The sequence below is a fragment of the Periophthalmus magnuspinnatus genome, chromosome 18 (genome assembly GCF_009829125.3).
Source record: "Periophthalmus magnuspinnatus isolate fPerMag1 chromosome 18, fPerMag1.2.pri, whole genome shotgun sequence".
NCBI lineage: Eukaryota > Metazoa > Chordata > Actinopteri > Gobiiformes > Gobiidae > Periophthalmus > Periophthalmus magnuspinnatus.
In genome coordinates this window covers 11,587,564-11,856,352 of record NC_047143.1, presented here as the reverse complement: position 1 = coordinate 11,856,352, position 268,789 = coordinate 11,587,564, and the positions used below count along the sequence as shown (strand labels likewise).

At 41.1% G+C, this 268,789-nt stretch overlaps 1 protein-coding gene and 1 long non-coding RNA gene across 2 annotated transcripts; both read right to left on the bottom strand.

Moving 5' to 3' along the window:
- Positions 1–28,807: 28,807 nt before the first annotated feature.
- Positions 28,808–159,089, bottom strand: dnah2 (dynein, axonemal, heavy chain 2). The gene is made up of 84 exons (XM_055228976.1): positions 158,972–159,089; positions 155,802–156,027; positions 153,389–153,499; positions 151,590–151,828; positions 150,735–150,926; positions 149,994–150,199; positions 149,796–149,925; positions 149,523–149,705; positions 148,850–149,064; positions 146,795–146,941; positions 146,569–146,725; positions 146,377–146,486; positions 146,111–146,240; positions 141,677–141,865; positions 140,963–141,107; positions 139,807–139,996; positions 139,070–139,270; positions 129,012–129,168; positions 128,364–128,538; positions 125,197–125,360; positions 123,602–123,763; positions 122,490–122,593; positions 121,646–121,802; positions 121,489–121,568; positions 120,593–120,773; positions 110,132–110,270; positions 108,530–108,765; positions 107,705–107,788; positions 107,501–107,626; positions 106,766–106,876; positions 104,019–104,207; positions 103,611–103,714; positions 102,170–102,359; positions 101,079–101,259; positions 100,309–100,436; positions 97,789–97,941; positions 97,459–97,584; positions 93,865–94,083; positions 92,836–92,953; positions 92,591–92,727; positions 86,647–86,784; positions 85,904–86,062; positions 85,218–85,370; positions 85,020–85,111; positions 84,017–84,215; positions 82,939–83,163; positions 82,710–82,814; positions 82,039–82,227; positions 79,246–79,331; positions 79,027–79,157; positions 78,341–78,490; positions 78,093–78,260; positions 77,712–77,872; positions 77,353–77,492; positions 76,773–76,905; positions 75,946–76,085; positions 75,648–75,858; positions 70,413–70,529; positions 69,759–69,900; positions 68,259–68,428; positions 64,472–64,588; positions 63,465–63,629; positions 62,580–62,702; positions 62,339–62,487; positions 61,151–61,217; positions 60,924–61,074; positions 59,610–59,758; positions 58,775–58,908; positions 57,579–57,723; positions 55,408–55,607; positions 54,243–54,369; positions 53,970–54,157; positions 53,323–53,470; positions 52,641–52,824; positions 52,017–52,207; positions 50,498–50,689; positions 49,473–49,657; positions 42,030–42,270; positions 36,652–36,803; positions 35,290–35,404; positions 31,877–32,053; positions 30,777–30,851; positions 30,290–30,440; positions 28,808–28,962 (listed from the first exon to the last, which is right to left on the bottom strand). Exons 1-84 carry the CDS (start codon positions 159,029–159,031, stop codon positions 28,808–28,810), a joined length of 12,942 nt encoding a protein of 4,313 aa, XP_055084951.1. The 5' UTR covers positions 159,032–159,089.
- Positions 159,090–237,483: 78,394 nt separating this feature from the next.
- LOC129457103 (uncharacterized) lies at positions 237,484–240,415 on the bottom strand. The gene is made up of 3 exons (XR_008649096.1): positions 240,344–240,415; positions 237,674–237,733; positions 237,484–237,593 (listed from the first exon to the last, which is right to left on the bottom strand). It is a non-coding gene; the product is annotated as an uncharacterized LOC129457103 (long non-coding RNA).
- Positions 240,416–268,789: the final 28,374 nt, after the last annotated feature.

Genomic DNA, 268,789 nt, shown 5'->3' with positions numbered 1-268,789 from the left:
ACGTTCGGCGTGTCGGATTAATAAATTCAAAGGGCCTTGTGTGGACCCCGGGCCATAGTTTACCCATGTCTGCTCTAGACCCTCAAGACCCAGAATTGTTTTTGCATTGTTTAAGTGACTCCTGATAAAAATGTCTTAAAAGAAGCTGTACCCGAAGTAAAATCTGTTTTGGCCCAGCACAGATATATTGTAAAAGCAGCTCTTAAGGTCAACATAAGTCCACTGTGTGCAGCCTGCGTCCAATTATAAAGCACTTTTATTAACTGCTAACCATGAAGTAGCACTGGTGCGCTGTTAGCATGTTGGTAGCATTATAACAACTTTCAGAGGCCTCTGAACTCATCACTGTGAATACTTAAGATCCTAAGAATGTGTTAGGAAACTGAGAAATAACTTTGACACAGTGCAAACCGTTTAAAATGATCTAGTTCTGTTTTAGCATGCTTTTAACTAAGGTCTGAGTTGCAGATGTCAAACGAATGGTGTATAATGCTACGTCTAGCCTAAAGGCAATCCATGCTAAAACAACTAGCATGTTGCAGCAGGCTGCAGCTGTGATGTGGTTGTTAGCCGCGAGCAAGGCGCCACTCAGCCTCCATCACCTACATCTCTGCTCTGCCCCTCCCCCACTCTATCTTACCCCTCTCCTCCTTCCTCCCTCCCTACTCCAGATGAGAGGGCTGCCCCAGGGCTAAGTCCCAAACAAGTGGCCAGGTGGGGGCATCCAAGAGGCACCAGGAGCAGGCCCTATACCCTTCACTTGATCTGAAGGGGCTATGTGGAGTGTTTGAGAAAGTAGTTGTAGCAAAGATGTAACAATACAGTCAATAGAAAATGTGTAGTGTTTATCATGGTCTTAAAGGAGGGAGTATTATGGAAAATTGACTTTAAGCTTTTTTTTGTTGCCTCATCAAAAACATCCCTGAAGAGGAGATGTCATCCATGCATGTTTGAGTAAACAAGCGATCTCTCCCAGTCCCTGTTTGAACCCTCTTTATGGTTAGCAGTGTGATTCTGCCAAGATATATAAAATACATATACAAATATGGCAAATATAACATTTTCAAAACTATAAAAAGGTAACATCTTTGATGTTATGTGTAAGCAATTAATAGTACCCCATAGAATGGGAGCACAACTATCTTAAAAGCTCTACTCGGAATATACTCATTTATTATTAATGAAGTTTGCATTGTAGTTTAATTTGTAGATTTTTTTTCCCAATAGTCTAGCAGATCTTAAAACACTTGGCAGCCTATATATCCGCTAATACTAAAACTAGTATAAAAGCTCATTTGAACAAGTATTGATACTAAAAACGTCACATTCACAGGACAGAAATGAATCTTTCCTGAATAACTTTAGAATGCGCTTGAGCTGTATCAGAAAAGTATAAGATCACATAGACAAGTAAATGCAAATGAAAGATTATGGAACGACTGAAGGATTACACAAATATAAGGCCACATGGAAATTTAATATTGAAAATCACATTCTATTGTCTAAAGAAAGTTTTTTTTTTTTTATTTTAATTTTGATTTATTTTAAATTAAATTATCATCGTGGTATTGTAATCGGTATTGAGTATCAAGTCCATTCCTCGGTATTAAAATAGAGTTTGAAATTTTAATATAATGACAGCACTATATAATAATAAGCTCCTCATTGTTTTTAAAGTCCACCAGACAGTCTTCACTACTTAAATAACTTTGATGCTAGCTACTATCGTTTTTAGCTTCATAACAAGCTACTTCTCTCCTCAGTGCAGTTCTTGCACCCTTAGCTGCTGTTTTGAATAGTCTACTGATCTGGCGAGAAAGCTTAGGTGGTATTTTCAAGGTACATGCAACATATTTTTTGGTTCTACTACAGGAAATACTGAGGCAAAGACACCCTAAGTAGTTCAAAGACAGTCTGATAAAAAAATTCATATTTTGAATGAGCGGTTCTTCGAGCTAACCTTGGTTTAGCTCAGGTCGCTGCATTGGATTAGGAGAGAGCAGAAATGCTAGCATAGAGTGAGAAAACTCTCTAGTGTGAAAGAAGAGAGAAAGAGAGAGAGACAGAGAATGAGATAGAGAGATCTATAGATAGAGAGGAAAAAAGATGCCTAGAGGAAGGGAAGGGTGGGGGGAGAAGGGGGGCACTGTGAAAAGAGTAACAAGTGTGAGTGCGCATGTGCGAGCCCAAGCTCACGTGCACGTTTGTACAGTAGATCAGCTTACAGTAGGACTAGGACCGCCTTCAATTCAGGAATGCTTGACTGCACTGCAAAAAAGGAAGAGATCAAATGACTACGGAATATGGTTTGGAGTAGGACTGGGCGATATTACTACAAAAGGGTCTAATTTTTTTCCCTTATCAGAATCAGAATCCTTTTATTGCTATCGTTTGTTAACACAGTTCACAAACTAGGAACTTACTTTGGTGATAAAGTGCAACATAAAACACACTGAATAAATACAAATACAAATAAGGGCATGCACAAAGTTAAAAAGATATTGAATGATCACGGTTTCCGATTTTATTTTATTTTCAATTACTAAAAACAAATTGTAATAGCGTTTAATTTTAAGTTCCTGAACATAAACAAGCCAGACTTTTTCATAATTGCCAATAAAAAAGGTCACATTTTGTCCTCTGCTCCAAACCACATGCTTTTATACTGACAGAGGATTGGCCGTAATCCTCTCCACGAAAAAGACTTAAGCTGATCATTGACATTCAAAAGATGACCAAATCTTGATCAATTCCAATTCGATTAACTATACAGCCCTAGTTTGGAGTAATTTTGATTTGAATTTTTTACTTTATTTCAGTTTTATTTCTAGCTAGTATGAGACAAATACAAGTAAAATACAAAAATGATGAACAACCATAAAATGTTCTTCTAATAAGGCATCAAATTGCTGATAGTAATACAAACAGTGCCACAGGCTTTCAGCCATGCTTCTGCAAGTTTGCCCCCAGAGCAACTGGCTCCAAGAATCCACCAAAGGGTTAGCAAGAAGTATAAGAGTAATTAAAAGTAAAGCACTTTGTAGTAATTTCAACTAATGTAGTGGATATGAGGCCTCCATAGATCCCGACAAGTGTATTATTCTAAATTTGGGTTATCTGATATGACGTTTTTTAGAGTGTGGACAAAAGCATGGGGGAGGGGGTAATTAGAACACAAAGTCATGTCCGGACACCAGTATGAGCTGAGGGCACACGCCAGCACAAGTGTAGCTTTTCTCACGCATATGCATGCTTCCAAATAGCTCTGTGCACTCAGCATATACATCTAAAATGTACATATCCACATATGAAACAAAACATACATGACCATTTACACAGACAGTGGAAAAATGTATCAAGGAAAACAATGGAATAAGATGCTCACTATTAAGTACAAATGCAACATTTCAAACATGTTTTTTTTTTTTAAAGAGACAAATTTTAAACATGTAACATGTAATGTATATACACAATTTCATTTTATTTCATTGGCAATTAAGCCTAGAAATACAAACGGGAATAGCTACAAAAAATTCAAAACTTACATCAATCAGTATACATTTTGAATAAAAAACAAAAATCAAACTAAAAACTGCTGTTGATTTGTTAAGTTTACTTACAGTGTAGCACTAAAAATCCCACTTCTACTGCCCCTACCACTGCCTGTGCTGAAATACACTTGGTCTATGCAATTCACTCAGGAGATATTAAGTTGTATGTGGTCAGGTTAAAACAATACATTATTAAATAAGTTAAAGGTCCTATAAGGCACTACACTCTACTAATACTACTCTGTACTAGATTACTTACAATGACAGAGATTGACTATACTGTTCTGAAACTGAGTTGTTTTTTCTAGTTAAAATGTATTTACACAAGAGAACGCTGAGAATTTAACTCTTAAACATGGTACAATGTAGGTTGAAAGTAAATAAATCTATTCAAATCCAAATCCAAATTCTAAATGCAAGTAATTGTGTATATGTCTTGTGTTAAAGGTTTTAGAGGATTGTCAACATTGAGAACTGACTGGAGCCTTCACTGCATGATTTATTATTTTTTGTTAGCTAAGCGTCCATCTTCTGTTTGCTTCTTATTGCACTTAGTGACTAGTAACCATGCTAACTTTGAGCACAACACCCTGAAGGCATCCCCAGCTGCAGCACACAAGCTCCCTTTGTGTGTCCCCAGCGCTTAGCCTTTAGCTTTAGCCTAGCTCCAGTGCACATTCTCCACACAACAACTTTGCCCTGCTTTTGTGTGATGCACTAGTAGTCTAACAGCTGACAGCTCTTACCAAATATCCCCGGGCTCAGTGGACCTCCTTGCCTCGTCCCGGGACTTGAGGAGTGGAAGACAGCAGCCAGCTCAGCAGATTCCAACTCCTCGCTCTTCCCAGCTTTGTGTACTGTTGTGTCCCTTTAAAGTGCGGTTGGCCCCCACCTCCCTGGCTTACTCGTGGAAACCTAGCACATCCAAGATCCGATGCTGCTCCTGAGTGACACTACGATCAAAAGCATGAGTGTGTCCAAAACTTCCCAATTCAGTGTTGGTAAAGAATGACTCGCAAGGACAATCAAGTAGAAGTGGTCTTTGTCTGCTCACTGGCCTTCCTCTGTTAAAACACTGCACCCTCCTCTATACCAGCGCCGGTCCTCCTTTATACCATCAAGCGGTTTGTGGAAAATGATCTTTTGTGGTGCCGCTTTTGAATGCGGAAATTCTAGCCTTGCTTTTTGTCACTCATATTCAAACAAAGAAACGCCAAAAAAAAAAAAAAAGAAGGAACAGAGCAAACAGTCACTCTCGCACACAGCTCAGAGCCCAACCCCCAGTCCCTTTTTTCACTCCTGCCTTTCTCTAAACAGCCCCTCCCCCTAACACCCCCCACCTCCACAGCCTGATCTGGCCTGGTTCTCATTCGTCTAGCACGCCCCCCCCTCCCCCTCCCCCTCTCTCCTTCTTTTCTCTCTCACTCGCTCTCTCTCTCCCTGTCAAACAGATGGGATTGGAGAGCTCTCTCTAGTAGTAGCTCTCAGGTTGCTCTCATAGCAGGCTGGCAGCAGAACATATAGATTTGACCTTCAGGGAAAAGAAATGCATGTATAAGTATCACACCTATAGGACCGATGGAGCAGTCTGACGGCTATATGCATCTCAGGGCTGTTTGTATTTACCTGTCCAAAAGGGGATGGACGCAAAAAATATAAAACATGTGCACATTCTGGATTTTAGAATTTATCTTCAGTTAATTTTACATAAGTTCGACATATTACACAGTACAAATCAAAATCGCAATTTGGATGTATCAATTTTGTGTATAAAAATGCTAACCTTGTAGTTTAGATCTGTACAGACATGTTCTCAAATGTGATTCTTGTAATAGTTTGTTAGTTCAGATTTCTTTTATGTCAGTTCTCCTGGACACATTTAAAATGTGAACTTTAAAGTCCTGTAAATCGCATCTCTATTCGCAATCATCAGAAAAATCGCAATTAGACATTTTCCCCAAATTGTTTAGCCCTATCACACAATCACACAAGCAAGCTTGGTGGACCGTCTTGCCCAAGAATACAACAAGCAATGTCAGATGTGGGAATAGAACTGCCAACCTTTGGGTTATTTAGTGACAATCTTAACCAAACTATTGTAGTCTATAGTTGTAACTGTACTGAATGAAAACGTGAGACTTTCAGACTAGGGCAGAACGATTCATTGCAAACGTATTCATAGGCTGCAATTAGTGAGATTCAAAAGGAGGCAATTATTTATATAGGTCAATATGATGTTCTCTGTACACAACAAAACATCTCTTTTCCATTAAGAATGACGGATGATTTAGATTGATATGCAAGCAGGATCAAGGAAAGGCAGGCCAATCCACTGAATAATGTTGAACTATGCTAACTAATAATACTGCTAACAAAACTAAATAACTTACTAAAGGCCAAACCGCTAAACACCAATAATTAGGGATGCACCAATGCAGATTTATCAGTTCTGATGCCAATATTGATCAATTAGCTTTACTATCCAGTGATATTGACTATTGTATATTGCATATTAGAGCAGAAACAACTGAAAAACTGAATTTTTTCCCCCTAAAACAATTGAATCATAAACTGATCACAAAACTGATAAAAATGTGTTAATTAAAGGATAAATTACAGTTGCGCAACTACAAAGCAGGTTTGTATGAATAAAAGTTCAAACATTTTCGTCAAAAATGGGCAAGAAGTTGTCATATATCAATTTATAAGCACAACAAGGATGGATAATATCTTGGAATCTATACCCAATCCAACAAATTTTTATGGATCTGGACTAAGGTTGCATAATAAAAAAAAACAACCACAAAAAGCTTTCCTTAAAAAAATACCAACTTCAGAGTAGAAGAAGCACTCAGGCTAAATCAAACAGCTTCCCATACACATGAGTACCCAGTACAACAGTATGAATGCAGATGTGAATGAGTAGGCATAAAGAATGAATGGCGGCGGAAAGGCTCAGGAGAGAGAGACACTATCAGTATGGCTGCATTACATAATTGCGTTGCTGTATTGATTAATGGCTCTGCTGATCTGGCCCGGAGCCAAAAGCATCAGTGAAATCTGAGATGACACCCAGACTGTGAGACAGATGTGAGGACAGAGAGGAGCTGTAGAAGACGTCCATCACGAGAGACAAAACAATTCAAATTCCCCTCTATAACCATGTGTCTTATACGATGGAGTATAAGGGTCACTTAAATAAATTTTAAAAATGCGGACGCTGCGAGAAAAAAGTTGTAATATTACGAGAATAAAGTCATAATATTACAGGAATAAAGTCGTAACATTACGAGAATAAAGTCGCATTTTTATGAGAATATAGGCTGCTGTGCGTGAATGAGTGACCAGTGCGTTGTGTGTTATGGAAAATTTTTTTCAGATATAGCAATTTCTTCCAAATCTGTATGGTTCCTCCGACTAAACAAACTCAAATGCTTGCAGTGTCCCTTCAAAGTACTTATACTGATGATAGTGTGGTGATGGTGGGCTAAAAGACACAGTATTTCATCGTGCGTAAACCCCAGCTGAAAGTTTATCTGAACAAAATGCTCCAAATTCTCCATAATGCATAACGCACTAGTCACTCATTCACGCACAGCAGCCTATATTCTCATAAAAATATGACTTTATTCTCATAATATTATGACTTTATTCTCGTAATCTTACGACTTTTTTCTCGTAATCTTATGACTTTTTTCTCGTAATCTTATGACTTTTTTCTCGTAATCTTACGACTTTTTTCTCGTAATCTTACGACTTTTTCTGGCACTTTTTCTGGCATGTTTAAAATGTGAACTTTGAACAGAATCCTGAGTCAGAATGCTTGTCTGGGAAATCACAATCAGATTTCCCCAAATCTTTCAGCCCTAATTAATAGCTTGTATTTACCGGGCATTACTGGGTATATAATTTTATGATGTGCCTCTCAGGAGCAAAAACATCACCCGTGACAGTCAAAATTTAAAAGCAACTTTCTAAAAATAGACGCCTAAAGTTGCTATAAAGGAGGAGACTTGGCAAATCTGATTCAGTGCTGCCAGCCATTCCATGCCTCATACCCTTTTTATTATCGCCTAAAGATGTCGTATAGCCTGCTGAAAATATTATATCACTTAAATCATTACCATTACACAAGTAGCCCTGTCATGATAATCACTATATCGACTTATCATTCAACATATGAAAGCTCAAACTTGGGGCTTAATATTTATAGTTTCAGTTTCGTTGCAATAGAGAGTTGTTGTTTGTTTTTTGCCATTTTTATGTAATAAGGAAAGATTTGAGCTGTAGATGGTTGAACAAATAACTTATATGGCCAAATACTGGTTCAATCTGCTATTTATTTATAATGATGCAGTATATTTAAAATTTGGTTTACTGGGACCTTCCTGGTTAAATAAAGGTTAAATAAAATAAAATAAATAAAATCACCCTACTCTGTGTCAATGTAATAAAGTAGTTTCAATATTATCATTTATCATAATATTTCTCTGTAGCAAAATGTTGCGCTTCAAAATTTGTTATTGTGACAGGCCTATAAACAAGCAGTTCAAATTTGTCCATATCAACAAGAATCTCATGCCTCCATAACAAAGAACCTGTTCACACATATTTGTAGTATTCAGCCAAGAGCCTGCCCAAAAGAACTTCTCGTAAATACCATGTAAATACAGAGGGCTGCCAGTTCAGGCAATGGCAAAGGAATACTCAACTATGAACTCGGGATATTTTGCTTCATAATAAGAGTTGACAAAAAGAGAAGTTCCATTTATAATCCATCTTTATATATATTATGTATATAGAAAGCCAATTTTTATTTTGACTTGAGAATATTTTGAGTTGCCAAAGGAATAACTGCTAAATAATTTCAAGATCGTAGAAAGCCAAAAAATTTTATTTGTGTGTTATTATTGTGGAAAAATGTGACATGTTTTAACCTTAAATGTATGACGTGGAGTTTGAATCTTTTGAATAAGTGACCAAGAAAAAAGTAAGCGGATACAGGGCCTAGGTGAAAACAGCAGTTTTCTGAGTAAGTTATTATTGAGGGTACACCATTATAACATGGTTAAAAGCTCAAAGTTTGATTTTACATAATATGCCCCTTTAAGGAACTGAGCCTCCCACATACTCAAAATGTGATCACAGAATGTTTTATTGCTGGCTTTCTAGTGGCAGTTGCTTGGCCTACTCTGAACAAATGTTGTGCCGGTCTGGGCTGGAGGTGAGGACAGTAGAAGACACATGGAGGCGTAAGACAGCCTCAGCAGCAGCATGATGCAAGAACCAGCAATAACACATACTCTGTCCTACTCCACACATAGGGGTGGCAGAGGGAGGAGGATATGTGGGGGACAGGAGGCACGTACATGTGGACATTGGTGGGAGGAGGAGGACATGTGGGGGAGAGGGAGACATGTGCAGGATGAGGAGGAGGTGTGCGGGACATGTGGAGGTATGGTGGACAGGACTTGTCATTTTTAATTGTTAATGATCAGCTTACAGCAGATCCATTATGCAAAATCTACTTTTCAGCACTTGTTAACCATGTTATAGTTGTATCGGCTTCTCATTTACCCTTTGAAATTGTATCTGTCGTCCAGATATGATTTATAGCAAATAGCAAAAAATATTAATTCTGTCAATAGAGAAAACGTTTGGTTGCTCATCCAAACGGCTTTCTCAGTTCTGGTCAGGTTGCTGGTGGAGAACGTATTTACTCTAAAACATCTGTCCAGTTGATAGAATAGAATTTTTCTTCTTCTGAAGTTGTATTTAGACTGATTTGTGCCTGTTTCAGCGTTTAAGTCATTTAATTTCAAGAAGCCATATTGACGATCAACCCCTGTTTTCAGCGTTACTGATACACACGCTCTGTACAGAAATGCTAAAGAGCTCCGTTCTGTCCTTGAAACCTTTGGTCTGACTCAGCAAGTCAGCGAGCCCACCCACAACAGAGGACACACTCTGGACCTGCTTATTACAAAAGGAGTAAATATTTCAAATGTCAGTGTGGTGGATGTTGCTCTGTCTGATAATTTCTGTGTCTTTTTTGACCTGTCTGTTATTCCAAAACCAGCACCTGGTCCTGCAGTTGTTCGAAGGAGACACATAAATGATAAAACAGGTGCACTGTTCATGGAAATAATACACTTTGAAAATGCCTCATGTTCTAATGTTGATGATTTGTTTAACTCTGTAACTTCGAGTGTTTTGAATGTTCTGGACACCATTGCCCCGATGAAGGTTAAAATGGTTAAAGATAAGCAGAAAGCGCCATGGGGGAATGATGACTCGGTCAGGGCACAGAAAAGGGAGTGCCGGAAGGCCGAGCGGGAATGGCGCAAGTCAAACCTCCAGGTTCATTATGAGATTTACAGAGAAAAAATGCACATGTACAACCACAGTTTATGTAGAACAAGGCAAAGGTATTTTTCTGACATTATTGGAAGTTGTAGTAACAACTCTCGTGTCCTGTTTGCAACGGTAAACAGATTCACAAACCCCCCAGCTCCACTGCCGTTAGAACTAATTTCCACATCTAAGTGCAATGAGTTTGCAGTATTCTTTAATGACAAGGTTCAGAGCATTAAAAATGCCATAAATTCCACAACGCAAATAACACCTCAGCAGCCACCTAGACACTTAGAGCTGACTCACTTTGCACCTGTAACTGACAAAACTGTCCAAGAGATTGTCACCAGTCTGAGTTCATCTACATGCTGCCTTGATGTGTTACCCACTAAATTTCTAAAGTCTGTGCTCAACAGTTTGCTATATATCACTTCAATCTGGAACATTCCCAAGCGCTTTGAAAACTGCGGTTATCAAGCCTCTCCTAAAGAAGAGCAGTCTTGATGCCACAATATTGAACAATTACCGACCAATCTCAAATCTGCCATTTTTAGGCAAAGTCCCTGAAAAAGTTGTTTACCAACAGCTTATTAACTCGAAACTCCTCGAAATTAACAACTCCTTTGATATCTTCCAGTCAGGTTTTAGACCCCACAACAGCACTGAGACTGCTCTTATCAAGGTGACAAATGACATCCGCCTGAACACTGATGCAGGCAAAGTCTCAGTCTTGATCCTGTTAGATCTGAGTGCTGCCTTTGACACTGTTGATCATGGGATCCTCTTACAGAGACTGGAGGACTGGGTGGGCATCTCTGGTACGGCACTAAACTGGTTCAAGTCCTATTTAGAAAACAGGGAGTACTTTGTTGAAACTGTATATCAGATAAAATGTCCCTGACCTGTGGGGTGCCCCAGGGTTCAATCCTGGGACCCCTGCTGTTCAATCTCTACATGCTGCTGTTAGGCCAGTTAATACGCAGCAATAATGTGTCCTACCACAACTATGCAGATGACACTCAGATCTATGTCTCACTGGCAGCAGGTGAATATGGACCAGTGCATTCACTCTGCCACTACATCCAACAGATCAGTGTGTGGATGCAAAACAACTTTCTTCTGCTAAACTCAGACAAGACTGAAGTCATCATCTTTGGCCCACAGAAACATAGAGAAAGTGTCAGCAGTCACCTCCAGTCTCTCTCTAAAACCTTCAACTCAGGCTAGAAATCTAGGGGTAATAATGGACTCAGACTTGAACTTTAACAGCCACATCAAATCAATAACATCTGCAGCTTTTTACCACCTAAAGAACATTGCAAAAATCAAAGGTATACTGTCAAAGCCAGACTTAGAGAGACTTATCCATGCATTTGTCTCCAGTAGGTTAGACTACTGTAACGGCCTGTTCACTGGCCTCTCTAAACGTGCGTTAAGACAGCTGCAGTACATTCAGAATGCTGACATGTTAGTGCCATATGAACCATCTCGCACACTGACTTCGGACTTCAGGAACCGGCCTCCTGCTGGTGCCCAGAGTCAGGACTAAACATGGGGAATCAGCATTTAAGTTTTATGCAGCTAAAACCTGGAACAGTCTTCCTGAAGATGTGAGACAGGCCTCTACTTTGACAATGTTTAAATCCAGGCTCAAAACGCTTCTGTTCAGCTGTGCATACAACTGAAAGGTTTTTATTCTGCACTCTTCTCTTTTAATGGTAAATTTATGATGATTATTTGTGATTATTTATGTTTTGATTTGTGTGATTTTAATTGTCTTTCTTATTCTGTAAAGCACTTTGAATTACCTTGTGTACGAATTGTGCTATACAAATAAACTTGCCTTGCCTACCTACTTTGTTCTTCAATTTAATTTTCTTTATCGATGATACACATAGGATTTGTCAGCATTTTGATGCACATGAAAAAAACCCCTCTGATACTTGCTAGCGTGATATGTAGCTATCCATTGGAGGTGCTGACCACTCTTTTTTATGATGATGTTTAGGCAACATCAGTATCCATTTGGCACCAGTTTTCTAACAGAAGTCAGCAGACTTGCTTCTTTTATTAAGTCATTTTAGATCAATATTGTGATTTAAAGTGTGCAAATTCTAACAATGATCCACAAGTGTCATACATTATAACTATATAAAAAGACATATTGTGCTTGTTTCTGCTAAAATATTTTGAAAAGAGGTCTACAGCCAGTCTGGTATCCACTCTGCAAGAATTTGAGCAAGTAAACAAAGGCCACAAAGAATTTTGGATATTACATGCCTTTCTGTCCTCACAACACTTCACTGTCTTTGCTGGCAGCACATTGGTTAGAGCTTCTGTCTCACAGCATGAAGGTCCAGGGCCAAGATGTTTCCATCAACAAATACACTGATATAAAATATAAGCATGCATCAAATATGTTTACAGCTGCTTATATGCTTTCCCCATTAACAGTTTAATCAGATTTATCCCATCAACAGCAGCACGAAAAGGTGACCCAGTAGCACCCTGATTATTTAGAGCTTAAAAAAATCTTACTTCTATGGTGTATTAACTGCTAACACATATTTTAGATCACTATGTTACCTTTTATTGTTTTGAAATCGCTATATTTGCAAAAATCAACACATTAACATGTTTTATGGATTTCACTTTTGTTTTTGATGGTCTGAGTCTCCCCTCCCTTTGCTCCCCTTGCACAGTCCCCCTTCATACCACATCACAACACAATCAGTGTGCACCTCGCTAATGAAACTACTGCACATTGCATCAGGTTTGTTAAGTTGCCGTGTGCAGTTTTGTATTATGCTTTTGCTTGTAGGCTGGTCATTGCACAGAATCTTGCTGGGAATGATAGAAAGACAGGCTAAAAGCCAACCATATGGAGGGTTCGAATAGGATCCGGGAAAGACTGCAAAAAATACTCAAACATGCGTGGATGACATTTAAAACCTCTTCAGGAATGTTTCTGAATGTTATAATGTGGTACAAAGCTTTAAAAAATATTTTTGTATAATACCCCGTCATTAAGAAGTCTGTTAGAATACACAAAAATGAAAAACTGATTTCAAATATTATAGCATTGTTTTGATTTTTAAAAGGCATTAGTGATGTTTTGTTAGTGGAAAGTCTGAGGGATACACACGAGTCTATTTCTGTCCAAGACTAGTATGAGTGAGAGCTATTTGTGAAGCCACAGCCGAATGTGAGCCCTTCTCTATCCGTGGCACCAATCCTAACCCTAACCTCAGCTCTGTCTATGAGAAAGAGAAGGAAGGAAAGAACAGAGATGAAAGGAAAGAGATAGGAAAGTCTGAGGAAGAGAGACAAGAAAGGAGAGAAGGGACACAGTGGGTGATATGAAGAGAGGATGAGAGGTGTAACAGGAGAAAAGAGAGGGGAGAAAAAAAACAGGACAGCAGGGATAGAGAGGGGTGAGACAAGAGAGAAAGAAGAGAAGAAATGATGTAAAGATAGAATGAGAGATGTGAAAGCAAGAGAGGGAATCGAAAGGGGTAAAAATGAGAAGAAAAACTAGGAAACTTTTAGTAATACATTTATTTAGAGATTTATAGAAGGGAAGGAGGGAGAGAGGAGAGAAAAAAGAAAGATGATAAAGAGGGTGAGAAACTAGGAGAGGGAGAGAAAGAGGAGAGAAAGAAGAGGGAACAGAGAGGGGTGATCAACTAGGAGAGAATACAGGAGAGGATAAGTGGTGTGAGTGGAGCATAGAGGGAACATAAAGAGGTAAGAAGAGAAATTAGGAGAGAGAGGTGTGAGTGGAAGAGAGGGAATAGAGGGGTGAGAAGATGAGAAGAGAAACTAGGAAAGAAAAAGAGGAGAGGGAGAGAGAGGAGGAAAAAGAAAAAAGGAGATAGAAACTAGTAAAAAGAATACATAAGAGAGAAAGGAGGGCAAAATGTAGACGGTGAGAGGTGTGAGAGGAGGAAAAAGGCAGAGAGGTGATAGAACGGGTGACAAGGGAAAAAGAGAGAGAGGGAGATGGAAAGGGAAAGAGAGAGAGTGAGCGCGTGCGCGAGAGAGAGATAGATAAAACTTAACAATAAATGTATTATGTGTAACTTGTCAGTTAAAAGTAAGATAAGAAAGTATAGAGAGAAAAGAAGGGAGGGGGTAAAGGAGCAAGGAGGAAAAGTGAAAGGAAGTAGGGAAGGGAGAGAGGGGTGAGAAGTAAAGGAGAGAATGAAAAAAGAGGATGAGAAGTGTGAGGAAAAAAAGAGTAAAGACAAAAAGAAAGGGTGAGAAGAGAAAGTAGAGGAGAGAGGTTAGATGGAGAGAGAAGGAGAGGAAAAGGGAGGGGAAGAGGAACGTGTGTGTGAACAAAGAGAGGAGCTGTGCCAGGAAACAGGAAGTGTGACGATTCTCTCATGATGTAATGCTGCTCTCGCAAATGAAACCATCCCACTGAGAAGGAGGGTGACTAAACACGGGCAATACTTTGGATCGCAATTTTTAACTGTGTCTGAGTAAAATGCTATTCCGTTTATGTTAAGATTAGGTCAGATAAGTCTTGACTAAAACTCTTTAACCCAGTTTACTTAAGTCAGGCATGCCCAAACTGTGGCCCGGGACCCAAATGCCAGCCGTCAGACCAATTTTTCTTGGCCCTCAAGCTTCCAGGTGAATTGTCCCATATTACTTTAAACAGTACTTTTTTCTGTACATTTCTGAAAATCTCCTTTAACAAGTCCATATCAGATATTTATTGTGTCATGAATAAAGGTCTAGTGGTTCAGTATAACCTGTAATAATAGCGCAAATTTGAAGTATTCACTGTATTGGTGACTTTGTTTTTATATGTGGCCCTAATTGAGAAAAAGTTTGGACACCCCTGACTTAGTAATATATTGTACAGTGTAACAGTACTCTTAACTTATTTGAATATTTGTTTCTTGCATTTCTCTGCACAAACCAGGTCTAGACATGAGCATATAGACACAAAAAGATTTAGACCAAGGACAAAGATGTACCAATAAACTATTACTTTTTAAGAATATGACATTAAGTGATACCAAAATTTGAAACTATTTCAATACTAAGGAATAGACTTGATGCTCATTAGTTAATAAAAAACACTTTGTTTAGACAATAGAATGGGATTTTCAACATTAAATCGTAGTACTGTATATTCCAGACTATAAATTGCTCCGGAGTATTAGTTGCACCAGCCAAAAAATTCATAATAATGGAAAAAAAACAACAAAAAAACTTTTTGTTAAATAAATTTCCCCAGACACTTTATCTTTAAAAGGCAAGTTATAATAATAACAATAAAATAAAGAACAGGCTGAATAGCAGTACAGCATGCTAACGTAACACATTTATATTTATTCAGCTACATTAAGCATAGACAACAAACTAAATACATATCTGGTATGTTAAAGTAAAATATTAACAGGTAATCAGATAACAAAAGCATTTCCAAACTTTTTATCTCATCCTTGGTGTCGCTTCTGAACAACTCCGCCAACTCTGGAAGTAGATGAAGCACCGCTTCCTTTTCTGCCTAGCTGTGTTACTGGTACACAAGCCTAGAGTGCCCTCGCACGGTTGTCAGTGTGACAATAATGAAGATGTGAAATTGTATATTTTAATAATTTCACATTTAAGTCGCACACCCAGCCAAACTATGAAAAAAAGTGCAACTTATAGTCCCGGAAATACGGTACTTTCTTTTATATTACCATGCAGCCTTTTATCTGTGTAATCCCTCAGTCATCGCAAGAATAGACTAGACACTCGGTACTGATTTACATATCCAAGTGCTAACTTTAAGACAATATTGTACTTTTCAACAGAAAATAATTGTATTTGTTTATTATAACATGTCTTACACTAGTTCTGATAAAACTCAAGATGAAAGGTCCAATTTTATCCAGTTGTTTTCAGTACCAATACTTGCTTAAATGAGTATCTAGTTTTGATTAGGGAAGCACCGATTCGATACTGGTATCTGATATTGGTGCAAATACTGAATATGGCATATAAATTTATGTAATAAGACCATTTACTGGTCATAGTTGGTCCAGAAAGTCTCATAATATTTGAATTTATATTTATACAAAGCTGTTCTGTAGTTACTCGAGAGATAAATAACAATTACATAACATGTTTAGATCTGCTTTGTCTCATTTTATTTTAAGAAAATAAATGCCGTTTTCAGTCTCTGCAATGGTATCAGTTGAAATTGGGAATCGGTCAATACATATAGCTATACTGTTGAAATCACTACCAGAAGTGAAAAAGCTGGATTGGTGCATTCTCGATACTAGTTTTAGTTTCAATTAGTAGATTTCGGCAAAAATAAACTGAAAATGTACCATTAAACTATAACTTTTTAAGAATATAACGTTTGCAACCCAGTCCATCCATCCCAACCTTCCACAGATGAAAGTTCATGGTTACATTTGACAAATCTAACATAGTGGTTATAAGCTGCAGTAGTTATTAGTGTTGCCATGTGTGTTGTCGATTTCGGTGTTAAGAAATAGACAGTCAATAATTAAATCAATACTCAATAATGATTCTGATACCACAGTGATTAAAAACAACAACAGCAACAAAAACACTCTTTCTTTAGGCAATAGAATGTAATTTTCAACATTAAATCATAGTATATTGCAGTCTAACTAAAATCATTCCAAAGCTTCCAAATCTAGTTTTGACAGTAGTTTTAGAATATATTAGCATTTGATTTTCTTTTAACAACACTAGAGGATGAGAGTTCATGGTTACATTTGACAACTCTGACATACTGGTTTTAAGCTGCAGTAGTTATGGTCGGTGCTCTGAAGAGAGAAACCCAGCTTCTTGCACTAAAAATCTGCATGAAATATTCAGAACAAGTTTTCAGCATGTGCGCCTTCCCCTTTCGCACGTGTCCCAGCGCAAAAAATGTGGGAGAGATGCAGATGGAGGGGGCTGGTGTCATCGAGGGCAAAGGGGAGTGGGTGAGCAAGCAACACACGCGCAGGGAGAGTGGGGGAGAGAGAGGTAACCCAGCTGACTCCACTCCAAGCTACTCCCCTTAGCAACAGCATGCAGGCGCTCACAGCTGATTGGCCAGCATGCAGTATGCATCACAGTCTTGTGTGCACCTCCCTGGCCAATCCTGACACATCGGCTTTGCATTTTCATTCTGAGCTTCTCCATGGCAACACAGGCCTGGTAGGGTAGTGGAATAGCAACGCGCACATGTGGGCTATGTACAGTAACAGGGTATAGCTCTAGTTTAACATTCTCTCAACAACAGGAAGAGCTCAACCCAATGTAACATCCATCAGATTTAGGTCATGGGAAGCATAGAGTATGACTAAGAGATGTACAGTATTGCAATTAAAACTAAATTAATTGTCAGTTGTAAATTGCTAATTTGAATATTTAGCTATTTGGCTATGCAGTGTTTTCCGAGGAGATACCTGCTCTACAAAAAACAAACACAATTTTCCTTCCCAAAATTGACATTATCGATCGATAGCCTGGTTTGTTTTAGTCTGTGTGAGCGCTTCTGCACTAGGGCTGAACGATTTAGGAAAAAAACATCTAATTCCAATTGTTCTGACAAGCATTGCAGTTGTGATTAGATTTGCAATTTATGTTTTTATAACAGGACCTAATATTGAAGTTGTACTGAAAGCTGTTCTGATTTTTTAATTTTTGTATTTTTACTATATGTTGTTTATTTTTAAAGGAAGTAAATAATATCTTGAGTCTCTGCCCTAGTATCACATGATATTGGGTATCGGCAGCGAAAATATCAACATCAGTATCAGAAGAAAAAAAACCCTGGATGGGTGCATCCCTAGTGTAAATTAGCATTCGTGTTATAACCTGGCACTGGCATCTCTCCTATGACTTGTCTTGGTTAACATATTATTTTGCACTGCCCCTGTACAGATAAAAGCATACCATACTATAAAGAAGTAGACTAAGAAAGAGTAACGTCACCCATAGCGTTCAAATGAAGTCAGTCAAGGCTAGTGGTTATAGTGCCTAATCTGGAGGCAACATCCATATTTGGGAATCAGAGCACATGTATCATAGCAAACAAAGAGCCATTCAGGAGTGAGGGTGTTGAAGGTAATGCCCCTTGCACCATTAGCAGGGGGCTCGTGTCTAGCAACGCTATCAATCAAACCCCTTGCCAACACTAGCTGGAACGACCTCGGGGAAACAAGGCACTGGATTGGTCTACTATTAATGTTCATATCTTGACTTACAGACAAAAAAGCGAAAATAGCCTGACAGTTACAGAGAGAGGGGTGACAGTTTTCAATAGAAAGTGAATTAGAGCCAGAGTTGATTAGCTATGTCCACTTATATATAGAGTCTATGGTCCAAAAGAATTGACTGAAATATGAACTAGTGAACTGAAGACATTTCAGAACATGTTTATACAGATCTAAAATACAGCGTTAGCAGTTTACATGTAGAATGATACAGGATATTTTGTCGTTTGTGGAGGAAATTATGGTGCTTTGCGATTTGCGAATTGCATCCATTCAAGCTGCATTTTCCATTAGATTGCGATTAATCTTGTACACTACTCAACACCAAACTACAATGCTGCAGTCTGCTTAGGCCAGTCGGCTGTGTCTATGAGAATGTAAGCACAAATCCCAATTTAAGAATAGAATTTGTCTATTAGAAAGCAACACTCAACTTTCAATTCCATCATCCAGTGAAGAGGCATGCTTGTGGATGTAGAAAACAGGATGAGGTAGGAGACAGGTAAGAGAAGATGTGTGTGAAAGGACTTAGGAAACAGGAGAGAGGAGGAAGGATGCAAGACACATGAGAGGAAGAAGGAGCCTTTAGCCTTTTGGAGATAATATAAAGAAGGTGTATGAGGAAGAAGGGAACAGAGTAGATGAGGTAAAAGATGAAAAAACAAAGAGTGAGGGAAGGAAGAGAGGATGTAGGAGTGAGAATGTAAGAGTAAAGAGGCAAAATGAGAACAGGGATGTCAAGTTTAAGATTTTACACGCAAAAAATAAATACATTTCAATAGATAGAGAAACACAAAGTTGCAAAGTTTGTCTGTTTGTGTCTTGACTTAACCTTATCATTTAGAAAATTACTTCATAAAGCTGGTCAGAATCTTGAAGTAATAGTAATATAGTAGTCAATGTATGTCAGTAATAAGGCTATAGGCATGTCCTGTCATTCGATTAGTCGAATAAAAAAGTGGCAAAACCTGTCAGCACTATTACATTTATCCATGTATCTGACCCAAAACTACACCTGTACAGGAATTCATGTAAAAACAACTATTTATGCAAAAAAAAAAAGTACTAGGAAGTGATTTATTTAAGACAGATTAAACTTGTGTTAATTCTGCCTTTTTACATATAGAAAAAAAGAAAAACTCTTCAGCTAACTCACTCACTTCTCCTTTCTGTCCCTGAAGAGGATCAAAGCATGTCAAGATGAAGAAGACAGGATGTAGGTGGAATGGGAGGAAGAGGAGGTAGGACACTGGAAAGACACAGCATAAGAGGCAATTGATACAGCACAGAGGAAGTATGGAAAGAGTATTAAGAAACAGGAATGAGTAGGCTGGAGGTAAAGGAGGTAGGAGACAGGACAGATGAGGTAGGAGACAGGACAGGTGAGGTAGGAGACAGGACAGATGAGATAGGAGACAGGACAGAGGAGGTAGGAGACAGGACAAAGGAGGTAGGAAACAGGGAAGAGGAGGTAGGAGGGGGGAAGTAGGGACGGGACAAAGGTTGTAGGAGACAGGGCAGAAGAGGTAGGAGACAGCGCAGAGGAGGAAGGAAAGGAAACAGGAGACAGGTCAAAGAATATACATGACAGGGAAGAGGCGGTAGGACCTAAGAACTGGATTGAGGAGGTAGAGGATGCAGGAGACAAGAAAGAACATGAAAAGTAGGAGACAGGACAGAGGAGGTAGGACAAAAGAAGTAGGAGACAGGACAGAGGATGTATAGAGCATATGGGAAACAGGACAGAGGAGGAAGAACAGAGGAGATGTAGCGACTGTAGAAACCTCCGGTGCTCATCATGTTCAGGCCCCAAGCATGTTGTGCCTCATATGATTGAGTTAGAGCCAGCGCCCTCATCACTGTGACTGTGACAGTGATGTGCATGCACAGTGATGTGCACACTTGCACGCACAGTGACGTGCACACATGCACATGCATGAGCACATACATAAGCACGCAAAACTGAGTATAATTCAGTTAGTGAAGCTTCCTCTCAGTAACAGCATAGTGTCTGAAGGAGAATAGATGTAAACCAGCCCTATACTGAAAACAACATTCAGGAGAGTTTCTTCTAACCATCTTATGGCTATCTGATCTGACACTAAAATATGGAAAAAGGGAAAAAAAAAAAATCAGCACCTAATGTAATGTAATGTAAGCTTATATCATTAGAGAGCAGGTAGGTCTGAAAGATGAATCGCAATCAAATCAAAACTGCAATTTGAATAGACGCAATTAGCAAAACGAAAAGACTGCAATTTTTGAAGTACCACCATTTCCTCCGCAAGCAACAAAATCTTCTGTCTCTGCAAAAAAAAATAAAAAATTGACAACCTTGTAATTTAGAGCTGTGCAAATATGTTCTAAAATGTGATTGTTGTATTAGTTTGTCAGTTCAAAAGCATCAAAAATGAGACACCAATCTCCAATCTATTCATATCTATTCATCATTATTTGAATAGATATCAATACTAAAAAAATCACATAATTTAATAAAATTTGAACATTTCATCTGGAATTTTATTAGTAACTACTCTAAGACCACATGGTATAATATGACCAGACATTTTATTCGACACTGAGACAGAACTATGGGCAGCTTAACAGGCAAAATGTGTCTTTTTTTTTCCCTTTTATTGACTCATTTTTGTCCATAGAGCCACCCCACAATTATCGTTTCAAATCAAATTCAAATTATATTAATTATTATCAAATTATCTTATTTAAGGAGAGAAAGGTTCTTTAAATGAGATATTTTATTTAAGGAACCTTTCTGTCCTTTAGCGCAGGTTTTAGCCCTTTCACATTTTAGATGTGTTTTGTACGGCGGAGTATAAGGGTCACTTAAATAAAAAAAAATATGCAGGCGCTACAAGAATAAAGTCGTAGCATTTCGACATTAAAGTCGTAATATTACGAGAAAAAAGTCATAATATTACAAGAATAAAGTCGTATTTTTATGAGAATATAGGCTGCTGTGCGTGAATGAGTGACTAGTGCGTTATGCATTATGGAGAATTTGGAGCATTTTGTTCAGATAAACTTTCAGCTGGGGTTTACGCACGATGAAATACTGTGTCTTTTAGCCCACCATCACCACACTATCATCAGTATAAGTACTTTGAAGGGACACTGCAAGCATTTGAGTTTGTTTAGTCGGAGGAACCATACAGATTTGGAAGAAATTGCTATATCTGAAAAAAATGCTCCAAATTCTTCATAATGCACTGGTGACTCATTCACGCACAGCAGCCTATATTCTCATAAAAATACGACTTTTTTCTTGTAATATTACGACTTTTTTCTCGTAATATTAAGACTTTTTTCTCATAGTATTACGACTTTTTTCTCGTAATATTACGACTTTAATGTCGAAATGCTATGACTTTATTTTCGTAGCGCCTGCATAATTTATTTTATTTAAGTGACCCCTATACTCCTTCATAGTTTTGAGCTTTTACAGGAAAAAATTTCACCACTGACACACATACCTTGGACACTTGCTAATGAAGTTCCAGAGGTTGTGATGTCATCTGTATAACATCTATAATAAACAAATACTATTTTTTGTGTTGAAAATCACATTATTATCTAAAAAAAGAGCTTTTAAATTATTATTTGGGTATCAAAATCTAGCATTTAACAGTATCTAGTGTAGAGTCTATTGCTTAGAATAGAAATCAGGTTTGAAATTTTTATGTTGTTACAACACTAGTCAGTTCAGTCCACGTGTTTAAAATATGAACTTTGAACAGAATCCTACTATTAAAATCACAAATCTAATCGCTATCGTAATGCTTGTCTGAAAATTAGACACAATTAGATATTTTCCCCAAATCATAAAGACTTAATAGCAGCTGATGGCCAATAAGATGATTTGGGGGCTCAATCTGAAGAGCCAATTTAGATATTCCTTAAATTATATGACTTACAAAAAAAAGTATATTACTGTCATTATTCTATTGCATTAGAAAGGTATAACACTGAGAAATGATATCTGCATGGCAATGATTTTAGACTTCTGCAATAGCCATGTTTCCTCAAGGCAAGGCAAGTTTATTTGTATAGCACAATTCGGACACCAAGTAATTCAAAGTGCTTTACAGAGTAAGAAGGACATTAAAATCACACAAATCCAAGCAAATAATCACAAATAATCATCATAAAATTAACATTAAAACACAAGAGTGCAGAATAAAAACCTTTCAGTCATATGTTCTGTTTATAGCTAAACAGAACTGCTTTGAGCCTGGATTTAAACAAAGTCAAAGTCAAAGTAGAGGCCTGTCTCACATCTTCAGGAAGACTGTTCTAGGTTTTAGCTGCATAAAACTGAAACGCTGATTCCCCATGTTTAGTCCTGACTCTGGGCACCAGCAGGAGGCCAGTCCCTGAAATCCTCAAGAGCTCAAGATGGTTCATATGGCACTAACATGTTGGAGATGTACATTGGTGCTAGGCCATGGAGAAACTTGTACACAAGCAGAGCTGCTTTAAAGTCTATTTTGTGCTCAGGTCTCTGCACTGGCTTCCTGTAGCACAAAGGACGTATGTGCTAGTACTTCCTGGTTCTAGTCAGGTCCCGAACAGCAGCATTCTGAATGTACTGCAGCTGTCTTAACGCACGTTTAGAGAGGCCAGTGAGCAGGCTGTTACAGTAGTCTAACCTACTGGAGACAAATGCATGGATAAGTCTCTCTAAGTCTGGCTTTGACAGTATACCTTTGATTTTTGCAATTTTTCTAGGTGGTAAAAAGCTGATATGGCTGTTAAAGTTCAAATCTGAGTCCATGATTACCCCTAGATTTCTAGCCTGATTTGAAGGTTTTAAAGAGAGAGACTGGAGGTGACTGCTAAAACTTCCTCTATGTTTCTGTGGGCCAAAGATGATGACTTCAGTCTTGTCTGAGTTTAGCTGGAGAAAGTTGTTTTGCATCCACACACTGATCAATGGCAGATCTATGTCTCACTGGCAGCAGGTGATTATGGACCAGTGGATTCACTCTGAGTGTCATCTGCATAGTTAGGTAGGACACATTATTGTTGGGTATTAACTGGCCTAACAACAGCATGTAGAGATTGACCAACAGGGGTCTCAGGATTGACCCCTGGGGCATCCCACAGGTCAGGGACATTTTATCTGAGACACATTTTCCAATTTCAACAAAGTACTCCCTGTTTTCTAGATAGGACTTGAAGCAGTTCAGTGCAGTACCAGAGATGCCCACCCAGTCCTCTAGTCTCTGTAAGAGGATCACATTATCCATAGTGTCAAAACCAGCACTCGGATCTAACAGGGTCAAGACTGAGATTTTGCCTGCATCAGTGTTAAAGCGGATGTCATTTGTCACTGACAAGAGCAGTCTCAGTGCTGTGGTGGGGTCTAAAACCTGATTGGAAAACATCAAAGGAGTTGTTCATTTGGAGAAAGTTAATAAGCGGTTGGTACACAACTTTTACAAGGACTATGCCTAGAAACCGCAGATTTCAGATTGGTCGGTAATTGTTCAATATCGTGGCATTAAGACTGCTCTTCTTTAGGAGAGGCTTGATAACCTCAGTTTTCAAAGCTCTTGGGAATGTTCCAGATTGAAGTGACATGTTAACTATTTGAGTGAGTGGTGACAGCAAACTGTTGAGTATAGACTTTAGAAATTTAGTGGGTAACACATCGAGGCAGCATGTAGATGAACTCAGACTGGTGACAATCTCTTGGACAGTTTTGTCAGTTTTATCCCTACAAACCATAATAAGTCACATTTAGTACATTGCCCCCTTTTGACAGACAGAAGGTAATGCTGCACTAAAGAGTAATTTAAAACGTATTATTGCCTTTATTCGGCTTTTTTCCCTTAACATATCCCTAAAATATCTACCCGGGCCCAAATCTTAAAGAGAGGGTATTTTATGCAAACACATAACATATTTAGATCACCATTTTACCTTTTGTTGTTTGGAAAATGCTATATTCTGCGAAAACAAGGTTTTAACATGTTTAATAAGTTTCTCTCTAGTTTTTGACGATCTGACCCTATCTGACCCGATCTGAGAGTGACTTAGTGTGCGAGCCACACTAAGTCACTCTCCCTTCAGATCGCTACTACACATCATTTCAGGTTTGTCAAGTTGCTGTGTACAATTTTGTAACATGCTTTTGTATATTTAAGGAGAATTGATGTGCGGGAGCATGGGTGACATAGGTTTGTGTGCTGAGCATTGCACAGAATCTTATAGCTAACCGTAAGGTTGTAATCTATGACACTCGTGGATCATTATGTTATGATCATTACGTTATGATTTGGACATTTCAAATCCTATTATTCATCTAAAACAACTTAATAAAAGAAACAACTCTGCTGACTTCCAAGTTAGATGCTGCAGTTTCCAATGGGAGCTGATGTCGCAGAGTGCTGTATGCTGTCTGCCCCCAATGGATAGCTGCACATAATAGACACATTTTTTTTTCCATTTGTACCAAAATGATGATGGGATGCTGCCAAATCCTACGCGTATCACTGATTAAGGGAATAAAATTGGAGAATGATGTGAGTAGAGAGCAGCGGGTGTGTACCAGCTTTTAAATCACTGTCACCTTTTTTTTTGAAAATCAAACTCTATGACACTCATATGAATCAAGGTTCCTGAAACTTTTATGGCAGTGTTTGCTAATGTGTGCATTGAGTCTCCATGGAAACTGCTGAACATTACACCATAGGCATATAGGCAGAACATCCCTAGTGTGATGGCACGGCCAAGTATCAATATGGATGGGTGCTCTTCTTCACTACAGTTGTCTCGTACTCACCTTGTTGCCATGGAAGTGCTGCTGCTGGCATGTTGTAGTAGGGGACCATTCTAATCTGGGGCTGGTGGTCCTTCAGAAAACATCTGACCTTTCGTCTCTGTCTCTCTGCGAACACAACAGCAGGCATTAGAAGATCACAATTTTGTTCAATCCAAGAGCCACTTCTCCAACCCATATCAATCTCAAATATTTGAGATTTACCTTTCAAATAATTTTCACAATGCTCCCATCTCAAATGGGTGCAGGAGCAGGCACTGCAGCATCAATGCATTTACAAAAGAACAACACACAACAACCCTAGTATCCTACAAAAGCTTAGTAAAGGAATTAACTGGATTTTTAAAATGTAATACTACAAACTAGTAAAATCAAAATTGGAATGGCAAATCATAACGGCTACAGTTTTTGTAGTGCCATAATTTCCTCCACAAACAACTATATCTCTTCTGCCTAAAAAAAAACAAAAAAACAAAAAAAACCCCAAAACAAACTGCTAACCCTGTAGTTTAGATTTGTACAAACATGAATTCTGTGATTCTGGGTGGTTCATAGCCCAGCTATAACAGAAGTCTTTTTTAAAATCAATCCTGTGGGTGAGTTTAAGCCCTAATGTTTACCCTGGATGTTGCTCAGTATGGCATTAAAATGATACATTTTTCATTCATACATTTATTTTTATTACTCAAAAATACCTAGCATTCATACTGTGCATGGGCTTGCCTCTCAATAGGTCTAACCTGTAGGGGAGATTAGGGTAAGTTGAGCCACTTTTTGCTTTGGGGGGTTGTTTTCTAACTGTTTACCTTATTAAGCACAAGATTTACTGGTGGGTCAAAATTGATAAAACTTGTGTTTATAATTTTAAAGTGTGAGATTTTATACAGAAAAAATACACAGGAAAAAAACCCACAGAATACCATTTGAATTTCTACCTAAAAGATACACATATTAATAAATAAATAAAAAAAAACTATAAAAAGTACAAATTTATTGTGAAATATATATATTTTTTATTTTCTTGCCATTGTTTCTCATGGAAGCAGGGGTGGACCAAAATACCCCAAAGTAACTTTTTAAATAAACTTGAGTTGATTTACCCAAACTGTTAATATAAATCTCATAGATTGCAAATACCAATATGAGAAAACAAAATTACTCTAAATAAAAGTGTGATTTTTCTTTGAGTACCTAAAATCAGTCCGGGACGTTGGTAAGATAGGCTAAGCAAACAGAGCCATATCCACACCTGAGATAATAAAAGCTAGAGATTTCGCTCAGCGACATCTTTACAACTCCACTGAGTCCGCGCTTTCATTCACTGTCGCAGAACGCCCTCTCGTGTCAAAGCGCTGAGCTACAAATGTAAAGCAGAGGGGTGGAGACAGAAAAAACATCTCGGAAGAAAATTCAAACGCTCTTCCTGGAAACGGTAGAAAACCCGCCACAACTTCACCACATGACAATCCCAAAGAAACTGCGACACAATATCAATTTCATAATTTCCCCCGTTTCTCTAAAATACCGCAGAAAACAACCGCGCTATCTTCATCTATCCACCCCATACGTGTACGCACCACCACGCAATATTGGCTTTTTACTCATTTATGGATCATGATGAGCACGGGACGATTGCGACATGATTAAAACCAGACCTGCCTTCCCGTAAACTACCCTCTTCCAGGCCGTGAAACATGACATCACCCACACATACGATGTTTTTTCTTACTCATAAAAACAACCAGCAACGTACGACATCAAACAGCTGCAGTATACAACTTAAGTATGCTGCCCATGCGAACTTTGATGCGCTGTAGGCTATGCACTTACAATACATTCAGCAAACGTTACATAAACCTAAATCCGATTTTTGTATGTGTCTTGCTTTATAGAAAAGGTTATCACGGGCGCACAAGGGACACGTAGCTCCACGCTTATCGTTAGCGCGTAGGTAAAGGAGATTTGACATGTATCCACTATCTAGACACCACTGCTGTCACATACGCACATACGTGTCCCCCTTACCTTAACTCCGCACTCGTGAATCGCGCTGGTGAAGTGGCGAGAGGCCGAAAAGGGCGCACCACAACCGTATTCGCAAAGCTCTCCATCTCGGTACCGTGCGGCAAGTGCCACGAATGACGCAGCAAACCCAAAATGAAAAGAAGCGTTATTCCCAAACTACGACATCCATCCATACGCGCTAGGCTCTCCTCTTCTCTTCTCTTCTCTTCAGTGTAGATGTAGCAGCAGCAGCAACAGCAGAAGCAGACATGGACAGGGCAGCGGCATGGTTAGATAAACGCCCACTCGAGAGGTTGTGGCATGGCATGACGGATGGGCACGGTTTTGCACAGTCAGAACGCGCAGAAAATCATTGCACAGCGCTTCTGGTTCCAATCTCCACAGATATCCAACAATTCATCTTTCCTTACGGGTTTTAATTACGCATTAAAATCACACTCCCATCCGTTTTGCGCGCGAACAGGCTGCAGTGTGAAAAGTAACTGCGCAGTTTTTGATTCCATTGAGTTGGACTTGAGTCGCTCCCTCATGCTGTCCCCTCGCTTGGTTACTCCGTCCTCCTTGGCTCGCACACAGTCTTGCTCCCTTGTTCTCTTCTCTCCTAAGCTTGCCTTACGCAGTTCTCTTTCTTTTTTTCTTTTCTAATTTTTTTTTTTTTCTTTTGTGTGGAATTCTTGGACAGTAGTGCCCCGCCTCCCTATTGATTGGCACACAAAGTGGAGGTCTGCAAATGCCCAAATTCCACTGTCAGTTGCAATTAGACAAGCCGTTTAAGAAAGGTCACATTTTTTAAAGTAAGGGGAAAAAGTTTAGACAATCTAAGTAATTTTGTAACACAGCAGTCTTGAACTTTTTATTCAACCATCTATTCCAGGGATGTCCAAACGTTTTTTTAATGAAGGCCCCACATTGAAACATTTGACGCTGACCACAGACCAGTGTCGAAACAGGGAGTCAAATGGTGCATTAACACAGGTTTGATATTGTACCATTAATAAGACTTGGAAGATTATTTTTAGGTCTGTGTCACAATACAATGTGATGTTATTCAGGTTATATAGGTACCATCTCTTCAATTTGTAGTAAAAAATACTGATTAATTGGGCCAGATTAGGAGGAGGCATGAGGACCAAAAAAATTAATATGAGGGCCGTATTTGGCACCTGGGCCCTAGTTTGGACAGCCCTGATCTATTCCAACAGACCGTAGTCGCCAAGTCCAATGCATTCCTAAACTGTGGTACATGGGCTACTTCTGGTTGTTGTGGGGATCCTCTGAAGTTCTGTCATGTGTATTAAAGTTGAACTAAAGACTGAACATGGTATTTTAATATCATTGTCTTTACCTTGTCCTTTTTGGCAATTTTACTGCAAACTACATACATTTGCAGCTTTCTGGTCAAAAAATGTCAAAAACTGTGTGTGTTCTGAATTACATTTGGAGCTTTTTAAACCTTATTTTGTTCTGGTCTAGTCCAGATTTAGTCTCAGTCCAGTCTTGACTGTTATGCCAAATAATTTATAAGATGGTAAAGTTTGGAACCACTGCTCTAAGCAAAGATGGCCAGACTTTAGGAGGCCATATTATTCTCAAAATTCCCATTCAAACAATGAAAATTAATAAAAAACAAATTTAAAATCCATAGTTCAATACATCATAGTGCAATACAGAATGTACCGGCACAGGGCTGTACATATGTTACAAATATTTTATTAAAACTATATCAACATACAAACAAATGCTTGACTGCAATAGAAGAAAGTAGAAAATCCTATTGTGTAGCCTCATGACGTATGAAAATGAATAATATAAGGCTGTGTATTGGTTCAGCTGTCCAGGCTCAGGAGCAGGGCGGTCCCTCTCTTGATCCAGTGGTCCGCAGGAGCCGATCCAGACTTGAGCTCCACTCCCACCACAAACGCAGCCCGGCCACCTTTCCCTGAGCGGACCGGGAAGTAGTAACAGGGACACAGGTACATGCCTGCACACACGGACAAAACGGTCATTAGCCAACTTTATAGGTGCTGTACCTGATTTCTTAAAAATATGAAAAACATAACTAGTTCCTATTATATGGTTTGCTGTGGTCCAAAGTTATTCCTCACTTTATGATTCTGAACATACAGATTATTCACCACACCAAGTTTATAAGTGCTTTTCACAACTGTCATAGAATTTTGCTATGACAGTAAAGCTAACAAGTAGCATGGGAACTAGACACTTTCTGATTCTTGGACAATAAAACACTTTATAATTAGATGCAGACAGCACATGGAACTGACTTATTTTGACGTCAAGAGCTGCTTACACAATATATCTGTAGTGGGGCAAGACAAATTTAAATTACATGGGAACAAATTGAGTACAGGGCTTTGAGCGATCATTCAAGGTGATTCTAAGAATATATAATATATTTAACAATTTAGTTTAGTTATCTTAGCTTAGACTATCTATATATGTCCACAAAGGAAATAACATGCTCTGGAATTCCCCACTGTGTTAAATATGTATGGAAAAAAGTGTGTACTCCGCAGTAATTAATATTTCACTTTCCATTTGAATGTTTGGATTAGGTGTCTGACACTAGCTAATTACCAACAAAGCACTAACAGATAGATGCTTTATGGTGAAGGCAGCTGAAGCACTGAAATGATCAAAAGAAGTTGGGTGAAAGTGTATGGACACAAGGGCACTTGGTTTGAATTGTCCAGGAAAGCTAGACAATTCTGTTATGTTCTATATGGAGGAATCTGTGTTTACATATCCATCTGTGTTTACATATCCATTTTACTGCACGGAAGCAAGGTTTGCATTGATGTTAACAAGGTATACAAAACAATCAAGATGGTATGGGTTACCAGGCTAGGTTTCAATTTTTCTGCTTACACAGGGAATTCAGAAAGAGACTGCATCACTAACAAGATTGCAGAAACTTGAAGCTATGTTTTTGAGGTGCAAACCGCTTTATATCATCATTAAAGTGAAACTAAACACAAAATAAATATTTTGCTTCTAAACTCGTGGTATATAGTGTTTTAATAACATTGTCTGTTCTAGTCTTCTAGTGTTGTAGTCTTTTTATGGCAATTTTAGATCAAACTAGGTAAATAAATATCACTCTCTGCCCAGTTTAACAGCTTTATTTGCAATGTGGTTGTGTCCACAGTTTAGTCCCACTTTAAAGCTCAAAAATGGATGCGTCCTTTGAGTGGTTATCTGTTAAGCATAAGGCTCTAAATGTTCCAGTGGCACTCCATGACATGAGTTCCTGGTTTGCACAGGTGTCTGGGGGAGATCAGGAGACTCACTTTTGGCCATCTTCTTGCGGCGCTCCACAGGTTTGAAGTGGATGGTGGGGATGGGACACACCATCTGCATGGGCTCAGCCTCCACCAGGCATGAGTTAGTCTTGTCCCAGCCAGCCCCCTCCAGGTACAGGCCGCGGATGTACACTCCGTCCTCAGGGCACACAGGAGGGAACATGTTTGGTTGGTTTATATTGTTTGACATATGTGTTTTGTTAGGAGGCAGCAGCAACTTTGCACCTTTCTTGTCTGGAGAGAACTGAATTCCAATTTTGACTCCTGACCAGAAAATATTGTTTTAGTTATGACAAATTGTTTTATTTTAATACTATAATTACTCCCACTCATAGTTCTGAGGTTCTATTATTTGTACATAAACAAATTTGCAATCTTTTTTCAAATTTGTTTGCATACTAATTTTAAAAGGTGAATGTTTTGATTTGTATTCCAGTTGTTTGACCTATATGTATGTGAGAAAATGTAGCTGTACCTTGGGTGGTTGCAGCAGGTGGCTGTCCTCCACAGTGGACACGATGAACTCCCAGGACAAAGTGTCCACAGAGATCTGTCACACACAATGGCATGTTAATAAAGGGAATAGATTACACTTTGATTCCATCAAAAACCCAGTGTGGAGAGCAACTGAACTTTATGGACAAATCACTGCCATGCTCAAATTTAGGTGTTTGGTTTTGAACAAAAAAATGTGTGTCACTAAATGAGCAGTAGGCAAATGCTAGCTAGCATTTAATTTTACTGTTACTTATCAGTTCATTCTGGTCAGACTGTGTTAAACAAAGCTAAGATTTAATTCTCAAGTTGAGTAACTGAACTGAAAAAAAATAGTTGGCTAATGCTAGCTAGCTTTTGACTGTAATGTTATTTGAGACAAATTTGTTCAAACGCACAAATTAGCTCACATGTTGTAATTCTAGCTAAGTCAGTTCTCTATGGTAAAATAGTATTAAAGCTTAAAAGTAAAATCTAACATGAGTAACAGCTTCAGACAGAGCAGTACCTCCAAAGGTATTGATTGGATATTTAATGTTCTGTGCATAACCTCTATTGATACTTCGGAGCTGATGGCATCAACATTCCCTGGGGGTGTGACGCTAACTGTACTGCACTGCTGTATCTGAGGCTTGAATTTTAGCTTTATTTTAACACCATCTGATCAGAAAGAGCAGTTTTTTTGGGTTTTTTTGGGAACTATGACGGTGAGTTGATTTGTGCTGTTAAACAAGTTCCTCACACATATATTACAGTCCCAAGCTAGCTAGCACAAACAATTTTTGAGTTACACGCTATCACCTTTTTTTGTTAAAAATCAAACACCTAAACATGGCCATGAATGCTCCTATTGATTACAGGCTTTAAATCCATTTAGTATTTTATCTTAAGTTTTCAGATAATCCTAAAACTTTTTGACAGTGTTGGCATTGTGTGTATTGTATCACTATGTTAATGGCTGAACTATAGAGATAGTACATGTAGAACACCTCCAGCGTGATGGCACTGCAAAGTATCAATTGGCAATTGAATGTTCTGATGTCACATGAATGCACCCTGTGTTTATATGTCCTGACTTACGTTGTGTTGGCGGGCAGCGGACTGCAGCACAGCAGTCAGAAAGCTGTTGGGGAATGTGAAACCGGGCAGCCAGATCAGTGTGGGGGGAACGGTGGTCCCAGCCCAGGAGGCAAACTGAGCCACGCGCTGGCACAGGTCTCTAGTCCAGGCTGCTAAGGGCTTGATGGACGGGTACGCCTGGGGACATCACAGAAGGACACTTTTAGAAGATTTAAAGGACCATATTGCGCTATTTTCTGATCTATGTTATAATGTTGTTCCTTCAGTAAAAACACGCCTGTAGTTTTGTTTGTTTCATCCACACGTTTAACACACAAACCCTGCAAATTTAGATTCTTCTCTCAATCAGAAAACACTCTGTTCCACGTTGTGATGTCATGTGGTAATACAGGAAGTGCTCCCCTGTGTTTTTAAACTCCATACACCTTCACTAGAATTATTTGGATAATTTCAGCCCTGGAATTGCTAATTTCCATTGAACAAAAGGTAGCTGTTAATGTGAAAAAACTTTTCATCACATCACAAGGTGAAAACAGAATAAACAGAATATTTTGAGCTGTGGAGATGGAGACTGACTAATAATAAAGCATTACTCAAACATGTGAGCTTTTAGTCATGTTAGAATGTTGTGTTTTATTTCATTCACACAAGAGTCAGTTTTGCATAACATAAGACATTTAAGCACATGTGTATCTGAGGAAATGGTAAAGCAGTGTGGGATGGCCTCAGACAGAAAAGCAGGTCAGGAAAGAAAGGCCAAAGTGGTGAGCTCAGAGTTAATGATAGGCTGCGAGAGAGGGGAGAGAGAAGAGGAAGAAAGTTGAGGAGACGAAAGAAGGGAAGATCAGGGGAATGAGAAGCAAGGAAGGGAGATGTGAAAATGAGAGGGTGGAGGTAAAGAAAGGATAGAGGGGAGAAGTGGAGACAGGTAGACAGGAGAGGGAAGAGAGGTGTAAAGCATAAAAGAAAAAAAGACAGAGTTTGGAGGGAAAGAGAAGAAAAAGGCAGAGAAGAGAGAAGATGGAGATGGAGGGAGGGATGGAGAAGGGGAAGAGTAAAGAGGACTTCAAGTTTTTAACAATAAATGTGTTTTAAGTCAAGAGAAGAGTAAAGAGGAGAGGAGAAAAGTAGAGATAAGAGAAGAAAGAGAAAAGACAAGAGGAGAACTTCAAGAGAAGATGAAAGGAGAAGAGGGGAGATAAGTAGACCGCAGAAAGAGAGGAGGAGAGAAGTGGAGACAGGAGAAGACTAGGAGAAGAGAGAGCAGGGGAGGAAGGGAGGAGAGAAGAGTAAGATGAAGGGAGGGAAGAGGAAAGAAGGAGAAAATTGAGAGAGGAGGAAAGTAGGATAGCAGAGTAGAGGAGGGAAAGATAAGAGGAGGAGAAAATGGAGACAAGTACGGAATAAAATAGAAAGTAGAGAAGAGAGACTGGGAGAGGAGAGGAGAAGAAAGGAGGAGACAGGATGAGAGGAAGAAAAGATGATGAGAGGAGGGGAAGAGAAAAGAGTAAGAGGGAGGGAAGGGGACAGGGCAATAAAAGGGGACACAAAAGGAGAGAAGAGAGAGGGGAGGGAAAGAACATGGTAGCAGGAAAGAGGAGAAAAGCGGGAATAAGAGAGAGGGAGGGGAGGAGAGAAGAGATATGGGGAAGGGAAGAGGAGGAAAAAGTGGAGACAGAAGGAGAGAAGAGATAGAAGGAGATAAGAGACAGGAGGAGAAGAGAGAAGGGAAAAAAGAGGAGAGGAGGAGGAAGCAAGGAGAGAAGAGAGAAAAGTGAGAGGAGAAGAGAGGAGAAAGGTGGAGACAGGAGGAGGTCAGAAAGGATTGAAGGAGAAAAAAGTGGAGAAAGGACTAGTAAGACAGAGGAACAAGGCAGAAGTTGAGTGTGAGTGGAGGAAGAAAAGGGCGCAGAAAACGGAGGAGAAAAGAGGAGTTTAAGAAAATAAAGAGCAGGACAGAGAATGAGAAAAGGAAAGAGGGGAGAGAGGAGGACTTAGTGATGAAGTAAGACAGAATAGCCATGAAGATGGGTGAGCTAAAGTGTACTGGAGTAGTGTAATAAAACCCAAAGCTTCCATAAAAGGACAAAGTTCCACGCAGTACATGACCAAACTCCACCTCCTGATAGACAGACCTTCAGAGCTCAGTGGAAAAGACCAGGGAGAGTAAGGCCAAGATGAAAGAGACAGAGACCATGGGAAGCACTCGGACAGAACAAAAGTGGATCATGTTGAAATATTTAAAGGTGCACTGTGTAACTTTTTGGTGGTGGGCATGCCACTTGCTTGACACCATGGAGATTGCTTGGTTAAGATATTTCACAGTTTGGCAACTTAGCAATCTGCAAGGAGACAAGCAGGTGGTACCTAAAGGCCAAAATTACAGGTCAGATCTCTGGAGACACTAAGAATGCTGTCCCATACACCCACCAGAAAAGTTACACAGTTCACCTTTATAGGAGGTTAACTGCCTATGCCAATCTAAGGTTGAGGAAGTATTTTTGAAAGAAATCTCTCCATTGAAAATTCACAAATACTAAGCAAATGCTTGTTAGCATTTATAAGGCGACATTGCATAAGGCCACATTACTCATTGCTCTTTGGAGTGACTACAATCAAGTATACATGTGTTGCTGATTAATGTTTTTATAATATTTATGACTCTAAATGGCAAAAATTCTGCAATGGAAATTTAACTTTGACATACATTTTCTATCATGACCTACAGTTGTTTTGTGCCATTCTTTTTTTCTGGGATAAAGACACTCACTTAAATCACAAAAGGCTGAAGTTTAAAGGTCCAGTATTACGCAAAATTGAGTTTTAAGGCATTTTAGAATGCTGTTACCTAATCAAAACATACCTGGAGTTGTGTTTTGTTTCATTTGCACATGTGTGAGAACGGTAGTCCTTTATTATTAGTCTGTCTATATCTCCAAAGCTCAAAAGGCTCTGTTCCACCTTGTGATGTCATGAGGTAGTTTTCAATTTAACAGCTACCTTTTACCTTTTGTTCAGTAGTGATTGGCAGTCCCAGGGCTGAAATCATTAAAATGATTCTAGTGAAGGTGTATGGAGTTTAAAAATACAGTGGAGCACTTGTATTACCACATAACATCACAAGGTGAAACACAGTGTTTTCTGTTTGAAGGGTTTGTGTGTTAAACATATGTGAATGGTTTCATTCACATATGTTTAACACACAAAAACAACTCCAGGTATGTTTTTGATGAGAGAACAATATTATAACAGAGTAATATGAGCCCTTTTACTACAGGCTATGTGTGTATAAGTGTATAGTATAAAATCAATATAATTTTTTATGGTCTCATATTATGGTCTCTCATTATGTGTATCTGACCTCATTTTGATCATGTCTAATAATGAAGAAGTTATTATGTGTAGTGCAGGACCTTCTCCCACAGGGGGGGCACACGAACGTCATAGATACAGTTGAAGGTCTCCTCCAGATGGGGAGACATCACCACTACCCCTTTGATGCCTTTCTGTAGTTTGATGATGGATGAACTGAAACAGAACAATATCTTCATCAAGTTTATAGCATTATGAGTACATCTCTACATTAGTCATATATTATATTACATTCTAATGTATAAATATAATTTATCAAATAGTTAATAATATGTGAGTATAGGTTTAAATAGAGCTGTATTCGACTAAAGAAATTCTTGGTTGACTAAAGACATGTCCTGCTGATTGACTGGTGGGGGGCGTGGTAGAAGCTCTCAAAACTATGACGTGTCTAATCCAAACTGCACAAGACTACACTTGCATGAGAGTTCATGTAAAAACAACTATTTAAGTACAATGAAAGAATGTATTTATGTTGAACTTGTGAATCATGAGGTTAATTTGCCTTATTTTCAAATAAATATCAAACTCTCACTAACTTCTCCTTTATGCTGTTGTCCCATATATCCTTATAATCTAAATTACATGCTTAGTTGACTAACAAAAACACACTACAGGATTTTTCAGTCTTAAATTATTTTTAAACATGTAAGAAAAAAACCCCAAAACACACACACCACAGGCATGAGGAGAATTGTGTGCGCTTGGGGGATCGTAAGATTTAAAACTCAAAGACTGCAGTGGAGTAAGGGAAATTATGCTGTAGAGGCTTTAGACACCATTTGACACATGGTTGACTAAACAACTAAAGGACTGCAGCCCTAGTTTTGAAAACTGGGTAAAACCTATGTCAAAAAGAGCTGAAAAAAAAAATCTAATCTTTCAATCAAAGTGATATTATTGCATGTTTGTGGGTTATTTTAAAGTCCTTTCACATTTGTCTGATACTTAAACCTCAAATAACCCACCTGAAGTTTTGTTTTAACACAGTCTGTTGGGTTAACAAATTGTCAAAAGATTTTTGTCAATATTGTCCATGCCTACATGTATTACAAACTAAATGTATGAAAATAATATTTAGCTCTACAGAAATTAAAATTAAATTGTGTTGAGATCAAAATGACAATTAAAATAACTTTTCATGATCCCCAGAGATAAATTCAAATAAAAGTTTTTTTGAAACTCAAACATAAACAGAACCATGAACACTCGTATTGACCTCACGCTCCTGAAAATGTGTTGTTTAAAGCCATTTTGTACTTTTTCCTTTTTTGACAGCTTTGGCTAATGTGCGCATTGTGTCTCTGTGGGAACAGCTGAACATTCATCCATAGAGACACATACAGGACACCCCCAGTGTGATGTCAATACAAAATATTAATAGATTATAAGACAGTTAGTACGTGATGGTGTTGAGCAGGGCGTTGTATCTCTGAATCTCCTGCAGCAGCACCACGTTCAGAGGGGTGAGGTTGTCCTTCAGCATTGCTTTGGCATGGTCATAGTCCACTAAGGCCGGGATTTCTGTGCTCACTTCACCCAGCAGCTCCAGCACCTGACAGGGGAGTCACAACCAGTGTTGAGCATCTTATTTCAAAAATGTACTTCTACCAAAAAGTAACTGAGTTAGTAACTCAGTTACTTTTTGGGAGAAGTAACTAGTTACTAGGCAAAGTAACTATGCCGTTACTTATTATGTTAAAACAATAAAAACACAACATATGTGAACCTTTAACATTTATTTCACTTTAACAGATTGCAATTATATTGCATTTGTAAAGTAAAGTAAAGTATTTGTAAAGTAAAGTAATTTTAAAGTAAATTATAGAATGTATCAAAAAATAAATAAAATATATATATATATATATATATATATATATATATATATATATATATATATATATATATATATATGTCATTTGAAGTGCAAATAAATCAACATGTCACACAATTTCAGACAACTGAACTTCAAGTACTTTCTTCATTAAAATAAACAATAACAATAAAGTGCTTACAGTAAAATACTGAAAAAATTCATTGCAATGTATTGCAAAACTAAGGCATTCAAATGTAAATCTGTAATAAAATAATACAAAACCTTTAAGCTTCTCTGGCCACACACTGTGATTCTCTGTCCAGTATTCAAATATTAATCATTCTTATTTCAACATAAACTGAACTTTATCCAACTCTTGTACATTCATTAAAAGATTCACACAATCCCTCTAACACTTATCTATCCATCCTAACGGTTGGACCAGTGGTTGTATCTTAGAAGCAGAAGTCTTTCAAACTTCTGATCTGAGCTTGTTCCTCTTTGGAGAGAACACAGTCACGTTTCTGATCAAAACACAACTCGGACTCAATCAGCTGTCAATGCACCTGTGGACGGGACATCATTTCCCATCATGCATTACGCGTTTGTACTCCATGCAGGCGGCCGCAGTCAGTGGAGAGCTGCTGCGCTCGTCTTGCTCAAAAACCTCCCGTTACCGGTGCACAGTTTACGTCAGAGCAAGTCGGTGGCATCTTGGACACAAAACTAACCGGCATGCACCGTGCACCGATCGACGGCGTCGTATCTGCGCCCGCCTCATCTCAAACAAGCCTTTTATCTCACCCCAGCCTCCTCTTTCACCAAACAAACACAACAGCGTTGCAGCTCCTCGGCTGAGAGACTCTGATGAAGAGCAGAGTGAACTCAATTAAAAGTAACTCGCCACATTTTACTGTCAGTAACGGTAACGGCGTTGGGACGCTGGGAAAAGTAATTAGTTAGATTACTCCGTTGGTGAAAAAATAACGCAGTTAGTAATGCCGTTATAATTTAACTCCGTTATTCCCAACACTGATTATTATTTATGTGATCCATACCTGACAACAGCCTTGACACTTTCAGTTACATTTAAAACATATGTCGATATCAAATATAGAGCAGTAGTTTGTGTAAAAGTTGGAGGAGGAGGAGGAGGAGGAGGCAGCCGTGCGTCAGGACATCATTTCCCATAATACATTAAGCGTTTGTAGTCCATGCAGGCGGCCGCAGGCGGTGGAGAGCTGCTGCGCTCCTCTCGCTCGTCTCGCCTTTTATCTCACCCCAGCCTCCTCTTTCACCAAAGAAACAAAGTAACGCGCCACATTTATAGTCAGTAACGGTAACGGCGTTACAACGCTGGGAAAAGTAATTAGTTAGATTACTCCGTTACTGAAAAAGTAACGTAGTTAGTAACGCCGTTATAATGTAACTCCGTTATTCCCAACACTGGTCACAACACAAGTCAAAATAAGTTTTTTTCTGTAGAGCACAGTTCAAAGCATTTCCAGATTTCAACACACAGTCATAATGACTGACAGGAGGGACCAAAGAGACAGGACAGTTTAACGGTGTTTATTCACAGGTTTTAAATGTGCAAATGAAGGTAGACAGATCAGAGAGTTGAGAGCAGGGTTGTTTGCCGTGGTCCAGGAGTAGAGCGTGAGCAGCGGGGTCAGAGACGAGGTGAGCAGTACCAGTAGAGGTGAGCTGGGTCATAAGATGTGAGGTTCGTACCGGTCGTAGAGAGCTGAGCAGGTCCAAAGAGCAGGATCTGACTGTCATTGGCATGGACGGGCTTGAGTTGTGACACATGAAACGTAGGATGGATGTGGAGGGAAGAAGGAAGCTGAAGGTGTACTGCAGATGGGTTGATGAATTTTGGTGAATTTGAAGGGGCCCAGGAATCAAGGAGGGAGTTTCCGGGAGTGTGTTTTGAGTGGGATATTCTTGAATGAGAGCCAAACTGACTGACCTGGCTGATATTGGGAAGCAGGGGTGCGGTGTCTGCAGCTGCCTTTGTCCTGGCCCCAGATTGGAGAAGGGCTGCCCTGTTTCTTCTCCTACGGCAGCGTTGGAGGTTGTGTTGCCCGGAAGGCACCGCCAGGTCCTTTTCCTCCAACGGGAATAGTGGGGGCTGCTACCCTAGGGAGGCTTGGAAAGGGGATAAGCCAGTAGCGGAACTCACCAGGGAATTGTGCGAGTATTTGATCCACTTTGGGAAGGTGCTCCAGGCAGAGGGGTTAGAAGAAACCACACAGCGTAGCGCCATCTCCAGGTCCTGATTGGCACGCTCGGTTTGTCCTTTGGTCTGGGGGTGAAAGCTGGAGGTGAGACTCGTTGATGCACCCAGGCCTTTGCAGAAAGAGCGGCAGACTTGTGAATGTGAATTGGGTCCCATGATCAGAAACTATATCCACCGGAATTCCATGGAGCCGCAATACATGGTTGGTTATGTGATCAGCAGTCTTCTTGGCGGTCGGGAGTTTCGGTAGAGCGACTAAAAGGGCTGCCTTGGAGAAACGGTCAACAATGGTAAAAATGACTGTATTATTTTAAGACAGAGGAAGGCCTGTCACGAAGTCCACTGCTACGTGGGACCACGGTCGTTTCGGGACTGGTAGCGGTTGGAGCAGGTCAGAAGGTGGCGGGTGGGAGGTTTTACCACTGTCACACACCTGGCACCTGGTGTGCGATTGATCCCAGGATGGCAGGCAAACTGAGAGCAGTGGACCCATTCAAGCACCTTGGAGCGGACAGGATCAAAGAGAGGAACAAAGAGAGTACCAGATGGGCCATTACCTGGGTCAGGATGGGTGCATTGAGCCTCCTGGACCAGATGCACAATCCCCTAGTGGACAGCAGTAACCACACAGGTGGGGGATACGATGGGCTCCGAAGGGGTGGTAGTATCCTCCTGGGAGAACTGGCGTGAGAGTGCATCTGGCTTGATGTTATGGGATCCAGGGTGATAGGCGAGTATAAAATTGAATCTACTGAAAAATAGAGACCAGTGAGCTTGGCGGGAGTTTAAACGTTTAGCGGATTGAATGTAAGCTAGGTTCTTGTGATCTGTTCAAACCAGGACAGGATGCTCTGCCCACTCCAACAAGTGCCGCCACTCTTCCAGGGTGAGCCTGACCACCGACAGTTCTTGATCCCCCTCATCATAATTGCTCTCAGCTGGGGAAAGGTGACCAGAGAAAAAGGCACAGGGATACAATCGACTGGGGCCGAGGTGAAGGTCCTTCAGCTTTCCAAAGGCAGACTTGGCCTCAGGGGTCCAACAGAACTGTCTGGAGGGAGTGGTGAGTTTAGTGAGGGGAGCAATAACACGGCTAAAGTCCCTGATGAAAGTTAGCAAACCCAATAAATCTTTGTAGTTGTTTCCTGTTGGTGGGCATAGACCACCCAGTTACCACTTTAATCTTTCCCCTTTCCTTAGGCACACCAGGTAATATAATATCCTAAGGTCGAGCTTAGTGAAGATGGTGGCCCCGTGGAGTGGCGGTCGATCAGTTGCAATGTGTATTTGTTTTTAACTGTGATATTATTGAGACCCCTGAAGTCGATGTATGGTCATAATGTTTTGTCCTTTTTGGCAACGAAGAAGAAACCAGTGCCCAAGGGTGAAGAGGATGGACGAATAACACCAGCGGCAAAAGAGTCCCGAATATATTGCTCCATAATCTCCCGTTCTGGTTTGGAGAGATTATAAAGGCAACTGGAAGGCAAGAGGGCGCCAGGCAGGAGGTCGATAGCACAAGGTAGCGTCAAGTTGAAATCTATTATTTTTATTCTCTGGGATGTGCTGCTGACTCACCAGTACTCCCAGTCCTCCGATGGGCACCCTCTTTTGGCCGAACCGGGCAGGTTGCGATAAAGTGCCCCTGTTTGTCACAATACAGGCACTCACCCGCCTGGCGCTCCTCTGCAGTCAGGTGCGCACGACCCAGCTGCATTGGCTCCTCTAGTGGGGGTGTCGCTGGGAGCTGGTTAACTGGTGGCGGCAGGGCGGAGCGTTTTACGACCCGGATAGGCAAACGGCGTCTCTCTCTCTGGCGGTTCTGCAGTCAACAGTCGATTCGGCTCACTAGGGTAGTCAAAGATTTTAGGTCAGGTGGGTCATCTCGAGAAACCAGTTGATCCTTTAATTTTCCACTTAGTCCTTAGCACGCTGTCGGTCCAATCCACCTTCGCCGTCAGTGTCCAGAACTCAATAGTGTAATCTGCCATGGACCTGGGTCCCTGAACTAGGCCTAATAGGACCGGGTGAGTATTTAAATACAGCTTGACAGAGAGGCGTCAGCTTGATAGGGATGCCAGTTTAAACTCTCCCACAAACCCACCAAAAGTCACAAGGTCTATAGCAGTGTTAGAAAATTTTGCCTCTGCCCACTGGAGTGCTCTGCCCCTCAATAATCTACACATGTACCGTATCTTTTCAGCACCTGATGTAAAGCAGGCTGGATGTTGTTGAAACAAGGAGGTACATTGAAAAAGGAAACCCCAACAGAGGCTAGGCTGGTCTGAATATGGGTCCAGATCGGTGCCTCTCATTTCCGGAGGGAGCGGCACCGTGTTGGTCCCGGACATGGCAGTGGCGGCGGGAGCTGAGGGCAGGAGAGCTGGGAAAGTTGCTGGGTCAGAGTGTGGTTACAGTCGAGCAAGGTCCGGATGGTTTGTTCATGTTGCCCAATGATTATTCAGTGGTGCAAAAGCAGAGTTGTACCACTGCGGATACGTGGACGATCTGGCGCTGAGTGTCAGGTCCTGGCTCCCTTTGTCCTCCCCAGGTGCAGCTTAATTACTGATTGGATGCAGGTGTGCATGGGAGAAGCCCAAATCTCCGCCCAGCTCCATGCTCAGACACAGAAGGGAGGGGGAAAACAGTACAACAAAAGGCAGGACAGACAGGGATCTTGACACACACACATTAACAGTCTATAAGTGTATTTAAATACTCACCCGGTCCTCTCGGCTGCCCCTTGTCATGCTGGTCCCTGCCCCTGTGCTGCTGACCTGAGGCTGCAGGGAGAGCAGGGTGTCAAAAAGTGTGCGCGTCTCTGCAATCTGACTGGCGATGTCCGCATTTGGGTGCTGTCCAAACACCTCTGGGTGCTCTGTGGCAGGGAGGTTACTGATGAAGTCAACACAGGAAGCCCGAGAGCAGTCCTGAGGGATGCAGTAGGAAGGCAGGGATGACAACCTGAAAGAGGGGAACAAAATATGAATCCATTTTGCAGAGTTCAGTAAGACATGTGATTTACTGCTAAAGTCATGTACTATATATACACATGGACAAAATTGTTGGTACCTGTCGATTAATGAAAGAAAAACTCACATTGGTCACAGAAATAAATTGAATCTGACAAAAGGAATAATAAATAAAAATTATATGAAATTTAACCAGTGAAAGTCAGACATTGCTTTTCAACCATGCTTCAACAGAAAAATAAACTCATGAAACAGGCCTGTACAAAAATGATAGTACCCTTAACTTAATATTTTGTTGCACAACCTTTAGAGGCAATCACTGCAATCAAACAATTTCTGTAACTGTCAATGGGACTTCTGCACCTCTCAGCAGGTATTTTGGCCCACTCCTCATGAGCAAACTGCTCCAGTTGTCTCAGGTTTGAAAGGTGCCTTTTCCAGACAGCATGTTTCAGCTCCTTCCAAAGAGCCTCAATAGGATTAGGTCAGGGCTCATAGAAGGCCACTTTAGAATAGTCCAATGTTTTCCTCTTAGTCATTCTTGGGTGTTTTTAGCTGTGTGTTTTGGGTCATTGTCCTGCAACTGAGACCAACCTTTCTGACATTAGCCAGCACATTTCTCTCTAGAATCCCTTGATAGTCTTGAGATTTCATAGTACCCTGCACAGATTCAAGACACCCTGCAGCAAAGCAGCTCCAGAACATAACAGAGTCTCCTCCATTTTCACAGTAGGGACAGCATTCTTTTCTTGATATGCTTAATTTTTCTGTCCGTGAACATAGAGCTAATGTACCTTGGCAAAAGTTCCATCTGTACATAGGACATTCTCCCAGAAGCTTTGTGGCTTGTCAACATGTAGTTTGGCAAATTCCAATCTGGCTTTTTTACTGATTTGTTTTCAACAATGGTGTCTTCCTTGGTCGTCTCTCATTAAGTCCACTTTGGCTCAAACAACGACGGATGGTGCGATCTGACGCTGATGTTCCTTGAGGTTGAAGTTCATCGTTAATGTCTTTATAAGTTTTTCTGGGCTCTTTTGTTACCATTCGTATTATCCGTCTCTTGGATTTGTCATCAATTTTCCTCCTGTGGCCATGTCCACGGAGGTTGGCTACAGTCCCATGGATCTTAAATTTCTGAATAATATGTGCAACTGTAGTCACAGGAACATCAAGCTGCTTGGAGATGGTCTCATAGCCTTTACCTTTAACATGCTTGTCTATAATTTTCTTGCTAATCTCCTGAGACACTTCTTTCCATTGCTTCCTCTGGTCCATGTTGAGTGTGGTATACACCATGTCGCCAAACAGCACAGTGATGACCTGTAGCCCTATATATAGGCCCACTGACTGATTACAAGATTGTAGACCCCTGTGATGCTAATTAGTGGACACATCTTGGATTAACATGTCCCTTTGGTCACATTATTTTCAGTCTTTTCTAGGGGTTCCATCATTTTTGTCCAGGTCTGTTTCATGAGTTTATTTTATTTTTTTAAATAATTCTGTTGAAGCATGTTGGTTGAATTTCATAGAATTTTTATTTATTATTATTTTTGTCAGATTCAAGTTATTTCTGTGACCACTGTGTTGGTGCCCTTCAGTCATTAACTGAAGGGCACCAACAATTTTGTCCACGTGAAAATATAAGTCAAGCCATAAGAAAATACATAGTCAAGACATTGACAAGGTTAGAAATAATGATATTTATTTGAAATAATAATTATTTCTTTCAAACTTGGATTCCGTCAAAGAATCCTCCATTTGCAGCAATTATAGTATTGCAGACCTTTGGCATTCTAGCTGTTTATTTGTTGAGGTAATCTGGAGAAATTTCACCCCACACTTCTAGAAGCCCCTCCCACAAGTTGGATTGACTGGATGAGCACTTCTTGCGTACCATACGGTCAAGCTGCTCCCACAACAGCTCAATGGGGTTCAGATCTGGTGACTACGCTGGCCACTCCATTACAGATAGAATACCAGCTGCCTGCTTCTTCTCTAAATAGTTCTTGCACAATTTGGAAGTTTGCTTTGGGTCATTGTCCTGTTGTAGGATGAAATTGGCTCCAATCAAGCACTGTCCACAGGGTATGGCATGGCGTTGCAAAATGGAGTGATAGCCTTCCTTATTCAAAATCCCTTTTACCCTGAACAAATCTCCCACCTTACCAGAGCCAAAGCAACCCCAGACCATCATGTTACCCCCACCTTGCTTGGTGTCAGGCAGTCTTCCAGCATCTTTTCAGTTATTCTGCATCTCACAAATGTTCTTCTGTGTGATCCAAACACCTCAAACTTCAATTCGTCTGTCCATAACACTTTTTTCCAATCTTCCTCTCACCAATGTCTGTGTTCTTTTGCCCATATTAATCTTTTTCTTTTATTGGCCAGTCTGAGATATGCCCTTTTTTTGTCACTCTGCCCTGAAGGCCAGCATCCCGGAGTTGCCTCTTCACTGTAGATGTTGACACTGGCGTTTTGCGGGTACTATTTAGTAAAGATGCCAGTTTGAGGACCCGTGAGGCTTCTATTTCTCAAACTAGAGATTCTAATGTACTTATCGTCTTGCTCAGTTGTGCAGCGGGGCCTCCCACTTCTCTTTCTACTCTGATTAGAGCCTGTTTGTGCTGTTCTCTGAAGGGAGTAGTACACACCTCCTTTGTAGGAAATCTTCAGTTTCTTGGCAATTTCTCGCATAGAATAGCCTTCATTTCTAAGAACAAGAATAGTCGAGTTTCACATGGAAGTTCTCTTCTTCTGGCCATTTTGGGTGTTTAATCCACCCCACAAATGTGATGCTCCAGATACTCAACCTGCTCAAAGGAAGGTCAGTTTTATACCTTCTCTAACCAGTTAAATTGTTTTCAGCTATGCTAACATCATTGCACAAGGGTTTGTGCACAAAGTTAAAGTTATCCTCATAGAAAAAAAACAGTGCTTTTCTTTCAAAAATTAGTGACCCCAAACTTTTGAACGGTAGTGTGTGTGTAATATATATATATATATATATATATATATATATATATATATATATATATATACACACACAATATTACTCTTAAATTACTCTTAAATAAACTCTAATAAACTCTTTTCCATATTGGAGCTGTAATTTCTTGGTTATCCAGTGAGTGGTGCTATAATTCCATGTGGTATGATGAATTTAGATAAGGCAAGAGTAAATAGAGGTCACTGTGACTTTTGTTTAACTTTTGTTTTAGTTAAAGTGCTGTTTTTTTAAGGGCCTAGTTTATGTGGTACTTTGATCTTATTATCATAATTTTTTAGGGTTAGGATGATTCGTTGTTTAAAAGAACTGTGCGTAAGATTTTGTATTTTGTGTTTTAAAATCCATAAACATGACTTAACTGTGTCCCCAGATTTATTTTATTTATTTATTTATCTTTATTTATACAGGGGGACACAATGAGAGCACTTGGGCTCTCTTTTTCATGGGTGCCCTGTTTAAAATACAATACAAACTGAAAAAACAATCTAAAACAAATAGGTTGAAAACAAGTGCAGGTGTGTGTATAAAAGTTTGTTATCAGATTATTAAATTGCAACTGTGTCACCAACGTGTCCAGTTTTGCTTTTCCTTGGAGTGTATTCCATTTTTGTTAAGCAAAACAGCTAAAAGCCCTCTTTCCTATCTCAGTTCTGGTTTGGCTCATCCTTAGCCTTATGCAGTCATGTGATCTGGTATTAAATGTTCTGGTATCAATGATTAACAAGCAGGTGAGGTGTTATGGCATTTTTGAACTAGTCCCTTATAGATAAACTTCATACAGTGCTGTTCTCTTCTAACAGATAGCGATGGCCAACCTACTTTTTCATAGAGAATACAGTGATGAGTTACAGATCCATCACCTGTAATAAAACGAAGGGCGGAGTGAAATAGTGGATCCAACAGTTTCAAAGTAGAAGCTGAAGTCTGTAAATACACCACATCCCCATAATCCAAAATAAATAGGAAGGTTGCTGGCACTATATCTTTTCTATAACTCATTGGGATACAATATTTGTTTCTGTAATAAAATGATAATTTAGATTTTAAACTGTTACATAATTCTGAGATATGTTTTTAAAGGATAAGTTTTCCAAGCCAAAATCCAAGATATTTATAAGTGTTGACTCTTTCAATGGATGTAAATATTTGTAGCTTGCATGCTACTGAAATGTTTTGGGGTTTTTTTTAGAAAAAAATCATATACTTAATTTTACTTGCATTCAAAAACAGCTTAAAATTTATGAGGGAGTTTTGGATTTCATTAAAATCTTGTTGCAATTTTAAAAGTGCCTGATCAGCAGAGGGAGCACTTGCATACAAAACAGCATCATCTGCATATAAATGTATGTGGCTTTCTTTTAAATTGTGTTCGATAGAATTAATAAAAAAAATAGTAAAAAGTAGGTGGCCCAAAATTGAGCCTTGGGGCACTCCTTTACTTAAAACCCCTTAGCATTCCGGGTCATTTTGGTGAAATTGCCTTTGTTCTGACCTCTCCAAATTAAAATAATCACCATTATTGAACCCTCAGTAATAAATGCACAAGTTTGGGGTCTTTGTAAAGGTAACACCCTATAATTTTACCCACAGGTGTCAGAACCACTGTAAGTTTGTCTGCTGAGCATTTATACACTTTGGAACATGCATAAAGAAAATCTCTCATCCTCACCAAAAAAAAAATTGTGAAAATGAAGGTGTAGAAAGCTGCAGTAGGTAGCTGGGGACGAAAATACACCATACCTCAACTGACAATACTGTTGACCACTTACATTTCAAATTTGAGGTCAATACCTATAAAAATGAGAGTTTTACAATCATTTTATCATGAGTAAGTCCAGGCCTCTCCAAACCTATCCGAATGAAGACATTTGGAGAGCGTTTGGAAAAAGTGCAATAACTCTTGAATGTTTCAACCCACAGACATCAGTGAGGCTCTACTGAAAACTCACATTGAGAGGAATCTGTATCTGCACACCCAGCTGCTCTATTACTGTACATTTATATATCATATCAAAACACAATATAAAATGTATATTTGTATATAAAATACAGTCAAAACAAGTGCTATGGATCAAAATAAATATATATTTACAAACCACACACTGTAAACAATCAACACACCAACCGGACCAATTTCTGTCATTGTGTCCTTAGTTCTGTCATTGTGTCCTTAGGTAAGACACTTCACCCAAGTGGTGTGTGCGTGATGATTGGTGGTGGTCGGGGGCATTAGCATTAGCATTAGCTAATGATTACACATGATACACATTTGACCCACAATTAAGTGAATAGCAGAATAAACCACGCTTACCGATCAGGAACAGCATCCAGTCCATCAAAACATAAGGTCCCTCTACTCCTCAGTCCACCATGAGATCTTCACTCGGTTCCACGAACCGCTCCGGGTCCGAGATGCCTCTAGTTTAACTTGTACAAACATCCACAGTGTCCTCGGTCACGCACTTCCTTTGTTTTGTCCGTTTCGTCATGTTTAAAACGCAAAACTGCTGCGTAAAATTGCGCAACACGCGTGCGTAATTTTACGCGCGAATCTTTATATTCAATCTTGTCTTTTTACGCACGCATCAAACTCCGTCTGTTTACAGTAAACCACTGCATGTCACGCATCAGCGTGTTCCGCAGTTCATGGGCTTTAAGAGGAAAACGTCACTAAACGTGTGTAATGTAACAGCTTGATTCTACAAGGGGGAGAGTGGGGCGTACTCTTTCAGTCATCTGTAGCTCTCATTCACTGTAGAAGTAACCCACAGCCCCCACCTTATTGGCCAACTTTGGTGTCAATCACAAGCTAACAAGTTTGTTTTGCGCTGAGGAACAAAGTTGGCGCTGTCAAAAGTTTATTATGCCTGAAACTGACAAAAGAAATGCAGAGAAGTGACGGAACAGATTTCACTTTCCTGCAGCAGATTGGACATGGAGGCTCTAACTTCCTTTGTGGACATAATTTCTTGACTGGATTATAATCTCTTGACCTTTACGGAACGAATGAGACCAACTTTGTGTGAATATGTTGATGTTTGACAGAACCAGAGTGCTCAAAGGTAAGTGAAGTCCAAATCCACATTTCTGACTTCTCTGTAAAAACGGCTTTCCTGTCAACACTGTGGTGATTAGAGGTGTAAATGGTTTACATATTCAGAAAGATGAATGCCGTAGCTTTCATTTGATGTGTAGATTGTTTGTGTGGGTGACGCAGAAATACACGTACATTGCTGGAAAGTTGTAACGTAAAGGCGCGGCCCGCGGGGGGCCGTCGGAACGCTAAGTGGTTAAAGTTAAAAAATCTGATTTAAAACCATCAGCTATTACTGCCTGGGTTCTGTTTGAAAGATAATTTTGGAACCAATTACATGTAGCATTGTCAAATCCAATCTGCTTCAGATGGTTCAAGAGGACTCCATGATCCACTGAATCAAAAGCTTTAGTTAAATGGATAAACAGGGCTACACAATCTTGTTTATCATCAAAGGCTGAAAAAATGTCATTTAAAACTTGCAGTGACAGTACTATGCCCTTTTCTGAAACTCGACTGATAAGACTTCAAAATGGAGCAATTATTTAAATAACCTGTAACTTGATTTGAAACTAACTTTTCTAAAACTTTTACAAGACAAGGTAATTTAGATAATTATTTACATTTTTAGTTGTCCCACCTTTATGTAAAGGCAAAACATGTGCAGTTTTCCATAATTCTGGTATCCCTGACATTTGAATTGATGAATCAAAAATATGTAAAAGAGGTTAAATTAAATATGGGGCCGCAAGTAAAAGAAGTTTTGGATCAAGATCGTCAGCTCCTGTGGACTTCTTTGGGTCTATGGAGTGGAGAGCATTTAAGACCTCCATGTAACTGAAAGGTCTTCAAGAAAAAATGTGATTATCTGCCTGAGGTTTAGCCTCAACATAATCCAGATCAGAAGGACCATCATTATTCAACACATCGCATGCAAAGATAAAATGTAGCATGTAGCAAATGTTGAAAGCATCACATATTTCCTCTTTAGAATTTACAATACCAGAATGTAATAAAATATCAGTTGGTAAGGTATAAGTATTTGGTACAGAGAGGTGTGATTGTAGTTTTTTATAACTTTAAGAGTGTGGCCTAAATATAGTTCCTTTAAGTGCGATACAAATAAAAGCATTGTTACTTTACTTACTGGAAGAATGGCTGTTGGACGGCAGCCTCACAGAAGTAGTCATTGATGTACGTAGTGAGCAGGCGCCGGTCCCAGTCGTCTGTCACATGACCTCCGTAGTTAACCCCAGCTATGAGGTACTTTAGCGTGTCCCAGGGAATCTCTTCATACTTGTCCAGGTACAGACTCAATAAACTCTCACTCACCTGAAAAAACACTCAGTTGATTTATAAGGTAGTATGTATGCATGTTTTTCTTAAAACATGTTGAAATCTACAATTATGAAATGCTGTAAAGGTAGTTTATTTTGTGTTTAGGTTCTCAAGCCAATTATCTGTTCAGAAAGCAAAGGGATCTCTGTGATATGATGTGTCCTCCATATATAACAGTTAATGGCATAACAAGTTGTAAATGTATTGCTGTTTTAAACCAATAGAAGCTACTACACTATGATTACATTAAAGAGAGATTATTACATTTATATGGTGTATTAAGTGCTAACACATCAAATATTTAGATCTCCATGTTACCTTTTATTATTTTCAAAAGTGCACATTCACTGAAAACAACGTATTGCCATGTTTTATAAGTTTCACTTTTGTTTTGGATGCTCTGAGTCTCCCACCCATTTGCTCCCCACGTGAAGTCATTCCTCCCTCAGAGCGTTATCACAACACAATCAGCATGTATACTTCTAATGAAACTACTGCACACCACATCAATTTTGTTGCTGTGTAGTTTTTTATTTTTCTATATTTATGGAGAATTGTCGTGTGGGAGCATGGATGATATAGGCTTGTGGGCTGAGCATTGCACAAAACCTTAAAGCCAACCATGGGGATGGTTGAAATAGGGCCCGGGAGTGATGGCTAAAATACTCAAACATTCATGGATAACATCTAAAACCTCTACAGGCATGTTTATGATGAGGGAACAGCATTATAACATGGTACAAAGCTCCAAAAATTCAATTTTGCATAATACCCCTTAACAGTATATACAGCTACAACAATGCGAGAGCCTAATTATAGTGCATGAATGATTACCTCAAAGTCAGAGTCATTAAAGCCATAAACAATGTTCCATCCAAGCTGCAGAAACTTCTTCCTCTCCAGCAGAATACTGTGGAAGAAGCAGAGGGAGAAGAGGAGCTTTCTGTAGAATGCTGGTCTGGAGCAGTGGCTGAATTGTGCCTCTGTCACCAGCTGGTACAGACGCTTCATGTTGGCCTTCACGCCCTGCACACAGACAGCACAGTTACAGTTCTATAGTATCACAGAAATGATACAAACACAATTGTGAACTAACTTGGGAAAAAGAAATTAACATGTCAACTGAACAGTGATAGCCTCATAGCTCAAAAGTCTTTTTTCAAGGCTTTTGGGAAGATACAAAAATAATCTGCATAAATCAATTCATACTTTGTACTGATCACGCTGGGGGTGTTCTATATGCATATGTATGGCTTAATGTTCATGGATTACCATGGTGGTACAATATAAATATTAGTAAACACAGCCAAAAAAAGTTTTTAGACTGTATGAAAATGCAAAATGCAACACATTTTCAGGAGTCTGTGATCAATTCAAGTATTCATGGTCCTATTTAGGTGTTTGATTTTAAACAAAAAGGTGAGCGAGACTAACTGAAAAATGGTTGACTAATGCTAGCTAGCTTATGACTGTAATATTACTTAAGAGGGATCTGTTTAACAGTAAAAATCAGCTCACCTGTTGTAGCTCCAACTAAGTCAGTTCTTTCTGGTTAAATTGCCTTGAAATAAAACTCGGATTAAAGTCTCAGAAAGCCTCAGACAGAGCATGTGTATAGTTAGCATCACACCCCCATGAAATGTTGATGACATCAGCTGCAAAGTATCAATAAAATGACTGTGGCAGTTTGTGTTTTCTGGGCATCTGATTACAGATGGAGAGTAAAATGATATAAATATGGCTTAGGCAATCATGCTAGAAGGTTGGTGATGTGTGGAACTGACTTTCTATCTCTAGTTCTGCTAAATGGTAAGAATAAATTTGGTCACAACAAAATGTTTTTTGTTTCTTTATGAGCCGCAAACAACATGCAGTGAAAGTTCTAGGTAGTTCTAGTTGAGAAGAGCTTATCTTAGGGGAAATTTTTAACAAATATTAGGTGAAATCTCATAAAATGTAGTCACTTGGGATATATTTCTACTAACAAACTATTTTAGATATTTATTTGAAAAGGTACAGCATTGCATCTCATGATTATTTTAATAATCGACTGATAAGCGATAATTTTTTTTAAGAGATAGAGAGATAGATAGAGTTGTCTTTGTTATAAAACATATTTTGGCTTGTGTTTTAGAGTCTATATAGGCCAGATAGTGATGATCAAAACACAATTATGATTATTTCAATAGTCAACAGGTCATGATTGTTCCAATGAATTGTTGGTGCCCTAGTGATTAGTTTGTGGTTTCTTTTATATTCTACTTACTGTGTACTGTGTTCTTTAAATGTGTAAATAAATCATGTCAGAGGATATAGTGCGGATATTGTACAGAATATAACAGTTTAAGCACACCTTCGGAGGCTCTGTGGTCATCTTGATGCCTGCCTGCAGGATGGTGATGGGGAACTCGGGGTGAGGAGACGAGCTCAGCCACAGTCTGAAGTCTGGGTGAGGCTCCTCCACCTGCAGCTGCTCAACCAGTTTGTCCAGCTCTGGCATCCACGACAGAGACAGGTGACAGTTGGCCAGGAACACCCAGTGACCTATGCACAGGAGAGAGGGAGAGAACTGTTTTGGGAGAACTGCAGTTTTTTGGTATAGCATCTGTGAGATTTGCATTTGAGCACAAACTATATGAACTTAGAATCCCATGCTGCGCTATAAATATATATATATATTGATGAACTGACAAAAAAATAAAAATTACTAGGATTGAATAATTGAAACAATTATTTGGTTTTACTACATATTTACAGAACACGTATGGTCTAAAGAACAGGATTAGCATGTTTAACAAAGACTTAAAATACTTCAAAGGATATTTATCTTCCTCCTCAATGGACATTATATTGAACAACTAATTGCAGCCTTTGACAACATTTAACCTTGCAGCTCTACAGGAGACTGGAGATCAAGGCATCCTATGTGCCAGATCTAGTAAAGACACTGGGCACACAGCCTGATCAAAAATCATACCATTCTTGACACCATCTGTGATCATCCTTTTGGCAATGGGAGCCTGTCCTTGACCCAGGGACAGCACGTGGAACTGGCTGCTTTTGCCAGATGACTCGGCCAACTGCAGCAGCGCTCCTGTGGGGTCCACTCCAGGAGACAGGACGAAGATCAGAGGAGTCCTGCAAGTGGATTCCTCAACCACCTGGAGAGGGCAGAGAGAGGATCTACATCTTGACTGTGAGACACACTTGATACACTTTAGTTATATGTTTTAATCATGAAAAAACTCAACTGAGTACTGATATCTTGTTTTGTCAATCCAAAAGTGCATAGTTCAAATGTATATGGTTTGTTATATATATATATATATATATTTTTTTTTTTTACAATAAATTGAAACCAGTTCATTGAGAGCTTTAATCCAGTTTGTCCCCTTTGTTTTCTTTTGTTTAGTTTGTATGGTTCTATTTTATCCACACTGACTGCCAGAGTGCGGTGCTGAAAGCACTGAATGATTCCCCTTGCACAAGCAGTCATTCAGTGCTTTCAGCACAGTCCTCTGACACTCAGGGATGAAATAGAACCATATAGTTACATTCTTAACTTTTGTTTAATTATCATTCAATACCTTTCATTTAATTTGCTATGTAAAAACTAACTGTATTAACTAAGTAAACAAAAATTGCTTTGCGAAACATACAGCCTTCATGTCCAGCACAGGCGGCTCAACAAAGCGAGAGCCAAGGTTTTTACAGATGAAGGAAGCGACGCAGAAGGACACACGGTCCTGACGTAAGGAGCGCACAATCAGCATCTTCTGGAACTCGTTACAGTTCTCCTGCCACTCGTTACAGTTCTCCTGCCAGTCCTCTGTCACAAAACATACAATATGCACAATTCTTTAAATATAACCACATGTGTCTACTTATATTTCATTCCCTGGAAAGGAGAAGAAAAAGAATGAGTTATAAATTTCAGTAGCAGTTAGTGCATTTGTGTATTTTTATATACATGCTTATTATTTAAAAAATATACATTCACATAACACATTGGCAGTTTCTGCAAACTTATTTCAAGCTTAATCCACAAGCCAATAAGGTTAATGAATGGGAAATTAATGAAACAAGTTGCATCTGCACTTGTCAAATCAAAGAGAGCTAATAGTTAATAGTTGTATGTAAAGGCCAAAGCACACCATGGACACTTAGATATGTCAGGAGAGCAACACTAGATGAAAGGAAGCTTGTATTAAAAACAGATGAATGATAAATGAAAATGCCATGCCTATGTCTACATGTACCCTGTGTGACTTTCTTTATGTGAGACCCCTATTGTATTTATTACAAACCGGGCAGTGTAGCGTTCTCGGGCTCTGCACTGGTGAACCACTTGTGCCACTCTTTGGGCTTCTGTTCAAAAGAAGCTGTGATGCCATGGAAGTTTGGCAGCTTGTCCAGTGTGGTGATGTTGTCCCAGGCTGAGTCCTGCAGCCAATTGGTGCATGGATTATACATCTGATCCTTTTTATCCAGGACCTATGGGAGTACATTCAACAACAAAGACATAACATGAAAAAGAGATGAGAATTATTGTGTTGTATCCCAGTCTTTGTGCAGTTACCAGGCCTCCTCTGAGGAAGAAGCTGTACTCATCCATGTTGAGTTTGCCAGACACCTCCAGGATCTTGGCACACATCTGGAAGCTGAAGAGCAGCTTGTGCGCCTCGAACAGACCGCGGCATGTGTTCCTGAAGATCATTCAACCCTTTATTAACTGCATTCACTTGGATGGAAATAATGCATGGATGAGTTCACAGTATTCCAAAATAGGTAACTTCAGATAAAGAGCAGGGGCTTATATAACTTTATGGGCTCTTCATGTTTTTGAAAGAAATATCTAAACAGAAAATGTACAACTGTTGATCTTCATAATTCTTTGCTAGGCAGTGGGCCCAGAAATTTCATATTTTTGCTTAAGTGTTCCAAATAACAGTTGTGTGTTTTGATACAGACACCATGTAATGGTGCACTTGATTTTAAACCATAAGGTAGGAACATGTTTTAGTTTGAACTTTTAGCCCCGCCCAGTTAGTCCTTTCTACCACTGTGATATTGCACCATGACACAAAAACAACTGTCTAGGTCACATGTGTCAAAGTCAAGGCACACGGGCCAAATATGGCCCTCCACATCATTTTATGTGGCCCTCGACAGGGTAAGCTAAAAGGAATGATGGTCTTGAAATCTCAATTTATCAGGAGATACACAGTTACACAGAAATAAAGAAAAACACATTTTACATCCAGGCAAATGCATATGCAATATTTGTAAAAGTCATAAATACAGAAACAGTTAATTAACAAGGTGAAAAATGAGTTATTTATTTTACATCTGGCCCTTTGAGAGCAGCCATTTTGCTGATGTGGCCCTCGGTGAAAATGTGTTTGACATCCCTGGTCTAGGTCATGCAGTTGTTTCCTTATTGTTCTCCAATCTCTGCCTACCATTAGCGTTTTGTCCCTCTTGAAAATGCACCATGACAATCAAATGTCTGGGATTGTGTTATGCAGTTGGTTTCCCATGATTCTTAGTGAACAGTGTGTCTGATTGGAATAAAAGGTGAGCCTAACTGTAGATTCTGTTTTAATTGTTATCAGAGAAAATGCTATTTTCACAGCTTTTACCAAAGACTGCATTTATCTTGACAAGAATACATTAAAATCAGGTACAGGCCCTTTAAACAGCTAATTCTATCTCCACAATGGACTCTTTAGAATGAATCTTACTTGTAGACTGCATAAGTGTGGTAGTTATTGAGGTTGGCGATCCTCTCCTCTAGCTTGTGGCTGCGTTTGCTCTTCTCTAAGCTAATGTTGAACAGGCTGATATAGGCGTCCAAGGCAAACTGGTACATGGGGTCAATGTGGCCCAAGTCATTTAGAATAAAGAACAAGATGGAGGCTCGTTGTGCACATGGTCGATATGCCTAGGGAAGACAGTAGACAAACAGAGGCTATGAGGCAATACTAAACATATATGTTTGAACATGTCATATGTCTATTGATACTTTGCAGTGACATCACACTGGGGGGAAGTACATGTATGTTTATGGAGGAATGTTTAGCAGTTAACATGGTCACACAACACACACATTAGCAAACACACCCTGGTAAGTGTTTTAGATTGAAATCAAGCATCAATTTGATTCAGATGAGACCATAGTTTCATTTGCTGTGACCTCTCTTTTCACTTGTATCCCCACATCAGTAGCAGTGGAGGCAGCAAAGAGGAGGCTGCTGCAGGATACTAAGCTAAAAGAGAGATCTGCAAACTGCTGGAAATGTGTCTAAATACCACATATTTCCAGTTTAGAGGGAACTTCTACAGGCAAATCCACGGTTGTGCCATGGGCTCACCGGTCTCTCCTATTATGGCTAACTTATACATGGAACAATTTGAACAGGAGGCATTGGCCTCATTTCCAGGCATTCCACACACACATTGGTATCAAAAGGTGGACGACAACTGGACTAAAATCAAAATTTAAGATCTGGAACCCTTTACTGCATATATTAATGCTGTGGATCCAAACATCAAGTTCATACGGGAAGAGGCCAAGGAGAACAAACTGGCCTTCTTAGATTGTGCAGTAACTATAGGAGAGGACCGATGTCTCCAGGTAGGTCTTCAAGAAACCCACACACACTGACCAATACCTGCGGTTTGATTCACACCATCCATTGCAGCACAAATTCTGAGTTATCCATACTCTACAAAACAGAGCTCAAGTGGTGCCCACAAACACAGAGGGAAAAGTGAAGGAGGAACTACACATGGAGAAAGCCCTCTCGACTTGTGGATATCCAAAGTGGGCCTTCAATAGATCTAAGGGGAGGACAACAAGGAATCTGAAGTTAGAAGGAAAGCTGTAACTATTCCTTACACAGCGGATGTGTCTGAAAAATCTCAGAGAATTTTCAGACAGTACGAGATTTGTGTCTTTTTCAAATCTACATACACTTTAAGGCAAAGTCAACCCCAAGCCACAAACAAAGTAATGGGGTCTACTCCATTAGAGAAACTAAGCAGCCACTCCACAAGAGGATGTACCAACACCAGCGTACATCTCCATCTGCCCCTAACCACTCCTTTGAAGATAGTGAAGTTCAGATCTTAGCCAGAGAGAAGAAATGGTTTGAGAGGGGAGTTAAGGAAGCTATTTTTGTTAGGAAAGACAATCCTTCCTTAAACAGGAATAGGGGCCTTAGACATCATCTATCCTCCATCTATAACTCCATCCTCAAACCCAAACAAGGGAACAATAGCAGGGTTGTTAAAGGCTGAATAGGGTGATTTCAGCTGAAACTGGAGACAATAGCTGTTTACAATTTCAGTGTAGTTACCCCTCCCTCCAGATAGATATAAGGCAGTGTCCAGCAGTAATCTGACCAGAACTGAAGAAGCAGTTTGGATGAGCAGCGAAATGTCTTCACTCCTACAACGATTTGTCCAGTTGACAGATTTAAACTTTGTCTTTTGCTATGTTTTAGATTGTGTTATGTAAATCCTTTTCGTATTTTTTCTTGGTTTTCCGACAATTTCAGGAGCTTGTGATCAATATGATATGAATATGATCAAGCATTGAATAACTAACTGAAAAATTGTTGACTAATGTTAGCTTACTTGTTACTGTAATGTTATTTGAGAGGAACTTGTTTAAAAGCTCAAATCAGCTCACCCGTTGTAGTTTCAGTTAAGTCAGTTCTTTATGGTCAGATTTTGTTAAACTCAGATTAAAGTCTAACTTCAGTAACAGAGCTCCTGACAGCAGTGCGCCTCTAGTTAGCTTGACGCATGAAGGGAATGTTGATGAAATCACCTTTTAGTATCAATAATGTAAATGATTTCTTTTCATTGAATATGAGATGTTTTGAATACATGTACTCCTATGACAGACCTCTCTGGCAGAGTCGATGGCAACCTCGGTGGTCTCACTAGTCACCAGCTGCTCAGAGACCTCTGTGGCAGTCACTTTAGATGTCTGCAGAGTGTTGACCAGCTGCACGTCGTCCAGCAAAGAGCCGGATGCCTCGTTCAAAAGCCTGAGACAGCAATGGAGATATATATTCAGGGATCACTCATAGCATAGCTGCTAATCAAGAGTAAATAAATATTAATTAGAGTTTCAATATTAAACTCAATTGAATTGAAATTTGAATGGACGCAATTGGCAAATCACAAAGGCTGCAATTTTTTAAGTATTAGTGGTTTTCAGATTCTAGAATGTGATGATGTCATACTCCCAGATGGGAGTATTGCCATGAATTACCAAAAGGTAAATTCAGAAATGTTGAACCTGATAATGTCTATTAGTGACGTAGAAGTAGTGTTGTCATGATACTAAAATTTCAAACTCGATTTTAACACTAAGGAATAGACTCAATACTCAATACTGATTTGGATACCACGATAATAACAAAATTAAATTAAATTAAAAAAAAAACACTATTTAGACAATAAATAGCAATCATAGTACTTTCTTTTAAATTACCATGTGGCCTTATATTTGTGTAATACCTCAGTCGTCCAATTAAGTTCCATAGTGGTCCATGGGCATATAGTCTATATGGTTTTATACTTTTTCTGATAACGCTCAAGATCATTCTAAAGCTATTCAGGAAAAGTTCATTTCTGTCCTGTCAACGTGACTTTTTTAGTATCTAATTTCAATACTAGTTTTAGTATTGATTAGTATCTTATTTTTGATACTTTTACAACCCTAGTGACTAGACCCACAAACTTCTTGTGTTACAACAAAATTGCACTTTATCAGTATTAATTTTAGCTGACCCATCTATATTTAATATTATTGGCAAGCAGAATGTTGTGATGTTATCTGAAAACCAGCAATATAATTTCCTCATCAAACGAGCAATGTTTCCAGTCTTATTCTGCATAAAAACAGCTGACCTTGTAGTTTTAGATCTGTCCAAACATGTTCTGAAATGTGATTCTTAGATATTTTTCCCAAATTGTTCAGTCCTGCTATTAATAAGATAAAATATTGAGATTGTTGTTTCTATGCCAAAATATCTGTCTAAAAGCATTAGTAAATCAAAGTTAAAAAACAAGAGTAATGGTTGTCCTCAGAACCTTAAAATCTCATCCTCCAACTCCTGCAGGCTGCGTTTGCCTGAGGCAATGCTGATCACTAAAGAGTCCTTCTGTTCCTCCAGCTCTGGACGCTCTTTTCGAACCACAATACCCAGCAGCTGAGCCTCCAAACCCTGCCCACACATGTGGAGTGGTTAGAGATTAAATGAGAACAAACTAATCAAATTTTAAAATGATATAGGTGGAAAGTCACTTGCATGATTCCATGGAAATGAAAAGTTAAAACCATACTTCAGAACATTCTCCCTGGAGATAAATCAGTTTTATCTCATACAATGGAAGATTATAGCCAAAGGAACAACATTTCCATGGAAGCAAGCAGGAGGAGGAGCTAAATAACAGTCAGGTTTGAGGAGAAGCAAGCCCACTCACAGTAAGGTTGCGTGTTTTTATTCTGTACACTAAAAAAATGAAATAAAAAAACAAACAAACAAACAAACAAAAAAACAACAACATGCTTTTAGCTTAGCCAGCATTTTGGCAAAAAAGTTGCACACTGTGGGTTTAATCAAGATCAACATGTAATCGATAATCATTAAATCTATCAATAATATACTTGGATCTATAGCCAATCCTCTTTCAGTAAAGTATGTGGTTTGGAGATGAGTTCATACATTTGAGGAAGAAATTTGACTATTTTTGTGATAAATGACAATGATCTTTCTTGTTTATGTTCAGCAAATTAATACTGAAAGACTTTTTTTTTTTTTTTGCTTTATTAAAAACAAATAAAACTAACAACAAAAAAATGGTGATCTATCATATTGCCCAGCCCTAAACAAACTTCACATTCTTTTTGTGTTTTTAGACACACCTGTTCTTTGACAGCAAAGTTTACAATGGTGGTCTTTGTTGAAGTCTCAGGGGTGTAGTGTGGGTTGGACAGTTTGGTGGCAATGTAGAAACGAAAGTCAGGGTTATATTCGATCTCTTTGTCACCTAACTTCATCAGTAACCTTCCACCTGTAATAGTTTGAGCAAATGATCAGGAGAGGGAGAAAAGAAACATTGTGAAACATTGTACAGAGTCATAACATCGGCACATAAGCTTCATTCACACACGCATCCTGACCCAGAAATTTACCTGCATTTTGCCAGGACAGGGTCCAAACAGGTGTGTGCAAAGTCAGAACAGATTTCCCTGCATTTCTTATGTGTGAATAAATCCTTGGTTACAAGTTTAGTTTCCTTGGTTACATTCCATTCTCATTCAGTTTAAATGATGCAAAGTGTAGAGAGTCAAATGCCAGCTTAAAGTGCATGTGACAGGTTAGACTACACATTTCACTTTTAAAACATAGTTATCATTATTATTTTCTAGTTTTGTAATTTTGGCCAAATTTATCATTTTATTTCAATTTATTTCCTTTTTGGACATGGGCAGCAGATATGACATATGCAGGGTCAAAATTGCACAATACATATTACTAGACAAATAAAAAATAAAGACAACACCTTTATTTTGTTAAACAAATGTTAAGACTGTCAGAAACATACCTTCCTTATGCGTAAACTGTCTCTACATTGAGGATGGACTTAATGACACTGGATGACATTGGTAGAGGCTCACTGCTAGTACCAACTTTTTGTTTACTACTTTTCCTCACAAATTGCCACTTAACTGATGTAAAAGTTGTGACATTTTTTTGTATCCAGTGTTCAGTTGATGTGCCTATCAAGTTAATGTGCCTATCAAGTTAATGTGCCAAGATGCTTGGTTTTAGCTTGGTGCTAGCTAAATAGTCAGGTGCAGAGGAACAATTGGTCATGAAAAGGAATAATGTTTAGGAACAGGGTTATAAATTATGTTTACGGTTATTATTAACAAATGGTTAAGGTTTGGATTAGGAAATGGTTAATGTTTGGAACAGTTAAAAAGTTGCCTCTGTTTCTCCAGACCAAACTAACTGACATTTTTTCAGAAATTACAGTGTCCTGTATTATAATTCAAATATGGAGTAAATTAAGATAAATGCGTGCATATCTTTTTGACAAGCTAGTTTTTTTAGGCAGAGCTGTCAATTTGATGTTCTTTGATCACCTTGACAAGGCACATCAACATGGCAGAACATTGGCAATTTTACTGGGAACTATGAGTGAATGGGGCTTAAGTTTTAGTGTTACAAACCTATCCGGGTCAAAGACTTGTTGAGGATAGGGTTTAGAGAAGGGTCCAAATCATCCTGAACATTCTGCAGTAGGACTGGGTTTCCAAACTGGATGGCATTCTCCAGAACCCGCAGGTAGTCTGGCATCTGGAAGTCTATGATTTTCAAACCCTGTATACAGGAAGGATAATCAGTAATACACAACACTAATTATTTTTCAAAAATATATTTGAAGTCTATGACATACCTTTTTCAGTTCCATGTTCTTAATCCAGTTCAGAGCCTGACCTTGTGGATCAACCATCAGCGGCCATCTTGAAAGAACAGATGGTAACAGATGGGGAACACAATTAAAAATGCATTGGAGAAAACACCATGTTGTGTGCCTCTGACAGGTTAGAGTCAGGTTAGACTGTCCACTTTACAAAAACACAGTTAAGAACTACAGAATTATATTTAAGATTTTGCTAAAAATGTCACATAAGTTAAGAGCTTTGTAAAAGGACACTATACGTGAGAATGCCACAAAAAGTAGCTTAACACAGTAGCACCAAACAAAACTCAAATGAGCTTCTCTGAAGCCATTAAAAAAAAAAAAAAAAAACTCCCGGTGAGTAAATGCAAGCTCATGTACAAATAAGACATTTAACCAATTGATGCAGACTTTGTCCTAAAATGGCACAGTTTCAGAGCACTTCAGATTATATGATCTTCTGCTGGCCATTCTTTCCAATCAGACTTGTGAATGTGGGAAATTACACTTCCGCCAGCAATGGTAGCTTTGATGAGGGAATCCAGCACTTCATCTCCTCTAATGGCCAGCTGCAAGTGGCATGGAGTAATACGCTTCACTTTGAGATCCTTTTCCTGCCAATTCGGCTGTAAGGTACTCAAGAGTAGCCGTACTGTACATGGTTGCAGTAGCTCCCACTCTGACATGGCTTGTGGTCCTAGACTTGAGGTGTCTGTGGATATGGCCCACTGCTCTTTCTGGAGTCCTGCCTTTCCACCAGCCATGTTTAAAATTCTTTGTGGCTTATGGACACTAAAGCGAAAACCTGATGTAGCCTACTTTGAGCACCGAGTGTCAGTTTAAACTACTAAAGTAAAATTTCACTTAGCGATTGGAAATTCAATTCAATTCAATTACAAATTGAGAAATAAAAGTATAATATACCTTTCTTTTGTTAAAGTAACCTTTAAAAAATCAGAAAAAATGTGTTTCTTAGGTGGAAATTGCGGCTAATTTCTGGACAAATTCTCCTTCCCATGAACTGAATTTTCAACATATTTTTCAGGTTTTCTTTGCAAATGGTTTGATTGGTGGAAGACTATTATTTATATTTACAACAGGAATTATGACAGTAAATTATGTCAGAATTAGAGGATCATAAAAACCTGCAATGGACACTTTAAAGGCTATAATAATTCATACCGATTTCCCCGAGTGACAATAACCCCATTCTCAGTGGAGAAAGCATCGGAGGGCAGCCCCTGAATGTTCCAGTCCCGTACGGCTGTGGGCTTGGACAAGAAAACAGCAAAACTAAAGCCAGGAGAGCAGGGAATTTCCAAGTTCCAAATCTGCAAAAAAACAAACAAAAAACAAACCAATATTAATGTCAGAAAGCAGACAGAATAAACAAAGGTTTAGAAAATAAAGAAACAAGCCTGACCTCCTTCAACCAGATGCCCTGCAGTTCATCTCTGTAGTTTGATAAAAATGGACCCATGTAGGAAAGGAAGGAGGCAGCGAGTAAACTGTCTCCTATGAGATACCCTATGCACTTCTCCAGCCCCTGTGGAAAAGACAAAGAAGAAGAATACTTATACTGCAGCTCCACTACCACTCTACTACTATTATTTCTATTACTACTATATTTCCCTACAATATTTTTAGTTACAATACAATTTATTTTCTTTGCAATAATGCTCTTTATCTTCTTGTAATGGTATTCCATTTGGCAACTCTCAATTAACATACTGTAGTGGATACAGTGTGGTAACTGAGACAATGAATGAAACAAGGTATGCATTTTACAACCCTGTTTCTATACTTGTAACATGAATATATATGTCCCTCATTCCTCCAGCAGTGGTCAATACCATACTTCCATGTAATTAGTAGATACAGTGTTCGATACTAAAGTGATCACTTAGCACTTAGCAACTTGGCTTGTCCAAAAAGATTTTGGAAGACCGGAGCCAGTATCCTGTGTTTTTTCTTACAACCGCTAGTATTAGCCTGCAAAAATCATCAATTTTGAATAATCAAGACGGTATCAGCTGCATTGTAAATACAGTTCTTAGGGTCAAATGAGACTGCTGTGTACTGTTTGCATCTAATTATAAAGCGTTTTTGTTATCATCCGTGAACCATGCATTAACACTGGTATGGTGTTAGCATGCTAGTTGTTGTTAGCAGTGGTGTGAGGGCAAGAATAAACGGGTTTTGTTTTTTATATTTTTTCCCAAAAAAATACTGCTTTTGGATCACTTTTTTTTGTCTTTGTCTAAGATGAAGATGAGGACAGCATGCATAGTATATGTGTGAAGCGTACAGTGGCTCTCTCCTCCCAGCGGATTCTCTCTCCTGCCAGCCCTGTCACCAGTTTGTCTGCACGGTCCAATTTCACCACCATGTCCTCGGATTTCTTCCTCAAGTTCTCCTTCATGGTCAGCTTCTCTGCATGCTGTTTCTTCAATTCATCCAGCTCATCTGCCACCTTGGACAAGGACCCATACAGAGATACAAGAATGATTTTTATGCACAAAATATATTACAAATACTTCCTAAACAACCATTTTATGGAAAGGAATCAATAGCGCTGAATCCTATTGAATCCTGTGTGTATTACAGAAGGAAATAAGTAAAGAGCAGTGTATGGGGAAAATTTGTGACGTTTTGAATACAGATTCAATCGAAATACAACATTTAGTACATACATAAAATACAATTCTGCATAATCTGTTTCCTTAAAAAAATAAGTATAGTTAAAAGTTTCATTTATATGGTCAATAAAATAAGTAAATTACTCAGTCTTGTTTAGATAGTGAAACAAGGGAACATATATTAAATCCAGTCAGAAAATTCTTGAAACTAATAAAAAATAAAATCTTAAAACTAAATAAAACTTAAAGTGCCTGTACCCAATTTGTCCCATGTATTTTAGCAAAATGTGTCTTGCCCCAGTACAAATATATAGTATAAGCAGCTCTAGATGTCAAAAGATGTCCGCTGTGCATTGTGTGTAACTAGTTATGAAGCCTTTTACTGACCGATATTTAGGAAGTGTGTGTTAGTTGTTAGTTGTTGCTTTACTGTCATGGCAAAACTCCACTCTGGTCTCTGAAAGTTGTGAAAAGTGCTTATAAACTCATTGCGGTGAATAACTATTGCAAAAGCTGAGCGAGGAGTAAGTTTGGACCACTGCAAACTGTTTAATATGAACTAATTCTATTTTTCACATTTTTAAGACAGTAAAAATCTTTAATGAGTCAAAAGTGCAGTGCAAACATTGTGCAAATTGCAACTTGCTGAATATGACAATATTGCAGACTGACTCACCTCCTTTAGTTTATTCTGTGCCTCAGCCAGAGCGGCCTGTTTCTCCCTCAGCTGGGACATGGCTGCTTTTAACTGGGCTCGCTTAGGCTCCACCACCCTGTATATGCGTCCGTAAACCTGGGGGAAAGGGCGTTAGACCAGAGTTCTTTTGAGTCATTTTTGCACTGTAATGCAGTATCGGGTTCTATAATTAAACATTGAGCAATTAAGGATTCTTTGGTAGTATTTGCCCCTATCAGACTGTAGATGTTTAGACCTTGTTTATGGTTAATATCTGGCAATATTTACGTGCATAAATCTGATCATTATTAATGATGTTCTGATCATTACTGAAATAAAATGAGTTACCTAATTTCAGTCAAATTAACTAAGGTGAAAATATAAAAAGTCATAGCATTATTCAATCACAAAATCATTAAAGGACTTTAAATGTGGCATGTTTCTGGCTAATTACCGTACGCTAATTAATCATATGGTTAAACATGTGAATGTAATGATATCCACATTTTTTGGTACAATATTTCATGATAGCAAAATAAGAATTTTAAATCTGTCAACTGGACAAATCGTTGTAGGAGTGAAGACGCTACTCATCCAAGCTGCTTCTTCAGTTCCGGTCAGGCTGCTGGTGAACACTGCCTTATATCTTTCTGAAGGGAGGGGCTAACTACACTGAAACTGTAAACAGCTATTGTCTCCAGTTTCCAGCCTCCTGACCAACACCTGCTGTTTGGTTCACACCATCCACTGCAGCACAAACTCGGAGTTATCCGTACTCTACAACACAGAGCTCAAGTGATACCCACCAACACAGAAGGAAAAGTGAAGGAGGAGCAACACGTGGAGAAAGCCCTCTCTGCTTGTGGATATCCAAAATGGGCCTTCAATAGATCTAAGATATCTAAGGTTAAGCGTAACTATTCCTTACGCAGCAGATGTGTCTGAAAAACTTCAGAGAATTTTCACACAGTACGAGATTCCAGTCTTTTTCTAACTACAAACACTTTAAAACAAAAACTGGTCAACCCAAAAGACAAAACCCAGAGCCATAAACAAAGTAAGAGCAGTCTACTCCATTTAATGTAGTGAAGAGTGCAGTGGGCGGTACATTGGAAAGACTAAGCAGCCATTCCATAAGAGGATGTATCAACACCAGTGTAAAAGCTGCTCTGGACCCCAGTCCCCATACATCTCCATCTCAAAGCCACTAACCACTCCTTTAAGGTTACCACATTTACATTTCTGTTATAAGACATTTAATTAAGTGCTTTAGCCACTTATACAATGACAATTACAAAAATCTTGCGCATGACCTGTGTAGTATGTTAATGCTATTGGAAGTATAAATATTTAATTTTAACTATGGCAAAACATGAGCTTCCAACCAAACCAAGCCAACTGCAAACTCCAATATTGAAAACACACTCAACATTTTTATTATAAAGCTCTGACTTGTATTATGAGTATAAGCCATTGTGTGAAGCTTTTGCTGTGCACTGAGTGAGATTGTCCTACTGTGTCTGGGAGACAGTCCGTTAACTCTTTTTCAGTATATGACACGATCATTTGATTTTTACAACTCATAAACTATTGACAGTTTTCAATGACCAATACACACTGAGAGGAATCTGTATCTGCACACCCAGCTGCTCTATTACTGTACATTTACATATCATATCAAAACACAATATATAATGTGTATTTGTATATAAAATATATTCAAAACAAGTGATATGGGTCAAAATAATTGATTGATTGATCCAGTCCATCAAATCATAAGATCCTCTGCTTCTGAGTCCATCATGAGATCTTCACTCAGTTCCACGAACCGCTCCGGGTCCGAGATGCCTCTAGTTTAACTTGTACAAACATCCACAGTGTCCTCGGTCGCGTACTTCCTTTGTTTTGTCCGTTTCGTCATGTTTAAAATGCAAAACTGCTGCAAAACAGTGAGTAAAATTACGCAATTATGCGTGCGTAAAATTACGCGCGGATCTTTGCCCAAGGGCGGGCCGTCGGAACGTTAAGGGGTTAAACACTTAGAATCATTAGCGAGTCTTCACTCCACAGCCATGTCTCAATTCGCCAAATGCACCTTTTGAAGGGACCCTTCGAGGTACTCCTCAAAGTGTGGTTTCAAGCTTCCGGTCGAGAGTGTGTCCTCCTCAGTGTAGCCGCCATCTTGCTGAAGTGGGACAGGCCTAAACCAGGGACCGCACTTCCACCGCTGTTTTTGAACGTACGATACGTACATTACGTACGTTATTTTTAATGATTTATTATTTAATAGAAGAAAAGTCAAGATGTCGTCGTCACAGCCGTTTCTTTTTGTTTAGATTGAATATCAATAGGCAAATATAAGTTTCAAGTGATTTTTTTCTCAATTGTAGCTACTTCATAACTTTAACAACATATACCTTGTGAAAACGTAATAACAAAGACAGAGGTAACAATATAATTTTTACATTCATACTCTATAAACCAGAGAACACTGATTAGTTGTACATATAGTGGGATATTGCAGTTTAACATTCGGTATTTTGGCCAGTTGCTACACCACTTTAATAACAGTAGAGGGCGCTGTTTCCCTTCTATGCCGTGCTAGTTCTTTTCATATTATTATTGTGAAGTATTTTCTAGCAGTGCAGCGCTACATCAAACTAGTATCTTGACTTACTAACACTAAGGTAAAAGACACGTGCCCACGAGGGGCACAGACGTATGGAATGTACCGGAACACATAAAGATTTTGTGCACGTCTCAGGACTCTCTTCTGTCCTTTCTGGAGAGTCCGTTGCTTCATTGTTCACATCACCTGTGTGGAACTCATTAAACCTTCTGACTTTATGTTTCAGTCTCTTGGTCTTTGACGCTTACAATAGAAACGAACATTCTTTCATTATTCTTATTGCAATAATAATTTCTCATGATGATAATGTCTTCTTATTGTCTAGCAATAACTGTACATTCCTTTATTCCATGTAACTCCCCTCCTTTTTAATCATCAAACACACGGCCTGTACTTATCTTTATTCAGATTTAACAGTTTCATGTCACACTGTTGTAGATGAGGTAAACCAGTACGAACATTTCAATGTGTATTGTGCAGCAGACTCCATTTTCTTCTCTTTTTTGCGTAGTTGAAGTGCGTGAAGTGTGCACGGATGCACGCTTCGGCCACGTCCGATCCATGGAAACGGTGGAAAGGGGAGGGCAGGTTTGTGGGCGCATTCAGTAGGGTGGGTTGAAATGGGACAGCCCTTGTCGCGCCGGAAATTACGTAACTGCCCTTCGACACACACTTCCAATCGTGATCTTAAGGCCAGTTTGGCGAATTGGGACACGGCCCACATCGGCCACATCGGCTAAAACTCTGGTAGCGGGACATGAGGATGCCTGTCAATGACGTTGATAAGCTGTGGAAATACGTATGTGAATCACATAATTGGCTGGAGCAGCGAGTCACCAGTCACACTCACTGACTCACATTGAAAAATAGCGCAGAATGAATTGTTGTGTGTTTATTTTATTTTCAATTCCGGTTAGATTTTTTTGTGCGCAGCACAGACTTTCTGTGCTCGGAGACCGTGTCAGCAGTGCGCAATTGCGCACGCACGCAGCTTAGAGGGAACAGTGGATATGACATCACTTTTCGGTTATTGTTACATTTCTATTTTCTATTGGGATATTTCCTTCAAAAAAAGGGATTCACCTAATGAGATATCCTGCCCGTTAGCTGAAATTCTGATATATTTCATGTCATGCAAACAACCTACATAGATCTTACCTCCATGGCTCTGACCCACATGGACAAGGACTTAGCAGCAAGTGACACTTTGCCAATGATGTCCGGCTCGAAGTCTGGCTGCTTACAGTACTGTCCAATCTTCTTCAGCACACGGTCTGAGATGTTGTCCTTATCAAAGTTCACCAGCGTCTTAATGAAGTTGCCCTCACCTGGGAAACATGAGTAAAGAATAACTTTATTGATAGAAATTATGCACAGACATCATTTTATTTGAAAAATGCCTCTCAGCATTCTGGTTGAGTGGCACTGAGGCAGAACTATGGACAGCATAACTGACAAAATGTGTTTCGTTGCTTTTTTTTTTGGCTGTTTTTGTTCATGTAGCAGTTTTTTTTTTTACCTGGCTCATGCCAAATTGATATGTGTATCACTCTGAATCCCATTATCGAGCTGGGATGGATTTCACTGAAAGTGATCAGAAAATGTGTAATGTTATGATGATTATTTGAATGAAGTACATCTGTTGGCATCACCATGTTTTTTTAATTTTTTTTTTTTTAACTCAAATTAGCTTTATAAAGCAAAACAGAAACCGAAAGTAGTTTATCTGTTGTTGCTGTGATCATGCAGAGCCTAGCTAGTTTGTTAACTAACAATGGGGGGAGATAAAGAACACTTCAACCTCAACACACAGACACAGAAATATGATATTTAGAAAGGTTCTGTTCAACTATGTGAAATCCAAAACTCTGTATCAGGGACCCTGCGTGTAGACTACACTCCTAACTGTTAAATAGTTTTCTACTGTTGCAGAAAACCACTTAACAGTTAGCTCGTTTTAGATGTCAGGTACAAACTAAATATTTAACTGAGTTGTAAACTTTTATATTTGTCATTAAGCCGCACACTGCTGCCCCCGCAGCAGATGGATAGATGGACGGATTAAGCTGTAGCAGCTCTTTCACATTCTGTTTTGAGCTCTTACAGAAGAAAAAAGCCATTACTTACCATTGGCACTCAAATAATGTTGCCACTCATTCTAAAAATTTTTGGTGACATTCTGCATAACCTCTGTTAAAGGTTTATGGTACTGTTACTTTTTGGCAGGAAGGTCCACTACCTTTTTGTCTTCATGATGTCATTGCTTTGTCTGGAATGGTCCATCCACAGTATGGAATGTCTTTCATCCATTCAATTCCAGGTGTTTTTATAGGAAAGAAAGTCCCTTGAAAAGCTTTCCTACTCTGAGTGGTGTTGCCTCTCTACAGATCTGATCTGTAACTTGGCCTGACCATGCCATATTTATCCCCAGGTAAATAGATATGTAAAATTAATACTCCATACACTTTCACTAGAATCATTTCATACTGCACTACAGCTAAAAGGTAGCTGACACACGTACGCAAGGCAAGCTGACATATAGATAAAATATTGAAATAAATCTTAATAATAATTTTCTGAACTAAAGTGAACAACCCTGGATATTCTTTTGTCAGCCAAAACAAAGCCTTTTAAACAAACAGGCGGGTGTCCTCTCACCCAGCTGCCTCTTGGCCTCAGCCCATGTAGGCTCCTTCTCCAGCAGAGTCATAACTGCCTGCATCACCGTCTCCACCAACGCAGGAGGACGCCCGTACGACTTGATCTCTGTCATGTCCTTTTTGTTCAGAGACTCCAGGGCCTGAACACACAAGCAAAGACATTAACATATTAAGCTATGTTATGAAAAATCTAAAGTGTGATTTAAAGGTTATATATTATGCAAAATTGGCTCTTCTGAGCTTTAAGCACGAATGTGCGAATGCTGTTATGTTTGAGTAACCCTTTATTATTAGTCTGTTTACACACAAGCTCAAAATGCTCTATTCCAACTTATGATATCATGAAGCGGTAGTTTTCAAGTTAACAGTGACCTTTTACGTTTGTTCAGTAGAGATCGACAATTCCAGGGCTGAAATTGTCCAAATGATTCTAGTGAAAGTGTATGGTGTTTAAAAACACAGCATTCCTGTATCACCACATGACATCACAAGGTGGAACTGAGTGTTTTCTGTTAAGAAGAACTCACTAAATATACAAGGCGTGTGTTAAACATGTGTGAATGAAACAATACACAATCCAGGTATGTTTTTGATGAGGAAACAACATTATAACATATAAAATAAAATAATGAATAAAAAAATGAAAAGAGACCTTCATGGCCTCCTCCAGAGCAGGGAGTGCCTCATCCAAGTCTCTCTGTGCGTTGTCTGCCATGGCTTTACACTGCACTTCCTCTGCTGCTATCTTCTCACTGTTAGAGGTTACCGCCTGCAGATAGGAGAGGCGAGAGACTGTGACACTGACAAAAATGATCTTTCACAAAAATATACAAAGAGGTACTAGTAACAATTTTCCTGTTTGTTTTTGTGTGTAGGCAGCACAGTGGCTGAGTGGCAACACTCATGCCTCACAGCAAGAAGGTTTGGTTCAATCCCCGGGTTGCCCAGGCCTTTCTGTGTGGAGTTTTGCATGTTTCTCCCTTTTGTCTGGATGGGTTTCCTCCGGGTACTCCGGTTTCCCCCATCAACCAAAACATGAACGCCCTTCGAGACAACTGTTGCTGTGATTTTGGGCGTTACAAAAATAAAATGAATTGAATTGAACAAGCATTTTCATAAGTAAATAGGCACATTAAACTGTCAAATCAAATTATAGCAAACTTTTTCATTTCTCCTGTTGTCCATATTGAAGGGTATGACAAATAATAAAGCTTCTTAGGTGCATCACATCTACATATATACCCTTTGACACTGAAATCATAGACGTTTTGAATATTGTCATGTAACCACTATGTGTACACTGAATTCATGTATCCTTTGAATGCTGCACTCTTTTTAAGGTCATCTAATGGGCACCATGTTTATGCTAAAGTTTGAACAAGATGTACTAACACCGAAACTATGCACTCAGTATAATATTCCAATATTAAAGGAGGCATTGCAAGATGTGAGTTATGGGGGGCAGCCAGTTCTTTGCAGAAACTCCTTTCACAGAGATAAGGCGGCCGGACGAGACTCAAGGCCAAAAACAAATCGGTGCTGCCCGGAGAAGTGAACGAGGCTGGAAGGAGGAACCAATGCGTCAATCTACTCATCACAATATTTGCATATTCATGTTACATGTTACATTTTATTCTTTGGGGCCAGGGAAAAGCAGACAGACTGCCTGCTGCACAAAGGAGGGATAGATCATTTTGACCCCGGGTACTGTATTAGATTGTATCTGTCAGGGGAATAAACTTTTGAGATTTGAACTGATCGAATCCAGTCGTCATTTTGATAAGAACACGCCTAACAATATAAATCCTAATAATTGTAATGAAACAATTATTTGACTAATAGAAACTTTGCCGACTAAGACACCATTGGCAATTACAACCAAAGGACTACAACCCAAGTTACAACACAGCTTTTTCAAGTACAATTTATACTTGAAGGTGAAGGCAATCAAGCTGAGTAGTTTTACTTAAAATAATAAAATTACATACAGTGGGTCAAAATACAATACACTGTGTACAATTAGGGCTAAAGACTTTTTTGAGCCCCTCCCTGAACCGCCACCTTAACGTAGTGGAGGGGTTTGAGTGCCCGAATGATCCTGGGAGCTATGTTGTCAGGGGCTTCATGCCCCTGGTAGGGTCACCCATGGCAAACAGGTCCAGGGAGACGGGACAGACTAAGAGCAGTTCAGAAGCCCCTTATGAAAAGAGCACAATCAAGGCAAGCTACGTCGCCCGGACCGGCGTTACCGGGGCCCCACACTGGAGCCAGGCCTGGGGTGGGTGCTCGACAGCGAGCGCCTGGTGGCCGGGCCTTTCCAAACGGTGCCCGGCCGGGCTCAGCCCAAAGGAGTAACGTGGGGCCGTCCTCATGTGAACCCACCACCCGCAAGAGGATCCGTAAGGGGCCGGTGCATGAAGATCTGGGCGGCAGTCGAAGGCGGGGGCCTCGACGACCAGATCTCTGGACATGGAGACTGGCTCTGGGGACATGGAATGTCACCTCGCTGGGGGGGAAGGAGCCGGAGCTTGTGCGGGAGGTTGAGCGTTACTGACTAGATATAGTCGGCCTCACCTCCATGCACAGTGTGGGCTCTGGAACCCAACTTCTTGAGAGGGGCTGGACTCTCCATTTCTCTGGCGTTGCCCGCGGGGAGAGGCAGCAAGCTGGTGTGGGCTTGCTCATTGCCCCACAGCTCAGCCGCTTCGTGTTGGGGTTCACTCCGGTGAACGAGAGGGTCGCGTCCCTGCGCCTTCGGGTCGGGGACAGGTCTCTCACTGTTGTGTCGGCCTACGGGCCAAACAGCAGTGCAGAGTACCCGGCCTCCTTGGAGTCCCTGGGAGGGGTACTAGACAGTGCACCAACTGGGGACTCCATTGTTCTCCTGGGGGACTTCAACGCCCATGTGGGTAATGACAGTGACACCTGGAGGGGCGTGATTGGGAAGAACGGCCTCCCTGATCTGAACCCGAGTGGTGTTTTGTTATTGGACTTCCGTGCTAGTCACAGTTTGTCCATAACAAACACCATGTTCGAGCATAAGGGTGTCCATCGGTGCACATGGCACCAGGACACTCTAGGTTGGAGGTCGATGATCGGCTTTGTTGTCGTGTCATCTGATCTCCGACCACGTGTCTTGGACACTCGGCTGAAGAGAGGGGCTGAGCTGTCAACTGATCACCACCTGGTGTTGAGTTTGATCCGCTGGCGGAGGAGGAAGCCGGACAGACCTGGCAGACCCAAGCGTATCGTAAGGGTCTGTTGGGAACGCCTGGCAGAGCCTTCTGTCAGAGGGGTCTTCAACTCACACCTCCGGGAGAACTTCTCCCTGATCCCGGGGGAGGTTGGAGACATGGACTCCGAGTGGGCCATGTTCTCCACCTCTATTGTCGATGCGGCCGCTCGTAGCTGTGGTCGTAAGGTCTGCGGTGCTTGTCGTGGCGGCAATCCCCAAACCCGGTGGTGGACACTGGAAGTAAAGGATGCCGTCAAGCTGAAGAAGGAGTCCTATCGAGCCTTGTTGGCTCGTGGGACTCCTGAGGCAGCCGATGAGTACCGGCGGGCCAAGCGTGCCGCGGCTCGTGCAGTTGCAGAGGCAAAAACTCGGGGTTGGGAGGAGTTCGAGGAGGCCATGGAGGAGGACTATCAGACGGCCTCAAAGAAATTCTGGCAAACCGTCCAACGCCTCAGGAGGGGGAAGCAGTGTTTCACCAACACTGTTTACAGTGTGGATGGAGAGCTGCTGACCTCGACTGGGGATGTTGTCGGGCGGTGGAAGGAATACTTTGAGGATCTCCTCAATCCCCCTGTCATGTCTTCCGAGGAGGAAGCAGAGACTGGGGACTCGGAGGTGGACTCATCCATCACCCTGGCTGAAGTCACCGAGGTGGTTAGCAAGCTCCTTGGTGGCAAGGCTCCGGGGGTGGATGAGATCCGTCCTGAGTACCTCAAGTCTCTGGATGTTGTGGGACTGTCTTGGCTGACACGTCTCTGCAACATCGCGTGGCGGTCGGGGAGAGTACCTGTGGAGTGGCAGACTGGGGTGGTGGTCCCTCTGTAAAAGAAGGGGGACCGGAGGGTGTGTTCCAATTACAGGGGAATCACACTCCTCAGCCTTCCCGGTAAGGTCTACTCCCAGGGTACTGGAGAAGAGAATCCGACCGATAGTCGAACCTCGGATTCAGGCGGAGCAGTGTGGTTTTCGTCCCGGTCGTGGAACACTGGACCAGATTTATACTCTCCATCGGGTCCTCGAGGGTTCATGGGAGTATGCCCAACCAGTCCACATGTGTTTTGTGGATCTGAAGAAGGCATTCGACCGTGTCCCTCGTGGTGTCCTTTGGGGGGGTGCTCTGGGAGTATGGGGTCCGGGGCTCTTTGCTAAGGGCTGTCCGGTCCCTGTATGACTAGAGCAGGAGCTGTGTTCGCATTGCCGGCATTAAGTCAGACCTGTTCCCGGTGCATGTTGGACTCCGCCAGGGCTGCCCTTTGTCACCGGTTCTGTTCATTATATTTATGGACAGAATTTCTAGGCGCAGCCAGTGGCCGGAGGGGGTCTGGTTCGGGAACCACAGGATCTCATCTCTGTTGTTTGCGGATGATGATGTTCTGATGGCTTCATCGAGCCAGGACCTGCAGCAGGCACTGGGGCGGTTTGCAGCCGAGAGTGAAGTGGCTGGGATGAGAATCAGCTCCTCCAAATCCGAGGCCATGGTTCTCGACTGGAAAAAGGTGGTTTGCCCTCTCTGCCCCAAGTGGAGGAGTTCAAGTATCTCGGGGTCTTGTTCACGAGTGAGGGAAGGATGGAGCATGAGATTGACAGGCGGATCGGTGCAGCATCTGCAGTGATGTGGTCGCTGTATCGGTCCATTGTGGTGAAGAAAGAGCTGAGCCGGAAGGCGAAGCTCTCGATTTACCGGTCAATCTACGTTCATACCCTCACCTATGGTCATGAGCTCTGGGTAATGCCCGAAAGGACAAGGTCGCGGGCACAAGCAGCCGAAATGGGTTTCCTCCGCAGAGTGGCTGGGCGCACCCTTAGGGATAGGGTGAGGAGCTCAGCCACATGGGAGGAGCTCGGAGTAGAGCCGCTGCTCCTACACGTTGAGAGGAGCCAGCTGTGGTGGCTCGGGCATCTGCTCAGGATGCCTCCTGGATGCCTCCCTAGGGAGGTGTTCTGGGCATGTCCCACCAGGAGGAGCTGGAGGACGTGTCTGGGGTGAGGGAAGTTTGGGAGTCCCTGCTTAGACTGCTGCCCCCACGACCCGGCCCCGGATAAGCGGAAGAAAATGGATAGATCGATGGACTTTTTTGACCAAAGACATGACCTGTGCTTTAAGTTGTACTAGCAAACATCATCATTGTAAGTGAAAGGGCAGATTAATTGTCCAGTCACTCCCAAAACTCCAGCTAACTCATGCTTCATGCTTATTCATTTCTGCTGTTATCCATATACGATAAATCCTCATAATACTAATAAAAGGTGATAATGTTAATACTTTAAGGCTAGTGTCAACAACATTCCCTCTGTCAGGAGCTCTAAACTTTTATCTAAACTACAACAGGTGAGATGATTTGTCCTGTCAAACAAGTCCCTCACACTTACAGTCACAAGCTAGCTAGCATAAGACAGCAGATTTTCAGTTAGTCACTCTCACCTTTTTTAAAAATTGAAAATCAAATATGGTTTTCATCACAGACTCCTGTTTAAAACCATTAAAAAATGACAGCTTTTGTGCCATTGTGCATTGTGTAACTGCAAAATATTCTGCCAATGATATTTTTTCCAAGTAGAATTTGTAGATGTAATTAAGGGACCACAAAGATGAATTCATGTTTATTAGCTTGTTCCTAGCAGTGGCCTAACAATAGAGCAGAGAAGTCATACCTGCTGCTGCCGGTTGGCCTCAGCCTTCCGTTGGATGATGATGGTGAGGAACTCATCGCACTGCTCCTGGAACACTGCCACCTGTTTCTTGGCTTCTTCCAGCTCTACGGACATCACCTCCACCTTGTTCCCTGTGTCGCTGATCTTGAACAGGCCGTTACGCAGCTTGCTCACCTGGTCTCCCAACTCCTTGCGCTTTTCTGCTAAAAGTCTGCATAAAATCAATTAAAAGTTTAACATTGCGATATAAAATTGATGCAAACACGATTATCTGCTTCAATTTGTTTGTTCATTTTACTTCTTGTATCCAGAAACCAGCTCCAAGTAGTTTGTTGGGGTCACGTAGTTGTGTCTTCTTAGCTCCAGCTTCATTTTTCTGGAGATGTGTTCGACTGACTGGTGGATCATAACAAAAATACTGGCCACTTTTGTCTGAATCTACAGGGAATGCAAGAAATATTATAAATATAAAAATGTGCCCTGTATACATATATGTATACTACAAGTCAAATGTTTGGACACAAACTATCATTCAGTGTTTTATTCTTTATGTTTACTACATTCTACATTTTATGTATACACAGAATAAGAATATATCAAATATATGAAGATTATTACGGAATTATGTAATAAATGTGAAAATAACTGAAATCTTCAAAGTATTCACTTCGCTTTGTCAACAGTGCTGCAAACCTTTGGTCTCAGAGAGCTTCCCTCAGAGAGCTTCAAGGTGAAGTCTCCTGAAATGGTTTTCACTTCACAATTGTGTGATATCAGGTTTTTTTTCCGTTTACTACATTCCATATGTGTTTCAGTGAGAATATATTATCATGGAATCGTAAATGAAAAAGTGTGTCCAAACTTTTGACTGGTAGGACACTATAATTGTAATTAAATATAATTAAACTGCCCAACTATATAGTATTATATATTTGTTTTCATATTTGCATATACAGACATTTGTTGTAAGCACATTTGATAGTCATTCAATGATAGTTACTGTTCCTCGTGTTTTGTCCTTTCATGTAGGCATTTATTTATTTGTTTGTTCATTTACAGTGATTAAATATTTTAAATATGCTAATTTATGTGAAATGATAAAAAAAATGTCTGAAGTGTCCCTACCCCTTTGACAGAGCCCAGGTCCATTCCGGTCAGGTATCTCTCTGCCACCTCCAGCAGAGCGTCATTGGGCCAGTCACAGAACCAGTCGATGGTGGTGCAGTTCACCAGTGCTGGGTATTGCAGGATGCGGTTCCTGGACACAACACGTTCATTAGACAGCTGTTAGGGCACATTTTCATTGAAGTTTACCATTGTGAATAATCTTGTTTTATTACACAAAACCTGGGCTATACTTTATAATGACATTGCATTGACTTTGAACCCTGAGAAGGAGAATAACATTAAGAATTGATTTGAACTGATAGTTTTGTACTGCTGTTCTGCTATACTGTACATTTTGTGTCTGTATGTCAAAGTCTATTCTTATTTACCTTATTTTAATGCAGGCCCTTATTTTTATTTGATGATAGTTTATATTATTAGTGTTTGTTACGTCATAACACTGAAGCAAGTTCTTAGTGAATTTTGTTCACTAACAATGGCAATAAAACATTTTCAGATGCTGAAAACATGTTTTACTTACATGAGGAAAAAATATAATGTATTTTCTTCACTTTCTGACCATTGTAAATAGCTGTACCTGAAAGGCTCTCCAACTGGACTCATACACAGGATTATGTGCAGGTTGTTCCTTACTCGTTCAATCAGGAAACTGAAGAGGGAGTCAGTTGTCTCTACTACGTTCTCCTTCCTGGCACTGTCTAAGAGAGCTGTGCACACCTACACACAGGATAACTACAGTACAACATTTTACAGCATAACATGTGTACGCAAGTGGGGATAAAATACAAATGATGAAGTATATAACAAAGGGTTGTATATTTGTATAAATGATATTTGTAGTGCACGTTTTACACAAGAAAACACATCTGTCAGATGGCTTACCCATGGAATATTTTTAAACTATTACTTGAACACAGTACGTAATGCGTGGCATACCTCGGCAAACTCGTCTTGCTTGTACAGATTGGGCACCTCTCCAGAGCTCAGGATGTTGTTGATGTCCTCTAAGAAGGACTCATCCACAATCTGTGTGTCGTTGAAGAGGAATACTGTGGGTTTGTTGTTCACACCACTCAGCCGATAAAGTTTTTTGATATCTGAAAAAAGTGGAGATAAAAATATGTTGATTGGCTAATTTTAATAAACCTAATAAAACATAATTCTATAATAGTTCATAATTCTTTTGAATCATATGTTCTCAATAACAGTTGAAGTGAATTATTTACTATATATTCTGACAATTCCTGAGATATATACAACAATTTTACTCCAAATATGAGTTACTGTCTTTAGATAGCATATTTGACAAAAACGTACCTTCTCTGAACTCCTGTTTGCGGTACTGCTTGGTCACCTCCACCTGGAAGACTTGGTACTCGCAGATAAAAGCTGCTAGTTTAGACAGGCTGGTCCTCCCTGAGCCCCCGATGCCCACCAGCAGCATGTTGCCCCTCAGCTGGCTGATGACACGCATGATCCGTGTTACTGTGGAGGAAGCAGAGTGTCAACCACCAGGAGAGAGGGACAAATTGGTCAAATTTGATATTAATAAATGCTGCACTTACTGTGTTCTATGGCATCGCTGAAGAGCACCAGCTTCATTGGCACAACTCCGGGGGTCAGGTTGTAGTCTTCCAGCTGGGTCTCCATAAAGGCCTTCAGAGCTTTTATGTCCAGAAGATCTTCGTATACAGGAGGGTCGCTCAGGAAATCACCTATGACAAAACAACACACAGGAAGGTATAATGGTCAGGCATAGACATCATCATTGAATATTAAATGGTGCTCCATGGTGAAGGTTGCACCACATTTTTGTCTCTATGGAGATGTTATTGCTTTGCTTGGAATGTTCCACAGCACGGCATTAAACTTATCCATCTTGCATTTATTCAAGATGGTTTTATTGCTAAAAAATACTTATATATGCGTCCTGCACACATCTGACCTGTACCTTGGCCTGGTGGTGCCACCTGCTTGTCTCTATGAAGATATAGGTTTAATGCAATACTGTAGAACATTCCAGAAAAAGCTGTAACATTTCCATGGAAACAAGAAGGTGACAGAATTGTATATTGTATATACAGTATTTTACATTTATTATTATTATTATTATTATTATTATTATTATTATTATTATTATTATTGGCACAATTGCAAGACTTTGGATACATGAAATAACATATGATAATATATTAATAATAATAATAATAATAATAATATAAACAATAATGTAATAATTAATATGTCTCACCAAACACAGTGCGTTGTTTATTGGGGCATATGTTGTGGTATGTGAGATCAAAGAGTGAGGCCAGTTTGTCAGACAGCAAGCCAGTGAAGGTCTCCAAGTCACTGTGATCTACCAGCCTGTCTGAGAAGACCCTAAAATCAAAGCAATATGTGAAAAATATTTGAATGCAATAAAATAAAAAAAATAAATCAAGTATGGGCAAAGGAATGAGAGTGGTACCTGAAACACTCATGAATCCACAGTCTGACCATGTTCTGTTTGGAATCATGGAAGTCTGGATGGGCTCGCAATAAACCCTGGAAAACCTGGTCGGACAAGTCTCAAAATATCAGTTGTTCTACACTCTAAAAATGACTTAAACACACTCACACACCCACCCCCATACACACACACACACACACACACACACACACATATATATACCCTCCGTGGGTGGTCTCATCCCCTCTTTTCTATACTCGGGACCTCTACCAGAAGCTTGTGAGCTTGAAGGTTCTGCGCAGTAGCTGTTCTTTGCTATGTTGTTTATCCACCACCACAATGTCCGGTTGGTTTGCATCACCATTCTATCAGTCTGTATCTGGAAGTCCCACAGGATCTTGGCTCGATCATTCTCCACTATCTTTGGAGGTGTTTCCCACCTTGATGTTTCTATACACTATGCCTGCTTGGTTATGCCGCTTCATGTATGCTTTCCCTGACAGCATCTTACACCCTGCAGTTATGTGCTGGATTGTCTCAGGGTCTCTTCGCACAAGCTACACCTTGGGTCTTGTCTAGTGTGGTAGATCTGGGCCTCTATCGCTCTGGTGCTCAAGGCCTGCTCCTGTGCAGCCAGGATGAGTGCCTCTGTGCTGTCCTTCATTCCATCTCTCTTAAGCCATTGGTAGGATTTCTTGATATCAGCCACTTCAGTTATGTTCCAGTAGTACATCCCATGCAGGGGCTTGTCCTTCCATGACGCTCCATTGTCTAAGACATTCGCTGAGCACATTTATCTGTTGGGGCCTTGTCCTTGATGTACTTATGGATCCTGGATGTTTCATCCTGGACTGTGGCTCTCACACTCACTAGTCCTCGGCCTCCTTCCATACGGCTCACGTACAGTCTCAGGGTGCTGGATTTGGGATGGAACCCAGCATGCATGGTGAAGAGCTTTCGGGCCATAACATCTGTGGTCTGTACCTCCTCCTTTGGCCAGCTTATGATTTCTGCTGGATATCTGATTACTGGCAGGGTGTAGCTGTTTATTGCCTGGGTCTTGTTCTTGCCATTGACTCCTTAGGACTTTCCTTACTCGTCTGAGGTATTTGGCTGTGGCTGCTTTTCTTGTTTCCTCTTGAAGGTTGCCATTTGCTTGTAGGATTCCATATATATATATATATATATATATATATATATATATATATATATATATATATATATATATATATATATATATATATATATATATATATATATATATATATATATACACATACATACATAAATCTTCTCCTCCTCACCCTCCGCGGGTGGTCTCATCTCCTCTTTTTCCAAGTGGATGAGATCAATTTTTATTAAAAAAGAAAAACTGGAATATCACATGGCCAGAAGTATTCAGTGCCTTTGCTCAGTATTTAGTAGAAGCACCCTTTTGAACTTATACAGCCACGAGTTTTTCACACCTGGATTTGGAGATCCTCTGCCATTTCTCCTTGCAGATCCTCTCTAGTTCAGTCAGGTTGGATGGTGAACGTTGGTAGACAGCCATTTTTCAGGTCTCTGCAGAGATGCTCAATTGGGTTGATTTAAGTCAGGGCTCTGGCTGGGCCATTCAAGAACAGTTACAGAGTTGTCCTGAAGCCACTCCTTTGTTATTTCAGCTGTGTGCTTAGGGTTATTGTCTTGTTGGAAGGTGAATCTTTGGCCCAGTCTGAGGTCCTCAGCACTCTGGAGAAGGTTTTTGTTCAAGATAATCCTGTACTTGGCCACATTCATTTTTCCTTCGATTGAAACCAGTAGTCCTGTCCTTGCAGCTGAAAAACACCCACAGAGCATGATGCTGCCACCACCAAGCTTCACTGTTGGGATTGTATTGGACAGGTGATGAGCAGTGCCTGGTTTTCTCCACACATACCACTTAGAATTAAGGCCAAAAAGTTCTATCTTGGTCTCATCAGACCAGAGAATCTTATTGCTCACCATCTTGGAGTCCTTCAGGTGTTGTTTTTAGCAAACTCCAGGTGAGATTTCATGTGTCTTGCAGTGAGGAAAGGCTTCCGTTGAGCCACTCAACTATAAAGCCCCGACTGGTGGAGGGCTGCAGCGATGGTTGACTTTCCAGAACTTTCTCTCATCTCCCGACTACATCTCTGGAGCTCAGCCACAGTGATCAGTGACCTTTGGGTTCTTTTTTACCTCTCTCACCAAGGCTCTTCTTCCCCGATTGCTCAGTTTGGCCAGACAGCCAGCTCTAGGAAGGGTTCTGCTTGTCCCAAATGTCTTCCATTTAAGGATTATGGAGGCCACTGTGCTCTTAGGAACCTTTGTAACCTTGGGCAGATCTGTGCCTTGCCACAATTCTGTCTCTGAGCTCTTCAGTCAGCATGATTCTCATTTGCTCTGACCTACACTGTGAGCTGTAAGGTGCTATATAGACAGGTATGTGGCCTTCCAAATCAAGTCCCGTCAGTATTTCAGTTTTTCTTTTTTAATAAATTTGCAAAAAATTTCAACAATTTAATGTTTCTCTGTCAATATGGGGTGCTGTGTGTACATTAATGAGGAAACAATGAACTTAAATGATTTTAGCAAATGGCTGCAATATAAAAAAGAGTGAAAAATTTAAGGGGGTCTGAATACTTTCCCTACCCACTGTAAATAATGACCTGGTCTTTCAAAGAATTAGAAGGCTGAAGGGAACTAACTGAACACAGCCCATCTAAAAAAACACAATCAATAAGCACAGAACATAAAATGATAATCCTTTGTAAAGCTTTCCAGGCCAGTAAAGTAGACACTATGATATACCTTGGAGATGTCCCTGAGGTTGAAGAGGTAGTGCATCTTGGCTGGTGTGGGGAGGAACTTGGAGGACACGGCAAGGTACAGCTCGATGGTGGCCTGGGTCAGCACAGTTCCAATGGGCTTCAGCTCCTCTATAAACTCCTGCAGCTTCTGGTTAATCATGGTGCCGTAGATGCGCGTGATCTGGGATTCCTGGAAAAGTGGAAAAAAGCCTTTTGGGCATTGTTTCAAAAATAAATAAAATAAATAAACGCTTTCTGAACAGATGTTGCCGATCTCCATTTTCTCATTTTTAATTTAGTTTAGTTTTATTACCACAATTTAGGCAAAATAAATACTATCCCTGTCATTAATCATTTTTTAGCTGCTGTAGAACCTCTTCAGTCAGTGTTTAAGTCACTCTGGGTGTTACCTGCAGCGACAACTGCCTAGCTACTCAGTATATCCAAACCACCATTCCATTTCAATGCCTAGATCGGTTGCAAATACCAATACCACTAATGGATCACGACATCCCTACATAGTATAATGTGTGTTGGTACAAATGTATTCATACATATTTCTAGAAAACACATTAGCATTATATGCCTCCTTTAAAAACATAAACCAATAGATAAAAAAATATGTATTAGATAAAAATGGTTAGATATGAAAAGAGTGATGTGTGATCTTACACTGGGAAAGGTCATGTTGATGAGGTTGAAGCGACTCTGCAGACGGCTGGAGATCTGAGTCCTGCCTCCACCAGGAGGACCCATGGAAGCCAGCAAGAACATGTCCTGAATGGAGAAGATTGTATGTCCTGTTATTTACAATTGTAACATTCTTTATCTAACTTTCTTATTTGTCAATTATGCCTATGGTTAACATTGTATGGTTGTAAAGTTGGCCTGTGCAACTCACCTTGACCACCTTGAGCGTCTGCTTCTGGCGGTCATACCAGAAGCTGTAGTCAATCCAGTGGCGCAGCAGCTCCAGAGGAGGCTGGGAGCCAAATAGGTCCAGCGCAGGCATGTTCAGGTCATCCAGGAAACACAGCAGATGCTTACCCCCCATCGGCATGAACACACTCTTTGTCCTCTTCTCCAGTCGGCTCTCAATAATCGACTGGATGTTATTAGAAGTGGTCTGAATGCAGAAAACACAAATAACATTACTATACATGATGTGAAATTCCCTATCCATGGAACAACAGTAACAGTGATTGCAATACTCAAATAACTGATATATAAAACATGATAATCTACAATAAAGGAGAGTTTTTAAAGGGGAAAACACTATTACACAAAACGTACTGCTGTGAAAACATAATTTTGTGAAATATTGCAAATACTAGTTATTCCAATATATATTACAGCAGTGTGCAATATCATCAAAGCAATGGGTATCTATGATCAACTAATATATTATCACATCTCCACATCTCTATTCTAACAACATATTTTCCATTTTCAAAAACATCTATTTCACTGTTAAGATACTTCAATAATAATATGAATTAATATGAATAATATTATTATGTGCATTGTAGTGATTCAAGGTGGCCAAAGATCCACAGGTGCATCCTTGCTAAATGAGCAAAGGGTCAAGCGCTGAGGATGTGAGGGCTTTGGGAGGATTTGAACACTTGATAGGACTGTGATAACCTGGAACTCTTCGAAGAGGTTCATAAGCCAAGAATCCTGGCAATTGTGAATCATCCGTTGTCTCTGGACTTACATACACAGCTGCAGGTAATGACTTATCATTCTGTCACCTGTGATTGTGTTGCCAGATAAGATGGTATCCATCAGCTTTTAAGAGGTGTTTCCCCTTTACTTTGAAAAGCAACAAGCTGTTTTTGCACTGTCTTAGTTTTTGCATGTAATTGTTAAAATTTGACTGAGTTCCATAAACAACTTTTGATTGATTAAAAGATAACTTAGACTTGTTGATGACTATATTAAGAGTATGTGTGCAAGCGGAGCAAATGTAGTGTGACCTGTGAGGACATGTTGATAGTGAAGGTGTCCCACTTGAAGCTGTCTAAGCCCTGCAGTATGCTCTGGGCTACAGAGGTCTTTCCAGTGCCCACAGGCCCAGAGAGTAGCACCGGGTACCGCCCCATCACCAGAGCCCTCACCAGGAAGTTGTACCTCACCGTGTCCACCGTGGGCACCATGATCTTATAGAATGGAGCACTGGAGAAATACATAAACAACAACATGAGGAGGCATGTGTGACTGCATGTGTGAACCATTAAATTAATGTATTATTCATCATAATTAATGTTGCATAATGATTTTTTTTCTCACCATCAGAAAAGGTATAAAAGGTGAAATTTTTAAAAAGCGATAAGTAAATGAATAGCAAAGTAACTAAACTTTTAATAGCAGTAGATCTGCAATTGTGGTAACAATATGTTAATAATACCAATACCTTAGAAGTAAAAGCATAGAACATGGTAACAAAATATTATTAATTTGACTGAAGTCTTTCAATGTGCATTTGAAAATGCAGTTCTACTGTTCAGCTGGTCTGCTGCTCCAGTGGCATAACATAGCAATAATTTACATTAAATTGAATTAAAGTTAAATTACCCACTTTTTCATAAATCTGTAAATTTTGTTTTCTCCCAAGAAAGTGTTGAACTTTGTGTCAAAAATCCACATACTGTCCTCATCTAATTATAAAGCCTTTTATCTATTGCAAATTGTATGGAAGAGTCATGTGAGTCACTATATGACGCATTGGGATGAGAGCTGATTGGTGTTTAAGGGTGGTCCACTTTGTTTCACTTTTAATAGGAACAAGTTGGAAAGATTTAACCTACTTTGTGTTTTCACGGTTTGAAAATCAGGTGCCCCAGCTTTAAGCATGTAATATAAAATGAAGATCAAATAAAGCACAGCTGGGGGCTAAATTTGAAACAGAGGCTTCACTAGGTAAAAGATTGTGAATAAATAATACAATATACTATGTGTATGTGGAGTATTGCAACTTACTTTGCATTGTATCGCCACCCTTTAGTAAGCTTTTCCTCAAAAGGCATCCATGCTTTGCTTTTGGTGTCCACACAGTACTCGTAAACTGTGTCCTAGGAAATCCCCAGAGTGAATGTTATTTTTATGCAAAATATTGGTTTGGCTTCAGTTAACAAATCTAAAAGACCCTGGAGAATTGACACAACCAGAGCAGAGCACCTTAATGGGGAAGGTGTCCTCCAGCTCCCTCAGAAAGTTGTCTATCTTCTTGCGTCCATCCTCATTGACCGAGGCGCCGATGGACCAGATGAGACTGAAAATGAACCACAGCTCTACCATGCGCTCCAAGTTTTCTGTGTCTGAAACATTTATCTAAAAACAAAACATAAAACTTTAATTCTTAAACATACATGTAGCACTGTCTATTGATACTTTGCAGCTGATCACTCAACATACTCTGGGGGGACTGAAGCTATCTAGAGGCACTGCTCTGTCTGCAGCTCTGTAACTTAAGTTAGACTTTAATCTGACCTTTATTTTAACACAATCTGACCATAAAGAACTGACTGGAACAAGAACAGGTGAGCTGATTTTGTACTATTTAACTAATACTCCTCAAATAAATAACACAGAAGCTAGCTAGCATTAGCCAACTGTTTTTCAGTTAGTCACTTTTAGATTTTTTGTTGAAAAAGGATCCATAGTATTGATCACAGGCATTTGTTGTTTGTATTTTTCATGAGTTTCAGATCTTTTAAACTTATCTTTTTTCTAAAGTGAGGTTTGTGTCATAGAAACTGCGGTGCATTCCATCTATGGTGGAATGTTCCATCTATGGTGCCACCACATATGGTGCTGTTCAGTGTGATGTAACTGCAAAGTATCAATTGTTTTGTGTGGCATACTCCATTTTCTGACGTGGCCAGACAGTCATAAAGGCGACACAGAGAGATGACTCCATTCAGCTCATTGATAGGAATCAGTTCTTTGCAGTTGTTCTTCTTGAAGATCAGTGTGGGCTCAACATATTTGTCAAACAAGGGTTTCAGATGCTCCACCTCAGCCTGAGAACGAACAAGTGTCAAGTCAGTTTAGGTTCTATTGCAAGTAAATATTAACAAGTCATGTGAAGTGTTTTATTAAAATTTTAATACCCTGATTCAAGAGTCTAGAACGTGATTATATCATACTCCCAGATAGAGACAGTAAGAGACAGTTTACCCTACATTGTACTGTGCTATAAAATATCCAAAATGTTAATTCATGAATGCTGAGCAGGATAATTTATATTGGTGACTAGATCAAAAACATATTGTGACAAAATGTGCTTTTATCTAATATGGTGGTCCATAGAATGTAGTGATGTCATCTGAAACCCATCAGCAGAATGAGGAGCTCTATAATTAAGAATTGAAACTTGATTCCATGCATTTTGAAATCAGATGTAATGTTGTTTAATAATTCCAATGTAGGCTTAAAATTTGTCAAAATTATTATTATTTTTAAAATAAGAAGTATTTAAGATCAAGTTGTTGTGGTGCTTCATTATGATTATAATTATGTTTATAAATGAATCAAGGTCATTGTAAAACGGTGGCATAATAGAAATATCTGGTAAAATCATTAATGTAAAAGTGTAGTGAGGGACCTTCTTCCGCTTGTCGAGCCAAGACTGCACAAAAGGCTTCCATCCCAGGTCTGTGTAGTCGTTGTAGACCATACCACAGCGGGACACCGTGGCTGGCGAGGCCTGAGCCAGATTCTCCACCTCAAAAAGGAGAGATACCTGTGGAGACATTCCAAGAACACACACTTAGTAATGGAGGATATTCAACTTAATTTCCATGAGGACCAGATTTTTCGGAGAGGCAGGCCCTTTGGCCTGGATAGGTACACAAAAAACCACTACACTTTGGGGTCACTCAAAATATCTAGATCTGTTTCTATAATGATAGTATTAAACAACGTATTAACATGCTTATAAAACATGTTAATATGTTATTTTTGGCAAATATAGCATTTTCAAAACAAGTAATGGTAACATGATATTCTATTTCATCCCTTCTGACTGCCAGAGGCGGTGCTTCAGGTGCTTCAGAGATTTAATAACAACAAATTCACCTATGACCTTCCAGTGACCCACGTGAGACTATATAGTCATGTGACTCCGGAAGCACAGTCCCTTTTATCTTCTCGCGCTTAGGTCGAGTGTGTTGTGGCTACTCGCCAATACTGCTTGGTACCACAATTGTTTTCTCCCTTTGGTGACAGCTTACTGCTCAGAGTCCCGGGACTTGTGATTTGAGTGCAGTGTATCACAGTCAGGGTAGCAAGCGCGACTCGCCCTTCAGGGCCTGTGTAAGCTGCGCGTGGCGGAGTGCCTCACCTGGAGCGGGTGGTTCCCTGACGCCGGTGAGGTGCACGTTTCACAAGGACTGTATGGTAAGTAGTTTCTGCATTTTTTGTTGGAAGCGACACCGGGTCGGTGGAGCTGGTTTGTATTTGCTGCCGTGTTCGGTTCAGCTCGACTTTGCGTTGACTATTGCCGCATTCGGCTAAAATATCTCTGTTATTTTGGAACCGTGCTCGGTTCTTTAGCTCATTCTTATCAGCAGTGTTACTGTTCTCTTTGAGTTTTTGAGTCTACCACCAGTGGCGTTTTTGGCTTGACGTGGTATTTTTAAATCCCAGTTGGCGGATCAAGAGTGGCGTTTTCAGCTCGACCTGATCTAGCGTCTGTTGTGATGGAGTCGATGTGCTGTAGAGCTTGCATGACCCCGCTTCAACCTGAGGATGGACATGATTTATGCTCCTTATGTTTGCGTGTGGACCACCTTAAGGAAGGCTTGACAGAGAATGCTTGCATGAGTTGCAGCATTATGCCGAGATCCCTGCGTGCTGACCGCCTGGCCACGTTTGGAGGAACTGGGCCCTCTGATATACAGGACACCCAGTTGCCAGCGAGCGGGAAGGTGAGTAGAAAGCGCTCTGCTGTCGACGCTTCCCCTACTCCGCGTAAGCGCAGCAAAGGGGATCGCTCTGCGGGATTATCCTCGAAGGTGGATAGCCTTACTTGACTAGCTGCCCAGCGGGATGTGGTTTCTGTTTGCAAAGACGATGCCTTGTCTGTGGCGGCGTCAGATACGCACTTCCACGACACTGACCCGCATACTGGGGACGGTTTGGATGCGTGTTCTGACATATTAGAGTTGAGCTCACACAACTCCACCTGCTCTCAGGGAGGTGACGATGACTCAGCTGCCTCCTCTTTACGCGTGGCTTTTGCACGGTTACAATTGGAGGCACCGTCGGCGCAGCCTATGGTTTCTAGTGCACTTTTTAGACAACAGAGCTCTGCGTCTTCCCTTTTGGTTCCTCCCTCTATGGAGTATATTAAGGAACTACATGCCTGCTGGTCAGATACAAAAGCGTTTTCTAAACAGACGTCTGATGGAAGGGTCCTTGCTGCCATGTAGGAGGCGCCCAAGTTTGGATTGGGACATATGCCAGCGATTGAACCAGCTGTGGCCTCCCTTATTGTGGCTCCAGACGAGGCTCTGAGACCCAATGCCAGGTGCCCGCGACCTCAGTGCCGGGTTACTGACGAATTACTGTGTAAAGCTTACGACTCTGGGGCGCGTATGGGTCGTATTGGCAATTCCCTGTCCCATTTACTGTTAGGTTTAGCGACTTCACTAGAGGCTTCTAATGTCGATGCAGCTACGCAACGCTTGGTCGACACGTCCCTACAAGCATTTGCTTTTATGTCAAGGGAGCTGGGCCGCCTGCTGTCCATCCTGACCCAGGCACGTCGGCAGGTTTGGTTGGCACAATCTCCCTTGACTGAGACGTGTAGGAGAACCTTGAGAGGATTACCTGTGGTTCCGGGTGAACTTTTTGGAGAGGCAGCGCTGGAGGGTTTGCAACGGACAGCCCAGGCCTCTCAGACTAGACATCAGCTGGCGGGCCTTCACCAATGAGCCCCTCCTCCTATTGCTCCTAGGTCTTCTACTACACACCAGCAGACATATGCTGTACCATCAAGCCCATTTTTGGCTCCCCGGTGGCCTGTTACAAGGTCTGGGCGCTCACAGAGTGATCGGCCCAGGGCTTCACATGTGCCTCAGTCATCACAGTCTGGTCACCAGCCCTCCAGGCCTTCGAGAGGCTGGGGGGGCCGTAGGTGAAGCTCCCAGGCCGGCAGTCGGTTGTTTCACCCCGGAACAGCTCCAGTACTGGGTTGCCAACACCCCAGACATGTGGGTGTTGACCACCTTATCACAGGGATACCGCCTACAGTTCCGACGCCGGCCTCCTGTTTTCGGCCAGGTCCGAATGACTGCCATTTCGGACCCAGCAAAATCCGTGGCACTCAATCTAGAAATAGCAACCTTGCTGGAAAAGGGTGCAATTGTACACGTAGACCCTCGGCAGGATCCGGGGGGATTTTATTCAAGATACTTTCTTGTCCCAAAGAAAAGTGGCAACCTCCGTCCAGTTTTAGACCTGCGAGGTCTCAATGTGTTTTTAAAAGTCATGCCTTTCCACATGCTACGCACCTCAGAGGTGCTTCAGGCACTTTCCCCAGGCGAATGGTTCACGACAATCGATGAAGGATGCTTATTTTCATGTACCAATCGCACACAATCATTGCAGGTTCCTTTGCTTTGCTTTTCAGGGGAGACATTTTCAGTTCAGGGTCCTCCCGTTTGGGCTGTCCCTGTCATCCAGGGTGTTCACTCGAGTGGTGGCAGCAGCCTTGTCTCCACTGCAGGCGTGGGGTTTGAAGATTCTACCTTACCTCGACGACTGATTAATTTGTGCACCCAGCCGCGACCAGGCCATTCGCGACACAAGGCTTGTACTCGAGCATGTGAGCCGCTTGGGTCTGTGTGTGAATATAGACAAGAGCAATCTGGTCCCGACCCAGGACACTGGTTTTTGGGGATGGCTTTAAGCACCGTCACCATGGTTGCGTGCCCTTCTCCCACAAGGGTCGACAACATCATGGGGATGCTGGGTGCATTCCAAGAGGAATAGGCCCTGCCGTTCCTGCAGTATCTCCAGCTTCTGGGCAGGTTGGTAGCAGCCTCCAGTGTAGTTCCGCTGGGGCTACTTTCATTACGGCCGATGCAGATGTGGCTGAACAGCCTGCATCTGGATCCAACTCGGGTCGCACACAGACGCAAGAGGCTGCGTGTGTCTCCCCAGTGTCTGCACTCCCTGTCTCAGTGGAGAGACAGACGTTGGATCCTACAGGGCGTCCCGTTGGGGCCTCTACCGTCACGGAGAGAGGTTGTGTATACGGATGCATACTCCATGGGTTGGGGTGCAACATGGCAAGGTCGTGTGATACAAGGGACATGGACCTCGAGTCTGATCGAAGAACACATAAATGTGCTGGAGTTAATGGCTGTGGACTTGGCACTGCACCATTTTCTGCCGAACTTGCAAGGCAGGCATGTGCTTGTACGTTCAGACAACAGGTCGGTGGTTTACCATATAAATCACATGGGAGGGACCAGATCAGTGAATCTCACATAGAGAACACAGCAGTTTCTCAAGTGGGCGTCCGTCCATTTTGCCAGCCTGCGGGCAGCCTATCTCCCGGGGACGCTGAATCAGGTGGCAGATTTCCTCTCTCGCCAGACTCTCTTGCCGGGGGAATGGAAGCTTCACCCAGAGGTGGTCTGCACCATCTGGAGGGTCTTCGGCAGGGCCGAAGTGGATCTGTTCGCTTCACGACTGGCCTCATGTTCTCCTCTACGCTTTTCCTCCTTTTCCCCTGATTTATCAAACACTCCTGAGGGTTCTGCAGGAGGGACACAAGCTTCTGGTGGTTGCCCCATTCTGGCCAGCGAGGATCTGGTTCTCACTTCTGCACAGACTCTGTTGCAGCTCTCCAATGCACCTCCCCGCCAGGACGGACCTCTTGTCCCAGCTGGGGGGACAAATACTGCATCCCCATCCCAACCGCCTTCAGCTCTGGGTGTGGCCTTTGCAAGGCCCGGTGTCACATTCTCAGAGTATGCTGGAGGAATAGGACATACGATCTGTAATGCCTGGGCACCATCGACACGGCGGCTGTACACAAACAGGTGGAAACTGTTTGAGGAATGGTGCAAGGAACATGGACAAGATGTGGTGTGCTGTTCAGTCTCTGCTATCTTGGCGTTTTTGCAGAAACTTTTGGATCGTGGTCTGTCGCCTTCGACATTAAAGGTATATGTGGCTGCAATATCTTGCTGGCACAGTGGTGTGAATGGTGGCACTGTGGGCAGTGACAAGAACGTTTCCCGTTTCTTGAAAGGTGCTAGACGGCTTCACCCACCTACGCGACCAGTGGCTCCTTCATGGGATCTTTCACTGGTCCTGGAGACTCTGCGAGCTCATCCATTCGAGCCTATTGCCCAGGCAGACATTAAGTGGCTGTTGTTTAAGACGGCATTTGTCCTCATCATGGCTTCGGGTAAGCGTGTGGGTGAACTGCAGGCCCTGTCTGTCAATGAGTCCTGCTGTAGATGGCATGCTGATGGCTCAAGCGTAACTCTCTGGCCTAATGTCTCTTTCCTCCCTAAGGTGTTATCTTCTGCTGGTAATGCCAAACTGCTCCAGTTGGCGAGGTTTGGCACGGAATTCACCACAGAACCTTTATGCCCTGTTCGCTCATTGGAGGTTTATATACAGGTTATAAGACGGTCGGAAAGTCTGTTTGTGTGTTATGCTGGCCCACGTAAGGGTAGGGCTCTCTCTACACAGCACTCTCTCGGTGGGTTGTAGAGACCATTAAACATGCTTATACCTCGCAGGGGCGGCTGATGCCTGAGGGCGTGAGATGCCATTCAATCAGGGGCCTTTCTACCTCCTGAGCTGCTATGCATGGGATTCCCCTAAATGTGATCTGTGCTGCGGCCTCTTGGACCTCACCCTGCACGTTTGCCAGATTTTACCGGGTGAATGTCGTGTTCCCCCATCCCCTGGATGGAGTGTTACGCAAGCATCATGCTTCATTATGAGGAGGTAGGTTACTTGTCGTGGTCTATGGATTCCTCGTGACCATGTTGTTACAAGTCATCCAGTGCTTGAAGCACCGCCTCTGGCGGTCAGAAGGGATGAAATAGAACGAAAGTTACATATATAACTACGGTTCTATGAATCCCGGATGACCACCAGAGGTCTCTGTCCCTCGAAATCCTCGTGCCCTCGCGAGAAGGATAAGGGACTGTGCTTCAGGAGTCACGTGAATATATAGCCTCACGTGGGTCACTGGAAGGTCATAGGTGAATTTGTTGTTATGAAATCTCGACCTGCACATGCACAAGAGTGATCATCCAGTGCTTGAAGCACCGCCTCTGGCGGTCATCCGGGATTCATAGAACCGTAGTTACATGTGTAACTTTCGATCTAAATATGTTATATGTTAGCAGTTAATACGTAAAATAGTAAAATAGCCTGTCTTTAATATTTTTGGAAATAGGATATGAGATGGATCAGATCACTTGAAGGGCTATGTTTGGCACATGGTCCACAAATTGAATAGGCCGGGGACTCAGCTGGAAATATGTCTTTAGACCAGTGGAACATGTACTGACCTGTTCAGGCATAGATATCCTCTCTCCGTTAATGAGCGTCAGCACCTTATTGTCATCCATAACTGAGTTCATACTCTCGATCCACAGAGTGTCCACAGGCCCATCGAACACTATCCACTTCTCATCTGGTTCCTCATCTGCAAGTTTAGGAGTTTACAAGGCAATATAAACAGCAGTAGTAACAGAACTGTGCTGAAATGAATTATATTTGCTGAGATAAATATGTCATGCAGTTGTTCTTGCACCTGCACAGGCTGTTCTCATGAGAGACGAGAGCACCCCGTCGCTCCACTCGTTGGTTGACAGGTCATTCTCTCCGTACAGCTCTCCCAGACTGACAGACTTGGGGTTCAGAGGGTAACCCTGGCAGCAAACAAACAATGAAGCAATGAATAAAACTGTTTAAAGTGGCCACACTTTATTCAACCTACATTATTTCACATTTCTGTGGCTCTTTCTCTACTTTCTTTTCTACTTTTTTATTGAAATAAGGCAATATAATCACATAAAAACAAATAATGAGCCAGGTTTTCCCAGGAGAACTCTCTTTGGGTCATGTCAGCCATATTGCAATGCTGGTTTTCCACACAGATGGCAGAAAGATGACAGATACTTCAAACAGTCTTAAAATACATATTGAACCATCACAGGGACTTACAAATACGTTTAATGAGATGAAAATGCTACTTAGTTCTACTTTAAAGCACTCTAGAAATTGAAAAAGATTTAAAAAAAAAATACATATGTGAACATATTGCACTTGAGCCTGCAATATAGTTGTAATCTATGACATGGATCATTATATTATAATTTGCACATTTTAAGTCACAATATTCATCTAAAACAACTCTGATGGATAGCTGCAGATCACAGAGTAGCATTTTTTTTTTCATTCATTCATGTACCAAAATTACTACACAACACTGCCAAATCCTACATATATCATTGATTAAGAAAATTGAAGAGCAAAGTACAGAGCCAAGGGCGTATGCCGGTGGCAGTGAAAACAGCAGTTGATTGGCAATATGGTGTCTTGAAAATAAGTGATTAAAGATTGCTCAAACATGCACAAATCCCTCCAAATACATATATATTTGCATAATTGGTCTGCTTTAAATGATTTGGGATGTCAGTTTTGGATATTCCATTTTATTATTTTTTTTAATAAGATAACATCCGAAAATGACCAGGCATTGGTAAATAACAATTTCTTTGTTCTTGAGTTGTGTACTTCCATCTGCCAAACTTGTACCAGGTGAAATGTAATTACTGACATGTACAGCCTGATAGCCTGGGACCTTCTTCTGGCAGAGGGCAGTGAGTGCGCTCTGTAGGACTCTCCAGGTGACCGTCTTGCCACTGCCGGTCTTTCCCACCAGCATGGATGAATGACGCGAGTTCTTGGTCTCATACAGCTGGATCACTTTGGTCATGGTGAAGGGAGTCACCTGGAGTCCACACTGACGCAGCTGTATGTCTATGGCCTCTTCCAGCTGCACCACAACAATGACAACGCACATTCAATGAATGTGAATGAATTACAAAGACATGTATTTAAAATATCACAGTTTGTCAAGTAAACTGCATTTCTATAATTTACTGTGTTTTCCAGACTATAGGTGGGACTTTTTTTCATAGTTTGGCCAAGGGTAAGACTTATACTCAGATGCAACTTATATGTGAAATTATTAAAATATATTATAGTTATTGTCACACTGACAACTGGAGGAGGGCACTCTAGCCTTGTGTACCAGTATGGCAGCCATCTACTTCCAGAGCAGCGCTACATCTACTTCCACAGCAGGCAGAGTTGTTCAGAAGTGACACTGAGAATGAAGAATTCAATGCATTTATTGATTCGAAGTGAGATTGAGAGTACACTTGTTAGCTTGTTTTTTATGCTTTAGTTATCTGATTAACTGTTAATATCTTATGTTAACATACAGACACATATTCAGTTCACTGTCTATGCTTCAAGTATGTGTTTACGTATGTGTTAGGTAACAGTTAATTATACATGTTACAGTTCACTTGTTTGACCACTAGATTAACATATTTAATTTACCCGTATTTATTTCCCTATATTATCACCATAAAGATGATGATTTTTCATTTGGAACGAGGGGTGAAACTCTCAGTAGGGGGGGGGGGGCAATAAATCGATGGAATTTAGAACTATCCTTTGAAGGGAGCTGTAACAATACCTAATCATAAATTCAATAACCGTTATTATGATGAGGCTATTATTATACTACTATTTGCCAGCTGGAGCTCATGTGGACACACTTAAGTTTCACTTTTGTTTTCTCCTTATGGCGATTAATAACAAAAGCAGCGCTGCAAAGCACATGCTTTTGTTTTTATTTCACTCTGCGTTTACCTGAGTGAAGGAGGATGATTATGGCGCTTTATGTGGACTCATTTGGCTGTATCTTTACGCACATGCGCTCTGCATGGATATACTACACCACATTTACTTGGGAATTACACTTTTACCAGGACCGAGGAGAAGTTTTTTGGCGGAGTTTGGTTCATATTATGTGTTTGGTTTCAACTTTACATGTGGACGCTGCAGACTGTGGCTGAATGTGGATATTATTAAGCACAACACTTTGACTGTGAGACACTGTAAAAGTCCCACACTGGAGACACTGTTTCTTCAACTCTTATGTTACTGGTAAGAAAATACACTGCGCTTTTAACACTTGGCACAGTGGTGCCATTTCTTGGTACAGGACAAACTATGACCTGCACTGCTGTTAATTCAGTTAGCAGCATTTCATATTTTATCTCAGAACACCCTGGTCACACTGACTGTCCAGCATCTTATGAGTTCAGATATTGTAACTAGCAAGCATAAGTCATTGTTTCCCACCAAATTGGAACAATATTGTAAATGTTTTGTTTATCATAAGTTTAGTTTAAGGTCACGAAAACTACTGCCTGTTTTCTGGTTCAGCCTTTTAAGCTAATGTGAAGTCTTACCCGACAGAGTATTATTTAAGAAACAACTGAAAAGTAAAATATAAAGTTTAACTAATTTGTTTACTAGCAGGCCAAAAGGTTTGTAAATTTTCCTTGCGTTCATATGCAATTTTTTGTGTACAGTGGCCCCTCGTTTTTCGCGGGGGTTACGTTCTAAAAATAGCCCACAATAGGCAAAATCCGCGAAGTAGTCAGCTTTATTTTTTACATTACATATGTTAAGGCTGTAAAATGCCTCACCACACACTTTATGCACTTGTCTCAGACAGGCATTAACATTTTGTGACATTTCTCTCACTCAAAGTTCAAACCTTCGTATATTATATCTCCCTTCCTTGATGATCACTTTAAATTTGTTGTCTACATATGCCCTTGTTCCAGCGGTATCTGCAGAGGTGCCTCTCCATGCAGAGAAACACTTAAGTCAACAGAGTTTCTGAAATCTGTTGGTGCAGAACATTTCATCGACATTGTGGGTTTTGTTGGGGAGAAATCTTGCAAACATACAGCACTTGAGTCACACCGCTAGCGATCGAACATTTATGTAAATTTGGCTGAACGCATTCTGTACTGTACAGGAGAGATGGCATGGAGGAGACTGATTGACAATGGTCTACAGTCCCTTAGTCAAACAGGATGCAGAACACAATGCGTGTTCATATGCTGTAAAAAAAAAGCATGCAAACTTGCACAAAAAAAATCCACGAAAGAGCGAGGCCGCAAAAGCAAAAGGTGAACTGCAATATAGCAAGGGACCACTGTACAATATGAGCCAGAGCTTATGTTATATTTTATGTGTTTACTAGTTCTACGGTGTCAACTGTGATGAAGAAGTAAGACCTAGTAAACATTAAACACATGTTTGTGGACAAGCCGGCATATGTTACGTTAGTGTAGCCCAGGGGTGTCCAAACTTTTACCGAGGGCCATATCTTGAAAAATATTCGACACGGAGGGCCACAGTGGATAATTCAGATGGTGTATTTGAATAAGGCTTGAAATATTAACATTTGGTCTGTTGGTCTGGTCTGACAATGCAGTATTTAGGTTATATTGGTAGGATTATTCAAATTTGCCGTAAAAAGTACTGATTATGATCAATTGGGCCAGTTCGTCTGTAGGTTTGAGGGCCAAAAAAAATTGGTCAGAGGGCCGCATTTGGCCCCCGGGCTATAGTTTGGACACTCCTGGTGTAGCCTATCTGATTAACTGTTAATATCTTACGTAAACATACCAGACAGTTCGTTGTCTATGTGCTAGGTTAGCATGCTGTACTGCTATTCAGCCTGTTGTTGTCTATTTTATTGTTATTATTATAACTTGCCTTTAAAGATAAAATGTCTGTTCTTGGGCTCGAATTTTGTAAAATAAATTGCCCCAAAAATGCAACTTATAGTCCAGTGCGACTTATATGTTTTTTCTTGACTTGTACTCCAGAGCGACGTATAGTCCGGAAAATACACTAATTTAGCAATTTACATTTACTCTATGTAGGAGGTTATGGAACAAAATCATTTAAAGCATATGTAATTTTCATGATTCCACAGGAATTTTAAACTTTGGAACATTCTCCAAAGAGATAGATACGTTTTTTACCAAGCTGTGGAATATTATATCCACAGGTAAAAAAAATTTAAAATCCATGTAGAGAAGCAGGAGAAGGCCCTCCTTCGGGCCAAGTAAGTCATGTTTGTGGAGATGCACATCAAGCTCTCTCACATTGTTTTTTAGTGCAATAAAAACAAAGGAAATGAAAAACATGCTTTTATTTCTGGGCAAAAAAGTAAAATACTAACTCTTTAATGCATTTTTTATTCTGTCTTGTCTATGATAACCACGTGTGGACTGTAGGTTTTGTCAAAAAATACTGCACAGGCCCATACCTTTCCATAGTCAAGAACAGGTGTTTCCACAGCAGGGAACAGGTCCTGAATAATGCCACTGAACAAGGGCAGATCTGCAGAGGTCAATTTAGCTATATTCATATCTTTCATAGCCATCAGCAGCACCTGATGATGAAAATCATGTACTTACTTTAAAACAGAGAAGTGGCATAAATCAATATTTATCTTGATCTGAGTTGTTGGGACTAGATTATAAATTACTGATGAAATGAAATCTACTCTTGACAAAGTAAGTCTCATCAATGCAAATCATTTAGCAGATGTTATTTTTCTATAGCCAAAAATGAGCATAAGTGAATAGTGAGGTACCTCATTATCGGGCAAAGTGGCACAGACGCGGCGTTTATTCCCAGCATATCGCAGTAGAGAGGTGAGAGCACGTAGCCCAAAGTCATAGTGGTCCTGTTTGGACAGCTGCTGCATGGCCAGTGAGTACAGCGTGAAGACCTTCTTAGCCAGGAGCTGAAGAGGGCACAGCAAGGTAGAGTTAGGTCAGGGATGGGCAAACGTTTTGACACACTTTGACTTGACTTTATAAGACACAATGGGTTCTGCATTTGACATTTATAAATAAATATATTTCAGTTAAATAAACACAGCAGAAAAACTTACAAGGTTTACCCTTACCTACGATTTGGTCATGTTTGGTGGGCCGGATTAATAAGACCAAAGGGCCGTGTGTGGGCCCCCGGCTGTAGTTTGTCCATGTCTGAGTTAGGTAATCAATCAGTCATTTCATTTATATATTTCTACATTTCTTAGACTTAGGTCACAATTACTTGGGCACAGTAGCTGTCCCAAAAATGAATTGTAATAAAATTCTGAAATGAAAGTAGCAAAGACAGCAAATTATATGTCAAATATAGGGGGCGACAGTGGCTCAATGATTAGAGTGTTGGTCCCCCAACCCAAAGGTCGGAGGATCGAGTGTGCGCGAATGATAGGAAGGGCCGATGGCGCAGATTGGCAGCCTCGCTTCCATCAGTCTGCCCCAGGGCAGCTGTGGCTACAATAGCTTACCATCACCAAGTGTGGAAATGAATGAATAATGACTATATATATACATAAGAAATGGTTTGAGAGGGGAGTCCATCCATCCATCCATCTTCTTCCGCTTTATCCGGGGCCGGGTCGCGGGGGCAGCAGTCTAAGCAGGGACTCCCAGACTTCCCTCACCCTGGACACGTCCTCCAGCTCCTCCGGTGGGACCCCAAGGCGTTCCCAGGCCAGCCGAGAGACATAGTCCCTCCAGCGTGTCCTGGGTCTTCCCCGGGGCCTCCTCCCGGTGGGACATGCCCAGAACACCTCCCTAGGGAGGCGTCCAGGAGGCATCCTGAGCAGATGCCCGAGCCACCTCAGCTGGTTCCTCTCAACGTGTAGGAGCAGCGGCTCTACTCCGAGCTCCTCCCGTGTGACCGAGCTCCTCACCCTATCCCTAAGGGTGTGCCCGGCCACTCTGCGGAGGAAGCCCATTTCAGCCGCTTGTATCCGCGATCTTGTCCTTTCGGTCATTACCCAGAGCTCATGACCATAGGTGAGGGTAGGAACGTAGATTGACCGGTAAATCGAGAGCTTCGCCTTCCGGCTCAGCTCCTTCTTTACCACAACGGACCGATACAGCGACCGCATCACTGCAGACGCTGCACCGATCCGCCTGTCAATCTCCCGCTCCATCCTTCCCTCACTCGTGAACAAGACCCCGAGATACTTGAACTCCTCCACTTGGGGCAGAGACTCACCACCCACCCGCAGAGAGCAAACCACCTTTTTCCGGTCGAGAACCATGGCCTCGGATTTGGAGGAGCTGATTCTCATCCCAGCCGCTTCACACTCGGCTGCAAACCGCCCCAGTGCCTGCTGCAGGTCCCGGCTCGAAGAAGCCATCAGGACAACATCATCTGCAAACAGCAGATATGAAATCCTGTGGTTCCCAAACCAGGCCCCCTCCGGCCCCTGGCTGCGCCTAGAAATTCTGTCCATAAATATAATGAACAGAACCGGTGACAAAGGGCAGCCCTGGCGGAGTCCAACATGCACCGGGAACAGGTCTGACTTACTGCCGGCAATGCGAACACAGCTCCTGCTCCGGTCATACAGGGACCGGACAGCCCTTAGCAAAGAGCCCCGGACCCCATACTCCCAGAGCACCCCCCGAATGCCTTCTCCAGATCCACAAAACACATGTGGACTGGTTGGGCATACTCCCATGAGCCCTCGAGGATCCGATGGAGAGTATAGAGCTGGTCCAGTGTTCCACGACCAGGACGAAAACCACACTGCTCCTCCTGAATCCGAGGTTCGACTATCGGTCGGATTCTCCTCTCCAGTACCCTGGAATAGACCTTACCGGGAAGGCTGAGGAGTGTGATTCCCCTGTAATTGGAACACACCCTCCGGTCCCCCTTCTTATACAGAGGGACCACCACCCCGGTCTGCCATTCCACTCGGACCAGACCGAGAGGGGAGTTACAAAAGCTATTTTTGTTAGGAAAGAGAATTCTTCCTTAAACAGGAATGGGGCCTGAAACAATCTCTCCCCCATCAATAACTCCATCGTCAGAACCCAAGCAAAGAGAACAATAGCAGAGAAGTTAAAGGCTGAATAAGGTAGTTTCGGCTGAAACTGGAGACAACAGATGTTTATAGTTCCAGTGTGGTTAGCCCCTCCCTTCAGATAGATATAAGGCAATGTCCGCCAACAATCTTACCAGAACGGAAGAAACGGCTTGGATGAGTTGCGAAACGTCTTCACTCTTACAATGATTTGTCCAGTTGACAGATTTAAACTTTGTCTTTTTCTATAGTAATAAATATGTATATTTAGTTTACCTTGCAGTTGTTGAAGCCCTCTCCAAAGAGTATTATTTCAGCAATGAGGGTGGAGTCAGGCACCACCATGGAGATGGGTCTGAACATGGACTTGAGGTTATCGGGAAGTTCAGTCCGGCCAGCATATCCTAAAAATTACAAATAAATCAAATTTGAATATAAACTAAACATGGTAAAATTATGAATAAAACTGGATGTAATGTAAAATCTGTTATTTTTTATGAGATCTTAACTATGTGCACTCAGAATTATATTTTATTATTGTCCTGCATTTGAGGCTTGAAAAATCTGATTTCACCTATCCCATATCCTCTTCCCTGTATTTACTTGCAAGTATTCAATTTAATACAGATGGGGGCAGCTAAAATTAACATTGTAAAAATTCAGATTTTTGTTAAAATATAGTAAGTTCTGGAGTCACAAAAAGAAATCAACAGGTTCAGAATTTGTAAATTCCTTTTACATATTTCTTATGAAAGTACAATTTAATTAATAGGAAAAACTGACACTTGGCCCCCAACTGGTAGTATGGCATCATTACATCCTAGAATCTTAAAAACAACCATTTCTCAACTGTTTTACATCAATATTATGGTTTACAATGAACAAAATGTAAATAATGATGTTATATTTCAATACAAAATCCCTGAAAAAAGTCTTCTTTAATAAGCCTTAAATCATTATCCAATGCCTTATCTCATTATGCAGGATCACTCAAAAATGTATAAATGAAACCAATGACAAAGTGGTTGTCTAAAAGTGATCTGTACCAGGGTTCATAGTGATAAAGATGCCACAGGTGGGCACCAGCCTGATGTTCTGTCCCTCAAAGATGAAGTTGGATTGTGTGGCCGACAGAGCAGAAAGGATGGAGAGGATCTGCTGAGCCACCACGGACAGCACCTCAATGTTAATACGGTTAAACTCATCGAAGCAGCCCCACGCTCCTGTCTGTGAGATAGACATGTGGTGTTTAAAGAGAAGGTATTAAACTTCTACGAGGAAAACATTACATATTTAGATCACCTTGTTACCTTTTATTGTTTTGAAAATCCTATATTCGCTGAAAACCATGTATTAACATGTTTAATAAGTTTTAGTTTAGTTTTTGATGCTCTGAGTCCCCACTTCCCTTGCCCCTCATACTAAGTCACCCTCCCTTTAGAGTGACATCGCAACATAATCCCGCAAATGAAACGATTGCACATTGCAACAGGTTTGTGAAATTTTAGTGTAATATTTTGTATTATGCTTTTATATGTTTACGGAAAATTTCCATATGGGAGCATGGGTGACGTAGACTGTGGTGTGAAGCTTGTACTAGAGAAGGTGGACTTGTACTGCTAACCATAAGGAGGATTTGAATAGGGCCCAGTAGAGATCACTAGAATACTCAAACAGACATGTTAGAAAGCTCCAAAAAGTCAATTTTGCATAATACCCCCTTTTTAAAGAAAGTCCTATACAAGAGTTTTAACTTTTTTTTTTTTTTTTTTTTTTACAGAATATTTACTTTCCACATACATGCATGATTTCCTAACATAGCAAGGGAGGAATAACGTTGGACCCCAGCAAATCATTTAAATAATCTGTGTTTCATGTTTTAAAGACAGTATGAATCAGCTCTAGTGTCTTTAAACTGAAATATGAACTGCTAAACTAATAAGAAAAATCACATTAATTTCAGAAAAGGCTAGGTCTAAACTACAGGGAAAGCAGGTTTTATACATCATTTACAACATTGAGATTTGATTGTGACCAAAACTGTTTATTGTTCATAATCATGGACAACTAGACTAAGACTAGTCTTAATGACAGTAGTATTATGGTGAAATCCTTGTGATGGCCATCCCCCTCTCACCTGTGCCAGGCCAGAGTACATGCGTCCCATAGATTTGTAGTCCAGTCCTTCAGAGCAGTTGACCACTATGACATACTGGCCCAGAGATTTGCCCAGGTCCTTGGTAGTTTCAGTTTTGCCTGTGCCCGCTGGGCCTTTAGGAGAGCCGCCGCGGTGAAGGTGCAGAGCAGTGGTCAGAGTCATGTAACACCTATCAGGAAAACTTATTATAGTGGATAGAAAACAGTTATATATCAATGTGTAGGTCTTGAATGGCTAAACAAAATGGAAATTACAATATTTCCACTTTAACCAGTGCTCACAAAAAGGGTCTAAAGTGATGGCCCTCTTAGGGACCTGAAGTGTGATTATTGTTTTGTTCAGCCCCCCATGCAAAAACAATGCATTCAACTGAACTTTCACTAAAAGTTAGCATTCCTTTGATTGTGTTTGCACATTAACACATTTTAGTTTCTGAATAACTACTAAAAAGTTATACAGTTTTTTTTAGCATTTTTAAGATAATAGAGAGCACTAAAGCAGTAACAATGAAACAAACACCAGGTTTAAATAAGGCTAAAAACAGTAGCTGCGAGTAGTGATAAAGGAACTGTATGTAGCCTGCACTCTTACAACCACAATCACACCTGAAACTGGGTTTCCAGTGTCTTAACCTGCAGATAGAGGGGACATCCAAGTTTTTCTCATTCTCCGTATGTGGACATGCCTCACTCATTGAGCTACAAAGGCTGCATTAGCCCTGATTAATGCTTGGCTGCAGGTGCTGGGGTTTAGATTGGGACGATTCAGATCAGAGACAGTCCTTTTATGTTTTAAACTAGGTGTGCCCAAAGTGGGGCTCTGAGATTTTAAAAAAGATCTATTTTGAATCGGTTTTGCACTAAAAAAAGTCTCAGGGGATGGGAAGGAGGGGAATCCTGTCTATTTCCTAATACTTTTGGTCAATTTAGTCATTTCTTTATGTGCAAACTGTCATTCGATTCGGCCTTCGTCCCACTAATATGCATTCATTTTGGCCCACCAAGGAAAAAATCTTTGGTCAGACCTGGTTTAAACCAACTGGATTTCAGCATTGAAACTGGCTACCGAAATGAGAGCCTCATGTGAGGCTCATTTTGCTTTCTGATTGGATAATTATCTTGAGAGCCAAAACACTCAACTGTAACATTAACAACTTGGTCATTGTATTCAATGTTTTTGTAACTAAAAATAAATCAGCATTACAATTATCAGTAAAACATGTATTTGTTTTGAACATGTTCACCTTATAGCTGGGGACACAGATTGGCCATGTTTATGACATTTAAAATCTTAGTTTCATAAACACAGTTCCTTTAAATTGCTTATCAAAAGTAAATGATTTGTAGTGAAAGTAATAAAAAGAGATTCTAGTAATAACAACAGAAATTTGAATGATTTTCCACAGTTGATAATGACTGACCTGTCTGTGAGTGGGGTGATAACCAGACGCCCAGAGTTCCCCAGATATTCATATCCGTATCTGAAGTATGTGTTGGTTTGTCGAATTATGCAGTCATGCACATCCTGGGGAAAGAAGAAGGGTGGAAATAATGAGATAGAATTATACAAAAGATTTTCCTTTCAAATTTTACATTTTGCACATCAGTTTCAATTTAAAAGTTAAAAAAGTTTAGAATCAGTAAACAGCTTTGGAATATTATTGGGGGAATAAAATATGGAAGTGGAAGTTTGTTATTTTCCATATTTATGTGCTGTTCTGTCAGAAATGTCAGAACTGTAAGCACAGTGTTCATTTACTAGTTGAATACACTTTGTATACTAGAACTGTGGCAAGCTTTGAATAGTAAACACAAGAGTAAAGTGTTACCTTTTCCCAGTAGAGTCGTAGCTGGCAGAGCCATTCAAAGGCGTTGACATCATTGCAGCCTGCTTTGGCCAGCTTATCAATGACGTCGCGGGCATGGACTTCTATTGTAACCAGGGCAACCACTTTCAGACGCAGCACTTTGGACAGGTTCCCCCGGATCAGCTCAGAATAGTTTTGAAGCATGGAGATCTGGGGAATAAATAACACACCTTTTAGGTTATGTTCATGTTCTAGAATAGATATGGAGGGCAGGGGCCTATATGGGAGATTTACTGTTTTTGCGAAATATCCACAAATGTTGAACCTTATATTATTTGTTTGTCATATTTGTATTTGTACGTACAGTATGTGCACATTTGCTGATCAGGCAATTTTAAAACTGCAGCAAGATTTTAATGAATTCTATCATTCCCTCAACAATCTTAAGTTATAATTGACTGCAAATAAAATATAAAAATCTATATCTTGGAATTATGTAACAGTTTAAAATCAAAATTATTATTTTATTACAGAAACAAATCGTGCATCCCATTGAATTACAGAAAAGAAATTGTTCAAGCAACCTTTCTTTCTGTACTGGATTGTGGAGATGGCCGGGCCCCCCACGGGGGCAACGTGGGGCCGTCCTCATGTGGATCCACCACCCGTGAGAGGATCCGTAAGAGGCCGGTGAAGAGAGATCTGGGCGGCAGTTGAAGGTGCGGTCTTGACGACCGGATCTCCGGACATGGAGAATAGCTCTGGGGACATGGGGAAAGGAGCCGGAGCTTGTGTGGGAGGTTGAGCGCTACCGACTAGATATAGTCGGCCTCACCTCCACGCACAGCTTGGGCTCTGGAACCCAACTCCAAGAGAGGGGCTGGAGTCTCCATTTCTCTGGCGTTGGTGTGGGCTTGCTCACTGCCCCACAGCTCAGCCGCCACGTGTTGTAGTTCACCCCAGTGAACGAGAGGGTCGCGTCCCTGCACCTTCAGGTCGGGAACAGGTCTCTCACTGTTGTGTCAGCCTATGGGCCGAACAGCAGTGCAGAGTACCCGGCCTCCTTGGAGTTACTGGGAGGAGTACTAGACAGTGCACCGATGGGGGACTCCATTGTTCTTCTGGGGGACTTCAATGCCCATTTGGGTAATGACAGTGACACCTGGAGGAGCGTGATCGGGAAGAATGGCCTCCCTGATCTGAAGCCGAGCGGTGTTTTGTTATTGGACTTCCGTGCTAGCCCGTTTGTCCACAACAAACACCATGTTCGAGCACAAGGGTGTCCATTGGTGCACGTGGCACCAGGACACCCTAGGTCGGAGGTCGATGATCGACTTTGTTTTTGTGTCATCTGATCTCCGGCTGCGTGTCTTGGACACTCGGGTGAAGAGAGGGGCAGAGCTGTCAACCGATCACCACCTGGTCATGATTTAGATCCGCTGGCAGAAGAGGAAGCCGAATAGACCTGGCAGGCCCAAGCGTATTGTGAGGGTCTGCGGGGAACGTCTGATGGAGCTCTCTGTCAGGGGGGTCTTCAACTCACACCTCCGGGAAAGCTTCTTCTTGATCCTGGGGGAGGCTGGGGACATGGACTCCAAGTGGGCCATGTTCTCCACCTCTATTGTCGATGCAGCTGCTTGTAGTTGTGGTCATAAGGTCTGTGGTGCTTGTCGCAGAGGCAACCCCTGAACCCGGTGGGGGACACTGGAATTAAGGGATGCCATCAGGCTGAAGAAGGAGTCCTATCAAGCCTTGTTGGCTCCTGGGACTCCTGAGGCAGCTGATGAGTACCACTGGGCCGAGCTTTCCGCAGCTCATGCGGTCGTGGAGGCAAAAACTCAAGGTTGGGAAGAGTTCGGGGAGGCCATGGAGGAGGACTATTGGATGGATGTTGCTTCACCAACACTGTTTACAGTGCGGGTGGAGAGCTGCTGACCTTCTGAGAGAGAAAGAGTGAGGAGCTCGGTCACACAAGAGGAGCTTGGAGTAGAGCCGCTGCTCCTACACGTCGACTCGGGCATCTGCTCAGGATGCCTCCTGGACGTCACCCTAGGGATGTGTTCTGGGCATGTCCCACCGGGAGGAGGCCCCGGGGAAGACCCAGTTCACGCTGGAGGGACTATGTCTCTCGGCTGGCCTGGGAACGTCTTAGGGTCCCACCAGAGGAACTGGAGGATGTGTCTGGGGTGAGGGAAGTCTGGGAGACCCTGCTTAGACTGCTGCCCCCGCAACCCCCACAAGATTAGGAAGATTGTGTAAAAATTCAAGAAAAAAAAAAAAATAATAATAATAATTTAAACAACACATTTTCAGGAGCCTGTGGTAAATATGAATGTTCTGTTCCATCAGGTGTTTAATCTTCAAAAACAAGGTGGGAATGACAAACTAAAAAATTTTTGGCTAATACTAGCTTGTGACGGTAATTTTATGTGTGAGAGATTTGTTGAACAGCACAACCTGTTGTAGTTTTAGCTATGACAAACCTTTCTGGTCAGATTGTGTTAAAATAAAGCAGATTCAAATCTAACAGAGCCTCTACCAGAGCAGTGCCTCTAGTTAGCATCACACCCCCAGGGAATGTTGATTGCATCAGGTACAAAAAATTGTGAAAAAACATTAACCAAGTTGTTAAGTTTGAAATCTGTTAAGAAAAGTTTTGGGATGTCATGTGAACACAGCCTACTGGCAAATTAAATCCTGGTATCTCTAGCCTCAAATGTGAGCATCAAACGTCTGTGGAAACCTAAGTGAATTATCAATCATTTTACCTGTTTTCTCTTCATTGACTTGAGAGAAGACTTGTCACCTTGTTCTTCCCCAGTGATGAGAGCTTTAGTCACATCAGCAGTCCACTGGATCTGACTTGATGTGATGAGTATCTAAGACATTACAAACAAAAAGTATGTTTTTACATGACAAAAAAGTTACAGTAGTAGGAAGGACTAAATAAATTAGGACTGCACTGGGAAAAAAGTTATTAAGAAATTAAGTAATATTTGGCTGCTATTTTTTCTTATAACACATTAGTAGTTAGCCAGTATTGGTACATTGTGCACAAATGTTGAATCTTATATTGAATGTGTAATATTGACAAGATAATATAATAAACAATATCATCCAAGTAGTTTCTTCAGTTCTGGTGCAGCTATGGTAAAGGATAGGCTTTGTCTTGTATAAAAGAAGATAATAGGGCTAATCAGCGTATGCTAATAAGAAGTATGTGACTCATTAGGGTCATGAACAACTATGCAAAATATGTCATACCTTAGGATTGTTCAGTGTCCTGAACTAATAACAGATACACCTTATTAGAGCTGCTTTAGAACTGAAGAAGCTACTTGGAGGCATGGGTGGACAAATGTATGCACTGTAAAAAAAAAAAAAAAAAAAAAAAAATCAACCTTCATCTGTAATAGACATTTTACTTCCCCACCATCCCTCTTATTAAATATTACAAGTTAAGTGGATTTTATGACAATAACAGGACTTAAGCTCGAGTTTACCTGTCCAGGCCAGTCTCTGACCCATTTATCCCTCTGAGCTAACATCTTCTTCAGGACCAGGAGGCAGTTGTTCAGGCTGTCTTTCAGAGTGACACGCATCACTCTCTCAATGTCACAGAGCCACAACTGCATACACAGAAGTTTACAACAGCATAGGTTAAATTCAATCTGAGCTCTCATCACTGTAAAGGTGGTAACAATAACCTCCACAGGCTTTTCCAGGGACGGAGTCAGGCTGAAGGGGATATACTCTCCGTCAGCAGAGAACATGCCCAGAGCTTCTAGTTTGTTATTTGTCTGCACAAAAGAAAAAAGTGTTGTTAAAACAATTATAATTATAATGAATTAATTATTTAAAAAATTCTAAATTATTAAGTAGCAAAAAAAAAAAAAAAAAAAAAAAAAAAAAAAAAGATCAAAATCTGTCAATTGGACAAAAAGGTGTTGGAATGAATATGTTTCGCTTTTCATCCAAGCCGCTTCTTCAGAACAGAAGAAGCAACTTAGATGAGCAGAGAAACGTGTTCATGTATCCAAGTTGCTTCTTCAGAACTGCCATTGTGTCCTTAGGCAACACACTTCACCCACCTTGCCTAGTATGAATGTGGTGTGTATGATTTTTGGTGGTGGGAGGACCAATGGCACTGATCGGCAGCCTTACTTCTGTCAGTCTGCCCCAGGGCAGCTGTGGCTACAATGGCAGGTCATGGTACTATTACCGAGTGTGGGCTGAATAAATAAGATACTGCACTTTGAGTGTTTTGAAATGTGCTGAATAAATCCAATACATTCTTACTATAATTACAAATTGTATTGTTATTGTTATAAGTATTTAAAATGGATATGAAACAAAAAACAACAATTAAAAAAAATGAAAACTAAGATTAAAAAAATGAAATTGGTCAGAAATATCTTAAATTGGTTTAGGCCTAATAAATAAATATATCTAACAAATACCCAAAATCAACATTCATACATTGTTTATAGAAGTCATGATAACGTATGTATTCTTTTGCATTTTTTTGTAATTTTGGAAAAGCCTGTCACCTTCTCCATCTTCAGACTCTTGATGTTGTCAAAGCACTTCTTGAGGTGAGGCTGCATGGCCTCAGGGTTCTGTGATTGTCCCAGGATCTCCAGCACGTCATCATTAGAAAGAAAGTAAAACCTGGGGAAGATCTGCCTCTTGGTCTCCAGGTACATGTCCAAGGCCTTCTGGATGTCTTCCAGCTGCCCGCATATGTCTGTTAGTGTCTCCAGCAGACCTGGAAGCAGAGGCACTGAGGTCACCTGGGAACTGACCATAGGCTGGGTTCACGGGACATCAAAACATCTTTTGTTGCCACTAAACTCTGTATATGTTGTTTTAATAGTGGTGCCTACAATCATTCAATCATTTTATTCAAAAAATGCTGACATTCTGACTGCGTGGCACTGAGGCAGAACTATGGGCAGCATAACAGACAAAATGTGTTTCTTTGCTTTTTATTGCCTAATTTTTGTGGTATTTAAGGAGAGAAAGATTCAGTTAAAATGTGTATACTACTGTTTACTTGCTTTTCTTGTTTTAGATGTCAAGTACAAACTATACTATAAGTTTGCACTTGACATCTAAAACAAGAAAGTTTTTGATTATCATACTGTAACAGCTCTGTCACATTTCAGATGTGTTTTGAGCCTTTACACATAATGTCATTACTCACCATTGAGACTCAGATACCTTTACGATTGTCACCAGGTTGCGATGTCATCTGCACAAACTCTATTTCAAGTACTACATGACACCACATAGGACTGCCCTGATTACAGCCAGGTGTTTCTGATTACAAACACCTGGCTACAGGGGTGGAGTTTGAAGTGTGGATACCTCTAAAACCAATCACATTATTCCTTATACCATGAATGATCCACAGTAAACTTATCTATCCCCATGGAGACAATCAGGTGATGCCTTCAGGCCAAGAGGTGAAGAGGTCACTCCCACAATAAGAATGCATTTTTTAAAAGGAGCAATAACAATGTACAACCTGCAAATGAGTACATGCCAGCTTGATAGAAGTTAAATGCCATACTGTGGAACATTCCAAAGCAATAGTATATCATGGAGACAAAGTTATTCATCTTATTCCAGAAGTTATCAAGTTGCATTATTTTGGATGAAGCTGCCAACCTAGACAGTAAATAAGTGATATGAGGACTACAAAGCCATTTTAAAGCCTCCCAGAGAATTATAGTAGTGTTGACTTCTTGATGCACATGAACATTGCGCCTTTACAGAAATAAACCTATTTTATATCAGTTTGTAGCTGCAAAATCTTAATATTCCTGCTTAAAAGAAAGTGCCACTACAACATATGTCTGGTTTAGTAGCATTTAGAGGCAAAAATGGGTCAGGTGGGATACGGTCAATACACTGCACCTTTAAGTTCCTGTTTTATAGACACTCCCATGGGGTGACTACCTTCTACTTTATTCAAATTGTTTAATCTCTATTGCAACAATCATTCCTATGAAGGGGATGGACAGATCCTTCCTGCTATTTGCAATTCTAGACTGTGCAGTTCCAATCTATTAGAATACAATAATAGCTTGGATGTGCTGTGTTCTTATTACTGCACACATGTGTCATACCCGGGTGATGTGTTCCCTGCAGAGTGTTGCGGTTTTCGTGCAGACGGCCCATTATGGTCTTCCAGCTCAAACTCAGATGCTGGAATTTCTTACTCTCAGAGGGAAGCTGCTCGTGGATGTCTTTGCCTTGGAAAATATTCTGTTCAGTGAGAAAAGAGACAGGACATACATATGTTTTAGAATTCCAATGCATCAAAGCTCAGAGTACCCAAAAACTCAGAGCAGATTATAACACTTTTCTGCCCTGGATACATTTGGTTTATGGAGTGATTTTTTATTTTTTTACCTAATGGTTTAATGAGCTCTCTCAGACTCTCATGTTGTCAGGCACCATTCTTTTCACAAAATTAAAAGTGAAACTTCACAATATAATTTTTAATTTTTTTTTTTTTAAATCAAGTAAAATTGAAACATACATTTAGCAATTTTTTTTTCTTTCTTTTTTTTTTTTTTTCTTTTTTCAAAATTTAGAATTTTCACACGTTACTCATTGAACTATAATTGTGTGATGTCTAGTAAGGCTACAGCATGGGTTGTCAATAGGTGGCCAAAAAATATGCTCCATGGCAGATTTGCCCATGATTTAAAAAATATGTATTTATTTTTTCTGTGTACCTCTTACAGGTGCTATTTATTTACAGTTTTAACTAAATTTGGATTTGGAAGAGAATTTATGTCATGGATACGCCTTCTTTACACATCACCTTGTGCAAATATTTGTACCAATAATGTCCAATTATTTCAATCTTGAATAGAGGCTGCAGACAGGGTTGTCCCTCTTTTATTCATAATTGCAATAGAGCCCCTATGAAATCATCTGAGGTCATCCCCAGTTTTTACTGGCATAACGGTTTCATACAGAATTCAAGCTTTCACTTAACGCTGATGATCAGCTACTGCATGTCACAGATCCTAAAGCCATATTCCCTACTATTCTTTCATTTTTTCAAAGAGTGAATGTTATCCTGTTAATAGATCAACAATGTATCTTTCTCCATCAAACATTCTTTTTAAATTTAGCTCCTCTGGGTTTGAATACTTGGGGGTCAGCATAACTAGATCCTACAAATCTCTTTAATCCGCAAATCTTTCTCCCCTATTAGCTAAGATTAAGGCGGATGTTCAAAGGTGGGCTTCCCTGCCTCTCACTTTGATCGAGAGAATTAATACAGTTAAGATGAATGTCCTACCCAAGTTCCTATTTTTGTTTCAAAATATACCAATTTTTTTAATCCAAAGGTTTTTTCCAAGTAACTGACACCTCAATTTCACATTTTTTGTGGAATGGCAAATCACCTATTTAGGAAGAAATACTTCAAAATTATAAATTTTATGGTGGCCTTTCCTTGCCAATTTTTCAGTTTTATTACTTGGCAGTGAACCTAACTAGAATTGCCTACTGGTGGAAGTCAATTGGCGTGCCCTGGTGTCAATTGGAGGCGCAGTCATCTCTTTCTGATTTATTAACTGGCCTCTGTTAACCCCTCTGGCTTTAAGTGCCAACCCTGTGGTAATTTTTACTCATAGGATATGATCTCAGTTTACAAAGTAATTTAAATTTAATAATCATATTCCTCTGACCATATGCTCAAACGTATATCTACTGATCCAGTTTCCAGATTTGTCTTATGAGTTCAATCTCCCACCTTCCCATCTTTTTAAGTACTGTCAGGTGAGGAGTTGCGCTAGATCCTTGTTTCTTGGATTCCACAACTCCCACCTGAACAAATCTGGACTGAGCTTTTTCTTTGGAATCCTCACAAAACTGACTTATTACAAAAATCTATGGCACTATTCAATCATATACACATGGACAAAATTGTTGGTACCCATCGCTTAATGAAAGAAAAACTCAGAATGGTCACAGAAATAACTTGAATCTGACAAAAGTAATAATCAATAAAAATTCAATGAAATTTAATCAATGAAAGTCAGACATTACTTTTCAACCATGCTTCAAAAGAATAAAAAACAAACAAACAAACAAACAAAAAAAACACAACTCATGAAACAAGCCTGGACAAAAATGTAACTTTCAATGAGACTTCTGCACCTCTCAGCAGGTATTTTGGCCCACTCATGTGCAAACTGCTTCAGTTGTCTCAGGTTTGAAAGGTGCCTTTTCCAGACAGCATGTTTCAGCTCTTTCCAAAGATGCTCAGTAGGATTTAGGTCAGAGCTCATAGAAGGCCACTTTAGAATAGTCCAATGTTTTCCTCTTTGCCATTCTTGGGTGTTTTTAGGTCATTGTCCTGTTGCAAGACCCATGACCTGCGACTGAGACCAAGCTTTCTGACACTGGCCAGCACATTTCTCTCTAGAATCCCTTGATAGTCTTGAGATTTCACAGTAGGGACAGAGTTCTTTTCTTGATATGCTTCATTTTTCTGTCTGTGAACATAGAGCTGATGTACCTTGGCAAAAAGTTCCATTTTTGTCTCATCTGTCCATAGGACATTCTCCCAGAAGCTTTGTGGCTTGTCAACATGTCGTTTGGCAAATTCAAATCTGGCTTTTTAAATTATTTGTTTTCAACAATGGTGTCCCCCTTGGTCGTCTCCCATTAAGTCCACTTTGGCTCAAACAACAACGGATGGTGCAGATCTGACACTGATGTTTCTTGAGCTTGAAGTTCACCTTTAATCTCTTTAGAAGTTTTTCTGGGCTCTTTTGTTACCATTCGTATTATCCGTCTCTTGGATTTGTCATAAATCTTTCTCCTGTGCCCACATCCAGAGAGGTTAGCTACAGTCCCATGGATCTTAAATTTCTGAATAATATGTGCAACTGTAGTCACAGGAACATCAAGCTGCTTGGAGATGGTCTTATAGCCTTTACCTTTAACAGGCTTGTCTATAATTAGGCCCGAGCCCATACAGGGCCCATACAGGGCGTAGGGCCGATTGCTTCCGCAACGATGAGTGCATGGGCGAAGCCCATGCCCGCAACTTCGTGGCAGCACCGCCCCCTGCACAGACTCCTGTATCCTAGCAACCCATGCCGTAGGCATGGGACATGCATATTTGTTCTTGCTAGCATGTCAGCGTCAACATTGAGTCAATGGGCGAAACTCACCAAATTTTGCCCAAAATTCAGGTCTGCCGAAAAATTTATTTTTTTATGTGGTGCATCATTGGGCATAAAAAAATGGCGCGACAGCGCCCCCTGCAAAAGTCAAAATACATTGCGTCAATGGGAGACGTCCCGACGTCAACTTTGCCGTAGAGCCACGAAATTCGGTACACACATTCTTCAAGTGATGCAAAAAAAAAAAAAGATTATTATGGCCACGCCCTCTGACGCACCGGAAGTCGGCCATCTTGGATTGAAAATTCCAAAATGCAAAGTCAGCATTTTCGCTGACGTCGCATTTCGTCAACTCCTCTGAAGGCGCTTCACCTGCAGGGCTGAAATTCACTGTACATCATCTAGACAAGTGGGGCATCAAAAGTTATCTAATTTATGATGATCCCTTTCACGGTTTCCGTGCGGCGAAGCCGCAAAATTCCATCGGAATTTTTGCAATTTTCAAAAGTCAAAATTTGCACCCGTTTGCGCATGCAAAGTCAGATTTTGGTCAAATTCGAATCAGTTGTAAAACTTTCGGGCCTAAAGCTACTCATTATGATAGAAACTAAATTGGCGCGATAGCGCCCCCTACAGAACATCTAATATATTTGTATGGAAGGCCGAAAATTTAGTTTTCCCAAATGTTACCAAATTTGACACAAAATTCCATTGGGTCATCCCAATCAAACCGTGTTGCCATGGTGATGCACCAAACTGCCAATGTTATCCTAATGGGAAACCTCCCAATTTTTCCCATTCATGGGAAAAATATTTGTTTCATGGAATAATGTGAAATTTGGCACCATGACTCTTCATGTCATCCTGATCAAAAAAGTCAATCAGACCCAAGTCATATTTTTCACTGGGTTGCCATGGAGATGCGCGAAAGCGCCCATGTTATTCTAATGGGAAAATTTCCAAATTTTCGCACATTTCAAAGTCTTATAACGACTTATTCGCTTCATTGAGGAATGTGAAATTTGGCACAGTGATTCTTCAGGTCAATCCCGTCAAAAAAGTCCACGGTGTTGCCATGGCGATGCCTGGAAAACCCATGTTTTTGCATTTTGTGCATCAGCACTTCCAATGTGTTTTGACTTGTTTGGTGAAAAGTGCAGCCCAAAGCCGCAATAAAAAAGGGACAAGTGGCACGTTAGCGCCACCCACAGGGAGTGCTGGGTCGGCCGAGTGCGAAGCATGGCCCGCGAGGGCCATTCGATGCCGCTTGCGGCTTTAATTTTCTTTCTTATCTCCTGAGACAACTCTTTCCTTTGCTTCCTCTGATCCATGTTGAGTGTGGTATACACCATGTCGCCAAGCAGCACAGTGATGACCTGTAGCCCTATATATAGGCCCAATGACTCATTACAAGATTGTTGACACCTGTGATGCTAATTAGTGCACACACTTTGGATTAACATGTCCCTTTGGTCACATTATTTTCAATCTTTTCCAGAGCGATGCGCCAAACTGCCAATGTTATTCTAATGGGAAACCTCCCAAATTTTTGTCCAGGCCTGTTTCATGATCATCATTATTTTTTTTAAGTAATTCTGTTGAAGCATGTTTGAAAAGCAACGTCTGACTTTCATTGGTTAAATTTCCTAGACTAGAGTCTAGTTTTTGCTGACGTCGCATTTTAATCAACTCCTCTGAAGGCGCTTCACCTGCAGAGCTGAAATTAACTGTACATCATCTAGACAAGTGCGGCATCAACAGTTATGCAATTTATGATGATGTCTTTTACGGTTTGTGTGCGGCGAAGCTGCAAAATTCCATCGGAATTTTTGCAATTTTCAAATTTCAAAATTTGCTCCCGTTTGCGCATACAAATTCCGATTTGGCTCAAATTCGAATCAGTTGTAAAACTTTACTGCCTAATTCTACTGTTTGTGAAAGAAATACATTTGGCGTGACAGCGCCCCCTACAGAAAAACAAATAAATTTGTATGGAAGGCTGAAAATTAAGTTTTTCCAAATGTTACCAAATTTGACACAAAATTCCATTGGGTCATCCCAATCAATAAAGTCAATCTGACCCATGTGTTTTTTTGCTCCGTGTTGCCATGGCGATGCGCCAAACTGCCAATGTTATCCTAATGGGAAACCTCCCAATTTTTCCCATTCATGGGAAAAATATTAGTTTCATGGAATAATGTGAAATTTGGCACCATGTCATCCTGATAAAAAAGTCAATGGGACCTATGTCATATTTTTCACTGGGTTGCCATTTCGATGCGTGAAAGAGCCCATGTTATCCTAATGGGAAAATTTCAAAATTTTTGTACATTTCAAAGTCTTTGAGGAATGTGAAATTTAGCACAGTGATTCTTCAGGTTGTCCTCGTCAAAAAAGTCCAGGGGGCCAAGTTTGTATTTTGCACGGTGTTGCCATGGCGATGCCTCGAAAACCCATGTTATTACATTATGTGCATCAGCACTTCCAGTGTCTTTTGACTTGTTTGGTGACAAGTGCAGCCCAAAGCCGCAATAAAAAAGGGATAAGTGGCACGTCAGTGCCACCCACAGGGAGTGCTGGGTCGGCCGAGTGGGAAGCATGGCCCGCGAGGGCCGTTTGATCCCTCTTGTGGCTTTAATTTATTATTACTTTTGTCAGATTCAAGTTATTTCACTGACCATTCTGAGTTTTTCTTTCATTAACCAAAGGGTACCAACAATTTTGTCCACGTGTGTATGATGGTCATTTGACCACAAAAACAAAAGAGGCCTGGGAGCGTGAGTTGGGACTAGTTTTAGACACTGGTGGGACTCTGTATTGCAACTTATTCATAAGAGTACCATTTGTGCCCGTTTGACTTTGATACAGTTTAAAGTTCTGTTTATGTGTTTATGTTTAAAAACAAGACTTGCACAGATTTTTCCCTCATGTTTGTGACAGGTGTGGTGGATCACCTTGAAACCTAACTCATATGTTTTGTTTTTTTTCTTCTGCCCAGCCCTTACAACGTTTTGGCGGGTTTATTTTGAGACCATGTCCAAAGTGCTGTAAAAAGCAATTGATGTTTCCTGAGGGTGTTCAACTTTACAGCTATAGGTTTTGCCGTTTAAATTCCCAATCCAGCACTCAATGGATTAATGAGAGAAGATTAGATATTCCAAGAAGGGTATTGTCAACAAATATTTTAGAGAGTGGCAACCATTTATTGATTTAAAAAATTAAAGGTGTGTATACGTTTGTTTTCTGAATGGCAGTTCTATATTTATTCAGACATCAATAAAAATATATATAACAAAAAAATCTGCATTTATACAGGTAAAATAAAAGCTTAATTGATGATTTCAGAAAAAAACTTTTGTCTAAAAGTGTCGCTGAAAATCTAATCCATGCATTTGTTACTTCAAGGCTATATTACTGTAAATCCCTGCTAGCCGTGTGCCCTAAAAACCTAAAAACAGCCAGGCTCTTAACAGGAACAAAAGAAGAGAACACATCACCCCAATGCTGGAGTCACTTCACTAGCTTCCTGTTGAGTTTAGAATTAAATGTAAAGCTCTCCTGACATATAAAGCCAAAAAGGGCATGGCCCCATCGTATTAGCAAGATGCTATAGTCATTCAAACAGAGCACTCCTCTCTCAAAATGCTGGACTACTGGTGGTTCCTAGAGTGTCTCAAAGCACAGTAGGAGGGAGAACTTTCACTTCCCAAGCTCCTGTGTTATGGAATCAGCTCCCTGCCCATGTGAAAGAGGCCCCCAGAGTTCCTACATTTAAGACCAGGCTTAGCTGCAGTTGTAGTTGTTCAGTTGTTCCCTGTCTGTTGCAGATGCCTGGCTGCTGTGATGACTGGACCCTAGATGCCCCTTCTATGTCTTGATTTGTTCCGTGGACCCGGATCCTCCTTTCCTTCACGTGCCTGGATGAACCAATACCTGACTAGAGTGACCCATACCCTACTGTGGATGAGCCCTCCTCTGTCCCTTAGTTGAGTGGGGTCTGGCCCTACAGATTAAATTCTATCTGCAAATAATTTGCATTAGTCCTGGACACAGAGTTTTTCCTTGCTGAAAAATAGGGTCAAAGGACAGGGAATGTTCTGGGACAGTTATCTATTTTTGTTTTCTGTTGTTCAATTGTTGATTAATTGTTGATTTTTTCAAGTTTCTGTTAGTTAAATCAATCATTATGTTCACCCCTAAGAGACAGTTGCTGTTATGATTTTGGGCATTACAAAAATAAATTGAATGATTTGGTGTAAATGTATCATGCACGAGGGCTGTGTGCTTTGAAGAGGACTTTGAAGAGGACTAAAGTTTGGACAGTGTGTTTCCCAGACTTAACCAGAGTGGACTTTACCTGCAGCTGTGAGGTAGTGACAGACAGCTGTGCATGAGGTAACAAAGCTGCTTTTGTTCTTAGTGCACTAAATAGCAAAGTTAGTTGTTATTGTGGTAGCCCCTTGTACTGTGCTTTTAACATCAACTGAACCAGATGTTGTAATGTCGTTTACATTTAAAACCTGGATAGCCTTGGTTTAGTCCTGCTTGTTCAGACCTAATTTAGTCTTGTTGACGAAGTGGTTATGGCCTGAGGTTAATCTTGGTTTAGGCCCACTATTTAGACCAGTGCTTCTCAATTATTTTCTATCATACGAAGAAGAATTAAATAAATAAATATCAAAATAATACATTCAAATTAAATAAATATCAAATTAAAACAAGCAATTTAGCAATTTGGTACGCCACCTTATATGATGCTAACAGTGCTTGCTGCTTTAAGTGACATTCACAAAGCGGGATGATTGTTGGCAATACTGGGCATGTTTACGCTGAAAAAACTCTGGTGTTTTATCAGAGTGACTGAGGTGTAATGAGGTGGCGCCTTAACTTATTTGGCTTCATACTGTCCGCTGCTACAGCAGACACTGGTCTGTCCTCGTGCCCCACCGGAGTCACGGGCTGTGTCTCAATTCGCCAAATGCACCCTTCAAGGGTCCTTACGAAGTACTCTTCAAAAGTGTAGTTTCAAGGTTCCGGTCGAGAATCTGCCCTCCTCAGTGTAGCCGCCATCTTGCTGAAGTGGGACAGGCCCACACCACGGACCACACTTCCACCGCTGTCTTTGAGCGTACGATACGTACATTACGTACGTTATTTGTAATGATTTATTATTTAATAGAAAAAAAGTCAAGATGTCGTCGTCACAGCCGTTTCTTTCTGTTTAGATTGAATATCAATAGGCAAATATAACGTTCGAGGTGATTTTTTTACTCAATTGTAGCTACTTCATAACTTAAACAAAATATACCTTGTGAAAACGTAATAACAGAGACAGAGGTAACAATATCATTTCTACATTCATAGTCTATAAACCAGAGAACACTGATTAGTTGTACATATAGTTGGATATTGCAGTTTAATGGTTCGGTATTTTGTCCAGTGTCTACACCACTTTAATAACAGTAGAGGGCACTGTTTCCCTTCTATGCCGTGCCAGTTCTTTTCATCTGATTATTATAAGGTATTTTCTAGCAGTGCAGCGCTACATCAAGCTAGTATCTTGATTTACTAACAGGAAGGTAAATGACACGTGCCCACGAGGGAGTGCAGACCTATGGAATGTACCGGAACACATGAAGATTTTGTGCACGTCTCAGGACTCTCTTCTGTCCTTTCCTCAGAGTCCGTTGCTTCATTGTTCACATTACCTGTGTGCAACTCATTAAACTCTTCTGACTTTATGTTTCAGTCTCTTGGTCTTTGACGCTTACAATAGAAACGAACATTCTTACATTATTCTTATTGCAGTAATAATTTTTAATGATAAAAATGTCTTCTTATTGTCTAGCAATAACTGCACATTCCTTTATTCCATGTAACTCCTTTTTAATCATCAAACACACTGTACAGATCTTTATTCAGATTTAACAGTTTCATGTTGCTCTGTTGTAGATGAGGTAAACCAGTACGAACATTTGAACGTATATTGCGCAACGGACTCCATTTTCGTCTCTTTTTTGCGTAGGCGCGGTGCATGACGGGATATAGAAGTGCGTGAAGTGTGCACGGATGCAGGCTTTGGTTACGTCTGATCTTCATGGAAACGGCGCAAAGGGAAGGGCAGGTTTGTCGGCCGCATTCAGTAGGGTGGGTTGAAATGGGACAGCCCTTGTTGCGCCGGAAATTACGTCACTGCCCTTCGAACCGCCCTTCCAATGGTGATTCTAAGGCCAGGTGGGCGAATTGAGACACAGCCACGGTGAAGCCAAGTGCTAAATACTCTTCATCAGACTTCCTCGTCTTACTTTTCGTGTGACTTTCATGCGTCTCATTACCTCCGTCTATCTCCGCCTTTCTTTTCATCCCTGTTAAAATGTTTTCCATAGTGACTCTTTAGCAAAAGTGTCTCTTGTTCACTGCCCTGTGTCACGATCTGTTCGCTCTCTCCTGTTCTTTGCTGTGTGCGCGCTGCATACGCGCTGTCTACAGCATCTACAGTGTCATACGCGGAGTCATACACGCCCCCCCGACATCTCACCTGATCTGATCTTGGTTTAAACCTGGTCTAGTCCCAGATCTGCTATGAACAGCACTACAGTTGAGGTTGCTCATAGCAATATTGTTGATTATTTAAATTTGTTGTTGAATTGTATCACTTGAGAGTTGTTTGTGGATATTATAGAGATAAAAACATAAAATTGAGGTAAGGTTTCAACATCTGGCGCCTAGACCAAAGCCCTCTGAAAAATCTGGCCATCTAGATCTAGCTAAAGCAACTAGACTGATTATGATAGATCACATATTGAAATAAACAACAGCTGATTTAATAAAAGTGATCTGTTTTGTATAGCACTGTAGCTCATGACAAATTTCAAATTAACTGCTAACCCATAGCATATTTATAGCATCATGTTACCTTTTTTGTTTTTATAATGCTATACTTGCAGAAAACAACATATTAACATGTTTAATAAGTTTCAGTTTTGATTTTCACACTCTATGTCTCTGCTCCCCTTGCTCTCTTCACTCCTTCAGAGTACTAGCATGATACTATCAGCATGCATTGCATCATGCTGCTGCCTGTTTGTCTGTTTGAAATACAAACAGAAGTTATCAACTAAATCATGGACGTAGTTTGTGTATTTATTGTCATATGTATTTGTGTTGTAATGTGTTCAGTTTGTGTCATTTATGCTGCCCTTTCTATGCTTCACTTGCTGTTACATGTATTTTGTCTTTACTGTGTATCATGTCTATGTTATGTTTGTAAATACGTAATATGTATGTTATGACTTAAAATGTAATCATGCTTTTGTATATTTATGAATAATGGCAGTGTGGAAGCATGGGTTAAGAGTCTTGGACTCAGCTGTTTGAATACCCCCTCTTTAAAATTGCCAAAACAGTACAAGAATTGTGCCTCAGACTAAATACCTCCAGATAAATCCACTGGCGCTGCACAATCAGTATCATGTCGGTGACTTCCATGATATGGCTAAGCCGGCGTTCCCAAGAGTCCACTTCTTTTTCAAATGCTTTAACAAAATGAGACGCTTTCATTGTGGACAGGATCACTTGGTTGTCCTCAAGTGCTTGGAAAACCTCATCTGTTCCTCTGCAACATCAGAGAGAGGTTGGTCAAGATTTTAGTTCTCAAGCTCAATAAAATGTAGAAAATAATATAGTATAATGGTCCTCTTAAAGCCTACTTCATAAAAGTGTTCACCAATAGACAGTTTTTAAGAATTGTTTCACATTCAACAGGTACAGAACTTCCAGCTCCATTTGTGTAATTTAAGTAGGATTTGTGGTCCTTGATGGAATAAAAATGTAATTGTTGAACTGCTGTGGCTCTCAGTGTTTTGGTGTGATTTGTACTGGATAACATTAGATTTAATTACTTTGAATTATGATTTATGCTAATTTCGGCACTAATCATGTCATCAATAAAGTACACTAAACATCTGGTATTGTTTTGTATCGATCCTCTGATGTTACTCATGTGTGGTGGAGTGGGCATAGTGTTGAGAAAACACCCCTGTTTTGCACAGTTTGTGATGTTTGGTGGCTAACACTAACTCTCCCTTTGAAAATGCATTAGATTGATTATTGACCATTACTGAAGTCTTCAGTCTTTGGAAAGCAGGCTGTTTAATCTAAATGACACTTTGAGGCTCTTTAGCAAACAAAAAAACCCTATATATATATATATATATATATATATATATATATATATATATATATATATATATATATATATATATATATATATATATATATATATATATATATATATATATATATATGAAAATTACTGCAGTGAATCTTACCTGAGCCGGTAGTAGATCTCCTTGTATGGTATAATGTCCAGGAGCATCTCCTCCCATGTCTTTGAGATGGTTTCTAGACCCTGCATTGTTCAACAGGTCAGTTAGACAAAAGCCTTTTGGGATATTTTTCATCCTCAAAAGTGTGAGAGAAAATGACCTGCTCAATCGAGAGCTCTTTGGTGGCAGCTCCAGAGATCTCACAGATCCTGTCATCAAACTTGTCAAAGCCCAAGGAGATGATCTTCTCCATGGTGAAGTCTGGACTGGTGTGGTCAAACTGACACTGCAGCTCCTCATGGATCTGCGTCCAGTGTCTAACAACACATTTAACATAAAAGTGCTGAATATTAGGTGCTGCCAAAGACATTTTACTACACTGATGATTTAGGGCAGCTCCCCATTCAAACTTTAACCCTTAAGGTGACATTCAAAAGTCCTGCACCTGCATACATTTTTTTCTTTTGTAATCACCAAGCAATAAAACAGAACTACCAGTAACCCTTCAAAGGAATCTGTATGCTTTTTATCAATACAGGTTGGGGGAAATAGGTTTAAATCTGATAGACACTTTCTTCAGCCTCATAAAAAAACAACAGTATTGATACTTGATGCAGAGATATCACCCTGGGAATCTTCTACATGCATCTCTATGGTGGAATGTTCAGCAGTTACCATGGTAGCACAATGCACATATTAGCAAACACTGGCAAAAAAGTTTTTATGTCCAGTTTACCACAATGTACTACTTTCAGGAGTGTATTGGTCCTGTTTAGGAGTTTGATTATAAACAATAGGTGAGAGTTATTGTAAAACTGTGCTAGATTGCTTGTGACTGTAATGTTATGTGTAAGAGATTTGTTTAACAGCACAAATCATCTCACCTCAGATTAAAGTCTGAGTTTCTGACACAGTGGTGCCTACAATTAGCATCACACCCCCAGAGAATGTTGATGATATGAGCTGCAAAGTATCAATAATGCCCTAACAGTAGTCCTAGTTACCTGTCTCTCATGGCTGGATTCCTGAGGTCAGAAATAAGAGGAATAATCTTCTTAAACTGCTCAATCTTGTTCTTTGAGAAGGACACTATGTTCCAATCCTTGTCCTGCAAAATATCACACTGTCAAGTTAAAATAGTATTCACCACATTGTCCATAGCTGGAGGTGACCGATATGCCAAAACATCATATGACTTTCTCAGAGCCAGATCACAATATACATTTTAACACATTTCTTTTTTAAATATTTTATACAGTTTTTAAGAGATAACTAAAGCTATGTGGTGTTTCTGAATGTTTACTCTTGACTGTGGTTGGTTAAATCCACCTGTCACTCACTGATGGAGGCTGACCAACAGAAGGAGTTCGTGATGGAAAGTGTCTTTATTTGACTAAAAACAGCAAAGGTGGGAAAAATAGTAGTTTTTTAGATCCATTGTCATCGATGAAATGATTTTGAATCATAGAAGACCTGCCAATAATCAGAATTTGAAGTTTACTTAAAGGCGCCCGCTCTGCCTGTTTGTTATCCTCATGTCTCTGTGTCCCACCTCCTCCCTCCTGTCATTTAGAGCACTGCTGTAGCAGACTTAAAGAGCAATTGCCAGGATGTAAGATCAGATTTATAATTTGAAGTTAATATACTTGGAAGGACAAAATGTTAAATAATGTACTAACTCTGGTGTTTTCAAAGGCACAAAAATTTGAAAAACTGAATCATATCTGCAGGAGCGGTGCAAGTCAAATTGTCATCTTAAAACTGCTGGCATTTGTAGACCAGTAACCAAAATTTTTACTCAAGTAGAAGCAAAAGTATGCTGCTAGAAATGTACTGAAAAAATACAATTTCTTTAAAAACTTACAGAAGTAAATCAAACTGAGTAATACCTAACTCTGACCATAGAGCTGCATTAAACAAAAACTCAGTGAATATGGCGGCAAAATATAATTCCATTACAGGGATGAGATCATGATTCCATTTTTATCACCCAGCCCTATCCATAGCTGTATTTTATTTATTTATTGAGAATATTCTGTGTTTTTCTTTTTTCATATAAAACTCAAGCAAACAATAGTGAAATAAAGCATGCACATGTGTCTAATGTAGGGCTGACCTTGAGCTCTCTCTGCAGTTTATGGAGCTTCTTGTACATGTCCTGTGCTGTGCTCTCCATGCTCTCTGTCTGAAGAGTGGCAAACTGTCCGTCCTTCCACATGTTCCACTTGGTATTCCAGTCGTCTGCAATCTCCCACACCTGCTGAATGTAGTCTATGTCCTGGCCATTCCAAAGCACATAGAATAGTTTTGGCTAATGTAATATCTCAGTAATGAGTAAGTAATCAGTGATGATTTAGAGATCCCATTTTATGCTAAATTGACTCTTGTGAGCTTTAAGCCATGTTAGAATGTTGTTACCTCATCAAAAACATACATGAGTTGTGTTTTGTTTCATTCACACATGTTTGAGTGATCCTTTATTATTAGTCTGTCTGCATCTCCAAAGCTCAAAATGCTCTGATCCAGCTTGTGATGTCATGTAGTGGTAGTTTTCAAGTTAACTGTAACCTTTTAGCTTTTGTTCAGTAGAGATTGGCAATTCCAGGGCTGAAATCATCAAAATTATTCTAGTGAAGGTGTATGGAGTTTGAAAACACAGTGGAACATTAAATCACATCACAAGTTGTGTTTTCAATCTGAGAGAAGAACATAGCTGAAATGTGCAGGGTCTGTGCATTAAAAATGCATGAATAAAGCAAAACACAAGTCCGGGTATGTTTTTGATGAGGATTATAACATTATACCATAAATCAGAAAATAGTGTAAGATGGGACCTTTAAATATGATTTAAACACAGACATACAAGTTGACAAATAAAAACAAAAATAAAGACAAGGGGATAATATAACTCCCAATGTAACAGCACAATTTAAATGTCTTCTTTTTTATTCACAGAATCCCATAACACATCACATAAAAACTCAAGTCTTTTTAAATATGGTAAAATATCTGCAAAGCAGTGCATTATCAATCAATGGATTCAAAAACATGTTTTTTGGTTGACTAAATGATAGGCCCTACATATAGATTTAGTCACTCAGATGAGCTTTCTTGTCAACTGAAACTATACTAAAACTTGGTATAATTTTTATTTTAAAAAAGAGGAAAATGTAATTGCTTATAATTTAGAAGGCCTATACTCTATTTTTTCCCATGTATTTGAGTGACATCATGCTGGGGGTGTTCTACATGTACATGTATCAGTTATACTGACACAATGCATACATTAGCAAATCCACAACACATTTTCAGGAACAATACAAGCATCCATGGTCCTGTTTAGGTGTTTGATTTTCAACAAAAAAACGAAAAATTGCTGGCTAATGCTAGCTAGTTTGTGACTGTAATGTTATTTGAGGGAGGCACAAATCAGCTCACCTGTTATAACCAATTCAGTTCTCTCTGGTCGGATTGTGTTGAAATAAAGCTCATATTAAAGTCTACAAAGGCTCAGATAGAGCATGTCTACACTTTACTACACTATCACACCCCATAGGGAAGGTTGATGCTGCAAAGTTTCAACATAAACCACTGTACTGTCTGATAATCAGGAAGTGCACATCAGCAGTTGTTGATAGGTTTTAGTGAATTATTAGGTACAGAGCCTTAAACATGCCAGTACATATACAGACATTGCTGTGTGTGCCCCACCTTTTCCAGTGCAATAATACTTTTGGATGGGAGCTGCTCTATGGTGAAGAAGCCCAGACCGCCTATAATGATATTCTCCTCCTGCTTCAGCACTTCCAGCAGAGCACGGTGTTGTTCTACCACCCTTAAAGCCATCTCACAGCTCAGCACACTTTCAAAGGGACCTGTGGAGGCACACATAGACACAATCTAACACAAAAGTACACCAGGTACATGTCCCATGGTGGTGTGTAAAGAGTTCTACTGCAGGTAATGTTGCCTGAGGAAGTTGGATGCCTGTAACCTTAACACACCTCAACCCTGGAAGTGGAAAATATGTAGAAACATATAGAACAGGGCAGACATTCTGTTACATGTATTTTATTTTATTTAGGCCTTTATCATTGTGGATGAATCAATTCAATTCATTTATTTTTGTAACGCCCAAAATCACAACAACAGTTGTCTCGAAGGGCGTTCATGTTTTGGTTGATGGGGGAAACCGGAGTACCCGGAGGAAACCCATCCAGACACGGGGAGAAACATGAAAAACTCCACACAGAAAGGATCAGTGAGAGGGTATTGCACTTCTATGGGATATTCATTGCCAACACATAACATATTTTGATCACTGTGTCCCCCTTTCCTTTGTTCGCCCCCTTCAGAGAGGGGGATCAGTGTGCATTCCACTAAAGAAACTACTGCACGTTGCAACAGGTTTGTGAAGTTGTAGTGTATTGTTTTGTATCATGCTTTTGTATATTTATGAAAAATGGCTACGCAGGAGCATGGGAGACGTAAGCTGTCTGAGCATTGGACAGAATTGTACTGCTAACTGTAAAGAATAGTGCCCAGGAGAGATTGCTAGATTTCTTAAACATGCATGGATGACATATACAACCTCTTCAGGAATTTTTTCGACGAGGGAATGTTATAACATTGTAGAAAGCTCTAGAAAGCCGATTTTGCAAAATACCTCCTCTTTAACCTAAAACACCTGACTGAATAAGATTTGACCCAGTTCAAACTGAAGCTGTGTCTGAACCCTTTGGAGTACAAACAAATGGCTGGCCTCTCTGTGAAGCTGAGGCTCTATAGTTCTGGCTTACATGATACTCCTACTTTAATAGGTAACAGGTAACAAGCTATGCCACAATTTTTTGGGGATTACATTTAAGATTAAGTGTAGCTGATGTCTAGAGGGATTGTCCAATAGGTTTGTTTCATTTCATTCACACATGTTTGAGTAATTGTGCATTATTAATTGTCTATAATTGTCTGCCTACATCTTCAAAGGTCAAAATTCTCTGTTCCACCTTGGAATGTCATCAACTGGTACTTTTAAAGTTGAAAACTATTTTTAGCCTCAATTGAACAGATTTACACAAGAACAAACCTATAATGTTGCCTTTTATACTAAGAACTGAAGTATTTTCAACAAGGCTATAACAACAGCTGTAGCTTCAAAGTTAGACAATTCCAGAGGTGAAAATTACACAAATGATCCTAGTCAAGGTGCGTGGACTTTAAAAACTCAGTGGAGCCTAAATAAGCAGGATTTGTGTGGTAACATATGTGAATGAAAGGCAACTACAGATATGTTTTTGAAGAGGATACAACATTATAAAATAGATACAAAAAATTGTAACGTAGGCCCTTTAAAGAAGACATATTCTGCTTTTGTCTACTATACAATTATAATCTACGATCTGAAACACCTTCATAAAAGAAATGGGTGCACTATTTTTGGCTTGAAAACTGCAGTGCTGTCATCATAATCATTATCACAACAAACTTCTGCTTTGCTGTACAATAGCGAACAGTGGAGGTTTTTTTTGTGCCAAAATGGCTATGAGATGTTGCTAAAAAAAAGATGAAAAATCAGATTATGTAGAGAACAGTGGGCATGCATGGGGGTTTAGGGAAAAACAGGATTTTTTTTTTGAGGAATTATGTATTGAATGCAAAAAAATAAAGTTCACTCATGCATGCATGAGTCACTCTAAGGGGTCTCCAAACCTTTTCCTCTGGTTAGCCATCATTACAAAACAAAAATGCCACAGAACTACTAATTTTAGTGGTCACAAGTAATTGAGTACTGTAAATATAAGAGCCATGGCAAGCCTTAGATGGGGTACAGTTAGATGCCTATAAAAATAAATCATTATCCATTTCTTAGTTCACAAAATTGGGCATCCAAATGATACATTTGCAATGATAATAGGCATTTAATTGATCAAATATGACTTTTTCAGCGTAAGATATATAATTCAGAAATTCCTTGGCAAGCTACTTGGATGGGGGTGGAGAGTTAGTTCAGAGCAGTGGTTCTCAAATAGTGGGGTGAGATACACTGTAGTACTGTATGCAGCACGCGCACAGCAAAGAGCAGGAGAGAGCGAACAGATCGTGACACAGGGCAGTGAACAAGAAACACTTTTGCTAAAGAGACACTATGGAAAACATTTTAACAGGGATGAAAAGAAAGGCAGATATAGACGGAGGTAAAGTCACCCGAAAAATAAGACGAGGAAGTCTGATGAAGCGTATTTAGCACTTGGCTTTACCGTGACTCCGGTGGGACACGAGGACAGACCGGTGTCTGCTGTGTCTGAAAATGTTGGCAGCGGACAGTATGAAGCCAAATAAGTTAAGACACCTCATTACACCTCAGTCACGCTGATAAGACGCTGGAGTTTTTTCAGTGTAAATGTGCCAAATATTAACAACAATCATCCCGCTTTGTAAATGTCACTTACAGCAGCGAGCACTGAGCATCATGTAAGGTGGCGTACCAAACTGCTAAATTACTTGTTTTAATTTGATATTTATTTAATTTTAATGTATTATTTTGATATTTAATTCATTTTAATTTATTCATTTGATGTTTATTTAATTTAAATTTTTTATTTGATATTTAATTCAATTTCATTATATCATTTCATTTATTTTATTTTTTCGGGGGGGGGGGGGGGCGAAATTTTTTATTCTTTATGGGGGGCATGATAGAAAATAATTGAGAAGCACTGGTTCAGAGGCTATATGAGAAGGGAAAACAATTATAAAAGTCAATTTTGCATTATATGTCTCCTTTGAATTTCTAAATGCAAACAATGGTGTCCTTGGAATTTCAGTCTAGCCAATGGCAGTTTAAAGGAACTACTTTGTTGGAAGGAGTGACATTGTACCTGTGCTGTTGAAGTCCTGAATAACACTCTGAATCTTCTTCTTGAATTCCTCAAATGAGATCATGAGACTGTGCTTGAACTTCTCCTTGTCCTTCTGAAGGGTGGCGTCACAGTCAATGAGAGCCTGCTGAAACCACACCCACTCCTCATTCAGCACCTCACGCAGGTCCAGCACCTATGATTCAGAAGAGAAGAATTCTATTTAGATCATTTCACTTTTTTAACAGTCTCCAGGAGGATGTGGAGCTCTGTTGTTAAAGAGGGGGCATTTTACTTCTATGGGAAATTAATTGCTAACATATAACATATTTAGATAATCATGTTAGCTTTTACTGCTTTGAAAATATTCTCTCTCTCTCTCTCTCTCTATCTATCTATCTATCTATCTATCTATCTATCTATCTATCTATCTATCTATCTATCTATCTATCTATCTATCTATCTATCTATCTATCTATCTATCTATCTATCTATCTATCTATCTATCTATCTATCTATCTATCTATCTATCTATATATATATATATATATATATATATATATATATATATATCTCCTCTTCAGGCAAGTTTTTGATGAGGGAACAACATGGTAAAAAGCTAAAAAAAAATATTGATGTTCCATAATACCCCCTCTTTAATTGGCTTACCTCCTGTTCCAGTGGCTCCTCGTTCTTGTCCAACAGGGCAAACTGTTCTTGGATTACAGGGATCTGAGCCTCCATCTTTGGCAAATCATTCTTTAGGGAGTTCAAGAGATTCAGGCTCTCACCAAGTTCTTCCAGTGTTTGGGGAACACGCTTAAGTCTACAACAGCACATAAGCATTATTTTTGTTAGGTTACATAAGCACTTCAGGTGGCATCACAATATGCAATGAGGCTATCCATGAATTAGCACCATTGTCATAACAATAGACAATTCAAAATAATATGTCCTATGTTTGAATTGTCAAAAGTCCTTAAAATACCCATAAAAGGAAGCGGAAACTCATGTATAATATTTATTAGAGATAGGTGGGAAGGTACATCCATCCATCCATCCATTTTCTTCCGCTTATCCGGGGCCGGGTCGCGGGGGCAGCAGTCTAAGCAGGGACTCCCAGACTTCCCTCACCCCGGACACGACCTCCAGCTCCTCCGGTGGGACCCCAAGGCGTTCCCAGGCCAGCCGAGAGACATAGTCCCTCCAGCGTGTCCTGGGTCTTCCCCGGGGCCTCCTCCCGGTGGGACATGCCCAGAACACCTCCCTAGGGAGGCGTCCAGGAGGCATCCTGAGCAGATGCCCGAGCCACCTCAGCTGGTTCCTCTCAACGTGTAGGAGCAGCGGCTCTACTCCGAGCTCCTCCCGTGTGACCGAGCTCCTCACCCTATCCCTAAGGGTGCGCCCGGCCACTCTGCGGAGGAAGCCCATTTCAGCCGCTTGTATCCGCGATCTTGTCCTTTCGGTCATTACCCAAAGCTCATGACCATAGGTGAGGGTAGGAACGTAGATTGACCGGTAAATCGAGAGCTTCGCCTTCCGGCTCAGCTCCTTCTTTACCACAACGGACCGATACAGCGACCGCATCACTGCAGACGCTGCACCGATCCGCCTGTCAATCTCACGCTCCATCCTTCCCTCACTCGTGAACAAGACCCCGAGATACTTGAACTCCTCCACTTGGGGCAGAGACTCACCACCCACCCGGAGGGAGCAAACCACCTTTTTCCGGTCGAGAACCATGGCCTCGGATTTGGAGGAGCTGATTCTCATCCCAGCCGCTTCACACTCGGCTGCAAACCGCCCCAGTGCCTGCTGCAGGTCCTGGCTCGAAGAAGCCATCAGGACAACATCATCTGCAAACAGCAGAGATGAAATCCTGTGGTTCCCAAACCAGGCCCCCTCCGGCCCCTGGCTGCGCCTAGAAATTCTGTCCATAAATATAATGAACAGAACCGGTGACAAAGGGCAGCCCTGGCGGAGTCCAACATGCACTGGGAACAGGTCTGACTTACTGCCGGCAATGCGAACACAGCTCCTGCTCCGGTCATACAGGGACCGGACAGCCCTTAGCAAAGAGCCCCGGACCCCATACTCCCAGAGCACCCCCCAAAGGACACCACGAGGGACACGGTCGAATGCCTTCTCCAGATCCACAAAACACATGTGGACTGGTTGGGCATACTCCCATGAGCCCTCGAGGACCCGATGGAGAGTATAGAGCTGGTCCAGTGTTCCACGACCAGGACGAAAACCACACTGCTCTTCCTGAATCCGAGGTTCGACTATCGGTCGGATTCTCCTCTCCAGCACCCTGGAATAGACCTTACCGGGAAGGCTGAGGAGTGTGATTCCCCTGTAATTGGAACACACCCTCCGGTCCCCCTTTTTATACAGAGGGACCACCACCCCGGTCTGCCATTCCACAGGTACTGTCCCCGACCGCCACGCGATGTTGCAGAGACGTGTCAGCCAAGACAGTCCCACAACATCCAGAGACTTGAGGTACTCAGGACGGATCTCATCCACCCCCGGAGCCTTGCCACCGAGGAGCTTGCCAACCACCTCAGTGACTTCAGCCAGGGTGATGGACGAGTCCGCCTCTGGGTCCCCAGTTTCTGCTTCCTCCTCGGAAGACGTGACAGTGGGATTGAGGAGATCCTCAAAGTATTCCTTCCACCGCCCGACAACATCCCCAGTCGAGGTCAGCAGCTCTCCACCCGCACTGTAAACAGTGTTGGTGAAGCACTGCTTTCCCCTCCTGAGGCGTCGGACGGTTTGCCAGAATCTCTTTGAGGCCGTCCGATAGTCCTCCTCCATGGCCTCCCCGAACTCCTCCCAACCCCGAGTTTTTGCCTCTGTGACTGCCCGAGCCGCGGCACGCTTGGCCTGCCGGTACTCATCAGCTGCCTCAGGAGTCCCACGAGCCAACAAGGCTCGATAGGACTCCTTCTTCAGCTTGACGGCATCCCTTACTTCCGGTGTCCACCACCGGGTTCGGGGATTGCCGCCGCGACAAGCACCACAGACCTTACGACCACAGCTACGAGCAGCCGCATCAACAATAGAGGTGGAGAACATGGCCCACTCGGAGTCCATGTCTCCAACCTCCCCCGGGATCAGGGAGAAGCTCTCCCGGAGGCGGGAGTTGAAGACCCCCCTGACAGAGGGCTCCGCCAGACGTTCCCAGCAGACCCTCACAATACGCTTGGGCCTGCCAGGTCTGTCCGGCTTCCTTCTCCGCCAGCGGATCCAACTCACCACCAGGTGGTGATCAGTTGACAGCTCAGCCCCTCTCTTCACCCGAGTGTCCAAGACACGCGGTCGGAGGTCAGATGACACGACAACAAAGTCGATCATCGACCTCCGACCTAGAGTGTCCTGGTGCCATGTGCACCGATGGACACCCTTGTGCTCGAACATGGTGTTTGTTATGGACAAGCTGTGACTAGCACAGAAGTCCAATAACAAAACACCGCTCGGGTTCAGATCGGGGAGGCCGTTCCTCCCAATCACGCCCCTCCAAGTGTCACTGTCGTTACCCACATGGGCGTTGAAGTCCCCCAGGAGAACAACGGAGTCCCCGGTTGGTGCACTGTCTAGTACCCCTCCCAGGGACTCCAAGAAGGCCGGGTACTCTGCACTGCTGTTTGGCCCGTAGGCCGACACAACAGTGAGAGTGGGAAGGTACATTTATTTTGTAAATATGCTGACTATTCAAATAATCAAATAGTAGGTTCACTGTTCAATAATAGGAGTGCCTTTTTCTTACATATTTCACTATGTATGTACTTTTACTCAAATACTGTAGGTAGGGAGTTTGGCTGTAGCGTTGACCATGTAAGACGTGCCTGCAGTAGCTCCACGGGAATGTGACATTTAGGCTATATTTTTGCACCTTATTATTTTTTAATAACCACCGTTATTTGCAGGTAACATCCACAATCAACCCGTGTTTAGTCAGCTGAAGTTTTTTTTTGCAGAATTATGGAAACCCCGGGAAAAAACGAAACTACGAGAGCAGGCCGCGCCAAGCCCCCTCTCTCACCTGAGTCAGAGGCTGATTCTGAGCGTGACGCTAACGAGCGTCTGCTAACGTGCATGGAGGTAATGATAAAGAATATGCGTGCGGATATTGTCAAAGAGTTTGAACATGTTGTTTCTAGGGTAGTTAAGAAAAAGATTACGGCTGCTCTTGAGGCATTGGAATTAAAGATAAGTGCGCAGAGCGACATCATTGGAAACCTTGAGCAATCTACTAATGATCATGACACCCAGCTTACTATCTTACAAGCTACAGTGACGTCACTTGCGGAGCAAGTTGATTTTTTATCGCAGAAGTGTGAAGATTTGGAGGGACGCTCAAGGCTGAATAATATACCTGAGGGAGCGGAAGGGACCCGTCCAACAGATTTTGTCGCCACAATACTACGGGATCTGCTCGGGCTGGAGAATAAACCCGTTTTGGACCAGGCACACCGCATGAGTCGCTTTAAGCTGAAGGATGGAGAACCGCCTCGCCCCTTCATTGCGCGAGTCAACCTGTTTCAGCAACGAAATGAAATTCTAAGCAAGGCTGGAGCACCTGCCCCCTACTCGACCAGGGAAGGAGGGTATCGGTCTTTCCGGATTTTACTGCCACTGTCTCAAATAAAAGGTCCGCCTTTGCTAAAGTGAAGAAGGAGCTCCGCTCATGTCCAGGTGTTAAGTTTGGACTTTTTTTCCCGGCTGTGCTCCGTGTTACCCTCCCTGGTGGATGAACTCATGGGCCCATTACTTGCTATGGACTTTGTTGAAACTCACGTTAAGACTGTGGTGGCTCCGGACACCATCTAATGGCTGGTCTGATTCTTTCAGCAAGGGGTGACAGGTGCTGAGCACTATGGGCCTGAAAAGACCCTTTCTGTGTTTTCATATACTTAATTGCTCTTTTCTATCCTTCCCCCTTTTTAAAATGTGTTTATTTTATTTATTTAATAATTATTTTATATATTATTATTAAAGTAGTTTTAGTATACCTTTAAATTGTTATTGTTAGTAGCATGAGAAAATTATAATTTACCTATTTTCCTCTTTGCTCTTCTATTATATAGTCACAGCTACATTAGATCTTATAGATCTTATGGTACAACCAGTATTTTATTGGTACTGGTACTCACATGGTCATATGTGTAGAATTGTATTTTATTTTGTTATTATCATTATTATTATTATTTTTTTTCTTTTTCTCTCTCTATGGCGGTGTTTATTTCTATTAGTATATGTGTGCATATGTGTATGTATGCACCCCCCCCACACTAACATATATATATATATATATATATATATATATATATATATATATATATATATATATATATATATATATATATATATATATATATATATATATATATATATATATAAATTAATATTAATCTGTATGCTATAATTGCAAGCAATGCTTTCATTTTATGGTGCCTATGTTAAACATTGAACAATGTGCATTTTTTGTGTGTGTGTGTAATGTTTCCTCTGTTGTCATATTCTACATGGAGGAGTCAATTTAAACTACCTCCAGTGCCCTTTGAGGGACAGGTTATGGGACATGTGGGGGGATTGGGGATCTCGAACTCCATTTGGGGGAATGCTTCTGCAATATGTTCATGTTTGTTTAAGTTGTTCTGTGTATTTTATGGCCACATCTCCAACCACTCCATCTACAAAATGTCTGGATAAGTCTTTATGATAACCCATGTTTAGAAACTTAATTGATTTAATATCATGCTGTCTTCAGTAGGAAAGGACCTCCAGTTTACCAGTTTTAACTGTAAAGGTATCAATAATCCCATTAAACATAGTAAAGTACTGCACCACCTACAGCAGCTGTGGGCTCAAATCATCTTTTTACAAGAAACCCATCTTAAGAATCGGGATAATTTGAAGCTAAGGAAGAGCTGGGTGGGCCAAATCTATCATTCTTCATTCTCCAGCAAGGCCAGAGGTACAGCCATTCTTTTGCACAAATCCGTTTGTTTTGTTTCCCATCAGATAATCTCAGACCCTAATGGTCATCGTCACTGGTCTGCTTCAGGACCTACATGTTGCATTGGTCAATGTTTATGCACCCAACTGTGACGATGAGTGTTTTTTCAAATGTCTATTTTCCACCCTCCCAGATATGTCAGTCTATCATTCAATATTAGGTGGGGACTTTAACTGTTGGCTTGACCCTGTTCTGGATCGTTTTTCAGCAAAACCAGCTGTACCTTCATGGTCTGCAAAAAAAAATTCAGTCTCTCATGCAAGATTTTGCGGTGTCTGACGCATGGCGTTTTTTAAATCCCTTCAAACAGGAATATTCATTCATTTTCATCTGTACACCACACATTTACTTATATCGATTTATTTTTAGTTGATAATCAGTTACTTTCATTTACATTTATGTGTAGATACGATGTCTTCATTCTTTCTGATCATGCTCCTCTTCTGATGGACATTAAATTTAGCACCTCACTATATGAACGCCCACTTTGGAGGTTTAATGTTCGTTTATTGTCCAATGAAAACTTTCTTAATTTTATCTCTGGGCAGATTGACTTTTTTTGAGCACCAACAGAACTCCAAGGGTGTCTGCTTCTCTTCTCTGAGAATCCCTAAAGGCTTTTGTTAGAGGGGAGATCATTTCTAACATACACTATGAGAGTAAATTGAGACGTGAAAAGTTGAGTAACTTAAGACAACAAATTATGCAATTGGATACGTTGCTTGCAATTTTATCTTGCCCAAGTATCTACAAAGAACGCTTTCTACTCCAAGCGGAGTTTGATTCCCTCATGACTCACCGAGCTATTGAACTCCTGTTTCAATCCAATGCCCAGTTTTTTTAACATGGTGATAAGGCTGGTAAATTATTGGCACATCAGATACAGCAGGTGTCTACTTCTCGCCAAATATCCAAAATTCGAACCACTCAGGGAGTAACTACAGCTGATCCCTCACAAATCAACCAAGCTTTCAAATAATATTATGTGTCACTATATGCATCTAAAACTACGCCTACAGATGAAGACTTTGATCACTATTTTCACCTTTTTTTTTTTTTTCAGGACACTGCTAATAATCTAGGAAAGTCCATTACCTTACTGCTCAGTGATACAGTCCCTTCAAGGTGGGAAATGCCCAGGCCCCGATGGGTACCCATCTGAGTTATAAAAAGTTTAAAGATAAACTTGCCTCATTGTTACTGGACATGTATAATGAGTCCTTTGCACAAGGTGCGCTACCTCATATACTAACTCAAGCCATCATTTTGCTTCTCTTAAAGAAGGGAAAAGACCCTCTCTGTTGCTCCTCTTATCGCCCTATAAGTTTGTTAAATGTAGACTTTAAACTTTTGTCTAAAATTCTAGCTAGTCGTCTTGAAACATCCTTGTCTGATATTATTAATCCTGGCCAAACTGGTTTTATTCAAAATAGACAGTCTTTCTCCAATTTAAGGAGACTTTTCAATATAATTTACAACCCTTACCAGAGTAAATCACAAGAGGCCTTAATTTCCCTGGATGCCGACAAGGCCTTTGACCGGGTGGAGTGGTCGTACCTGTTTTACATGGTTAAAAGATTTTGGTCTTGCTCATAATTTTTTTGCCTGGATTAAGCTTCTTTACTCTAACCCCTTAGCTTCAGTTAGGACCAATCATTTACGTTCTACATATTTTTCACTGCACCGCTCTACTAGACAGGGGTGCCCTCTTAGTCCACTGCTTTTTGCTTTGCTTATGGAGCCCTTGGCTATCGCTATTCGTACCAACCCAGAAGTCAGAGGCATACATATGCATGGTCTGGAGGCAAAGGTTTCACTATATGCAGATGATCTACTTCTATATGTCTCAGATGTAACTACGTCAATACCCGCTGTTTTGTGTCTACTTTCAGTCTTTGGACAGTTATCTGGTTACAAACTTAATTAAAGTAAAAGTGAGCTCTTTTTATTAAACTCTCCACTTAATGCTCCACAAGGGTTACCTTTTAAAATGGCACATGATAGTTTTTTTTATATCTTGGAATTCAGTTACGTGCAAACCAGAAGACTTGTTTAAAGCAAACTTCTCTCCCCTATTGTTGAAAATTAAGAAGGATTTTGAACAATGGTCTTTACTTAAATTGTCCTTAGTGGCACATATTAATTGTGTCAAAATGAATGTCTTGCCTCGCTTCCTGTACTTGTTCCAGTGCATTCCCCTGTTTCTGCCCAGCTCTTTCTTCTCTCAGCTAGATTCACTTGTGGCTGAATTTCTTCTAAGCCAGGGTTGTCCAAACGTTTTGCAATGAGGGCCAGATTTGGTGAGGTGAAAAGGTGCGGGGGCCGACCATTCACCCTCATCATTCTTTGAACCATTAATATTAAATGCACATGAAGTGTTTAATTTTTTTTTTTAACTTTTTATTACAACTGACTTTCACCTTTCAAAAAAAATAAATAAATTATACACAGATTATAAATATGAAAAAGTGAACATTTAATCTGTGGTTTTGATTATCACAATAAAATTAATTCACTGAGATTTTCAAATTTATTCACCAAACAAACTGAGACTGGACTGAAACTGAGATCTGGACTGTAGTAAATAGGCCTGGTCTGGCTCAAAGATGGTGGTTTGGATGCGCAAAACATCACGCAGGTGAGTCAGTCTTGTCCTTGCACGGTTCTTTTTAAAGTTCATAAACGAGAACTAAACAAACTCAGCATTTTCTTAGCAAATGTTCGAATTTCTTTAAACCTGTCTTTATCCAATTGCCGTTAAAAGTCAGCAAGAGCGTGACCTTGGACAGCCCGGATCTGCTGCCATCCTTGGTGAAATATAATATTGCTTGTAAATGTGTATTTTACGTTGGTCAACAGTGCAACGGGCCACACATAATTATTTTTATTCCAGAGACTGCGGGCCAATGGAAATTTGTACACGGGCCGCAATTGGCCCCTGGGCCGGACTTTGGGTATGCCTGATCTAAGCAGTATCTACAGAGGCCTAAAATATTGGGTGGGATGGCCTTACCAAATTTCAGGTATTATTATTGGGCCTCCAATATAAGACTTTTTACAAATTGGCTTCAATCCGAAACAGCTCTCTTATTGGATTGGTTAGTTATGTAGAAGAACTGTAAAATCAGTGTCCCTTGCAGCATTGTTCTATTCACCCATACAATCCCCTAAAAAAATGTACTCAAGGAACCATATTGTTAAAATATCTCTCAAGATTTGGATTAAATTCAGACGTTACTTTGGTTTGCAAATTTATTTGCACAATGCCCCTTTAGCAGCTAATCATTTTTTCCCTCCTTCTCTTGCTGAATTGGTCAAGTCTTGGAATACGCACATTTAAGGATTTGTTTGTTGATAAGGTATTTGCATCTTTTCAGCAGCCATCTGTAAAATTCTCTGCCCCAAACCAACAGTTTTTCAGATACCTGCAAGTTTTCAGTTTTGTTAATAGCAATTTCCTTTCATTTCCCAACTTACCTGAAGATTCTGCTGTTGATTCTTTCCTTTTATCCAATTCTCCCTTGAAAGGGTCTATTTTCCGTTAGTCTATAATCAGATATTGATTATTCGCTCAAATTCTCTTGACTCGATAAAAGCCCTATAGGAGGGAGATCTTGGTGAAACTCTGTCTGATGAGACGTGGTCACAAATTTTAACACGTGTACATAAGTCTTCCATATGTGCCAGGCAGTCTTACACAGTGTAAGCTTGTTCACCAGGTTTATTATAGAAAATGACCCTTATCCAAAATATATCCCAACATTTCTCCAACATGTGACCGGTGCCAACAATCTATGGGAAATCTTATTCATACATTTTGGCTATGACCTCAACTCTATGGTTATTGGACTGAAATTTTTTCAATAATCTCAAGTGTTATTGGAAAGAAAATTCACCCAAATCCTTTTAGTGCCTTATTTGGGATTTTTGTAGGGCCACCTTCTCTTTCCAACTCCCAGAGGAACTCCTTTGCTTATATAACCCTTCTCACAAGGAGGGTAATTTTATTAAAATGGAAGTCCCCCCAGCCTCTAATATTTATACAGTGGCTTAGGGATGTACTATATTTTCTTAAACTTGAGAAGATAAGATTGACACTTCATGGTTCCTTTAATAGGGTTGCACAAATATGACATCCACTGTTCCAAATAGTACAACAAATTAACTTCCCTTCTATTCCCGATTAACCCTTTTTTTTCTTTCCCCAAATTTATCTAGCTATTTATATATTTGCTCATCTCCTACGTCATCTAGTTTCATGGGTTCTCACTTTAATATGTATGTTTATGTGTATGCACATGTACATGTATCTATGTGTGCATTTTTTTTTTTTTTGTCATTTGGATGGAGAATGTTAGTGTGGTGTTTTTGTTTTTGTGTGTGTATCATTGTGTTATAAAAGGAGATTGTGCAGAATACCTTTTTACTTTCTCACTGTTTGTGCTATAATGTACATTGTACAATTTCTGTATAAGCAAAAAAAAATACTATATATATATATATATATATATATATATATATATATATATATATATATATATATATATATATATATATATGCCTATAAACAACAGTAATTTAACTTCAGATTCTATCTATCTATTAATCTATTAAACATCAAAGCCCTATATAATTTTGGGTGCTGAACCCAAGCAATCTAAACTTCTCAGTGAAAAGATTCTGTCCCATCCTTCAGCTGTACCTCTTGACGTTGTCGTGCAGGGAGGTGTGAAGCTCCTTGAGTTTTGTAGTGGCGATGTCACACAGGAGCCTGGTGAGTTTGGTTTGCCACTCGTTGCAGTGCTGCACCAGGGCCGACTTGAGAGGGGAACAGTCCAGGATGACAAAGCGCACATTGACCACAGTCTCCTCCTGCTGCACGATCCCTGCCTTCTCTTTGTACCTGCCACACAACCAGTTCGGTATTTCAATGTGCTAGTTTGTTTGATTAAAACAAAATATTAGTGATGGTACAGTACATTATACTAATAGTATATAGTATACAGTATACTAATAACAGTATATTAATAGAAATCCATGGCTGACTAAAATGAGACCCAATTCAAACTGAGCCTATGTCTGAACCCTTCAGAGTACAGACAAGTGGCTGAGCTCTTTGTGAAACTGAGGAGCTGTAGTCTTGGCCTCTGTCTGATCTACTCCCATTATAAGTAGGAACAATATAAGAATAGGTATAGCTGGTGTCTAGGGAGTTGGTCCGATCCTTTTATCAGAGGGTGGACAATAAGAAAAAAAAAAATAAAGACAAGTTCAGGACTCTTATAGTCATTCATGAACACTTAACCTCATAACTGGAAGTTAGGGCTTCAAGATATCAGAAAAAGTAGGGATGGTCCGATATTATGTTATGCTATCATATCATATATCATATCATATCATATTAGTGGCACATTCATTTGGCTAGTGTCTGTACCATACCCATTGATATCTTTGTCAAAAGTGCTGGGCGGGCTGTATCTGTTGTAGTCCTGGATGTACAAGTCTTTGTTGATCTCCCAGATTTCTCTGTACTTGTCCCATGTTTGGAGATAGGCCTGAAGATGGCTTGCATTAGAGCTCATCCCTGTGGCAATCACTGCTTGGATCTTCTTTATCTCCTCATCTTGCTCTGAGTATTTCATGGATAAATAAAAATGAGTAAATTGCAGCTGATGTCATCAACATTCACTGGGGGTGTGATGCTAACTGACTGCTCTGTCTGAAGCTCTGCTAATCTGAGCATTGTTTTAAGACAATTTGACCATAAAAAATATATATTTTGCTGGAACAACAACAGGTGAGCTGATGTGTGCTCTTAAACAAGTCTCTCTCACATAAAACTACAGTCACAAGCTAGCTAGCATTAACCATCCGTTTTTCAGTTTGTCACTCTCACCTTTTTTGTTGAAAACCAAACACAGACTCCTGAAAATGTGTTGCTTAATTTTTTCTTGAGTTTTCAGACTATCTTCAAACTTTTGGCATGTCACTGCATTGTGTGTCTTAAAGGGGATCTATGTATTTTTTTCTGGTGAAGAAGGTATTGCATTTCCTATAATGTTCCACAGTATGGCAGTATTTAACTTTTCTATTTACTTCGAGACAAGCACTTGGTGCCAACTGACCATCTGGTTACGTAATAATGCATGTTTTTAAGATATTTTTGAGCAATAAAACCATATATAACTCAAATATCCAATTATGGAACACAAACATCATTAAAAAGCTACAGAAATGAAACATTGATAGGAAAAAGTATGTATGACAGGTTTTCATGTTTCAAATTTTGGCTTGGTTTGGTGGGAAGACACCTGTGATAAATATTTATCATAGTTTTACATCAGATGAGTGGCAGTGTGCGGGAAAAAAAGTTGTAGAAATAAACAGGAAGTAGTAGAAATTTCTAAAACAGAGTACCTCTACCTATGTCATCACCACTGAAAATTCCATCCAAAATAGATGTAACACATTTTTCTGACAGTTTAAACATTCATCTAACCAAATAAAGATGTTGTCATCCATTTTTGTTCTAACCTAACCAAATCATAATAAAAAAACACAAAAAAATTAAACACTGATAGAAGAATCAGATTACCTAGTTTGACATGTATGGGAGTCTGTTGTGAGCTCTTGAGGTTCAGAAGATCAGGCAGTCGTTTAAACCCGGAGATGATTTCTAAGATAGGAGGTAGAATGTTCACGAGTTGGGCTAGCTTGAACAGTGTGGGAGAGAATTCCACCTAAAACACAACAAAAAACATTAAAATGTTATTATCATTACATTGATTTATGAAACTGTGGCCCTCATTCCTGAGGCATTCTTACAAACAAGTTTGTACTCAAGGCCTTCTTACGAAAATTTTTGGCTTTCACAAAATGTTTTCTTAAAGAATATTTTCAGGAAGAACATTTTCATCCTATGAACAGTCAGGAGCACTCATAAGCACCACAATTCTGCTGTTTTAGAATATTATTACTCTGATAACGCAACCAAAAATTGTAACTCCTCCGTGATTGCAAGTAATATATTTTTTATGATTTATTTTAAAAATGCGACCCAATAACATTTATGAGGTGTTTTAGAACTGAAATGAAAATACGGGACAAGGTGCTTGTAGCTGAACATTGGTGAATCAGGCACAACTCTCATTTAAGACATTTTGTTTCTTAAGAATTAATTGTGATTCTGGCACAGAGTTTTCTTAGTGTCTTCTTAAAGTGAAAGTTATGAACGTTTTCTACAAAAGCATTCATGAATGATGTCCATTGTAGTGTGAAAATTCTGATAGTAGAAGTGGTAAGCAGGTACCTTGGGCGGACTCTGGGAGCTCTTTTGACTCAGAGTGACCAAGATTTTAAACAGAGGGTTGGGTGTGGTCTTGCTGTCTCCGTTGATAGCCTTGGCCAACTTTTGGATAGAGTTCTTAACGTTGCCTCTCAGAGCCTCCTCTATCAGATGATCGACTTTCTCTGTGAAGGCACACCACTGCTCCTGCACCTACAGAGCAATAGCTAAGAAAAATTCAATAAAATACTGTATTTTCCGGACTATAAGTTGCACTTTTCATAGTTTGGCCGGGGATGTGACTTATATTTGAAATTATTCAAGTATAGAATTTCACATCTTCGTTATTGTCACAATGACAACTGCATGAGGGCACTCTAGGCTTGTGTACCAGTATGACAGCCACGCGGAAGTGGCGCTTCATCTACTTACAAAGTGGTGCTTCATCTACTTCCAGAGCAGGCGGAGTTGTTCAGAAGTGACAACGAGGATGAAGAATTCAATGGATTTATTGCTTTAGAGTGAGATTGAGAGTAGTATTGAGAGAGAACTTATTAGCTTGTTTGTTTTTTATCCTTTAATTATCTGATTACCTGTTAATATCTTACATTAACATACCTGACACATGTTCAGGTTGCTGTCTATGATTCATGTATGTGTTTACATATGTGTTAAGTAACGGTTGGTGATACATGTTACAGTTCACTTGTTTGACCACTAGATGGTGGTGTTGTGCTTGTAATACGTGTAATAAAATGTATTTATTTATTTGTAATTATAAATAAATAAATACATTTTCTTTTAAAAGTGTCATATTTAATTTCCATGCATCCATTTTTTTCCACTTATCATGGGGGCAGCAGTCTAAGCAGGGACTCCCCGACTTCCTCACCCCAGACACATATTCCAGCTCCTCCGGTTGGACCCCAAAGCATTCCCATGCCAGCCGAGAGACAAAGTCCCTTCAGCAAGTCCTGGGTCTTCCCCGGGGCCTCCTCCCGGTGGGTGTGCATGTGTTTCTCAACATGGAGGAGCAGTGGCTCTACTCCGTGCTTCTCCCGTGTGACCAAGATCCTCATCCTATCTCTAAGGGAGCACCCAGCCACCCTGGGCTTTTTGGTCATTGTCCTTTTGGTCATTAGCCAAAGCTCATGACCATAGGTGAGGGTAGGAACGTAGACTAACTGATTCAATCTCACGCTCCATCCGTCCCTCACTCATGAACAAGACCCCGAGATAAGATATGCCTTTATTAGTCCCACAGTGGGGAAATTCTAGTATTGCACCGCACAGTTAAAGAACAGAAGGAAAATGGTACATGCAATAAAACAAGATAATAGATAAATAGCTTAAAAATAATTTCTAAAAAAGACTTAAAAAAATAAAAAATAAAAATAAACTCTAATGTAACATCTCCATAAAGTGACTTGAGTATTGCACATAGGTATGGTTGAATGACACATGTTCAGTGTTAACAGTGTTCATTGTGATACTTGAACTCCTCCACTTGAGGCAGAGACTTCCCAACCACCCAAAGAGGGCAAGCCACCTTTTTCCAGTCGAGAACCATGGCCTCGGATTTGGAGTAGCTGATTCTCATCCCAGCCACTTCACACTCGGCTGCAAACTGCCCCAGTGCCTGCTGAAGGTCCTGGCTCGAAGAAGCCATCTGGCTGTGACTAGAAATTCTGTCCATAAATACAATGAACAGAACCAGTAACAAAGGGCAGCCCTGGCGAAGTCCAATATGCACTGGGAACAGGTCTGACTTACTGCGGCAATGTGAACACAGTTCCGGTCATACAGGGACCGGACAGCCCTTAGCAAAGAACCCTGGACCCCATACTCCTGGAGCACTTCCCAAAGGACACCGCAAGGGCCACAATCGAATGTCTTCTCCACATCCACAAAGCACATGTGGACTGGTTGGGTAAACATGAACCCTCAAGCACCCGATGGAGATTATAGAGGTGGTCCCATGTTCTGCGACCGGGATGAAAACCGCACTGCTCCTCTTGAATTTAAAATAATCGGACGGATTCTCCTCTCCAGTACCCTGGAGTAGACCTTACTTGGAAGGCCAAGGAATGTGATTCCCTGTAATTGGAACACACCCTCCGGTCCCCCTTCTAATACAGAGGGACCACCACTCCGGTTTGCCAGTCCACAGGTACTGTCTCCGTCCGCCACGCAATGTTGTAGATACATGGCAGCCAAGACAGCCCCATAACATCCATAGACTTAAGGTATGGATTTCGTCCACCCCTGGGGCATTGCCACTGAGGAGCTTGCCAACCACCTCAGTGCCTTCAGCCAGGGTGATGGACGAGTCCGCCTCCGGGTCCCCAGTCTCTGCTTCCTCCTCTGAAAATAAGATGGTGGGATTGATGAGATCCTCAAAGTAGTCCTTGCATCGTTTGACAACATCCCCAGTCGAGGTCAGCAGATCTCCGCCTGCACTATAAACAGTGTTGGTGAAGCACCGCTTCCCCCTCCTGAGGCGTCGGACGGTTTGCCAGAATTTCTTTGAGGCCATATAGTCCTCCTCCATAGCCTCCCCGAACTCCTCCCAACCCCGAGTTTTTTGCCACCGCAACAGCAGGAGATGACCTCCGACCTAAGGTGTCCTGGTGCCACGAGCACTGATAGACACCCTTGTGCTCGGACATGGTGTTTATTGTGGACAGACTATGGCTAGCACAGATCCAATAACAAAACACCACTCGGGTTCAGATTAGGGAGGCCATTCTTTCTGATCACACCCCTCCAAATGTCACTGTCATTACCCACATGGACATTGAAGTCCCCCAGGAGAACAACCTTCTTGGAGTCCCCGGTTGGTGCACTGTCTAGTACCCATCCCAGGGACTCCAAGAAGGCCGGATACTCTTCACTGCTCTTTGGCTGACTCAACAGTGAGAGACCTGTCCCTGACCCGAAGTCGCACGGATGCGACCCTCTCGTTCACCGGGGTGAACTCCAACATGAGGCGACTGAGCTGTGAGGCAATGAGCAAGCCCACACCAGCTCGTTGGCTCTCCCCGCGAGAAATGAAGAGTCCAGCCCCTCTCAAGGAGTTGGGTTCCAGAGCCCAAGCTGTGCGTGGAGATGAGGCCGACTATATCTAGTCAGTAATGCTCAGCCTCCCACACAAGCTCAGGCTCCTTCCCCCCAGCGAGGTGACATTCCATGTCCCCAGAGCCTCCATGTCCAGAGATCTGGTCGCCGAGGCCCTGCCTATGACTGCCGCCCAGCTCTAATAATAATAATAATAATGGATTACACTTGTAATGCGCTTTACAGGCTTGTCAAAGCCTCTCAAAGCGCCACACTGTAGTCATTATGCATTCTTTCCACACTTGGTGATGGTAAGCTACTATTGTAGCCACAGCTACCCTGGGACAGACTGACGGAAGCGAGGCTGCCAATCTGCGCCATCGGCCCCTCCGACCACCACCTATCATTCTCACACACACCACTTTCATACTAGGCAATGTGGGTGAAGTGTCTTGCCTAAGGACACAACGACAGAACTTGGTCCTTCGGGTTGGGGGACCAACACTCTAACCACTGAGCCACTGTCGCCTTGCACCAGCCTTCCATGTATCCTCCGGCAGGTGGTGGGTCCATGGAAGGATGGCCCCACATCGCTCCTTCGGGCTGAGCCCGGCCGGGCCCCGTGCCCGGCCACCAGGCGTTATGTTTAATTTCCCCTTAATTTATAAGATAATAAAGGTGATCATTTTTAAATTGGAAATGTTTAGTTTATCAAAAATCTAGTCACAAAAACGACTTTCTGTTTTCTGGTTCAGCCCTTTACACTAATGCAAAGTCTTACCCGACAGAGCACTATTTAAGAAACAATTGAAAAGTAAAATATAAAGTTTTCTGTTCAGTGGTTTGTTTACTAGCAGGCCAAAGAGGTATATTTTCCATGCATTCATATGCAATTTTGTGTGTATATGTAATATGAGCCAGAGCTTATGATATATTTTAAGTGTTTGCTAGTTCTACGGTGTGAACTGTGAGAAGTAAGACCACAATAAACATCAGTGAAAACAAATCTCGTATCTCTTGTGTTTGTGGACAAGCCAGCATATGTTATATTAGCGTAGCGTATCTGATTAACTGTTAATTTCTTACGTTAACATACTAGTCTATGTGTTAAGTTAGGGTGCTATACTGCTATTCAGCTTGTTGTTCTCTATTTTGTTATTATTATTATTATTATTATTATTATTATTATTATTATTATAACTTGCCTTTAAAGATAAAATGTCTGTTCCTGGCTTTGGATTTTATAAAATAAATTTCCCCCAAAGATGCGACTTATATATGTTTTTTTCTTCATTATTACACATTTTTTGCTGGTGCGACTTATACTCCGGAGCGACATATAGACTGGAAATTACAGTATGCTTGACTCCAGATCAAAAAACATAGAATAAGGGAACGTACTGCAGGTCCATCTTGGGCAAATATCTCATAGATGTCAGTCATTATGTGGACTATTTGTTGGTGTGCTGATTGTAGAATTTGGAGCTGGCTCTTCTGGTGAGTACTCTGGTTATGCTCAAAGTCCAGGTTCCTGTAAAGAGTAGCACATATATTACAGCCCATAGTATAGAATTCTCAGTTCAGCTCTAGATTCTCATATTGCAAGAAAACATGAATACATTATGCACGTGAAATATATGTGACATAATTTTGCCATTTTGTATTACCTGTAAACTGTCTTCCCATCCAGTTGAACCAACAGTGCTTCACTGATCTCACAGCAGAGGTTGGAGATAGACCTGTTGGATAATTTATATCCCTCCACAATACTGTGCACCTGAGAGAAAAAAGATCTAGCTCTAACAAAAGGGAAGAGAAAAGAATAGTGTATACCACTCTTAGACAGAAGAGCCATGCACCTTGTCCACATGAACCATACATTCCCGCACAAACACATTAGATGCTCCCTTGGACAGCCACGTGTGTTTGGACAGGCCTGGCTGAAACTTTCGATCAAGGAAATCTATCCGATCACGAAACAGCTCACGCTCAATGGGGGAAAGCATTCCGATAATGCTATAAGACAAAAAAAAGGTTGGATAGCTTAGTAGTATCAAAATATACTTGATACTGTGGTGTACTTACCTGTTGTAGCATCGAATAAGAAGCAGTACTCTTTCCTTCAGGCTCCTATAGTCCGCTTTGTCACGGTAAATGTCCGACACACTCTGAGGGATCTCAAACTTCAGACGTTCCCAGTAATGAACCTCTGAGAGCAGCATCCACAAGCTCCTGATGAGATAAGATATATGTTTAAAAAAAACACAAATGCAAATTAGTAAAACATATGTGAAAACCATTCAGTAAACTATTAAAGTGCATTCGCCAGGTTTTTATGCTTTTCTAATTATGACTTGATTTGGGGGGATAGTTACTGTGGCAAATGTGTATCATACTTTCACATCAGTTAAGTGGCAGTTTGTGGAAAAAAGTTGAGAAGAAAAGTACAAAAAACAGGAAGTAGTGGATAATTCTAAAACAAAATAAACAATAGGGTTGTTCCGATACCCATTCTAGTATCGGCAAAAGCTCTGATACTGGATATTTTTCATGTATTCATAGAGAGTACTCAGAGCAAATCACCGATTCAGTACCACTCAGTATTTTCCAGAATGAGGGCCCATAGATGCGATCACTGGACACTGAATTTATTAAAACCCGACAACAGTGCTTTGTTTACTCAGCATACTTTGCCACCCTATGACACCCGTGGATCATTAGGTTATATTTTGGACATTTAAATCCCAATGTTGATCTAAAATGGAAACACGTTCACTAAACGTCATCACAACAAAAAGCTGTGAAGTTGTTGGCACCCCGATTAACAGCTTGAGATTGTGGTGTTTGGCCAAACTAAACCATTGCTTGGGCATGACAGTGTGATTGGTCCTCTGTCCTCCTATTTTTACCCTGCAGTGAAGAATTTTGGGAAGATTGTGGATTCTATGTTCAAACTGGACAAGCACATTAGCTCTGTCATAAAGTCCAGCTTCTTTCAGTTGAGGCTCCTTGCTAAAGTAAAGCCTTACCTTCCACAGATGGATTTTTAAAAAGTAATCAATGCATTATTATTATTATTACAGATTATTGTAATTCTTTGTATGTGGGGCTGGACCAGGGCTCCCTGCAGTGCTTACAGAATCTCCAGATTGCTGCACCTCATCTGCTGACAAAAAAACGAGACGAGTGCACATCACACCTGCACCTGCACTGGCTCCCCACTGGGTGCAATTCAAAACGTTATTGATTGTGTTTAAATGTCTGCACTCTATGGGTCCACTTTTTTCATGGGGTTACTAGAGCCCTGTACTCTACCCAGAGCCCTGACATCAGCTGACCAGCTCCTGCTGGCTATGCCCAAAGCCAGGTTCAAGACCAGAGGTGACAGAGGCTTTTCTGTGGCAGTGCCCAGACTATGGAACAGCCTCCCTCTGCCTGGCAGATCCTCTGAGGCTTTAACACAGTTTAAGACTGAACTAAAAACCCACCTCTTCTCCCAGACTCTTAATTCTAACTAGACAGGATATCTTGGTGTCATATTGTTTTATTGTTCTTTGTCCACATGTCGTATTTTCTGTATATTTGTTTTTTAGTATGATTAAGAACATAAAATTGGAGAAGGAAGTAAGTACAGAGGAGTGGGGGTATGCCAGTGGCAGAGAAAACGGGGGTTGATTGGTAAAATGGCGTCTTGAAAAATAAGAGATTAAAGATTGCTCAGTTGCTCAAATGTGCAAGAATCACTCCAAATACAACTTTGGGTGGCTAAATGAGAATGTGAAACAACTATAACATTATTAAAGCTCTGAAAAGTCGATTTTGCTTGATAGGTGCGCTTTAACATTATGCTTGCTAAGTGACAGAACTAGAATTACCTCTGTGCATGTCTTATGTGCTGTCTATGTCTAATCAGGAAGTCAAATTATAAATGTTAGCAAAATTTGAAAAAAAATAAAAATTAACAAAACTTTTTAGTAAAATCTTGCCTTGTTTAGTAAAATCTACTCTAACCTGCCATATGCACTTTAACCATGAAAACTATTCCTCCCCCTCCCTACCACCTATCTTGCTGTCTACTTGCCAAACTTAAGTTAATCCATTCCACCTTCCTCATTAGTCTGTGTGAGTCTCTGCACGTACGTATCAAAGTTGAGCTCCAAGCACCCACTGTGGTCTTTGGAGCGTGCCATCAGAGTCTGCTCGAGTTTGGTGAAGGACTGTCCATCCAGGCCCTGAGTCCAGTCACTGAAGCTCCTGCGCATCATCTCATCCAGCACCTGCACCATTTGGCTGTACATGACCAGCACATGCTTCCGGCTGTACGACCCTGGCATGAAGTAGGCTTTCTGAAGCACCTGGATTCAACACAGGAAAGTGTGGAGATAACAATAGTTTAGAATGAGGAATTCATGCCTTTACTAAGTTCTATTTAAAACTTCTTAAGGAATCCTAAAAGTACTTTTTACTGCTACTTCAATAATGCTATTTAGAAGTAGAAAATCTCTTACTTTCTTATATTTATGTTGACAAAGAGAAATTTTCTATTGTAGCATATCACTGCCCTAGGGTGGCATTCATTTTGCTGTTTTAAATAGAAAAATAAACAACTTTCAATACAACTTGAGTAATATTGAAATATACAATATTCTTACTTGAGTACAAATCTTTGTTAATGATAATCTGAATTAAACTTCTATTGTTAAAATAGGTATTTGCACAAATGCTGAGTAGCATGGAATGACAGGGTTTCTAAAACTTTCATTGGCAAATTGTGACCTTCTTTAGAAAGCGTTAAATAAAAGTACTTGCTCACCTCCATAGGCCTCATCAGCCTCTGTTTGAGCGATCTGAGCCAGTAAACTTGGCATATGACTTGAGGCATGTGGTGATGGGAGCTCCTCATACCCTGGTTTAGCTCCTTGTTCACCATCTTTAACTCTTTACTGAAAATGTTGTACACTTGTTCATATTTCTCCTCTGTAGTGCGTTTGATGGCCTGACAGGGGCATAGACAGTGGCAAATAAAATCCTCGTAATCACTTGTATAACATTTACTGTTGAAGAAAACATGTAAAAGCTTTGATACCTCTCGACTTGATATTGGCCTAAAGATGTCAAGCATCCTCACCCCCCCCTCTACAGTGTTGACTGTTTTAAAGACAGAACTGATGAGATTCTGTGCCGTCACTTCTAGGTCCTTGATCATTGCTCCAAACCTGAGAACAAACAAAGACAATATGGAGCTTATGTCCTCCTCACTTTGGCATGTTCAAATGGGCATTACCTGGTGAACTCCACTCTCCATGAAGCATCCTTCACATCCAGGATGCCTTTGCCCACAGAGTGCAGGTTTTGCAGCCCCTGGTGGAACTTCCCCTCTAAATCCAGAAGAGAACGAGTGAACTCTGGACCTTGACAGCCACCAAAGCAGGGCAGGGGCCTCTGCTCACCATCCTCCCATCGGGCAAACTGGTGCTGGCAGTCACACACCTGGTCACAGCACACAGATCATTTTACATGATTTAAAACACTATATTCTGTATTCAATGGCTATATGAATTGACTGACAGGTTTACCTCATCTAACTCTTTAAACCTTTGAACAAAAGTGTCCACAAGGACAAAAATGCTGGCAGAGTCCAAGACCCATGGTTTTGGAGAATATCTGCACAAGAGAGAGATGACTGATGATAACATGAATATGATCTGTCTGCAGAGCCTATGTGAGTTTACACGTTTCTTACTTCTGGTGAATCTGAGAGGTTTGCAGATAAATGTCCTTCCAGGATGTACAACACTGGATGCACTCTGTGAGGGTCTTCTTGCTGGAGACCACAAAACCCTTAAAGATTTGGTCCAGGGAGAGGCTTTTGAAGCAGATGCGGATGACTTCATTACTCATCTAGCACACAAAGGAAAACATGATAACGGTAAGATAAGATAAGATAAGATAAGATATGCCTTTATTAAGGCATATAACGGTGAAGATGTATGTAGCTGAACTGGTAGAAGAGCAGATGGAGCACCTTGTGGAAGAGGCCAGTGATGCGCTCGCTGGTGTTGTAGTACTGTGAGTTGTTCCAGATGACACGGATGAGGTGTATAATGTGCTGCAGCTTTGGAAGCACCTGACTGGGTCTAAGAGTGGCTAGCTCCTCACAGGGCTCCTTCAGTATGGACAGGAAGGACAGGTTGGACTGGGCCTGCACAGAGCAGTTCTGCACACATACACACAGAGAGTACTATAGGAGGCAGGACAAAGCAGAGCATGTTCAAGTTCAGCTTCAGGTGACTTCATTTTTACCCATAGGAAGGTGTGTGGTTATAGTGATTGTGGTTGGCTGCGCTTGTAGCGACTGGCTGGCATAGTGAGCAGTTTTTAAACGTTTTGAATTTTTATATTAAATATTTTATTTAACATTTTGAAATTTTGACCAACTAAGAAATGAAGCATGCGCAGTTCAATGGACAGACATAAAGGACTATTGGATCAAAACTGAAACAGCAGACATAGTGAGAGAAAGGCTTAGAAGAGGCTTTTCTGTTGTGTCTCAAGAGTTCACCTGGCTCCCCCGGGAAGCTGCTGTGATGCTACAGGACACAGAGGAGGGACTCTTTTGTCCTGAGGGCTGTTACTCTCCTGAAACTTCTCTGACACAGGATTTGATGACCTGACAAGCTGCACTGAGACTTTTATTTGAGCTTTGCTATTATTATTGTATTTTACTGCTCAATGTGCTTAAATTGCCCCTTGGGGACAAATAAAGTGATATTGATTGATTGTTTTGCACCAATTTCCAAGTTTGGCATCAGTACACATTTAAGATAATGACATGACAGAAACATAATCAGACATTCAGACATTCACATGTGGCCTGTACCTGGATTTCATGGACCAGTTTGGAAAAGCGCTGAGCGTACAGAGACTTGGACAGCTGCAGGATGCTCTGGATTTGTTTGACCCCAGGTTTCTGAAGCTGCTGGCTGATGTCCAATAACTTAGCAGCGCGGCTTCTCCACAGGTTGATCTCCTGCAGGGGGCCGCATGAGTCACTCATTTTGGTGATTTCTTGCTCATTTAGTATTTTCTTGATCTGATCTGTCCAGTGGATCATGATAGCTAGAATAAAAGAAAGATAACATGAATACAATTCAGTGGTGGTCAGTCAGGTCCATCGAGGCCTTCTCTGCTGGGCTAAACATGCTCAGAAAAGTGAATTTATTTTACTTTTTTTTTCATAAATATGTAAACAACAATGTTCTCTATTCTCTGTTCTCTTTATGTCATATTATATTCACTTCGAGTGACTTCCAAAGTTGTTTATTGGGGTAGAGTTTGTATCCAATTATATTTCAGCTAGCTTGTGTTGTCAGGCAAATTTCATTTTCCTGGGATCTTCAGAATAAACAGAGCAGGCCCCATCCACTGTAAGTAGACACAGACACAGTCAGTTTCAATAGCCAATCAGATCTTGATTGATCTTGATCTTGATACCAGGGCTAGTTAGAAGGCTGAACGCTGAACTGGACATGTATGTGTCCTGTGATTGGATATGCACAGTGTGAAAGGCGGCAGTTTGTAGAATGCCGCATTAAACCTGGAGATCCAACAGCTATTGCTGTATTTTTAACCCATAATGGCCAAAAGAGAATAGACTGTTCCGGTTGCAGATATACTTTCCACGCCATTTTCAAGATGGGTCTTTCACGAAAAGCTGGATATTATGAGAAGAGGTCGGCCAACCTTTATGCTAGCTAACTTGTCCCACCAGTGAAAAGGGTTTGTCCGTCATTTCCAGTAGAGCAAGTTTGAATGCTATCCGTGGCTCACAGCTGCTGAGAAACACTGCAAATCGTACTGTCGTTGGACGGCTGGGCACTTACAAGGTACGGTGCGTTTAAAGATGTTTTTAGACCCTTGAGTGGACCTGCACGTTGATAATAATGTGGCACATTGAAGTCACCTCAGTTAAAACTGCACTAAAGTTCATTCAATCTCAGCTGTGCCACATTTTCAGTTATTTGCTGTTGTATAGCCTATTGTCAAAAAATGCAATGTTTCTTATATGAAACGGTGACATTGCACAGTTTATTGGACAGACTTGTTTAAGTTCACATAGTGTAATTTTGGTCGCATTTTCATTTTTTATTTTTGACAGTATCTGTGAACCTATTTTCCTACACTTACTTGTGAATACAATGCATGCTTATTGGTTTTGAATGCTCCTGAAAGTGTTGCTTGATTAGCTTATATTGAAGTGATGTTGTAATGTGTAAGTGGGACGTCACTGAAGGCCCAAGGGCCCAAGGGCAGGCCACCGATACAATTAAACAAACAATAAAACAGTATGTGTGATATGCACTAAGGACACACTTTTTCCATTTTGTTTTTTCTTTATTTTGATGGCTATTCACATTGTAGATGCTTCTGAAACCACAAAAACTACAAACTATAAAATATTTGATGTCTATAAGTATGAGTAGTGATTTCTATAAGTATCTAAAATGTAGAAAGTCGTAAACATAAAAAAGAACACTGAATGAGAAGGCTAAAATAATCTTTTGACTGTTAGTGTTCATGTTGTATTACATTAGATACAGTACACATAGGTCTGGATCATAGGTCTGCACTATGTCCTTAGTAAAGGTGAAAAAAACAAAATAAGGGCAGTTTGCTTACTTTCCATTCTCTGCACAAGCTTCTTGTCTTTGCCTGCCTCCTCAGGACTGCACTGGAGGCCCTCCAGTGGGATGTACAGCACTGTACTGTCCACATCTTTGTACACTTCATCTGCACATGCACAAAGGTCAAATACAAATCCATAAACACCATAACACACATATATATTGTGTCACATAATTCAAACCCTTAATGATTGCTGTCCTCTTCAGTTTATATTGTAAATGAAATAACTTGTCATGATCCGCACCTTCCGCTCCACGTTTTACCTCCTGTTCTGCTCCTTCCCTCCCTCACCTGCCGGAGCTGGGCTGAGCTCCTGGCTCCTCCTGCGCGCACCTGCAGCTCATCAGCGCAATTACCTCCACCTGCTGCAGAGCATAAGAGGAGCTGGGGCCAGAGGCCGTGTCCCAATTCGCCAAATGCACCTTTTGAAGGGTCCCTTCGAAGTACTCTTCAAAGTGTAGTTTGAAGGTTCCGGTCGAGAATCTGCCCTCCTCAGTGTAGCCGCCATCTTGCTGAAGTGGGACAGGCCTACACCACGGACCGCACTTCCACCGCTGTCTTTGAGCGTACGATACGTACAATACGTACGTTATTTTTAATGATTTATTATTTAATAGAAGAAAAGTCAAGATGTCGTCGTCACAGCCGTTTCTTTCTGTTTAGATTGAATATCAATAGGCAAATATAACGTTTGAGGTGATTTTTTTACTCAATTGTAGCTACTTCATAACTTAAACAAAATATACCTTGTGAAAACGTAATAACAGAGACAGAGGTAACAATATAATTTTTACATTCATAGACTATAAACCAGAGAACACTGATTAGTTGTACATATAGTGGGATATTGCAGTTTAATGGTTCGGTATTTTGGCCAGTGGCTACACCACTTTAATAACAGTAGAGGGCACTGTTTCCCTTCTATGCCGTGCCAGTTCTTTCCATCTGATTATTATAAGGTATTTTCTAGCAGTGCAGCGCTACATCAAGCTAGTGGCTTGATTTACTAACACGAAGGTAAATGACACGTGCCCACGAGGGGGTGCAGACCTATGGAATGTACGGAACTCATGAAGATTTTGTGCACGTCTCAGGACTCTCTTCTGTCCTTTCCTCAGAGTCTGTTGCTTCATTGTTCACATTACCTGTGTGGAACTCATTAAACCTTCTGACTTTACGTTTCAGTCTCTTGGTCTTTGACGCTTACAATAGAAACGAACATTCTTACATTATTCTTATTGCAGTAATATTTTCTAATGATAATAATGTCTTCTTATTGTCTAGCAATAACTCCACATTCCTTTATTCCATGTAACTCCCCTCCTTTTTAATCATCAAACACACGGCCTGTACTTATCTTTATTCAGATTTAAAAGTTTCATGTCACACTGTTGTAGATGAGGTAAACCAGTACGAACATTTGAAAGTGTATTGCGCAGTGGACTCCATTTTCTTCTCTTTTTTGCGCAGCCGCGGTGCATGATGGGATATAGAAGTGCGTGAAGTGTGCACGGATGCACGCTTCGGTTACGTCTGATCTCCATGGAAACGGTGCAAAGGGAAGGGCAGGTTTTCGGCCGCATTCAGTAGGGTGGGTTGAAATGGGACAGCCCTTGTCGCACCGGAAATTACGTAACTGCCCTTCGAACCGCCCTTCCAATGGTGATTCTAAGGCCAGGTGGGCGAATTGGGACACGGCCAGACACTCGGCGCGAGACGAGACGTCTGCGGTCCTCACCCTGTCCTTCCTGTTGTTGTCTGCGGGATCCTGCGTGTGTCTTCGCCTCCTGTCCTGTCTTGGTCTCCGGCTTGTTTCCCGTCACCTGCCCTGGCTCCCGCTTGCTGGATTACTCCTGCCTTGTCCTGTCGGGCTCCGGCCCTGGATGTCTCCTGCCCGCTCTGCCCTACGCCCGTCTGGTCTGCCTCCCGCTCCCTGTCCCCGTGTGTGATAAGTGTACTGTCTGATCTGTCTTCTGCACCTTTTGTAAATAAACACCGTAAATCTGCCCCGAGTCTGCACTCTTTGGTCCGCTACACCCACCGTTACGACATAACTAGAATATATCAACATCTTACAGACAGCGCTTTTCACAGTTGCTAAAAACAGATTGTGACATCACATCGCAAAGCACTATGGGATAAATCAAAACCAGTATGCCCTCCTCTATCAAAAAACCACCTCATTTCCAGTTGTAACATTCTGTAATATTAATATACACAATACACATTCGGGTGTTTAAATGTAGAATGCGTGCCATGTGCCGATTTGTTTCTCTAAGGTTGTGACATCATCGGTAACGTGGCTGCAACTAATAAGTGTTTTCTTATTGATTCATCTAATCATTATTTTTTTCGATCAATCAACTAATTGTACAGTCCGCACTATGGCAAGTGCCATGACACAAACCTGTGAGATCGGCGAGTAGGCAGTGCAAGTTGTTGATGTAGTGATCCTTCATGTTCTTCTCCCAGTTAGAGGTTACGGAAATGAGAGGTGCATGTGAACCCACCATGTGCTGCAGCAGTGCCTTCTTGGGCCCGCTGTGCATCGTGCCAAACTGCACCACACAGTCAAACGTCTCTGGGGTGATGAGGGCTCCTGGGACTCGGATAAAGTAGGCCAGATCAGCATTCTGAACATGCAAGGGATAAAAACACCTTATTACTGTAACTAGAACTGTTAACATGACAACAACAGCAATAAGTTTCTCAAATTTGATGTAGAGCCGCACAATATATTGAGAAAATATTGATATTGCAATACTGGCTGACGCAATAATCAAAATGAATGTATTGCAACAATACAAAATACTCCATTTTACAGAAGTGTGTTTTTTTTTTTTTTTCCGAAAGCAAAATTAAGTCCTACATTAGGCCCAGTTTGACTAGTAAATGTATGTGATTTTTGTTATGTTTTAATTGAACTGAAGTTATTGTGTTACTTGTTGTATTTAAGATAGCACAATGATATCGTTATCGCAATAGCAAACATAGTTATCAAATATTGCATGTTTTTTTCTCATATTGTACAGCCCAAATTTAATGTCACAATTTTAGGATATATGCAGGTACTATATATTTATAGGTGGAATATATATATATATATATATATATATATATATATATATATATATATATATATATATATATATATACACATATATATATATATAGGAAAATGACTATTCAAGCAAGAATATCTTATAGAGTAATTGTCATAGCATGCTATACTTTATAATTTAAAGTTAATGTACATTGGGGCAAAAAAGTATTTAGTCAGCCACCAATTGTGCAAGTTCTCCCATTTAAAAAAAAAGGGGGGGGGGGGGGGGATCTAGGAAATCAGGTAAAATAAGTATTTGATCACCTACAAAAAAGCAAGATTTGTGACTCTCACAGACCTGTAAATTCTTCTTCTGTCCTCCACTCATTACCTGTATTAATGGCACCTGTTTGAACTTGTTATCAGTATAAAAGACACCTGTCCACAACCTCAAACAGTCAGACTTCAAACTCTATTATGGCCAAGACCAAAGACCTGTCAAAGGACACCAGAAACAAAATTGTAGGCCTTCACCAGGCTGGGAAGACTGAATCAATAGTTAAGCAGCTTGGTGTGAAGAAATCAACTGTGGGAGCAATTATTAGAAAATGGAAGACATGATAAGACATAATAATCTCCCCCTATCTGGGGCTCCATGCAAGATCTCACCCTGTGGGGTCAAAATGATCACAAGAACGATGAGCAAAAATCCAAGAACCACAAGGGGGGACCTAGTGAATGACCTGCAGAGAGCTGGGATCAAAGTAACAAAGGCTACCATCAGTAACACACTACGCTGCCAGACGTGTCTCCCTGCTTAAGCCAGTACATGTTCAGGCCCATCTGAAGTTTGCTAGAGAGCATTTGGATGATCCAGAAGAGGATTGGGAGAATGTCATATGGTCAGATGAAACCAAAATAGTACTTTTTGGTAAAGACTCAACTTGTCGTGTGTGGAGGAGAAAAAAATGCTGAGTCGCATCCAGAGAACACCATACCTACCTTGAAGCATGGGGATGGAAACCTCATGCTTTGGGGCTATTTTTCTGCAAAGGGACCAGGACGACTGATCCTTGTAAAGGAAAGAATGAGAGAAAGCCTCTTTCCATCAGCATGGGCATTGAAGGTGAAACGTGGCTGGGTCTTTCAGCATGACAATGATCCCAAACTCACCGCCCAGACAATGAAGGAGTGGCCTAGCCAGTCTCCAGATCTCTATCCCTTAGAAAATCTTTGGAGGGAGTTGAAAGTCCATGTTGCCCAGTGACAGCTCCAAAACATCACTGCTCTAGAGGAGATCTACATGGAAGAATTGGCCAAACTACCAGCAACAGTGTGTGAAAACCTTGTGGAGACTTACAGAAAACATTTGATCTCTGTCATTGCCAACAAAGGATATATAACATAGTGTTGGGATGAACTTTTGTTATAGACCAAATACTTATTTCCCATCATAATTTGCAAATAAAGTCTTTTAAAAGACTTAAAAAGTCTTTAAAAATCAGACAATGTGATAGTTCTGTTTTTTTTTTTTTTTTTTTTTTTTTTTCTGATTTTGTCTCTCATAGTTGAAATGTACCTATAATGAAAATTACAGGCCTCTCTCATCTTTTTAAATGGGAGAACTTGCACAACTGGTGGCTATCTAAATACTTTTTTTTGCCTCACTGTAACTTGAAAGACAAAATATTAAATAGTGCACAAAATCTAGTATTTTCAAAGGACAGACACAAAAATAAAACAAATTAAAACACAAATGTTAAAATAATTTTATATTGTCAACGTAAAGCTTTTGTCACTTGTAGAGTTACTCACAGCACGAGAATTAACCAAAACTTACAGTTCAGTTATGTCAATAAAAATATTACTCAAACAGAAATAAAAGCATCATGCTAGAAAAGTACTCTGAAATGTAAACAGTACAAAAAAATAAAATAAATAAATGTGAGAATTAAGCATAAAATCGCAGTCAATTAAGAATATTTTTCAATTAGCCTAAAGAGGGGGTATTTATATTTAGATCACGTTACCTTTTATTGTTTTGAGTTCTGAGCCTCCCCACCCTTCGCTCGTTAAGTCACTCACCCTTCAGACTGCTATTATAACATTATCAGCGTGCATTCCGCCAATGAAGCTATTGCACATCACATCAGGTTTGTCAAGTTGCTGTGTGCAATTTTATATCATGCTTTTGTATATTTATGGAGAATTGTCATTTGGGAGCATGAGCTTGTGGGCTGAGCATTGCACAGAATCTTACAGTTAACTGTAAAGGAACGTTCAAATAGAGATCTCAAAAATACTCAAACGTGGATGGCACCTAAAACCTTTTCAGGGATGTTTTGGATGAGGAAACATTATAATATAGAAATTATTATTTTGCAAAACACTCCCTCTTTAAAGGTGCAACATATCACATAATTTTTAGCAATTGAAAAATGTTCTGTTTGTGTCTGATTTCGAAGTGAAATCCTACCTTGCTGTTGTGCTAAATAGTGAGTATGCTTTAATGCAGTTTTAGACTTTTATTGTACCTGTGATGGCACGGACAATTTCACTTTTAGATCCTTATTAGAATCCAAGTACACCACCATAGTTCTGATAGAGGTGTCATGAATGTAGGTGTCCAGTGCAGTCAGCTTGTCCTCTGTCCACAGCTCCTCATGTACGCCACAGTTAGCCAGGCAATCGATGAACAACTGGGAGACAAAAGAATACTTAAAAAAAAAAGCAATAAAACAATTATGCTTACGGCTGCGTTTTTGAAGTACCATCATTTCCTCCGCAAACAACAAAATCTCCTCTCTTATTCTGTATTAAAACCCTGTAGTTTAAATCTGTACAAACATGTTCTGAAATATGATTCTTCTATTAGTTTATAGTCTTTTTGTCAAGTCTTCTGGATCTGTTTAAATTGTGAATGTGAACAGAAGCCATAAATTGCAAATCTAATCACAATTGCAATACTTGTCAGAAAAATTGCAGTGAGAGTTTTTTTTCCTCCCAAATTCCTTTACTAGGATAAGTAAAGATAAATGGACCCTTAGTACAAGTTTAAGTGTAAATACTAATATTAAAAATAAAAAAAATGTACCAAAATCGTTTTATCACAGTTATGTTTTGATTTTCAGTCAAAATTTGAGTTAAACAAAATTATTTTATTACATAAGTACAATTGATAAAAAGGCAATACTTTGTGAAAAAAAAAAAAAAATCATATGGATATTACTGATGTCAGATGATAAAGTAGTTTTACACAGATTTTACACAGATAAAGTATTTCACATAGATTTTGAATGCTAATTAAGGAGTGTATGAATGTTGTTAAACCAACTTCATAGAAAAGAATGCTAATTATAATATAAATATAATATATATAATAATTGGTTTGACAACATTCAATAATAATATTGAGTGTATATTGAGTGTATGTGTGTGTATATACACATATCAGGTTACATCAGGTATGAATAACTGGACCACGCCAGGCCCTGACATGATCCACGCCTACTGGCTAAAGAAACTCACAGCATAACAAACTTTGCAGCGACATCGCATTGGGGGTTTTCTACATGTATCTGTGTGGCAGAACGTTTACCTGTTACCATGGTGACACAATGCACACATTAGCAAACACTGCCAAAAGTTTTAAGATTGTCTGAAAACTCAAGAAAAATTACAAAATGGATTTTAACAACACATTTTCAAGAGCCTGTGATCAATATAAGTCTTCATGGTCCAGATTTTAAACAAAAGGTGAGAGTGACTAACTGAAAAACTGTTGGCTAATGCTAGCTGTCTTGTGACTGGAATTGTATGTGTGAGAGACTTGTTTAATTTGAAAAAAATCATCTCACCTGTTATAGTTCCAACTAAGTCAGTTCTTTTTGGTCAGAGTGTGTTAAAAAAACAAAAAACAAACTCAGATTCAAGTCTAACAAAACGTGGATGACATGAGCTTAAATGGTTGCAGCTTGCTTTTCAGATTCTAGGATGTGATGATGTCATACTCCTAGATGAAGACGAAGAGCCAGATTTCCCTATTAATAACACTGTACTTTGCCATGAAGTATCCAAAAGGTAAATTTACAAATGTTGAACCTGATAATTTTATTAGTGACTAAACCAGACATGGGCAAACTACATCCCGGGGGCCACATATGGCCCTTTAGGCTTATTAATCCGGCCCATCAAACATGACCAAATTATAATAAATAGGTAAGGGTAAACCTTGTTCAGGTTACCTTTTCAACAAGTTGTTAATCTTTTGGCACTTGATAAAATTGAATGTGAGTTTTTCTGCTGTGTTTATTTAACTGAAATCTAATACATTATTAATATGATTAATGCATTTGGAAAACAATTTGTACCATGAGCCTTGCATTATCATGCTTTGCTACATGTTACAGGCCAAATCTCTAATGTACACACACGCGCGCGTGTGTACACACACACACACACACACACACACAACACCCCCCCATATATATATATATATATATATATATATATATATATATATATATATATATATATATATATATATATATATATATATATATATATATTCATATTCTGGCCCAGCCCCTCATGCGCCCCAATGTGGCACGTGTGGCACTGTATAACAATACAAATACAAATATATATATATATACAAATGTATAACAAAAAATACAAATACTACTGGCCTGTAAAATGTTGTGATGCCACCTGAAACCTAGCAATATTATATTATCTTTTCATTGTGATGTCAACAGTCTCCACTCCATCAATTTGAAAGGTTCAAGGACAGAACATATATTTTCCAGGACATTAGAGATTATGCAGATAACAGACAACTACCCGAATTTTTAAGAGTGGCAACATTATATGAGTTTCAGTGGCAAGTAATGAACTTTTTCTGTAAAACCTCAAAATGTGAAGGACCTGCTACAGCTTAATACCACATATAAAATTCTGCAACTCTGCAAATAATTTTCCAGGACGCGTGGGAACCCTGTACAATTGAACAAACTCTCGCTTATGAATTTAGCTGACTAACGTTAAATAAAAAGTCGTTTACCTGCCGGGTACATGTGCTAAACTCCTCTTCTCTCATAGTTCTGTCGTGAAGTGTCAAGGGTATGGCTTTAAAGACGCGTACACACAGCGGAAGATTAGCGTTAGCAACTTTTATTTATTTAAGAAAAATAATAATAATAATAATAATAATAATAATAATAATAAGAAGAAGAATCGGGCATTAATCGATCTAATGTTAGCAGAACGATGCTACAGTTAGCCCGAGTTGACCAGTGGTGCGTATGTGTGTGTGTGTGTCACCATGGAAACGTTTGGTTGCCACGGTAACCAGAGGAGCACGTGGGACTGATAAAGAAAAGCATAAAATAAAAATAAATAAATACATATTTATTGCGAACTATAATATTAAAATGTATTACTTAATCACAACAATGGGAGATTTCAATCAATTAATGATTATTTTAAAAGTACCCTTTAAGAACACCAAATATGGTGACTAGCGACTTCAAAATAGAGAATATTTTCAAATATATTTAGGCTATTTTATGGATAAAAATGACAAATTCAAGTTCATTCTTTTTACCATTTGGTTAGTTGTTTGTGTGTGTGTGTGTGTGTGTGGGGGGGGGGGGGGGGGGGGGGGATTAATTGTTGCAATATAATAAATGAATAGCTTGCACAGTTTGCACATAGGTAGCCAAAGTAGTTGAAGCGCTGACTCGAGCCCCTACTAACGTGTGTACGTTTGGATAAGGCTTGGTCCAGACGTATGTCTGATCTCTCGTGTTCCACTGGGGGGCGCTGGCACTCTTTGTGTGAGGCAGAGGACAGAGGAGCTAGACACTGTCCTGCGAAAGAGCCACTGTACTCCTAGTTTTGACATTTTTGGCATCGGCAGTTTGAAGCCAAATGACTGCGGAGATAATATGGCTGCTCAATTATGGGAAAACTAATTATAATGATGATTCTTTTGCTCTTTGAATTGGCATTTATTTCAAACAAAAAATATTACTTGCTGTCAAAATTAACCTGTAGAGAAAGTATGGAGTAAATATATGCCTTGTGTGTTTTGCTCAGAATAGAAAAGTCATTTGTATTTTTAATAAGGCCTACAGCAACAATAGTTTTAAATCTGTCATTTCTTTTTGTTCTTTTATGTGAAGCACATTTTTGTTTAAAGAAGAGCTATTGTGCTTGAGCCTGTTAAATTGTCATAATCATGGATCATTATGTTATAATTTTCACATTTTAATCTAAAACAACTTAGTAAAAGCCTAATGGGAGCTGACATCGCCCTAAAATTTTCCACCACATCTGACTTTTTTTTTCATTTGACCAAAACTATATGATGCAGCTGAATCCTAAGAAAATACAGACCTGTAACTTGGGCTGAGGGCGATGGAACATTCCAGAATAAGCAATAAAATCTCCATGCAACTAAGCAGATGATAGAGCCTTTAAAATTACACAATGCACATTTAAATGCTTAGAATGGTATATATAAAACAAAATGATGATGTTTAAACACTTTACTTACTACACTCATTCCGCTCCCCCGTGTTCTGTTCTTCACTCTCTCACTCCTCTTTCTCTTCCTCTGTCCCCTCCATCTTTCCTCTAATCTCTATTCTCTCTCTCATCTGTCTCCTTTTCTCTGTTTCCTCTCTTCACTCTGTTCTTTGTTTCCTCTCTACTTCGCTCCCCCATCCCCTCTTTCTTCTGTCTCTCTTCTCCCCTCTCTCTTGCCCTCTCCTCTTCCCTTTCTCTCTCACTCTCTCTCTCCTCTCCTAGTCCCCTCTCCTCTCTTCTCTACTTGTCCCCTCACTCTCCCTACCTCTCCTCTGCTCCCACCTTCCTCTTAACTCTCTCCTCTCCAAGTTCCCTCTCTCCTCTCCCCTCCGCTCTCCTAATCCCACCTCTGTCCCCCTCTCTACTCTGTCTTGCTCTCCTCTCTTCTATCTCCCTCTCCTATTTCTCCTCTCTTCTTCTCTCCTATTCCCACATTCTCCCTCTCTCTCTCCCTCTTTCTCTACTTTCCTCTCTCCAAATCCCCCCTCTGCCTCTTTCTCCTCTCTCCCCCTCTGTCTCTCTCAACTCTTCTCTCCTAGTCCCTCACTCTCGCTCTTCTCTCTCTCACTTTCTCCCCTCCTAGTCCCCCATCTTTCCTCTCTCTCTCTCCTCTTCCTCTCTCTCCTATGGGCCTCTATCTACTCTGTTCTTTCTTCACTGTTCTCTCCCTCTCTTCTGTCTCTCCCTCTTCTCTCCTCATCCCCTCTTTCTCTCCACCTCTCTCCCCCCTCTCTCATTCTCTCTCCTCTCTTCTCCCCTGATCCCCCCTTTCTCCCCCTCTCATCTGCCTTCCTGTCATCCCTCTCCTCTCCCGTCTGTCCTCTGCTCTGTGCTTATTTTGGGCCCTGTTTTGTCTGATTTAAAGGTCACACACATGGAAAAATGAGCCAGTGGTAATTTGAGGTGGGAATACTGCAAACCCACAGCACCATGTTCGTGCAGGTCAGTGTCTATGGCAACTAAAAATAAGCTTTAAATGATTTTGTTATATTTAGTTGATTATCGAAGACTTTCCTCATCAAAAAGTTGGAGTTGTGCGTTGAGTCATAGCACTTTCCTCTGCTGTTGCCTGGGATCCAAAAAACACATCTTCAGAACTTTAACAAGATATTAGTCGGGCCAAAAGTGAATCTCCCTGAGTTTAGATGGGCATGATTGACAGGTGGATTAGCCAATCAGGGACATGCATGGTCAGGCTGTGTCTAAACAAATATGGCTGCTTAAACCCAGGGTGTCTGTGTAATCCCTCAGTTGTCTAGGTCTGATCCATAGTAAAAGCTAAAGTTAACTCTGTCAACTGGTCAAACAGGGGGTATTTTACATCTATGGGATATTAAGTACTAACACATAACATATTATTTAGATCACCTTGTTACCTTTAAATGTTTTGAAAATGTTGTATTCTCCGAAAACAAGGTATTAACATGTTTTATAAGTTTCACTTACACAGTTTTTGATGCTCTGAGTCTCCTCTCCCTTTGCTCTCCACATTAATTCACTCCACCTTCAGAGCTCTATAACACAATCACCGTGCATCCAACTACTGCACATGTTTACCAAGCTGCTGTGTACAGGTTTGCATCATGCTTTTATATATTTATGGAGAATTGCTGGGTGGGAGCATGGTTGACGTACAGAATCTTACAACCAACCTGTGAAGAGGGATCAAATAGTACCTAGGAGAGATCGCTAAATTACTCAAGCATGAATGGATGACATCTAAAACTTCATCAGGCATGTTTTTGATGAGGGAACAATGTTATAAATTGGCATAAAGCTAAAAAAAATATTTTGCATAATATTCCCTCTTTAAAAAAGAAAGGAAAAAATATCATAAGGGGCTGAAAAACGTGGCTCACTTAAAGCTATTGAAGCATTGCCAGTTTTGCACGATAATTACGATCTAAAATAAAACACCAAAAGGTTTCCACACTCAACAATGACTTTTATCAAAGTTTTTACCTCTTAAATGTGGTTGATGGGTTAGTACCGGCTGAGGTGTCTCTATAAAGATGTTATTGCTCGAAACTCTAGTTTAGTGAATTACAGCTGCTGTAACTGTCCTGGTGGTGACACTCCATATGTTTAAAGCAGACCTATTCTGCAAAATCCACAAATACTTAATTAACTTTACTGATGGAAACCCAGTTGTAAAAGTTAACCAGTTTAAATATCTTGGTCTTGTTTTACAACTCAGTGTTAAATTACACACAGATTCAGTTATAAAGAAAGTGTCTTACCAGCTGAGTAATACTATAGTCAAGTATTAACTGCTTTACTTTACATATTAGAAAAAGAATTGCCTCACAGTTACTTCTACCAATACTTAATTACGCAGTAATCGCTCTTCTGAAATAACAAATTTTCTCAGTGTGCCTTTAGTTATACATTATTAATAATGATAAATGATAATCATCTATGTGAACACACTGATCATGTTGCAAGACACTGATCACATTAATGATTTCTCAAAATAATTATCAACAATGAGCAAGGAGGGAAACAGATATCAGTATTCAGCACTTTAACTTTACTAATCTTAGTAGTCTTAGTTACATCACTACATCTCATAGGAAAAGTGTCCCATTTTCACTATCCATTGACAAACCTTTTTTACAAAACATAAATAATATACATTGCACCATGTTTCATAAAGTTATCAATTATGTAATGTTAAAGAAAAAAATAAGCTTACATATTTTTAAGTAAATCCCTTTTGCGTTGTTTGACTTTTTCACCGGTGTCGTGAAAAAAGCCTGTTGTTTACCCAAAGCTGCATTTAGCTCTAGGCTTGTTCTGCCCATAGTGTGCGTCCCCGTGGGGAATGCGCGTCCCCGTGGGTAGTTAGTGTGGAGTTTTGTGAGACGTAGTGAAGTGTCCCTCCACATTGTGCCGCTTTGCCGTCACCACAGTTGCTCCGCAGATGAGATACGCGCAGGTTTCTTTTACAGTCTTAAATCGTTGTGAAAGTGATCTCTTTATTTTCTACCATGTTTTGGAGTAAGAAACTGCATTCAGCGCATCCTCACAGCGCTCGCGAGCGGAGCACTGGTTTTGTCACGCGCACAATACTGACCTTTGAAGTGAGTAGGTCAAAGTTCACCTTAACTTATCTAAACTTCACGTATAATGAACATATGTTTAAGATATTGTCATTTTTAAATCTATATAAACGCAAGGGTGATAAAAAAAAATGTAGCAACAGAATAAAATTAAATTTTAGATGCAGCTCATTAGTGAGTTGTGCTATTTTTAGAACCGGTCTGCGCGTGACTCATGTGGGGCTTAGGGGCGACATGGCGCCCGCGGGCACAGGGTTGGTGACCCCTGCCCTATACACCCAAACTAACACAAGCCAGGCGCGATGCTGTCCCTAGTACGTGCACGGAGATCTCAGGGGCGCTCCCGTGTTGATCTGAGTGCCTTACCCTGCGCGCCACATTTAAACATAAATCATGAATATTCAGTTGCTGGGTGTGGACATCTTCTTCTTCCTTCCGGCACTCCTCTACCCCCCAGGTGCCTCGCTGGTGTGACCAAATTTGGAGTTGTTGCTCATTACTCATCCTGTTGATTCACCTCAGCGTTATCTGTAACAGCTTAATCTGAGAGAACATGCTACACAATATATATTCATAGTACGTTCTTTGCTATGTGATAGGGCAAGAATGGAGTGTGTTTGTGCAGTGTTGCGTGCAAGTCCTAAACCTCCTTTAATCTAATCTCTAATATTATGAGCAATGATGTTTACACCCTTCACTGTCCTGGTGGTGACACTCCATATGTTTAAAGCAGACCTATTCTGCAAAATCCACAAATACTTAATTAGCTTTACTGATGGAAACCCAGTTGTAAAAGTTAGCCAGTTTAAATATTTTGGTATTGTTTTACAACTCAGTGTTAAATTACACATAGATTCAGTTATAAAGAAAGTGTCTTACCAGCTGAGGAATACTATAGTCAAGTATTAACTGCTTTACTTTACATATTAGAAAAAGAATTGCCTCACAGTTACATCTACCAATACTTAATTACGCAGATGTAATTTATCAGAACACCTCAGCATCTAATCTTCGATCAACAGATGTTATTTATAACAGTATATGCAGGTTTGTACTGAGACACAAAACACACCATTGTCAAATGTATTCACTAAAATGGTAATCTCTTATACCCAGAAGTGTTACTTAGATGTTACTTAAAGTTCCCACTTCATCTAAAAGAGTTTCTGATTTAGTTTAGAGCTGCATATAACTAAATTCACAATGAACAACTGTTTTTGAATGTTCCTATAAAAAATTAAATAAACAGGCTGCACAGCATTTAAACTTAAAAATCCAAATGACTGGAACAACCTGCTCTTCTCAATCCAATCAATGACATCGATCGACTTGTTTAAGGCATCAGTCTTTAAACCTATATGAACACCTTGCTCCTTTTTCTGAAAACAGTTACATTTTTGCTTTTATGTACTTTCTGATATATATAGGTTTGCTTTTTTTCAACTTCATGTCAATAATTTACCAATATAAGTTTGGGGAAGATAAACTCAGAGGGCCTTCTAATCTTATGATATTGTATTGTATAGTGTGAATGTTGTCTATTGTTCTGTGTTTGCTTTATTTATGTGGATTTGAAGACAATGCATCTTGGCTAAACTTAACATGGGAAAGATGTGTGAAAATGTAGTGTCATGTCCACCAATGCTTGTCTCAGGTGCAGTCCCTAAACCTCTGCTGTACCTGATCTCCTCCCGCGCCCTCTTCTATTACTCTTCTCTTTCCTCTCCATAAGGCCCTAATAAGCATCGGACTCAGGGCGGCAGCGAGCAATGCCGCCACGTGGTCACCATGGCAACAGGAGCGGACGGACAAGTAGCCGGTGTGAGCTGCCCTTGTCCAAGTTCACTAATGGTCTGGCAGGTCGGCCTCCCCGGCACAGACACTCAAGAGCGGGGTGGGTGGTGTGTGTGTTGGTGGGAGAGTTGTACCACACAGAACTGAGGTGCTGCCCCTGTGATGTACGATGCCGTTTCACAAGATGATGGAGATGGTAGGAAGCACTGATGTGGACTCGAGTACTTTATAACTCACTATAACTGGTATGTACAGTGTGTTAAGGAAAGATCAGTGTAGATAAAGACTATATTTACCAGCTGTATAGAGGAGGAAAATGTAACAAAGTACACTATTTTAAATGGTTTGCAATGGTACAAACTTCCTCGCTTCCCTTACACATTCTGAACATCGTTTGTTTCTAAATAATGTCTCCACATGTTTTTTCACGAGTGTTGTCATGAGTTTTGCCATGACGGTAAGGCTACAAAAAATTTCATGCTAATGCACACTTCCTGATTATTGGACACAAAATGCTTTCTACTTAGATGCAGACAGTATACAGTAGACTTATTTTGACATCAAAAGGAGCTTATACAATATATCTGTGCTGGGGCAAGAGCATTTTGTTGTGTGGATACGTGGGGAAGAAATTGGGTATAGGGCCTTTAAATTATTCGAACATTTGTGTTTCATGCACCTCTCGTTCCACTGTGAACACAATTTGACCATAAAATGTATCCGGTGATGGTTCATGGGCTGCACAGGAGAAGTTTGGATTTGTATCTATGACACAACAATCCAGGCAAAATGCAAAATAAACTTTTTTTGAGTGCTCAGAGAAGACGACTTTGGATTAATGGATGAAACAAGCATGAATGAAACAAAATACAGCTCCAGGCATGTTTTTGATGAAGGTACAACAGTATAACATGGTTAAAAGCTGAAAAAAGGCCTATTTACACAATAAGTTTCAGATTTCATTTCATGCTTTCAGTGAGTGGACACATACAATTAGAATGTGAGAGTCAGAGTCAGTTCTTTGGAAAATCCAAGTCTTTTCATTAAGAAGAACATTTGAATAGCGCAACCAATTTTAATACAGTGGCTGTTAAAAGAGGCTAAACAAATGCTCAAACAAATGCATTATTAATATCGGTGGGTTTCAAATGACATTGCAACATTGTTATTGTTAAAATGCAGATTTTTGTTGTAATATAGTGAGTTTACACTAAGCCACTAATAGAAATGATCAGGTTCACCATTTCTGAAGTTGTCTTTGGAAGGCCTACATTTCTTATGAGAATACAATTTCATTACTAGACTTTTGCACCCCATCTGAGAATATAACCTCATTCAAAAAGTTTTAAGATTTCTGAAAACTCAAGAAAAACCTCAAAATGGTTTTAAACAACTAATTTTCAGAAGCCTGGGATCCATACGAGTTGATCCCAGGCTAAGTGTTATGTGTGGGAGACTTGTTTAGCAGCACAAATCTGATGTTTTTCCAGCAAAGTGACCTCTTTATGGTCAGCTTGCGCTAAAATAAAGCTCAGATTTAAGTCTAACAAATAGTGTCAGGGGGCTGTTCATTTCACACTGGATTTGACATTAAACCAACTTACACATGTTGACTCTGCACAAACATATTGTGTAGTTTTGACACATTTTGTTCATGTTAGACATATACATTAACAAATTGTGTTAATTTAGCTAAAATATTTTATGTAGCCATGCCAACATGAGTCATGTGCAAATGTCCACAATAACACTGTGCTAATCCTACATGCTTTTTATTTTCTTGTGTTTCTGTTGTATTGGCGACTGACCACCACTCGACCACACGTGAGTAACACCAGAGCCACGTGTAGAAGTCTTGTTGTGTATCTTAAATTAGCATAAATGATAGCAACCACATAATAATGTATTAAAGGACTCATATTATGCAAAACTGACTTCATCAGCTTCTAACCATGTTATTTGCCTGGCAAATGCAATCCAGAATGATATTTCACTGTATTTTTATACAGATTGATATAAGTTTGGTTCCCATTCCCTCTGTGCTGTCTCAAGCCCGAACCAAACATAATCTTCGAATCAGATTTGTTTAGAATTTTTGTGACACATGTGAAACAAAGGAGCTCATTGATCACCTATAGTTTGCAAATGTAGTCAAATTTTTCTCCCTTCAGAGTTTAATGCTTGGCTCCCTGATTCTGCAGAAATCCGTCATGACTTTCAGGCCCCTTTTTCCGATACAAACGGACCATACATGTCAGATTCACTGACAAGACTCACATCTTCGTAAAGTATTAAAGAAGTGTGCATTCTGGTTTGCGAAAGATCGTTGCCATATTGTTCCCTTATCGTTCTCTTATGAAAAATGTACATGGAGTTGTATTTAGTTTCATTCACACTTGTTTCAGTAATCCTCTGTAAAAGTTATTTGTCTCTAAGTCTCAGAAAATGCAGTTTGAATTTAGGATTGCTGGGACACAGGTGAAAATCCTGCACAGTTTTTTTCCTCAAATTATCAACAGATTTGTTTAAAGCATTTCTGTCATCAAATTGCATTCATTACAGTGTAGTTACAACAATTTATGATTTTAGAAAATGTAGTCAGTTTTATTGACTTTTAATACTCCAAATATAACAAACATATAAACAACAAACCTTTGTCTGTGCTGTCTTTACTTTGCTCTCCTATTAAAATGAATGGGGTATAATATCAGTATAGCAGACTGTGTGTGCAACCATTCTAATCCTAACTGTCGGGGTCTTTGTCGGTGTAAAGTGATTGGTCAAGAAAACTCTAGTTCCAGCTCTTAACACAAATCTAAGTTCTTTAAGTGTGAGTCCCTCTCCAAATCTCAAAACACTTGTTCCCCAATAGGCGTCTCATTAAATGTGCTCCTATCACAATTCAAATTGTCTCCACTGCACTTAATTTACTTTAACTTTTTTTTTTTTTTTTTTTTTTTTTTTTTTTACCGGATACAAACTGCTTCTCTTTTCCTGGCAGATGCAAAGCTTGTGCCCCCTCCTGGTACTTTTTACCATTATATATTTTTACATTATGTCTTGGAGTTATTTTCTTACATTGAGTTGTATAACAGCAAAAAAGCCTTTAATGGTTTCTGGAATGCCCTGAATCTTCCACAGTATGGAATTATATATGTTAAATATATATCTTGGATCTGTTTAATTACAGGTGCTCTCATTGCTCCATAACATGCATCCTTACTGTGAGTGGGTTGTCTCTCCACAGATCTGACCTGTAACGGCCTCATGGCATCATCTGCCTTTGTGCATAGAGAGGTTTGCTTTGCCTAGAACGTTCCACTGGGACGTTAAACATATCTTAGATTTATTCATTACAGGCATTTTTATTATCCATCCATCCATCCATCCATCCATTTTCTTCCGCTTATCCGGAGCCGGGTCGCGGGGGCAGCAGTCTAAGCAGGGACTCCCAGACTTCCCTCACCCCGGACACGTCCTCCAGCTCCTCCGGTGGGACCCCAAGGCGTTCCCAGGCCAGCCGAGAGACATAGTCCCTCCAGCGTGTCCTGGGTCTTCCCCGGGGCCTCCTCCCGGTGGGACATGCCCAGAACACCTCCCAGGAGGCATCCTAAGCAGATGCCCGAGCCACCTCAGCTGGTTCCTCTCAACGTGTAGGAGCAGCGGCTCTACTCCGAGCTCCTCCCGTGTGACCGAGCTCCTCACCCTATCCCTAAGGGTGCGCCCGGCCACTCTGCGGAGGAAGCCCATTTCAGCCGCTTGTATCCGCGATCTTGTCCTTTCGGTCATTACCCAGAGCTCATGACCATAGGTGAGGGTAGGAACGTAGATTGACCGGTAAATCGAGAGCTTCGCCTTCCGGCTCAGCTCCTTCTTTACCACAACAGACCGATACAGCGACCGCATCACTGCAGACGCTGCACCGATCCGCCTGTCAATCTCCCGCTCCATCCTTCCCTTCTCGTGAACAAGACCCCGAGATACTTGAACTCCTCCACTTGGGGCAGAGACTCACCACCCACCCGGAGAGAGCAAACCACCTTTTTCCGGTCGAGAACCATGGCCTCGGATTTGGAGGAGCTGATTCTCATCCCAGCCACTTCACACTCGGCTGCAAACCGCCCCAGTGCCTGCTGCAGGTCCTGGCTCGAAGAAGCCATCAGGACAACATCATCTGCAAACAGCAGAGATGAAATCCTGTGGTTCCCAAACCAGGCCCCCTCCAGCCCCTGGCTGCGCCTAGAAATTCTGTCCATAAATATAATGAACAGAACCGGGGCGGGTGCAGAGAGATCCGGGCGGCAGTCGAAGGCGGGGACCTCGACGACCGGATCTCCGGACATGGAGACTAGCTCTGGGGACGTGGAACGTCACCTCGCTGGGGGGGAAGGAGCCTGAGCTTGTGCGGGAGGTTGAGCGTTACCGGCTAGATATAGTCGGCCTCACCTCCACGCACAGCTCGGGCTCTGGAACCCAACTTCTTGAGAGGGGTTGGACTCTCCATTTCTCTGGCGTTGCCCGCGGGGAGCGGCGGCGAGCTGGTGTGGGCTTGCTCATTGCCCCACAGCTCAGCCGCTGCGTGTTGGGGTTCACTCCGGTGAACGAGAGGGTCGCGTCCCTGCGCCTTCGGGTCGGGGACAGGTCTCTCACTGTTGTGTCAGCCTACGGGCCAAACAGCAGTGCAGAGTACCCGGCCTTCTTGGAGTCCCTGGGAGGGGTACTAGACAGTGCACCAACCGGGGACTCCGTTGTTCTCCTGGGGGACTTCAACGCCCATGTGGGTAACGACAGTGACACTTGGAGGGGCGTGATTGGGAGGAACGGCCTCCCCGATCTGAACATCCATCGGTGCACATGGCACCAGGACACTCTAGGTCGGAGGTCGATGATCGACTTTGTTGTCGTGTCATCTGACCTCCGACCGCGTGTCTTGGACACTCGGGTGAAGAGAGGGGCTGAGCTGTCAACTGATCACCACCTGGTGGTGAGTTGGATCCGCTGGCGGAGGAGGAAGCCGGACAGACCTGGCAGACCCAAGCACATTGTGAGGGTCTGCTGGGAACGTCTGGCGGAGCCCTCTGTCAGGGGGGTCTTCAACTCCCACCTCCGGGAGAGCTTCTCCCTGATTCCGGGGGAGGTTGGAGACATGGACTCCGAGTGGGCCATGTTCTCCACCTCTATTGTCGATGCGGCTGCTCGTAGCTGTGGTCGTAAGGTCTGTGGTGCTTGTCGCGGCGGCAATCCCCGAACCCGGTGGTGGACACCGGAACTAAGGGATGCCGTCAAGCTGAAGAAGGAGTCCTATCGAGCCTTGTTGGCTCGTGGGACTCCTGACGCAGCTGATGAGTACCGGCGGGCCAAGCGTGCCGCGGCTCGGGCAGTCACAGAGGCAAAAACTCGGGGTTGGGAAGAGTTCGGAGAGGCCATGGAGAAGGACTATCGGACGGCCTCAAAGAGATTCTGGCAAACCGTCCGACGCCTCAGGAGGGGGAAGCAGTGCTTCACCAACACTGTTTACAGTGCGGGTGGAGAGCTGCTGACCTCGACTGGGGATGTTGTCGGGCGGTGGAAGGAATACTTTGAGGATCTCCTCAATCCCACTGTCACGTCTTCCGAGGAGGAAGCAGAAACTGGGGACCCAGAGGCGGACTCGTCCATCACCCTGGCTGAAGTCACTGAGGTGGTTGGCAAGCTCCTCGGTGGCAAGGCTCCGGGGGTCGACGAGATCCGTCCTGAGTACCTCAAGTCTCTGGATGTTGTGGGGCTGTCTTGGCTGACACGTCTCTGCAACATTGCGTGGCGGTCGGGGACAGTACCTGTGGAATGGCAGACCGGGGTGGTGGTCCCTCTGTATAAGAAGGGGGACCGGAGGGTGTGTTCCAATTACAGGGGAATCACACTCCTCAGCCTTCCCGGTAAGGTCTATTCCAGTGTACTGGAGAGGAGAATCCGACCGATAGTCGAACCTCGGATTCAGGAGGAGCAGTGTGGTTTTTGTCCTGGTCGTGGAACACTGGACCAGCTCTATACTCTTCATCGGGTCCTCGAGGGCTCATGGGAGTATGCCCAACCAGTCCACATGTGTTTTGTGGATCTGGAGAAGGCATTCGACCGTGTCCCTCGTGGTGCCCTTTGGGGGGTGCTCTGGGAGTATGGGGTCCGGGGCTCTTTGCTAAGGGCTGTCCGGTCCCTGTATGACCGGAGCAGGAGCTGTGTTCGCATTGCCGGCAGTAAGTCAGACCTGTTCCCGGTGCATGTTGGACTCCGCCAGGGCTGCCCTTTGTCACCGGCATTTTTATTACTCAAAAAAAAACTTGAAAAATGCCTTGTTACCTTGAGCATGGTCATCTCTCCACAGATCTGACCTGTAACTTGGCCTTGGCTCCATCAGTGTATGCTTCTCAGGCTCCATAATAGGGCTGCAAGATTAACCACATTAAAATCGAACCCACAATTTGAATGGGCACAATTAGCAAATCACAAAGGCTGCAATTTTTGAAGTGCGATAATTTTCTCCACAAACAACAAAATCTCCTGTCTTTTTCTGCATAAAAACCCTAACCCTGTAGTTTTGATCTGTACAAACATATTCTGAAATGTGATTTTTGTATTAGTTTGTTAGTTTATATTTCAGTCTTTTTGACAAGTCTCCCTTTCGATACTCAGAAATGGATTCAAAATTCAATACCGATGCCAATACCACGATGATGAATAAAAAACTTTTTCATTGAGACAATAGAATGTGATTTTATACATACTTTTATATTACCATGTGGCCATATATATCTGTGTAATCAGTGGTCTGATAGGGTCTATAGTAGCCCATTGGCATTCAGGAAAGTTTAATTTCTGTCCTGTGAAGGTGACTTTTTTATATTGATACTTGTTCAAATCAGTATCTAGCTTCAATACTAGTTTTAATATCAATTAGGATCTGATTTTTGATGCTTTTGACAACCCTAATTTGAACAGAATCCTATAATTAAAACATAAATCACACATCTAATCGCAATTTTTGCTTGTCAGAAAAAACACACCATATTTTTCTGATGGTATCTGAAGAGGATGTGGTATGCACACAGTTATGAAGAGTCTGACTGCTCCAGCTTGCACTGTGAAGATGGGCCATTGTGTTTGGATCTCAACCTGCTCGTCACTTTTGCACTCGACACACATTTGCACACAGCACATATCTCGCAAGACAGAATAGGTCTTCTTGATGACAGTGGCTGAATTCAAATGCCCATCCTAGTCCTTAACCCCTCACTCATTACCTGTACCTGTGTGATATAGAGCAATTTGGACACTTAGCTCAATACATTTGGGTCACATGACTCTAGCTTCTGGCTAGAAAAATCTGATAAACTCAAGTAAAAGTTCCGTAATAAACAATGATCAAATCTGACTGGCATACAAGTATTTATGGACCAATAATCATACAGGTGTCTAAAATGTGGAAATTATCAACCTAGCTAAGGTAAGTGGCTAATGCTAGCAACAATTTATTTAAAACTCATTATCCATTGCTAGTGCAGCCTCTGCAGCTCATTGAGCGAATTTTGGCATAGCCTGTCCATATACTGACAATGAGAAAAATGGTATGTGTCCTCTATCTGCAGGTTAAGGCACAGGCAACCCAGTTATAATTGTAATACCTTTTTAAATTAGCATGATGCAGGGCCTCCCTTTAAGGCCCTGACAAAACTACAAATAAGTGTATTCTGTTTACATTGCAGACAAGGGATCAGGACAGAGGGTCCAATATTCCACATACCTGCTTGGCAAAGCCTGATCAAAAGCTGAGAAGGGCTGGGCTTGGTTAGTACGTGGGTGGGAGACCAGTGGGAATACCTAGCAGCAATTTATTTAAGGGTGTTTTATTCATAATCAGGGACAGTTTGATAAACCAGCACTTTTCTCTGCTTTCATTCAGTCATGTTGTGTCCAGTTAAATACCTGCTGCTGTCCACTGTTGTTTTTACGACTCTTGCAATGCATTGTGGTTTATATTGGCCGGTCTAGTAACCAGTGCTGGACACTACTTTTCAAGGTGCATGGTGGGAAAGTGAGTGCTATACTCACTGGACAGAACTAAAAATGCCGTGATCCCTAAATAGTCCCCTGAGAAGGGAATAATGTGGACCTTTGGACACAGCCTGTGTTCAAGAGTCTCATTAGTGGAAGTACACGCTAACAAGGAGACCCAAAAAGGATGGGTAATCTTGGAGAATGTATATCCCAGTATTTCCTATGTTTTTCAATATTTTTGTCCAAATTAGGCAATTTGTTCTCAAATAAGTAAGTTCATTATGAGTGGAATCACCTCTCCATAGATCTGACCTGTAACTTAATCTGCTCATCCAATAAGTTTAATGCCTTGCTGTGGAACATTCTTGGCAAAGAAATAACATCTCCATGGAGACAAGCAGGTAGCAGACCTTGCATCTGAAACGTTACGTAGTGCTTATTTAACCTAAAAACTGACACCAGAAGCTATAGGCTATGTCTCCATATACTTTTTCACCAGACTTGTTTTGATAATTTGAACTCTTAAATTGCCTGTTCACTTGAAATGGATGAATCTTCAACATTAACCTCAGTGTTGTTTGTCTAACCTAGCAACAGTATCCAAGCACACTCCACAAATACGGCTAACACATTTGCACATAAAGAAAGACTCATTTCATATTTTTAACAAACTGGTGCCTACAAAGCCGGTGATGGCGAGGAGCTTTTCAGTGGATTCTGAATGAGCAACACACAATACGGCCCAGAGTACCAAACTAGCGGCAATCTGCGGTTGTTACGGCAACCCTCAGCGTGACGCTGAGAGGGCCATTACCGACCCTTCACCGAAACACGCTGAATCACTTGCCAACCTCACACGTCTGCAGCAATCATGGCAGAGGAGGAGAGCTTTTCTAAGCTAATGCTAATGCAGAGGAGCTGGGTCTGGGCTAACATCATAGATTGTAGCCTACAGATGGACATAGCTAACCTGCTTGCTGCCATTTTCCAAGTAGGAAGTGAACATGGGCATGATTCGACTCCATCAACGCTGGCTCCAATTCACGTTCTGTTGAAAAAACGTTGCCCCCCCCCTCTCTGTTACTGCTGCTGTAAGGCTTCTCATGCTGACATTATGATGCTCGTTTTAAACCCCTCTACATGATTCTGTTTTTTTTATTTCACTATGCTGTCTGTGAATCAAGGTATGAAAGTTAATAACAGACCAGTCCGATGCCTTCTTTCCCCAAGGTTGGCTTAGCAAAAGGTTTGATTGATAGCTATTGTGCCTTGTTGATAGCTCCTGCCAAACCAGTGGTGTGGGCAGGAAAGGGCGTGTACCTTCAACAGCCTAAAAGGACTCTCTTTGATGTGAATGGTCACCACCTAAATCCCAGCTCCTGTAGCCAATCAAGAATTAGCACTAACGCAGCCTCTGCAGCTCAGTGAGTGAATTCTGGAGGTTCTGAGCTTTCACATGAGGCATGGCCTTTTCATATCCTGAGAATGAGAAAAATTGTATGTGTTCTTTATCTGTAGGTTACCGCACTGCCAACCCAGGTGCAGTTGTAATTGTAATACCTTTTTTTTTTAATTAGCATGCTTCAAATCCTCTCTTTAAGGCCCTGACAAAACTAGAAATAGGTGTACTCTGTTTACATTGCAGGCTAAGGCATCAGGAGAGATGGTCCAATATTACACATACTTGCTTGGCAATTCTGATCAAAAGCTAAGCAGGGCCTGGCCTGGTTAGCACTTGGATGGGAGACCACTGGGAATACCAGATGCCACAGTGAGGCAGTAGTGGCTCTGGTGCAAAACTGTCCTTAGGCAAGACACTACAACACATGGGCATATAGGAGCTGAAGGCCCAGGGCCATAACATCCACCTTGCCTAGAGTGACTGTGGTGCTTGTGAGTGTTGGTGGTAGGCAGAGGGCCTCATGGCACAGACTGGCAGACTTGTTTTGGTCAGTATCCCCCAGGCAGCTGTGGCTACAATAATAATACAGTAATGCACTGTAAGGTGACTTAGGAAGGTGTTATATAAATCTGGGGAATTATTATTATTAATATGTTATCTGTTAAAGTAAAATTAACTGTCACAAATTAACATACTCAATTAAAGGTCATGGGAGTAAAATCAACTCTATGGTTTGAACTCAAAATGGCTGCTCTATAAAGTGGACACATTTTGGTGAAAGCTGCTCCACAGAGGGACTTGAATAGAATGATCTTTATCGTGACAATGTGGCACAGACATGAGTGTGTGGATGCTTTTAACAGAGGAGGGACGTGATGAGACAGACAACAGAGCACCACAGCAGCACACAGGGGATCACTGCCACTCACATCTGTTTCAGACTGCATAAATGTACTGCTCAAAGATGACTGTAGCAACAAGGATAGAGTATTCACATTCTGGGACTATCCACACCAAGTAACATGGAAGGAAGTAATAGGCTCTAAACCAGGTGTGCAGTAGGCTTAAAGCAGACCTATTCTGCAAAATCGACTTTTCAGAGCCTTTAACCATGTTACTCATCTAAACTTGTTTTTGAAGTGATTTGTACATGTTTGAGCAATTTTTAACCCTTTATTTTCAAGACTTCTTACCGCTCCAATTTTATTTTCTGAGTCGGTGATATGCGGAGGATTCGGCAGTGCTGAATATTTATTTTGGTAATGAAAAAAATGCTGCTCTCTAGCGTGATCTGCGGCTGTCCATCAGAGGGGCAGACAACTTCATGTCTCTTTGTTGTTATGACGTTTAGGGTGATGTCAGCTCACATTGGGCACTGCAGATTTCAAATGTGGAAATCAGGGGAGTTTTTTCTTTTATTCAGTCATTTTAAATCAATATTGTGATTTAAAATGTGCAAATTATAACATAATGATCCACAGGTGTCATAGATTATAACTATATAGCAAACACAACCATAAAAACAAAACAAAAAACTAAGTGCTTATGACACATTAGTAACAGTGGGATCAATTATAATAAATAGCACAATCCAATTCACAATTTTGGCATTTTGTATTGTTATGCATTTTATTTTATTTTTTTTTGTCATTATACCACTCGATTTTGGAACTACAGCTTAATATTTTTTACGCTGTCACAACACAATCAGTTTGCATCTATGTAAGGAGGGTTCAAACAGGGCTCAAGAGAAATCGCTAAATTACTCAAACATGCATGCATGGATGACATCAAAAACCTCTTCAGGTTTTTGATGAGGGAACAATGTTATAACATGGTAAAAAGCTAAAATAAATAATACATTGATTTGTAGTAGTTAAATAATACATTTAGTTACATTTACTCAGTTATATTTACTTGAGTAACTTTTTAAAGAAATTGCACTTGTGTTCAGAGTACTTTTCTAGCAGGATACTTTTACTCCTACTTGAATAAAATTATAACAAACAACGAAGTTAAATCTTTCAACTGGACAAATCTTCTAGGAGTGAAGACGTTTCGCTGCTCATCCAAGTCACTTCTTCAGTTCTGCTCAGAATGCTGGTCGCCACTACCTTTTAAATCTATCTGAGGGGAGGGGCTAACCACACTGAAACTGTAAACAGCTATTGTCTCCAGTTTCAGCTGAGACTACCCTATTCAGCCCTTAATGACCCTGCTATTGTTCTCATTGTTCTGGGTCTAAGGATGGAGTTGTAGATGGAGATGTTGTATTATGTCTCAGGCCCCCATTTCTGTTTAAGGAAGGATTCTCTTTCCTAACAAAAACAGCTTCTTTAACTCCTCTCTCAAACCATTTCTTTTCTCTGGCTAAAATCTGAACTTCACTATCTTCAAAGGAGTGGTCAGTGGCTTTGAGATGGAGATGCACGGTGGACTGGGGTCCAGAGGAACTCTCCCGTTGGTGTTGGTACATCCTCTTATGGAGTAGCTGTTTAGTTTCTCCAATGTAACGCTCACCGCACTCTTCACTACACTGAATGGAGTAGACTACATTAATTTGTTTATGCCTCGGGATTTTGTCCTTAGGGTGACCCAATTTTTGCCTTAAAGTGTTTGTGCCTTTGAAAAAGACAGTGTAATGGAAATTAAAATATTGTGTCATTATTTTACCTTTTAGAAATCACATGGTCTCGCAACTAAAACTCATTTGGTTTGGTTGTCAAAGACAGTGTTAGAAAAACCTTTCTCATGTCAACCCTATTGTTCCCTTTTGGTGGCTAGACTTGTTAAGATGTGTTGTAATGCAAGTGAAAGTAGATGCAACCAGACCATACAGTCGGCTTTCAATCCTCCCTATTGACCCCCTGAGGGGACCCAGCTCATGAATGTCTTCAGGAGCTGGTCTGACCACACCTCAGCAGAAGTACCACACTCCCTCCCCTGAAGTGTTCACATCTCGTATTGTTTCTACTCCACATGCTACTTCACACCTTGTATTGTCTCTACTCCAAATGTTACCTTCTGAGGGGAACCGGCTCCTGAATGTCTCCAGGAGCTGGACTGACCACCCCTCAATGGGAGTGTCACATGCTTACTTTGAAATGTATGTCCTCTGGTCATCTCAAACTATATAAACTGGGTGCTTTCCAGCATTCGGGGTCTGACATAAGGGGGAGATGCTGTCGGACCTATTTCTTGCAAGAAATAAACTCTTTGTCTTTGCTTCAACATTCACCAGAGCCTGCAAAAGGAGTCTTATTTCCATGACAATTTCTTGGTGTCTTTCCTCAATCGATCGTCTGGGACAAAGTGGTACAGGGACTGGCCATCCTAGGATGATTTTTTCCTTTTTTCCTATCCTCTAACCTCACATTTCGAGACGGGAGGACTGCACCCAAAGTCCCAGATCATCGTTGCTGGAACAACAAACTCAAATTGTAATTGGACAAAGGCCTGGTGAGTTTGAAACATTGGCATAATTATCTTTTGGGGTAAGAAAAAAAAATAATAATTGAAAAAATTGAAAAAATTTGAAAAAAAAAATAATTGTAAATATCTAGCATTTGAGCTTGCATGGCTTTTTGCTTCTCATAATAGAGTAAAAAAGACAAAAAATAAAGAAAGGAACGTTGTGGGTTTGAGTCCCATATAAGCCGGCGATCAGCAATACTACTGTCTAGCATAAAAAAAAAGAAAAAAAAAGGGCTAGCAGTATCCAGGTGAAAGTTCTGAGTCAAGAAAACAGGAGCTGAACGAATTAAGGCAGCCACAGACGTCCTGTGAAATACATCTATAAAATGGGAAGCACAAAGTCAAAGGAGAGTGCACCTCCAGAAAGTCCAATTGCAGATATCATGAAAGCAAAGTATGGGGATAAAAGTGTTAAATATTTGCATGTATGGGCTGCAGAATATGGTTTTCCCATAGGGGGTACTTTGAAGTTAAAGAATCTGCAAGCATTTGAAAGGAAATTACGTGACACTGAGTCTGAAATGAGAAAAAAGAAAAATGACTGAAAAAATTTGAAAAAATTGAAAGTTACAAAGAATGTTTAGAAATATGGAAAACTGAAGCTGAGAATAGAAACAAAAAAACTATGCAAAATCAACTACCTTTCTCAAAAGACAACAATGAAGTGTGTGATGTGACTCCACCCCACTCGCAAAAGATTTCTTTGTCTCCACAGTTGACAGCACTGAAGCTGGATCCTGATCTGGACGGTACCATCCGACTTGTCACACCGATCCTCCACCATACACAACACCACAGCCAAATGGACAATTACAATCCCAGCCGAACAGAAGTGATCTTCCTCAGCAAAGTGAAGTGCACTCACAACGGACAATCTCACCAAATGCACCCCTTGCTGTTGCACTGCAGGAGTCACCTCCCATTGCTCACAGATTACGCCAACGACAGGAAGAAACAACATTTAACATGCCCATGGTTGAGGTCTCAGGACCAGAAGGCCCAACACTGGTTTTTCGCCCTTGGATCACATACCTATTTTTTAAATGGACTAAAGCCAGAAATTGCTTACAAGGCAAACACAAGACATAACTATGGAAACCCCCATCGCAATGCACATTTTTGTCGGGGGCGACACACAAGGCGAGAACCCAAGAGAAGATCAGCCCTTCCTAATGATATATGCTACCATTGTGGACAAATGGGACATTGGGGGCGGAACTGCCCACTTTCTTCAGAAGCTCCTTCAAATACGAGACTATTGGCTATAACCTACACAAACGATTGACTAGAGTCGGATGGGACCGGAAGGAGACGGACCCCAGCTGATGAGCCTGACCAACCTACAACTTCAGAGAAAGGTAGTGCACCAAATACTCCCACAGTACAAAATAGTACCCCTACAACATATGGTCAAATGTATGTTCAATATACATCTCCAAACTTTAAAAAATTCCCACAATACTATTTAACAATCACAGATCAAATTGCATCGTTTTTAGTAGATTCAGGAGCAACACATTCTGTCCTAAAAGCCATACAATTTAATCCTAAACCTCCATTAAGTGGAAAACATGTGTATTCAATTGGGTCATCAGGTCAAACAATCAAAGAAAACATCACCGTTCCACTACAATGTGAGGATGGGCCAAATTCAAAATTCACACACTCATTCTTACTCTCAGAACTATGTCCCATCAACCTCATGGGAAGAAACCTCATGTGTAAATTAAATCTGTGCTTAATCTCTACACATGAAGGCATTAAAGTATGTAAAATGTCTGATTTGGCTTCTAAATTCTCCAACACTTTTGTACAATGTGCCACTGAAAACCTCAACTATACTTACTACTGGCAAATGCAAAATTTACAGTGTTTTTCCACACTTCTTAAGGATATTCAAAACATAATTTGCCCAGTGGTAACAGAATTTCAAACACCGGAGAACCTGCAAGGTATCTCCCATGTATCAGCCGGACCTGATGAGCCATATGAGAAAGGTTGGTGGAGAGAAACAACTGACACAATTTCACTTGATCATGTCTACTGGAACCAAGCAAATGTGCTGTGTCTGTATCTCTCACACCAACCCAACTCACTTTCTTTTCTATTACTAGCTCTGTACCACATATTCCTATGTCTAAATGCACCTCTGATAATTGGTATGATTTGGGCCTTTTTGTTAAAAGTTGTCAACAAGCAACTGATTGGACACAAACGTCTGATCCGTTAATTTTTTTTTTCTCCATCGCTGCAATGTTTTTGTAAAAAATTACAAGGTATTTTGCATGCATTGAGAACAGTCCAGCTGGCACCTGAAAGCGCTTATGAATCAAGCTGTTTCCTAATGGAAGAACAAGCTGCAGTTGTTCCAGCCCTACAAGAAGTTCCTAAAACTCTGTGGGTTGTCAGCACATATGATGTTGGCCTCATCAAAAATTGTGAACCTGTTGTGATCACCCCAAAATCTGACTTCAGACCATGTAAGCCACAATATCCCCTCAAGCGCGAAGCAACTGAGGAAATAACACCTATTTTTGAATCTCTAAAAGCATCAGGAGTAATTGTTCCGTGCGATGACTCCTCAATTAAAAAGATTAGAGAAAAAGAACAGCCTACCGAATGGCATTTTATTCAAGATTTACAAGCAGTAAATGCTGCAGTTCAGCCTCGAACTCCAAATGTTCCTAACCCGTACACTATTCTGTCCCAAGTTCCTCCTGATTCAAATTACTTTTCAGTTGTAGACCTGTCAAATGCGTTCTTTAGTGTACCAGTCCACCCTGACAGTCAATATTGGTTTGCATTTAACTTTACTTTATAGGGTATTGTGAAATCCGACCATTGATGCACTCAGAAAAAGTCTTGAACCCCTAATCCTTTCTCCTGGGACAGCCCTACTTCAGTATGTAGATGACATAATGATTTGCAGTCCAACTAAACATCAATGTGAAAGAGACACAGTCAAACTCCTTGCTGCAGAGGGCCATAAAGCTAGTCTTTCAAAATTACAACTTGTTCAAGAAAAAGTCACATTCCTGGGTCACATCATTACATCAAAAGGTAAAAGTCCGTCTTCAAAACACGTTGAAGCCATTCAAAATCTTCCAAAACCAATTACAAAAAAAACAAATGATGTCTTTCCTGGGAATGTGCTCTTATTGTAGACAATTCATTCCAAATTATGCAATCTTAGAAGCCCCTCTCAGCTCCCTAATTCACAATAAAAATGTGCAATCGCATGACAAACATGGACTCCAGATGCTGATAATTCATTTACCACATTGAAAATAGCTCTCCAAACCACTCCCACTCTTGGGTTACCAGACCCAAACCGACCATTCACACAAATGGTTGATGAACGTAATGCTTGCATGACATCTGTTTTGTTTCAGGATCAAGGGGGAAAAATGCGACCTGTTGCATTGGATCCTGTTGCTGCTGGCATGCCAAGATGCCTTAGAGCAGTAGCTGCTGCTGAAAAAGCCGTAATGGCATCTAGGGACATTGTTGGTTATTCTGATTTAAGTCTTCTTCTTCCTCACGCTGTATCAATGATTTTATTTGAACAGAAAACATCTCATCTCTCAACCGCTCGATGGCTACGTTACAACACTGTGCTTTTACACATTACCGTCATCACAGTGAAATGATGTAATGTGTTTTATTTGTTGCAGGAGATGTGGATGCTGCATAATTTCTTTTTTTTTGTCTTTTTCGTGTTCATACGACATAATCACACACTAACAACACTAACAACTAACCAATAACAGTTTTTGGCTTCACAAAATGTTTCTTTCAGAACAGCGATTTAAGTGTTCTCTTGCAGCAGAAGATAACTACGCCAAAATTGACACATGTATATATACATATATATAAATGTGTCAAAAGGAGGGATGTTAGATGTAATAGCGGTGGAACATTGGTTCACTAAAGGTTTCTCAACATATGCGCAGAAATACTGCCAAAGGTGCATTATCTGTGCTGCGCATAATGTAGGTAAGACAATTCCAATGACATAGGTTGCTCATCCTCCACCAGAATGTCCATTTGAACATCTAATGATGGACTTTATTGAATTGACACCGGCACAAGGTAAGAAATATTGTTTAGTAATGGTAGACATGTGGACAAAGTGGGTGAAGCATTCCCAGCTAAACATCCAAGCAGTCAAGCAGTAGCAAAAGCTTTATTAACTGAAGTTGTTCCACGATGGGGAATACCAACTAAAATCAGCAGTGATAATGGAAAACATTTTGTTAACACAGCAATTACACAAATAAGCAACTTCCTTGGCATTGATTTAAGAAAACATTGTGCTTATCATCTAGCCAGTGGAGGGGCTATCGAAAGAGAAAACGGCACTCTAAAAAGTAAATTAGCCAAATGTTGTGAAGAAACAGGACTATCATGGATACAAGCCTTACCTATTGGTTTTGTTTTTTTTTTTATGTATGATTTATTTAAAGATTTTTCAGAATATATACAACATATAACAAAGAAAGGTGTAGTATCCAAGTCTAATATGAGAGATTAACAATTTTCAGTGTACACACCTTAAAACATATATACACACAGCCCCCTGACAGATGGATGAGAAAACAAACAAACAAAAAATAAATAAATAAAATAAAACAAAAACACAACAAGAATAAAAAAAAACAAAAACAAGAATTAAAAAACAAAAACAGACAGAATATGCGCTACTCAAACACTTAGCATAGTTAGATTAATCACTTGATATCCATGTATATGTGAAACAAAAGGCAGTTCATGGGGTTATCTCCAGTGTCAAAGACGTGATATGATCTAGAAAAGGTAGCCAGACTTCCGTGAATTTAGAATCAGAGCGTTTGAGAGAGTGCCTTATTTTCTCTAGTTTCATAAAAGAGAGGGCATCTTTTATCCATTGAGAGTGAGTAGGTGGGTGAGGGTCTTTCCAACGCATCAGGATGGACCACCTGGCCAACAATGTAAGAAAGGCAACAAAACAGGGTGACAGGGAGTGATTGGCTGGAAGAATCCCAAAAAGAGCAGTCAGTGGGGACCGCCGAACTCTAGCATTGCAAATAACAGAAAGAGAGTCAAATATAGTGTCCCAATATGTGGATAAGGCTGGGCAGGTCAAAAACATGCGAGTGAGATTGGCTGGGCCTAGATTGCATTTTACACAGTTAGGATTGGTGCCAGGGAAGATTCGGGCAAGCCTACTCTTAGACCAGTGTACTCTATGGACCACCTTACACTGAATGATACAATGCCGTGCACAGATTGAAGAGGAATGAATACACTTGAGAATGGACCTCCACTGTTCATCATCGATCTCCACCTCAAGCTCCTCAGACCAGGCCATACGAAGATGATCAGATGTGACATCGAGAGAGGAAAATAACAAGCTATATATTTTGGAGATTGATGATAGTATCGAAGATGGTAGCATCAGGAATACTAGGAGAGCAAGGAAAGTGTCTGCCAATAAAGTTTCGGGCTTGTAGAAACCTAAAGAAGTGGGTATTGGGCAGATTAAAGTTTGAAGATAGTTGGGTAAATGAAGCCAAAACCCCCTCCACATAAAAATCCTTTACAGAAGCCAATCCACAGCTCCTCCATATATCAAAAGTGCTATCAGTAAGTGACGGAGGAAACAGAGGATTAGAAGAGAAAGGGCACAGACGAGGGATTCCCTGAAATCCAAATTGTTCTTTAACCTGAGTCCAAATTTTAAGACAGTTCTTGACTATAATATTATTAGAATAGGTTGTAGGTGATGATTTAAAAGGAAGGCACAAGAGGGAGAACAATGTAGCAGAATTACACAAAGTCTCCTCCATTGGCAACCAGACTGGCATGTCATCATTATTACGGCACCAAAATAACATTGACCGGATATTAACAGCCCAGTAATAGAATAAAAAGTTGGGTAAGGCAAGGCCTCCATCCTCCCTGCCTTTTTGCAATGCACTCTTCCGTATTCTGGGAGGCTTTTTGTTCCATAGAAATTGTGCAATAGAGCTATCAAGTGATTGGAAAAAACGTTTAGGAATAAACACTGGTATGCATTGAAAAAGATAAAGAGATTTAGGTAGTATATTCATTTTGATGCAACTAATTCTACCTGCAAGAGAGAGAGGCAGCATGGACCAACGATGCCAGTCCTGAGTTAATTGGTCAAGCACTGGATTAAAGTTGGTCTTAAAGAGATCCGAAAATTCCCAGGTTACGTAAATCCCCAAGTACCCGATACTCTGTAGAGATACTTTAAAAGGCAAGCTGGCAAGAGGGTATGTAATGGCAGCTGGATTGACAGGGAGGAGTTCGCTTTTATTAAGGTTTAATTTATAACCTGAAATCTCCCCAGAGTCAGAACTGTGGGCATAGAGATATCTGGATTTGAAACAAAAAGCAACAGGTCGTCAGCATATAAAGCTACTTTATGGACCAAACCATCCCTCATGATGCCATGTATAGAACTGGATCTGATGGCAGCTGCAAGTGGCTCTATAGCTATTGTGAACAAGAGAGGAGACAGGGGGCAACCCTGATGGGTTCCGCGGCCTAAAGAGAAATATTCAGAAAAAATATTGTTGGTGCGAACACGTGCCATGGGAGAGGCATATAATAATTTGATCCAGGATATGAACTTGTCGCCGAAACCAAAGCGTTTCAAGGTGTAAAATAAATAAGGCCATTCTACCCTGTCAAAAGCCTTTTCGGCGTCCATGGAGATAACCATTTCAGGGGTGTCGGATGTCGACGGGGAGTATAAGATGTCCATTAAGCGCCTAACATTGTGATATGAGTATCTGGTCTTAATAAACCCTGTCTGGTCAGGACTGATTATTGTAGGCATTATTGACTCCACACGTTTAGCCAACATTTTTGCTAGAACTTTAATGTCTGCACATAACAATGAGATAGGACGGTAGTTACTGCAAAAACGAGAGTCTTTATCTTTCTTTAAAATAAAGGAGATAGTGGCTTGCCGTAGAGTAACTGGGAGGACACCAGAATCTGCAGATTCCTGTAACATGTTGAGCACCAGGGGGGACAGCTTATCAATGAAAACCTTGTAAAATTCTGATGGAAAACCATCAGGACCAGGAGTTTTCCCACTCTGCATAGACATTACCGCATTCTTGCGTTCACGAGCGGTGAAGGGTGCATCCAATTCAGCTGCTGTATCTGGCTCAACTGTAGGTATAGAAAGGTGTGCAAAAAATGTTTCATAGGAGTTGTCAGACGGTGGACATTCCATTGTGTATAGAGAGGAATAAAAGTCCTTAAATTGATCATTAATGGCCTGAGGGTTAATTGTAAGTACATCAGAGACATAGATTTCAGTAATATGCTGAGCTGCTGAAGACTGCCGGATTTGATGGGAAAGTATTTTGTTAGGCTTATCACCAAACTCATAGTAGTCATGTCGAGTCTTGGTTAATGTCTGCACAGCCTTATCAGTGGCCATAGAATCAAATTCAGCCTTTTTAATGAGTAACTCTTTGGTGAGTTCAGCATTTGGGGATTCTGCGCACTTATAATTCAGATATAGCTGTCCAGAGAGCATGTGTCTTTTGAGAGGCAACCTTACTTCGGTGGGCTGTAACCTCGCAAAAAAGCCTTACATGCTTCCCAAATTGTGGCTGCAGAAACATCTGGTGTGACATTTGTTGACGCAAAGAGGTCTATACGCTCATTAATCATTTTAACAAATTCCTTGTCATTGAGCAATAGTGGGTTCAGCCGCCAAGGAGAGCGAAACAGGGAGTTGCCGGGTAAAGAGATGTCCAGAGTAACAGGTGCGTGGTCCGATATCACTATTGGGGTGTACTCACAGGATTTCACTGTAGAAAGCAGGCTATTGTCCACCAGGAAAAAGTCTATTCATGAGAATGTGCCATGCACCGGGGAAAAAAAGGAGAACCGTTGGGAACTTGGGTTGAGGTATCGCCAAACATCCGAAATTCCGTACTGCTGCATAAATAATTGTATTACTTTGGAAGATTTAGACACGGGATACGGTTTACTTGAGGAATGGTCCAGCTCTGGATTGAGACAACAGTTAAAATCACCTCCAACGATAAGTTGGCTGTTTTTCAAGTCAGGAAGTGAAAAACATTTTCTTAAAAAAGTCCTCACAGTCATAATTTGGTCCATATACATTTACTAGAGAAAGGTTGTTTCCACAAATTTAGCCTAAAATTGTAACGTAGCGTCCATTGGGATCTGATATCACCTCAGTCACTGAAAGTGGAACGGCTTTATGAACAAGGATAGCAACACCCCGTGCTTTACTGTTGAAGGAGGAGTGGTATAATTGCCCCACCCACCCAAACCGGAGCTTAAGGTGATCTGCCATTTTCAAATATGTTTCTTGCAAAAAAGCAATTTTTGTGTTTAACTGTTTTAAGTGGTTAATTACTTTCTTTCTTTTTACTGGAGAGTTCAACCCCTTCACATTCCAACTAACCAGTCTTAGTGCACCGCTTGGTGCCGAAGAGATGTTAGCACTCAACATACCCCATTATTAAGTGGCACAGGCTTATATTAGGATCCAGTGATTGAAACTGATACATATCCTGTAGCACACATCTGGCAAAGTGAGTAGCACAAAGACAACAAAGATAAGACAAAAATACAAATAAAAAACAAGGTAAATAAAAAAGAAGTTGCTACAAAAGGTAACAACCAAGCCCCTGATAAATCAATCAGCATATTGTAAAACTTCCTCATTCCTAACTCTCTGCAACCACATTAGTAAACAGCAGAACCATTATATATAATAATGCCAATAGAAGTATAAACACTATAATTTTCAACCCCCTCCAACCTCAGGTATCCTGCAACTCAGAACAGCTCGTGTCTACAGCGTATTTAATGTTTAGTACACACGGACCAGACAGCGAGCTCAAGTCTCCTCCCTGCACGTGAGAACGGACAGGTGAACGTACAACCCACGTTAAGAACGTAAATTGAGACAATGTCACTGAGTCATAAAAAATAACAACTATATGTTAACACCAGAACAGAGTGATTACCACATTTGTTTAGGAGTCGCTGTCTAAGTCCTGAACAAACTTGTCCGCCGCTGCTGCAGATAAGAGCCACTTGTTCTCCCCGCTCGGCAACACGATGCACAGTCTGGCCGGGAACAGCAGCGCCGGGCGGTATCCTCGCTTGTACAGTTCAGCCATAGCAGTGCGGTACTCGTTACGCAGCTTCAGAACCTCCGGGCTGTAATCTTCGTTAAAGCGGATTGAATGTTCCTAATAAAATAGGGTTTTTCTCCTGCGGGACTCACGGATGATCAGGTCTTTCACTTGGAATCGGTGGAGACGGAGGATCACAGGTGGAGTAGGGAGCACGCCGTCACCAAATACCTCTGTCAGAAGTTGAGAGAAGAAAGCGGTTGGGCGGGGACCCTCTATGTTCTCAGGTAAGCCAACAATGCGAATATTTTGACGTCTACTGCGTCCCTCCAGATCCGCCACCTTCTCCCTAAGCGAGTGGTTGTCTTGTTGCAAAGTACGGCACTTATCCTCCACATAAGTTAGGCGTTGTTCGAACGAATTTGCATTCTCCTCCAGTGATCTGATACGGTCCCCATGGTCCTTAATGGAAGCCTCAACACCATCCAGTTTTGAGGCAAGAGACTGGAACGACGCCTTGAACTCTGAAGAGAGCGCCTCTCTATGTCCTTCCAAGAACGTTGTAATGTCCTGTAGCGTTAAGCTAGCGCTAGCCGCGCCACCACGTCTTTTTTGTCTTGTTTTCCCTTGGACTTTGACATGATGACTGTGGGAGACAATTTAGAGTGGCAACGAAAAAAGTTAGGAATCAACAGGCGCAGGAATAGGAGGGAATTGCGATGTTCAAATGATGCAAATAATAAAACTAACGTGGCAGCATGCGAGCGTGCGTCTATTACTCTCGCTCCATAACCCGGAAGTCCTACCTATTGTTTTAACTCACATGAGAATGCAAAAGAGGTCTAGAGTAAATATGAGCCCTTTTGAAATCCTATTTGGCAGACCACCATCTCTAGGACTGGGTCCTAGTGTTAGACCACTCCCCTCCACTGGATTATGCGAAGATATGTTACAATATTGCAAAAACTTATCTCCCACTCTCTCATTTCTCAACAGATGAAAACAGCCCTTCCAACTCCTGCATCCAAACACCTCCACAACTTTCAACCTGGTGACTGGGTGATGGTAAAGGACCTGCGAAAGAAGCATTGGTGTTCCAGACGCTGGCAAGGTCCTTTCCAGGTTCTCCTGACAACACACACGGCTGTCAAAACTGCTGAAAGAGCAACGTGGATACACAGCAGCCACTGCAGGAAGGTCCCACATCCCAGAGACGACCCAACATCTACAGAGAACCTCCAAGCACCAGCCGCAGAACCAGCTCCCCAAGGCACAGCCATCTAGCGACTACATCTACTACAGTGGCAGATCTTTCTACCCATCTTCACGTCTCAACCGACACACAGCTGTCCAACACAGTGTGGATCATATTGGTCATTTTACCTTTGCCCTTGGATACAAGAACACTGTCAAGCCTACAAACACCCGCCAGCCGTGAGAGTGCAACAGAAATGGATGAGAGTTTTCTGGGAAACTATCATGCCAAACAAGCTCTTACTAAATGCAATCACAACACTGCATGCGCTCTGGCACTATTGAACAAACAGGACTTACAGACTGATGGGAACTGTTGGATTTGTCACGCACTGTCAAACAGATGGCAAGCAGAACCATTGACAGCAAAGTCAGTGCTACAGACTCAAACGATACAGCAGTCCCAGTCATCTTGCCCTATTCCCCATGGATTGATGCTGTTGTTGATTGCTGGCAACCAAATTCGAAACAACATGCCAGTAGTCCCACATCCTAAGATCACTTGTTTAGAGAATCATCCTGTGACAAGCAACATAGTGATTAATGTTCCTCTTCACAATGCAGAAACTTGTCTATGCTCAACATCAACACAAGGCCCATACCTAGGACACTCTCAATGCCAAACCAACATATACATGAACAAAGACTCAACCCAAAGTTGTTCTTTTAACTGGACTAACGGCACTACAATGCATTTCCCTTGTCCGTTCCAAATGCTGTCTTCTAAACCTGGAATTATGTGGTCATGTGGCACAGAAGCTTATTACAGTTTGCCACCTGAACTCCAATGGTCTGGATGCTGCCACCCATCTGTTGCTACCACATGGATAACAGTACTATATGAAGACAAACATGTTCGAATTGAACGTGATCTTTTGGGAGTGCCCCACTCGTACAAAGGTTTCGTCCTGTCAGACCCATGGACGACTCCAGGAACAAACATAGGATGGTCTGTGTTCCTAGGAGGAGGCACCGCTGCAGCCCTGAACAAAATCAATGGACTAGCCTGGTCGGTATTGCAACTGCCAATGAAACTGTATCAGGGCTCACACTAGTAAATGCAGAAATGGCTGCCATTAGAACAGCGGTCATACAGCACAGGCTCGCTCTGGACATTCTGCTGGCTGAAAAAGGTGGTTTGTGTAAACTGATAAATGCTTCCTGCTGCTTCCACATCCCAGATGAATTCAACAATATCACAGACATTATTAAACACATGCAAGACTCCATTCAGCCCTCCAGACTGACAGACAACTCATGGCTCTCGTGGCGTCTGTCCTGGAGCCAAGACTGGCTGTCTTGAATTTTAACAACGATCATGCCCATTCTAATGATATTTTTCCTTGTATGCACTCTAACCCCATGTATACTGAAGTGCGTGGTTAATGGCGTGGTCAAGAACATGACAACCTCTCCAACTTTCCTGCAAGAGGACACTGAACACAATGTTGCATGGGAAACGTCTTCCCAAGTCCCAGATGAAACCGAAAATCAAAAAACCTATCAAACGGACTCTGATTCAGATGATGAATTATTTGTATTGAACTAGTCACATGTGTGTTATATTATGGACTGAACTTGCAACACTGTGAAATAACAATGATGATGCATTTTAAATCCATTCAGAAATAATGTGTTTGATAACAAGTTGTTTTATCAAAAAATTGCTTTAATTGTATATACATTTTAGCTCATTTTTTATCTTTTGCGTAAATATCTTTGCGTTATTTTAATTTTTGTGTTTATCATTCTTATTGGTCTTGGTATTATTATTATTTTTTGTATTTTTGTTGGTTATGTTCCTAATACAGTAATGTTGAAGTAAACATGTGACATGATTAATGAATAATTTAATAAGTACCACACTCCCTCCCCTGAAGTGTTCACATCTCGAATTGTTTCTACTCCACATGCTACTTCACACCTTGTATTGTCTCTACTCCAAATGTTACCTTCTGAGGGGAACCGGCTCCTGAATGTCTCCAGGAGCTGGACTGACCACCCCTCAATGGGAGTGTCACATGCTTACTTTGAAATGTATGTCCTCTGGTCATCTCAAACTATATAAACTGGGTGCTTTCCAGCATTCGGGGTCTGACATAAGGCGGAGATGCTGTCAGACCTATTTCTTGCAAGAAATAAACTCTTTGTCTTTGCTTCAACATTCACCAGAGCCTGCAAAAGGAGCCTTATTTCCACGACAACAGGAATCTCATACTGTCTGAAGATTCTCTGAAGTTTTTCAGACTCACCCACAGTGTAAGGAATGGTAACTGCGGGTGTGTCTGAAAAACCTGCCTCTAATCCAGGTCTAGTCCATAGGACTGTGATGACTGTAGCTCCACCTATGACTAAGCTGTGAGACACTGTGTAAAGGTGAACATGTTTTGTTAATCTTTGCTTTGTATAATATCTAGTATTGGAACCTATTTGAATTTATGCTCCAGAATGAGGTTTAGGAGTCATTACAGTTAACTACCAAACAGTCATGGGTGAAATTCCTCTCTGGTTGTAACTAGCTAGTAAACAGTCAAACGGGTGGAAGTCCCTGCTATTTAGCGAACACTCACTTGGTGAACCTGCTATCTAGGGTTACTAATTGGTAAAAGGCAAAAGGGTGGGAGTCCCTGTGTAGTTGAGTGTAAGGACAGCTGAACTTATTTATTATTTTTTTTTTATTCATAAGGGAGAGTAAATTCAGCAGGCCATCTAGGTCTAAGAATGGAGGTATTATGTAATGGCAAAATGCAGACAAATTTAAATTTACATATGTAAACACTATACTCTATTTCACTCACAATGTTGTAACAAAAAAGTGTAAAGTGTAAAAGTGTAAAAATAAATAAATAAAAAAAACAGTAAAGAGAAAAAAAAATTGAAGAAAAAAAATCTGAAAAAAGAAAAGAAAGAAAATGGTTAAGTACAGAGCGTGACACAAGAAGTCAACTGTGCATTTGTGTGTCCTTAGACCTGATCAGCCAAACTGTGTGGTGTGAATTATGCGACATCAGCAAATATGTGTGTAACAGCTTAAACCATTGTAAACAGTGCCAACAAGAAAATGGCAGGATGCAGTTTCAACTGATCCACTCATTTTCTCCATTTCTTTGTTTCTTTATATTTCTTTTTTGAAAAAAAAAGTTAAAGTATATTCATGTTGTGCATTTAAAAGCATTTGATCTGTGTCAGTCTGCCAGACCCAGACCAGACATTAACATGTGTGAAGGCTCTGTCTCCACCCCACAGGAAACCCATTTTTGTTCTACCTGTCTAAGTGTAAAAGGTCATTATCATACGAGTGTGAAACAAAAGTCACTCTGGTTTGAAATGTATGTCACGTTGTCATTCTGGTATAAAATAATTAGAGCTCAGATGCTAGAGGGGTTGTTTAGACTCTGACTTAGATTGGATTACTTTTTATCTAAAACTGTAATTTTTCCACATCATACCTGTAACCGATGTTCCCTCTAATTTTCCACGAGTCTGAGCAAACACACAGACTCCCTGAGTGGTCCCATGGACCACTGTGAGCAACATCAGATGTGCGCACTGTGGTCATGCTGCATCGCATCCATCCAAGTTAAATGGTTTATTAAAAGAATCAAATTACTGCATTTACATTTCTGTTATAAGACTTTTAACTAAGTGCTTCAGCCCACTTATACAATTAAAATGACAAAAATCTTCATCATGACCTGTGCAGTATGTTAATGCTATTGGAAGTATAAATATTTAATTTTAACTATGGCAAAACATGAGCTTCCAAACCAAGCCAACTGTAAACTCCAATGCTGAAAACACACTTAACATTTTTATAATAAAGCTCTGACTGGTATTATGAGTATAAGCCATTGTGTGAAGCTTTGTGCACTGAGTGAGATTCTCCTACTGTGGTCAGACAGTCCGTTAACTGTTTTTCAGTATATGACACGATCATTTGATTTTTACAACTCACTAGTGACAGTATTCAATGACCAATACACACTGAGAGGAATCTCTATCTGCACACCCAGCTGCTCTACTACTACATTTACATATCATATCAAAACACAATATATAATGTGTATTTGTACATAAAATATATTCAAAAAAAGTGGTATGGGTCAAAATAAATATATATATATACAAACCACACACTACAAACCGTGAACAAACACACACACACTTCAAAATGTAAACAAACACACACAAACTAAAAATACACTGTACATGTGACAGTGTGACAGTCATTCTGTGACAGAGGTTGGAGGATCGAGTCCCGCTCGGACCAACTTCTGTCATTGTGTCCTTAGGCAAGACAATTCACCCAAGTGGTGTGTGCGTGATGATTGGTGGTGGTCGGGAGCAGATTGGCATTAGCTAATGCTAATGATTACACATAATACATATTTGACCCACAACTAAGTCAATAGCAGAATAAACCACGCTTACCGATCAGGAACAGCATCCAGTCCATCAAATCATAAGGTCCTCTGCTCCTGAGTCCATCATGAGATCTTCACTCAGTTCCACGAACCGTTCTGGGTCCGAGATGCTTCTAGTTTCACTTGTACAAGCATCCACAGTGTCCTCAGTCGCGTACTTCCTTTGTTTTGTCCATTTCGTCATGTTTAAAACGCAAAACTGCAGCAAAACAGTGTGTAAAATTAAGCAATTACGCGTGCGTAATTTTACGCGCGGATCTTTGCCCGAGGGCGGGCTGTTGGAACGTTCAGGGGTTAAACAGCACTTAGAATCATTAGCGAATTTTCGCTCCACGTCGGCCACATCGGCTAAAACACTGGGAGCGGGACATGAGGACGCATGTCAATGACGTTGATAAACTGCGCAAATACGTCTGTGAATCACATAATTGGCTGGAGCAGCTCGTCCCCGATCATACTCACTGACTCACATTGAAAAGTTGCGAAGAATGAATTGTTGTGTGTTTATTTTATTTTCAACTCTGGTTCGATTTTTTTGTGCGCAGCACAGATTTTCTGTGCGCAGAGACTGTGTCAGCAGTGCGCAATTGCGCATGCGCGCAGCTTAGAGGGAACAGTGCCCGTAACCCTTTAATCCTAACCCTAAACCTAACCTCAAACCCTAACCCTAACCCCTAACCCAACCCTAACCCCTAACCCTAAACCCATAACCCTACCCTAACCCTACCTTTAACCCTACCCGTAACCCAAACCCCTAACCCAACCCTAACCCCTAACCCAACCCTAACCCCAAACCCTAACCCCTAACCGTAACCCCAAACCCCAACCCCTAACCTAAAACCCTAATCCTACCCTATCTGCAACCCTAACCGTAACCCCACCCTAACCCTAACACCTCACCATTAACCTAACCTTAACTCCAAACCCTAAACCTAACCCTAACCTAACCTTAACCCTCTAACCCAGTGGTTCTTAACCTTGTTGGAGGTACTGAACCCCACCAGTTTCATATGCACATTCACCAAACCCTTCTTTATTGAAAAATAAAATATTATTTTTTTCTAATTCAAGACATATGTATGTTTTACTGGTGCACAAAATGAACCGTGCATTAACATCACTGTGTTCAAAGAATAAAACCAATACAATGCATGAACTCACAACAAATTACATGCATACTTTTTTTTTTTTACAAAGACATGACCTTTTTAATACCACCACACTGAAATCATTTAAATTTTTAACCTTATGTATTCCAATAATGAACTTATTGTATTTATGCTATTTATTATTTTTAACATTTTAACACACACCCATCACCTAATTTCCATCAGGCTAGAATAATAATGAATATTTACTGCAAATCAGTGGGACTTCTGCTGTTGCCTTTGAGAGACCAGTTCAGAAATGCATGGCTTTACCTTGACAAGTGCCACTCTCATGTCATTTTCACAGCAAAGTCTGTTCCTTTTCTTCATTTTTATGTCGTTTTGTTTTGATGCCGTTCGAACGGCTCATTTAAGTTGGGCGGGTACTTCGATAAGCACATCAAAGGCTGCATTTGTTGAATTGGGACATGGCCAGCATGTGGAGACGCTCGCAGTCCACGAATCATATGAGTCGGGTGCATGTCTTGACCTCCGCCGAACCTCTGAGACTGACTCACCGAACCCCTAGGGTTCGATCGAACCCAGGTTAAGAACCACTGCTCTAACCCTAACCCTCTAAACCTAGGGAGAACCCTTTGAGAGTACCAAACTCTTTTTCATGAGCACCCTGTTAAAATGCAAAAGAATACAAACAAAAACAAACCAAACAAATAACTGCATAGATCCATTTACAACATTAAAAACAGTAGCAGGTGTGAGTATAAATGTTTATCGCCACATTATTAAAGTGCTAAAATGCACCAAAGTATCCAGTTTTGTATATCCTTATAATGTATTCAATTTTTTGGGATGCAAAATAACCAAAAGCGTTGACTCTCATGTCATTTCTAGTGTGCACACAATCATGACATTTTGTATTAAAAGTTCCGGAATCAAAGTGAAATATTCAAGCAGTCAATCGAGCAGTCCCTCAAATTTTAGCTAAAAAAAAACAAAACAAAAAAACCCTAACCCCTAACCCTAACCCAGTGCTTCTCAATTATTTTCTATCATGCCCCCCCTATAAAGAATAAAATATTTCGCCCCCCCCCCCCCCGAAAGAAAATAAAAAAATAATTAAATGATATTTAATTAAATATCAAGTAAAAAAATAAAATTAAATAAACATCAAATGAATAAATTAAAATTAATTAAATATCAAAAGAATACATTAAAATTAAATAAATATCAAATTAAAACGCTTGCTGCTTTAAGTGACATTTACAAAGCGGGATGATTGTTGTTAATATTTGGCATGTTTACGCTGAAAAAACTCAAGCGTCTTATCAGCGTGACTGAGGTGTAATGAGGTGGCGCCTTAACTTATTTGGCTTCATACTGTCCGCTGCCAACATTTTCAGACACAGCAGACACCGGTCTGTCCTCGTGTCCCACCAGAGTCACGGTGAAGCCAAGTGCCTAATACGCTTCATCAGACTTCCTCGTCTTATTTTTCGGGTGACTTTACCTCCGTCTATATCTGCCTTTCTTTTCATCCCTGTTAAAATGTTTTCCATAGTGTCTCTTTAGCAAAAATGTTTCTTGTTCACTGCCCTGTGTCACGATCTGTTCGCTCGTTCGAACGGCTCATTTAAGTTGGGCGGGTACTTCGATAAGCACATCAAAGGCTGCATTTGTTGAATTGGGACATGGCCAGCATGTGGAGACGCTCGCAGTCCACGAATCAGTGGGCCCCCCCCCCCGGGGGGGGGGGGCCCACTATTTGAGAACCACTGCCCTAACCCCAAAATCCTAACCCTACCCCAACCCCTAACCATAACCCCACCCTAACCCTTACCCTCTAACCCTAACCCCTCAACCTAAACCTAACCCCAAACCCTAGGGTAGGTGCTAACCTTAAGGGTAATCTTAGGGTTAGCATTAGGGTTAGGGTTAGCACCCTACCCTAATGCTAACCCTAACCCTACCCTAACCCAACCCTAACCCCTAACCCTAACCCCTAACCCTACCTCTAACCCTATCTCTAAACCCTTAACCTACACCAAACCCAAACCCTACCCTATACCAAAACCAACCCTAATCCTAACTCTAACTCATAACCCAACCGTAACCCCTAACCATGACCCTAACCTTACCTCTACCCTACCCTTACCCTAACCTTACCCCTATCCCTAGCCATAACCCTAACCTCTAAACTTAACCCTAACCCTATCCTAACACTAACCCCCAACCCTAACCCTATCCCTAACCCCTAACCCTACCCTACACCAATCTCAACCCTAATTCTAACTTGAACCCCTAACCCAGTGCTTCTCAATTATTTTCTATCATGCCCCCCCAATGAAAAAGCAACTATAATAGTACAATTTAACAAAACAAAAAACAAAAACAAGAAAGCAATATAGATCAACTTACAACAAAAAAATACTTTAATAACATTGTTTTTTTTTAAATGCATAAATTTCCTTGAAATCCATATATATATAACCTCCTGAAACATAAAGACCTCCATGTAGCCCATGTGGTCTTTATGTTTGTTTTATTTCACCAAAATCTCGTTTTGTTTACTATTGAAATTGTACTTTAAGTTTATTGAGCTGTTTTGTCGGAGGCTTTTATTTTGGCAGTGCCTGTATCTCCTGCGGGTCCGCGCGCCTCCCCTCAGTTGCTGCAAGGAGAGCAGAGGGGAGGTAAGGAGTGGATTTGTTCCTGTGTCTAGAGTTAAAATAGTTCATAGAAAGTTCATGACAGTACCATTTGCGTTTTGTTCCTTATTTGTAAGGCCTTCACCATTATTCCTGTTGTAAAGATATGTGTGAACAGTGTTTTATATGTAAATACAGCACTTAGGAAAAGTACGGCTAGCGAGTGAATTTGGGTTAGCAAGTGCGATCTCACATGTGTCTGATACTTTGTCTTTCTGTAGACGTGCGGGATTGGCAGACCTGGACTGTGCTGAATTTTGATTTTTATTTGTTTCACACAGGTATGTGAATGTTATTTTTGTATGTCAACTTATAATGTAATTTAATTGTTATCATTAGTTTCAATTTGTAATTAGTTAATTATAAAAAAAAAAAAACGTCAGTTGCTGCAAGGAGAGCAGAGGGGAGACGATTGGCAGACCTGGACTGTGCTGTATTTTAATTGAACCATTTGATACTGAAAAAATAAAATAAAATGAAATTTTGTTAAATATCAAATAAAAACATATATAATTAAATAAACATCAAATGAATAAATTACAATTAAATAAATATCAAAATAATACTTAAATCTTACATTAAAACATTACAATTAAAGAAAATCAATAAATAGTAATTAATTAATTGATCAGCAACATTAACAACACAAAGATGAATAAAACAATTTGGCTGCAATGAGCACGTTTTGCAGGGCACAGCTTTTCGAACCGGGGTTTGAAGCATGATACTGCAACTCTCAGCTCCTGCTCAATGTATAGCTGGACTTTACTTTTCGGGTGACTTTCGTGCATCTCATTACCTCCGTCTATCTCCACCTTTCTTTTCATCCCTGTTTAAATTTTTTTCTATAGTGTCTCTTTAGCAAAAGTGTCTCTTGTTCACTGTCCTGTGTCACGATCTGTTCACTCTCTCCTGCTCTTCGCTGTGTATTGGCTGCGTATGCGCTACCTACAGTGTACGGTTTGCACGCGTACATGGCATAGTACTAGTTCTATGTGTAGGGCCTGCGCACACTCTGACAATGAGAGTGCAACTGCCACCTACAGTAGTGGACGTGGAACTACACTTTATTCTAGTACGGCAAAAGAAAAGCATATTCCTGCAGTCATACGTGCCCCCCTGGGGGGCGCACCCCACTATTTGAGAACCACTGCCCTAACATAACCCTAATGCTACCACTAACCAAAACCCTAACCGAACCCTACTCCTAACCCTACCTCTAACCCTAACCCCAACCCCTAAACCTAACCCTAAAACTAACCCCTAGCCCAAATCCTAACACTAACCCCAACACTGACACGAGCCCCTAACCCTACCCATACTCCTAACCCTAACATTAACGCCTAACCCTAACCAGACTCTTTTTCATGAGCACCTTCTTAAAATACAAAAGCAAACCAAAAAAATAACTGCATAGATCCATTTACAACATTAAAAACAGGAGCAGATGTGAGTATCAATGTTTATCTCCACATTATTAAAGTGCCAAAGGGTACCAAAGTATCCAGTTTGGTATATCCTTGAAATGTATTCAATTTTTTGGAAGCAACATAACGACAAGCTTTTACTCTCATGCCATTTCTAGTGCAGATTTTATATGCAGACAATCATGAAATTTTGTATTAAAAGTTCCGATATCAAAGTGAAACATTCAGCCAGTCGATCAAACAGTCCCTCATAAACACATTTTATACAATAGCTGAATTTAATAAAATATTGGTTGGTAACTCTAACCCTACCCTAAACCAACCCTAACGCCTAACCCTAACCTTACTCCTAACTCTACACCGAAACCTAACACAACCCCTACTCCTAACCCTACCTTAAGCCTAACCCTACACCGAACCCTAACATTAAATCCTAACCCTAACCAGACTCTTTTTCATAAGCACCATCTTAAAATGCAAAAGAATACAAGCAAAAACAAACCAAACAAATAATAGCATAGATCCATTTACATTCCATTGTTTATCTCCACATTATTAAAGTACTAAAGGGTACCAAAGAATCTAGTTTGGTATATCCTTGAAATGTATTCCATTTTTTTGAATTTTTTTTCTAGTGCAGTTTTTAGATGCAGACAATCATGAAATTTTGTATTAAAAGTTTCCATATCAAAGTGAAACATTCAGCCAGTCAATTGAGCAGTCCCTCATAAACACATTTTATACAATAACTGAATTAAAAAAGAATATTGGTTAGTAACCCTACGCTAACCCAACCCTAACGCCTAACCCTAACCCAACCCCTAACCCTAACCCTACACCTAACCCTACTCCTAACCCTAATCCCTAACCCTACCTCTAACCATAACACTAACCCTACCCCTACTCTAAAGCCTAACCCTAACCCTACACCTAACCCTATCCCTAAACTACTGCTAACCTCTAACCCTAATCCTAACCCTAACCTTAACCCTAACCCTACTCCTAACCCTTACCCTACCCAGAAACCTAACCCCAACCCTAACTGCTAACCATAACCCTACACCTAACTCTACACCTAACCCTAACCCTTATCCCTAACCCTTATCCCTAACACTAACCCCTCCCTACCATAATCCTTCACCTAACCCTAACCCTACCACTAACGTTAACATTAACACCTAACCCTAACCAGACTGCTTTTAACTCTTTTAAAATACAAAAGAATACAAGCACAAACAGACCAAACAAATAACTGCATAGATCCATTTACAACATTAAAACAGGAGCAGGTGTGAGTATCAATGTTTACCATAACCATAAACCTACCAATACTCCTAACCCTGACCTCTAACCCTTACCCTAACCCCTAACCCTAACTCCTAACCCTACACATAACCCTAACCCTATGTCATGATGCCCGTTTGTTCCTGTCCTCCTGTGCTCTCTCCCCCTCCCCGACCTGTCTGCCTGGAGCTGGGCGGAGTTCGTGACTCCCCCCGCACGCACCTGGAGCGCATCAGCGTAATCACCGTCACCTGCTGCTGAGCATATGAGGGCTCGGCAGACTACACTCGGAGCCAGACCGTCCGCGTGTAAATGTGAATGCTCCAGCTCAGTTTTTGTATCTCTTTGCCCGTCTGCATGCTCTCACTGGATTTTGTCACCTTCCAGATTCCTGTCCTCGCTCATTCCTGCTCCTGCCTCTGCGCTCCGGCTCCGGTAAAGTCATCCCCCCGTCTTGCTCTTGGTCTCCGGCTTGCTGCTTGCCCCCTGCCTTGGGTCCCGCTCCCTGGACTACGCCGGCCCTGCCTGCCCCGGTCTCGTCCCGCTCTTGTCTTCACTCCGGTCCTTGTTTCCCCGTCCCCGACCTGCACTCCGCCCGCCTGGTCTGCCTCCCGCTCTCTGATTCCTCATGTGTTTGAATGAACTGATAAAGACTATTATTCACCATTTGTACAATAAACACTGTAAACTTGCCCTGAGTCTGCATCCCTTGGTCCTATCCGCACCGTTACGACACCCTACCACTAACCCTACCCCAAAGTCTAGCCTAACCCTACCCCTAAACCTTACCATACCCCTAACCTAACCCTACCCTACACCTAAACCTAATGCTACCCCTAAACATACCCCTAACCCAACCTCTAACTATAACCCTAACCTACCCCTAGTCCAAAACCTAACCCTTACCCCATCCATAACACTAACCTTAACCCTAACCTAACCCTAACCTTACCCCTAACCCTACTGTACCCTTAACCCTAACCCTTAGCCCACCCCTAACTATAACCCTAACCCTTACCCCTATCTCTAACTCTAACCCTAACCCTAACCCTACAACTAAACCTAATCAACCCCTAACCCTGTCCCTAACTACAACCGTAACCCTACCCCTACTCCTAACCCTTACCTCTATCCCTAACAATAACCCTAACCCTACCTTAACCCTACACATAAACCTAACCCTACCTGTAACCATAACCCTACAACTAACCCTACCCCTACACCTAACCAAACCTTAACCCTACCTCTAACCCAACCCTTACCCTACCCTACACCAAACCCAACCCTAATCCTAACTCGAACCCCTAACCCAACCCTACCCCTAACCATAACCATAACCCTATTCCTAACCCTAACCCAACCCTATTCCTAACCCTAACCCTACCTCTAATCTTAACCATAACCCAACCTTTTAACCCTAACCCTAACCCCTAACCCCTAAAACTAAACCTAACCCCTAACCCAAACCCTAACCCTACTCCTAACCCTAACATTAACGCCTAACGCTAACCAGACTCTTTTTCATGAGCACCCTGTTAAAATACAAAAGAATACAAACAAAAAACAAACAAATAACTGCACAAATCCAATTACAACATTAAAAGCAGGAGCAGGTGTGATTATCAATGTTTATCTCCACATTATTAAAGTGGTAAAGGGTACCAAAGTATCCAGTTTTGTATATCCTTTAAATGTATTCCTTTTTTTTGGAAGGAAAATAACGACAAGCTTTTACTCTCATATCATTTCTAGTGCAGATTTTAGATGCAGACAATCATGAAGTTTGCATTAAAAGTTTCAAAATCAAAATGAAACATTCAGCTAGTCGTACGAGCAGTCCCTAATAAAGACATTTTATACAACAGCTGAATTTAATAAAATAGTGGTTGGTAACTCTAACCCTACCCTAACCCAACCTTAACACCTAACCTTACACCTAACCCAACCCTTAACCCTAACCCTTAACCCTACCCCTAACTCCTAAACCTAACATTACCCCTAACTAGAGGTAAGATCTTAAGCCCAAGCCCGAGTCCGAGCCCGACCCGACCCGAATTTCGGGCCGAGTCAGGTCTAAAATGTCAATCATTACGTTCGGGTCGGGTCGGGCCGGGCTTCTCTCTAGCTGACTTTTTAAAAATAAAAATATGTTTATAAAAATGTATACTAAAACGATGTGTGGATACTAAACTTAGGAATACTTGTTATAAAAAAAATAATTTGGATAAAACAGAGAAGGCGCTGTAAGGTAATTGCTATTTAACTACTAAACAGGAGCCGCAGAGCCAGAACATACTCTGCGCACGTGAACGCCGCCCTCTTAATAATCTTCCCCTCCGTAAGTCCGCATCTATTTTGACCTGGTTTCCCTGATATGGAGCAGCAAGAAGTAAAGGATAAACTAAAGACAGGGGAACTGAAAAGGCAAACACGCACCGGCAAGAGTGAGGTGTGGAAATGCTTCAAATTGATTGTTGAAAATGCTACAGAAACTTGCGTTGGCTTCGCTGAATGTAGTCAATGTGGCGCTTGGCTTTCATACGAGAGCAAAAAGACTGGCACCTCGACGCTGAGCAGACATTTAAACAGCTGTACTGGCAAAAGTGATGATCGTCAAACATCTATATTATCATTTGTCCCAAAGACCACACCTCTTCGCGCTAAGCAGGCCATCACAGACAAGTGCGTGGACTTTTGCTGTCAGGACCTTAGACGATTTTCAATAGTTAGTGGTGGAGGTTTTTTATTAGTAGGCTTATTTTTACGCATGTTTAACTTTGTTTGGTTCTTTATTTTTTTTATTTATCCTCACAAAAAAAATATGAAATTTCGGGTTTGCTTCGGGCTCGGGTCTGCAAATCAAGTTAATTGGTCGGGCTCGGCCTGGGTCGATCTTACCTCTACCCCTAACACTACCTCTAACCATAATGCTAACCCTACACCTAACACTAGTGCTAACCATAACCCTATCACTAACCCTAACCCTCACGCTAACTCCTAACTCTAAACCTAACCCTAACCCTAACCCCTAACACTAACCCTACCCCACCCTAACCCTATTGCTACTCCTAACCCTAACCCCTAACCCTAACATTAACGCCGAACCCTAACCAGACTCTTTTTCAGGAGCACCCTTTTAAAATACAACAGAATAGAAGCAAAAAAACAAAAAACAAAAAAAAAACAACTAACACATAACTGCATGGTTCCATTTACAACATTAAAAACAGGAGCAGGTGTTAGTATCAATGTTTATCTCCACATTATTAAAGTGGGTACCAAAGGGTACCAAAGTATCCAGTTTGGTATATCCTTGAAATGTGTTCCATTTTTTGGACGAAAAATAAAGACAATAAAGACAATCTTTTACTAATTTCTAGTGCAGTTTTTAGATGTAGACAATCATGAATTTTTTTATTAAACGTTCCGATATTAAAAGTGAAACATTCAGCCAGTCGATCAAACAGTCCTTCATGAACACATTTTATACAATAGCTGAATTTAAAAATATTTGTTTGTAACCCTAACACTAACCCTACCCTAACCCCTAATGCTAAGCCTAACCATTCTCCTAAACCTAACCCTACCCCTAACCAACGCTGACGCCTAACCCTATCCAAAACCCTAACACTAACCCTGCCCTAAACCTAATCCCTAGCCCTACTCCTAACTCTACATCTAACTCTGCCCCTAACCCTTCTCTAACCATAATGCTAACCCTACCCCTACTCCTAACCCTAACCCTACACCTAACCCTACCCTAACCCGGACCCTACACCTAACCCTAACCCCTAACCCTAGCCCTAACACTAATCCCTAACCCTACCCCTAACCACTAATCCTAATCCTAAACCTAATCCCTAACCCCAACCTTAATCCTGCTCCTAACCCTACACATAACCCTTACCCTAATCTATTTACCCCTAACTGTAACCTCAACCCCTAACACTAACCCACCCTTATCTCAACACCTAACCCTATCCACTAACTTTAACCTCTAACCCTAACCCTACCCTACCCTAAACCCGTATTTAACACTTCCCTAAGCCTACCCCTAACCCTATACCTCACCCTAATCCTAACCCCTAACGCTAACCCTAACCCAAACCCTAACCCTAACCCCTAACCCTAACCCTAACCCTAATCCTACCATAACCCTAACCCTACCCCTAACCCCACACCTAACCCTAAACATAACCCTACCCAAACCATAACCCTAACCGTAACCCTAAACCTAACCCTAAACCTACCCACAACCATACCGTAACGGTTAGAGGTAGGGTTGGGGTTCGGACTATGATTAGGGTTAGGGTAAGGGTTAGGGTTATGGTTAGGAGTAGGGTTAGGGTTAAGGTTAGGGGTAGGGTTAGGGTTATGATAGGGTTGGGGGAAGGGTTAGGGATAGGATTAGGGTTAGTAGTAGGGTTAGTGTAAGGAGTAGGGTTAGGGTTAGGGTTGGGGTTAGAGTTAGAGTTAGGAGGAAGGGTATGGTTAGGGTTAGGAGTAGCGTTAGGGTTAGGAGTAGGGTTAGAAAATTGGTTTATGATAGGGGTAGGGTGAGTGTTAGGGTTAGAGTTAGGGTTAGGAGCAGGGTTAGGGTTAAGGTTTGGAGTAGGGTTTGAGTTAGGAGTAAGGTTTGGGTTAGGAGTAGGGTGAGGATTTGGAGTAGGGTTAGGGTTAGTGTTATAGCTAGGCTAGGGTTAGGGTTAAGGTTAGGGTTCAAGTTAAGGCTATGGTTAGGTTTAGGGTTAGAGTTAGGGTTAGTGTTAGGGTTAGGAGTTGGGTTAGGAATAGGGTTATGATTATAGTTAGGGTTATGAGAAGGGTAAGGGTTAAGGTTGGGTTGGGGTTAGGGTTAGGAGTAAGGTTAGGGTTAAGGTTTGGAGTAGGGTTTTGGTTAGGAGTAGGGTTAGGGTTAGAGTTAGGGTTAGGGTTAGGAATAGGGTTAGGGTTAGAGTTAGGGTTAAGGTTATGAGTAGGGTTAGTGTTAGGGTTATGGTTAGGGTTAGTGTTAGCTTTAGGGTTAGGAGTTGGGTTAGGAATAGGGAAAGGTTTAGGGTTATGGTTAGGGTTAGGAGTACGGTTAGAGTTAGAGTTAAGCTTCGTGTCAGAAATAGGGTTTATGGTTAGTAATATGGTTAGGATTAGGGTTAGGAGTAAGGTTAGTGTTAGAGTTAGGATTATGGTTAGGGTTAGAGATAGAGTTGGGGTTAGGATTAGTGTTTGAGTTAGGAGTAGAGTTAGGGTTAGGGTTAGGAGTAGGGTTAGGGTTAGAGTTAGGATTAGGGTTTGGGTTAGAGTTAGAGTTAGGGTTAGGAATAGGGTTAGGATTAGGATTAGGATTAGGGTTAGTGTTAGAGTTAGGGTTACGGTTAGGGTTAGAGTTAGGGTTAGAAGTAGAGATAGAGTTAGTGTTAAGAGTAGGGTTAGGGTTAGAGTAAGAGTTAGGGTTAGGGTTGGGGTTAGGAATAGGGTTAGAGTTAGGGTTAAGAGTAGGGTTAGTGTTAGGAGTTCGGTTAGGAATATGGTTAGGATTAGGGTTAGCATTAGAGTTAGGAGGTGGGTTAGCTTTAGGGTAAGGGTTAGGGTTAGGAGTATGGTTAGTGTTAGAGTTAGGGTTACGGTTAGGGTTAGAGTTAGGGTTAGTTTTAAGAGTAGGGTTAGGGTAAGAGTTAGGGTTAGGAGTAGGGTTAGGAGTAGGGTTACGGTTAGTGTTAGAGTTAGGGTTGGGATTAGGAGTAGGGTTAGGGTTGTGGTTAGGAGTAGGGTTAGGGTTAGTGTTAGGTTTAGAGTTAGGGTTAGGGTTAAGAGTAGGGTTAGGGTAAGAGATAGGGTTAGGGTTAGGAGTAGGTTTACGGTTAGAGTTAGGGTTAAGAGTTGGTTTAGGAATAGGGTTAGGGTTAGAGATAGGGTTTGGGTTAGGAGTAGGGTCAAGGTTTGGAGTATGGTTAGGGTTAGGGTAATTGTTATGGTTAGGAGTAGGGTTAAGTTAACGATTAGGATAAGGGTTAGGGTTAGAGTTGGGGGTAGGGTTAAGGTTTGAGTTAGGAGTAGGGTGAGAGTTAGGCTTAGGGTTAGGAGTAGGGTTAGGGTTAGAGTTAGGGTTTAGGCGTAGGGTTAGGGTTAGGTGTTGGGTCAGACATAGGGTTAGGGTTAGAGTAAGGTTTTGGGTTAGGAGTAGGGTTAGGGTTTGAAGTAAGGTTAGGGTTAGATGTTTGGGTTATGATGGGGTAGTGTGAGGGTTAGGGTTAGAGTTAGGGTTAGGAGTAGGGTTAGGGTTAAGATTTGGAGTAGAGTTTGGGTTAGGAGTAGGGTTGGGGTTTGGAGTAGGGTTAGGGTTAGGTTCAGGAGAAGGGTTAGGGTTAGTGTTATGGTTAGGCTAAGGTTAGGGTTAGGGTTATAGTTAAGGTTAGTGGTAGGTTTAGGGTTAGGAGTAGGGTTTGGGTTAGAGGTAGGTTTAAATTTAGGGTTATGGTAAGGAGTCGGGTTAGGGTTACGGTTAGGAGTAGTGTTAGTGTTATGGTTAGGCTAGGATTAGGGTTCAGGTTAAGGTTACGTTTAGGGTTAGGGTTAGGAGTATGGTTAGGGTAAGGGTTAGGGATAGTGTTAGGTTTATGTTTTGGATTAGGGTTAGGGTGAGGTTTAGAAGTAGGGTTAGGGTTAGGATTATGAGTAGGGTTAGGATTAGTGTTAGAGTTAGGGTTAGGAATTGGGTTAGGGTTAGAGTTAGGATTAGAGTTAGTCTTACTGTTAGCGTTAGGGTTAAGGGTAGCATTAGGGTCAGGAGAAGGGTTAGCGTTAGGAGTAGGGTTAGGGTTAGCGATAGGGTTTGGGTAAGGATTAGTGTTAGGGTTAGGGTTAGCATTAGGAGTAGGGTTGGGGTTAGGGGTAGGGTTTGGGTTAGGAGTAGGGTGAGGGTTGGGGTTAAGGGTTAGGGTTAGGTTTACGGTTAGTGTTAGAGTAAGGTTTTGGGTTAAGAGTAAGGTTAGGGTCAGGGATAAGGTTAGCATTAGGAGTAGGGTTAGTGAGAGAGTTAGGGTTATAGTTAGGGTTAGAAGTAGGGTTAGGTTTAATGTTTGGAGTAGGGTTTGGGTTAGGAGTAGGGTTAGGGTTAGAGGTAGGGTTATGGTAAGGGTTAGGGTTACAGTTAGGGTTAGGAGTAGGGTTGGGTTAGGATTAGGGTTTGGGTTAGAGTTAGCGTTAGTAATATGGTTAGGATTGGGGTTAGGAGTAAGGTTAGTGTTAGAGTTAGGGTTACGGTTAGGGTTAGAGTTAGGGTTAGGGTTAGAAGTAGACTTAGGGTTAGTGTTAAGAGTAGGGTTAGGGTAAGAGATAGGGTTAGGAGTAGGGTTAGTGTTATGGTTCGGGTTAGGGTTAGAGTTAGGGTTAGGATTGGGAATAGGGTTAGGGTTAGTGTTGGGTGTTCGGTTAGAAATAGGGTTACGGTCAGTGTTAGAGTTAGGGTTGGGGTTAGGAGTAGGGTTATGGTTAGGGTTAGAGTTAGGGTAAAGAGTTGAGTTAAGAATAGGGTTAGGTTAAGGGTTATGGTTAGGGTTAGGTTTAGGAGTAGGGTTACTGTTAGAGGTAGGGTTAGGGTTAAGAGTTGGTTTAGGATTAGGGTTAGAGATAGGGTTTGGGTTAGGAGTAGGGTCAAGGTTTGGAGTATGTTTAGGTTTAGGGATAGGGTTATTGTTATGGTTAGGAGTAGGGTTAGGTTTACGATTAGGATAAGGGTTAGGGTTAGAATTGAGGGTAGGGTTAAGGTTTGAGTTAGGAGTAGGGTTAGAGTTAGGGTTAGGGTTAGGTGTTGGGTCAGAAATAGGGTTATGGTTAGAGTAAGGTTTTGGGTTAGGAGTAGGGTTAGGGTTTGAAGTAAGGTTAGGGTTAGATGTTTGGGTTATGATAGGGGTAGTGTGAGGGTTAGGGTTAGAGTTAGGGTTAGGAGTAGGGTTAGGGTTAAGATTTGGAGTAGAGTTTGGGTTAGGGGTAGAGTTGGGGTTTGGAGTAGGGTTAGGGTTAGAGTTAGGGTTAGGTTCAGGAGAAGCGTTAGGGTTAGTGTTGTGGTTAGGCTAAGGTTATGGTTATAGTTAAGGTTAGTGTTAGGTTTAGGGTTAGGAGTAGGGTTAGGGTTTGGGTTAGGAGTAGGGTGAGGGTTTGGAGTAGGGTTAGGGTTAGAGGTAGGGTTAGGGTTAGACTTAGGGTTATGGTAAGGAGTCGGGTTAGGGTTACGGTTAGGAGTAGTTTTAGCGTTATGGTTAGGCTAGGGTTAGGGTTCAGGTTAAGGTTATGTTTAGGTTTAGGGTTATGGTTAGGGTTAGGAGTATTGTTAGAGTTAGTTTTAGCGTTAGAGTTAGGGTTAGGGTTAGCATTAGGGTCAGGAGTAGGGTTAGCGTTAGGAGTAGGGTTAGGGTTAGGTTTAGCGTTAGGAGTAGGGTTGGGGTTAGGGGTAGGGTTAGGGTTAGAAGTAGGGTGAGGGTTGGGGTTAAGGTTAAAGTAAGGGTTTGGGTTAAGAGTACGGTTAGGGTCAGGGATAGTGTTAGCATTAGGAGTAGGGTTAGTGAGAGAGTTAGGGTTACAGTTAGGGTTAGGAGTAGGGTTAGGGTTCATGCTTGGAGTAGGGTTTGGTTTAGGAGTAGGGTTAGAGGTAGGGTTATGGTAAGGGTTAGGGTTAGGAGTAAGGTTAGGGTTATTGTTAGAGTAAGGGTTGGGGTTAGGAGAAGGGTTAGGGTAAGGGATAGAGTCAGGGTTATGGTAAAGGTTAGGGTTAGGACTAGGGTTAGGGTTAGGTTTATGGTTAGAATTAGGGTTTGGATTAGGAGTATGGTTTGGGTAAGGGTTAGGGTTAGTGTTAGGTTTATGGGTTAGGGTTACAGTAAGGCTTAGGAGTAGGGTTTGGGTTAGGGTTAGGGTATTGGTTAGGGTTAGTGTTAGGTTTAAGGTTAGGATTTGGGTTAGGGTTAGGGTTACATTTAGGGTGTTAGGGTTAAGGTTAAGAGTAGGGTTAAGGTAAGGGTAAGAGTTACGGTTAGGGTTAGGTGTAGGTTTAGGGTTAGAGTTAGGGTGGGGGTTAGGAGAAGGGTTAGGGTAAAGGTTAGAGTAAGGGTTATGGTAAAGGTTAGAGTTAGGACTAGGGTTAGTGTTAGGTTTATGGTTCGGATTAGGGTTAGGAGTATGGCTTGGGTTAGGGTTAGGGTTAGTTTTAGGGGTTAGGGTTAGGGTTAGCAGTAGGGTTAGGTTAATGGTTAGGGTTAGTGTTAGGTTTAATGTTAGGATTAGGGTTAGGGTTAGATTTAAGGTTAGGAGTAGGGTTAGGGATAGGGTTAGTTTCAGGGTTAAGGTTAAGAGTAGGGATAGGGTAAGGGTAAGAATTACGGTTAGGGTTAGGAGTAGGGTTAGGGTTAGGTTTATGGTTAGTATTAGGGTTAGGGTTAAGAGTATGGTTTGGGTAAGGGTTAGGGTTAGTGTTAGGTTTATGGGTTAGGGTTAGGTTTAGGGGTTAGGGCTAGGGTAAGTGTTAGGAGTAGGGTTAGGGTTAGGGTATTGGTTAGGGTTAGTGTTAGTGTTAGGTTTAAGGTTAGGATTTGGGTTAGGGTTAGATTTAGGCTTAGGGGTAGGGTTAGGGATAGTGTTAGTGTTAGGCTTAAGGTTAAGAGTAGGGTTAGGGTAAGGGTAAGAGTTACGGTTAGGGTTAGGAGTAGGTTTAAGGTTAGGGTTAGAGTTAGGGTGGGGGTTAGGAGAAGGGTTAGGGTAAAGGTTAGAGTTAGGGTTATGGTAAAGGTTAGGGTTAGGACTAGGGTTAGTGTTAGGTTTATGGTTAGGATCAGGGTTAGGGTTAAGTGTATGGTTTGGGTTAGGGTTAGAGTTAGTTTTAGGGGTTAGGGTTAGCAGTAGGGTTAGGGTTAGTGTTAGGTTTATGGTTAGGGTTAGGGTTAAGAGTATGATTTGGGTTAGGGTTAGAGTTAGTTTTAGGGGTTAGGGTTAGGGTTAGCAGTAGGGTTAGGGTTAGAGTTAGCGTTAGGGTTAGAGTTAGGGTTGAGGTTAAGAGTAAGGTTAGGGTTAAAGTTAAAGTTCGTGTTAGGAGTAGGAGTAGGGTTAGGGTTACGAGTTCGGTTAGGAATAGGGCTAGGTTTAGCGTTGGGGTAAGGGTTAGAGTTAGGTTTATTTTAAGGAGTAAGGTTAGGGTTATTGTTAGGGTTGCAGTTAGGGTTAGGGTTAGGAGTAGGGTTGGGGTCAGGGTTAGGGTTAAGATTTGGAGTAGGGTTTGGGTTAGGAGTAGGGTTGGGGTTAGGGTTGGGGTTAGGGTTAGGATTAAGGTTAGGGTTAGAGGTAGGGTTATGGTAAGGGTTAGGGTTAGGAGTAGGGTTAGGTTTAGTGTTAGAGTAAGGTTTAGGGTTAGGAGAAGGGTTAGGGTAAGGGTTAGAGCAGTGGTTCTTAACCTTGGTTCGATCGAACCCTAGGGGTTCGGTGAGTCAGTCTCAGGGGTTCGGCGCAGGTCAAGACACGCGCCCGACTCATATGATTAGCGGACTGCGAGCGTCTTCAGACGTTGGCCCAATTCAACAAATGCACCCTTTGATGTGCTGTGAAAATGACATGAGGGTGGCATTTGCCAAGGTGAAGCCATGCGTTTCTGACCTGGTCTCTCGAACCAACAGCAGAAGTCACACTGATTTGCAGTAAATATTCATTAGCGCAGGGGGCGGCAACCCGCGGCTCCGCATGCGGCTCTTTCATCCTTATACTGCGGCTCTGGCTAGGAAAAATTTATTTCAAGTATTTAATTGAAGTGTATTTTATTAGTTCTTTTTGTTAGTTCTTTTTTATTGTAGTTTAAATTTAAAGATTATTGTGATCTTGAAATATTAAAATACAATATTTTTTGTTGATCAAAATAAGCGCCACACTCGCGGAACAATGTTAAAAACAAACACTGCTCACGCCTCACAGACAGACACAGACACAGCTTACAGTCCTGCGTAAACACACAGCCCTGATTTTTAGATGCTGTGCACACAGGAGTCAGGAGCAGGAGGATGTAACTGTCACCCGTCCCTCCTGACCCGCAAATAAGCTTGTCCGTAGATGTATAATGAAAATCCTGAGAGGAAATGGCCACAGAAATCTATTTGATGTAGTGACAAGTATATTATATCTGTGATAGACCTGCTCTTGTCTCCGCGATGACGTTTCACGTATAACACAGCAGACACGTCGCTCAAAAGTAGAGCCACAAGCGAGTGAAAATGAGCCAAAACAAAAGTCTTTGGAGAGCTTTTTAACAAAGGAGAAAAGGCTAACTGAGGAGCCAGAAGAGGAGCCTACGACCTCCAAGAAAAAGGAAGCTAAATTTAACAGACAACACCAGGAGTCCTACGTAAAATCTGGGTTTGTCGCTACAGATGATTCTCACGTGCAGAGTTTGCTCTGCGTATAATATGCGGGAAAAGCAAATGAGTCAATGAAACCTTCAAAACTGCTTTGGCACATGGAGACTAAGCACCTGGGATTAAAAGATAAGCCTTTAGAGTTTTTTTTATTAAAGAAACTGTGGAGCAGTCTAGACATAATCACACTGTGGGTGTCATTGTCTCTCATCACTCCTCGATGGGACCACCTCATCGCAAAGACACAAGTGCAGGTCTCCCACTGATGCAGCGGTTTGGTGAGTTGTATTTTTTATGTATGTATGTATGTATTTTTGCCATATTTATCTGCCACGTGTCGAAGGCTTGTACGTGAAAATAAAACTACATTATTCTGTTACATTATTATTATAATTATATACAATGTTATCTTCATTTTAGATGTCAAAAAGTATTTGCGGCTCCCAGTGTTTTATTTTCCATGGAAAGTGCGTCCAAATGGTTCTTTGCGAGTTAAAGGTTGCCAACCCTGTAGGGTGATGGAAATTAGGTGAAGGGTACTGTTAAAATGTTAAAAATAATAAATAGCACAAATACAATAAGTTAATTATTGACATACATGAGGTTAAAATTTTTAATAATTTCAGTGTTCAGTATTAAAAAAGGTCATGTCTTTGTAAAAAGGTATGTATGTAATTTGTTGAGAGTTCATGTATTGTATTGGTTTTATTCTTTGAACACAGCGATGTTAATGCACAATTCATTTTGTGCACCAGTAAAACATACATATGTCTTGAATTTGAAAAAAAAAAAAAAAAAAAAAAAAAAAAAAAAAAAAAAATATATATATATATATATATATATATATATATATATATATATATATATATATATATATATATATATATATATATATATTTATTTATTTCAATAAAGAAGGGTTCGGTGAATGTGCATATGAAACCGGTGGGGTTCAGTGCCTCCAACAAGGTTAAGAACCACTGGGTTAGAGTTAGGGTTATGGTAAAGGTTAGGGTTAGGACTAGGGTTAGGGTTAGGTTTATGGTTAGGATTAAGGTTAAGGTTAGGAGTATGGTTTGGGTTAGGGTTAGGGTTAGTTTTAGGGGTTAGGGTTAGCAGTAAGGTTAGGGTAATGGTTAGGGTTAGTGTTAGGTTTAATGTTAGGGTTAGGGTTAGGGTTAGGGTTAGGGTTAGGGTTAGGTTTAGGTTTAGGTTTAGGGTTAGGAGTAGGGTTAGGGATAGGGTTAGTGTTAGGGTTAAAGTTAAGAGTAGGGTTAGGGTAAGGGTAAGAGTTACGGTTAGGGTTAGGAGTAGGGTTAGGGTTAGAGTTAGCATTAGGGTTAGAGTTAGGGTTGAGGTTAAAAGTAAGATTAGGGTTAAAGTTAAAGTTAGCATTAGGAGTAGGGTTAGGATTACGAGTTTGGTTAGGAATAGGGCTAGGTTTAGCATTGGGATAAGGGTTAGGTTTATTTTAAGGAGTAAGGTTAGGGTTATTGTTAGGGTTACAGTTAGTGTTAGGAGTAGGGTTGGGGTTAGGGTTAAGGTTAGGGTTAGGGTTAGAGGTAGGGTTATGGTAAAGGTTAGGTTTAGGACTAGGGTTAGGTTTATGGTTAGGATTAGGGTTAGGAGTATGGTTTGGGTAAGGGTTAGGTTTATGGGTAAGGGTTAATTTTAGGGGTTAGGGTTAGGGTTAGGATTAGGGTTAGATTTAGGGTTAGATTTAGGGTTAGGAGTAGGGTTAGGGATAGGGTTAGTGTTAGGGTTAAGGTTAAGAGTAGGGTTAGGGTAAGGGTAAGAGTTACGGTTAGGGTTAGGAGTAGGCTTAGGGTTAGAGTTAAGTTTAGGTTAAGGAGTAAGGTTAGGTTTATTGTTAGGGTTACAGTTGGGGTTAGGAGTAGGGTTGGGGTTAGGGTTAAGGTTTGGAGTAGGGTTTGGGTTAGGAGTAGGGTTAGGGTTAGGAGTAGGGTTGGGGTTAGGGTTAGGGTTAAGGTTTGGAGTAGGGTTTGGGTTAGGAGTAGGGTTAGGGTTATAGTTAGGGTTAGGATAAAGAGTAGTGTTAGGGTTAAGGTTTGGTGTAGGGTTTGATTTAGAATTAAGGTTATGGTTAGGAGTAGAGTTAGGCTTACTGTTAGAGTTAGGGTTAGGAGTTGGGTTAGGAATAAGGCTAGGGTTAGGGTTAGGGTTAGGGTAAGGAGAAGGGTTAGGGTTAGTGTTAGGGTTAGGAGTTTGGTTAGGAATAGGGTTAGGGTTATAGTTGGGGTTAGGGTTAGGAGTAAGGGTACAGTTAGGGTTAGGTTTAAGGTCAGGAGTAGGTAAGGGTTAGGGTTTGGAGTAGGGTTACGGTTAGGGTTAATGTTAGAGTAAGGGTTAGGAGTTGGGTTAGGAATAGGATTAGGTTTAGAGTTATGTTTACGATTATGGTTAGCATTAGGGTTAGGTTTAGGAGTAGTGTTAGGATTAGAGTTAGGGTTAGGAGTTGGGTTAATAATAGGGTTAGGGTTAGAGTTGGGGTTAGGGTTAGGGTTTGAGTTAAGAGTAGGGTTAGAGTTAGGGTTAGGGTTGGTGTTAGTATGAGAGTTAGGGTTAGAAGTTGGGTCAGAAATAATGTTAGGGTTAAGGTTGGGTTTATGGTTAGATTTAGGGTTAGGGGTAGAGTTACAGTTAGGGTTAGGAATATGGTTAAGGTTGGGTTAGAGATAATGTTCGGGTTAGGGGTAGGGTTACGGTTTCGGTTGGGGTTAGAGTTGGGTTTAGAGATAGGTTAGGGTTAGGATGGGGTTAGGATTAGAGTTCGGAGTAGGGTTCGGGTTAGGTTTAAGGTTAGGGTTAGTGTTACAGTTAGGAGTAAGGTTACAGTTAGGGTTAGGTTTAGGGTTAGAGTTAGGTTTAGGGTTAGGAGGAGGGTGAGGGTTAGAATTAGTGTTTGGAGTAGGGTAGGGGTTAGGAGTAGGGTTACGGTTAGGGGTAGGATTAGGGTTTGTTTTAGAGTTAGGGTTAGGAGTTGGGTTAGGAATAGGATTAGATTTAGGGTTATTGTTAGGATTATGGTTAGGGTTAGGTTTAGGAGTAGGGTTAGGGTTAGTGGTATGGTTAGGAGTTGGGTTAAGAATAGGGTTAGGGTTAGAGTTGGGGTTAGTGTTAGGGTTAGGGTTAAGGTTTAGGAGTAGGGTTAGTGTTAGGTTTACGGTTAGGGTTAGGGTTAGGGTTGGTGTTAGTGTTAGAGTTAGGGTTAGGAGTCGGGTGAGGGTTGGGGTTAGGGTTAGAGTAAGGGTTTGTGTTAAGAGTAGGGTTAGGGATAGGGATAGGGTTAGCATTAGGAGTATGGTTAGTGTGAGAGTTAGGGTTAGTATTAGGTTCATAGTTTGGATTAGGGTTAGGTTTAGGTTTAGGAGTAGCAGTAGGGTTAGGGTTAGGAGTAAGGTTAGGGTTAGGGTTGGGGTTAGAGTTAGAATTAGGAATAGGGTTAGGGTTAGAGTGGGGATGAGGGTTAGGGTTAGGTTTAGGAGTTGGGTTAGGGTTAGGAGTATGGTTAGAGTAAGGGTTACCGTTAGTGTTAAGTTTATGGTTAGGATTAGGGTTAGGAGTGGGGTTGATGTTATTAGTAGGGTTAGGGTTAAGGATAGAGAAAGGGTTAGAAGTAGTGTTAGTGTTAGTGTTAGGGTCAGGGGTAGGAGTAAGGTTAGGGTTTGGAGTAGAGTTAGGGTTAAGGATAGAGAAAGGGTTAGAAGTAGTGTTAGTGTTAGTGCTAGGGTTAGGGGTAGGAGTAAGGTTAGGGTTTGGAGTAGAGTTAGGGTTAGAATTAGGATTAGGGTTTGCATTAGGGGTAGATTTAGGGTTAGGAGTTGGTTAAGGAATAGAGTTAGGGTTAGAATTAGGGTTAGGGTTATGATTAGGGTTACGGTTAGGATTAGTGTTAGGGTTAGGAGTATGGTTAGGTTAAGAGTTAGGGTTGGTATTAGGTTTATGGTTTGTATTAGGATTAGGGTTAGGAGTAGGGTTAGGTTAGGTTTAGGGTTAAGGTTAGGGTTAGGAATAGGGTTAGTTTTAGAGTATGGTTAGGGTAAGCGTTAGTGTTAGGTTTATCGTTTGGATTAGGGTTAGGATTAGGTTAGGGTTAGGGTTAGAGTGAGGATTAGGGTTAGGGTTACAAGTAGGGTTAGGGTTAGGTTGAGGAGTAAGGTTAGGGTTAGGACTATGGTTAGGGTAAGGGTTAAGTTTAGTGTTAGGTTTATGGTTAGGATTAGGGTTAGGGTTAGGATTTGGGTTAGAAATAGGGTTAGGGTTAGGGTTGGGTTTATGGTTAGGATTAGGGTTAGAGTTAGAGCTTGGGTTGGGTTTAGAGTTAGAAATAGGGTTAGGTTGGAATTAGGGTTAGGGTTAGTGTTAGATTTAGGGTTAGGAGTAAGGTTAGTGTTAGAGTTAGGGTTGGGGTTAGGAGTAGGGTTAGGGTTAGAGTTAGGGTTGGGGTTTGGAGTAGGGTTAGGGCAAGGGTTAGAGTTAGGTTTATGGTAAAGGTTGGGGTTATGGTGAGGATTAGGGTTGGGATTAGGGTTTAGGGTTAGGGTTAGGTTTATGGTTAGGATTAGGGTTAGGGTTAGGAGTATGGTTAGGGTAAAAATTAGGGTTAGTGTAAGGTTTATGGTTTAGATTAGGGTTAGGGTTAGGGTTACAAGTAGTGTAAGGGTTAGTGTTAGTGTTAGAGTTAGGGTTAGGAGTTTTGTCAGAAATAAGTTTAGGGTTAGGGTTGGGTTTATGGTTAGGGTTAGGGTTAGAGTTAGGGTTACGGTTATGCTATTGGTTAGGGTTAGGATTAGGAGTAGGGTTAAGGTTAGTGTTAGATTTAGGGTTGGGTTTAGGAGTAGGGTTAGGGTAAGAGTTTCAGTTAGGTTTATGGTAAATGTTTGGGTTATGATTATGATTAGGGTTATGGTTAGGAGTAGGGTTAGGGCAAGGGTTAGAGTTAGGTTTATGGTAAAGGTTGGGGATTATGGTGAGGATTAGGGTTGGGATTAGGGTTTAGGGTTAGGGTTAGGTTTATGGTTAGGATTAGGGTTAGGGTTAGGAGTATGGTTAGGGTAAAAATTTGGGTTAGTGTAAGGTTTATGGTTTAGATTAGGGTTAGGGTTAAGGTTACAAGTAGTGTAAGGGTTAGTGTTAATGTTAGAGTTAGGGTTAGGAGTTTTGTCAGAAATAAGTTTAGGGTTAGGGTTGGGTTTATGGTTAGGGTTAGGGTTAGAGTTAGGGTTACGGTTATGCTATTGGTTAGGGTTAGGATTAGGAGTAAGGTTAGGGTTAGTGTTAGATTTAGGGTTGGGTTTAGGAGTAGGGTTAGGGTAAGAGTTTCAGTTAGGTTTATGGTAAATGTTTGGGTTATGATTATGATTAGGGTTATGGTTAGGAGTAGGGTTAGGGTTAGAAATAGGGTTAGGGTTGGGTTTATGGTTAGGATTAGGGTTAGAGCTTGGGTTGGGTTTAGGGTTAGGAATAGGGTTAGGGTTGGAATTAGGGTTAGGGTTATTGTTAGATTTAGGGTTAGGATTAAGGTTAGAGTTAGGGTGAGGTTTAAGGTTAGGGTTAGGGTTAGGATTAGGAATAGGGTTAGGGTTAGGAGTAGGGTTAGTGTTAGAGTTAGGGTTGGGGTTTGGAGTAGGGTTAGGGCAAGGGTTAGAGTTAGGTTTATGGTAAAGGTTGGGGTTATGGTGAGGATTAGGGTTGGGGTTAGGGTTTTTGGTTAGGGTTAGGTTTATGGTTAGGATTAGGGTTAGGAGTATGGTTAGCGTAAAAGTTCGGGTTAGTGTAAGGTGTATGGTTTAGATTAGGGTTAGGGTTAGGGTTAGGGTTACAAGTAGTGTTAGGGTTAGAGTGGGGTTAGTGTTAGTGTTACGGCTAGTGTCAGTGTTGGAGTTAGGGTTAGGAGTTTTGTCAGAAATAAGTTTAGGGTTAGGGTTGGGTTTATGTTTAGGGTTAGAGTTAGGGTTACGGTTATGCTATTGGTTAGGGTTAGGATTATCAGTAGGGTTAGGGTTAGTGTTAGATTTAGGGTTGGGTTTAGGAGTAGGGTTAGGGTAAGGGTTTGAGTTAGGTTTATGGTAAATGTTTGGTTATGATTAGGATTAGGGTTAGAGTTAGAGCTTGGGTTGGGTTTAGGGTTAGGAATAGGGTTAGGGTTGGGGTTGGGGTTAGGGTTGGAGTTAGGGTTGGAGTTAGGGTTGGGGTTAGGATAGGGTTAGGGTTAGGTTTATGTTAAGGATTAGGGTTAGAGTCAGGGTTAGCAATAGGGTTACGAATGGGGTTAGGATTAAGGTTAGAGTTAGAGTTAGGGTTAAGTTTTGAGTTTGGCTTGGGCTTAGGGTTAGGAATAGGGTTAGGATAGGGTTAGGGTTAGGGTAAGTGTTAGGGTTAGGGTTCGGAGCAGGGCGAGGGTTGGGGTTAGGGTTAGAGTAAGGGTTTGTTTTAAGAGTAGGGTTAGGGTTAGCATTAGGAGTAGGGTTAGTGTGAGAGTTAGGGTTAGGAGTATGGTTAGGCTTAATGTTTGGAGTAGGGTTTGGGTTTAGTTGTAGGGTTAGGGTTAGTGTTAGAGGTAGGGTTATGGTAATGGTTAGGGTTAGGATTAGGGTTAGGGTTTGGGTTAGATTTACAGTTAGGATTAGGGTTAGGAGTATGGTTAGGGTAAGGGTTAGGGTTAGTGTTAGGTTTATGGTTTGGATTAGGGTTAGGTTTAGGAATAGGGTTAGGGTTTTGGGTTAGGGTTTGAGTAAGGGTTTGTGTTAAGAGTAGAGTTAAGGTTACGCATAAGGTTAGGATTAGAAGTAGGGTTAGTGTGACAGTTAGGGTTATTTTTAGAGTTAGGGTTAGGAGTAGGGTTAGGGTTAATGTTTGGAGTAGGGTTTTGTTTAGGAGTAGTGTTAGGGTTAGGAGTAAGGTTATGGTTAGGGTTGGGGTTAGAGTTAAAGTTTGTTTTAGGAGTAGTGGAGTTTTACAAGTAGGAGTAGTAGAGTTAGTTTTAGGGTTAAAGTGAGGGTTAGGGGCATCCTATCTATCAGATAGGTACCATTTTGTTAGTATAAACCAGAGCACCTCTCCCTGTTCTAAAGTAGCCTGTGGTGTTCCACAAGGATCTGTGCTTGGTCCAATCCTATTTTACTCTTTATATGTTACCATTGGGTAACATTATCAGAAAACATGGCATTAGTTTTCACTGCTATGCTGATGACACTCAGCTGTACTTATCAATGAAACCAAATCAGACTGATCAAATAGATAAACTCAGTGCCTGTGTGAAGGACATCAAAATCTGGATTATCTTGAATTACCTGCTCTTAAATCCTGAAAAAACAGAGGTCACTGTCATTGGTCCCAAAGGTCAAAGAGATTCTCTGTCGGACCAGATATTCTCACTTGACATTGTGAATATAGTTTCTAGCCCTACTGTAAAAAATCTTGGAGTCCTATTTGATCAAAATCTCTGCGAAATATAACTAAAATTAGAAATATTTTACCTAAAAACAATGCTGAAAAACTCATCTATGCATTTTTTACTTCCAGACTTGATTACTGTAATTCTCTGCTCGGCGCCTGCCCCAAAAGTACTATAAGGAGCCTCCAGTTGGTCCAAAATGCAGCGACCAGAGTCCTAACAGGAACTAAAAGAAGAGACCACATCAGTCCTGTACTAAAATATCTGCACTGGCTTCCTGTCGAGCTTAGAATCAAATTCAAAGTCCTCCTCCTGACATACAAAACCCTAAACAGTATGGCCTCATCCTATCTGCAAGATGCTATTGTCCCGTACCAGCCAAACAGAGCACTCCGCTCTCAGAATGCAGGACTATTAGTGGTTCCTAGAGTGTCCAAAAGTACAGTCGGAGGGAGAGCATTCAGTTACCAAGCTCCTGTGCTATGGAATCAACTCCCTGCTGATGTTAAACAGGCCCCCACAGTCTTTGTATTTAAGACCAGGCTTAAAACCTTCCTCTTCGGTATAGCTTATGACCAGGTTACTTAGTGAGGGAGTTAGGGAGTGACATTAAACCCGGGATAAGATAGACTGCAGTAGGAGATAACTAGCTGGGGGAAGTATGGCAACCTGAGCACTATCCTCTGCTTTGTCCTATTTTCTCATCAGCAATGCTATTCACATGTTGTCCCCTGTCCCACTCCCCCTGTGGAGTCCTCCTCTCCTTCTCCTCGCCTGGTCTTCCTCCTCCTCCACCCCCATCCCTCCTCCTCGCCTGGACGATTTTTCTTGTTTTGTCTGATTTTTCCTGTTGTTTGATTTTCCTGTTTGTTTTTGTGTGTAGGCAGCATGGTGGCTGAGTGGCAACACTCATGCCTCACAGCAAGAAGGTTTGGTTCGATCCCTGGTCGCCCAGGCCTTTCTGTGTGGAGTTTTGCATGTTTCTCCCCGTGTCTGGATGGGTTTCCTCTGGGTACTCCGGATTCCCCCATCAAAACATGAACACCCTTCGAGACAACTGTTGTTGTGATTTTAGGCGTTCCAAAATTAAAATGAATTGAATTGAATAGGGGTAGGGTTAGGAGTAGGGTTATTGTTGGGAGTAGGGTTAGGGTTACAAGTATGGTTAGGGTAAGGGTTACGGTTAGTGTTAGGTTTATGGTTACGGTTAGGGCAAGGGTTAGGAGTAGGGTTAAGGTTAGGAGTAGGGTTAGTGTTACGTTAGGGTTAGTGTTAGTGTTGAAGTTAGGGTTAGGAGTTAGGTGAGAAATAGGGTTAGGGTTATGGTTAGGGTTGAGGTTGGGTTTATGGTTAGGGTTAAATTTAGGGTTGGAGTTAGGGTTAGGGTAAGGAATAGGGTTACGAACAGGGTTAGGATTAGGTTTGGAGTTAGAGTTAGGGTTATGGTTAGAGTTTGGGTTGGTCTAAGGGTTAGGGTTGTAATTAGGATTATGGTTAGGGTTAGGGTAGGGTTAGGGTTAGGATAGGGTTACAGTTAGGGTAAGGGTTAGGAGTAGGGTTAAGGTTAGGAGTAAGGTTAGTGTTACGGTTACGGTTGGTGTTGGTGTTAGAGTTAGGGTTAGGAGTTGGGTCAGAAATAGGGTTAGGGTTGAGTTTATGGTTAGGGTTAGAGTTAGGGTTGGGGTTAGTGTTAGGAATGGGTTTAAGGTTAGGGTGAGGGTTAGAGTTAGAGTTAGGGTTAGGAATAGGGTTATGAATAGGGTTATGATTAGGTTTGGAGTTAGGGTTAAGGTTAGAGTTTGGGTTGGTGTTAGGGTTAGGAATAGGGTTAGGGATGGAATTAGGATTAGGTTTAGGGTTAGGGTTAGGGTTAGGATAGGGTTAGGGTTAGGATAGGGTTAGGGTTAGAGTTAGTGTAAGGGTTAGGGTTAGGAGTGGGGTTAGGTTTAGGAATATGGTTGGGGTTAGGGTTATGGTTAAGGGAGTAGGGTTATGGTAATGGTTAAGGTTAGGGTTAGGATTAGGGTTAGGGTTACGGTTTCGATTAGGGTTAGGGTTAGGAGTATGGTTAGAGTAAGGGTTAGATTTAGGTTTATGGTTTGTATTAGGGTTAGGGTTAGGTTTAGGAGTGGAGAGTTAGGGTTAGGAGTAGTGCTAGAGTTAGGGTTAGTGTTAGTGTTAGAGTTAGGGTTAGGAGTTGGGTCAGAAATAGGGTTAGGGTTGGGTTTATGGTAAGGGTTAGAGTTGGAGTTAGGGTTATGGTAAAGGTTAGGGTTAGGGTTAAATTAGGATTAGGAGTAGGGTTAGGGTTAGAGTTAGTGTAAGGGTTAGGGTTAGGAGTGGGGTTAGGTTTAGGAATATGGTTGGGGTTAGGGTTATGGTTAAGGGAGTAGGGTTATGGTAATGGTTAAGGTTAGGGTTAGGATTAGGGTTACGGTTTCGATTAGGGTTAGGGTTAGGAGTATGGTTAGGGTAAGGGTTAGATTTAGGTTTATGGTTTGTATTAGGGTTAGGGTTAGGTTTAGGAGTGGAGTTAGAGTTAGGGTTAGGAGTAGTGCAAGAGTTAGGGTTAGTGTTAGTGTTAGAGTTAGGGTTAGGAGTTGGGTCAGAAATAGGGTTAGGGTTGGGTTTATGGTAAGGGTTAGAGTTGGAGTTAGGGTTATGGTAAAGGTTAGGGTTAGGGTTAAATTAGGATTAGGAGTAGGGTTAGGGTTAGTGTTAGAGTTAGGGTTGGGGTGAGAGTTAGGGTTATGGTAAAGGTTAGGGTTAGGGTTAGTGTTAGGGTAAGGGTTAAATTTACGGTTAGGGTTAGGAGTATGGTTAGGGTAAGTGTTAGGGTTAGTGTTAGGGTTAGTGTTAGGTTTATGGTTTAGATTAGGGTTAGGGTTAGGGTTAGGGTTAGGGTTAGGGTTAGGGTTAGGGTTAGGTTTAGGAATAGGGTTAGGGTTAGGGGTTAGAGTTAGGGTTAGGGTTAGCATTAGGGTTAAAGTTGGGCTTAGGGTAAGTGTTAGGGTTAGGAGTAGGGTTAGGGTTAGGAGTAGGGTTAGGGTTAAGGTTAGTTTTAGAGATAGGGTTGGAGTTAGTAGAAGTGTTAGGGTAGGGGTTAGAGTTAGGTTTATGGTAAAGGTTAGGTTTATGGTTAGGATTAGGGTTAAGGTTAGGAGTAGGGTTAGGGTTAGTGTTAGCGTTACGGTTAGTGTTAGTGTTAGAGATAGGGTTAGGAGTAAGGTTAGGGTTAATGTTTGGTGTAGGGTTTGGGTTAGCATTAGGAGTATGGTTAGTGTGAGAATTAGGGCTAGAGGTAGGGTTAGGAGTAGGGTTAGGATTAGGGTTAGGGTTAGGACTATGGTTAGGGTTAGGGTTAGTGTCAGGTTTAAGGTTTGTATTAGGATTAGGTTTAGAAGCAGGGTTAGGGTTAGGGTTAGGAGTAGGTTTAGGGTTAGAGTTAGGGTTAGGGTTAGGTTTAGGGTTAGCGTTAGGCCTAGTGTTAGGGTTAGAGTTAGGAGTAGGGTTAGGAGTAGGGTTACGGTTAGAGTTAAGGTTAGGGTAAGTAGTAGTGTTGGAATTATGGTTAGGGTTTGGAATAGGATTAGGGTTAGAGTTAGGCTTAGGGTTTGCATTAGGGTTAGGGTTAGTGTTAGGGTTAAGGTTAGGAGTAGGGTTAAGATTAGGGTTAGGATTAGGCGTAGGTTTAGGGTTAGTGTTAGAGTTAGGATTATGGTTAGTGTTAGGTTTAGGGTTAGCGTTAGGGTTAGAGTTAGAGTTAGGGTTAGAGTTTGAGTTTGGCTTGGGCTTAGGGTTAGGAGTAGTGTTGGGGTTATGGTTAGGGTTTGGAGTAGGGTTAGGTTTAGGCTTAGGGTTAGGGTTAGCGTTAGGGTTAGGAGTAAGGTTAGGAGTAGGGTTAGGAGTAGTGTTGGGGTTAGGGTTTGGAGTAGGGTTAGGTATAGCACTAGGGTTAGGAGTAGGGTTAGGAGTAAGGTTAGGGTTAGGTTTGGGTTTAGAGTTAGAGTTAGGAATATGTTTAGGGTTAGGGTTAGGGTTTGGTTTATGGTTAGGGTTTGGATTAGGGTTGGGTTTATTGCTACGGTTAGGGTTTGGTTTATGGTTAGGGTTATGGTTAGAGTTAGGCTTAGGAATAGGGTTAGAGTTAGAGTCAAGGTTAGGATTAGAGTTTGGCTTGGATTTAGGGTTAGGAATAGGGTTAGGGTTGGAGTTAGGGTTAGGGTTAGGATAGGGTTAGGGTTAGAGTTACGATAGGGTTAGGGTTAGTGTAAGGGTTAGGGTTAGAGTTAGTGTTAGGGTTAGGAGTAGGGTTAGCGTTAGGGTTAGTAGTAGGGTTAGGGTTAGTGTTAGAGTTAGGGTTGGGGTTAGGAGAAAGGTTAGGGTAAGGGTCAAAGTTAGGTTTATGGAAAAAGTTAGGGTTAGGGTTAGGATTAGCGTTATGGTTAGGATTAGGGTTAGGGTTAGGGTTAGGAGTATGAATAGGGTTAGGGTCAGGAGTATGGTTTGGGTTAGGAGTAGGTTTTGGGCTAGGAGTATGGTTAGGGCTATGGTTAGAGTTAGGAGTAGTGTTAAGGTTAGGGTGAGGATTAGGGTTAGGGTCACGAGTAGGGTTAGGGTTCGGAGTAGGGTTAGGAGTATGGTCACGGTAAGGGTAACGTTTAGTGTTAAGTTTATGGTTAGGATTAGGGTTATAGTTAGGAGTAGGGTTAAGCTTAGGCTTAGGGTTAGTGTTAGAGTTAAAGTTAGAGTTAGGGTTAGGGTTTGAGTTAGGTTTAGGAGCAGGGTTAGGGTTAGCATTAGGAGTATGCTTAGTGTGAGAGTTAGGGCTAGAGGTAGGGTTAATAGTAGGGATAGGTTTAGGATTAGGGTTAGGGTTAGGAGTAGGGTTCGTGTGAATGTTTGGAGTAGGGTTTGGGTTAGGAGTAGGGTTAGAGTAACGGTTAGAGTTAGGGTTATGGTAAAGGTTAGGGTTAGGATTAGGATTATGGTTAGGGTTAGGAGTATGGTTAGGGATCGTGTTAGGTTTATGGTTTGGATTAGGGTTAGGGTTAGGTTTAGGAGCAGGGTTAGGGTTAGGGTTAGGAGTAGGTTTAGGGTTAGAGTTAGAGTTAGGGTTAGAATTAGGGTTAGTGTTAGGGTTAGAGTTAGGCTTAGGGTTAGTGTTAGAGTTAAAGTTAGAGTTAGGGTTAGGGTTTGAGTTTGGGTTGGGCTTAGGGTTAGGTTTAGGATAGGGTTGGGGTTAGGGTTAGAGTTAGGGTTAGAGTTAGGAGTAGGGTTAAGGTTAGGAGTATGATTAGGTAAGGGTTGGGGTTAGTCTTAGGTTTATGGGGTTAAGGTTAGGGTTAGGGGTAGGAGTAGGTAAGGGTTAGGGGTAGGAGTAGGGTAAAGTTTAGGGTTAGGGTTGGGGTTATGGTTACGGTTAGGGGTGGGTTTATGGTTAGGTTTAGGGTTAGGAATAGAGTTAGTGTTGGAGTTAGGGTTAGGATAGGTTTAGGGTTAAGGTTAGGATTGTGTTAGGGTTAGGGTTAGAGTTAGGAGTAGGGTTAGTGTTAGTTTTATGGTTAGGGTAAGGGTGAGGGTTAGTCTTAGGTTTATGGGGTTAAGGTTAGGGTTAGGGGTAGGAGTAGGGTAAGGGTTAGAAGTAGGAGTATGGTAAAGGTTAGGGTTAAGTTTGGGTTTATGGTTACAGTTAGGGTTATGGTTGGGTTTATGGTTTGGGTTACGGTTAGAGTTAGGGTTAGGAATAGGGTTACAAATAGGGTTAGGATTAGGGTTAGAGTTAGAATTAGGGTTTGTGTTAGAGTTTGGTTTGGATTTAGGGTTAGGAATAGAGTTAGTGTTGGAGTTAGGGTTAGGGTTAGGGTTAGGATTGTGTTAGGGTTAGGGTTAGAGTTAGGAGTAGGGTTAGTGTAACCCCTTCCATCTAGGGTTACCCTTACCTAGTCAGTGTTCGACCCTGATTGGCTCACTCCCAATTAGTTGCCAAATAAATGACTGGAGCAGCTCTGTACCTGTCTGCTTCCCGATCACGTGACTGTTTATCGCGGGGTGAAGGTTTGAATTTTCAGCAGCGCGTTGGGGAAGGGAATTCGAATGAAAAACACGCTTATCTGTTTAAGTTTGCACTGCAATTTTGGTGGTTCGGCATAATCTGCTTTGTGACTGGGTCGGGATGGCGTCCCAAGAGGACATTGACGATGACGGGGACTTTGACGCCTGGACGCCTCCCTAGGGAGGTGTTCTGGGCATGTCCCACCGGGAGGAGGCCCCGGGGAAGACCCAGGACACGCTGGAGGGACTATGTCTCTCGGCTGGCCTGGGAACGCCTTGGGGTCCCACCGGAGGAGCTGGAGGACGTGTCCGGGGTGAGGGAAGTCTGGGAGTCCCTGCTTAGACTGCTGCCCCCGCGACCTGGCTCCGGATAAGCGGAAGAAAATGGATGGATGGATGGGGACTTTGACGACTTTATACACTCAGGTAGAGCAGGAGGACGGGGGAGGGGAAACGCTGGGAATAGGAGCAGCCAGAATAGTAAACGGAGAATGTCTTTGGAAGATGTGAGTCCAGATGAAGGGGGATCGAGGGTTCGGAAAAGAGCAGTGAGGGAGCAACATAATCCTAAGGTCATTATTAAGTTTAAAAATGAAGGCGAGGTTGGAAAAGTCAGAGTTCTTGCCTTGTCTAGGGAGATAAAAAAGAAACTTGGGGATGTGGTATTGGCAAAGGTTTTGCAAGATAAGTAGTCTGTTGATTGTGTGCAAGTCAGAGGAGCAGAAAAACATTGCAATGAAGGTTGAGAGTATCAGAAAAATGGTAGTGAGTGAGTGTAAGATTGTGGGTGAAAGGAAAGGGGCACGTGGGGTGATTTCAGGGATTCCTTTGGATGAGGATTTGGATAAAATCAAAAACAGTCTGGGTGAAGGAGTGAGTTCTATTAAAAGATTGATGAGATGGAGTGATGGTCAAAGAGTTCAGAGCTTGTCGGTACTTTTGGAATTTCGTGATGTGGTGCTTCCTGAAAGAGTGAAAGTGGGTTGTCTGAGTTTCCCGGTTAGAGAGTTTGTCCCGCCTCAGCTCCGGTGCTACAAATGCCAACTGTATGGGCATATAGCTGCGGTGTGTAGAGGGAAGCAGAGGTGCCCAAAGTGTGGAGGGGAACACAGGATTGAGGAGTGCAGTGAGAATGCCCAAGTTAAGAGTTGCAATTGTGGGGGGCAGCATACTGTGACGTTTGGTGGGTGTGAGGTCAGGAAGAAGGCAGTGGAGGTGGAAAAGGTCAAACAAGCAGAGAATATCACTTATGCGGAAGCTGTAAAAAAGGTCCAAGTGCAGAGACGAAGTGGAGCAGTGACTGCTGCTCCATGCAGAGAAGAAATAAGTCCAGGCCTGGTTATGGATGACTTGTTAGTATTTTTAGCAGATGTGATTAATTGCTCTGAACAAGCCAAGCATAGGGCAGATAAAATCAAGATTGTGGTAAAGGGGGCAGAGAAGTATTTGGGTGTAAAAGGAGTGATGTGGGAGCAAGTGTACAAGAGGTTGGCAGAAAGGTGGGAGGAGCAGGTGAGAAGACCTGATTGTACTTCAGTGGAATGCTAGAAGCATTATAGCAAATGGACAGGAATTTAAGGGGTATGTGCAATATAGTAAGGTGAAGCCTGATATAATTTGTGTACAAGAGACATGGCTTAAGCCTACATTGGATTTTAGTATTACAGGATATGAAGGTGTTCGAAGGGATAGGCAAGGGGGGAATGGGGGTGGGTGTGCAATATTTGTTAGGGATGGGACTCAGTATAGGGTATTAAGTAAAGGAAAGGTCCTGGAGTGTATTGTGATAGAGGTTTGGGGTAAAGAAGGTAAGGTTAATATAGTAAATTTTTATAATCCATGTAAGTGGTTATCAATGGAGGGGCTAGAAGAATTTACAGTTTATCTTGAGGGTAAGGCTATATGTTGTGGTGATTTTAACTCGCACAGTACATTGTGGAGTGGGCATAATGATGAGAATGGGTTAGTGGTGGAAGACTTGATGGATTTGAAGGGGCTTGTGTGTTTGAATGATGGAAGTGGGACCAGGTTTGATGCAAGAAATGGGACACAATCAGCGGTAGACTTAACACTAGTTTCTGAAACCATTGCAGGGACTTGCTCGTGGAAAGTCGATAAAGAATCTACTGGAGGTAGTGATCACTATCCAATTATAACAGAGGTAGGTTGGAGAAGGGTGACACGAGTGGAATGAGTAGGTGGTGTTTTAAAGGTGTAGAATGGGGTAAATTCAGAATTATTTGTGAAAATGAAATGGAGAAGATAAATGTAAATGTTAATGTGGATGACTTGAATTTTTCTTTGTGCAGGGCAATCGTGAGTGCAGCAAAACAGACAATAAGGAAGAAGGAAGGTAAGCAAAAGAGAAAGATTGTCCCTTGGTGGTCGGAGGAGTGTACTAAAGCTGTTCGAGAGAGGAATAAGGCATACAAAGTTTTAGAACGAAATCATTGTTACCAAAATTACATTGCATTGAATATAAGAGGAGAATGGCTATTGCCAGGAAAGTGGTTAAGGGAGCAAAGAAAACATACTGGAGAGGGTATTGTGACACATTAGGTAGGCAAACATCTATAAGCCAAGTGTGGGGTACGATTAAAAGAATGTCTGGTAATAATACAAAAAATTTGTTATCCTGTGATGAAGAATGAGGAGCGAGTAATTTTAGATAATAAAAGTAAAGCAGAGCTATTGGCAAAACATAAATGTGGAGTTCACAATGGCAGAGTTAAATGCTGCTTTAAGTAAGTGTGGAAAGACATCACCTGGAAAAGATGAAATCTCTTACTGTATGCTGAAGAACCTTAGTACAAAACGTAAGTTCAAGCTCCTAGTGTTGTACAATAGAGTGTGGGGGGAGAGTAGTTTACCTGAGCGGTGGAAGGAGGCTGTAGTAGTTCCCATTTGTAAAACAGGAAAAGATCCCAGCCTAGCAGAAAGCTACAGACTGATAGCCCTGACTTCTCATTTGTGGAAATTTATGGAGAAAATTGTTAATGAGAGATTATGCTACTTTCTGGAAAAAAAATGATCTACTTAAAAAACTTCAATATGGTTTTAGAAAAGGCAGGAGCACAATAGATCCGGCAGTTATTTTAGAGCATGAAGTTAGGAGAGCCCAAGCAAATAAAGAAGGTGTCTCAGTTTTTTTGACGTGGAAAAGGCGTATGATATGATGTGGAGGGAGGGTTTAATCATACGGCTCCATCAGATGGGAATACGAGGTAAGATGTTAAAGTGGGTTCGAAACTTTTTAACAGGTAGAAATATTTTAGTGCGATGGGAAAAGATTTTAGCTCTAAATATGAAGTGGATAATGGTACTCCACAAGGAAGTATTGTGAGTCCAGTATTGTTCTCTGTAATGATTAATGAAATATTTTGTAATGTAGAAGGCTCAGTGGGGGTGTCCCTCTATGCAGATGACGGAGTGATGTGGAAGAGAGGTAGAAATATGGACTTCATTATGAGAAAGTTGCAGCAAGCTATACAGAAAGTAGAAGCATGGACTGTAAAGTGGGGTTTTAGATTTTCTGTAAATAAAACAAAGGTTATGTTTATTACCGGGAAGAAAGTGGATCAGAATACTGTCAAGCTGTATAGAGTAGATTTGGAGAGAGTAACAGAGTTTAAGTATTTGGGTATGTGGTTTGATAATAGGTTAACATGGGGATTGCATATTAATAAAACAGTGGAAAAATGTAAAAAGGTAATTAACATTATGAGATGCTTGAGAGGACAGGAGTGGGGAGCCAGCCGGGCATGTTTAAAGGCAATATACATAGCTATGATCAGGTCGGTGGTGGATTACGGGTGTATCTTGTATAATTCTGCCTCAAAGAGTAGTCTTAAAAAACTAGAAATAATCCAGAATCAGGCGTTAAGAATTTGTTGTGGGGAGATGAAGACAACTCTGGTAGATGCACTACAGGTGGAAATGGGGGAAATGCCACTGAGCTGTAGAAGGAACCAACTGGTTCTAATTTATTGGACTAGTCTACAAGGACATAGTGAAAGTCCTCCAGGACTGAGCATGTTTAAACCATGTCAGGAAAAAGAAAAGGCAAACTTCACCAGCTTTGGGTGGGTGGCAGAGGGTATGGCGCAAGGGGCAGGAATAGCCCATTTGGAATTAAGTCCTACAGTCCCGATCTCTGGGGTGCCTCCGTGGTTGCTTAAGGAACCTGTAGTAGATTTAGGACTCCTGGGGAGGAAATGCAGTAGTGCGGGAGTTGATGAATATATCAGTGGAAAGTACTCTGAACATTTAATAATGTATACTGATGCTTCAAAGCTAGCGAATGGGAAGGTGGGCATAGCATATGTTATTCCAGATATAGGTGTTGCAGTTAAAAAGAGGACAAATGACAATGTGGCTGTTTATACAGGAGAGTTGCTGGCAATACTCTTGGCATTGACTTGGGTGGAGGAGAATGGGCCAAAGCAGAATGTGAACGCTTCAGACTCAAGCAGTGCAGTGACAAGTGTTAAAACATTCAAGTCAGAGACGAGACAAGACATAATTTGGGAAGTAGGGCAAATACTGGAAAGAATAAATAGACAAAAGAAATATGTTATTTTCATGTGGGTTCCAGCACACATAGGGGTGGAAGGGAATGAGCTGGCAGATAAGTGGGCAAAAGGAGGAGCTGCAAAGGAGGAGGTAGATTTCCCAGTAAAATATAGTAAATCAGAAATTAAGACAATCATTAAAGATAGGGTAAGAAAACAATGGCAGAGTAAATGGGATTCATGCCCTAAGGGCTGGTTTTATTACAATCTGCAGGGAAGAGTTGAGGGTAAAACAGCGGAATGGGGTTGCAAGAACCGGGAGGAGGAGGATGTGTTGGCAAGATTGAGGCTGGGTCACACAAGACTAAATAGCACACTTAAAATTATAGGAAAGCATGAAACGGGGGAGTGTGATTATTGTAGCTGTCAGGAAACTGTTGAACATGTAATCATATATTGTCCAAAATATCAGTTGCAACGTAGAATTTTAAAAGATAGACTTCATCAGAATAGTATTTGCTGCAAATTAAAATATATTTTACAAGGATTTAAACAAGAATGTGTACTCAGAGCAATAACAAAGTATCTTATCTCCACAAAACTGATAAAGAGGGTGTAGAAAGGCTATTGGAGTCATCCCGGCCCACACTCCATACCGGATGGTGGTGGTAATGCACCATTTCTAGTTGCGTGCCAACCGCCATAAAACATTATTAGAAGAAGAAGAAGAAGTACCTGTCTGCTCCTCCGCCCCTCCCACTCCACTCTCACTGTGTCTGTGCAACTGACATTTGGACTGGATGACAACTACTCAGCTTTAAACATTATTATTATTATTTCGGATTCTTCTCACACACGACTCAATGGTGAGTTTTGCCAAAACGTTGTTGATCCTTTGTATCACTGAAATCCACTAAATTCAAAGCTAGTGCCAAGTTTAGCGTATATTAAGTCGCAGTTTGTTTGAAGCCGCGTGTTGAAGCCCACTAATATAGTATTTTTGTATTTTAGTATTTTTGTGTTTGTTTTGAATTGTGGCAATCATGAACTAAAATTTATGAATGAAACATCATGTGCTAATTAACTTTACTGTGTTAACTTTAATTCGGCAGCACTGTTATGCTGTTTTGATACATTTTGTTCATGTAATTGATACATATTGTTAATCTAATTGCTCACTGCTGGCGGTATTGTCGGCTGTGATGTGTAGTCTAAATATTTTTTGTTGCGCAACTGTTTTTATTATGAATGTAATGTTGAAGGGTTACCGGTGACTGAGCTGAGATCCTGTTTTGACCTTGTTTTCAGGTCAGGTTTTTTTTCATGGGACTGAACAGAGATTCTCTACTGATGGCAAGCTGGTAGTACTAATATATATTTTGTTTTGCTCCGCAATCTGTGGATTACGGATTTGCGTGATTACAAACTGAACCTGAACTGAATCTTAAAAAAAAGGAATAAACTGAACTCTTACACAAAGTCACACAACAGGGTTAGTGTTAGAGTTTGGTTAGGGTTAGGAGTAGGGTTAGGGTTAGGGTGAAGATTAGGGTTAGGAGTAGGGTTAGGGTTAGAGTTAGGATTAGGAGTTGGGTTAGGAATAGGGTTAGGTTAGAGTTAGGGTTAGTGTTAGGAGTAAGGTTAGGGTTAGGGTTTCGGAGTAGGGTTCGGGTTAGGGTTGTGCTTAGGAGTAGGGTTAGGGTTAGGTTTATGGGTAAGATTAGGATTTTGGTTAGGGTTAGAGTTAGGGTTAGGGTTGTGCTTAGGAATAGGGTTAGGGTTAGGTTTATGGATAAGATTAGGATTTTGGTTAGGGTTAGTGTTAGAGTTAGGGTTAATAGTTGGGTTAGGAATAGGGTTAGTGTTAGAGTTAGGGTTAGGAGTTGGGTTAGGGTTAGGGTTAGGTTAGAGTTAGGAGTTGGGTTAGGAATAGGGTTAGGTTAGAGTTAGGGTTAAGGTCACGAGTAGAGTTAGGGTTAGGAGTTGGGTTAGGAATAGGATTAGTGTTAGGGTTATGGTTAGAGTTAGGAGTAGGGTTAGTGTTAGATTTATAGTTAGCATAAGGATTACGGTTAGGAATACAGTATGGGTTAGGGTTAGGTATTAGGAGTAGGGTTAGGGTTGTGGGTAGGAGTAGGGTTAGGATTAGGTTTATGGTTAGGATTATTATAAGGGTTAGGGTTAAGGTTAGGGTTAGGGTTAGAGTTAGGAGTAGGGGTTAGGGTTAGGAGTACGGTTAGGGTTAGTATTAAAGTTAGGGTTAGGAGTTGGGTTAGGAATAGGGTTAGGGTTAGCGTTAGGGTTAACGTTAGGGTTAGAGTTAGGGTTAGGGTCAGGGTTAAGGTTAGGGTTAGGAGTTGGGTTAGGATTGGTTTAGGGTTAGGGTTATGGTTAGGATTAGGATTAGAGTTAGGGTTAGAGTTAGGAGTAGGGTTAGGGTTAGGTTCAGGGTTAAGGTTAGAGTTTGGGTAAGGGTTAGGAGTAAGGTAAAGTTTAGGAGTAATCATACTTCATAAATAATCATTTTCAAAAAACAGAAATGTTCATGTAGACAAAGTTCCATTATAACATTATGGTGGTGCTGTTCAGTTAAATCTTTCCCACCGCCTGTCCTCTGTCCCTTTGTCCTCCCTCTGACCACAGATGGCTGTACTCTCCATCCACATGCAGCTCGGCATCTCTCTAGCCACAGCTCCTCTCTGGAGTTGTCCTTCAGCCCATGTGTCAATTTCAGGGCTGTGGTTAGGGACACGAGGATCAGGTTTAGTTCTTTTGAGTCACATGAAAAGAAGAGAATGGCTGAACTTTTCTGAAGTTTTCCTCCAGTGACAGTGAAACAGAAGGATGGTTTTAATGATGCAGGTCTGGTTCTGTCCAGGAGAAGACAATGTGTCTTCCTGCTAAAGAGAAGACCATGTGTCCTCCAACTCAGGAGGTGCTTTTGGTTCAGGACTAGATGGAAAGTTATCTCCTGCTTCAGACCATTAAGCTGTGATGGTTTGTTCACTGTGGTTCTTTGTCTTGAAGGGTATTGTCAGGTTACAGGTCTTGTAGTTAATGGAAACAGTTTCTAACTGATAACACCAGTTTTATCACAATTCAATTTTGAAAAACTAAAACTAATTTTGTAATATCCCCCTATGACACATTTATATATGTGTCAATTGTGGCTTAGTTGTCTTGTGCTGCAAGAACACTTACATTGCTGTTCTGAAAGAAACATTTTGTGAAGCCCAAAACTGTTATTGGTTAGTGTTGTTAGTGTGTGATTATTTCATAGGAACATGTAACAAAATTGCTTAGAAATCGCGCTTAGTCATCAAGGATGGTCAGTCAAGTCAATTTGGATTTGTGATCACTACTGGCCTTCATTTTGTTTTTAAGAGAGCTCATTACAATTCATGAAAAAATTTGTTTTTTTCTTTTCAATTACAATTGAGGAGGGTTTTTGGTTCCAGCTGGACTTTTCTTAGGACATGCATGTCATTAAACTAACTGCAGTGATGAGGTAAATAAATAAATAAATAAATACTTTTTTTTTTTTTTCAAAAAAGAAATGGAGAAAATGAGTGGATCTGTTGAAACTGCATCCTGTCTTTTTCTTGTTGACACTGTTTACAATGGTTTAAGCTGTTGCATACATATTTGCTGATGTCGCATAATTCACACCACACAGTTTGGCTGATTAATTCAATTCAATTCATTTATTTTTGTAATGCCCAAAATCACAACAACAGTTGTCTCAAAGGGCGTTCATGTTTTGGTTGATGGGGGAAACCGGAGTACCCGGAGGAAACCCATCCAGACACGGGGAGGAACATGCAAAACTCCACACAGAAAGACCTGGGCGACCCGGGGATCGAACCAAACCCTCTTGCTGTGAGGCATGAGTGTTGCCACTCAGCCACCGTGCTGCCTACACACAAAAACAAAACAACAGGAAAAATCAGACAAAACAAGAAAAATCGGCCAGGCGAGGAGGAGGAAGACCAGGCGAGGAGGAGGAAGACCAGGCGAGGAGGAGGAGAGCCAGGTGAGGAGGAGGGCCAGGTCTAAGGACACACAAATGCACAGTTGATTTCTTGTGTCATGCTCTGTACTTAACCATTTTCTTTCTTTTCTTTTTTTTTCAGATTTTTTTTTTTTTCAGTTTTTGTTTTGTTTTGCTTTCCTATTAAAAAAAAAAAAAATCTCTTTACTATTTTTTTTCCCTTAACATTCTGAGTGAAATAGAGTATAGTGTTTACGGTAGTATTTTAAAATACGGTCCGGGACTTACCAGGTACTTGCGGTGGTAGTTAGTAGATACTTGACTGGTAATTACGGTGATACTTACAGTGGTAGTTACTGTGGTAGTTACTATGGTACTATTTGTACTGATAATTACCATATTAGTTAACAGTGAGACCGGACTGTATTTTAAAGCGAGAATTATGGTAGTTACACTAGTAATTACTGGTACTTTCCGTAGTACTTACTGCTGTATGTACTGGTAACTATCGTAGTAGTTAACAGTGAGACCGGACTGTATTTTAAAGTGAGACTTTATGGTAGTTACACTATTAATTACTGGTACTTTCCGCAGTACTTACTGCTGTTTGTACTGGTAATTACATAGTAGTTACTAGTGAGACCGTACTGTATTTTAAAGCGCGACATTATGGTAGTTACACTATTAATTACTGGTCCTTTCCGTAGTAGTTACTACTATTTGTACTGATATTTACCGTATTAGTTAACAGTGAGACCGGACTGTATTTTAAAGCGAGACATTATGGTAGTACATTAGTAATTACTTGTACTTTCTGTAGTTCTTTCTTACTGCTGTATGTACTGATAATTACTGTATTAGTTAACAGTGAGACTGGACTGTATTTTAAAGCAAGACATTATGGTAGTTACACTTGTAATTACTGGTACTTTCCGTAGTACTTACAGCTGTATGTACTGGTAATTACCATAGTAGTTACCAGTGAGACAGGACTGTATTTTAAAGTGAGACATTATGGTAGTTACACTAGTAATTACTGGTACTTTCCGTAGTACTTACTGCTGTATGTACTGATAATTACTGTATTAGTTAACAGTGAGACTGGACTGTATTTTAAAGCGAGACATTATGGTAGTTACACTTGTAATTACTGGTACTTTCCGTAGTACTTACAGCTGTATGTACTGGTAATTACCATAGTAGTTACCAGTGAGACAGGACTGTATTTTAAAGTGAGACATTATGGTAGTTACACTAGTAATTACTGGTACTTTCCGTAGTACTTACTGCTGTATGTACTGATAATTACTGTATTAGTTAACAGTGAGACTGGACTGTATTTTAAAGCGAGACATTATGGTAGTTACACTTGTAATTACTGGTACTTTCCGTAGTACTTACAGCTGTATGTACTGGTAATTACCATAGTAGTTACCAGTGAGACAGGACTGTATTTTAAAGCGAGACATTATGGTACTTATGCTAGTAATTACTGGTACTTTTTGTAGTACTGTCTTCTGTTTGTAATGGTAAGTATTGTAGTAGTAGCCAGTGAGACCGGACTGTATTTTAAAGTGAGACATTATGGTAGTTGCACTGGTAATTACTGGTACCATCTATAGTACTTATTGCTATTTGTACTGGTAATTACTATAGAAGAATCAGCACAGACAAATACTGGTACCACTCCGTAGTACTTACTATCACTTGTACTGCTAATTACTTAAGTAGTCAAGAGCAATAAGAGGCTGTACTGCTGATATTTACAATGGTTTGTACTACTACTTAAGAGATGGGTAACTAATAAAAATAGTAGTCCATATTTTAAAAGGCATACATTGTGGCTAGTGACACGGAGAGTACTCACTGTAGCCTTACATCGAAGTTTGTGCTACTTAATGCAAGAGTTACACTCAATATTCCCCTATGAGCTTTAAATACTGGGCCAAAACTTGTGAGGGTCATGGTTAGATATGGCTGTACACAGTCACACTGAATTCATTTTTCTCTGGAGTTAGTCTGTGTTTTTTCATAGCTCCAACTTCTTCCATCTTCAGTCTCTCACCACGGTGTTTACTGATATAATTCAGTGAAGGTCAAATCTGTAAGAAAGGAAGTTCCTATTTTGGTCCAATCTGACTCTACACTTAAGAACCAGCATGTGGACAGTGATACAACTTACTCATTACTTGCATGTATTCTGTTGTTGATTTTAGTCATGTCAGTGTAAAACTAACGGTACCTGAGGATTAAATCAAAAGGTAAAATATTGACATTCATTTCACATAATGGGGGTATTTCCTGGATTTACCATAACAATTGTACTGCCTGTCACTTTTCTACTTTTCTTGTAATTTTGTCCTACCATATAACTTCAGCATCTTTAGCAGCATGTCAGAACATTGTACACATGTAAACACCTGTAAGATGTACTTACGTTCATTATACATGTTTTTCTCCTTGTATGGAACACAGGGCTGCAACTAATGAGCATTTTGGTAGTCGACTTCTCTAACAACTATTTATATTGTACTTTGACGCTTTTTCAATGCATTATATACAAAATAAAAGTAGAAACATGTTCAATGACGGCAAATATTTCCAAATTAAATGTATTATTGGTGAAAATATTTTAGTTTTGTGTTGTTTTTTTTGTTTTTTTTGTGTTTTTTTTTTTGGTACATTGTGATTCAACAATTCCACTGCCTTTGTAAAAACATTTAAAAAAAGAAATGTGTTTTGGGGTCCGCATAATGACTATTAAAACATACTACTACTACTACTACTACTATTATTATTATTAGGCCCGAGCCTGGGACAACGTCCCGGCGAGGGACTCATTACAACCGCGTCCCGAGCGTGGAAAATGGCAAAAATCAAGTAGTAAACACGCCCAGACATGGCAGTGAGTGGTGTCAAAAATTAGAACTCAACGAGCTCTAATTGTCACAAAAGACCCTGAGAAAAAATAACGAAAGACGACTCGGTAGTGCCACCTCAAACTTTGAGTTTCATGGAGCCTAACTTGGAAAAAAGGAAGGAAGTCATATTGGATCAAACCCGGGAATGACAAAAGTGCACACCCTCACATTCAGGACATCTCCTCACACAGTTTTCATCACAAACACTTCAAATTTGGCCAGATTATCAATTACATTTTGATTATGACTTTGGGTGTGGTCAGGGTGAATTTTCAACAAAATCGCAAATTTTGGAATATTTCAAAAAAATATTTCTCTTTCACACATTTTTTGTTGGGAAAACGCTAATACAGCATTTATGCACATTTGTGAACTGAACACACTGATATGCAAGTCAAGGCACTCTCTCACAAAATGGCTCACTAGCGCCCTCTTCAAATTTCATTTTCAAAAATTCGTAGAAGACAATCGATTTGTCGTAGACTTCAGAAAAAATTCACATGGGCGTTATTTGTGATGGGGCACAATGTGAGAAAGTCACATGACTGTAGATGTTATGGTTTAGGAGAAAAATAATGGGTGGAAAATGCGTTTCCATTCTTCTTCTTCTTCTTCTTATTTTGGTGGCCACTTTGAAGCCATTTTTGACCCCCTGGACGTTAACGAAAAGTCAATTTTATTGGACCCAAAATTCAAGGTTGGTGAAAAATTTATTATTTTGATGTTCAAAAAAATTAATGTTTCAAAATGACTCAATAGCGCCACCTCAAAATTTGAAATACATTGTGACAATGAGAGACCTTTTTCATCGTAGACAAATGAAATTTGGTACAAACATAGAACATGTCAAGACAAGTAAAAAATTATATTATGACCCCACCCTAAACCCTACAGGAAGTCGGCCGTTGTGGGCGGAACCCCATTTTTTCAAAATTTTACCTCTCACATTTGAATTTTTTGTGCCTCGGATTTTCATTCAAGAAACATGCAAATTGGTCAAAATGAAGTAGACCCATGTGGGATTATAAGCAACTCTTTTAGAATTTTCTAAGTTATAAAATGTAGGTGTGGCCAGCCTGCAAAGAAAAAAGCAATTTTTTAAAGTTTTTAAATGCATGTAACTCACACATTTAGTGTCCTATGTCCCGGCAGGAATATACTTTTTTTTTCAATATGTTGATCTGAACGCATAGATATACAATTTACACAAGTCAGACATTATATTGCTCCACAGCGCCCCCTTGAACATTTGAATTGGACCAAAAAAATTACTTTGACATAAATATTTGAAATTTGGTATGAACATCCCTATTGACACACTGAACAAAAAAGCCAAAGAGAACATACCTCTATTTTCAAAGGTGTTGCCATGGCAACGTCTAACATTTCTCATTGAAATACATGGGTTTTGGTTAACTGGGATGAAAAATATTTACTTTGTCATAGACCATTGAAATTTGGTACACATATTCCTCTCATCATACTGAACAAAAAAGCCAATAAAGACATACCTCTATTTCCAACTGTTCAGGTGTGACAATGTGATAAATGGTCTCATTGGAATGAATGGAGTAGTATTACTGAGACGCTAAATTTAATAAAATATGTGCATTTCTTCACTTTCTTGCAGTATAGATGTCATTGAATCATTTTGATTTGTTTCTTATCCTTCTTACTATTCCCCTGCGATCTGAATCTGTATCAGTTACGTCGATGATCACTTCTACAATATCAGTTTATTTACGGCACACATCCCTGCTGCTGTGATTAAAAAGTGACCCTAAATCTTAGGGTGGCAGGATTGCAATATTGCATAGATTGTGTTCTCATTGTATGATTTCACAAAGGCTGCAAACGCAGCTCCAGACTCCTCACAGTCAACCTTTAGGACCATAACAGGGCCATAACCCCTCTGCACTATGCTGACGTACCTGATTATCTACGTTCCTCTATCCTGTCCAAACCAATCTTGTCTGTGGTATGTTCTCGGCTAACACCACACATCCAGACCTCTGCTCATCTTCACTGTAGCATACTGGTACCTTTCCTGCTCCAAGAAAAGAAGAAAATCCTGAGATAACAACAACAGATAAGTTAATTTAGTATTTTTCCCCCGTCATTTAAATCTGCTGGACGGGCGTTTCAATGGCACCTGTAGTATTTCAAGCCAAAGCACATAGAAACGATTCACGAATGATGCCAGGCAGGGGCATTGGTTAGTATACGCCTATGTTATATGGCAGACGAGGAAAAACACAGCTGCTGCACCGCCTTTGAAGGAGGAGCAACCGCAGCTGCAGTAGATATATGGGCCGAGTCTCAATTCGCCAAGTGCACCGTTAGAAGATACCCCGAAGTACTCCCCTAAGTATCGTTCAAAGCACCCGGCTGAGAATGTGTACTCCTCAGTGTAGCTGCCATCTTGCCGAAATGGGCCCTACACCATGGACCGTACCTCCACTGCTGTCTTTGCGCGTACGATATGTACATTACATACGTTATTTTTAACTATTCATTATTTCAAAGTAGAAAAGTGAAGGTGTCATCGTTGCAGCCGTTTATTTCTGTTTAGATTGACTATCAATAGGCAAATATATCTTTCGAGGTGATATTTTCCACTAATATGACCTACTTAATAACTTTAACAAAATATACCTTGTGAAAACGTAATAAGAGAGCAGAGATAAAATATATTTTTACATTTTGTCTATAAACCAGAAAACACTTATTAGTTGTACATAAAGTGGGATATTGCAGGTTAACGATTCAGTATTTGGGCCAGGTTTAATTTGATCTGTGACTAAACTACTTTAACACAAGTAGAGGGTGCTGTTTACCTTCTATGCCGTGTGCCAGTTCATAAAGATGTGCAGCCCACCCACACACATATACCCACATTAGAGGACCCTCTAAAAGCTGTCACAGTCATATCTCAGGACTCTCTTCTGTCCTTTCCGGAGAGTCTGTTGCTTCATTGTTCACTTTACCTGTGCGGAACTCATTCGGTTACAGCCGATCTCTGTGGAAAAGCACGAACCGCAGGGCACATTTGTCGGGTGCATTGAAAAGGAACAGCCCTTGTCGCGCCGCAAGTTACGTTACTGCCCTTCGACAGTTACGTAACTTCCGGTAATCTTCCAATGGTGCATCTAAGAGCATTTTTGCGAATTGGGACACGGCCATGGACAGTCGCAGCTTCCTCCTCTACTTCTCTGCTCGTAGTTAAATGTCCGATCTGTAGGACATAAGGACAAGCAAAAACAGCACCTTTCCTTTTCTATGCAACGCTCCCTATGTTGTACAGAAAATGTATTCTTAAACACTACCAAACACTAACACCCTAGTACGCATTGGCACTCATGCTTTTCGGCAACATTTAATTCCAATTTCCCCTGCGCACCAATCCCGCATTACCTTCTTTACTATGTTAACACCATCTTACGCCTAGCCTACACACTTTGATGGATTTTCCTTACCTTTACATTCACACGTTAGCATCTTGCATTTAGTATATCAACCCCGCAGTGGTGGTATAACCAACCTGCTGCAAGATGACCACACCCTACATCCGCTTGCACCACACTCTGCTACTGGGCCGGTGGCTGGCTACAAATAAAGAAATTAATTAAGTAGATAATTGCTACATAATCGTGTGCACAGGAGTGTTCTGCAGTGATAGGACATTAAAATATGCAATATGTTGAATGATTGCAAACAACAAAACTTTTTGCTCCACGGATAGATTTGGTAGCTACAACGCCATCTAGTGTGTCTAGAGGAAAACTTATCTACTACTACTTTAATAATATAGATTACGGATCCAAATTGTGTATGACATACATTGGACAGATGAAACAATTGATAAATTAAAATAATCAATTAGTGGGATTCATTGGTGAAATTCCCATTAATTAGAACGTTATAATATAGCCTACTTGGGCGTTAACTTGAATTAATAAATAAATGGATACATATATAGAGATAAACTCGTCAAACGTCTATCCATTTAGTGGCAGTCTTTGTCAGGAAAGAAACAATCTGTGCATCTGACACTGAACTATTAAAATAATTTATGATCCACACCATGGCCCACACTCCAGCACAGTATTTGGCGAAAATGCACCTAAATGTTGGTTGACACCTCCCATAAAAGGAAGAAGAAGTGAATCACAGACAAACCACGTAGAAGACCATTCTGTGCTGAAGAAATCTGCGTGATTGGAGCCACCTTAGCCACCCGCGGCCACATAGAAAAAAACACGGTGAGTTGTCAAATACATTATGAAAAAATACCTACCTTGTTAATTTTCTTCTGTTGATGTGCAGATGGGCCCTAAAAAGACCATGCGCAAAAGGGGCACTCCTGCAGATACTTCATTGGGTTCAATAGCTGGTAAGACGGGCCTCCGTGTGTGGTAAATTTTCAGTCCATGCATTCACCAACTGAACTGCCAAAAATGCAACAAGGCTACATCCTGTAATCCTCCATAGTTGTTCATAGAACTTATTGACTTTTGACTCATTTGAATGGCGAACAAGGGCGGAACTGTTTTCCAGTGATTACAATGATTAACCTCCTTGGACCTGGCATCCACCTATGTGGACAACATGTTTTGGATTTACCAGGTACAGGTGTCCACATGAGTTGATTATACTAGTATTTGGTGGTGACAGTATAACACAATATATTTTAGATTCAAGATGGACTTTGTTAAAGGTATATGTCTGCCTGTGAGCAGCTCTTTAAATGAGCCACAGTTCCAAGAAGCACAATTGTTTCTCATTTAGTTTTTACACTCAGGAAAAATGTTGTTTCAGGCACTTAATCTATTAAAATTATTAAAACATAGAACAAATGTCTTCATATGTGGACTTCATTTTTTCATATTGTAAAAATTTAACTCTTTCTTTTTACACTCATCAGGTCCCAATCAAACCAAATAACAAAATGAATAAAGCATGCCATGCAAGAGTTTGGGTCTTAAGAGCTTAAATTTTAATCAGGAGAAGGAACTATCTTCATAAAGGTTGATTTTTCAAATGAATTTGGGAATGCAAGGCCTTGGTGTCAAGACTCTTGTATCTTTGTCTGTTAAGATCTGTCTTCATTTAATACAAATGTGTCACACTCTTGTTATCCCCAGGAGCACTCGCAACCTTGGAAGCAGAGGTGGCCCTGCTCAAAGATGAGTGCCATTTTTTTTTTAGGGAGAGCCATTCAGAAGTTGAAAGCTTCAGGTAAAATACACCACATCCATAGGGTGCCAATCAATAACATACCTAATAACTAATATTTTTTTCCCTAAACAGAACCATTTCCTAGAAGGAAAGATGAACAAAAATATTTAACTGAAGGAAAAAAAGTGAAGAGGGGAAAAACATGTATAATGAACATAAGTACATCTTACAGGTGTTTACATGTGTACAATGTTCTGACATGCTGCTAAAGATGCTAATGTTATATGGTAGGACAAAATTACCAGAAAAGTAAAAAAGTGACAGGCAGTACAACTGTTATGAGGGACTGCTCGATCGACTGGCTGAATATTTCACTTTGATACCGGAACTTTTAATACACTGAATGGAGTAGACTACATTACTTTGTTTATGGCTTGGGTTTTTCAGACACATCTGCAGTTACCATTCCTTACACTCCGGGTGTGTCTGAATTACTTCAGAGAATCTTCAGACAGTATGAGATTCCTGTCTTTTTCAAACCCACAAACACTTTAAGGCAAAAATTGGTTCACCTTAAGGACAAAACCCCGAGCCATAAACAAGTAGTCTACTCCATTCAGTGTGGTGAAGAGTGCAGTGAGCGTTACACTGGAGAAACTAAACAGCTACTCCATAAGAGGATGTACCAACACCGGTGGGAGAGTTCCTCTTACACTGCTCCTTCAGATATAATTTTGTTTGTCTTAGTTTTGTATCTATAATTTAAAAAAAAAACTGTTTTTGTGCATTATTTAAAGTTTTGTCATTCAATTTACATTCACTTGAAAATATAAATCAGATGCTACTTCCTGAGAGCTACTATTTAAGTTTTTTTTTTTTTTTCTCTTAAGTCATTTCGTGAACTTGAGTAATATTATTTTGAAGTAATGTTACAGTTTTTGGCTACTCTACCACCTCAATTTACCAACCACTGGACTTACCGTCCACTTACTGTGGATTATTTTTTTGCATTACAGTGAATCAAAACGCCATCATAAAAAAACAAAAACAGCGGGATTCATCCTTTCTTTAATAAGGTGCAGGTTTTTAAGTGGAGACAACAAAATGGAGGCGCGATTTATTTAAAGGCCATGGGCAGAGATGGAAGATGAAGTACCCTCAGCACGGCCATTTCACGTAGCCAGGACAACTCGGTAATTATTTCCTGAATACAAATGTCTCTTTTGTGCAGGAGGAGCAGATGAATGAATGAGAGGAGGAGTAAGAATAAAAGAGGGAAAGAGAGAGGGGAGGGGAGAGAGAGCGAGGGAGAGAGGGCCGGGGACAAGTGGCAGATGAGAGGTGCAATAGAGGAGAGTGTACATGAAAGAGCAGCGTCGGAGACTGAAAAGAGAAAGGCATGAGAGGAGAGGGAGGGAAGGAGAGAGAGTTGAGCTGAGAGGAGGGAGAGGAAGAAGAGAGGGTGACAGAGAAAGATGAGCTGAGGGGAGGGAGAGGAGCAGAGAGAGGTGAGCTGAGAGGAGGGAGAGGAAGAAGAGAGGGTGTGAGAGAGAGGTGAGCTGGTGGGAGAAGATGAGAGGAGAAAGAGAGGAAGAAAGAGGGGGAGCTGAGAAAGAGAAGAGCTGAGAAGAGAGAGGGAGAAAGAGGGGAAGTGAGAAAGAAAAAGAGAGGGAAAAAGAAGGGGGGCTGAGAGAGAGGGGGAGGGGCTAGAAGGCAGAGAGAGACATGAGAGGAAAGCTTAGAGAAGAGAGGCAGGAAGAGAGAAAAGGAGAGAGAGGAAGTAAGGAGAAAGAGAGTCAAAGATGTGAGTTGAGCAGGGAGAAAGAGAGAGAGAGAGTAAGCAAGGGAGAAAGAAGTGAGTTGAGACTATAAAGCGAAATAGAAGAGAGAGGTGAGCTGAGAAGACAGAGGAAAGGAGGAGGGAGAGAAGGCCGGGGACAGACAGAAAGGGACAGAGCGAGAGGGTAGCCGAGGGAGGAGAGAGAGGGAGAAGGGAGCTGAGATGAGAGAGATGGGGAAAGAGACAAAGAGGTGCGCTGAGAAGAGAAAGAGAGATAGAAACAGGGGAGAGAAAGAGACAAAGACTGAGTTGAGAGAATACAGAGAACAAGGAGAGGTGAGCTGAGAGGACAGAGAGAGGAAGAAGAAGTAGAGCTAGATGGCCGGGGACAAGTGGCTGATGAGAGGAGCAAAACAGCAGAGCACACAACAGAGTGTACATGAAAGAGCAGTGATGGGGATTGAAAAGAGAGAGGTCAGAGGGGGAGAGAAGAGAGAAAGTGAGGAGGGAAGGTGAGGGATAGGGAAAGGAGAGGTGAGCTGAGAGAAGGAATAAAGGGAGAGGGTGGGAGGTGGAGCAGGGGAGAGGGAAGAGAGGGGAGAGAGAAGTGAGAGGAGAGGAGAGAGGGAGAGAAAGGGGAGTGAAGAGGAGAAGGAGGGGGAGAGGGACAAAAAAGGGAAGGGATTATGATCTGAATGGTCACTACCTAAACCCCAGCATCAGCAGCCAATCATTAATGAATGCTAGTGCAGCCTCTGCAGCTCAGAGAGTAAATTCTGGAGGTTTTGAGCTTTCACATGAGGCATGGCCTGTCCATATACTGAGAATGAGAAAAACTTGTGTGTGTCCTCTATCTGCAGGTTAAGGCACTGGCAACACAGGTTCAGTTGGGATTGTAGGAATGTTTTTAAAACTCTGGGAGTGCAGACTACATACAGTTCCTGTACTTTCTTTATTTTATTAGAAAAAGTAGCAGTATACTCAAGTAAAAGTAAGTGTGTTTATTGTTATTTCTCACTGTGAGTCTACAGTCTATATTATTATTATATTTTTTTCAATTTCTGTGTTGCTTGTTCTTTTAAATTCCAAATGTTGTACATTTCTTTTTCTAACCTCAACATTTAAATAAAATTGTTAATTCAGAAAGTTACAGGTTTTTCTGTTCTACATCTATCTATTTATCTTTTTCTTGTCAGACTTCACTAGTAGTGTTCCAGATTTGACTAAAATGGAAAGAATATTAAATAGCACAAATTAAATACATTAAATAATAGGAGTAGAGGAGCACATGTGGGGGAGATATCTGACTGAGAATTAGAGACCATAGAACCATAGAGGAGGACAACATGCTGCTCCAGCCCTGATAATCACAGCTCTCTGCTCCATAATGGACAAATTGCATGCTACAAATGGACAAGATTAGTCTAACTGTCTTCATCATCATTAGGTCTGTTAGTTATTAACCGAAAGCAGAGATAGAGGGACATGGACTCAACAAGAGATATAGAAGGGAAACAAGCGTGATCATTCTATAGTCTAAATCAGCACATGACTGCAGGAGAAAGACTAAAATCTACAGGGGTGCAATAGTCAATAGTGTCAGGTGAGCACAAAGAAATGTGTCTTCTTGGCTTAAAGCAAAAGTAAATAACATTATACCTTAAAATGGCATGGTGATTGAGTTGTTCACAGCAAGAAGATTCCGTGTTTGATTCCCGGGTGGAGTTTACATGTTCCCTACGGGGACAATAAAGTGTACATTATCCTTAAACTTCTACCATGTTATAACATTGTTCCCTCATCAAAAACAGGGTTAGCGCTTGGAAGGGGGAGTGACTTAATGCAAGGAGCAAAAGGAGAGGAAACCAGAGAATCACAAACAAAATTGAAAAAAATTTGAATACGTTGTTTTCAGTGAATATATTATTTTCAAACAATAAAAGGTAAGATGGTCATCTAAATATGTTATATGTAAGTGTTGTACCCCTGAAGAGGGGATATGTTGCACCCCTGAAAATACGGAGAATTAATCATGAGAGTGATTTCACGTTGCTTCTCTCACGCAGAGGTTTTATGCAATGAGGGAAATAAGAAGGTTTCTGTGTAGCAGTCTAGATCGTCCTTTGCCTCTCTCTGGTCTCACCTCATAGACTGGTAGGTCTGTCCCCATTTGTCTGACTACTGTATGAATAGTGTCTTCCCAATAGTCTCTAAGTTTCCCTGGGCCTCCCCTGGGTGTCAGGTTCTTGACCAGAACTCTCTCGCCAAGCTGTAACACAGAACTTCTCACTTTTGCGTCATAATGTCTTTTGCTTTTTTCAGCTGCTCTCTTTGCATTCTCACTTGCAATGGCATATGCTTCCTCCATGCCTCTTCTCCATTTATCAACATAGTCTCTGTAGTCACTAGAACTTGAATCTGAATGCAGTCCAAAAAGCATATCTACTGGCAACCGGGGTGACCTCCCGAACAGTAGATAAAATGGGGAATAACCAGTCACTTCACAGCGTGTACAGTTATAAGAGTACATCAGCTTATTGATGGAGTCCTTCCAGTTAGACTTTTGAGTTTCAGTTAGTGTCTTAAGCATTTGCAATAATGTTCTATTCATACGCTCAACTTGACCACTCCCCATCGGATGATAGGGCGTTGTTCTGGAGCCGGCCATGCCACTGAGTTTTTTAAGCTGAAGGAATAACTGATTTTCAAACTCACCACCTTGGTCATGGTGAATGCGACAAGGAAAGCCAAATTTCAGGGCATAATCATTGAAGATGAGGTTAGCAGCTGTTTTCCCTGACTTTGAGGTAGTGGCATAGGCTTGTGCAAAGCGTGTGAAGTGATCAACTATCACTAATATATATTCATAACCCCCTTTGCATTTATCAAGGTGAAGAAAATCGATACACACAAGTTCAAAGGGCTGTGTTGTTACAATATTTGTCAAAGGGGCTGTTGTTTCACGATTGGGGTTTTTCTGTTTGACACAGGAACAAACTTTGGTCACATAATGCTCGATATCTGCATGCATATATGGCCAAAAGAAGTGGTCACGTACTAAAGACACTGTGCGGTCAACACCTTGATGGCCCATATTATTGTGCAGCTCTTCAAGCACTGTCGTTTTAAACTGTTCTGGCAGGACCAGCTGTTTGCGGACAGAAGTAGTTCTGTACAGAGTGCCATCAGTATCCAGCACTAGCTTATCCCATTCTCTGAACAGGCATTTTATTTTTGGATTGAAAGTTTTGAGTTCTCTGGCCAGTGGCTTTGAATCTGTCTGTTTACATTGTAATACAGGACTTATAACAGGGTCAGTCTTTTGTACTTGGCTTAACTGTTCTTTTGGTATGGGTGTGAGTGATGCTTCAGCTGACTCACCTTGCTATACGATGATTGACATGGCTGCTGCTGATAAGGTCCATGTAGCTGGGGTGTCCTTTTGGTTCTCGATGGCTTGAACTACAGCTGCAATGGAGTCAGGAGGAAGTTCCTCAGAACAGTCTTTCATTAGTGTCTCTACATCAAGGGGCATTCTCGATAAAGCATCAGCATCAACATTTTCTTTTTCCGGTTTGTACTTGATAGTAAAGTGAAAATCAGCAAGCTCTGCGACCCATCTTGAGGTTGTTGCATTCAGTTTGGCAGTGGACAAAATGTATGTTAGTAGATTGTTGTCACTAAACACAGTGAATGTCGGGGCATAGTATAAGTAGTCTCAAAATTTGTCTGTGATTGCCCACTTTAAAGCTAAAAATTCAAGTTTGCCTGCATGAAAATGGTAGTTCTTCTCAGCTGCTGTTAACGTGTGTGAGCCATAAGCAATAACAGGTAATTTACCATTTTGTCTTTGGTACAACACTGCTCCTAGTCCCTTGTGTGAAGCGTCAGTGTTGACAATAAATGGCTGCATGAAATCAGGGAAGCCGAGCACTGGTGGGTTGAGCAAACAGTCTATTAGTTCCTCGAGTGCACTTTGGTGTTGGTCCGTCCACTCTATTTGTTTTGTTGAGGGCACAACTGGACTGGCGTTCTTCTGTTTTGTCTTTGTCGCTTTTGTCATAGTCATGTTCTCTGTATCTTGGTCAGCCTTTAACAGCTCATATAGGCAGCTTGCTTTTCTGGAAAAGTCTTTTATGTATTGCCGGTAGTATGACAGCAGGCCTAACATTTTTCTAAGTTGACCAATATTTTGTGGTTTGGTGTCTTTAAGTGCTCTTACTGCTTCAAAATCTGCAGGATCGACTCTACTGCCCTCTGCTGACACTATTCTGCCTAGGTAGCGCACTTCCGATTTAAAAATATCACACTTGCTTGGCTTAAGCTTGATACCAAAGTCTCTTAGAAGCTGGAGAACTTTTCTCACATCCTCCACATGATCTTGGAAGGTTTTGCTGTACACCAATGTGTCGTCCAGGTAGGGGATGCAGATGTTGTCACGGAGTCCATCCAGACACTCCTCCATGCAACGTTGAAATGCTGCCGGAGCATTCATTAGTCCAATGGGGATGCGTATCCACTCATACAGTCCCCAGGGGGTCACGAAAGCAGTGAGTGGGCGACTTTCCTCTGACATGAATCCCTGGTGGTACGCTTTCCCCTGATCCAAGAGTGAGAACCAGGAATTACCACCTAAACTGTCCATAATGTCCTGAACACGAGGGATGGGCTGGCGGTCAGGATGGGTTTTTCTATTCAAGTCCCTATAGTCTATGCACAATCTTAAAGTACCGTCCTTCTTTCTAATGCACACGACTGGTGAGGAGTAAGAGGAGTTTGACTTTCTAACCCAGCCTTGTGGTATTAAATCATGTAAGTAACTTTTCATCTCTTGATATAGCGGGCGTGGCACTGACATATAGGTGCCTTTGACAGGTTCATTATGTTTAAGGGAACTGGTCATTTTTAAATTTCCAATACAGCCTATGTCATTGTCTGTTTTAGAGAAAGAGTCACATTCCTCTCTAAGCATTTGCTTACTATTACTCTCTGTTCTGCGCTGAGAGAGCTTAGATCTACAGGTGGGTCCCACTTTTCACTAGAGCTACATGGTGGCTGTGTACTTGTGGGGTTAACTGCAGCTACAGTAGCATTTTCAAACACTTGGTCAGGTAAGACAGCAGTAATAGTCTGCACTGTACCAACTACTGTGCGACCTATAAGGACTATATCATGGTCAGTGGGATTGGAGACATCTACAGTTATGACTGGTAAAGTGCCCTTCTTAACTGTAACCAGGCTATCAAAGAACTCGAGATTGTCTGGCCACTGAGGATTTAAATCTGGCTCAAATAGTACAGTCATGTCTTGTTTAAATGGCTGTGCAGCTACACAACACTCAACTTGGATGTGACTTTGTTTAGGTACAGTGATACGGTCTTTTTTTGTTTTTACCTTGAACTCATTTACTGTATCTGTACTGACAGCTCGAACAAAAGTCTTAACCTTGTTTCTTTTGAGGCTGGGGAATGCTTTACTCACTGCATTAAATTCCTCAGCTTTTGCAGTCTTAATCAAAATATGTTCAATGACATTATAACCTATAATGGGGTGGGGCAAATAATAACCTTTCATTACCAGCATGGGAATGATGATTTTCTCAGGTTGTCCTGTCCCAGAAGCAAGTTGGAAGATTGTCTCAATCCACCCGAGATAGGGCATGCTGGTCCTGTTAGCTGCGGTCAAGCTTAGTTCAGTGGAGTCCATGATCTCAGTAACATCTCTCAGTTTTATATGTGGCAAATAGTCCTCTTTCAATCTCTCATCAATTATTGACACTTGTGAGCCTGAATCCCACAGAGCCTGGAGTCTGTGGCCGTCCAGGAGACACTCCACCAAGCACTGGCTGCCCACGAGAGATGCAACTTTGTGAGGGGTGTTTACCTGGGCTGGTGGTAGCGGGATATGAACAGTCTCATTGTTTGGCCTGACCTCTGTGCATTGTCGCTTATGTTTGTTACAGTGATTCTTCTGGCATGTTGGAGAACAGTAAAGTGTCTTTTTACATGCGGAACACTGTCTCAGGACCTTATCTGGATTTTCTTGGTTACAGTTGGCACATTGTCGGGACTTGTTGTGAGCAATGGTTAACACTCGTCCCTCAGCGGTAACCATTGCCTGTTTAAATGTCTCTCTCTAGAGGGTCTCGTGCCTCTGTTTCTACATCCAGCTCGAAAGTGTTCTCCGCTCCCACAGAGGTAGCAATGTGTGCAGCGCTCATTGGCTCCGGTTTGCTGACAGACGTGGTACATCCTCTCCTGGCGAGCTAGGCGGTTTGAATAGTGCAGTGCTTGATATTGAGAGGGTTGTGATTTTTGGCAGGGGTCCTGATGGCTGTGGAACTGCCGTTGGGGGTCCCTGTCATAGTGCATAACTGGTGGCGGAGCATATGACTGAAGGCTAGACACTGGCTGCTGTAGCATCTCTTTAATCTGAGCTATCTCTGCACTGAGTCCTTTCAGGGACGCTACACCTGTCTTAAGTTCTTCTAGCTTGGTAAACAGTTCAGCAGGTATTTTAGCTTTAACCTCTCTCACTGGTTTCTTAACATATACTGCATCCTCTAACTGAACCACACTCACACTAGTAGCTGATTGTGAGGCTAAACACCTTTTCTTGTTTTTTTTTTCCCTCTGCTTCGTTGGCACAAGCAATGTTTAACCTCTCTAACAAGAGTTCATCTGGTGTCCCGGAGTCTAACAGGAGTGGCTGCATGTCTATCCTGACACTGTCACTCTGCAGGCCTGTGAGTATGGTGTGTAAGCACATATGCTGAACTAGTGCTGGATCATACTTAAGTCCTGACTGACTCTTGGGATGCAAACAAGACCTTTTGTTTTAAATCTAAAACCCTCATAAGAAAACTTTGGGCATTCTTTGGGGTTCTGTACCTCTGAAGCTAGTTGTTTGTACAATTCAGTGGCACTCTTCACCTGGAAATGCGAGCGGAGGATGCAGCGGAGAGTGGGCAAGGTGAGCTGGGCCTTCCCCTCCAGGTAGCTGCGTAGTTGGAGACCTGGCAAAATAGCTCTAATAACAGCATCTACAATGTCCAGCTCCGAGTAGCCTCTGCTCAATCAGTTTTCTATCTGATGAGCCAGACTGGAAAATGTCAGTTTGTCTTTTTGGCCTGGCTCACCTATTTGGCCAGATATTTTGAAGTCCTTTTGCCAACAGGGGCCTGGTTGCTGGTGACTGAGTGTGCTACTCACAGGGCGGCTACTTACGGGGGGCTGGCGATAAGCCACTGTGCTGTTCACTATATTAGCTGTCTCTGTCACTAAAGTAGTATCAGGCTGTTTTTCATGCCCTGGATCGCCTCTTTCATTTACGTTTTGTTCATATCAGTCATTTTCAACTTTTATTATTTCAGTAATCTTACCATTCAGCAGCAACAGTTCTGACATTCCTTCATCCTCAAACCTTGCATTTCTTCTCTCTCAATGTGCAACTGGATATGTGTGAGCAGAGATAGGCGTGTTTTCGTGCTAGCCTTTATTTTATCTGCTATGCCCAGGAACTCACAGATAGATACTAGATGATTTTTGGGTAAGGGGTGCACAACTTGTTCTCGTAATTGCTCCAACGCTCGACATCTTGGCAGTAGACTGGAGGACCTTTTGCAGGTATAGATGACGCTGAGCTGTATGGTCTTTGCGGCTCCTGATGATCTCTGATCGCCCTCAGGACGCGTCGACTGAAACAGCTGCCAGTTCTCCTTACAGCAACACCTTCCTCGCTGCAGTCTGCCTGGGTGTGGGGGGGTTTAGCTAGCTTGGAGTGCGGTGCACAGGCTGTAGGCACCAGGCATCCAAACAGCAATCCCAGCAGTGCGTCCAAATGTTGTACCCCTGAAGAGGGGATATGTTGCACCCCTGAAAATACGGAGAATTAATCACGAGAGTGATTTCACGTTGTTTCTCTCATGCAGAGGTTTTATGCAATGAGGGAAAACAGCTTGAAATCCCCCAAGTGGCGGGTAAAGGGACTACCGATCACCAATAAGGATCCCCAGGCTTAGTAGTTGATCACCAATGTTATGATTACAATTCCCTTCAGTGAGATAACAGGAATAATACAGAGAAATACAATACACATTAAATATAATACATGTTTTAACAAACTTTTAACTATATTTATAATGTTTTTAAGGCTTATGTCAATTACTATTTATTGCAAACCTTTTACTGTTCCTACCAATTTTCTCTTAGCATGAAATCATATAATGATGAACATCACTGTATAAAGACAGAACATTGTGTTAAAGGCATATAATACCATCTTAACCTATCACATAAGCGGTTAATACCCCATAGAAGTAAAATACCCACTCTTTAATCTATTAAACATCTTTGATGGTTAAATCTGTATTTTTGGGGTGATTGATGCGTCTGTCATTTCTGTCTGCTATCTAAGGAAAACCATCCTTGAAGAAAATGGCAGACACGACCTAAAGAGAGTTCTCCTGGGTCTTTTTTTTTACTTACTTTTCTCAAAACTCAAATTTGTTCCACCTTCATACTTCCAGTCTCAAATTGTCTTGTGACACAACCAGTCAGACATGAACATGAGAACACACACACTTTTTCATGTTTAATGCAAATTCACTGTATCCGATTTTTACCATCTTACAAAAATGAAAAACAGAACTAGTTCCTTTTAAACAGTTTGCAGTGGTCCGAAGTTATTCCTCATTTACCAGAGCAGTGTTTGCCATCACGGTAAAGCAACTGCGAACAACTGCAAACTTCTTGATTCTTGGGCAATGAAACACTTAACTCATTTTGACCTCAAGAGCTGCTTATACAATATATCTGTTCTGGGGCAAGTAACCTTTTGAAAAAATCACATACAGGGCTTTAACAACATTTTACTAAAAGCACCACAAAACAGATGAGAAAAACAGTTTAATATCCAGTCTGATGAATTCACTTGTACCACACATCTGCATGCTGTTTAATGCGTGTACCTAAACCTTGGAGCATTACCAATTACAAAAGAATGAAATATAAAAAATAAAAAGAATCTCTGTGTGTGTGCCAATGCCACTCAGATTGAAGCATTTTCAGAGCCCCATCACATCTGCGTATGTCTGAGTATATGAAAGAGACAGATGAAAAGTGCCAAATGGAGCTATCCCATCCAGGTATAATGCATCAAAATGAGACCAAATAAGAGCCGTGGCTGTATTAAAGAGGAGATCTGAGCAAGAGAAGGAGAGGAGAGAGGGATGAAGATGGATGGAAGAGGATGGAGAGGGGTACAAGAATAGACCGCAGATGCAAGCTTCATGGAGAGCACTTATATGGACCAGTATGTAGCTATGTTCACACATAGCAGTTATTTATCATAGTGTGGGGACTCGAATCTGTACGCACTCACATCATGGGGACCTACATTTTTTCATCAACAACATGATTTAAAGTTCAGATATGGGTTAAAATTTGGGGTTTAGACTAGACTCATTTCATAAAAAACTTAACATTAACATCTTGCCTAGTTTTGTTTAAGGGCCCATATTATGCTATTTTCTGATCTCTGTTATAATGTTGTTTCCTTATTAAAAACATACTTGGTGTTGTGTTTTGTTTCATTCACACATGTTTAACACACAAAATCTGCATATTTAGGTTGAGTTCTTCTCTTAAACAGAAAACACTCTATTCCACCTTGTACAGAAAGTACTCCAATGTGTTTTAAAACTCCACACTCCATACAAATTTGGATTATTTCACCCCTGGAATTGCCAGTCTCTCCTGAACAATAGGTAAAGGGTAGCTGTTAAGATTACAGCTTCATGACATCACAAGATGGAACAGAGCTTTGAGCTTCGGAGATGTAGACAGACTAATAATAAAGAGTTACTCAAACGTATGATTGAAACAAAACACAACTCCAGATATGTTTGGAACAGCATTCTAACATGGCTGAGTCAATTTTGTGTAATATAGGACCTTTAAAGCCCTTATCCAACCAGAAAGTAAAATTACAAACTATCTGAAATATTGTTCAAGGGTCCTAAAAGATCATCTGAGTCACTCACCAACTGACCTATAGACGTCTTCCTCAGGGCTCACTGTGGGCGCTTCGACAATGTTTCACATAAAGCTATACAACATATTTCAATGCTTCAATTTGTCCCTGAGGAGCTCCTGATTTCAACTACACAGACCCCTTGATGCACTCACACTTCTACACAAATACTATTTTCCTTATGTTAAGGGTATGTTGTATAGTTGTTTTGATAAAGCTCAAGATCATTATGTATTTTTTTATCTCTTTGTATTTTAAGGGCAAAAATAGCAACATTTATTTTGAAATGTATTCATTTGTATGCATTTCCACATTAAAATTACATATTGTGGTGTTCAGTAAGAGACGTTCTTGTTTTATCTGTCTCTTGTTTTTTTGTTGTTGTGTATTTTTGATTTTGTAGTGCTTTGTATAGTACTGTTACTTAAATAACATTTATAAATGTGTTGTAAGCCATAATTACCCCACACTTTAGATAAGCTCACCCTAAAGTAGAAGCATCTACTACTTGTTAAATATTTTAACAAGTAGTAAATGCTTTATAACTACCCATTTTCCTTGACAAAGGCTTTATTAAGCATCTAATGACTGTATTATAAATACAAGAAAGATTAAGAAATTGGTCTGGTATTTAACTTTCATTAAATTAAGCATTTACAATTTAGTTATAAGGCATATTTAGTCCACACTTTAGATAAGTGCACTCTAAATACTTAAGTAAAGACTAGTAGATGATTTATAACTACTCAGTATGAGTTGTTAATGGTTTAATGATGTTTTTTTATTGGGTAATAAAATAGAATTTGTTAACCAATGCAGCAACAGTTTTATAAAGAGTGTATACATGTTTTATGAATATTTTTAGATAAAACATGAAGTTATTGTCATAAACAAAGTGTTTATAAATGTACTTATAAGTATTTAACATTGAAATGAATAAGATATATTATGCATTTGCTAACCCTTAACTAATACTTAATAAAAGATTAATGGCACTTGTGATAGTAATCATTAACAAAGTGTTTGTAAATGTGTTGTAAGTCATAAGTAATGTGCTTGTAAATACTTGAAGGAATTATGAGTAAACATTTATAGATAATTTATAAATAACCATTTAATTTTTTTTTTTTATTTTTGCTAATGCTTTGTTAAGGCTTAATAGTGTTACCAATTAATCTTATAAATCATCTTAATGTGTTGTTTTTGGCAAATATAGCATTTTCAAAATAAAAGGTAATGTGGTGATCCAAATATGTTACCTGTTAAAAGTTAATGCCCCATAGGAGTAAAACATCCCCCCTTAAAGCACAACCAACAAAAGTTGAGTCATAGTTGAGGCAAATTCTCTATGTCACATATAGAAGGGAAAGTAAAGGGGGTACAAAGATTTGTACTTATGTAGCACCAAAGCTGTTTTTATATTATTGTTTATATATATATTATATTTTTAATTTGTCCACATTATATTGTCTTTCATTATGTTTAATTCTTATCTTTGAATGTTGAAATGTTTTCTTAATTGTAGGTTGCCTTGATACATCTGGCCTGGGGACAACCGATGAAAATTAGCTCTAGTCAGCTAACTCGGGCACATTTACATACTTTTTTTTTGTAATGTTTATTAATGTGCATTGTCCCCTTTTTTAAATAAATAAATAAAATAAAAAAATAAATTCTTCTTTTATTCTTCAAGGTTGTACAGAGGAGCAAAGGAGGTGCGTAGATTGCATACAGGAGGTACAAAGGAGAAATAGGAGGAGGAGAGAAAGATGAGAAGAGAAGAAGAGAGGGATGAGAAGAGGAGGTGGAAGATGACACAGATGAAAGGAGAGCGGCATGAGAAGAGGAAAAGGAGAGAGGGATAAGAGGAGGAGACAGGGATAGAAGAGGAGGAGTAATAGGGGACAAGGATGAGAGGAGGAGGAGGAGGAAGAGGAAAGAGGAATGAGTGTAGCAGAGAAGGGCGAGAGGAGGAGGAAGAGAAGAGAGGGGTGAGAGGAGGAGGAAAGGAGAGGAGGAGAGAAGGATGAGGTGAGGAAGGGGGGGAAAGGGAGAGAAGAATGAAAGGAGAAGAATGAGAGAAGGAGAAGAAAGAGGGCAGAGGGGAAGGGAAGAGTGACAGGCAATTAGAGGATCACAGGCATCCAACCACATAGAGAGTAGAGGAGGGATCTGGGGCACACTAGAATAAAGAGGGTCTTTCATAACCAAATACCACCTCCTGTCATTATGTATGTTGAAGAAATTAAACTAAAATGGTGTGTGGAACTGTATTTTGTCTCCCCGATTTCAGATGTGTCTGATTGGCAGGAGGATTAACCAATCAGAAAGATGCATGATCAGATTCTGTCCAAACAAACATGGCTGTTTAGGAGTAAAAAAGTGGAAAACTCAACATAGAGAACTGAGAATCAACACAGATTTCTGCAGAATCAACAATGGAAGCACCAATCTCTTATTTATTTCAATTAAAAGAAGTGATATATTTTGTCCTAAATGAGGCCTTTTAGTTAACATAGTGTTCTCCTGCTGAAAGGTGTGGTTGGAGCGTGATCACTCGCCTGGTGGAGGGTTTGATGAGTCTCTCACTTCAGCCCCATTCCTCTGATGAGACCTGCTTTAAATACAAACATCTTTGGTCTGTTACTGTCAGAATCCTCTCTTGGTTTTCCATTTTTGTCTCCCCCTCCCTTCTGTGTTTTGTTGTCTCTCTCCCCATCTGGATGTGACCTTACCAGATCTTGCAGCTGGCACATCTGATGCCTTGAGTCCTTTAGTTGATTAATCAGTCGATGGAGTCTTAGTCAACCAAATTTTACTTAGATTATAAGGATTTATATGAGACAACAATAAAAAAGAGAAGTTAGTGAGTGAGTAAGCTTTGGTATTTTTTGGTATTTATTTGTATAAGGCAGATTAAACTCATGATTTTGAATGTGTTTATAAAAATACATTGTTTCATAGTACTTTATTCTGCATAAATAGTTGTTTTTGTGTCCCGTGTATGTGTAGACTTGTGAGTGCACTTTGGATCAGAAACATAGGGATGCGTAATAGTTTTGTGAGAGCTGCCCCCTTTTTAATCAACTAATAGTAATCAACCACTTTAGTCGACTACAACCCTAATTTCACCAGCTGGCTCACAATATATAGCTAACCTGCTTACTACCGTGTTCCAAATAGAAACTCTCTGGTTAACTGCTGCTGTCAGACTCATCATTTTGGTCTTAATTTTTTTTTTATTTTACTATTGTGTCTGTAAATCAAGATATGAACATTAATGAGACAAATCAGGTGCCTTCTTTTACTCCTGCTGGCATTAGCAACAGGTTTGCTGGACAGTGTCTCAATTTGCCAAATGTCATATTTTGTTAAAGTTATGAAGTTGCTACAATTGGGGAAAAAAATCAACTTGAACTGTCCTAATGTCTCACAGGAGGGACCAAAATACAGAACTCAGGGAAGGTTTAACAGTGTTTATTTACAAGAGTGCAAATGCAAAAATGACAGTAGATCAAACGGTGGGTCAGGAGCGGGGTGTATGCCATGGTCCAGGGACAGAGCGAGAGTAGCAGAGACGGAGAAAGGATGAACAGTACTGATAGAGAAGAGCAGGGTCGAAGGTGGGAGAGCTGAGCAGATCCAGGGAGCGGGATCTGATGAGAAGAAAAAGTACCCAGTTTAGCAAAGTCAAAAAGCAAAAAAACATGAACGGAGCCAAGCAGGGAGTACCACAGAGATACACGGACGATCTGACGCTGGGTGTCAGGTCATGGCTCCTCCCAGGTGCAGCTGATTGCGGATTAGCTCCAGGTGTGTACAGGAGGAGCCAAGATCTCCACCCCAGCTCCAGGCTCAGACGCAGAAGGGAGGGGGGAAAGACCAAAAAAAGGTAGGACAGTAAATAAATTAAAAAATAATTAAAAATAACGTTTGCAACGTAAGCGCAAAGACAGTGGAAGTATGGTCCCATTTCGCCAAGATGGCAGCTACACTGAGGAGTACACATTTTCAGCTGGGTACTTCAAAAGGTACCTTCGAATGGTGCATTTGACAAATTGAGACATGGCCAGTGTTGTTAAGCACCCTCTCCCGGCTAAATCAGTACAGGCAGGAAGTGACATTACCTGCAGCAGCCTTGCTCCAGATTGGCTCTTTGGTTGCTATGATACTCGTGGTCGGATTTCCAAATACGGAACTCAGCCCCAGATTGGTCCCTATAACTGCTAGCTTCATTTTTCTTGAACTTCATTTGGCTAGAGCTGAAGGCCATGGGTGACATCATACTCCCTTAATCTACTTCTTTATAGTGCTCCAGCACTGTGAGTTTTTTTGTAACATTTTTATTAACAGTTATTTTAATTACATTTTTTGGAAGCGGCCACCCTGCCTCCTTACCTGTCTACCTAATACCTACTTGCTGGCCTGGACCGTCCAGTCTGGTACTTACCATGCTATACCTGATTACTTGTGTGGAAAATAAACTGTTAAACATGTTGCGTGCTGTTTTTGGTTACAAAGAAAAATGGACAATTCTTGTATGCTCTATGTGGGAAGTTTTAACTTAAACTTTCCTCAATTCTCTCCCTTCTTTCTCTCCTCTCTCTTGTTTCTTTCTTCACAATCCCTACTTAGTACCACTGTCAAGAAAGTGCGGTAAGTACATGTCCAATCAACAAAATATCTAAAACAGAAGTGGCTTGTAACAATTTTTAGCACTATAGGTCACTCAAAGCACTCTACATCAATACATTCAGTGTATAGAAGCAACAAAGGTGTAAGTAAAGTGTGTTGCTCAAGGACACAGCAGCAGCATGCATTGCCGGCAGGGAATCAGACAAAGGCTGCCCTTGTTATAGTAAGTGCAAGTCTATTTATAACAACTTTCAAGCACAAAGGCATCTCAAGGTGCTCTACAACAGAACAGGAGAGGAAAGGACAAAAAGTTTCGGGATAGAAAAAGAAACATAAGTAGGTGGTTTAATCGCCACCCTGTGTCTGTTCTTGGGCAAGACACTTCACCTAACAACATGTGTGCGTATCTCACATTGTGGGGATTCACATCTGTACACACACACACATCATGGGGACCTACTTCTCTTATGAGGGCAGAAATCAGGTCCCCATGACATACTGTAAACCCTTTATTATTAGATTCATAGGTTAAAGAAGACCTATTTGCAAAATTGACTTTTCAGAGCTTTTAACCATGTTATAGTTGTTTACCTTCTCATTTACCCTCACAAAGTTGAATTTGGAATGATACATGCATGTTTGAGCAATCTTTAATAACTTACAGTTGAAAACAGAAGTTTACATACACTACATAAAAAGACACAGACTTTTTTCTCAATGCCTGGCATGAAATTAGACTAAACCTTTCCTGTTTCAGTATTAGGATTACCAAAATGATTTCTATTTGCTGAATGCCAGAATAATGAAAGAAGGATTTTATTTTATTTTTTTTTTATTCAGATGTCAGATGTTTACATACATTTCTTTAGTATTTGGTACGATTGCCTTTAAACTGTATGAGTTGGGTCAAGTGTTTTGGCTATTCTGCTCAAACTTCTCACAATAGTTGGTGGGAATTTTGGCCCATTCCTCCTGACAGAACTGGCGTAACTGCGCCAAGTTTGTATGCTTGCACGCACATGTCTTTTCAGGTCTGCCCTTAAATTTTCAATAGGATTGAGATAACGGCTTTGTGATGGTCACTCCAAAACATTGACTTTGTTATCCATAAGCCACTTTATAAGCAGTTTTCAGCTTTGGGTCATTGTCCATTTGAAAGACCCATTTGTGCCCAAGCTTTGACTTCCTGGCTGTTGTCTTGAAATCTTGTTTCAGTATTTCCACATAATGTTCTTTCCTTATGATGTCTAACCATCTATTTTGTGAAGTGCACCAGTCCCTTCTGCAGCAAAATAACATCACCATGTCAACATGATGGTGCCATCACCGTATTTCATGCCTTTGTTCTCTAAAGGTAATGATGCTCGTTATGGCCAAACAGTAAACAGTGTTTTGTCAGTTCACAAGACATGTCTACAAAAATTAAGGTCTTTGTCCCTGTATGCTTTTGAAAACTGTAATCTAGTTACTGGAGTAATGGAGATGTGCAGGGTAGCCTTTCAGCCCATGTTTTTACAGTACTTGTTTCACTGTGGATAATGACACACTTTTACCAGCTTCAGGCAGCATCTTTACAAGGTCTTTTGTTTTTGTTCTTGGGTTTAAATACACATTTTGACCAAATCACAGGGACACAGAACCCATCTCCTTCCTGAGTGGTATGATGCCTGGACATTCCCATGGTGTGTTTTCTTGCATATAATTGTACGGGCATCTGGAAATTCAACTCAAAGATGAACCAGACTTGTGCAAGTTCACAATTCTCTTCCTGATCTTGACTGATTTCTATTGACTTTCCCATGATGTTACACAAAGAAGCAGTGTGTTTCAGGTGTGCCTTCAAATACACCCACAGGTGTGTCTCTGATTAACTCAAATGTTGTAGCTTCCAAAGACATGGCATCATCATTTGGGTTTTCCCAAATTGTTTAAATTTATAGTAATCTTGCTGTTTGTAAACTTCTGACTTTGAAAAAAGTAATTAAAAACTGTCTAAAAAATTATTTCTCCTTATTTAGTAAATTGAAATAATTTTGGTAATCCTAATTGACCTAATGCAGGAAATGTTAAGTCTTGTCTGAGAATGAGATCAATCCCTGTTTGCACCGTCACCAGCATGCACTCACTTCTCCGTAATTATTTCATTCTTTGTTTATTTTCTTTTATTATTTTTGGTGCAAGACCCTTTCTTTACCACAACAGAGCTCTGTATTGGTCTGTTGTGGTAAAGAAGGAGCTGAGCTGGAAGGCAAAGCTCTCAATTTACCGGTCAGTCTATGTTCCTACCCTCACCTATGGTCATGAGCTCTGGGTAATGACCGAAGGGACAAGAAGTCTTCTGGACGCCTCACTAGGGAGGTGGTCCGGGCATGTCCCACCAGGAGGAGGCCCCAGGGGAAGACCCAAGACATGCTGGAGGGACTATGTCTCTTGGCTGGCCTGGGAATGCCTTGGGGTCCCACCAGAGGAGCTGGAGGACGTGTCTGGGGTGAGGGAAGCTGGGAATCCCTGCTTAGACTGATAAGTGAAAGAAAATGAATGGATGCATTTTTGGTACAAATGAAAAAAAATCCACTACTTGATAGCGTGATGTGCAGCTATCCATAACAGCTTTTTGTTGTATTGACATTTACGCCGACGTCTGCTCCTGCCTCCACAGTTTTCTAATGTGGAAATCAGAGGTCTTGTTGTTTTCTATTAATATTAAATTATAACATTGGGAGCTATGTTGTCGGGGGCTTCATGCCCCTGGTAGGGTCACCCATGGCAAACAGGTCCAGGGAGACGGGACAGACAAAGAGTGGTTCAGAAGCCCCTTATGAAGAAAATTAAATCAAGGCCAGTTACGTCGCCCGGACCGGCGTTACTGGGGTCCCACCCTGGAGCCAGGCCTGGGGTGGGTGCTCGACAGCGAGCGCCTGGTGGCCGGGCCTTGGAACATGGAATGTCACCTCACTGGGGGGGGAGGAGCCGGAGCTTGTGTGGGAGGTTGAGCGTTACCGACTAGATATAGTCGGCCTCGCCTCCACGCACAGTTTGGGCTCTGGAACCCAACTTCTTGAGAGGGGCTGGACTCTCCATTTCTCTGGCGTTGCCCGCAGGGAGCGGCGGTGAGCTGGTGTGGGCTTGCTCATTGCCCCACAGCTCAGCCGCTTCGTGTTGGGGTTCACTCCGGTGAACGAGAGGGTCGCGTCCCTGTGCCTTCGGGTCGGGGACAGGTCTCTCACTGTTGTGTCGGCCTACGGGCCAAACAGCAGTGCAGAGTACCCGGCCTTCTTGGAGTCCCTGGGAGGGGTACTAGACAGTGCACCAACTGGGGACTCTGTTGTTCTCCTGGGGGACTTCAACGCCCATGTGGGTAACGACAGTGACACCTGGAGGGGCGTGATTGGGAAGAACGGCCTCCCTGATCTGAACCCGAGTGGTGTTTTGTTATTAGACTTCTGTGCTAGTCACAGTTTGTCCATAACAAACACCATGTTTGAGCACAAGGGTGTCCATCGGTGCATGTGGCACCAAGACACTCTAGGTCGGAGGTCGATGATCGACTTTGTTGTCGTGTCATCTGACCTCCGACCGCGTGTCTTGGACACTCGGGTGAAGAGAGGGGCTGAGCTGTCAACCGATCACCACCTGGTGGTGAGTTGGATCCGCTGGCAAAGGAGGAAGCCGGACAGACCTGGCAGACCCAAGCGTACTGAAAGGGTCTGTTGGGAACGCCTGGCAGAGCCTTCTGTCAGAGGGGCCTTCAACTCACACCTCCGGGAGAACTTCTCCCTGATCCCAGGGGAGGTTGGAGACATGGACTCGGAGTGGGCCATGTTCTCCACCTCTATTGTCAATGCGGCCGCTCGTAGTTGTGGTCGTAAGGTCTGCGGTGCTTGTCGCGGTGGCAATCCCCGAACCCGGTGGTGGACACCGGAAGTAAGGGATGCCGTCAAGCTGAAGAAGGAGTCCTATCGAGCCTTGTTGGCTCGTGGGACTCCTGAGGCAGCCGGTGAGTACAGGCAGGCCAAGCGTGCTGCGGCTCGGGGTTTCGAGGAGTTCGGGGAGGCCATGGAGGAGGACTATCGGACGGCCTCAAAGAAATTCTGGCAAACTGTCCGACGCCTCAGGAGGGGGAAGCAGTGCTTCACCAACACTGTTTACAGTGTGGGTGGAGAGCTGCTGACCTCGACTGGGGATGTTGTCGGGCGGTGGAAGGAATACTTTGAGGATCTCCTCAATCCCCCCGTCATGTCTTCCGAGGAGGAAGCAGAGACTGGGGACCCGGAGGAGGACTCGTCCATCACCCTGGCTGAAGTCACCGAGGTGGTTAGCAAGCTCCTCGGTGGCAAGGCTTCGGGGGTGGACGAGATCCGTCCCGAGTACCTCAAGTCTCTGGATGTTGTGGGACTGTCTTGGCTGACACGTCTCTGCAACATCGCGTGGCGGTCGGGGACAGTACCACTGGAATGGCAGACCGGGGTGGTGATCCCTCTGTATAAGAAGGGGGACCGGAGGGTGTGTTCCAATTACAGGGGAATCACACTCCTCAGCCTTCCCGGTAAGGTCTATTCCAGGGTACTGGAGAGGAGAATCCGACCGATAGTCGAACCTTGGATTCAGGAGGAGCAATGTGGTTTTCATCCTGGTCGTGGAACACTGGACCAGCTCTATACTCTCCATCGGGTCCTCGAGGGTTCATGGGAGTATGCCCAACCAGTCCACATGTGTTTTGTGGATCTGAAGAAGGCATTCGACCATGTCCCTTGTGGTATCCTTTGGGGGTGCTCCGGGAGTATGGGGTCCGGGGCTCTTTGCTAAGGGCTGTCCGGTCCCTGTATGACCGGAGCAGGAGCTGTGTTCGCATTGCCGGCAGTAAGTCAGACCTGTGTATGTTGGACTCCGCCAGGGCTGCCCTTTGTCACCGGTTCTGTTCATTATATTTATGGACAGAATTTCTAGGCGCAGCCAGGGGCCGGAGGGGGTCTGGTTCGGGAACCACAGGATTTCATCTCTGCTATTTGCGGATGATGTTGTCCTGATGGCTTCATCGAGCCAGGACCTGCAGCAGGCACTGGGGCGGTTTGCAGCCGAGTGTGAAGCGGCTGGGATGAGAATCAGCTCCTCCAAATCCGAGGCCATGGTTCTCGACCGGAAAAAGGTGGTTTGCCCTCTCCGGGTGGGTGGTGAGTCTCTGCCCCAAGTGGAGGAGTTCAAGTATCTCGGGGTCTTGTTCAAGAGTGAGGGAAGGATGGAGCGTGAGATTGACAGGCGGATCGGTGCAGCGTCTGCAGTGATGTGGTCACTGTATCGGTCTGTTGTGGTGAAGAAGGAGCTGAGCCGGAAGGCGAAACTCTCGATTTACCGGTCAGTCTACGTTCCTACCCTCACCTATGGTCATGAGCTCTGGGTAATGACCGAAAGGACAAGATCGCGGATACAAGCAGCCGAAATGGGTTTCCTCCGCAGAGTGGCTGGACGCACCCTTAGGGATAGGGTGAGGAGCTCAGTCACACGGGAGGAGCTCGGAGTAGAGCCGCTGCTCCTACACGTTGAGAGGAACCAGTGGAGGTGGCTCGGGCATCTGCTCAGAATGCCTCCTGGATGCCTCCCTAGGGAGGTGTTCTGGGCATGTCCCACCGGGAGGAGGCCCCGGGGAAGACCCAGGACACGCTGGAGGGACTATGTCTCTCAGCTGGCCTTGAAACGCCTTGGGATCCCACCGGAGGAGCTGGAGGACGTGTCTGGGGTGAGGGAAGTTTGGGAGTCCCTGCTTAGACTGCTGCCCCCGCGACCCGGCCCCGGATAAGCGGAAGAAAATGGATGGATGGATATAACATAATGATCCACAGCTCTCATAGATAGCACAATGTATCTTTTTAAAGATATGGGTTAAATTATGGTTATGGTTAGGGCTTAGGTTAAGGTTAGACAAGTAGTGACTATGGTTAAAAGTACTGTACTTGATTGTTACTGTGTTAAAAATGTGAAAACCAGAAGTAGTTAATTTTAAACATTTCTTTTTGCTGTGATGGTAAAGGCAATTGTGTGTTCCATTCACGGTGTAAGGGGCATCGGGTTTACATGCAAAGTCTATGGCTAGACCAATGTTTCAGATAAAGGCTCTTTAAGGTTAGGATCACTCTCCAGGAAATGAATTTTAAGTCAACATGTGTGTGATTAATGGTGGTCGGAGAGGCTGATGGAGCAGACTGGAAACCATGTCAACCCCAGGGCAGCTGTGGCTACACAAATCATTTGCCACTACCAAGTGTGGGCAGTGAATAAATATGCAAAAGCAACAGCAGCATCTCCTCGCTTTGCTTTTGCAAAGCATCAATAATCTCATGTATTATTCTTGTTAAGGACTACAATAGGCATGCAATAAAACCAAAGAGACTAAGGATGAGCTAAGCATTTTAAGCAGTTTATGGTGCCCTGCCATGTATTTGAGCAAAATGTGTCTTGTCACAGTACAGATATATTGTATAAACAGCCCTTGAGGTAAAAATAAGTCCACTGTGTACCATCTGCATCTAATTATGAAGTGTTATATTGTCAGAGAATCAGGAAGTCCATGGTTAGTGGCATGCTAGTTCTCGTTAGTGAAAGTTGTGAAAAGTGCTTATAAACTCATTGTGGGGAATAATTAGGATGCTCCAAATGCATAAGGTAAGTGAGAAATAAGTAAACTAACCAACAAAAATGAACTAGTTCTGTTTTTCACAGCTTTAGGACAGGGCCTTCTCTTAGGACAGGCGAAAGCTCTGGAACACTCTGTATCAAAATATTATAACTGCACCTTAATAACTTTAAAAGAACATGAACAAAGACTTCATTCATAACAAACAAATTGTTTAAGAAAGATTTAGTGTTTGTAATTTCTGGCCCTATTAGGGTTATTAAAAATCAGAAATTATGCAGAATTGACTTACCTGGTGTTGTGATTTGCTTCATTCACACTTGTTTCGCTGATGCATTAATCCAAAGTCATTTTCCCTGAAGCTCAAAAAGGCTCTGTTCACAAATTTCCCAGAAAGTTGTGTCATGGGTTTCATTTGTTATTTTCTGATTGTTTATTCCCATGGCTGACAGCAGAGGGAGGTGTAGTTCATAAAGTACATTTTCCAAGTTATGCAAAACGCTTACCCTAAGGTGACCAAAAATATGTTTAAAGGAGAATTAAAACTATTCCTAATAAAATATGTGTTTATTATGACTTAGGTCTTTTTCATGTTTTATTAAGGCTAATATTATGCGAAGTGGACTCTTGAATCTTGTTACCTCCTCAAAAACATACCTGGGGTTGTTTTTTTGGTTCATTCACACATGTTTGAATAATCCTGCATTATTAGTCTCTCTACATCGCCAAAGCTCAAAATGCTCTTTTCCACCTTGTGATGTGGTAGCTTTTACCTTCTGCTTCAATTCTAGGGCTAAAATTATCCAAGAGATTCTAGTGAAGGTGTATGTAGTTTAAAAACATAGTGGAGCACTTCCTTTATTAAAACATAACATCACCTTGTGGAACAGAGTGTTTTTTTTTTGTTTGAGAGAAGAACTCAACGTAAATATGCAGGGTTTGTGTGTTAAACATGTGTGAATGAATGCAAAGTGGACTCTTGTACGTTTTAAGCCATGATCCAATCTTGTTACCTCCTCAAAAACATACCTGAGGTTGTTTTTTTGGTTCATTCATACATGTTTGAATAATCCTGCATTACTAGTCTCTCTACATCTGCTTTAGATCAAAAAAATCGTGTAATATTTAAGGTGTAGTGTAGTTATTATAAAGTAGTACTTCCACCCATCACTATTGCTCAACTTGGGAAAAAAAATGTATGTGAAAGGACAACATGAATTTCAACATTTTCAACAAAACATTTGTCTTTTTCCTTAGTGTATAAGCACAAGAAGAGGGCAGCCCCCGTAGCACTAGAACATTTCTGCTGAAATAAGGTTCGCTGTGACTGTGCACAGAGCCATGTTTGTGTAGCTTTAGTATAACCTTGGGATCCTTTCTACCACGTGTCCCTTAGGAGCCCACTGCGGCACATCAGTCTGCCAATACACTGCAATGCCCGTGTAGTCCCCGCGTGTGTGTGTGTAAGTGTGTGTAACCTGCATGAAGTGGGGGCGTATGCGTGTGCGTGTGCTCCCAGTGATAATGAGGAGAAAGGGAGGGGGGGCTGGCAGTGGGGGGCACCAGAAATGGAGCCCCAAATAGATTCAGAGCAAGGTGTTGAGTCACAAAGGAAGGAGAGAGGAGATGAGAGGAGAGGGAAGGAGAGAGAGGGAAGGGAGGAGGAGAGAAGAGATGAGAGAAGGGAAAGAGGAAGAGAGAATAAGGGAAGAAAAAGGGAGAAAGCTTCTGCAGAATTAGATGAATATGGGAAAGACACTGACCCCAGAAGTGCCCTTAGACTGTTGGCTCACACGTGCACATTGTGCAGGTTGATATTTGGGCAAAATTTAGACAATGTGAACAAGAGGAAGTTGCAAATGTAGAGCCACTGCTTACTATAATAAATACCCCACATTAAGGCTGGTTTATAGCCCAGTGTCAGGCTCCACTCAGGTGAGAACTGATGGCGTGACACAGCAATGAACATAACCTCGCACAGCAAGATGAATGCACACGATATTTGTGAGTCCACAACCTCATGAGAATCTTGGCATGCCCTCACTGGTGTGATAGGGTCCGACTGTCTGACCAGTCACAGAGCTGCATTGAGGTTTGTGCGGAAGTTGAAGTGCTCAAGCGAAC

What these genes read in the sequence shown, in the direction of transcription:
- dnah2 (XM_055228976.1), bottom strand. Translation starts at nt 159,031, where the DNA reads ATGGTGGTGTACTTGGATTCTAATAAGGATCTAAAAGTGAAATTGTCC. An exon ending in GAGAACGCTACACTGCCCGG is followed by an intron (nt 53,471 to 53,969) that starts TTTGTAATAAAT and finishes GGAGAACTGTAA; the next exon opens with CGAGTGGCAGGAGAACTGTA. An exon ending in CACAGATGGTGTCAAGAATG is followed by an intron (nt 52,208 to 52,640) that starts GTATGATTTTTG and finishes TCCTGTGCATAG; the next exon opens with GTCACTGGGTGTTCCTGGCC.